Raw genomic sequence first — 252446 nt, forward strand, 5'->3', positions numbered from 1 at the left:
GAAATGTCGCTTGCTATGGATCCCCCTTCCTACACATCCCCATTTCTGATCGTGCAGGATGGTCTAGGGACATCTTTTCCCATGTTCTTATCTCCAAAGCACTCAAAAAATGCCAGGGAATGACCCTGCTGATACTTGAGCTGATTCTGAACAGCAAAACAACAAATTCTGAAAATTCGTGGCCAAATTTTGCCCAACAGAAAAATCTCTTTACCCCTTGTTAAATGAAACTACCATAGGTGCCTTGCTAGGCTTGCTTTCAGGAGATTTGCTGTTTTCAGGAGGATACCTTTGGCCACTTTAAAAAGACACAGCAATTTTTGCTCTTCCTTGCCACCCAATTTTAAATACATTTGAGCAGAGTACTTCACTATATATTCTATGCACTATTCTGTGCTCTATATGTCACTATATATATATTCTGTAATTGCAGGACCAAATACTGACTGCAAGTGCACCTACTGCAAGATTTTTTTCCCACAAAATGCTGGTGTCTCCTTAAGAGGGATTAAAATAATAAAGCATCTTACAAGTCACAGACTCCTGCTACACCAGTCTCTCTTCATAGTTCTGCATCCCAATTTCCTTTAAAGCATTCAACAGCATATATTTAATTAGCAAAACAATCCCATCTGTTCCACAAGTCAATACTGACAACTTTATGGTTAAAACACATTTATTTCTCTTGGTGCAGCTGTGCTGAATCTGACGAGGGGAGAAGAGCCTGCTGTGCTCAGAGCATTGTGTCTGGTGCCCAGGCTCTCACCACAGGGCTGCTGGCACTGGGAGCTCCTAAAAGCCTCCAGAGCCCCATCCCTGCCCACTGATGGCCCCTGGGACACCCCTAAGTTACCTACATGCCCTAAACACAAACCTCCATAGACAATTCTACAAAACCATTGGTGAATGATCCTTTTGCTGTCTCCTTAAGTTTTAGTGAGAGACATATTAGAACAAGCTCAAACAAAACCACCAGAAGCTGTGATGAGCACAGGACATTGGAATTGAGACTCTAATGGGCAACAGGGCAAGAAGAGCCAGCTGAACTTCATCCACTAGCAGGAACTACTTCCCAGCCTTGGGACTGCATACTTCATCCTCTCCCCCAAAGTATGACATGCAGGAATCCACATTCTGAATGTAAATCAGGCACCCTGACTCTCCTGCAGCAGAAAGTCTCAGCAGATCACCTGCTCCTGGGAGCAGACCAGTCCTGCCTGTCCCAGGTCTCTGTCACACTGCAGTTATTATACAACAGCTTCCTCATGCCGTCATGCTTCTGATGAGCTCTTGCAGTTTAAGTGTCTCCCTTTAGCTTACAATATTAAAAAAACATGGAAAAAGATGAGATAGCGTCTGCCTCGTTCAGATCCTGCCTCAGTCTCAGCCTAGAGGGCAAGCTTAGCTCATGGCATGAGATAAAAGGTAGGACGAGGTATCCAAGTCAACCGCAGGTGAATCCAAACTTGTCAGCCCGAGAAAGGATGATCTAAAGGATGAACTGTTGACCTCAACAGGAATGGAAATACTAATAAAATGGTCTGGATAAAAACAGGGACCAGTCATTTAAACCAGGGATTTAGAGCAAACAAGGAACTCTTTCCACACTGATGTCCTAGATAAATGGTATACTGATTCTGCCCTGGGGCTGAGGTTAATCTACCTAATACTTGGGGGTTTTCCATCCCCACCTTTTGATTAAAATGGCTGCAACAGTTACTTGCTCTCAGGCAGCAAAAAAATTTTAACTTTCAGCTTTCCACAGAAGCAGCAGTCTTTTTAGGCAGGGCATTTGAACACTTACAGCATCAGTGTAAGGCACAGCAAAATGCAAGCAACCAAGAGAAAACAGATTGGTTCATGCAGCACCCCATGAAACCCTCAGTGCAAGCACGAAGGTAACAAATCTATAAGACAAAGCAATTACCGCAACACTAGCAGACATTAGCCCCAAACAAGTCAATCGAACTAACAAAGCAGGGCAGTAAAGCAGGTTAACAGAGAAAAGTAAACAGTCATTTAACAGACGCCAAGACTGTCCCGGTTCCAGCTGAGCCCAAAAGGTATTTTTACCACTTTCTGGCCATATCGCTCCCCGCTGCAGCCAAAGCTCTGAGGGACCTGACCCAGCACGGCTGAGAACTGTTTGGCTTGAGCGCCTTCTCCTCTTAGAAAAAGCGCATCTCTCCAGTAAGGGCTGGCAGTGTCCAGGGAAATCAGGCAGATCAGGCTGAAGTTACTGTTCTTTTCACTCCTTTGAATCCTACTGCTCTGCTTGAATTGATTTCAAGCCCTCCTGCCCCTCAGACCAGCACACCCTTCACAGGGTTATCCCAAGCAACCCACTCAAGCACACATTTGCAAGTCCAGACCTGCAAGGCTGCACCCAAGAGGCACCATCCATGACTAGTGCAGATGCAGAAATTATCTTCAGAACAAAATGTGACATTCCATTAACACCCAGCCCCACACAGACATGCTTCCAAAGTAGCAAAGTTACGCTTGAAAAATAACCCGTGCCATTTGCTGGAAAATTACGTGTATGAGTTTTAAACACGAGGGCTGGTGATGAAGCCGAGCTTGCTATGAAGAGATTACTTGAAGCAAGACTTACAGGGCACTACAGTAGCAGCACATTCTGTGGCTGTGAGGGAGACAACCCACATGGGTGCAGTGGCATACTCCAAGGCCAGTAAGGCAGAGGAAGGTGATGCCACCATGGCACTGGTCGCCATCACGGAGATGGTGGTGCCATGCATGAATGCACAGGCAAGATGCCAACAGGCTATTCTGGCATTACTGTAGAGCACTGTGAGCAGAAAGCAAGAAAAAAGCTTTTATGGCTTTTAACAAAAGGCTCACGTTTACAAGCAGAAGCTACTCCATTACTTCTCAATAGTACCACAACCTTCTGTTTAAAATTACCTTCCAGGAAATAATGTAAATGATGTTCATTTCTCTGTCATCAGCCATCTACCTCCTCCTTTTCATGCATTTCTGCTTGTCTCAGATGCAACTATCAGCAAGTTTCAAAGGACACGCAAGGTTTGATCATAAAGGCAATGGGGTTCTACATTTTCCATGGTGGAAAGCCTTCTTTTTAACTCCCAACCATTGTCCCTGCTACAGCTGTCAAGTTCTGCAAATAAAATCCACATCTCTTTGAGTCAGAGTTCCCAGTAGGTCAAAACTGTGCAAAATACACTGTGAACATAATCCAAAAATTATGTGCACTATTAGCACATGTAGATGCAATCAGTGAGATGCAATCAGACCTCATGAGGTAAGAACACACTAACCCCCTTTTGTGAGAGGATGGCAATATCCAGAAAAACTATGAGTTGCAGACACTGTATCTTGTTTCCCAAGTCCCAGTTTAAAGCCAGGACAAAATACCTTTTGCCCTTGTTTAAAAATAAATGCTATTTACAAACATGCAGCAAGCCATCCAGCCTACCAATCTAGGCCAACACGTACACAAAGCCCAGCAGAGGTATGAAGTCGCCCCTATGAATGCATCAGTCCTTCACATTATGAATTTCTAAGACAGACTACTATCACAGCCATCTTTTTCAAGGCAGAGCAAAAACCCAAAAGTACAGTTCCTCCACCAAAATCCTGTCACCCTGCTGCCACAGAAGCCCTGACTCCAGGATGCTGCTGCTAACTTTACAGAAAGCACCAGGCTGAAAGGGGCAGCCTTCAGTGGGCTGTCAGTTTTGACCATATACGCTTCAAAGTAAGGGCATAAGGAGGGAAACCACTGTGTTGCCTGTAAGCAGTGAATGCCACAGGGGCTGGCAAGTTCTTGGGAGCCTGTCCTTCAAATCGAGGAAAGAGAAAGTCTTTACAGAGCCTATGTGCATATCCTCCTACTCACATGAGAGGAGTAGCAGTTGTCAGCACTGAGCCACAGTTTAGCTCACATGAAGGTTCCCCTTCCACCCCTATTCTGCCCCCTGCTCCTTTCTCTGGGGTACTCCGTGTACGGCACAGCAGAGACACCTTAGCACAGAGACCAGACAGGAGCAGCAAGATTACTCCTCCACCAGCAGCAAGAAAATAAAGGTAATGTCCTTGCTAGTTATCACCTTCAGCCTCAAGCAGCATCGGAGCAGAAGGGAAAAAAAAGAGAACGTTTTCCAAGGACAATGAATGAATTCAGCAAAATCTGAAACAGACAAACTGTTTACCAAAGAACATCTAAGAATTACTGACCAATAAACCATAAACCTTTTTTGTTTAAATACATTATTTAATGAGTTTTTTTTAAGAAAGAGATATTTTGAAGCTCAAATTACAATGAAATACAATCTTCTAGATCTACAGTAGACAGTGCTATAAACATTTATCAAACCAGATATTTTAATATTTGCTCCTCCATTGTTATTGTTATTAAGGAAAAGTAACTAAAAATCTTCTGTTAACAGCAATCCTGTTCTAACTTGGCCTTTTCACCCTAGAACAGAATAAGGACAACAGCCTGTCACCACAGTCCTCTTCCCAAATACAGACCAAATGCCAAGAAACAAGACACTGTCATGACTGCACACTAATTCAGCTTTTAAAGAGTGAGAAGTAAAATGGAGCAGTTGGCTGGGGGCAATACTGAAAGAGGACATTGCTCCTTTCTCACAGGAATTACAAAAAAGATGCCCCTTTGCTACCAAAGTCTGATTGCCATCAAACTCATGTTCATGCAGCACATTGGAGCAAATTTACATAGGTAGTTTAAAATTCACTTTTCTGCCTTCTCCTCATATTTTCTCTCTTCTTTCAGTATCCAATGCTTTCCTTCTACCTTTTGTTATCCCTTCATCATTTCTATCTTCAGTCACTCAATCCCAGTGGGACAGAGCCAGAGCACACCACTCCTCTTCAGTCTTCAGGCATTGTCAATATTGTGGCAAAGGGCAAATCAATAGTGCTGAATTAGTACCGAGAAAGAAAAAGGAAGAGGTCAATTCCTCAGAGAGTTGGTTTGTATCTTTTAAAGGCCACTTCGTACAACCTTTGAATTCTGAAAGTACAAGTGAGCTTCTGCAGTTAGTGTAAAAATGTGATCGAGCTGACAAAAGTTTCAACATTTCTTCGTTTAACTGTGCAGCATGCTGAGGAACCACAGCAAGTTGCTGTTTGAGAGCTGCTGCTCAGCTTGTCAGACATAAAAGCAGACATCAGGTGTAAATTTCATATTTATTATAACAAAAATTATGACATGTTCATTTGTGCATTCGGCTTTAATATAACTCTTGGTATGTAAATGTTCTACAGCAAATGAGCTCTATACAATCATGCTGGTTGTGGCAGCAGTAAGGAACACAAACAAAACGTGTCTGTAAAAGTAAGGAAAGAAAGAGACCGGAGGAAAAAGTGGGTTTCTTTGAACAGTCTACACCACCTGGGCTCTAGCTAACTTGTACACAGCCACACAGTCCATTACGCTTAATGACCATGGCCCAAAGAGTCACTTATGAAAAAAGGTCAGTTTTTCAGGTTGTGTCCTTAATGCCAAGGCTACAAAACATGTAAGCATCACTATACAACACTGAGCTATTTACAGGAATTTCCCAATCAACTGTTCTCTCAGAGAAAATTAGTGAATCTCAGTGACTTAAGTCACCTGAAAGAGTAAAGCAACTCCTAGGAGTTAGTCTCCATATTCTACAATTGTCTATCATTTTCAAGACCAAAAAAAGCCTTTTCTCTCAAAGAAATACAGTATTACAATATTACTTAAATCATTTAGCACTGGCTACTGCCCTGCTTTTCGAACAAAACAAACAAGCCATTTTAAAAAATATTACATCATCATCTGTTTCTCAGCAATATATTAAACCTTTTTATTTTTTTTATTTTTTTTTTATTTTTTTATTTTGTTTTGTTTTCCTGTTTTTACACTTGATATGTTAAGGGAGGGTTAACTATTTTAAACTTTACCAGTCAAGCGTCTCTAGAAGAAAGTCAATGAATATTAACCCTAACAAACTGAAAAGCTGCAGTTATCTGTAGTGGCAGGATAATGAAAAGGAAGTATATAAAGGAAAAGGATAAGGAAAACCCCTGCTGTAATGCAAGCCCGCTGGGTCTCACAGTCAAGTCTCCTTATTTGTTAGTTTATTTCTGAGCAGTAAATAGAGTGGGTCATAGTGGTGTGTCGTAATAGTCTGCCAGGTGGTCCATCGGATATTGCCTCTGCTGCTGCTGCTGCTGTTGCTGTTCCTGGTGTTGCTTCATAATCTCCTTGACTTCTTCTTCAAGCTCTGGCGGGATGATGAACTGGTCATCAGGATCGGGTTGTGCTGGAGCAGCAAAGTAGCCCCCGGTTTTTCTGAGTGGCGCATCCGTTGCAACTTCAATTAAGTTATGGCTCCTCTCGTGTGGTGCCACAGAGCCGTTGCCTCGCCGGCGCCCTATTGTGCCCATGGCAGAATATTCAGCTTTCCTGGGAAGGCTAGGTTCATCTTCATTGGCACTGATGACGATACCTTCGTCACTGGCTTCCACTGGCACTTGGAGAAGCTGCTTCTCCTTCGCTCGGCTGCAGTGGATGTCCACCTCCACCTCCACGCGGCTGCCGTTGGTGAACACGCCCTCGATGGGCTCCTCATCGTCGCTGTCAAGGCCGTTGTCGGAGAAGGCGCTGGAGAAGGTGGCGCTGGAGAGCTGCCGCTGGAAGGAGTTGGACAGGCAGACGGGGTGCAGCATGCAGCGCTGCTCCCCCGGGTACGCCGGGCTGTTCTCGTTCATGGCCACCTGGGGAGGCTCGTCCGAGGCTGTGGACCCCACCTCGCTGCTCATTTCCGAGGTGGAGATCTCGCTGCTGATTTCCGAAGCCATGCCGCTGCTCGAAGACGGCATCCCGAGCGCGTCTGTGGGCCTGTCCTTGATGACCACGTTGACAGACTGGGGGAAGATGCCTGGGCTGGGGGGTGGGACCCCATTGAGCTCACAGCAGCAGAAGCTGTCCTCCGTCACGTTGAGCTGAACCACGACAGCGCTGATGCTGTCGTTGCAGCCGTAACTCTGTGCCAAAGTGCAAAGCTTCTTGGCGGCCGCCAGTGCATCAGGCACGTTTCTGACGGCCTCAACTGCTTCATCCATCGAGAGGCTGTCCCACAGCCCCTTGCTCCCCAGAATGAAGAACTCATCTTGTGGAGTTAAGGTGATGGACTGGACATGAGGACGCGGCACAACACTTGGGTGAAGGAAGGTGTACCCCAAAATTCTTGTTGAATCTGTCACACCATTCACTTTGCCATCCTGAAATTAGAAAGGACAGGAAATTGGCAACAAGACAGACAAGGATGTACAGTACCTTCCTCTCCTTGTATTATACTGACGGTTGTTTTTGCAGCACCCCCAACACTGCCATTCACAGACAAGGAGACAGACAAGCAAAGTGACTTGCAAGGAGGTGGCAGAGCTGAGATTAGAGCACAGCAAGAGCTGTTTTGCAATCCTGCACTGTGCCTCCTACACCCGACTGATTTGTCATCAGCACCACCTATGCACACACCAACAAAGCAGAAGGCTGCAACAAAGAGCCATCTATTCTGCTCCTGCAGCTGCAAGAGCCAACTGGACAAATCTTTAACCAGTGAGTCAGACTTATCCCTCCTCCACCCACGGTATCTGGCTTTAGACAGAGCAAGGCAACACACATTTGATACAGGGGCAGGTCATTCAGTTACAAGTCTTCTCTTGCAGCTGTAATAATTGTAGGTTTCATCTTGGCTCATCACTTTAGAAACCAAGGTTCATTTTAAAAAAAACCTTTAAATTAAGCATGCAAGTCAAATGTAGCAGAGAGCAAGTCTGCATTTCTCAGTCAGCTGAGTTGTAGTGAAATGTTTTACACGCCCCAATTACTTACTACATTTCCACTTAGATATGACATTTCCAAAGGGAGGAGGAGTAGTATCTGAAGGGATAACATCAGTAAAAAAGGACACATTTGAGAAAAGAATCCCATGCATGTCCAAATCCCAGAATCCTGTCCTGGTTAAAATCCAAGCTGCCAGAATAAGCAGAGCAAGTGTCTGAAACAGCAAGTCTGGCTATCTGTCAGCCTGCTGGGGATAGCTGCACCCTGCTAATTGCGTATTCAAGAAGAACAGAAAAGGTAAGGATTTACACTCTTTGGGTCCAGCTAATAACTGTAGGGGTTATTATAAAGCAGATAACCACAGAAAAGTGAACCAAGACTAAAAAAGCTTCCTCTTTACAATCACACAGAAGAAAAAAAGCCCCCATGTCTGCTTGTTAACTTTCCCATTAGAAAGCTGACAGCAGTGATAAGCCATCAGTGTGCATGAAATCAGTGAGTCATCTAAAGATTCAGCCCAGAAATTTCCTTTTTCCTCTATGGAGCCACAGAATGAACGTGTCTCCATGATGCACACTATGTTGGAGTGATTCCCTTTCAACTTGTCACATTTGAGATCCCAGCCAAGATCTTCATTTGATCTTGCCAGGCAAGATCAACAGGCACATGGCTTACTCCACACACAGAAGCCCACCCTGCTCTCAGGCACACAGCAGGGAGGTTTCTGCCCTTTCCTCCACCATTAGGAGGATTCGATATTTATCTATTCCTCTGCATATGTCACACGAGGCAAAGCAAAACTGACAGCAGTGGCTTCAAGCTTCTTAAGAAAGGAACAAATAGTTTTCTCGTCTCTCATGGTTCAGCTGAGCACAGGGTGAGTTTTCCTTTTGGGCAAGTACTCTCTTCAAGAGAAGCCTGTCAAAGGGCAGTTCTGGGAACATAGCTCAGACAGCAAAGTCAGCCTGCCAGGAGCAAGGAGTCTCCTAAGGGAAGGACGGCATTGCTCCAAGTGCTCTGCCCTCTCATCCTTTTTAATTGGAAAAGCTCTCCATGACAGTTCCAACACAGCAATTCCTCTCCCATTAGAAGGAGAGTATCTGCTTTCCTGCTTCAATGCAACGTGCTCACAGCTGCTCACTCTTGAAAGCTAATCAAAATCCAGCATGGCAATGGAATGGAAAAGCAACTTGACTGCACGGTATGAATGTATGAATCAAATTGAAAGGAAAAGTGCAACTGAGGAACCTACACTATGAACACCACCTTCTAGAGGTTTCTGATATCAACATGTAATTTCATGCACTGCTGTGCAAATGCTCTTCAAAGAAGCTGCAAGTTGCAACAATCCCCAGCTGTTCTCTAACCTCTGTGATAATGGCCTTATGCTGCTTAATCCTCTTCAGCTCTTCTTCACAGCTCATCACGTAACACCTGGACAAAGGCAGAGGTTTCCCATTCCGGCAGAGAACGGTTTGGCACTTCCCCACGTTTGCTGAGGTTAGCGTGAAGCATCCACCAGGGTCCATGGGATCATGTTTTATATGGCAAAGGACAGCAGAGCCTCCAAGTTTCTGTCCAGCTGTTCCAAGTTTCCTGGAATTTAAACAAAACAGTGATTGTTCTTTAATTGGAAAACAAGTATAAGGGGCAGTAGGGAGAAACAGCCGCTGTTCCACAATCAGAAGCATTCGGGGCACTGGCTCTACTGGATCACTGGGACAGAAACAAAGGTCTCCACTGAAGACTGTGACACTGCAGCAGCAGCACTGCAGGGATCCCACGTGCAACTCTCAGGCAGGGTGTTTTTTTCACATATGCAGATACTCAAATATGCTCAGTTAAAAAAAAAAAAAAAATCTTTGCACTTCTAAGAGTTTCACAGTTGTCTTTCCCTTTACATCTAATAGATATTTGTTTTAAAGGTCAGATAGAGCTTTGGCTTCTGAAGCTAAGTATCTTATTATAAAAATAATAATTCTGACTGCAAAAAAACCCTACTTCTGAGCAAAAGCAGAGGGCAGAGGTGATATCTTTAGGATAATGCTCTTAAAAGTTATCAAATTATGACCAAAAAAAATCACAATGGCTGTGAATTCCACTGTAAGAAGGTACATTTTTCATTTATGCTGTCAGGTACTAACCCATTAAAAATGTTCTTAGAAATGTTTAAGCCTGCTTTTTCAGCAGAAGCCACAGTAGAAAAAAAAAATCAATGGATAAAATCCAAGTTTTCAGAAGCCTGCCATTAAAATATAAATTAATTTCAATATTAGACTGTGAAGAAACACTCATCCTTCCCAGCCAGCTTGTTTATGAGCATCTTACTCCTATAGTAATTAGAAAGCTAATTATTAATATTTATATTAAGGCTAGATATAGCTAATAAGAACTTTAGATTCAAAATTCTGGGGACAGAATGGACAATTAAATTTGCAACCAAGCCTCAATGTGCCTTCTACATTATTTTTTACAAATACACTCTAGGAGTGCTGCATATTGTCTGTAAGCATCACTGAATGGCTAAATGCAACTGGAATGAATACTATTTCTTGTTCTCCAAAGAAGTGGTCAGCTGATTTTGATTTGAGACCAAAATTAAAAAAAAAAAAAAAAGAGGAGCTTTTTGTAGGAATGCCACATTCCTTGTAAACTGCATTAGTAGCAAACAAAACCACTCAGTAAATACTTTCAGTACTCAAAATTGTTATTATTTTTGAATATTTTAAGTATATGGCAACCACCTTCTCAGTGAGCAGTCTGAGGCATTGTTATAAGCAATTATGGGAAGGAAGTGTTTTCTCCCTTGTGTTTATAAGACTCAATGCCACCCTACTGCTTCCCTATCTTTCCCAATACAACAACTTCAGTATTTTTCCTTTCCAAGGGTGCAATTCAACAATAAGCAATGCTACTTTTAATTTGATCCACTTACTCAGTCTCTAAGCTGCTTATTTGCTTTCCCTCTTTCCCTGACCTCTTCACTCACCTCTGTTCAATTCCCCTCATACTACTCCTTCACCCAGTGCCTCCCTAGGCACAATTTCTTCTCCTGTCCAGAACAGCACACACAATTTCCAAACCACTATGCAGAACTACAATTACACTCACAGCTTTTGTATCACAAGCTCTCTGGATGGGTCATACTCAAATAATATTCAAAGGCCAAAGGGATTTCTAAGAAGTCAGACCACGTGTTTTATTTATTTGTGTAGCCTTAAATAACCTGAATTGGTACACAGAAACTGAAAGGATGAGTTCAGGCTTTGCAGGCAGTTGTAGCAAGGAAGTTTAAAAAGATGATCGAGACATTCATACCACTGACTTGGTTATGGCCAATTGTAAATCTTAAGACTTGGAGAAGATACCAAAAAGAAATAAACCTTCACCCACCACTTAGTCATGAGCATTTTAGTAACTCTGCAGGTGGGCTGGGATTTTTTTGTTTGGTTGGAGAGGTGTTGGGGTTTTTCTCCCCACACCTGAAAGGAACTGAGGCAATACTCACAAAACAATCGATAAAAGAAAACACTGTAGCCAGATACCAAGGCTTCCCCCCGCCCCCCGTCACAATTTCTTTGAAGCAAGAGCAGGTGCCTGACCCAAAAGCAAAGAAACTGCACTATAAACACAGACAAGGTAAAAAAAGCTTCAGATCCAAGACTCACCTCTGCATAACGATGAAAGTGTTGATCATGTATTCCTCCTCATTCTTTGTTTTCTGCAGCTCTTCTGCCAGGATGTCGCTCATCGTGCACTGCAGCAGATAGGGCACTTCCACATTGCGGTCCCCATCAAACACACCATAAAGGGCCTCCCGGTTGTCACAGAAGTTGTTCGCTGAAAGTGCTGCCACACACAGCCTAGGGGAAAAAACAAAGCAGGAAAACATCAGGGGTTCTATCCCACTACTAGTTTCTCAAACTGTCATTTTGACCAGAGAGATGCAGTCTGGTCTGAGCGCCAGCTTTAACCACCTCTGGTCACAGGTGTTTCAGGACTGCTTTCTGAGCTGTGGGGATGAGGCCCATCAACAGTACTAAGACATGGAGAGAACTATACTGGAAGTTCAAGCCAAGGCCTAAGGATACTTCCTCCTTTTCAGCACATGAGCAAGTCTCTTATTTGTAAAAACGGGAGGGAAAGTATCTCTGAAACAACACCAATTTAAACTGCACTTGCTGCTTGAAAAAGCATCCTTGGGATCTAGCATGCTGATGACCAAGTTGTGCCTTAAATCAGTTAAGAGTTAGGAAAGGCTTGCTGGCACTTGCTATGGAAACCTAGGTAGCAGAAGATTTCTAAAAAGGTATTTGAGGAACAAAGAAAGATTCATCACATTGCCAGCGACACAGAGACTAGCAGACTCTTGGTAAATTATTTGTCAAGTGCTGCCTTAGTCACAGGAGCACCACACACTATGAATATTCAGAGTTTTTCCCATTCTGTCTCCTCTTTAGTAGCTCTGATTTGCTTGGTAAACATCCTTTGGTTGAAGATAAAGAAGCTTTGCAAAGAGGAAAATGCTTTTAAACACTCAGATCTTTTGCAAGTAGCAGTCTTGCACAGACCAAATGTGTCGGCTACCCTTGTATCTTAGCAACTTCCCTAACAAAGACCCAAGGGGAGAGCCAGGCAGGAGAGCTGGGTACACAAATGGAGAGACGTGGCTTGGCCTCTGCGGGCCCTGAAACGTCCCCAGAACTTCCACCGAGGAAAGGATCTCTTTGTCTCGGCACAGAGGCGCTCACACAACAAAACCCGAGCCAGGCCGTACTTGTTCTTAACGCCGGACGCCTCCGTGTAGCCGTGACTCCACACTGCTGGCGCTCCCGACGCATCGCCGGCCGAGGGCTGGTCGATCTTGAAGCACCGGATATTGCTGCAAGGAGAAAGGAAAGGAGAGAGATGCAATGGATGGACTTGCTGACATGATCCAACTTAAAATGTGGAAAGAACACCTTTTTTTTCTCTTCCAGTTCTTAGTAACACATTTAATAGCAGAAAATAAAGCAGGACATCTGAAGTGGTTACCTTTATGTGCCTGTATACAGCCGACAATAACTGAGCCTCTATAAGGCTGTCAGCTGCACTACTTTGCTTAGCTGGCCTCTATTTCCCTGCCTTCCACCCTTGAGCTATTTGGTTCAAACCAGGGCCTGCAGGAATACAAGGCAAATTTGCCACAAGTCTGATGAAAGCCGGTACAGCAAAGTGACTTTTTAAACTTATACATCTCTCCCAGCCATTTTAACAGGTTTCTGTGCTCTTTTTATTGTACTCAAATGAAATCTCCTGTATGACCCGCAGCATTCTCTAAATGGAAAAAAAAAAAAAAATTAAAATAACTGTTTAGAAACAACAACGTGTAGTAACAGCCTTTCATGAAAACACCCACAAAACAGAAATCAGCTCCATACTCATCCTGCACCCACCTGCAAGAGCAAGCCTTTGGCCCTGACAGCAGGCATAGCCCTTCTGCATTCCCCAATTGTGCAGTCCAATTTTCACAAAGGCCCTTGATCCTCTACCCTCCAATTTACTACCAACATAGCCTTTAGGCTGAATTTCAAGTATCTCCCAGAGCATAGTAAAGACTTAAAAAGGGCCCAGCCCTCTCTGTTTATACTCTTCACAGCCCTGCTTTGCTGGAGAGAGATGACCTACCCTCTGCTCCCTACTGCTGTCTTCCAAAGGCAGGAAAAGCAAGCTCCCCACACGCTGCAGACACTTCAAAGGCACCCAAACCTTTCATGAACCAAATGAAACATAAAAGGACACAAGCAGAAAGGTCTAACTGTTCACCCTGAGCATTCGTTTTTCCTCTAAATCCTCACCTGACCTGAACACACAGGAAAGTCTTTTCTGCATTGCAAAGCCTTCCTCAAATAACCTGACATACTGTCACATCCAGTGATTTCTTTTTTACATTAATAGCCAGGATGTACATCAGTGAGGGCAGACTAAAAGCCAACAAATTACATAAATAATGTTGGAACCACTTGTGTTTTAAGTTCTTGGTTTTGCAGCCCTCTGTGTGACAAATAGAAGGCAAACATCTTGCTACGACAATTAAAAACGTTTAACTAATCCCAAATCGAATTTGAAACCTGGATCTCTTCTAAAGTAGCAGAGATTTTAACTCTGTTGCACCTGCAAAGCAGGACACACTTGAGCAAACACACTTTCTTTGCAGACTTCTCATACAAGACATTTATCTCCAGGGCAGAGGAACTTGGGTCACGAAAGTTTCTGTTTGTTTCTTTTTTGACTGTGTTGACTGACCACTGGCTCCTGGGCAGGTCAAGGACCCAGAGTTGTCTGAAGGCTTCCCAGAAGTGGTGGGGGAAAAAAAAAAGCGCTACCTCAACACACTGCCTCCCTAGGGGCACCAGTACAAACAGACATGTGTCCTGAAGTGAATGATACCCAACAGAACATTCTATGCAGGCAATACAGGCTAAGACTTTTGGACAGCCTGGCTTATTTTCCCCTTAATTTAAAATGACTGTTACAACTGAACAAATGCTCTCTCTTCAAAATCAGAGTAACAGCATCTTTTTTTCTTTTTTTTCTTTTTTCTCCTTCTTCTTTTTCATTTTAATAGCTAATGAAAATTCTTGTATCCAATAAATCACTTGGCAACATCCTCCCAAGTATGCAAACTTCCTTTAAGATCTCCATACATACTAAAAAAGCAAGCATGCATGACAGGACTCTTCTCACCAGCACCGAGAATACATATTAACCTACTACCTGCTTGAATTCTGCCAGGGCACAGATGGAGAGCTGCCTTTCACATGCAGAAGGAAGATATAAAAAGTACCAAGTGCACAAGTATTTTTGTGCCTGCCACAAAAATCAAGTGAAAGAAGCACCTCCTCCCTCACAGTCAATTATAGCAGTATACCATAAAAGGAAGGGCAGCGTATCAGACACTGAGAAACCCCTCAGGAGGCCTGAAACACCTGATTGTGCCTCAAGAACACTAGTGAACAGAATAGACCTGTGATTTTAAAAATAATTAATTTTTAAAAAACCCCAAAACTAAAAAAAAAAACAACTCAACAAATCCCACAACAACAAAAAGAAACAACCAAAAAATCACAAACAAAACACATACATCCCCCCAAAACAAACAGAAAAGCCTCACCCTCAAACAAACAAACAAAAACAAACCCCAAAAAAACCCCACCAAAAAACCGCAAAAAACAACCCACCTGCACTGCCAAGGCAAAAACAAATAGCAAAGAAAATGCACATGCAAGAGGGGAAAGTTTCCTGTGAGTTAAGGAGCACAGATATGCCAGTGAAAATATGGCATATAACTGGGCCACATTACTCTTCAACTACTTGGAATTTAGATTTGTACAATGCTGCCTAAATACTAATGTAGCAAGGGAATTGCCCACCTTGTCTGCTGGATTATTCACTATAAATGATGAACTTTCACTAAGTTTTGACACCATTCATTAACTCTATAAAACATATATATCTTTTCCCCTATGAACCAGAGCAGTATTACACACTGCTTCTTCAGGAAGATTTCCTGTATGCAGCAGAGCTACTCTACTCAAAATAGAGTCATACCCCTTTTTCCACTGGCTGAACACGGACTCTTGTTTTTATCTATGAGAAATCATCATTAGTCAAATTTCCACCTATATTTTAAAAATCTGTCGATTCAAGCTAAAAGTAAGCTCACACTGTAAATTTCCCTTGTTTGGACATGAGATGAGGGTTACTACTCCAGTGTCTGATCTTAACCATTTAAAAGCAAAGAACATGAAGTTACTGCTCAGCCGGTAAAAAGTAAATCAATCCTCCTTGGAACCATTCAATGTCTAAGAATAAAAGATATTTAGAAGGAACCTTGGAGCTGGTGCAGTTTCCTACAGGACATAAAAAAAGGTCAAGGCAGCACCACAGATTAGCTGGTTTACTGCAACAGCTCCTCATCACACTACAGAAGACGGGACAAAGCACTTGGGGAACATCAGTTATGGATGACACTTAAATCCCAGGGCAGGAAATAAACAGGTAGACAGGAAGGAAACTGAAGGTCCCAAAGCAAAGGAACCAGTTCTTCTGCAAATAGAGTGAGAGATGCAAGTTAGCAGTTTGAATATATAAAAAAAAATATATAATTTCTAGCACAGAAGCAGAGAGATATTAAGGGGAACAAGAAACAGTATGTGAAGAGGTAAAAATTATCACAATCACAATGGCAAAGACAGACCCAAGCAGGATGAATGCAACAAAAAGATATAGCAAGCAGCTTACTGGCATCTCATCAGCGGTATAAAATATATCTTTTGGCTGAATCTAATGTCAGAAGTAAAATGGAATCAAACTGGCCAAACAATGGTTATAGCAGATCCCTCCAGGAGTTACAGCTGAAAGCAACTGCACCAAAATGGGTAAAGTTATCCTCTTCACTGAAGCATCAATTTCTGACCTATTCACACAATATGTTACTTTCTGATCCACTAGCAACAGGGAAACATATTCCTTAAAAGAGATTCCACTTCTGTGTATTGTGGTTTGTGCATCTAGAATTGTTCCTCTCCTTCCCCACTCTGTAAGGTAACTTACTTCAGAAGCTCTAGGGTTTTGTGATCCAGGGCTAATCTGGGATTTCCAGTCAGGTCCAGCTCCTGCAGTTTTGGAGGCAGGTTTTCAGGCAATGTGACTTCACTCAGTTCATTGCAGCTTAGGTCCACACACTGCAAAAGGAAAGCAGCCAAAAAAACAAGAGAATTCAGCTGTCACCAAGATCATACAAATTTTGACTAAATGTAGTAATGCATGTTTCATGAACAATAAATGCTGCAATCAAGACCTAAGACCATTCCTTTAAGTAAGTGCTTCTTACAAAAGAAATTCTTACATGGCATTTAGCCATCTTGCCAGATGTCTGGGACACCTAGAAATATGTTCCTTTCACTTCCACCTCTAGTCAGGTGTCATCCTGTTATAAAACCAGTAAGTTTTGTCTCCTCTTCACAGATATAGTCAGTGGATTTTCAAATTAATTAAGGAAAAATGTTATTAACAAAAACAGTCTCTTAATAGACAAAGGAAATGGAGATAAGTACAGCTGGGGCTTCTAAGCCACTGGCAGCAGGCTCCAAGGAATTCAGTATTTACTAAGGGATATTAAAATAAGCCGTGTTATTAATGTATGCGGAAGGGAGGAGTAGGGGGGGAAAATACTGGAGCAGTTTTAAACATGTTTTTAATTAGTGTCATCTTAGAGGGATTTGTATTTAAATACTAAATCAATTTTTAAAAAAAGAGTGAAGAAAATAAAGTTTAAACATTTCAAAAATACAAAACAGCAAAGAAACTTGTAGGCTATCGACCAGCTAAGCACAAATTAGCTAGAACAAGTACACTAAAATGATAAAATCTTCAAACATTGTTTAAACCTGTGTATCCAAACGAAAGTCAATATACAGGGAAAAATAGGGCATATGAGAACAAATCAAACCTCCAAACAACCACAGGATGACTAGTGTAGTATGCCCAAAAACTGAAAAAACAAAAAACCAAAAAAAAAAAACCAACCCCAAAACAAAACAAAACAAAAATTCTGAGAGGACAGAGCAGATTGGTATTTAACAGAGGACAGAAGAACTATCCACATCTTTCTGAAAGGCCATTTTCTACTTTCAAGTTGCAAAAGTGAAAGACTTCAGAGACTTTAATAAAAGAGCTGAAAGGGACAGAGGGAGACTTTTTCTAGCTGCACATTTTGACCATTATGTAATTTCCATCAATACAAGAGAGGCACTTTCAATTTTTGTAGGTATATTCAAAGACATCGACTCCTGAGCTGGAAGCAGAAATAAGATAACCTAGTAAATCCTGGAAAAGAACAGTCACCAAACACTTTATTAAATAAGTGCAATGAAAATAAAAAATTTCTGACCCAAATCTTGAATCCTGAGATTGTCTAATATGGAGGCTTTATTATCTATGAAGAACAAACTGCTGACGTTATCTAAGCCTGATAAGGAAATCAAAGTTTAAATCGGTCACGCAAACAAAGTAATAGACAGCTTAGCAACAGTTATTCCAGCAAGCTTTTTCCCTCTGCACAACTCCTTGCTGCTTCCAGAGAGCCAGCAACTACTTTGCAGATTAAGGAAGTTGCCAGCAGCCCTTGCTGTGTTCAACACCTCCATGCCATTACATATTTGTTGGAAGAGCATGCTGTAATGAAAAGTACAAATACCAGTAATTCCATTGCTCTCCTTAAATGCTCAGTGTGCATTTAAGTGACACTCTACAGCAGATCCCTTGATCCCTGGGCACTAGTGAAGATGGTTTATTTATCAGGATGGAATTTCTTAGGTGTTACTGGTACTCTTTGAAGAATAGGCTAAGAGGGACCTGCTGTGGGTCTGTGTTAAATTTAGTCCTTGATCTACTCCACAGGCAAGCAGGAAAGTTTATTTCCTAACTTATCCCAATTTCCTCCTGTGTTACTTTAACACAAGCTGGTTTTGCCCCACCCAAGCTGCACCAGAGGAACAACTGCAACTGCACATAGGATTTTGCACTGGATGGGCCAACTGGAAGACTGGGTTTAACAGGGAGCATCTGCTTAGGCAGGCTGCTGCTTTCACGGCTCTGTAACTGTTGTGTTCAAGGCTGGAAGGGACCTGGGTTATTTCCACTTGTAGCTGAAGGTGGTCATAGTAATATTATCCTATTTGGTGTTTTTCTTTTGTAAAGCAAGGAAACTGAAGTCACACAACAGCTGCAGGGAAGAGTCTGCTGGGGCACTCACTCAGGTGTGAGTGCTTCCAGCTGCTCGGCCGTTTGCAGAAGACATTTCAGTGTGCACAGGGCAAACCTAACTCTGACAGTATAAATAACTGTCATAAAAGACAATAAAACCCCTAAAAATGCATTGTGCAAGGTATTTCCAAGGTCTCCACTGGGCTCTTTAAAAGAGAGGACAACACACAGCTTCTGCAGCCTTGACTGTAGTGTGTAATAAAGGCTTAGAGACAATTATATCTTTAAAATGACCTTGTATCTGGAAATCCTGGAGTCATTGCAATTGTAAAAGCATCATCATTTATACTAGTCTTCCTTCTGAAATCATTTCAGACAGCATAGTAACTGCTGCTACTAACTGTTCCAGTGATACTGACACCAAAAACATAATACGTCAGCCTCTCAGGCTAATTAAAGCAAAACAGCCATTACCTCAGGTAGCAGAGTTTCCCCAGGAGTTTAGAGTGAATGCCACTTCAGTTAAAATTAATCATCAAGTATGATATAATCAGAGGTGACATTAGACGAGATGACTTTGTGCTTTGCTAAAAACAAGCTTATTTCACCACGTGACTAAATCCATAGTTAAAGAAATAAATTCTGCACTTTGGCATATTTTGAATGCTACCCCATATCTAAGAAGGAGCTCAGGTAAGGGCAAGAAATAGATACAGGCAGGCAGCTCATGCTTTATCATCTCCAAATTGATAAACACCAACCCTGACCTAGAGAAATTACCCAAAGGCCAGAACTCCTACGTCCAACAAGGCACCTTCCCATCTGGCAATTATATGAACTCATCTCATGTAAGTCAACACTAGGACTGAGTACTGACCAGGCATTTTCCTGCCACAAAGGTGGAGTCAAAGAACACTTTGCCCTCTTAAATTAAGGCACACGTTATCCCTGCATTCCCAAAACACTTAGTGACGTCCACATCTCTTTCTTCTGCTGAAGAGAGCTAAACCATAGGGAACCAGCAGGAAGAAAACTGCCAGCTCTTCCAAGAGCATTTTGCTGTTCAATGTGGCCAAGTAGCACTTTAAATACGACACTTCTATAAAGCATTCAGTTTTCCCCAAGACACACAAGCAAAAGGAAAAAGGTGACTTTTCCCTATCAGTATGTTTACATTATCATTTTTTCCTTTTTTTGCTAACCACCCTCATATTTTTAAAGAAATGTTTACTATGCAGAGCTTTGCTCCCCCACCCCAATTCTTCCTCTAAGAAAAAAGGCTTTACTTCTGATTGATTCTAAATGGCCCTCTGCTTCCTCTGGCCATTGTTCCAAAGAGGGAGGAGTATTCAAATACCCAGGAATTTGTTTGAGATTTCCTGGCTGAAACCACAAAGCTCATCTTTACATATACTCCCTTGTCCAACAGAATTATTGCTCCTGCTGCTTTCCATGACCCCAGACACTGAGGCACACACAGCAGGCTGGGAACTTAGCCTTTTGACTTCACAAAGCGCCAGAAGGACACTTAAGTTGTTTTGAGTCCCTGAATAGGTAATCAGTTCTCAGCCTCCGAGAAGGACAGATTTTTCTTCTGTATCACAAGATTTGTATGCTGTGAGACAACCGTCTCCCAGCTCTGTCCAGCAGAAAGGGCACACAGTGCAAACTAGTCTGCACTAGAACCAGGCAAGAAGCAGGAACACAGTTCACAGGAGTAAGGAGTAGCGTTTGTAGTGTGGTCAAGTGAAGAACGTCTCCCTCAAAAAGAAACATTGGGAAAAGTACAGAATTACTTCTGGAAACACAGACAGGAGACAGATTAGCTAATTTTACCATTGTGCAAAATATGACTGCAATTAGGAAAATGAAAGTAGATTGCCTAAATATCAAATCCTGTGCTCCCCGAATTTATCTCTGTCCCTATCCTGTTCTGCAGCTTCAGCAGTTTTTAAGACTTGCTCTAAACAAAGTCCATTCCTACAGAATAAGCTGATTGCCAAGGCAGCAAGAGTTAATTAGGCACAGCTCTTGACAAATGTTAAAGTTGTATCAAAACAGAGTACCACAGGAAGACAATTAACACTTATCTGGCAGAAAAGATACAGAGTAACCAAGGTAAGGGTAAAATCAGATTTTGAGGCTTCTCTTCATTCCCCTCTGAGGGTGCGCAGAGGCAAGTATTTTGCCTGTGACTTCAGAGGAGAAAGCAACTGTCAGATCCCCATACTCTCTGAGAATATACTGTCCCATAGCAATTAGAGACCCAAGGGCAGAAGAGAACTGGTAAAATTGCATTACGCTTGCTTCTTCCAAAATACATTCATTCCATACCTTTATTTCAGAAAGCTGCATGACTTCTGGGAAGACTTCAATGCAGTTGGAGTGAGCAATTACAGTATGCATACGTCTGCAGTTCATGATGGTTGTTGGAATGGCTTTCAGTTTGTTCCCACTAATATCAATTTCCTCCAACTCTTCCAGCTTGGCCATTTTGCTGTGAAAACAAGAATTTGAGAATTTTTCTTCTAATATACGCATATTTTATTTTGAAGCAGTGATAAGAGCAATGGTTTTTGTTACTTTAAGGGAACAAAATCACAGACTTTGATTCTTGTTCACAACTGTGCCTGTCAGCTCTCCTCATGTCAGATGCCAACACAGTTGTGCAACAAAATGTGTACTTCTTCTGTCATTGTTTGTTAACACTACCTTTCAAATTACTTATTTTGCTTGCATCCCCACTGCTTACTAGCTCACTTGCACTCTTGCCTCCTTTCTTCCCCTTCCTATCAACCATAGTTTCTCACTGCATCTCTGCACCTCACATTTTCCCCTCCCTCTTCTGGCACCCCACTCAGCTCTTCCCCCTAAATTCATCTCTGTCCCTTCTCCTTGCTTCTGGAGCCCAGCTGCTCAGAATATCACACAAGGACAAAGATGTCCCTTCCATTATTTATTGGCATCTCTTTTTCAAGGTTGTACCCCATCAGTTTTACAGCACATCTTACACTTGAAAGACTTCTGATTAAAACAGAGTGAACTGAAAGTGCAGAAATTGCTGCCAAGGCAGAATCTTCTTCTGGACTTGAGAGGATTTTACCCTAGTGGAGTTTAGTGCACTTCCAGAGAACATTTCCAGACGGCTGTGCTCACAATCTCTTGAGAGGAGAAGCTCACCAGGTGTAAGCAACGTTACCAAGCGAGGGAGAACAGAAGACCTCCTTGCTTGACTTCCAAAAGCATAGAGTGACCTTGCTGAATTAGAACAGCTGAAAACAGTTTCATGAAAACTCACCAAGTAGCAAGCCTCACTCATTTGCCTGTACTGCAAGAGAGGGGAGCAATGTGCAGGAGGGCATAAGCGGGGGAATCCACCCACTGTGGTACCACTACACCCAAAATGCAGCCTCTGCCACCGCATTCCTGTGCAATTCAGTTCTCACTGTGAACATACTTCATGATGCCCACCCACCCATGGGCCAAAGGCAGGGGAACTAGTTCCTTACCTTGCAGGGAAGCTCTGTAGGCGATTGTAAGCCATGTGCAAGATTTTCAGGTGTGGGTGGCCTGTTAATAAGGGTACACATTTATCTGTGAGGTTGTTATTGGTCAAATACAATTCCTGCAAGATGCTATGGGTTTCTTCAGAAAGGGTGGCTGGAGGAAGCATTTCCAGTTTGTTGGCAGAGGCATTAAGAAATCTCAGGCTGCAAAAAGAAGTTACATAAGGGAGCTCAGTCAAACATCCTGCAGGTTTTTGTCTAGAAGTATAAATAAAAAACTCTGTTTTTAAGAGTTAACTTAAGATAGTCATAAGGTCAAAAGCAACGAGCTCACAACTGACCAAAAGTCCAGCATTACAGGAGCAAAACTTTTGATCGTGTTTTCAATGACCACATTTGTAAGAACAAAACATCAGCAAAAAGAGTACGTTGAAGTGCCTCTATCCTGTTATCAAGAGCTCAGTATCTCCAATATTACTACAACTGTAGCTACAGGTAAGAGCAATAACAAACCACATCATTTCCACACTCATTACATGTAAAAATGAGTTCTGTATTCATCATCAACAAACCATAAGAATTGCCTTTCAAGAGACTAAACAAGTCAATGGTAAAAAAAAGGACATCACATTTTTCAGTATTTTAAGCACAGTCTAAGGTACAGACAGTATTTTGTTTAAACCTGCAGGCCTGAGAGCAACTACAAGATATGAAAAATACTCTTTGAATATTTGGATATAAAAAGATGCATCAATCACAACAAAAAACAAAACCTGAGACCAAGCAGTAATTTGTGTTTTAGATTTTAAAGAGAGACTGTGCTAGTAGCAAATTAAATTTTAAAAGTCCTTGCTTGCTGATGCGTGCAGCAAGAGAGCCTTATCTCTGCATAACTTTTTTGAGTGCCTCTCTCCTGCTCCCCAACACAGCAGAAGGCCATGCTTTTGCAGTCCCACCACAATGAGCAACAACTGAAAGAGCACAGATATGGAATTATTCTTTCTCTCCCAAAGGCCTTTTCCAGAATGGGAACAAGACCTGCTGAGGTATAGGCACTGCCCATTCCTGCCAGAGAAGTTCTGTGGGCAGAGGATTCATGCTTGCTAGGGAGTATGGTGAGAACAGCAGCACTGTAGGTACCTTGGTGGCTAGAACTCACATCAGTAATTCCAGACAAACGGAAAAATAAGACTGTTTATCCTTTAGGAACCAACTCTGGCACGACCATGCCTTTTCAACAGATATGGGACCTCTCTTCCTTCCTTCCGTTTTCAGAAAAGGCTGCCTTGGAGCAATGCAGAAGGAAGTGTGGGCTTGCCAGTCCGCAGCAACCGCATTCAGACCAGGCTGTCCTGCTCCTACCAACTAATGAGAACAGGCAGCTGCAGTGGGCAAAGCTGCATTCAAGAAAAAAGACTCATAAATGTGCTGTCTCAAGCCTGTAAAGCCCACTGATCAGGACACAAACGTAGGTGCGTTCCTGTCATCAATCTTAAGAGAAAGTGATAAAATATTGATGGCTGCTCCCATGCACACAGGAGTCCACACTGACCTTTAAGGTCTATTACTGAATGAAGTGGATTTGCAGAAGTAGCAGCTGGTTTAAACTTGCTCAGCAGTAAATAAGGGTCGGACACACTACAGGAGTCACGTGGAATGCCAAAGGATTAAAAAAAACCCACTATTTCCATCAGAAGCAAAAGCCTCTCAGCACTGCACAGAACCAGGTTAGCTGTTTTTACACAGAGAAGTCCACTTCAGAGAAACACAGTTTAATCCTCAGGCTCATTCATTATTCACAAGGCTGCTAAAAATCCAGAAGAGGAAGGGAGGGGAGGAAGGATTAGTACAGAGAAGGAAATAAGTGCTGAAAGGGGTTTTTAATTTATTTATTTATTCTAAAAAGATGCTCAATTTCACCCTTTAGCTACAAACTAAAAATATACTAAGCTCATTCAAGGCTGGATCATTAAACCGAAGCACACTGCATCAACAGATCCTGTGCTTAATTAAACAGCAGCAAGTACAGCTATTACTAAAGTACAGACAGTTACTACTTTGGGAACTTCAATCTAATGTGCATGATAGTCTTCCCTCTCCACAAAATAAAGGCACTTTGATTAACATTACAGCCACAGTATTTTTTGTACCATTCATAGTACAAAATGGTCATCTTATGCTCAAGCTGGAAAGGCTTAAGTAACAATTAGGTTTAAGGCTGCTGGGAAAAGTGAGTTCTCACAGGAAAGATGGGGATCAGAGGTGACAGCAAAACACACTCTGAGAAAGGTCATGCTCTTCTGAAGTACCACCTGTATCTTAGTTTTGTTCTTGCAAGCTGCACAAGAATAACCTGGAGCGTGTCCCAGGTACCAGCAGCCAAAGAGGTAATTTAGAGAGCATCGTCGCCTATGGCTGTGAAGTCTGACCAAGAACAGCTAGCCCAAAGTACAACTAAAAGCTTCAATTAAGAAAAGGTACATTACTCTGATACAGCTGAGATGAATACAGTGTACTGTACTGTAGCCATTTTAAATTCAAAATAAAAATTAATCATTCTTCTGTTTTTAATAAACTTTCAACAAAAGATTTCCATTTGTTCCCTCACTGGTAATAAAAGTGAGTGGAATCTGTGTGTTCCTGTCAGAAATAAGTTTTGCTGACTGTATTTTCCAATGACGAAGGTAGAGAGGAGAGTTGATGCTCTGGACACACACACCATTTCCCCCCACCCAGATCTTTTGCTAAATCTTCCAGGGACTGACACAATGACACTGGAAATAAATCCCCATCATCCTAACTTACAGGCTAGTGCCTTTCTGTGAACAATGTTTAGGTGACTAGCAAAAGTCTTGCCAACGACTTAGAATGGGAACCCTGTGGTAGCAGGGTGTTTCACCTTAAACAACTGACAGTCAGGGTCAGAGTAGTCACACTCATCTCTGTCTCTAGATGACATAATTAGAATTAAATCAGCATTTGGAAATTAGTGTGTTGCTTGCTTACATGTTTTTAGACCAGCTATTACATTGAAATGGCAAAAAACATTCTGAAATAATAATTCTTTCAAGATATTGTCTAGATTTAAAAATAGAAATGAAATATTGAAATAGGGACACTATTCTTTGGGCAGAGAACAGAATGAACCATCAGATTCCTAGTGCCAAAGATTTATCAATTCTGTGCTATAATCTTATGTTAAAAACAAAACAATAACAAAAAAAAACAACCCAAAGAAACCTCAGAACAAAAACCCAACAACCAAAAAACCCAGCTAAACCTAAAACTGTAGCTGCCCCTCAGGTTTTCCCTCTCACTGATTTAACACAGAAATCCCCGTGCAGGTTATTTCCACTTCCATATTTCTTCATCCTTGTGCAATGTGCCAGCTGCTACCTTAGAAGGCACATCTTATAAATGCCCTCCAGAGGAGTGGAAATTTATTTGGGCACAACTGTTCCCATCTCTCTTGGGCATGGACTTAAACTGATTCATGTTCCTTGAAGATATCCCACTCATACAGCTTATCAGATGGAAGCAGAATGTCAAGTATTAAAGCTCAGTCCAAAATTAATTGTTTCCCTTTCCAATTCCACCCACACACTATACCACAAGCTCATGAAAAAAAACTACAGCATCACTACAAAGACCTGAATTCAGCAGCCTGAGCACATATCAGAGCACAATACAGCCAGGAAAGCATGAATTAACAAGTACTAAAAGAGCATCACAGATGAAGAAAGAAATGGAGGTGCTGGCAGGGAGAATTCTGAATTCTTCAGCTTTGACAAGATGAATATTCTCCTCTGGAATAATAACATAAACATTGATCTCTGTCTGGGATAAGTCACCTTTGGTTTTTTGGGGTATTAAGTCCCTTGCTGGACTTAACTTCTCCAAAAGACAAAATAAGTAAAAAGACTGTTCCAAAGAATAGTCTGTAATCAAGGACATGAATTTAATTCAACTAAAAACACCTAATATGTAGTCATATCCATTCCCCATTAATTCCCAGAAGATTCTATCTCAATTTGAATTTCCAAAAGCAGAGGAAGAATATCTTCTATATAAAACCGTGGAAGGTTTGAACTTTGACTACCGCTGCCTACCTCTAGCACACACAAAAGGTGAATGCAGACAATTGGGAGAACAGAGCACCTCTGAATTCCTCACCATTTTCTGACGCAGCCTGACAAACTTGCCTTGCTGGGTAAGACACAGCCATCACTGAAAAAACAGTAAGTTCTCCAAAAAGCTTAGGAATATTTGACATTAAAAAAGAGGAACACAGACAATGGCATTCTTTGGTGAAGCAGCAGCAAATCAAAACCACTGTGTTTAGCTTGAAAGTCCTGATAAGAGTTGGAAAGAACACTGCAGTTGCAAAAAGAGAATACGTAGAGAAATCAAGATCTCCAGTTTGGCCTATGCCCCAAGATGTCCATCAGTACAGAGCAATCAAAATACAGAATTTCTTCTCCAGTGCCTTCTGCAGTGACATGCCCTCAATTTCTGATTGACTAAGACTAAAATAATTTATGAATGTGCTAGCATGTGAGGAAGAATCCTGTAAGCTAAGCATGTCTGGGGCAGGGAGGAGGAAATCAAAGCTGTTTTGCCAGCCTGTGCAGAAGAGAGTAATTTTTTCTTTAAAAAAATAAATAAAATAAATTACAAGACAGAAACATTCAAGTGAATCCCCTTCCTGTTGATGGACTGCCAAAACAACCACTTAACGGCTGCTCTCTTGTCAGCTCTTACTTTCTAACCTATCTTTAGCTATTTTATTAACTGGGATTTCCCCAGTTTCTAAAGTATCTGCTTACAGTCCTTAACCTAGGAACAAAGAGACAAATGCAGCTAAGCATTTCTGCAACACAAGCATGTGCATCAAACACTCAAACAGCAGTTGGCATTAATTTGACTCGGTTTCTCCCCTCACACTTCCCCTGCCTCCAGGATAGAACTGAATCCTTGCATCACAAAGAAGCAGCCACAGTGGGTGGAAATGGCAAATATCAAATGAGAGAAAATTTAACTGGGTCACCTTCCAGGACTCCAGCAAAAAACAAACCCAAAACAAATAAAATAAATTCAAAACAAACAGAAAATCAAATTAAGGAAGAACAGCTGAACAAAGCTGAAAACAAAAATCATGCAGACAGAGTCTAGACAAGCTCTGAATAGCTGACATTGGCTTAACCACCACAGCTGGCCACTACCAGACACTACAAAACAAAGCCCAAGGTTTAAGCTGTGCATATCACAGCTACACATCTTCACCACACAAATGCTTTAAGAACATGGCTGTTTTAAGGGTTGACACTGAAAACATTCATTCTAACTGGAAAGGATGCTTAGGCAAGAAACAAACCCTGTCCCATCTTACCACTGTGCTTCTCCATTTTTAACCCTGTCCTGACCACTGTCACTACTTTTCTACTGTGCCCAGCTAAAGCTCTTGAAGACTCATTGGTCTCATCCGGAGAGCACTTGGTGCAACAGTTTCCATACCATGAAATGGTAGTTTTCCTGCAAGCTGCTCAAGGAAGGCAGTAAAAGGTCTGTACAAGAACAAGACAGCAGAAAAGGTATCACAACACATGCAGCAGAGGATAGAAATGAAAAGCCTCTTGAATGCAGGTGCATGGAAAAAAGGTTCAGGACTCAGTTTGGGAGTTTTCCCCTTCAGCTGCAGCACTTGCATGAATTTTGTTTTTCCAGCATATGGTAACGAGAAATGAAGAGATTATCTGGATGCCTCTGTAGCACTGATCTTGCCAAGAAAATCCCCACCCCACAAGAGAAATCCTTGCTAACATGATCAAGATGTGCATACTTTCAGTGCAATGAACAGAACCAAGTTCTATCTTGGTCAGAGAGATGTTTCATCGGCCAGTCCTCAATTTCTCCTGGACTAGCAGTTTAAAATAGAAAATTAATTAAATAGCAGACCAACAAAATATTCCTAATTATACTCTTCAGCAGAAAATGACACCTTTTCATTGTTTTTTGAAGGATCAAGGCAGAAAATCAATGTTCATAGATTATTTTATGAAGAGAACTGAGGTTTTTCAGTATTTGGGGCTTGGGTTTTTTTTCTTGGTGAAAGTGATATTCTCTCTTTGTGCACCAGTGTACTGATTTCCTTTCCTCATCAGATGTTCTAGATGTCAAAGCCCACCAGTGCTTGTGCTAAAGTTTGCCCAAGGCACTTCACACCCACTTTATCAAATATTCAGGATTGAGAAACAGAAAGCGTTTATAATTCACAGCATGAGACTTCATATCCAGACATCTGTCTGTAGCAAATCATCTTCTTTCATATCATCTGTCAGTTGCAAAGACCCAAGTACCTTTCAAAAAAACCAAACCAAAACAAACCCAAATCTTTTCAGGGCTGTAAAAGGCAAGTCATTTTATGCAGAGTTAAAGGTTCTGTAAGGTAAAGTGATTTGTCCAATATTACACGCTGGGTAGAGACCATGGCACATCATTCAGGAGAACCAGTTCTCTTGGCACGTCTGGAAGTACAGATTGTGCTTCCCAGGGAATGCTTGGAGAAGAGAAGCATTTTACCTTTCTAAAAGCAAAACAATCTCAACGCCTTTCCAGATCCATTTCTGTTGACACTTAGCTGCTGATAGATGCAAGCAGGAAATTCCAAACTTAAAACTCTGACATTCTACACTAATATATTAACCTGTGCTGCTATTTTCCTTCAGAGTTCTCACTTTTGCTGCGGTCGCAGAAGAACCAGCATGGACAAGCCCCACCATCTTAAGCCAAGTTAAAGGGTAGGGTTCAACAGGGAAAACATTACCCAAGCCAACTGCTTCTACCATCATCACAGGCAAGGGAGGCTGCATTGGTGATGAGATGTCAGAACTGGTAAGCTCAGTTTATCTCCTGTGATGGTGCATGACTTTGTTAAGACCTATAGAAGACTTTGAAAACATGAGCCCTGTACTGTTCAAAAGCTGCAAAGGGGAAGAATATCCCCAAACCTGAATTAGCCACTTAACACTGTTACTCAAAATATTCCTTAATTCTACCTCTTCTGAGCATATTCCTAGTAAACTCCTGGGGATCTATTCCCAAATCCTGGTTTTAGCTTGTAGTCAGTCATTTTGGCATCATAAAAACCAAACAAACAAACACCACACCAAAAAAAAAAAAAAAAAAACAACAAAAAAACCACCACCCAAAAAAATCCCTGTCTACAAATGAGCTGCAGTACAAAAAAATCAGGTTCTCTCTCTGCCAAAATTGCACTACACTACATCCTAGACCTACAACCTGATAATACAATTTAACCTTTAATACAAATTTTGCAAAATTATTTCTCTTGTTGCTTTCAAAATACCAGTAGCTCTCTGAAAATTACTTAAAGGGTTCTTTTCTTTCCAAGTTAACAGATTCAACTTGGGACAGTTAAAGAGTTTATTTAGAAAGCATCTCAACCACTAACCTAATTCTCCAAGTCAGTTCCAGGAAACTTAACCAGAGGCTCATGACAGAACTAACAACAGTATAAAATGAGGGGTTTTGCAGTACTCTTAATTGGGAAAGGAGCTCTGCCAGCAAGATCACCACCTCTTTTGCTTCTGCACCTCTCAAGAAAGCCAGGAGCTATGCATTCTTTTTGTCACAGCTAGGATCAGAAATAAAACCCCACAGCACACAATCTCACTGTCTGTTAAATTATGCATGCATTGAGCGCTCAGAAATCCCATGACTATATGTGGAAGTGAAGAGGTGCAAGGAATGCTGACACCAAGTGGGGCCAGCCCATCCACCATCCCCAGATGATGCTACCAAACCTCCTGTATTTCAACCACAGTTACTTGAAGGATATGTTCATATTCAGAAAAAAACCCCAAAACCTTGAAGACACTGATACTAAAGAAAAAGCAGCATAAAAATAAGAATCCAGAAAGCAGATCAAGCGGTGACACCAACTAAATGAGTGACAAACATTCAAAAAGCATAGGAAAAAAATTCAAAAAGCAAGGACAGGGGAATAACTGAATTATTCTGACAGCCTTATGCAGAGATTTTGTTTGTTTGACAGGTATAAATAAGTTCTAGCCTCTGACTGAAGGGGGGAAAAAAAAAGCTTTCACACTCCATCACACAAGCCTAAGAAATATGTATTTAAAGAACCTGCCACTAAACCATTTCAGTATATGTAGTAGAAAATAGCATGTGCTTAACTCTGCAGCTAGATTTCAAGAAGTAGGTGTTCAGCAGGAGCTTGTTGGGAAAAAAGAAGCAACCATATAAGGAAACAAAACTGAATAAAAAGAATGTGTTTTGGTGAGTTGGGCAGACATCTGTTCTTACCACACAAAGCTTGGCAACTTCCAAATTAGGGGAACCTCGGATTACCCTTTGAACCAGGAAGTAACAGGCCAGGCGAGGTTCATCACATGCAAGTCAAAAGGATCAAATTTCTTTATAATTTTACCTGTCTGCTTTCAAAAGCAGGTTAGATGGCAGTTCCAGGAGCTGGTTGTGCTGCACGTCCAGGACCTCCACCTGCGTTCGCTCGAGCCGATCTGGGAGCCTTCCCAGCATGTTGTGCCCTGCCAGCAGCTTCCGCAAGCTACTGTTGTTAAACAACCTTAAGAGAAATAAAAAACACCAAAAATGAGAAAAATTTAAACTGAAGAGTTTATTTGATAATTTAGATACGGTGTCATGGTTCATTACAAGAAAGTGATTCAGCCAACTGATTAGCAGACATGGTATTAATTACGCACAGATCTAAGAATGTCTTCCCACTCTCCATCAACTTCTTCAAAAGGTTTTCAGAGACAGGGAAGGAGGTTCACAGATGATTCAGGAGTGAAAGTAGTGACAAAGGGTTATTTTATGGCACTGTATAAAACATGAATATAGAAGCACGACAGTGAAGGAGGTAATTGCTAAGAAAGGCTGCAGAAATCTGCACGTGGGATCCCCCTAGCACTTCAGTAGTGGGGGGTGAAATCACCAGTCACCCCACAAACTTTATAGTGCTCTACTCATCATGTGCTGACTCATAATCCAATGCAATTCCCCACCCCCACAATTTTTCTTTTCTGTTAATACCAGACTTACATAAAGCCTCCTTTCCAGTTCTATGGCGAATGAAATTTATCTAATCGGCTTTTCTTTCTTGAGCTTTTACAAGCAATAGATGACCCGGAGTCCCACCCCCCTGCTCCATTTTTTGTGGGGCTGGGGAGAAGGGGAGGGGAGAATAGGGCAACATAAAGAGAAAGATAGCTGTTCTGATCAAACAGTATAGCTTAAATTCACAGGATAAACAATGGAATGAAAGCATGCACCTAAAGACACCAAAAATAGAGCAACTCTCAATTTTGAACTGAAATCACTTTCAGCAAATTAAGAAAAAAAGATTATTCTTCATCTGCCACATGTCTTACATGCCTGCTACTGTACTGTTTAATCTGGTGAGCCCATGCAACATGCTGACCTGCTTCAATCAAATACTCTCAAATTATTCAGCATTAAAGCAAAAATCTTCTTCCCTCTGTCACAATGACCCAAATACATGTAGCTAGCCTCCCTACCCCTTCTCTACAATGCATCAGGTCATGGGATCATTCTGCCAGAATCATCAATCAAGTACGCTGAGTATTTTCCCCTGACAGATACCGTCACTCTCGGTATCTGCATGCCAGTGTTAACAGTTATCTCACTTGGCCGGACTGTCTGAGTTATGAGCATGGACACAAGTCAACAGCCAGCCCTATCATTCCAGAAGGCTCAACACGGGGTGAAAAGTCTTATCAAAGTGATAAGCCTATCTATTACGCATTCGTTATTTAACCATTTTTGCTTTAGTCTAGTTTCATGTGAAATTCTCTCAGTTATGGATTTGCCTCTGCATTCTATTTTTTGAGACTGGCTAATACCGTCAACACCAAATATCAGGGTAGACAGCAGAATTGGTTTGACAGCAAAAAAAAAAATTCTCTTTGAGGGATGGGTAGGGGCAGCACCATTTTAAATTTTAAAAAAAGTTCAAATTGTGGCAAAATCCTCAGGGACTTCCTCTTTCCTTAATTCAGAAGAACTGAGTAAATATTTGGGAGGTTTTGGTTGTTTGGTTTTTTTTTCTAATTTGCTTTCTCTTATTTTTCAAGTCACACAAGCACTGAAGGACCTGGGCTGAAAAGAGATTGAGGAGCAAGCTCCTGATGAGCCTGGAACGCCTATTTCTCAAGCCGGGTGGGGAACCAGGATCCTGGGACTGCTTTTCCAAACAGGCAGCTTTCCCACTTGCCCAATTCCCACTGGAAGTTTTGGTGAAATCAGTAAATTCTAAGGACAAGCACGTCATTCATCATCAGCATCTTCTCAGAAGACGCGGTTTGCTGTAAGCATTGTACCAGTTCCTTTACTTAGCACCTCAAGGGAACACAATGCTGAATAGAAATAGATCTTTTAAAAAAACAAACAAAAAATGAACAAAAACAAATACAAACATCTATTCACTGATGGCAACAAGGTCATTTTGGCAACTCCTAATTGAAGCATTTACTTTATCTTTGGCAGTATGATTTTTATGAATTTGACCTGTATGGCTAAGACTGAGTAACCTTTTTGTAATTTTTCAGTACTTTTAAAGCTAAAACAGCTGCATTACAGTCCAGGGGACATTTTCCCTTTACCCTTAATTGAGACAAATGCTAGTACAGAAATCTCTACCTCAACTGCTTCAACTCTGTTTTCAAGGACAATTTTTCTGCTTCAAGATGCAAACACACAGAATCAAGTGTAGTTTGTTTAGATCAGATGCAACCTTCACCCTACCAGGAATATGGTGGTCACTCAAGGCTTGAACATTTGTGTTTAAGCGTCACAAGCAGCCTCCTGGGAGAGCCCTGCTGATTCACTTCACAGGTTTACAGAATGCTACTCTTTGCAGAAGAAAAAGTACACAGCAGTGCACCTGAACACACTCATTGAGCTTTTACTTGCATTTACTTGATACTTAGGCATGCTGAGCCATTTGCATTTGAGTCCAGACCCAAATTTCCCCTAAAGTTTAACAGATATTCAAAGCCCGCCTTTTGAATGGAACAGGACCCTAAAACTGAGCTGACTTATTAGGAGCTAAGCTATCTAGACATATACTACAAAGAAGAGCTTTCAAAGATAAGCTATTTCCTGGGGTTAATGATAAGATGGCAGGAGAGACAAGTGGGATGTTGAGTGTACCTAATTTCAGCTAATCATTAATCTCCCAGAGATATCCGGTATGCCTTGAAAACCCTAACTGTTATGAAGTGCAAATGAAAGGAAAATGAACTTTTGCACCCCCACCTTCTGAGTAGGCACAGCTTCATTTTTTTTGTGTATATGTATGAAAAAACAGAGGGATTAATAGTCTGCACATCAGCCTGTTAGTTTGCTTGGTAAATCTCTCCACATCCTCTTGTCCCCATATTTCTGAAATCTATTCTCTTCCCATTTCTGACACTAAAACAGACAAGTTTACACCATCTTACACAATCACCTGACCCAGAAAAAACTATCATTCTTGGTTTTTGATGCTTTTCTCTGCTGTACAGCTCCTTAAGGAAAATATTTGTACTTGATGATCCTTGTGCGTCCCTTCTAACTCAGCTTATTCTGTGATTTAGTAGCTCATGATACATCATCATCTTTCACATCTCTTTCAAAGTGTACAGAACCACCTAAAATAACAGCACTCTTCCAGTGAAGGCAGAAATTTAAAAATGCCCAACATCACCACCTAAGCAGTATAACTCACCTGGAACAGACAGCTCTCTCTAGAACAAAATATCAAGACTCATTCATTATTTAAACTCAACTCCTATTTTGCTTCCTCTTGACTTTTTTTCTATCATTTATATTTATCAATTTTAAGTTTAGACTTCTGGAAAAGATATCATCTTGGTAATGAAGGCAATCATTCTTCTTGCAGGAGTTTACTTGCTTGATGAGGCTTTCCTTTCCTTAAACCTTTTTTCACTCAAACACAGCTATGAACTGGAGTCTCCAAGCATCACTGAAACTGAAGTGCTGGATCTCTAAACTGTCATGTAAAGCTATGGCTGTAAATATTTAATATGCAGTATTAAAAATGAAGGGTTTTCCTGTCTGAACAGCCGCATGAACAGCTTTAAAGTTCAAAGGCACTACCTTCTCTGCATGAAAGTAAAAGAAGAAAGACTGGGTGGAAGCTTGAGGCATGATGACACCCCACAAGGTAAAAATAAAATCAAACAAAAGATAAAACAGCCCTGACAGTCACTGGAACAAACTAAACACTGAGTCAGCAATTATTTTTGAATTGTTTATCCTGTTCCCCATTGTGCAACTGGTCTGCAAGACTTACCGGGCAGGCAGCTCACGTATCTGATTGTGGCCAACATCCAACACTTCCAGCTTCCTGCTGTCACACACCCACTCAGGAAGGTTTTCCAGGTGATTTCTATGAATAAAGAATACAAAGAGGTGTAACTAAATTATACTTGAGATATAAAGGCTATTAAGAATACAGCCTCAAGAGAGATACCTGCAGGAAACAAATCTGCTACATAGCAGGTTGCCTGTGAGACTGTACCTTATGGCCTTCTACAAGGGCATTACCAGTGCAGTCAGGTCCTGAGTGAAGGGCAAGAAAGCTAACAGCAGTGTTACCTCCCTACATGTGCACTCACTAAGAAAATGGAAAAAAGATGCTTCCAAATTATCAGGGGAGTATTAACAAAATCAGAGTACCAAAGCTGAAATCTCTCAAAAAACTTCTGAGATGCTCCTCAGAAGATATTCACACTTACACAGTTGAAATACATCTTCAATCCCTGAAATTCACTGAAATCCACTCTACCATTCTTTCACTATCTCACTGAACAGTGCAAAATTTTTTTTGTGTATCTTTCAAGCCAACTGTTTTGCTTTTCTTACATTTATCTTCACAGAAACTAACCCTTCTGGGTAACTAACATCTTGGAGGCAAGGTTTTCCAAATACTGCACCAAAAACATGCAAATAGTCACCCTGGGCCACTTCTGCATCCTGCCTTGAAGACAAAAATTAGCAGCACAAGATACATGGAGGAGATTGTGTGCAAATGCATTCACATAATGACTACTTCAGTCAAAATACACAGATGCAAACTGGGTGTCAAATAATAGTCAGGTGCCTGTAGACTTGAAGTTCAGGAACATGATGCTTTTGAAGCATGAATATAAATCAACCATGTACTTGTATCCCTCAGTTTATTCCTGCAATAGTCCTCAATCAAAGTATGCAATGGCAACCAACCCCTCTTCTCAGATAGCTTCCTTTCTGATCTCAAATGCATTTACCAAATTCCAAGCAAGCCAAAGAGCTAGGGACACCCTACCCATTTAGTTACAATGCCATCACAGCAAGGAAGCACAAAAAGAACTTCGTGATCAAAATCATGCATTCTGCGCCGATTTCATTAACAAATAAATGGAGAACATAGCTTTACAAAGATCTCTTTTCAATATATCACTTACTTAGTCACACCAGTGTGTCACATTTAGGACAATGTGAGTAACTCAGGGACGGTGAAACTTCCAAGTTGATGGCCGCTAGCACAGGTTAGCTCACTAATTGTTATGATCACCCTCAATAGTGTGAGTGCTTTAAGCAGGTTTTCTAATGAATGAGATTATCACTTTAAATGCAGATGACTAATTTCTTGAATACGACAGCCATTAAGCACATGTATAAATGTTTTCCTGATTCATTACTGCAACTGTAAAACAAACTAAAACACCCCCTTTTCCATTTCTTCCCTTATCCCACCTCCTTCATTAAGGTGGAATTTACGTATGCATTCAAATGGCAACTGCAGACATCCTTGCAGCAGCCAGGGCTGCAGAGAACTATGAGGAGCTGCAGGAGCTGCCAAACTGATGAGTAAACTATCAAACCATCACCTACGCTGGGCTTACAATGCAGACATCCAGAAAGTAACTTCTGTACAAGTCTCAGATTGGTGTGCATTTGAATCATCATGTTCTAACTCCATTAAACAGGAAATCTTTAAATCATGGAAATAATACTCTTTTAAGTATAAAGAAATACAAATTTTGCTTTGGGCAGTAATTAAAAAAAAAAAAAAAAAAAAGAAAGTAAATCTATAAAAAGGAAACAGGAAAGAGCTGACCAGCATGAAAAAACATATCCTCCAACTCTAAAAATTAGTCTTTTCTAATCCCAAGGTCCAATTCCTACCCCCATTCCCACTCAGCAAGATGACAGTGAATGTCATTGTTCCATAAGTCTCTTTGATTTATATTTCACAGGTCTAAGAAAAAACATACTCTTACCTAGAAATATCCATATAAGCCAGGCAGTTAGGAACTGGATACACATCAAGGTGAACAAGTTCTAGGGGGAAAAAATATATAGAAAAAGAAAATTGGTGATAAAGATTTGCACTTAAATGACTGTTCCATAAGAACTATTTTAAGAACTAACATCCAGAGATTTCAGACCACATCAATAATCTAAAAAATTTCTGAAGATCTGGACTTTTGTGATCCCCTTGTGAGCTCTGTTTCTTTATCACGTCTTAGTACATTTGCTATGTTACATTGTACTTGCTATGACTGCCACTGCATAACTCCTGAGGGACAAGAAACTGGAGGATTTTAAAAGTTTCATGGCAAATTCTCATTTTTTTTCCATCTTTGTCACAAGAGCTGTAATTTCACCTCCACCACCCTCTGCCCAGAAGAGTCACAAAACTGCTCTACTTTTTTCTCACTAGTCACTTGAGATACAAGCATGAGAAGGGAACCTCCCCACTCTGGAACAGCAAGTTACAGAATTCCAGAGTCCTTTAGGTCATGGCAAGATCCTGAGTATTTGTCAACACATTACATAAGCCTTGGCATGCCTGTGGAGTTCCCAGTTGCAGGCAGCCTTTCAGATCTTTCATAACACAGCTACAGCTAATAATGTTATTATTGAAGCAATCAAAATACAGTTCATATCCTAAGGTTTTAGGTAGCTTGTGCTTAGTGTTAAGTTAAAAACAAAAAGCCAAAAACCAAACAGACATTTATTTAGACCTACAGAAAAATCAACTGAAGTGCAACTGTAACATGCAGTTTCTTTAGAAGACAAGATGAAAACAAGGTGGCCCAGAGTGCAATGAGAGGACCAACCAGGAGGAACAGCAAGACCAAATAGGCAGCTGGTTGCAAGACATGGGTTGACTTGGATTCTCAGCCCACATTGAACAGCACATGCTCAGATTATGTTAACTTTTCTCAGCTATAAAGCATGAATTCTTAATGAAGGTGCAGGCTTAGATATTGCTAAGATGACAGCCTTTTAAAGGCAGTTCAGACTGCTCATCAAATTCACAGTTCTCTGACTTTGCATTTTCTTTATTCCATACTGAACTACTCCAAATGATAAAAATGTTGGTGCAAACTGAGTATTTTAAGTAATGGCAGTTTCCAGAGACAGAACAAACAGATCCTGCTCATGAAACAGCAGTTACTCAACTGAAGATGGCTGCATTATTTTTATTATCAAATACAAGTAAATGAAGTTACCATTATGAATTTCATAGCTTTCCAGACAGGGTAAGCAGCTAGAGGGAGGAGCAAACATTTATAGTTTTGGTTTGTTCCGAAATGGCCACTTGTTCAAACTTTTTCTGTACAGAGAAAAGCAGTAAATTCCTTACTGGTTTAATAGCACACATCAACGCAAGAACAAGTGACAAATTCAAGAACCCTCCCTACTGACATAGAGAAGAATTTCTAAAATTTTCACAGTTCTTAGATCACGGTTCTTAGACCTCCAAATTGTGTTATTATTTGAAAGTCACTTCCCAAGCTCAGAACTGCCAGTAGCATGACACAGCACATGTGAAACCCTTTTATCTAGGACTGTGTCAAGAGCCTCCTGATTATGTGCACTACACTCCACAAGCATCTCACAGAGAACCAGGCACAATGACAATACCACAGCCACCTTGAAAATGCACTTACCATTGCAGGAAGCGTACAGCGCTTTGAGAAAATACCCACTGATTTTGAGGGTCACCAGCTGATTCCTTTCACAGTGTAACACTTCCACATTGTTAAAAACTGTTGCATCCAGCTCCCCAAGTTTGTTGTCTCGAAGATCCAGTTGGGTCACATGATGCAGAAAATCTATTTCATCGGCCTCCAATCTCCTAATTGAATTCAATCTTGCAGACAAAAAAGGGAGATTAAGTGTAGTTATAAGGCAGGCTCCTGCTGACAAACCACTGCTCGCTCTACAATCAATCAGCTGAACTGGATTAAACTAGCACGCTTTCAGGTTCTGATCAAGGTTGATTTTTAATATTTTCCCCTTTGTTACGTTACGGTTTTCATCCTTTGAAAAACAGGATGGATATGCTCTGTAGCTTTATCCATCATGACAAAGGAATGATGACACCAAGCCCCTTTCTAAACTACTTTGAAAACTACTGATGAAAAGGTCTAAAAGAAGCTAAGTATTACTGTTACTGTGCCTATGAAAATAAAATATGATCTGGCTGTTATTTGTTCCCAATAGTTTGGAAAATAACAAAACCTCTACAGTTCTTCCTGGCCTATCATCTGCTGGAAAAATCCAGAACACACAAGTAGCCAGCATGTATTGGAGACCCTTGCCTTATTGAAATGCCAAATTGAGATTTATGAATTGCCATGTACTTGCTTCTCACCTCTCCATGTTTCACAGCAAGCAAATTCAGAGACCTGAAAATGGGTGTTGAAAAAAAACAAAGCAAAAATCCAAGATGACTGGATCTGACAGATAAATCATGGAAACCTGTCCTACTCAGGACAGGTTTTACACATCTTAACTGTAGTGCACTGATGCTGTTAATATTCAGCATCTTCCCCAGAAGTTATACCTGAATTAGATTATCTATAATCCAGCAATGTTTAGGACTGTGGAGCACTCCAAAAAGATCAGTTTCAAATTTCCAGCTCTGAGTGGAACATTAAAACCAGTGTAGCAACTTCTGCTGGCCCACTAAGCCAGCTGAGCCTCCTACAGCAGATAAGGACAAATACTCACAGTTCTGCTGTTGCTTCTGCCTTCCAAGCATTGCCCGCTGTGTAACAGTTGTGTTTTTAGAGTAGCTACTCCTCCAGTTAAAAGAATAAGGGTACGATGCCCCCTCCAACACCACCTTACCTTTTCTATTTTCAATTTGCAAGAACTGCTTCTTTTTGACTTCAATGAAGCAAAGCACTTCATTGTACAGCAAGTACAATATTTACTATTTCAGGCAGTGCCACAAAGAACTACTGTTCACTGCCAGGTGCAGAAAGGATGCAGCAAAGAATGAGAGGGCTGGAACTGCACCGCTGGAACTCATGGCCAGGTCAGCCACAAGATCCATTCTCTGAGGCCAATTTATTTGCTTTTAATGTATGTACAAGCACGCAGACACATTTTAACCCTACCAGGAATACTCAGAAATTCACCTACATATTTTAGCTAAACTTATGCTGGCCGTTCCTAGACTGCAAAGTACAGTAGATAGTACAGTAAAGTAAGTTTTACCTTACTTTAGCTTAAGTACATGGTTCCAAAATTCTCTGTTATATGGACCTCATGGTTCAGGCTCTGAATTGAGCCTTGACCAGCTGAGTGCAGAATTTTTCTTCCCCAAAGACCATAACAATAGAGAATCACCTCATACCAGAGCCATTTGTAATAAGGATCTCTTTGGACTCTTCTGAGGGTATCAATAAAATAACATTACTCATGATGGACAAGGCCTTTTAACACAACAAGAAATATTAAAATATCTATTTTGCCCTTTCACCTTCAGTGCCCTTTTCTTCACCTCACAAATCTGCAACATTTCAGATAAAAGCTTTTTGGGCCAGGGACTATCATGTCTATTGCATTAACACTGAAGCAACAAGAACTGCAGGAATCACAAGAGTCCCAGGTTCCGTTTTGTTTGATCCTTTGGTGCAAACATTCATTTCCCCTAAAACTCATTTTTCTACCTATTGATCCCCCTAAATGCTCCAACTTCCTCAAAGAAGAGTGCTAAATCACAGCAAGTGCTGGGAGTTACATAACACCACCAGAAACATGGTTCAGTGGACAAACACAAGAGATTTATACCCAGAGGCAATTCTGACAGCCAAGGAGAAGCCACTTCAACACAAATAACTTAGGCTCACTTATTTTTCCTTTTTTCCGAATACCTACCTCAGATCCACATGCTTAATATGAGGCATCCTTTTTAACACCTGTAGGTTCAGGGTATCCATGCAGTTTCCTGACATACAGAGCTTATCCATGGCAGTCAGCTTCTCTAGCACTCCAGGAATGTCAGTGAACTCATTGAAGGACAGACTCACATAGCTGAGCTGATGCATATGCTCCAATTCATCAGGAAGGGACTGGAGAAAGTTGCCATCCAGCAAAAATGTCTGCAAGCTATTAGATGAGGGGAAAGGAGAGTGAAGAAAATGAGTGACCTGTTAAATCACATTTCCTTCCTATAAACACATTAATCTGCTGCAGTTACAGTGACATACAATATACAAAAGGGCAGCAGAAAGAAAAATGTTAATGAGCAACACTGTAACATCTGCTACAGAAGATATCCACCAAATAATTAAAAGTTTTGGCAACTATAAAGTGTAGGCTGTTACATGGTTCTATCTCCAGAACTACAATTCATATGCCAGCTGAAGAACATAAGCAAGAAGGGTTAAAAGATTTTCTTCACTGTGAAGGTGACCCTTGTGTCAAACACTGGAGACTGGAAGAGCTCTGAGGCATGAAGTATGCTTTCCCTCCATCCACAATTGCTTCCATATGGATCTACAAGCCAGTCTGCTCTGACAGAACCCAGTAAGTTTAAACTGTTTCTCATAGCAGGAGTATGTACAGTCGTGAAACTGCTTGTTGCCTTTGTTATTGTCAGGCTGTGTATGTGAAAGTTCTAAAAAAGTACTTGCTTGTGCATTTCGCCTACAACTGCTGGAATGCTTCTGAGGGCATTGCAGGACACGTTGAGTTCAGTCAGGGTTGGGATACTGCAGACTGCCAGTGGGAAGTCCCCTAAATTATTATTCGAAAGGTTAAGGCTCTTCAATTTGGTGAATCTAAAATGAGATAAGAAAAAAATACAGGAAACAGGTAAGTAATCCACATTAAGTTGCCTCACAGTAATTAATATAAGGCGAGTTTGATTATGTAAATACAAATCATATGCATTTTTAGTTTATATGCTCAGTACAGTCAGGGAAACTACCAGATACTCAAATTCAACACCACTTCTAAGAGTTCACCCATGTTAAGCTGACAAAGAGAAACAGACCCTCCTGAACAGCACATTAAATGTATTTTCCAATGAGTGTAACAAAGAACAAATCCCTTGCCATCTGTATTATATATTTCACTTCTGTGGCATCTCACCCTACGCTAAAGCATTGCTAACTTCCTGAGCCCATTTTTTGGTAGTAAAACTACCCTCCTGACACAGGTTACAAGGTGCAGGAAATTCTCAGACTATCAGAACATTAATTTTTTTGTGGTGCTGCTGACCTGCCTGCTCAGCACCATTCATGTCTGCCTTTCAAACAAAAATTCTCATTAGAATAGACTGTTTGGAATACAAGTAGCTAATATGTTGAATTAAAACAGAATTTAGCAAGGTTTCTGTAGTGACAGAGGCAAAATTTTGTCCTTGACATGTCACAGAACTCTTAAAAACCCTTGGTTTATCACATCAGCCAAAAAAGCAACTTGCACGTAGTTGCCTTACTAAAAATGACCAAAACCATTTAAACAAAAAAACCCAAGAAGGGGACAATCCAATTAGCCAGCCTGCATGTTCAGCAACATTATTATGGTTGCCTGACAACCACCGGGAGGTGTGCCTAAAGCCAAGTAAAAGAATGAATGAAAAGATCTGTGTCAGATTCCGATAGATGGCAGGAAGTTTCTTTTCTGGCACAGCTTCCTGTACCAGGACATTTTATCTGGACTTAATTTTCCTTTCATTAAAGATCAAGTCCTCTATTTGTGTCTGCAAACTTTTATATAACTTTACTACAGAAGCAAAACTGTATCTACGAGTGCTGCTATTCCACATGAAAGTAACCTCTAGCAGCATGTGCCAGTGTATCCATAGCCTCTGCATCAGCCCATTCCTACCTGAGAGAACTTTGTCCTCCTCCAACCAGAAAACATGGAGAGCAAATGCATCAAGCATTAAAAGGTTAAAGACTTTTAATAACAAGACCTAAAAATCTCCAGCAGCTACTGCAATCAACAGTATTCAATTATACACACCTTTAGTATTGCCTAAATCAAACTCATGACACTGACTAAAATTCAACTGAAAATGTAAGCAGTGCCTTTGTATGGTACTTCAGAGAGGGATGCTGAGCCCCAAAGGCAGGCTGTAAAGACACATAACATTTACACAGGCTTGCAGCAAGCAAGGGAATGCTGTACTCTCTAGTGGTATTTTGGTGCAATGATGGCAGGAGGAAAAAAAAAATCGTTGCCAGAGTTATCACGAATTTTGAACACCCTGTGCCATGCTCGAGGCCACAGAAGTTCCAAATCAAGTTAGACAGAGACTAAAGGAAATCTTGCAATCAAATTAGTGCTTCAGGGGAAAAAATGCTACTGTGCAGAAACAACGACTAGTCTATCTCTGAAGGGAGAACTGTAAATTAAAGAGGCAAGGGTAAGTTAATAAGGGCTGCTAGCCAGAAAAATAAATAAGCACAATTTAAACATTATTGTCGTGTTCATCTCCATGCGACCCCAGGACCAGATCAGTCAGGAGTGTGGCAAAATAAAAACAGGGACAGCTACGACTCGGTTGCCTGAAAATAAAGAACTTTAGTAACACATAACAAAGGAACATAAGCCATGTACAGTATGGGGACAACCTCAGAAGACCCTGAAATGGGGGAAATATAACAATATATATATAGCACAAGCAACCAATCATAAAAGAGAACCAGAAACATAACCTTACATGAAATAACTCTATTAACATAAGAACTTCCACGGTGCAACAGCACTTAACTTTCACTTGCCCTAACTAACAAGGTTTTTCCCATGGCTTTAAATTTATGATTGCCCCAGGTCAGCAGACTCCCACATTCTACACCTTCATATTCCTCTATTTTGAGAGAAAGGACTTAAAAATCTTGAACCTAGAACTGAAACACACAATCCTGCATTTATGTTGAAGGTAATTGTACATTTAGGACACAGATCTACTGCCTTGAAATTTGGGGTGTTTCTGTGGTGGAACAGCTGTCCCACATCATCCTCAAAGTCACCTGCAAATAAAAACAAAAGTGCTCCAAGCACTGGACTCAGAGCCTTTAGAGCCTTGAGAATATTTTTTCCCAGTATTTAGGCAAGTACAAAAATAGTAAAACCAAGAATATTAAGTCAAAATAAGTAAGCTGCTGGAGAAACATCAAAATGTAACCTTTCAAATTGTCAAACCAACTGTGAAAAAATAATTCCCTCATTTAACAACCACACCGAGGCTACAGCCTTTACCTGTGCTGCTCTCTAGTCTCAAAAGGATAGTCTCAGGGTTTTTGTCCACTAAACAATCTACTACGAGATCCTGAATGCAATATTGAGATAAAACTACAGAAGATCAGAGGAAAGAGGACTGGGGCAGCAGGTGGTAAAGGAAGCTAAGAAATACAATAACTCCAGTGTCATGTTCAGCTTCAAGGTTTTCTGCATACATTATTGTGCACAACTGATCTAAGTCAAAGAGGAAGAGGGGAAAAAAAAGCTCCCCCTACCTGGCATATCTGGATTACATTTCTACTACTCTACTCTATTACATATGCTGTAATGTGTACTTATTAAAGGTCTTTAGTGAGTAATCTAACTACTCAGGACACAAACTGAACTGGTTAACAGGTCTATGTAGTGCCTAAGTGAGGAGGAATAGTACATCCAGTATTGGATAAACTCATACAGAATGCACATAGAAGCGTACATCAAAAAATCCACAAATGAAAGTTCATTGTTTAATCACATTTATGGAAACGTTGAAAGACAGACAGCACAGTCTTAGTTAAAGTTAAGAGACCAATTTAAGACATCTGGCTGGAAAGAGATTTTCTTGCCCCACTGCAAACATGTTCATTTAGAAAATGCTAAAGTAGTATTTTTTCTCATGCAGCACTGTCAAGTGCAGAACATTACTGAGCCAAACAAGCAGGAATTTGCTCAAAGTTAGATCTAAGTCTACCTCTTATCTTTGGCCACTCACTTCCCACTATCCACATCACAAACTTGCCAGTGCACTTCCGTTATGGAGCACTGTCACGCTGCACAACTGAAATGCTGAACTGTTTATAGCACTTCTTATATCTAGACAGATTTACTGTCAGTCACGCCAGTATTACTTGCATGTCACATCAATACAAATAAGGTAGGAGAGAAGTATTTTACAGACTCAAGATTTCTGTTGTGGCTGAATTTGCAAAGCATCAGTCTTTCAATAGATTTTACAGAGCAACATCTTTCCTGCTTTCTCACATCCAAATCTTTACTCCTATCGGAAGCAGGCACACATATCAATGCTGCCCACACGGCATTGCTAGAATGAAAAAAAGGCACAGCATTGCTCAATTGAGGTGTAACAGTGCAATGACCTGGTATCAAGTACATACATATGCTTTTTGTCCTCTCCCTTCTATGGTTCCAGACTTTGTTATCTCAGTAAAAGTCAACCTGAAGAACAGCACCTCTCAATACACTATGCTCAGCTAGCTTACTAGCTTTCTTTTATAATGGTCAATACATAAACATTCACTTTGCTGAACAAAAATAGCCCTAATTTAAGCTAGAGCTAAATGTTGACATGTCAACCCTTGGGTTTAAACATGCAATATGACGGAACAATAATTGCCCTAATTGAGCCAAAAACTGCCCACTCACTTAATCCTGAAGCTGCCACTTCAGGAAGGGTTTTAGTCTGACATATGCAAAATAAGGAGAGGGACTAACAAGAAAAGTTTGCATCACCGCAAAGCAATGAACTGACTGACGTGCTAATTTCAAATTCAGACCTACATGGTGTGAACAGAGGAGGAATTTCCATCACACAGTACAACATTTGTGTTCCACTATGTTTGGGACAAGGGAAATAGTGTATTCCAACTGGCGATCATACACCATCATTGAAATTCAGCCATAACAGGCTCATCTGACAAAACTGGTCTTGCCCTACTCTTACCAAAAACAATTATAAAACAGTATTTTACTACACCTGCAAAGGAAGGCATGGCTTAATAAAGAACTCCATCTATGGAAAACAATCACTTTTCCAAACCTATCTCCAGAACCTGGGCTCTCATGACTATGCTGTGGTTACAGCTCAATATTATTTTCAAGCAGCAATTTAAGTGTCCCTCAGTTTCAGCATCATTTCTGAGCAGAACAATGGCATTTGCCTTGCAGTGCTGTGACAAGTTTTAGAACCAAACTAAAACTTGCCACCTTCTTGAGCATCTGCTACTTTGGCCACTTACTTAATCATGAAGAAAATTTCCATAAAATTCTGCCATGGCAATTTCCTCCTTGGAAATAAAAGGTGCAAGTTATTCCCTTTCTGAAGTTGTGCTGGATTACCCTCCATGGCCTTACTGCCTAAGGGAGCTGCTAGCCTGGTGCCAGAAATACTGTCATAGCATTCCCTTTCCAGAAAGGTGTCATTGTCAAAAGTGTAAATTAGTAAGACAATTCAAATGAACAAATAATTAGATGTTAAGTCAAATTCAGACTACCTCCAAACTTAACAACAATAAAGCTTTTACTATATGACGTGGTTGGTAAGAGTACCATAAAGACAAGAGAACCAAGTGTATGCTTTTTTTAGTGCAAATACCCACACTACTTCACAATGCAGTTCTCAATTTCTGCACATACCTACCACACACTGCTTCATATGGGGAGAAAGACCAACCTCAGAGGAAGGACAAAATTCTTAGGAAAAAATAGTGAAAATATACTCACATTCTCTCCATTGGAAATTTATAATTGAAATACAAAAGCATTAACTAGGGGTGGACTTCCAAACTGAAACATGTTTAACTACATGAAAAGAAAATTCTTGCTTGGGAAACCATATCCAAAAAAGAATAGACAATTAAAATGGACAAGTAAACTGTGGATTATTATCCACAATAACTGGATTCCATAAATATGTTCACTTGTTGAAACACTGCTCAGAAGAGATACTGCTGTACTTAGCCTTACAGCTCACTAAAGTGAATCCAATTAATCCAACTGCAATTTCTACTTTTAGACTATGCTATTTTTATTGCATATATCTTAGTGCCATTTATTTTTCTCATACTACTATTAAGTTAACTGTTCCAATTTAAAAAATAAAATAAAAAAAATCAATGTGTTTCAGGCATTAAACCAATTTTTCAATTGTCCCCACTTAGACATTTGCAGAGACTTAATTTTATAAATTAATTTTTCTTTAATTAAATGCCACTGATTTTTGCTGGGTGTTCACAAGGGCACTTTCTTGAGATTGCAAAGATACACAGGAGTTAAGGAGAACAGTCATGAAGGTTTGGAAAGAGGCACTAACAAAAGCAAACTCTTCAATATCTTTACAAAATGGATAAAACAAAAGCAGTGAAATTATGTAATCAAGAAACTTCAAGTGCCATCTTTAGCATTATAAATATTTTAAAAAAATAAATTCCAAGGCTACAGAGATGAGAAAATAAGTGTAGCATTAAAATATAGCAAGCACTGGATAGGGTTTGTTAGTAGTAGACCTCTGGTTGTCAATACCACACAAACCTTTCCTCTTGCCCTGCTGCTGAAATAGCTGCACTTCAGTGTTTGACTTCAAGTGAAAGAGGAGAAACTGCATAAAAAGTAAGGTTAACTCCTCTCCAAGACCAACAGAGTTGCAAGAGGAAGCTCCCCACATCTTCACACACCATGGAGCAAGAAATGTTAGCATGTTCCACATATTAGGATTCATCTGAATATTAAAAAAACTAAACTAAACCCAAACCACTAATAAAAAAAAAAATCCCAAATCAAATAAAAATAACAAAAAACAAACTCCATAAACAACAACAAGAAAACAAAGAAAAAAAGACAACTTCTAAACCCAAACATACATCCCCCAAAATAAAGGTGGGGGGGGGAAAAAAAGGAGAAAGATCAAATCGTTTCCAGTGCATCTACTGGCAGTGCCCCTGTGGGGCCTGACAAAAGGGAAGATGTGTAATTGACATTCATTAAACCATCTAACTGTCTCCACTAACCTCAGTTTCATTCACTAATAGCAATAATCACAATAAGTACCTCAATGTACTTTGAGGCCAACCAAGTGGCAGGCTGGAGATCTTCCTCCCTGCTCCTCAGTTTCTAGGTACAAGCTAAGATCAAGCTGCATATCACACTGACTTTTAGCAACCTTGCCTGCTGGGTTCATACCAGTTAGGTTGGCCATACTGGTTCCCCCTTGCTTCCAAGTGTTCTCTGAACAACGATTTTAGATTACCTCCTTATTGCACAATAAATTTGTAAGGAGGATTTAGCTTGAAGTTGCCTGAAATCCTGGGTTTTCAGATAAAAATTGGAAGTTTCAAGGGATTTCAAAAACACTTTAATCAGTAATTCAGAGTGCTCCGGCCTTCTCATAACCTAGAAATGCATCTTCAAATTTCTGCGACTAGCCCCAAAGAGTTTCACCTGAGAAGGCAGTTCATTTCTATAACGGCTCTGGGAGAGAAACGATGCCAACTCATCCTAAGATAAAAACCCATATAATCACTGTTAACAATTAACAACCATAATCAGCATAATAATTCATTCTTTAGATTAAACTGACAAGCATAATTTTTTATTTTTTAAAACTACTTTGTGTCTTACTACATCTCCCTTTTCTTTTTTTTTCTTTTAAATCTGAAACAGTCTTAACTTAAAAATCCACATACTGATAACTTACTTTTCAACATTAACAAGAATATAATACTCTTGATACCAACCACTTTTTCCAGCAGCACCAACTGAAACAATAACTTTTAAATATAAAGTGCTCTCAGTCCAGTGAATCAGAGCAACAGTAAATAAAGACTATTGTCTATTCTTTCACTTCAAACTCAGAACAACAGTACTCCACAAAATTAGCAAGCCTGAACTCTTGTTAGCATTTCAACCAGGGAATCTCTCCTCCAAAAGAGAAACATCCTTTCTTGTAGTTTTAAAAAATATTCTGTGAGGGAGAACAAGTAGCATCATTTGCTACTTTTTTCAGCACAGATGAATTTTCAGGTGACTTATTTGTATACATAGCATGAAATATGTATTCCCCGATAAGTAGGAAAAAAATAGAGGTAGCTGTATCTACCTTTCAATATTCAGAAAATTCAGTTACGGAAGTTCACATCTGCAGAGCATCTACAGCAACAAAAGGGGATTGAGTGGGCAGTAAAGCAAATAAAAGTGCACGTACTGGGAAAAAAGTGCATCTACACCTCTGTACACTTTCAGATGCCATGTACTGACCAGGACTAAACATTTTATTCATAAATGCAACAAATGATATTATTTTAACAACTGAAAGAAGCAACTATATAAACAGAAATAGAAATTCCTTTTATCCCCAGTTCATTCCTGACTGTACCTGCCATGTCAGTGTGCTAGTCATCAATGTCATTACTGTGACACAGCTGCTTGCAAGTTCATACTCAATGGGTGGCTGAAAAGTTGGTATTTTATTGTGTCTTTGACACACTTGTTCTGAAATCCAATTCATTAAATTACCACCCAAACTTTATTAATTATTAAGTTTGTTTAATTAAGTTTATTATAATTAAGTTTATTATTATTATTTATTAAGGGGAACTGTAGCACCAAGAACTGCTTATAGGAAGACAAATTTTCCTAGACTGTCTTGCTAACAAGGTTTTACTTTAAAATTGTACCAGGAAGAGTAGATATATAAATCCCAATGTGTTTTGTTCACAACATCCAAGCACATGGCTATTTTGGAGCTTTAAATACCTGGAGGCTTGATCCAGTGGTGCTCTGCCTCATGTGCAGCTCCAATTTAGCAACTGAGAATTTCGTAGAAAAGCCAACAGTACCAAATCAGAACAGCAGAGATTTTGTACTTGCTTTCCTGTGATTTCAAAGAATGCTCGTGAACAAAAAAAGACTTTTGGTTTCTTCAGTGAAGTTTTACCTTGTGCAACCCCTATATATGGTTATATGGAATTGGTTAAAAAAAAAAATAAATCAGATAATGTGTTCACAGGAACGACAAGATTCACTTTACATATGTTTTGATACTGGGTTTCACTAATAACTTCAAAACATACAGTGCTCTCCTCTTTCTAGATATTTGTGCATTTACTCACTAGAGAATGGCTTGGGAATACAGTCCAGGGTGAGCTCATGGTTTTGCTGCAGTAGGGAGGCAAAAGACAACCAACTGGGCATTGGTTTTCCTAACCCTCAGCAGGAACTACTGCTACTTCACAGAGCCCTTCCCAGTGGCACACAATGGAAACAGTGGCAACAGCTTCCTCCAGCTGCTCACTGTCTGGGCAATGCCACCTTTGCTGGGTGAAGATAAGGCTGGAAGACATCAAGCAGACAAAGGGAAACATCAAGGGCAGGAGTTTCTGATGCACTTACTCGGATACACCAAAACAGTGCTGTGTAATCTAATTGGGTTTTTTCCTCCAGAAGTTCCCAGACCTGCCTCGTGCCTTTTTGCCAAGCTCAAAGCAATGGAAGCACAGCAGACTCGCTTACAGAATAGGACCAGCTCACAGGAGAATGAAAGACAATCAGTTTTGCACCACCTCAGGGTCACTTCTCCAGATTCTCCTCATCTCAGAAGAATCTCAGGAAACAGGAGAGTTATATCTTGCCACCTGAACTCTTTCAATCTTTTATGTTCAGGCTCATGTTAGAGAGAAAAAATTTAAGAGTTTATTAACTCTCAGCAAGACTCATCAGCTGTTCCTACAACTGCAATACCAAGAGAACATCGAACAGAAAACAAACATTGCCCATCACATTAATTATCAATGCTTTCTAATCCCAAACAAAATTAGTTGCAAATACACGGACAAATCCAAGTCAATTCCAAACAATAATTAGCTGTAGGTACATGAACAAAGCATAATCAAGTATCTCCTTTACACTTCCTGATATTCAAAAATGAAAAATTATAAGAAGTCATTAAAATAAGAGACACTGATTATTTGTCCACGTTTATCATTAGCTTATGCTAAAATTCTACTTGCTATCTGGAGACCTATAGTGACATTCACAGTCCAGTCAGAATTCCCCTCCAGACTGTGCTCATAAGGTCTTGGAATAGCTGCCTGCTTTGTTTGTGAGGCAGACTTGCTGGGTTCATTCATCTTTCATTATGCCAAATTTTTTCTTTTTCCAAAATGAAATTGGAATGATATAAAAATACAACAGCCCGCATAATCCATCTTGCATTTTTCAGTTGTTTTTCAAAGAGGAAGGGATTTAGAAATGTGGTTTAAAACATTTTGTTTGAACAGGACCATCCACAAATATAATCCTGAGGTACTCTGCGATTCAGTTACCAGTGAAATTAAAATCACAGCTTTATATTCAGTATGGGAACATTCATCTTCGTGAACACAGAAAGCCTGCTGATTCCACAGAACACATACATTAAATCATTCAGAGCACCAATCATGCTGCTGTCTACCCATTTGTTACGTTCTCAGATGAGCTGCAGTGGAAAGAACTGGAAGGTCACAGATACTAAGAAAGAAGAATTAAGATTGGGCAGAGTAGAAAGAGGACAGGAACGACAGTGAATTCAAGAAATCAGGGCTTTCCATGCTTGGGGCGGGAAAGCTAACAAAAAGCTTCTTCACTTGATCACACACAGTACTGTTCCTACCTAGAATGGCTGCCTTTGATGGGCAGCTCACCAACTCATACTCACACGAGTCAAAGGCTGAAGAACTACAGTATGGCCTCAGTAGATAGATAAAAACACATTATGAAAATTGCATTTTGGGCTGAAAATATCCTTCTATTCACAAGAAAAACATGAAGCTTTTTATGAAGGCCAGTCTGTTTCTAACATACAAAGTTAATTTCTGAATCATTACAGTCAGGCCAATGTTCCACAAGAGGAGGTAGTAATTTTTAGGAAAGTTCCTGCAGATCCAAGGACAGAGGAAGAGTAGTAGAACCAGACGACTTTACCTTTGTAATTCACTAAGCGCTCTACTTGTAGATGGGCTGGGGTTTAGCCTCAGGAAGTTCTGCTTTAAATTGAGATGAGTGAGGTCTTGGCTATAAAACAGGTTGGCAGGCAGGTGCTCCAGGCTGCAGCATGAAAGATCCACTGAGCTGATGCGTTGTGATGCAACCTGGAAGTCAAATACAACACCAATATATTAATACAGTAATAAAAAAAAGAACATTTCCTTTACCCCTATGAGCACAAAATACACTTTTTTTTTAAGCACAGCAGAAGCCAGTGTTGGCATATACAGCTGACCTAACACAGTTTATATAATTGCTGCAAGTTATACCATGATCTCTTTCTTGGCCTAAGTAGTTAAACAAGGCCCACAGACAGCTAGTACGGAGAAAAGAGCAAAGGTTCATCAAATTAATATGTGAAATTAATCCATTTACATTACATTTCTGAAGGTGTGCAATACTTTATAACCAGAAAAAAAAAAAAAAGATATTTGCCTTGAGGTTTAGTTTAGTACTGCCTCCTCCGAGTGGAAGTGAGGGGCTAGCAGTCATCACCACTGTCTTGGTTTCATATGTCCAAGATGGGTATTAAATGACAGAAAAGTGTTATCCCATTTACACCTTACTAAAGAGAAAAAATAACCCAGCAGCAAAGCACCAAGCACTCATTTATTCTCAATGAATTAGAAGACTGTCCAAAAGTGATAAAAAGATGACAAAAACAAAATGAGATTTGGAGGCTTAATACTCTTTTCTAGAAAGAGGAAGGTAAAACAAACACAATCTACAGAGGCAAAAAAAATCATAGCACCTAGCATTACATATGCATAGCGAGCATCAATCCACAGAGAGCTACAGGCAAGTTCTTCAAGAAAATGTAAAACTGCCCCTTTCCATATCTCTAGGGTACACCTCCATGAACTGCATCTCCCTGTTTTACTTATTTACTAGACTTTACTAAAAATAAATAAAATATCACCAGCAAAATCAAAAACAAACCCATGACTGCAATACTGAATGCTTGTATTTTCTGTCCAACGCTACTAAAAATGTTCCTTCACAAAGTAGTATCACAGACATGCTACATGGCAAATCACCACCACACAGTAATGCAAGGCAGTGGGGACGGTGGGCAAGGAAGGGGAGCCGAATGCCAGAAGAAGGAGAGGCATGGATGAGCCAAAGGAAGAGAAGCAAAAAACTTCACCACTGTTTTAGACTTCTGGGACCACACTAACAGTGCTCAAATGGTTATGGTGTCCCATCAGCTGTTCAAGCTAAAAGCAGCTATTGTTTTTCAGTGGCCTTTTATGCTGGGGTTCTGGAGGTAAAAACACAAAAAAACCCCAAAAAAACCCAAAAAAACAACCAAAAAAACCCACAAAAAACTAATTAATGCCCAGCAATGTAAGAGCTTCTCAATTCTGATGAAAAACACAGCACTCAACCTTCCAGGCAGAGGTAAAGTCCCTGCCACAAAGTACTCTGAAACTAGAGGCATCAGGTTTTGAGGAGGTAAGCAAAGTAGCTTGCCACTGAAAGGAAGGCCACAGAAATTTTTTACCTCTCCAACGCGAGCTACACAGGCCTTAGGATAAGTGGTTGCTATTATAAACACACAGCCATAAGCTTCAAGGGGAACAGACAGTGCAGTGCTTTTCTCCAATGCAACCGTTAATAATCCAGTCCTCCCACATCCATTAACACGTTTGAATTTTTGTTACTCAATTAGTTCAGGCCTTTTGTTACTGTAGCTAGTATTTTTCTTCCCCTTGTAGTATGAGACAAGAATTATTCATAGGCTATACTGAGCAGTCATCTCTGAATGCTGGGTATTCAATCTGTTTATGCCCAGTACTGTACAGTTCTGTTCACACTGCAAACACAAGAGATGAAAAACTGCTGACACCCGTTAAATTAAAAAGGAGGAATGTTTAATTTCAGGTGTAACGCTTGTATACACCATTGCTCCAACTCCAAACAGCTACTTGTTTGGAATGTGATATGAACAGCAATAAGCAACTCAGCAGTGCTTAGCAAGGCGCATTACTCTAAAAATATCTGAAGAACCAGAAATGGTAACTCTGAGTGGGAATCATGATAATGCAGCCAAACAAAATCAAATACACAAATTCTACTGTCATCTCAAAAAAGGATACAAATCCTTTCTTAAAACTGTCAAACCCTGAGAAATATATCTAGTTATATGTAATTTTGTTTTTACAGGTTGTATGTAACCGGTTATTTTTTGACTGACTTTCTTTTTAAAAGGAATGCTTTACCATTCAAAGCATTTAATTAATATTTTCAATATTGCAAATTGATGCAATTGACAACTATTCAATGACACTTCTACTAGAGAGATAATTGTAAAAGTTAAAACCATATTTTAAAAGGTGTTAGCTCTGGAATCAACTGTAATTTTATCAAAATCTTTCTGTTACCAAACAGTACTCTAAGAATTAACTCTCAAATTGTTACGAGGAAGGCTCATCTAAACACACATAGTTATTCTCACAGGCAGGGATAAGACTTTCCTCCTTTCATTGCTCAATACTGTTCTCTAACAAATTCCTACAGAATAGAGCAAGAAGATGAAAAACAAAGAAGAGTAACAAAGGAGAACATCATCGTAATACTTGCTTTCGTACACCAGCAATTTTCACCAGTTATTTCAAAGTTGAACATCGAAATTCTGAAATCATGTTGTTCTGAAATCAGTCTTGCAATTGTCTACAATTGGCTTAAACATAGCAAGACAGTGCATGCTTGAGTTTGCTATTGTTTTTTAAAAGCAAAGACTTCTTTTCCAAAAGAGGATACAGTTCCTTAATAAAGCACTGTGTTTCCCTGACTCACTGTGGAGAATCACTGCAGAGATAAGCTAATAAAGGGTGGGAAAATGCTGAGTAGATTATTCTTCATACTCAAAGAATAAAATGCATCTGGAGAAAAGGATATTATCTGCAGAAAGTCGTGCTTCAACTGGAAGAAAACAAAACCAAAACATTCCACTGTAAATAAATATCCCAACAAGTTATCTGGGCTGTGTTCAACACATCCACACTCCTACAAAAATCGTGAAGAGTTGGTGTGGTAGCGATGCTAGAGGGAAAGACTTTCTGGATACATAGAAAACCTGCATTAAGTGCTTATTATGGTTTGTTTGGCATTTTCTTGTGGAAAACTCAAGTATAGCTGTTTGAATTGCTATATGTACATATATAAAAATAAAACCACAAGCAATACAATTCAAAACTTCACAGGCAGAAGCCGCCATAGCCCAAATCAATCCCTCTCAAATGTCTTCTCATCATACCCCAAACTGCACAGATGCTTCACACTTGAGTCACATGAAACCACTGCTGCATTTCCAGCACCAATAACACTGAGGAAATGGCTGGGCAAGGACCTTCTCAGAAGAGAAGATGCATCACAAGCTCTCGGTGACAGAAGCTACATCAGGAGCTGCAGAGTCAATGCTTGTCTCTGTAAGACATGCAACGTCTGACAACCATGCAGCTCAAACACAAAGCAAGATCTCACACTTTTTGAAGTCTGTTTTTCAGTTGGGACAGTTAATCATCAAAAAATAAAAATAAAAATTATTAAATATGCTGCTTTCTCCATTCCCTGGATATGATTCTTAAATACTTTATAGTCTTTTCATTGTGTTGCAATGTCCCCCACTTTAATAGCAGAGGAGTAGTAATGGGAGAAGGCCACAGTGAATTTTGTAGATCAAACCACAAAGTCCATTGGAAGAGTGTTTGGTTTTTTTTCCAATTCTTGCTGCAACCTCAGTTATGCATCCTGGGCCTACACTGTTCTATTTTTTTCAGTCTTCATATTAATATGGCAAACTAACTGTAGCTTTGAAGAAGTGATACACAATGTAGCACATGTACTACAAAAAGCCCTGGGTCTACCCACTGCAAACACCAAAAACCTGTCATTGTGCTTTTAATTTTCCCACAGTAACAACAAAATGCAAATTTATTCTGCAAATACCACCACAAATAATGCTGCTGCAGAGTGCTCTCCCTCCATTGGGCAGTATGCCTTCTGCTCCTCCCCACCTGAGAGCTGCACACATGCCAAAGAAAAAGGAGTCTACCCAGAATGAAAACTCACTTCTATACATGTGTTACTTGTGCCACAATACACCTACAAGTAAAAACATCTATTAAAAAAAGCCAGCAGTACCTCTGATGCCTAGATTCCAGGCAACACTTCAAACAAAAAAGATTTTCTGAAGTGTTTTGATTTTAATTTTTTTCTTCATTTACTATTTTTTGAAAAGAAACAGTATTTCAAGACTTGTGAAAGTGTGGTATGGGTTTACTGTAAATCTCTATCAGATGGCAACAAAAATACAGAAAAATACTTGCATCAACAGATATTCTTGCTGCTTCTTGCTACTCAGGGCTGAAATACCACTTTGCTTTGTCCATCAGTATAATAACATCTCTGTCACTGAGCTATGCAACAAGACTGATTATTGTCTTTGTTTTTCTTGGCTATACTACAAAAATGATCTGCTGCTGACAATGGATGTCAGCAATAGGCACAGCTGAACCCAGCTGTATGGACAAACACAATTCTTGTTTACACAAGGACATCTTTTGGTGTGACCTGTGGTGTGAATTTAAACCAATGTAATTATGTCTTTTTCCTGTTTACCCTCACCCCATTCCCTATAGCTCTATTCAGATAAGAAATTACTGCTTAGGACTTCAACAAAACAGCCCACACTGTACAAGCAGCCAAATTCCCAGTCTGTTTGAACTGAGTTGACAGTGTTAAATTATACCTGCTGTAGACATGCAATACAAAGGCAGTTTAATTTTTCTCCTTTAGGATTTGTTTTTAAACAGTTTGATAATCATCACATCCCACCAATGCCTGCATTAGCCTTAACCAAACAGTGATACATTGTCTTCAAATACCTAAACTAACTTCCAGCAAACAGGTTCTCCTCACCTCAGAACTAACCTTGCTTCAAATCCTAATCCTTTCTATTCAAACATCAAAGCCCTGCTCAGCAGAGAGGCCTCCCTCCACTAAGCCGAAGTCCACAGCCAGGAAGCTGAGGAACCTCAGCCACAGCCAACAGCCAAGGCTTTCTTTAGCCTGGTAAACAATCTAATGCCAGAAAATTTAGTGAAGGGGAGGGGGGAATAAAACATTTGATTTTTCTTTAAAGCCATATATTTTCATTTTTAAATGACAACTGTTAAAATGGGTGCAGCAAAGGGTAAAAGGGTACTGGCTTTTCTGGCATCTCCTTTTTGTTTTCTTTTAAATGTTAAATTAGATACACACCAACTCAAGCTAAGGGCCTTGCACAGAAAATACAAAACCCATCAAAGCCTGATGACTTTTTTTTTTTTTGAAAGCCTGTCACTCAGATCCACAAACCTAACAGGTACTGCCACAGGTCAGAGTAGTAATTCCCTATTAAGACGTGGGGCAGAAGTGCATGCCAGTGTGGAAGCACACACAGGGCACTCTTGCCACATCTCTCTGCAGGTGAAGCAGCTAAAAGCCTCTGGTAGAAATACCTCACGCCAGCAAGACTCAGGGGCACAAAAATAATTTAAACTTGTCCCTTCTCTGCTCTCCTTATCTCTGTACAAAGTTTTAGAAACAAACAGGTCACTTCTACTTTTGGCCTTTGTGCAAACCTCTAACAACTGAAAACAGCATTAGCAAACGTGTGTAGGGAGGGGGAAATGTGAAGGGGATTAACCACAAGTTGGGCTCATTTACTTTTCATGATAGGAGACTAGAAAAAAATTCATAGGTGTGAAAGCTGGTGTCCCAAGTTTACCATAAAGATCTTGACAGCAAGAATTTGACAAAAAAGGTGACATTCATAATCTCTCATTTGGAAATGCTGGGTAGTATCTGAAGGCATACTTTTGTTCCTCCTGGAGGAAAAGTACTCTTCTTTTAAAGATCATGTACTGGTATCACTATTACCCAGGGAATGATATCAGCTCTGTACCTTGGTGGTAGTCACACTGGGATGCTCACACTAAGATCCCTGCAAGGACAAGGCTTAAGATGTAACTTAAGTAACAGTAATTAGCTATGGTATTAAGCTACTTATAATTCAGACATGTGAATCTCCATTTGGTGGAGCAAGGAATATTAACACCCTTAGAACAGCTTGACTGAAAATAATTAATTTGTAAATACTGCCAAAGAGGTGACAGTCTCAAAAAAAATTAAGAAGAAGTCTTTTTCTTCTTAATTCTGTTAGATTTATTTTTTAACAAAGACAAGCTTGCTGTACTGCCAAGCATGCAGACTTTGCAATGAGCAGCCCTGCAGCAAGGACTTTCTTTCAGCATTTTTTCATTTCAGCATGAGAAAATAATGCAGCAGATCCTCATGGAAGCAGTGCTAAGGCACATAAAAGACACTAAATGCAAATCATTCCTGGCCAGTCTGGAGGCCTTTTTATGATAGAGACTGCAACAGTCAGCAAGGGGAAGACTAAACAATGTCATCCACCCGGACTTCTCTAAGGCCTTCAACACAGTCCCACACAACATCCTTATCTCCAACCATAAGGACATGGATTTGAAGGGTGGACTATTTAGCAGATAAGGAATTGCTGGATGGATGTAGCCAAAGTTGTGGTTCACAGCTCTCTGTCAGGTAGAGGCTGGTGGAGGGTTGTGTCCCTCAGGATCACAGGTCTTGTGTTTAGTGCTCTTTAATATCTTTACCAATGATATAGTGAGATCAAGTGCACCCTCAGCAAGCTCACAGATGACACAAAAGAAGGAAGAGATGCCATTCAGAAGGGACCTGGATGAACTTGAAAAGTGGGCCCACAAGAACTCATGAAGTTGAAGTCGTCCAAGTCCCAGGAGCTCAGGAGCTGCACCTGGGTCAGGAAGCAACCCCAAACATAAATATGGACTGGTAGAAGTCATCACTGAGAGCAGCCTTGTGGAGGGGGACTTGGGGGTTCTGGTGGATGAAAAGCCAGAGGAGCCAACAATGAGCACTCACAGCCAAGAGGGCCCACTACAGGTTGGGCTGCATGAAGAGATATGGCCAGGAGGGCAAGGGAGATGATTCTTGTGAGATCCCACCTGGAGTGCTGCATCCAGGTCTAAGGTCTCTAGCACAGTGAAGACGTGAAATTTTTAAAGCATGTCCAGAGGAAGGCCACAAAGATAATCCAAGGTTGCTCAGAGACACTGTGGATGCCCCATCCCTGGAAGCGTTCAAGGTCAGATTGTATGGGGCTTTGAGCAACCTGGTCTACTGGAAGGTGTCCCTGCCTATGGTGGGGATTTTGGGACTAGATAATCTTTCAGGTCTCTTCCAACTCAAACCATTCAATGATATACTATAGATTTCAGACTCTTGACAGTAGGACTTAGATTGGAAGTCTGCTTGTCAGTCTCCCCAGCCACACATGGATGGGGTGGTAGTTTTTTTTTGCTTGTGTTAAGCAAGAGATTATGCTAGGCCCTCAATTTCTGATCTAGGTTCTTTGACACAGTTGTATCATACGGATTAATTCTACAATGAAATGAACTCTTTTCATGCCATTATTCCACTGTAACTCAGAAGGGCCTTCTCACACAAGTATTCTGTAATACAAATAATTACGGCTATAACTCTACTGGCCTGTGGCCTAAAACTGGTCTCCAGCACTCATTCCTCTTCTCCTTAGAGACCCTAATCCTTCTCTACTGATTACAGAAGATGCCTAAGGAGAGTAACTGCCCCTGAAGTTCGGTTTTGTTAATAATTCCTCTCCCTTCTTCCTTGCTCCTAGACTTTGCTTGGAAAGGCTTCCAGTGTTAGAGCCATTCAGTTTCAAGACCAACTCCATTATCACCTTACACATACCAAAAAAATGTGCAATATGTCAGTCCCTGCAATCCCCTCTCATCTTACAGGATGTGCTCACTGTGGACACTTGGTTCCCCTGCACTTCATTATGCACAACATTTCATTCATTCTCCCACTCGTTTCTACTCTTCTGCTTCCAGAGATTACCGAAAACACTTTGGGATCATTCTGGACTGAACACACCTTTAAAGGTAACATACGTAACACCTCACTGAGCTTCCAGGTGATGCCTTCCCGCATTTATGCAAGAGCTCCACACATTAAGCTTCAATAATACTAGAATCTGATTTAGAGGCTTCAAAAGACAGTACCTGAGTGCTATTCCAGATGCGTGTGCAATACCTAGTTTTCTGTTCTCACTCTTGGCTGCAATACTTCAATAATATCATCATTAACTGAAGGCAGCAAGCCCAAAACAAGAACCACAGACTCTCTAAATTCCAGCAAAAGGAAAAAAAAATAAATCAGGGAAACTATTTCTCTGAAACACAAAAGAAGAGCTTTAGAATCAGCTCTTTACCAAGTTACACTTAAAAAACATTACTTTAGAATCAGCTGAACTATTTAGACATGCAAAATTCATCAGCTGAGACAAAATAGCAGGCTTCCTTCCTGAACCATCACTGCACTGACTGACTACACTGAAACACACCCAGAAGTTAATTTCCAAAATGTTCAACTAACCTCTAATAACAAAAGGCACAAAAGAATAGGCTTTGCAGGGAAAGAGGAGGAACACTTTCAAGTGTTATCATCAAAAGAGCAACAAAACTGGCTTCAAGTTTGTTTTCCCCAATCTTCTGCTTTCACGCTTGAGATGATAAGAAGCCACCAACAGCAAGAATGACCAGATATGACTTCAGAGTAAAGGTTCAAGTACTGAAGATTCCACGCACACAGGGAAGAGGAAGTCAAGTTCTGCATGGAAACCAGAGGTTCGTTTATGTTAGAGTACTTGTAATCACCACCAAAAGGAAGCTGTGGGTTTATTTTTAAGGATCTATTTTTAGCAAAAGCATTATCTCAACATTGTCATTTTATGCTATTAGAGGAAAAAAGGTTTCCTTGTACTAAACTTAGAGTCATCATATTTCCTGTAAGTAAAAACCAGCTCAAAAAAAAGACCCACTGAAAAATGAGAAAATCTTTCTGGGTTCTCTTTTCTTGACTAGATGTTGAATCAACTTTTCCAACAGGCTAATGGGTGCTTAGTCTCAAGTGTGAAGAAACCCCAATTGTTATTCCCAAAGAAAACAAGCTTTGGTTACAGGCTATTGTCAAAAGATGCCCACTGATGCTGGCAGTACACTAGACTAATTTTTAGGTCATATTAGAATAAAGACTCATTTTCCAGCCTCCAAGCTCAACTGGCATAAGAAACAAACCAACTACTTCATGGTTACCTTCTCAGTGACCAACCAGCATGTTCCTGACTTCCGACCTGTCCCAAACACACAAAAAAACCAGGCAGTCCAGAATGACAATAATACATTCAAACACGTAGACTAAGACTATAAAGTTAAAAAAACCTCATAACTGCAACACAAATAGTCTGCTTCACATAGTCATTCCCTGTAGAATGACCACAGGTGATAACCAACAGCAAAAGGTAAAAGCAAAAATACTGATCTAGAAAGTTCTCCACAGTATTCCTCCAGAAGAAGGTAATCCATTGCTTAGGGGGCTTAATACACACTTGGAGAGGAGACCGTGCATCCAGTGAAATAGAAGTATAGAAGTATTATCAGCACTGTAACAAGTAACATCCCAAATAACTTAAAATAAGCTACTTTATGCTTGTGTATGATTTTTCCCTACACTCACCATTGGTGCTGCTCTGTGATCAAAGCTCTGCAAAAAGGTATTCTGAACCTGCTTTGACCAGTAAGCATTAGAAAAGACTGTCCCTAATGCCTCCAGAAACAACTGAAGCTTGGTAATAAAAATCACTGCAGTGATGAACTCTGTGAGACAGCTCATTACAGTATCCAGAAATACATATGAAATAGGTCAATCACCTAGAGGGCAAGCCAAAGCAAATACAATGTAGGGCTAACTTAACCATGAGACTAGTGGCTTCAAGCCTTCTTTATAGACTGGAAGCTGTAATTTGTATTAAAAAGCTCTGCAAAGTCTGTGTTCCAAAATGAAGCTGGTGCAAACAGCTCGCACAACTTTTCCTGGTTCACTATGGCTGACAGGAGAAAGCCAAACGCTAACATCTGAGAGTATCTGAAATAAAGATAAAGCTATATGCACAAGTGGATATGCCTTATTTCCCATCACTTTAATTAATGAGCAGAATCTTACATGCTGAAGGAAAAAGCAATCCCATGATTAATGATATATCCCTATCTCAAAGGTGGATGAAGCACAACTGAAAAGTAGATACATCTTTAGCAATAGTGCTCAACTGTTGCTCACTGCATTTCCTCAGCAGTTTCTGTTAAACACATCCAAAAGCTAATCATCTTGGTTTCCTATTTTGGAAATATTTTTGCAGAACCGCAGTCAAGGTCAGGAATTAATTTCTATATTCTGTAGAATTTATATATATAAATGTGCTCTGTAGCATGAAGTATGTGGTCAGAACTCAAACCTTTTCATCAGATTAAGTATCAGAGTTATAGATTAGCTCTGTCTTCTTTACAGGGCTCATATTCCCCTTTTACAAGGGTCTCTGTACACAATTGTCAAATTTGTACAATAAAAATAATTAGAAGGCTGAGGCAGACGCTCAGAACTAGATAACTTTAGAGAAAAAAAAAGTGAAAAGCAAACCCAATACTTTTGTACTGCTGCTTCAGGTAGATCTTGACACAAGTTGAGGAAAGATGGAGACTACAGCTGTAGAGGCTCCTGCATTACTTACTTGTATAGTATAAACTAAATTCTAATCTGTTCTTATCTTCTGCTAGCTTCACAGTGGAAATAAATGTATGAAGAGATCATTCTGCACTGACATGAAAGGAATAAGGCCAACATGGCAGCATGCCCTTCTCAGTTGAATTTGCTATTCTTGCTATTTTTACCATGTTTTAAACATAATGTACACTGACATCATCATTTAGTCTCTCCTTTTTCACAGGCTACGGTTGTTTGTAACACCACACACTTCCACTACAGACTTTAACACAGAGGTAACTGAAACTGGGAAAGGAAAGTATAAAAGCACACAGGAGAAAATTCTTAGATTTCATAGGTTTTAAATCCTATTTTTGGACATTTCTTGTATTTTCAACAGCAGGCCTCTTCAGTGTGTAGGGACTTAAGCCCCACACAATAGCTTATTCAGTGCCACGGCTGTCCACCTCTGGTCGATGGTGCGCAGACACACAAAGCTCTAGGCCTGTACATCTCTCCCTACCTACACAGACATGCACTATCTACAGCCTTTGTCCCTCATCGTCTCTCTTCCTCTACCTACCCCATTGAACCAAGCACTAGAGCAGGAAACAATTGTCACATGGAGCTGTTGACACACTTCCTGCTCTCCTGCAGCCAGGAGGGGACAAGTTCTGTGGGGCCAGATAACTCATCCCAGCCATGCCCAGTGGGGCACACTATTTCCAAGAAGATAAAATTCTGTAATGCATCCTGGCATAAGCTCTGCAATACTGATTTCCAAAGAAGACCTTGGCATCCCATTTCAACTGCATGCCTTGGGACATAGAGGACTGCTAATCCTTTTATACTCCAGCCAAACCATCCATGTCATGAATTGTGTCACAGGCAACATTCACAACAGTAATTTCACACGTTGAAAAATGGTTAGGTTTAGCTGTTAGAAGCATCAAACAGCAGACCACATCCCAAATAAAAGCCTCACAACAGCAAGTCCCACCACTCCCTAACACTGTATGCATAACACCTCTCTCTCTTCTACGTTAAAGGTGTAGCTTTTTAGCTTTTGGAAATGACAAATGAGGAACATCATCCTCACTATTAAACACAGTTCTTTGCCCTGTCCTTCTGCATTTGACATTCAAGTAGCAAACAGTGGCAGATTTGCTGTGCAAGTAATTGTGACAGTTCCAGAACCATGATGACAACCTTATGCAGACAAAATTCTTTAAAGCTGTGAAGATGTTCCTTTCCTTCCCCTCTGCTCCCCTTTCCCAGTTGCATAAGCTTATTTTTCAACATTTGGCAAGAGAACGAATGCATTAGATCACAAAGGACCAAATCTGTTGCTGTTGTTTTCCTTCTAAGCTTCCTTAATTAGGCCTCCAGTTTTTGGAAAGTAAAAGGAAAGAAATGCACTGTGGTATAGAACTATCAGTATTAACGAACAAGACACATCTCCAGCTTTTAAAAATATTCTGTTTGAGGCTAAATCAGAGTATCTAAAAGTGACCTATTTGGAATAAGTATGTCATCAAGTTCGATATTTAGGTCAGTATTTGTGCAATAATTCTAGTCTGTCCTGAAAACAGTTCTCTTCACCTCAGGCCATGTACATATAGGAAAACCAATCCTAACACCTATTCACCTTCCTAAAATTTATGGAGGCAGAGCACAAGAGCTGTCTTGGCTGTGATAGATTTCACTGTTAGAATGAACCTGATTATACAGGAGCGATGCTTATTTTTAATTAAATTGAACCCCAGTCTCCACAAACATGAATTCAAATCTTTTCAAGCATACACATATTTATTGCAGGAGTGATGTGTTAGGATTTGTCTCATTCTGAAACACCACTAAAAAGTCAACACTGCCAATATTCTGTGGGGAGAAAGACTGCAGAGCAAGCATTCTTTGCAAGTCTCCTTTCAAGATTGAGCTTGTTATTTAAAAGTTAAAATAACATCATCTTCTAGCTCTTATGAAGTACACAGAAGATAGACATGAAAATTTTTTTCATAGTTAAAAACTGAATTGAGCAATTTTAATGAAATATTTTACCAGGGATTTCCTTCTGAATAAAAATTTATAATTAAAGCTTTCATTACACTCAGAAAGGATCAGAAGCCTAGCACATATCAGGAAAAGAACTACTCTGATGAGCTACCACTGAATGTAAGTTAACACAAACGTCACTTTCAAAACAAATGCCATTAAACATCTATATTTAAAATACAGTCTTAAATATTATTCATAGTAACTCACAAAAGTGCAAATACTATATACATTACGAGTATCAGGAAAGAATCTGTAAGCACCATGTGACCTAGCCCACAGCAAGCAACTAGAAGCTAAGTTTCAGAGCCATAATACCTCCATTCCTAAACTTGCTTGGTTTTTTGAAACACAGCATTTTCCTGGTTAGCGTGAATATTTCAGCAGCTTTGAATTTGATTCGTTTCCAAACACCTGAGGCAGAATACCTCATATAAATGTTGGGGGTTTTCCTAGCATAAGAAAATTCGTTTGCCTGAACTACAGAGCTGAAGATTCAACTTCCATCATTTCTTTATACATGTAAATCATGTGTGGTGCACCTTACAAATAAGCACTTTGACACAAACAGCACCAGCTGGAGAAAATTTGAGTTACTTCTGCAGCATTACTAGTTTCCCTGTTTCTGTTCTTCAGAAACAGTGTCACTGTGCATCACTTCCCACACAACTGCCTTGCATACAATCATGCTTGTCTCTGTTTTTCAGTCTCAGGACAGGAACCCCAAACATCAAAAAAACAACTTGAAGTGGCAAAGTACTGTTTGAAAACCCATGAATGCAGAATGCCAAGTTCCAGGTTTGGGGGCTGGAGAGTTGGGGAAAATGCCTTTATTTTTCCTCTAAGCATGTTTTACCAACTAAAAGAGTAGCATTGAGAGTTTCTTCACATCTGACAGTCTGAAAAGACACTTGAAACTATGTATTTTCTTTCTCCACTTACATAAAAATGGGAGGTTATGGTGAGTGCATGGGGATGTGTTCTCATGCTGGCTATCATCCCGATGCTGTTAGTCATTTGGGTGAACCAGAGAGAAAGAGAGAAGCACAGCATGGCACAGAACAAGCTTATGCTGCCAGTAACTCAAGAGGGGCTTTCTGGCCATTTATCTCTAGCTCTGAAGTTCATTGTTTTCCACTGTTTTCCTCACTCATTAGATTTGCTTTTCATTTATCTGATGTCAAACCCTCTGGAGATGAAAGGACACTGCTGTCCTAGAGACAGCCCCAAAGTGGCAAGAACTCAAAAACCTGACACCCCATGCCTCACCATCTCATAAAACATGCCTTGGGGATTTTTACCTTGAGGCTTAACAGAGATGTCAGAACAACTTCTTTTAAAAGAATTCTAAAACTTACTAGAAAAAAAACCCTAAAAGACATTTTAAATGATGCATGTGCCTGAAGGTGCATTAGTTACTGTTAGAAGAAAATTAGATATATAATCAAACCTCTTAAAAAGCCCAGAACCTAGGCTGTATCACTGGAAATCATCTGGATAATATATTATTGCAATCTAAAGACAAAAAAGATCTAGTGCTGAGTGTTTTTAAGTACTGTTACATAAAATTAAGTTACTTTTATATAGTAAAGAGCACTGATAGTCCCATCAAGTACAAAAAAAATGAAAAGTTTAGGTCCAACTACAAAACCAAATAGAGGATGCTGACAGCACAGCAAAATAAGTCTATTGTAAAAAGTATGAGAAGTACAGTGGTTCAAGATATATAAGTCTTTAGCAAAATAGTGGCAGGGATTAGGTGATAAAACAGACAACTGCAAAAACACCTTTCAATGACAAAGTGGAACTGAAGAGTTAAATGAAATGACACAGGCCCCAAATTCCTATAATTGTGTTCTAAGCCCAGTATAAAATTTGCTATACAAAGGTTTTAGTTAGTAACCTTTTTTCACTGACAGGAAATTATTTGCATATTACAAATAACCCAAAAATCAAATAGTTATTAAACAGGAGAGAGGTTCAGCAACACTTCAAAGCAGGAAAAAAATTCTTTATATTAGCAACTTAATATCTAGGCTCTGTGTAAGGAATCAATTTTAAAAATCCTGACATTATTTTATTAAAACACCAAAAGAAAGCTTTTTAACTGAAATGTTGACAGTTATATTTGTAATCCTTACTGTTATAATGATCTCAGTAGATCCATTCAGCTAGCTAATAAGAAAATGGAAGAAGTTCAGTACACCACTTTGCTTACACAACCTCAGTAGAAAGAAGTCTTGGTGTAAATGCAGAATTCATCTTCCTATTGCCTGTTACCAAGAGCTCTCAAACTGAGTATTTCCGCACAACACTCACAGCAGCAACAGCAGTTCTTGTCAATCAACCCAGAAGAGGGACAGTATTGCTTCACAGAGAAGACTGAACTGGGGGAAACTCTCCAAACATCCTATTCACACCAGAGTTAGCAGCATTCTCACCTTTGATGCTTGTCGCAGCCATCGCAGATATTCAGTGAAGTTATCAAAACAAATATAGTAGGTCTGGCTTTGAGGTCCAGAGGAGCTAAATGCTAAACAGTGCTGGTGTTTTTTCACTTCTTCCACCTACAGCAGAGACACAAAACAGGGAGTCAACAAGAATCAAAACTCTCTTTGCAGAACTCCCCAAGGTAAAGTGTGCCCAAGAGGAGATCATCAAGTAGAGCTGGACTAGCCATCTCAAACACCCAACTGGATCTTGGCTGACAAATATCCATGAAATCTATATAAGCAGGAATGAGCAGGAATGAGAACTGAAGGAGGAGAGAACTAATGGAGAAAACCACCAAGAACATAAACATTTTAATAGAAACTGAATACCATAAAAGGTTTGCCAATGAAACGCATTTAAGACTGTTTTTATGCAACCTAAAAAAATACAATTTATACTCCCTAGTTATTAAAAACAGGCTTAACAAAATGCTTCTCTTACAGCCCAATTAAATTCTTTGGCATTTCTCAACTTGCTAAAAAACACCCAGAATACATCATTCTGCTACCATACACGAGAAGTCCCACACAACTTATGGTCTCAATGCCTCAGTACAGCATTCTGGAAAGCCTTTGCAAACCAGGAAGTGCAGAGTATTTATGGGGATGAAGAAGAATATTTTTTGAGCAATAATTTAAAAAACACTTAGTTCTGTGCCAAGCACCCTCCTCCCAAGCTTTGTCAGCAGAAGCCCTCAGTACATTTTTCTGAGCTTAGTTATCCTTCTCTTTTAAAATTTGTTGTCAACTTTCTGCTCAACACAGTCTGCATGTTTTATATCACATAAGGCATTTTTGTGCAAAAGCTACTTAGAAATTCCACATTGAGCAATTAAAATGGTACAGAATCTTTTCCCTTTTTAAATTAAGTATATTGACATGAAAAGAATATTAATCTCAAGGAGGCGGCTGATGGGAACCTTAATCCTGCCCTTTCCAGAAACCTAAAGCCAGGAATACAATTTACTCTCACAGTTCACACCCTGTTGCCAAAAGAGAACAATGTTTCTACTTCAGTATCTCCCAGGAAGAGCTGAGAATCTTGTGAAGAATCATAAAACAGGTAGGAAAAACAGCTCCTAGGAGGCAGAACTACTTTTCACACTGCTAGTATAGAATATTAATGAATCAAGTCTAGTCCGCATATATAATATTGTGAAGCTTGTTTCTTGCCAAATAACTCTTTAGAATTTAACTTACCAGTACGTAAGTTAAAGGAGGATTACTTAAGGTGCAAATTCATCCTCAAGATGATGATTCTCTTCTCATTACCTCAGCTAAATAAGACAATAATAGTTTTCTGAAACACTACTTAGATTAAAACTGTGTTGTAATCTTACTGTATTCACTACAGTTTCACGGAAGAGTTAAGGTGGGAAGGGACCTCCAGAGGTCATCTGGTCCAACCCTCTGCTCAAGCAGGTCCACCTACAGCCAATTGCCCATGTCCAGATGGCTTTTAAGTATCTCCAGGGGTGATGGATATGCCATCACTCATCTGGGTAACCTATGCCAGTGCTCAGTCACCATCACCATGGGAAAAAAATTTCTTTGTGTTCAGTCCAGGATTCCTGGGTTTTAGATGTAATCTATCAGAAAAAAGTTTGGCTTCAGCTTCTCACAAGGAAAAATGTTTGCTGCCATTAGCTTTCAAGAGACCACTACTAATACAATGCTGAATACTCAAAACTCCCCCAATGTTCAGAATAAGCCCATGCCCTTATTTGTTGATTTTCAGAATTTAAGAGTAACCCAGCATGGATAAAACCTGGATGAGAAGGAACAGCACAGATCATACACAGTAGATATGCATGTATCCTTTGGCTGTATGCTATTGCATATATAAACTCCTTAACACTGTACACAAGAAAATGACACTGATTGTGCATCCACTGCTTCTCTTTGTAGTTTTAATCCAAACATTAACATAAACATGGTTAAATATGACCAACCATAATCAAAAGTCATTTATGTACTCTGAAAATCCCATTTACAGAAACAAGATTTTGGAAGGTCAGAATCATCCTAATTGAATGCAATCTTCTCTTCATAAAAAGACACAGGTTAACCAAGCAAATAAAAAAATAAAATATCTTACTTTTCCACCAATTAAAGGGAGGACATGCATCTTTCCAGTCTGGCTTTCTTTTACTGATGAGACAATTAGGCATGTTCCACAAAGGATAGCTTGGCGTCTTGTCCATCTGTTGACTGGCAAATGTATTTTCCCTTTTCGAACATTGTACATTCCTGAGAGCTGAATCCGTTCGGAGCTGCCAGTGCTGTGGGGCTTTCCTGAAATAGAAACAAAAGCATTCACTTAATCACAGAAAATCTTCGCCTCTTTCACTCAAGTCATCCTGACACTCGATCAGCAAATTTTCAAGCTACAAACAGCAGCATGACAAATTAAATACAGCTTCAAAACCATGCAAGCAAGTAATTCAATATTAGCTTCAGTACAGTCTTCTTCCATAGGTAGAAGGATATGACAGGTTGGTATCATGAGGAGCAGGTTACATTAAGTAATCTGCAATAATCATAGAAGCACCAACTAATGGTAACAGCCTTCTCTATGGAACCTGGAAATCAAATGTTCATCCGCAACAAAAAGTATTTGGTTCCTGTTGAGTTCACATGGCGTGTGGTAACTGCAGAAGGGAGCGATGTAGCGCATGCTGACCTTTATCTTTGCATTTCCATGTCTCCTCTGGCTATCCTTCAGGTCATGGTTCAACCAGCTTCAAAAGCTTTCCAAAGAACACAGGTCCTATCTTCCCCAGCCCACACTGCTCAGCCCAAACCCCACAGCAGAGGCAGCACACTCAGCCATTACGTTAGCAGGTGCAACCTAGATGAAACCCCTCAAAGACCCTGCCTTAGTCTGAGTAGAGCTTTGAAAAGAGTGAAGTTCTTTTGACTGTATTACAATGAATTCACTATTTTCAGTAATATTTCAGATTGTTAGCATAACTACCAATTAGACCGTCTGTTAAATGACTTTAAAAGTCTATGATTCTACTAATCTAATCTATTACTAAGATTCTGCCCTATAGAAAACATCATGAGCAACGGCAAAACAAGGACAAGCATCTCTCACCTCTGCTCATTCAGGATGTAAACAGGAGGCACAATTTACTCATTCTAATTTGATTTATCTACACCAAGTTACCCTATCAAACCCTGAACAGTCCAGCCCAGATCTGAGTCATCCAAATATATCTAAGTATTTTGCAAACAGAGACAAGAGCTAATCATGTTCAGGTTAAACCAGTTCAAATTTATGTAAGAACACCAGTGTTGGTGAACTTTGGGAGGGAGCTCCCCTGAATAAACAAACCAAAGGGCATGTTAATTCCAAGTAGCTTCCCCATCACGATAAAAGATAAATCACTAATTTTCCTGCACTAATGTTGACCAAAATTCTTAAACACAAGGAATTAATTAGGACTTATTATTAGGGCTCCAGAAAAGCAAAGAGTTGATTCTAGCACCAATATTTCAGAGCTGTGCCTACTGATCTCCAGCAGTGACAAGTGCTGCACACTTATTTCCACTCGCTATTATTCCTGCTTGCATGACAATTCATTTGTCTCAATGAGTCCGCTCTTGCCTTCAAATAGAAGACACCTACCACATGCACTACCCACTGCCATTCTCTCACCCCTGCCTAGCCCATGCCAATTATCATCCTTATCTTTAAAGGCAGCCTTTTTGAATCTTCCTGCCAATTTAATGAGCCAACACTTGGCATAGTTACCCTCAAGCCTTGCTCTGCTCTAATAAACACTAGCATTTAGGCTACCAGTGTCTGCCAGTTTGGATCTGCGGGAATATCACAGTTGCTTGAAGCTGAAACATTGAAACTTGAATGCCCACAAGGTATCGAATCAAATTCGAAAACAGGTGCCCCAAGAAAGCCAGATCTGGGCAAGAAAGCAGTAGTTACACTGCCAAGCAAATTTGTATCCAACCATAGAAGCTGTGGATTAACTCTTTGCCTAACAGAGGGAGATGGGACACCTGTTCCATGCAAAGCCACAAGACAACTGATAGAGAATACAAGTGAGTAAATTAGAGCAACTCAGCCTTAACAAACACAAAAGCTGAATAGAACATTACATATGGAACATGAAACATTTAGTTCTTAAAGTAACTGAGTGCAGAATGATGGGCTTCATGTCACAGAGCACTGATTAAAGAATTAACACATACAAACAACCGCATCTCTGCAACGGAGTAAAAAGCGCCTGGTAAATACTAACAGCACAACTGCATAAGGAATAGCTGTCAGAGATGTGCGCAGGTGCACCTCCAAAATTATGTTTTATGATCATCTTCCCAGGTCTGTTTTCTGACTGTGTGCTCTCTAACTTCCCAGGAAAAGCAAACCATGCTGCTGATAGAAACCCCTTAAGGACTGCAAGGCATAACCTCAATCTCTTGGCAAGACAAGCTCATTTAGCATTTCAACATAACCAAATGCAGCTTTCATGAACATCCAGGGCAACATGGGCATACCTGTGTCCTGAAAAACACCAAACCTCAGAAATTTTTCAGGAATATCGTGGATAGCAAGGAATATAAGCTCTGGCTACAGTCCTGCAGCCAGGAGGCTTGGTAGGAAACACAACAGCATTCTGGAACAATAAAGTAATAGCATTATCCCACCTAGTCCAGTGGTAAAATGAGTACCATACTAGGTACTCAGACTTCACAAAGGGTACTGAAAAGTTAGTCTTGGAAAGAAAAATAAATTCAGATGCCTGAGAAATCTGCTTTCTAGGACCAGACTCTCTTGGACTAGGTACATGATATTAGGCCCAGCTGGACCTGTAAAACTACTCAGAAGTCTCTAAGAAGTAGTTCTTAAAATTTCATGTAAATTCACAGTTTGCCACAAAATGCGACAAATGTCACAAGATACAGTAACAATTAGTATCATTGGTGAAGGTTTACTAGAAAAACTGGAAGAGATATACCACTAGGAGTATTCTGGCTAGATATGAGCTGTATTTTCTCTCAAACTTCATATTTGAATGGAAAATTATTGGAATAAGAACCTTCAGTTACTCCTACAAATACCAAAACCAAAAATTGAATAACCCCTTTAAACTCAAAGGAACCCTTCAAAGGATTTAAGGTGCTTTTTCCCAGCATGTACTATCCTTTGCTAAGTGAAAGCCAGAAGGTTCATGATGAGAACATACAAAAATAAACACCAGACCTATTTCATTAAAGCAAATGGTTTCTCTCTCCTATTCTTATCTACTTCACGACATAACCAACCATCTGGTTGGACCAGATGATCTTTCAAGGTTCCTTCCAACCTGGGCTCTTCCATGATTCTGTAACTTGAAAAGCTCATGCTTAATATTGGATCACATCTTGTTGCCTGAGATGCAATCTGCTTATATATTCAGTTTTCCTCCTGCTTAATGATAGCAATCACTGATATTTGATAAAACCCTGTGATACTATTATCATGCAAGTGGGGAAAAAATGGGTCAAAAGGCACTGATTTTGGCTTATTTTGATTGTAAGCAGAGGTTAATCAAGAACATACCAACTAGTTGTAGAACTAAATTCCTAGATTCCTAAATCTGCCCGAGTATTTTTTGCAGGTAACTGTGAGCAAAAGCTGTTTGAAAAGTAGCAGCCTTGCCTACTGAAAAATAAACTTGGATAGACTGAGCTTTAAAGAGCTCAGGTATTAGCTGCCAAGAGAGCATGAACGCAGGAGAAGTTTAAATGACAGTGAGCTCTGCCACAGCAGAAGTGGGATGGGGTTTGGAAAGAGTGTGACGCGATCTAAGGCTGGCTGTTCCTCACTTCAGGGAGGAAAGCAGCAGGTGGCAGAGTCTCCTGCAAGAGGGCTCATCCCTGACAGGCCGGGGAGTGGTGGACAAAGGAAAGGCTCAGAACAACACCTGCAGTTGTCTATGACCTGGAAAATAGCCAAATCAAAAGGCAAATGACCTTTTTTCTTCCAAGCGTACAGAAAGATGGGGAGCAATTTGGACTACACCAGAATGCCTTTAGGCTACAAATTAAACACCACAAATTATGGCATATCTACAGCATCACCACCAAAAACCTGTTGGTTTTGAGGTACCCTGTCTCAAACAGTACCAGTGGAAGCACTGCTTTCAGTAAAAGCATCAGCAGATCTGAAATCGTGTTCCTCAATCTGTGTCACAGACTTCCCAGTCAAGACTTAGAAGGCTGTATGAGATTCCCATACAGTTCAGTTTTAACTAACCCTGAAGAAAGCAAATGACTTTTCACAGGGGCCTGTGATATTATACCAAAGCCAACAGTGGTGCAGGTAAAATGGTAATGATGATCCTTTGCGACTTGAAACATAAATTTCAATCTTGCCAAAAACTTTAAATATAATTATTGCACTGATCAGAGTGAAGGCAAATAAGCCAGAACATCCAGAAGAGTCACATACCAGAAAATGTTTTTCAAACACTAAGCCCAACCAAAGCAGTTTGAGTATTTTAGCAAGAAACCATAAAAAGATTATTTTTCATTCCTGTCAGGTCTCCAAGACTACAGCAACTCCTAAGCACCCCCACAACAGGACTTTTGTTCTGTGCAAGTCATTAGAAGAGATGCCTCAAGGAATTATGAGCAGACCACTCATTTGGCTATCTTGATATTCATGGCTGAACTCCTCTGTTTTAACTCCTCCCAAGTCCTGGAGGGAAGCTAGCAGTATTCACAAGGATAAAGAAAAACAAGAAATTTGATTGAAACAGCAGGACTATCATTGGAAGCACAGAACCTACCCTGCTTCACAGTAAGCACAATGGGACGGGAGTGATCTTTCCACCATGTTAAAGAACTAAGATGTCACCACAGGCAGCCTGAGAGAGCTCCGGGTACACAATACACTGACATCTTGCCTGGTGCAGAGACATCAAACCTTATTAAATAAATACGCATAGCCACTTGCTTTGGATTCTGCAGTAAAGCTCTTTATCCCAGCAATGGAAGGCATATGGAATAAATTACCATCAGAAGTTATAAAATACCAGCTCATTATGGGACATAAAAGTACTTAGGGAGAAAAAAACCCTCTCTTCAGCTATACGGCTGATTAAGTTGCAAGTACTTAGTATTCCCCCCTGTTTGAAAAGTACAGCCAATAAAGCCTGCCTCTAAAGAGCGACTTAAGACATTACCAAAATAAGAGCAGGGAAAAGTGTTGACATAAGAAACACGTTCACTTCTGTGCAGCAGGTCTTATTTTTATTACTAATATTGGTTTGATGGAATGAAAACTTAAAATTCCTCGTGACCTGCATGGTGCAGGCAGCCTGGCCAGCTGGAGAGACTGCCCGCCCTGAGCCGTCTTGGGTATTTGCCAGCGGTAAGAGAGGCTTAAGTTATTATTCAGAAGGAACAGTGTTGAAGTTTGAGACTTTTCAGAAGTGACTGAATTAACTCTGAGTGCCTAATTTAGGGATGCACTTTTCCTGCTACAGCTGGGCAGCTACAGAGGTCAGCATCCTCCTCTGCATACTGTTTGGTCCCCGGCCCGAGGCCAGCATTGCATCAGCCATACCACATCAGCTGTTCCTCGCAAGATGTCCCCAAGCCCTTTCAGACAAAACAGGCTGCATTAATTTCTTGCTTCTCTTTTTGACTGAGAGGCCTTAGGGACATCTCATGGTGAGTAGTTCAGCATGGAGAGCAGAGGAATGGCACGTAGGGGCCAGAGCTGTGACACGGCGGTTGCTGCTGGAGAGGATATGTAATCAAACCCACCCACAGCTTTCAGCAAGTCATTTCAGGAACAAGATATTTCACACACTAATATTCTGTATCAATTCTTGTATGCATTGGAGAAAAGGAACACACAAAAACCACCATTCTGTTTTGAAGATTTTGATCTGAATCCACTTGGGAAAGCTGGGCTATTTCCTAGCTGGTCAGGGGAAGCCAGCAGGGTGGGTGGCAGCCCGAGTTCACACCCAGAGCACCATCCTCACCACCTCATTGAACCGAAACCAGAACACCTCATCCCACCTTGCCTGTGAACCTGCAAATCAAAGCTCAGCACTGGTCCTGCCTAAATATAAGTGCAGAGAGGCTTCAATCAGCTCAAAACACCAAAAGCCCTTGAGTGTCTGCCCACCTTTTGCAAAACTATGCCACAATTGCTGTTCCTGAAATCTTACTGCCAGATCATTCTGCAGATTTCTACTTCTGCTCTAGCCTTTCATTAAATACAGATGAAGCTACTTCCTGCAATGTTTTTGAAGCTTTTCAGTCATGTAAGGCTGCTTCCCTTTTCATTCTTGTCAAACTAAGGACAGCAGTGATGACTTCAGGCAAGCCCCAGTGCAATGAGAAGTATAAAAATAAAGCAGCAAGTTTGACTAAAAAAAAGAAAAAAAAAAAAAAAAGGGTGGCAAAGGAAAAAAAAAATACAAGTAAAACCTCAAACTATTGTATTGTTCTCTTTTTTTATTTGAAACATACAAAGAAAACCTACATGCTTATTAGAAGTATTTTCTTCTTGTCCATACCATCGTAATTTAGGAACAAAGGCACAGAATTAGCAGGTTTTACATTTAAGTAAGACCAATGATTCAGCTCACAGTCCCTACAAGCAGGCTGCTTTTACTAAAGTAACAGACCAAGATTAAATATGAAAGTTTCACCTGGCAAATCATTCCAAACTCAGCAATTGAATTTTTGTACTCAAATCTACTTAGACTCTTGAATATTCCTGCAAGATTTAACACAAGGCCACAGATCAATTCTGTACTACTTGGTCAAGGAGAGACTTGGTCACCATTATACTGTTCTTAAGGGCATGTAACTATCAGCACAGTTCCATAGTTTAGTTATTATACTCCTCATTTTGCTGCACTCTGTATTGTATGAGTGCTGGGGGAACCTCTGAAATAAAGTTTCCTTTAGGAATTAGCAGTTCAAGCCCTACTACTTGAAGGCTGTTACCTTTTCACCTCAGAAAGAAAAGCAGACTCCAAATGATGGATTTTACTGAACTGTGCTAAACTCATCCTTTTCTTTAAAGAAACATTCACGGAGACAAAACTGGCAGAGTAGAACACAGACAAGCCTTTAGCCTTTGTGGAATCATTGAAACATGTTTCTCCTATTTTACAGAAAGATGACCCTTAAAATTAAAAGCAAGCATTGCCATTACATGCTATGATACAATAAAACATAGTTAATAGTTTTATAGCCATAATCTTGCCTTCCACTTCAGAGTAAATCCTCACTGGAGGAAAGGTTTTTATGTATTTCATAATTCAGAAAATATCCCTCTTTCCCCACTGAGACAGAGTTCAGTCTTTGTTCACTTTATCATTCCCTTTATCTTGCTCTCAACAAGACTCACCACCTTGACACAGGAGCCCTAAAACCATGGTATCAACACTTCAAAGGATATCACAGGCAATATGTAACAAAAATTACTTCTCTGAAAAGCTTTTCCATCAAGTGTCATGTATATCCATGGAAGATGGCTGCAATACCTCTAATGTCAAAAACTAGGTATCAAAGTATATAAGCATATATAAGCAAAAGCTTCTGAAGAAAAACCTAACAGTGATTCAGCAGAATTCATTGAGGAGTCATTGTTAACCAGCACAACTCCTACACTAGGATGACCTAATAAAGGCAACAGGCTAAAGCAGGATATGTAGCAGTGGACAGGACACTATTTGCAATTAAAAGCAAGCAAGCACATTGGAAATTCATCTGGATTACTATGTAGAGACAGCAAACACAAAGCCTTGGAATGCAGTTGTTCTGACTGTAACAAGTGAACTCCAGATCTAGCTGCTACAAGGTTATTTTGACAGATTTTAAAGTTCGGTTTATAAAAGCAAATGTCCATAAACATGGACTCAACTTCAACAAACTGAAAACCCACCTATTCTTAAACTCTTCACCCCATCTATCCCTACAGACTGCTCCTGCAGTTGAAACACGGGTCCTTAACATTCAAACCCTCAGACCTATGCATCCCTGTTCACTTCACTTGTCTGCAAGAAATCCAAGCAAGTTAAATGCAGTCAGGGTTTTTTACTTTAGCAAAATAAAGGCACACCTGATATCCAAACTTCTGCTAGCATTAAAAATATAATGGAGATGCAGGCTAAATTCTGTTGTTTTGTTCTAATATCTCATTTTGAAGAAAGCTTATAAAACTGAGAGCCACCCGCCTTCCAGTAGCAAAACTCAATACCAACTCCTTTGGGAAAGAACCATATGTCACCTCTCCAAGTAGAAATAACTGAAATACCCAGAAAATGTACCATCAAGGAAAAAAATGTCATCTTCCTCCTGTACTTTAACAAAGTTGCAAAAAGCTGCAGTATCAGTCTAGAGGCTTCCAGGAAGTCTTATCTAAAACAGCTTTCCCATCTTGAACCTAAGATTCATTTAAGGAAGCTACTGACTAAGTTCTTTAGTGACATAATCTACCAAGTATTTTTGCTCAAAGTAAATTTAAAACAGAATTAGTCTTACACTGGGAAGACTTGTGGCAAAATCTGGTCAAATTCCTTACACGCATTTCTTTAAAAGAATAGTTTAGCAACACATTTCAAGTCATCCCTTATTAAGATGACCTCAAAAAACTCCACTTTCAAGTTTTACAGTTCTATGCACTGATATTAAAGAGGCGAAAATGTAATAGATGGGGCCAGAAAAAAAAAAAAAGCTTATGAACTCATCAGTACTTGCCATGACTTCTATGACAGCATGTACAGCTTCTCTAGGATGGGATCCAATGAATGCTCATCTGATCTTCCCTCTTTCTTCCTAATTCAGCTAAATAAAATGCTGGAAATGCACTTTTTTTTGGTGAAGTCATGCAAAAATTGGATTCTACTTGTTATACTCCCAATGCACAAGAAAGCCACAAACACAGTAAAATTCCTGGCACCCCAAAGGATACTTATCCTGTCTAAAGCAATTGCTGTATTGGCAAAAGCTCTGAACTAACCAACTGTTTTAGGCAAACCTCGAGTCTTGATGGAATTGAAGAGCAAAATTACACTGAAGTTAACAGCAGCTTTCAGGTTGTATCAGTGTTAGATGCTCAACATGAGACACGGAAATGTAAGCTCAAAATAACCACTTGAACGCATACTCCTCTGAGAAGGAAGAATGACAGCCCCTGGCAGAAGTTCATCTGTATGTCTTAGTACTACAACAGAAAGACAGGAATCCATGCTCCTTATCAGCAGAAGTTGAGCAAATCCCCACACACCCTTGAATGTACCTGCTTTGCCCCAAGGATGGAAGATGTGGGTAGTCAAACATTTTTAAAAAGCTACAGAGGAACGCACGCATGCTAGGTCAAGAATTGTTTTGTATGAACTTCTTAAAAGTTACATAACACAAATGTCATCTTTCAATGTATTCTAGACTAAAATTCCATCAACTGCAAAATGATTAAACTATTTTTTGTGTTAAAGTACAGTAATATCCTCCTTGTTCTTTCATCAGAAGAAACAAGTCAGACATCCTACATATCTAAAAGCATGTAGTAATCTAAATCCTTGTTAAGGTACAACATTTTAAGTATGTCACTTCCTACCACTGTACCAGCATTGTTGCACAGATCAAAATCTAAACTCAGGGTTTATCATAGGACCAAACTGATAAGCAGCTTATGTCAAAACAATTCTGTAGAGTATTGCAAGGCTACTGGTAGCACATCTCAACTACATCTAGTTTAAAAATATCTGTGATATAAAATGACACTGAAAAATGTATAATTTGTCCAGTCAAGTCCCTCCAAAGTTTAGCCCTGCAAAGAGAAGGCCAGAATGCTGGATTTGGCATTAGCAACATCTACAATCAAAAGCCACAATACCTCATAAATAAAAACAGAGGAACTCATAGGTAAAGATTGAGTGACTGCTTCAAACTGCACAGAGAAATACAAAAGCCAGAAGAAACAGCACAAGCAATTAGTCAGAGACTTATCTGTCATTTAAAATTCAGCTTCATTAACATGAGATTTCCAAGCTCTTGCTAGAAGGAATTCTGGCTGACCTTTTAATCCAATCTGACTCCATCATATCAGCCAGCATGTTCATAACTTGCTAGGTAAGCTTAGCTCACACACGTTATGTCTATACCTTGGCTTCTTTTCCCATGTTCTAGTCATCAATATTTGTATGTGCATGTGATTTTACGCAGTATGTTCATACAAACTTTTTTTTTAAGCAGCTAGTCAGAGCAATAACAGTTTTGGTTCTGACTTCAGTAAGTAGGCACAGAGTACATACTCAGCTGAAAGTGAGAGCTGCAACAAGCCACAAGGACACTCATTTGCCTCTTTTTCCCTCTCCTACAACACTGTAGAGACTGTTCCTAACACCACCCTTAACAGCCCTTCTTTTTAACTTCTCTCTTATCAGCAAGAGCAGCTTCAAAGAATCACACAGAAGCCTGGATGATGAAAAAGGAGAGACAGGATTTGCAGACACCCTTGGAAAGCTTCACTACCTGGATTTCTGCCTGCTTATAGCCATCCACCTTGTTTCCTTGCTAAAGAACACAGACCCTTTGATTCACGCTAACTTGACTTCAATCATTCAAGTGTTTTCTTTTTTCAAATTTACATGACAAAGGTTGGATTATGCTGATATACATTAAACATGTATGTCAGCAGCAAAATTCTATACCTCACATCACATTCCTGAGGGAAAAAACAAACAAAACAGAAGGAAAACTGATTTTATAAAGTGTGAAGAAGGAAACAGTGGGGAGAGATATGCATCATGAAGAAACATGAAAGGGAACGTTTTCTCAATGCTTTTCTACCCTTGGAAACAGGCAGAGATGATTTATCACATGCCCACAGATATCAGGTTTGACACAGTTTCTTCTCTTTCCTACCTCAGAGACTAGAAGTAACTGGATAGCATATGGGAATTGTCTAGGAGTGCACATCATACGGTTTTATTACAAAGGAGAGGAAAAAAACAGAAGAGATTGGCTTTTTCCATTCCCTTTTAAAATTAAATCAACTATCACATCTGAGTCATCGCCAAACCCATCAGTTTTCTGTCCAAAGCACTCCATGGGTCTGTGAAAGAATAATCACAAGTACTAGCTCATAAGCCTGACTACAGTCTGAAGTTTCTTCTTTGATGCTATACATCCCTGTAGGAAAAATGTTGAAAATTCCCACACCCATAGCAAGAACAGGAAAAGGCCTGTACAAAGGTCCAATTTTACCAAGTACACAGTCTGATTTAGAGTTCCTGAAGCTTCAGGAAGTTATCTAGGAGAAATCAAAACAAGTTCATAAATTTCAGCTTTGACAGGAAAGTGAGTGTGATAAAAAGAACCTCAGAACCTTAAATTCATCAGAGAACCACTTTAACTCTGGTTCATGATAATTTTAGAAAGAGATCCATAAATACCCACCATGAGTACTTTGTTCAACATTAGTAGGACCAACATGAAGCTGGGCCTACTTGTCAAAGTTTTCTCCTCTCACTGAAAATACTCAGACAAGTCTGAAAAGCCCATCTACATATGAGAGCACCCCATCCCGAAAGAATCATCTCTACTGGCATTTGAATCCAAGACCTCTCAATACCACAAGAGCAGTCCAGCTGAACAGTGTTCAGGGTAATACACAGCACAAGTAAGTCCATTTAAGTATATTGATTGTGGTCAGACCATAATAGTATTTCATTTTGCTACCCTAGAAATGAATGCTTTCTCTAACATTGGAAAAAATATTGCGGCTACCCAGAGACACAGTAGTTAAACTGTTTACTTTGAAAAAAGCTGAGCAACTGAAACTGTTCTATCCTTCACCCTTGCCCAATGCTAGCATATAAAAACAAACAAAAAGCCCCCAACAAAACCAAAACCATTCCCCTCCAGAGCACATCCTTTGAAAGTTCAGCACATCTTAATCTTATTAAAACTGTATTGAACCCTCCACCCTGTAATCAGGGGGAAAAGCTAAAATATGTAAGATGTCGTTTAAGTAGCCTCTCCATTTTGACCCACCTACTCTTGCTGACCAATTGTATTAAGTGCCCGGCTCCTTACAGAGGAAGGGATCGAATTACATCTGTCTTTCTGAAAGCCATTTCACAGGTCACCTCCATGCAGTGGAATGCAAATGGCCAGGACTTTATAACCATAGACCATAATGGCAGAAATCCCCTCCAGTACTATCTCACCTGAATAGAGAGGAGGAAACAAGAAACAGTGGATCAGAATCTCCTCATTTACCTCCTCTTTCCAAGGATCTACTGTGTGAGTGGACACAGCCACACAGCACATCTCTGGAAATCACATCCACAACAAGGATCAGTATTAAACCTCTTATCTTTAAAGCACACATGAAGCTTTGCTCTGAGAAAAACCACAGGAAAGGTCTGTGATGCTCTCTCATTCACAAACATTTGCAGGATTAAGTTTTAAAAGCATTTGGACAGATATTGAAAAGAATCCTTCCCAAAATACTATCATTTTGATTCCTCTGCCCACTCACCCTCCTTTGAGGGAGAACTGAGACTCCTGAAGACTTTTCTTTTTTGACACTTTCTATTTATGTTCCAAATATCTTCATCTCCACCTCAGCAAGAAAGGAAAGGAAGAGGTCAAGGATATATTATACTAGCAGCACTTTAATTTATAATGTCACAGGAACAAAAATTTATTCAGTGAAATTTATTAGTAGGAGCAAAACTATAATTAATTTTAATTACAAACTATTTACTTTGCACATGGAAAGCATGTTGGGTATAAAATGCCAAACACTGTCAACCTCCAAAAGAACATAATTTTATTATACTTCAGATCAGTATAACTCACACGTTTTGAATTTTTTTTTAATGGAAGTTTCATATACAGGATTGCTACTTTAACAGATTTAATGATATATTCTAATTTCTTGGCATTTAAGCTAGCATATAATTTCTAGATAGCTAGACCACAGTCGGCTACATAAGGACAGTAAGACTAAACTGAAACACCGTAAAATTATTCAATGTAACATTTTTAATGAAAAATAATCAAATCATGGAATTGAATATGCTGAGTTGGAAGGGACCCATCAGGATAGGATCCTTGAGTCCAACTCCTGGCCCTGCACAAAATGCCCCAGGACTCACACCATGTGCCCTAGAGCTTTGTCCAAACACTTCTTGAACTCTGCCAGGCTTGCTTCTCTGACCAGTTCCCTGGGGAGCCTGTTCCAGTGCCCCAGTGCTCAGGGAGAAGAACCTTCTCCCATTATCCAACGCTGTCCTGAGAAAAGGCTTTCCCTGGCTGGAACACCAAGCAGGGAACCTACAGTCTCTACCACCTGCAGAAGCACCTCCTCCAAAACTTGAGGAATCAACTGCTTGGCAACATAAGAAAAAGGCAGCCAGTCATCAGGATCCGCTTTCAGCATCAAGGAACACTGGCATCTATATTTTGGTTTTGTTATCAAACCTAGATGAGAAGAAGGCAGCTTGAGAACAGTTTTACACCATGGAATTTCCACAAAAATGTAATGGGAAGTAGGAAGGAGAGGGAGAATTGCCCCACCAATGCAGGAAAACATTTCCCCTTATTGCCCCAGTTTGTCTTGCTCAACATTCTACTCTAATCTGAGTTTTTGTAGTGGCCTCCTGCTGGTTTTTGAAGCAAATAAGCCAGTGACCCAGTATGTAATTAAGGGAAAGGAACTGTGCAGTTTACCTCATCCAATTTGCATTTTGCATACTAACTCATAGCATGAAAAGCTGTTTAGACATACACTTTCTTTCACTGCTCTACTGAACTATTTGCTATTAGAATTGGTAATATAATGTGAGAACCCACTAGATGAGTTTAAAAACACTTTGATTCACATTTACCTTAATCGTCTTTTTCCTACAAAAGCATACAGTTGTTTAAACTTCACAAGCAAAGAGGCATTGAGCAAGCATAGCAACTGTACTCAAACATTTATACAACTTGGCATTTCAGCAATTCTTGGCCAGTTGTTTTACCCTAAAATCACTTTCTTTTCACCTCTTTGAAATGGTTTCGCTTATACTTTGCCTCAGGTTTTGCCACTTCCAGGGCAGAGCTCACCACTGTGTCCACAAGTTGGCTTCAGCAGTGGTTCATGTGCTCCCCCAGCAATGACATGAACAGATCAAAGTCCTGTTAGGAAGGCTTATCCCATAAATCAAGAACATAGTCACTTAACATGGCAGAGATCACTTCCCTGAAGTTACCTGAAATTCATGGTAAAAATTATACTTAGCATACTACTAGACCAATATCCAACCTGGAACCAGGAGTGCCAGATCAGTCTCTGAGGCTTGACAAATTTCTACATTTGAAATAAACTACGGAAAACTTGTCCTAATAAACTGCAGGGAAAAGGCCCTCAAATTTGTAGGACACCACTGAGGAATGCTGGCTGGCATATTCTAACATTCAGTAATTGCACAACAAGCCAAACAGAACTTGCTATGGAAACAAAACTGGCCACTCTTCTCCAAAAAATAGGCTTTGCTTGAATTTGAAACTAGAGACTTCAAGATTTGAGCTCCAAGGATGCAATGACTTAGCAGCTATCACAGAGGTCTTGTCTTACTGAACCATCAAGTACAGCCTGAGGACTTCACGTGGTTTCGAAATCCTTCAGAACTTCGGAGTATCTTTGGAAAATAAACTCATCAATCCACCAGACCCTAATCACTGTAGGAAGCATAACTTTTTAACAACTTAGCTTTTTAACTGAGAAACTTTTTTCTTCTAAGTCCAGTCTGAAAGAGCTATTGGTCTTAACAGCTTAATTTGAAATTGCCAAATCTATAAAACGTAATTTTAAACTAAGACCATAGATCACCTCTGAAGAAGGCTGTACTGCTGTACTGGAATTCTGCTGGTTTTTGTACTAGAAGCAGTTAATTCATAATGAACAAAGATGATCTCTTCCAAGACATTTAAAGCTAATGCAAAAAAGACATTCTGAATCCATATGTGCTATTAAGTTTTCACCACATAGAATCCAATGCATGGAAAGAAAATTCTCATGTTGCCTCAGTAAAGTTTGCTTGTGGAGAATGGGGAAATTATCTGAGAGCACTCAAGGCCTGAGCAAGGCCTCGGGAAATGGGATTGAAACCCAAACTCCTAATCTCTTGCTTTTCTTGACTTCTAATTTTATGCATTGTTTACCATTTGGCGGGGGGAGAGAAAAAGGAAAGAAAACACAAGCACAAAATTACTTCTAAATCTTTCTACATAAGCTGCAAGCAGAGCAGCTGTGTTCATCAAACACTCATTATAGGGGGAAAAAAATAGTTTTGGAATAAAGTAAATACAATTCAATACTTGAAGTTAGACATCAAAATCTATTTTTGCAAACTTCACAATCCTAACTAGGTTATCACAATGATAACCTTGGTACAATAGCTCAGGACTACATTTACATTTCTTGGAAATAGCTGCAACAGTGAGTTTCCCTGTGACTAAATATAATCTTCACAGAGATGCATCAGACAGGCTCATAACTCTTCTGTAAAGGAAACCTGCTGAAAGGTAAAAATGTGACAATAGCAGTTTTAGAGGGGGATCTTGCCAAAAAAATCACAATAATGAAAAAAGTGCATTCAAAAAATCAGTCCTTTCAAAGCATGGGACTCTTTATCAAGTCACCTTCAGCTTTATCTACACAACCCAAATAAAAGGATTCTGGTTGAATAAGCCATCATTTGGTCTACTCTTCTAAATTTCTCCTTAAGATAAAGGACAGCAATGCTCCAAGGCAATGCTAAATTTATTACTTAATGAAAAAAAAAGTGGAAGAAAACACATTTAAGACACATTTCTCTGAGGTATATTATTGAAAGATAAAAGATGCTATCAAGAACAAGACTTATCCAGAACAGCATAGATGGCTTCTTCCTGCAGTTGTATCTTTGACAAAAACAAAGAACATACCAGGCTGGAAAACAGGGAATGCTGCAAGTTCCAAGGCTGCTGCATGCTTTTCACCTAATCACCATGTCTCTCTGGTATATTGTCTTGTTGCAAGGTTTAAAAAACCTACACAGTTTCTACAGGAGAAGCATAAAGCCACAATACCACTAATTCACAAAAGACAACTTCAATTTATTAAAATTACATTGCTACGACCAACTCGCATACTTATATAAGTTGAGTTGCTGTCTCCTCTCCTTGAGAGTTAGCCAGCACTGCAGGGTAGCAGACCAGAAGTTACATTTTAAAGAGGCCAAGCCAACAGCGTTACACCATTCTCTAGAAAAAAGTACATTCAGTCTTTATCATTAGAGATTTAATCTCCTGATATTGCTCCCCTAGTACAGCACATAATATATACGTACAGAGTCAGAAAAGTAAAAGAAACCCGTGAATCTACCAAACACAAAAATACTCTATGACCAGATTCCTTGACCTGGAACTAATGCAGATTTGTCTAGATTCTGTAAAAATCCAAGTACACTGAAACTTAGGACTTTTTTTTTATTATCATTTCCTTAGTTTAGGAGTAAATTACAAAATATCTAATCTGTGTTCAAGCAAAAGGTGCAAACTTTCTATGGGCAGCCAGTAGCAGTTTTAGCTATCCCTCAACAGACACCCTACATCAGTATGCATCCCTAGTCCCATTCTCTTCTCTCTCCATGTATCCACAGATAATGATCCAAATAACATTTTGCAGTCTGCTATTATAATGCAGTTCTGCTGATTTTTTTCTGTCTTTTTATTAATGCGTTATCCCAAGACTTGTCATCCCACTGCTCTGAAACAAAAATAGTACACTTCAGGAGAGAACCGAGCCACTTGTTCTTATAAAAAGATTATCATGCCAGTACAAAGGTTGTTTCTAACCGAGTTACTCAAGCATCCTGCAATAAGCCATTCAGAAGTTCATCGTTACCTGTCCAAACAGATTAGTCATGTTAGTGCTGAAGCAATGGCATTATGTAAAAGACTGCTTCTCCATGATCTGCTTCATTAGCTCCAAATCATATTTACAAAATGCAGCATGCTACTTCAGCATGTCTGCGGCAATCAGCAGTTAAAACACTTTCTTTTACCATCACCCATGATTTAAGAACACATGGGTGGCCAAAGTATAGCCCACGGGTGCTGGGCTCTCACTGCCTGCTCTCTTAGAGCACAAAAGGCAGAGCCCATGGAGAGCAGGAGCTGTAGCCCTCATCACTTCACCTCAGTTTTAGTGGGTTTGTGCAGAGGGGCAACCCACAGACAGACAAAGGCAGCAACAATGTGCTGCTCCATTTTCAAGAACTTGTGGACATTTATATCTGCTGATGAAACTGAGCCATTCTCCAATGGACAGAATTTAGATATTTATTCAACTTGACAGAATCAAGCTATTTAACAATGGGAGGAGAGCAGGGATGAAATAATGAGACTAGGACGTTATGAAGTAGAGAAGAGGTAGAATAAATACTGACATATCCCATTGTAATTCTCAAGCTGACATTATTGAGTTGGCTTTGGAAACTAGGACAAGTGATCTGAATCATGACAAAAAGGCTTTCAAATATACACTGTCTGCTCTTTGTTTGGATTTGAAGAAAGCAAGCAGCCTCCCTGATCTGGTGGGTACATTCTCAGAGCTCTTCTCTTGAGAGTCATTTTCAATTTACCTATTAAAGATAGAAAGTTTTCCACAGAAATCCAGTAAGATTTCCACAGAATCAAGTAAGTTAGCCTTTGGATTTGTTTGCTGTGAGAAACCAAATTACAGATGTGCAGTCAGCAAGGTGCAATATGTAGGCTAGACAGAACTTACTGGAAAAAAATATCCATTATTATTTATAGGGTGATGGTATCATATCTGACACCCTAAACCTGGTTTCCATAGCTCACCACTTGGTGAAGAGCAATAGTGGGGGGAAGATGTGTGTATCTCTCACAACAAGTAAATGGAAAACTTTGTGGTTGTTTCATTACCTGATACTGTAAAGAGAAAAATATGCTCCTTCAACTGGTTAAGAAAATTCATGGCTCTGGGCCAGACAATACTGACAAAGTTAAGCACATCACTATCTCCCTCCCCTTGCCCATTGAAGAAGCAAACTGTATTTTCAAGGTTACTGAAACTTCTGATTCTTGACAGTGGCATGAGCCACATGACACCAGCAGAGCTTCCATGTCTGCCCCTGCTGCTTGCATGCCCCACACACCAGCTCAACTCAGCCTCTTTTACCATGAGATTCTCAGAGACTACCAGAGCCCCAAACCTGTCCCAAGCCTACTTACTTGGCCTATATGCCTTCAAAACAAGATTTACTACTTTTGCACATATAGATTTGTGCGTATTTAAGTTCAAAGACAGGGTTGGCAGGCCTGCTCATAAGTTACCACATGAGTTTGCACTTGAGCAGGAATATGTACTGTTTATTTCAAAAACTCTCAAGTCTACTGCATCAGCTGCACAGGAATTAGCCATACCAAGTCCCTCTATCAAGACCATGATGCTTTTTTGGTAGATGTAGATACAGACAAGAGTCTATATTGTGAATAAAGACATACTTTCCCCACAAAGAATGCTTGCTAGCAGTGTAGCAAGGTGTGTGTTCCACTCTTGTTCAGTGCTCAAGAAAGCAATTCCTTCCACTTCAGTTTCTATTGAAGAAAGCAAATGCTGTTCAAGAGACAAGGCTAGTGAATAGCTAATGGTAAATGGCATTTTTGAAGCAAACAATGCTCTTCTAGAGGGTGCCCATCCCTTGAAGCAACAGGTGCTGCTTCCACCATCATGTATACACACAAGAGGGTTAGAGGTGCCTAAATGTTCAAGTCAGTGGTCCTCAAAAAGACCTGGAAAAAAGGTTCTACCTCAAATTGTGTCTCCATTTCACCTCCCTGAGTTTATTTTCTAAAAAAGACCAAATCCATAAAAGGCAAGCCATGCAGTTTCAGGAATTCCCTATCTGTGATATTAAAACCAGAAATGAGACTCCACATTTGGTGCTTTTTCTTTTCATTTAGGTTTAAGAATTTGGGGAGAAAAGAGGTAGCATCACACTTTGCTGGACAGTGATTCAGTACTACAGGGATGAGTACTGTTTAATTTCAGAACCTGCATAAATTTTCCATCATTCCATTAAAGCCTAATATTCCCCAGTTTAAGTACTCTCATATATAGACCCTAATTAATCCAGCAACTTCAGCCAGGTTGCTGTACACAGCAAGAAGAGAAACAAAAACAAACTTAAAAACCCTCACTCCAAGCCCAAAACCAAAGAAAACCCAGAACACTCCCCACTTTTTAAAAAATAGTTTATAAAGGGGACAGACATACACCACTCAGGCATCTTGAATGCAAATTTTCTGACCAGACCAGCTATTTCTAGATCAGTCTTTTTGGTATGTTCTATTCTCACAGCCACATGAAATCTTTTCCACATGCCACAGTACAGAGCCTAGCACCTGAAATACCAATGCTATGCCAAGACACATGATAGCAAGGGGGAAAAAAAAGTAGTATTACACCCAAACTAAGTGTCATAAAGCCCTCCTCACTATGGTCTCCCACTGTTTCTCTTTTTTTTTTTTTCCCCTCCCATCTTCCCACCACTAATGTGAATTTTCAAAGTCAGTCACCTGAGCACCAGAGGTGCTGTCAGGGTTTTAAGATGCTCAAGGCAGGTCTAAGAATATTGCTTTAGATTTGCAAGTAGTGTTTTTTGCTTCTTACCCCATCTGCTGTAGAGCACAAATTTTGCCATCCAATATTATCCTGCAGAGATCACCAGGTGGGCACAAAGCTCTTTCTCAGGAGCAAAGGCACCAGCAAGCCTCCACCATGAACAGTAGGGGATGCACACCACAATGAGAAGTGGCACTCAGAGACAAGTAATGACACCCACCTGGTGTCAGCTATCAGAAAAGTACATACATGGAAGCCTCCTCTGCTCTACATGGCCTGCTAACATGCCACTCCAGTCTCCAAGCGTACAAGTCACCTGTTTCAACAAAAAGTTCTCTTTGAGACTGATTTATCTTTATCTCTTCCAAAGCCTACAGGAAAAGACAGAATCACACAAAGCTAAAAAGCTTAAAGTGAGTTTGCCCATATTCATTTCTCAACCAAAAAACAGTTCCTAAGTCTTACTTGCACAGGTACTTTTCTACTTGCTCTAGAAATGCCAGTGGCAAACAAACATTAAACAAAACAGCTCCATGCTCAGATGAAAGATATCTTTACTTCAAACACAGATGAGATTCCACAGCACATGTTGAGGTTTTCAGGAACAGAAAGCAAATCTGTCACTTGGAGACAGATAAGCCCATCTTCTGAAGGGCCTTGATGCTAACAAACTTCTGCTGCTAAGAATCCAGCTCAGATAAAAGTTTCTTTTCCTGAGCTAAGCTACCTCAAAGTTTAGGATGAAGTATGCTTGCAACAGAACTTCAAAGCATCTGTATAAAAAATAGAAATAAATCATATTTCCTAGGCAAAAAACAGCCAATGTATAATGCCCAGTTTTGTAGAAAAGAGGAGATGGCCCCCTCATCCACAAGCTTATGGATTATGCAAGAGCAGAGTCTTAAAGTTCAGAGCACACTATTTTATTAAGAACTAGATTAAGCTATTTTCATTTCAACATAAAATTAAACATACTCGGTACAGCACAAGAAAAAGGAAATCACCTGCAAATTTGAAATGTTCCAAATAAAAATTTTTGTCTGTGGTTTCCTGGAGACACCACTCTTCTGTAAACATCCATAAACCATCATTTTGTCCCCAAATCCTTGTGCATTCTTAAGCCAGAAAAAGAGTAATGAGTCACAGCCATAACTTAAAACAAGATTCCTAAAACCACACTGACAACTTCAAAGTGGTAGATCAACTTCACCACCTTAAAAGGAAAAAAAAAAACCCAAAAGCTGAAGGCTGCTGATGTTCAGTATTTTGAGAGCCACCTCAGATGTGGCATCAGCAAACACTGCCCACACAGAAATAGCTGATCCTCTTTGCAGCAGAGAAAGCAGAACTCTCAGCTGAGCAGAAATGACAATATTGCTCTTCAAATATCTCACTTGAGTTAACACCTATTGCAGCCAGAGACTACACAAATTCAAATACATACAATCCCTATTTATGTCACAGCTGAATGGGACATAGGCTACTCTGAAGCAAATACAATTAAAATTCTGTTGGTTGGAGTTGCTCCTGTCCATTTACTTTTCCTTTGAAATCCTTCCTCACAAACTTGGGTATTTTACACCAATTCCAGCTTAACTTTAATACTGGTCTTCATAACAAAGAGATTATTATTCCTACAGACTGAAAATACTTAGGTCCTGTTTTTAAACTACATGAAATCCCACTCAAGTCCTGCAACTTGTGATTCCCTTTTCACAGCTTAAATCCAGCAGTGAAACTCCACTACCAGAAGACAGCTGGAGGATGTTTAATCTCTGATTTCTCAGGCTTTCTTATTAAAGCAACCAAAGGACATTAAGGCTCACACCCACACCATACTAGGGGTACAGGACAAAAGGATCAACCTAGCAGGGAGGGAAAAAAGCCACAAGTGCTTCTCAGCTGCAATTCATGACACTGCCTAAAACTAAAGTGGGGGATAAAACACAAGTCTGCCCTCCTCCTTTCTCAGCCTTCCTACCAAAGACCTGCCATGTGACAGATTATAGACGTCTTTCTCCACTCAACTTCCACAACTATTAGTGAGGAATGCAGACAGAAGACCCTAAAGAAGCCACAATAACATACACAGAATCAGTGGCATGACATGGAGGCAAAGAGCAGAAACAACAGTACCAGTCCTAAGGTGAGAATGTTAGGTATGCTTTGTGAACAAGTATCAAGGCATCAGAAGATTTATCTAGGGTTAGCCTTGCTACATAGGAAGAAGAAGAAAAAAGACACAACCAAAAGAAACGCAAAAAAAACTGTTTTCTGAATGTTTTTCAATCAGTAGTTTCACAACAATATAAAGAGAACTGCAATGCTACATTCTTTAAAGAAAAATGTTCTTAAACTTAATTCTGTCTTGTCAGATAAATTGAAAGCTTACAGAAAATACAGTAAAATTGACTATAGGATAAATTATTTAGTGTAATAAACTGAAATGTTAAATAACCTTTTAAAATTAAATTTTAAAAATAAATTTTCAAGATTTATAAGTAAAAATTAGACTTTTATTACTCTGCTTTCCAAACAATAAACATGTCTGGTCAATACCTAGTGTTTAAAAGTTATCCATCCTTTGACACCACAACTAAACATTTTCAGCCTCTCAAAAATATAAAAATTTACTGTTTCTTGTACTCTGCTCATTGAGTTTTCCCATTTAATTTCTAAGGGCTGTCAACTTTCCCAAGTCCCATTTTTTCTAATTAAAATTGCAATGGATCATGTATGCTGAGGATTATTTCAGCATTTCTCCACATCCATACAAGAGCTTGCAGCACAAACCACAATTCCATCTCCCTTGAACTGAAAGTCAAGGGAGGAAGAAGTAGGGAGGAAGGACTACAAACCCCTTGTCTGATAATGACTTATCAAAGTAGTAGCCTGATCATTTTTTTTACAGTACAGTCCACCTAATTCATCTTTTAAAGTAAGGGAAGAAGTTACTTTACAACTGACATGCTCTCAACATGACATGCTTTTGAACATAACTTTTGAAGCCATCAACTAATACTTTGAGTAGTTTCACAATAAAACAATATACAGGGAAGCCGCTCTTAAAACATCTAGCACAGATAAGCATTTGGTACATTCAACATCAGTTAGAGCAGACAGAACAGCAAGTGTGTTATTTACTCAGAACAACATACTTTTCCTATTGTAGGAGGAAACAGTGCATGTTTATGCCACTGCTGCATTAGGCAGTCTAGGTTGCTCTGCTGCTGCTAAGGGGCTGTTTTGTCAGCAATGATGAAGCGCTGTATTAATCTTTAATAGTGTTTCAACAGTAAAGCACGTAAGCTTGGTCTCACTAGAGTAGCATCAACAGTGTTAACATGAGTTTTGCAAATTGCTGCAGCCGCTTGTCTTTATATACAGGCAAGCAGTCATGTGGTCTCTACAGAGAGGTGACTTACTTCTGGTTCTTTCTCTTCCAAACAAGCAGTTCATATTGTTCCACCACAAGATTACTATCTCTCCAGCTCACCTCTGCAATATTTTCACCCTTGCTCTCTCACAACCCAAAGGATTGCTCCCTGAGCTGTTTCCCTTTGCTGACTGAAATCTTCATTAAATGCCCAGCCATCAGTTGCACGCTGTTCCTCAACAGTCTTAACTTTAACAATACTGAAACAGAACATTGTCCCCCAACAAAATAAAATAATGTTAAAAAAATCTGTCAATTCACTCCATATACAGCCACCTTGCATACTGCCTCTGCATCGAATACAAGAGTGAGCATTCCCTTAAGGTTCTTCCTCAGACCATGGTTTCTTAACACCATGTTACCAGTTTAGCAGCAGGACCATCCCAAAGGTATGCTCATCCCTTCTACCCCCCACTTATGCAGTTAATTTCAAGTGTTCCTTTCCCTTACCACCCACAGTCATGACAGTACACTTTTTTGTGGGAACACACAGTTTGTCAGACCATGAAATTACCCTGCTACAAAATAGCTTTCTCTTTTCAGTTTTTCTAAGCTACTGTTGCTCATTGAATCCTCTCAGAATCCAATACCTTGCCCATCTCCTTCTCACCATGTAATTTCCACACCTGCTAAGTACAGGTGACTTCCCTCACGTGCTAAAATACAGAGATAACAATAGGTCGGGCAGCAAGCTCATGAACCAAATACTTTTGATGTAAACTCCCAAACTAACCATAATCACTACACAGTTTCATTCCATTCCTCCCTCTATATAAAATTATACCACTTCAATCAGTCCGAAAAAGTGACGGCAACGTGTGGTTTTCAGTGGAAGCACAGAAGACAAAGGAGAAGTTTCCATTAACTGGACATGTAGCAGGAAAACACTCAAGGCAAGAAGTTCTACAGCTAAATGTGATTGGTCACATGCTTATTTGCATGTCAACATCCAAATCAGAGATCAACAGCTGAAGTAATCTTTAAGAACTGGGAACAAACTTGGAAAAGGTAAAGAGTAACAATCAGTTGAATGCAACATACCCAAACTATGTGGGTTAAATCTGAACTTTTCCCATGCCAAACCACCACTTAGGGCATGTACAAAGTGCAGATTGGTCTCCAGACTAGAGCTAGGGAAAGCCCCAAACACTTCCACAAAACCAGTTTAGATTAAAATTACTTACCTATAAAAGAGAAGCACAAAACCTACTTCAGATAGTGTTTCAAAAAGGAAGAAATTAACCACAAGTCTTCATTATCTTATAGGTTTTATTTATTTGGGAAAACTTGTTCAACAAGTTGCTTGCCTGTGAAACAAGGCATCACCAAATGTTGCCGTATTAAAGCTAGCACATTCCAGACCCTGATGTCAATGCAGGTCTCTTATTCCTTGGCAACAAAAGTCTCTGTATTATTCCTTTCAAACAAACAAGCCTCCCAGCTGACACACCGCAGCAGAGCATGCTGATTTAAATATGTGTCAAACCTTTCTCTAAAGTAGAAAGGCTGCTGAGCTGAGAGGCCACTGTGATGAAGTGAACAGCAGTGCAGAAAGTTACATTACATGAATGTGCTAAAAGGAGCCCACGTCCTGCTTTTTGAATGCTCTACAGGCTCCCTGCCCATAGGTTTAGTGCCTTGAAAATGCCATGCCAGAAAAGTGGGCTATTGTATTAACTAACAAGCAGGAAAAACAGCAACAGCCAGTAACGTCATTGAAAAGCAAGGTCATGGAAACTGGGTGTTACAGTCTAGCATCTCCATCAGATAGTCTGACACTTCTCACAGAAGTCTGACACTATTTGGCTCTTTCAGGTAAATATCAGACATTTCAACTTCAGTTTTTGCTGGATTAATAAATGTACAGACTAACAGATCAAGCTGATATTGTTCATGTAATGATCTAAACTAAGATGAGAGTGTTGCATGGCTATTCCTGCCTAGGCAACACAACCTGGTGGGGTTATTTTTACACTGCTGTAAACAGACACATTCCATTCCACCTGTAAGGTCAGCAGCAGCACCTCTGTGTGCTCCCTCATCCACTTGGCTTTTCATAAATTTGCTCCAGGTTGGCATTTGTTTTAAATAACTTGCAAAGAGTTTTAAACTTTTCAGAAACAAGGAAAAAAGCAGAAGTTGGATTTTACTGTGTAGCAGCCTCCAAAACAATAGATCCCTTGCAAGCTAAATAAGCTGCAATTCTGTTTAGCTTACTGAAACATTGGTTTTAGGCCCAGGTGCAAGAGAAGAAAAAGGAGCAATGACATGTTCACCAATGTTATCAGTTTTCACATTCAGACATTTATTATGCTAGGTGTTTGTGATACTGTGCAATCCTCTCACAAGGGAAAAAGACTATGAGCAGAAAAAAAATATTAAATTTCTTATTTTTCCTGTAGCCCCAAAATAGTTTTCTTATTCTCATCAGAGCAGCTGTAGTATTTGCAAGAAATAGTAATAGAAAAGGCAATAAACATGACCTGAAATAATGATTGCATTCACTTATTTATATATAACTTTCTGAATGCCAAAAATTTTGGAAACCTACTCCATTAAAATATTCTATAAGCTGACTGACATGGAATGGTAAACACGAAGTAAGGTGAGTATACCAAGAGATTAATTCCTCAAGGCTTTGTTAGTACCTAATTTCCATGACAATATTTATCACCTACTTCTAAATCAATCAATTTATAGAATCCTTTAAGAGACATAAGTTTCCAAAGTTATATACAAACAAGTGAATGCAAGCATTACTCCAATTCATCATGGTTTACTGCCTTTTCTGTTATTATTTCTTGCAAATATTACAGCATCTGGAACAAGTGCTTCTTCTGTTCTACAAAGGTTACAAAACCCATGAACTATGACAAGGTATCCTCAAACTCATCATGAAGGTTTGCTCTTTCACTTAAAAAACTACTTTAACAAACAGCTGGGATTATACAGAAAATTCACTGAATTCAGATAGAAATTTTAAATTGTCTCAAAATCAAGTGACACAGTGCGATCACACAGTTTTAAACAAAACTAAACTAACAATAAAAACACATTGAAACTACTATCCACAGAATAACTATACTTTCATCCATATTAGCATGCCTTGAGCACATTAATCCCTCACCCCCCTACACTCGCAGAACTCTTACAATATCACTCCTCAATTTGCTATTTATTGTTTGAGCCCCCAGGCTGCTTGCTCTCAAACTTATCTGAGCTCTAGAGTTAATTCAAAGAGTCAGATGGAACAGCCTCAGCTCCCTGGTGGAATATCCCATTCTTGGTTAAGCTCCCTTTTTTATATATAACTTAGTGCCAATAGCACAACACACCAGAGGAGATTTCTTTACAGTTGCAGTTAGTCTTGCGCCAATTATACTCCTGGTAGCTTCTTCCAAGGGGCATAGACTTGTCTACAGAAAAGAGAGTGAAGAAAAGCAAAAACACTGTTACTAGGCTTAGTTTTCCCTGTCGGAGGGTCAGGTATCCTCCATGCACTGGAGTCCTACAGCACTGACTTGAATACCTTTTCTACCCTGCAGCAATCCTGCTTCAGCAGAGCCACAGCTTCACTTCCCTGCTGCAAGATGGAGATGAACCCAATTTGGTACTTTCTCCAAAGACACTATCCATCCACAAAATCCTCACATGTGATGAGGTATTTGTCTACTGTTCATATCGCCTGCCCTCCCAACCTAAAGTATGAGCATGAGAAATACAAGAAAACACTAAAACTACCATGGCTCTGAGATTCACAGCTTTGATAGCCAAGACCCCTTCTTCTTCTTCTTGGTGCTAAGCTGCTACCTATAGCATTTGTAGCATATTTTGACAATTACAGAGTGTTTGAAAGAGCCCTCTTCAACCAGCGATCAAGGAGAGACAATGCAATAAAAACAGCATTCAAGATAAAGGAATCACAGGACTGTGAGGTTACACACAGCAGCCTGCTCCATCCACTACACTAAATAAGAAGAGCATTCCTCTCTAAAACAATAAAGCATGGACCAGGTACTTCCTCAGCCATTTTAGAGATGGAAACATTTAATTACCTCACTGTAATTACCTACACTAAAATCAACCCAGGACCTTTGAAGAAAGCTTCTCTTAAGAGACAAGATAATCACCTTTGCCCTCAAACACCAGGGAAATCTGTCCTCTGAAGTTTACACCATCTGCATCTACAGGAAGGGATGCTGTAGAACTAGATATATTGTAAGTAATAGATAATTAATATGGGCATCATTTTTAGAATAAATAACTTAAATAAGAAAATTACCTTAAGACATTTCAACAGCTATTAAGACAACATTTCAGTGACTCATCTTATTATAGCAGACCACAGGAGACCAGTGTTCCATCATTAGGAAAGCTGTAATGATTCACAAGCACCACAAGAGAGACAACTGTGATTCAGCTTTAGGCCCCTTAAAAGAGGAGAGACCCCAGGGAAATATCCATGTCCTACAGAGGACTGGTACTTCCAGGTTCACTGCTGGCAATGTGGGAGCTACATGTCAAGCCAGGAGTGATGGAAAATTCAATTTCACAGCCTTCCACACTGCATATTGATCAACTTCTCTCAGTTAAAGCAAGATCTTCAGAAAAATCCTTGTCACTAAGCAGCCATTCATAAAAGAGGCAGGGAAGAAAATACTTGTTTTTCAAATACCAAAGAACGAGGGAATGAAGAAAGGGTGAGGGAGAACCACACAGATAAACAATTGCTTTTCATCACACCAGGAAGTGCATAAGGACAACTTGTAATTGGTATAATCACTGCCTCTGCTTCTCGTAAAGGATTAGTTTTTCTAATTACTGTAAATATTTTTATTGCCACAGCTCACACTGAAGAGTAAACAAAGCTGGGGAAGCAGCTCTCACAGTCCAAAGGACAGAAGGAACATATCTCATAGTGCAGTCATTTCAGACTGCAAGGAAGCTGCTGGCCTTGTAAGCCAGCCTCATCCTCACTCCTCTTCCTCATCCAGCCCTCCCTCTAATAGACTGAGAGGCAACGGCTTGGTTCTTAATGCCAGACGTGATTTCCTCCCCCACTACTTCTAAATTCAGCTTCTCCATAGCTGACTGCAACACTACTCCCACCTTTCCCTCCTGCTCCCCTGCAACTCAGACTTCACTTCCTTCCATTAAGTTAATCCACACTTAATCGAGACCCGAAAGCAACACAGCTGCCTAACAAACACACCTGCCCCACTATGCTCCTCATTCTGCTTGTTTACACTTGCTTGTACTGCCTTGGCTTTGTCTCACCTATACACAGATCTTAAGGGCAGGAATTAGTATTTTGTACAATGCCTAACATTGCAGGAACCCAATCCAATTATTCACAAGCACTCCTGCACAATATGTTATTAAATGTCAGCTTGCCTATGTACCAATTCTGTTGTTTTTAACAGTTTGATAGAAGCAACATTCCTAACTCTGATTATTGAAAAACACAGCTTACGCTTTCAAGCTTAAAAAACCCCACCCAACACAAAAAAAAAAACCAAAACAAGAAACCACCACCTTGACTCCAAATAAGTATCTTTGCTCTGAAGGTTCTTCCACCTTACTCCCATCCTACACCCATTTATTCTACCAATGCTACTGAATTAGAGGAAATTTTTAAAAAAGAAAATAAAAAATCAGAACTGGAGGAAACCCATGCCTTTTTCTTAAACGAACTAGGCATTTAAGGCCTTCTAGGCTGAAAAACAGTCCTTAAACATACTGTTTTATGAGCAGGTAAAGTAAGTCCATTCATACCAATCAACTTGTTTTTAACCAAAACAGATGTAAACTCATCCCTCCACAAACACAGATCTTTTGCAAGCAGTTGAAAATGATAATTCTGCTAAAGACTTCTAGAAAACTTTTGATAGTTTCTTCACACTGTGCAGCAAAATACTACGAAATCAATTGGTCAGCAGGCCATAAAAGATGCAGAAGGCTCAAGGTGATCAAGTCTCCTGAGGGCCAGAAAGGATGCTTTCAGTAACAACTGTAACAGAAGCCAGAAGGAGCAGCAAATAACTGAAGGCCTGGTCATCAATACACAGCCAACTAGATGATCTGCAGAGGATGAAACCATACACCAGTCAACATGTAAAGAAGCCATGAATGATCATGCAGGTTCAGGTAGCAAACCAGCTGACACCTCTGACAGGCATCAGAGGCCAGTGTACCACAGGACAGCCATATGTGCATCTCATTAACTTGTAAGTGATTTCCTTCCCAGCAACCACTACCAGTACCTTGACTGGTGAACTGTGAGTTTTGTGGGTGGTATTTTAAGTGGAACATCACACACTTTGTGGTAAATCCAGAAAGAGGTGTAAGGAAAGTGATCCTATAAGGACTCCACTTGAAGAGAGTTCAGCCAAAGAAATGCCAATGGAATATCTAATTCAGTGGCAGCTATGAATGGAGAGGAGAAAAAAAAAAATAAAATACTTTCTCCCAGGATAAGTTTACAAGTAGTTGAAAAAGACAATTCTGCAAAAGTAACAGACCTGGGCTTCCAGAATACTATTAACAGGCCTAGATGAAATTCAGATCTCTTTGGCTAAGTGGGAATGGCTAACCATCAGCCAGTACGTGAAATACTTTGAAGCCATTTAATTTAGAAAGACCTCCTTTCACTTCTGTGCAGCTGGGGAAAACAAACAAATAATAAGCCCCCACAACAACAACAATGAAAAATACATTCAGCACATACCTGCAGTAGCTAACCCAAGACACACATGGTGGTCTTGACAACAGGTCAGATTTGACATCCCTGTATAGCAATTTTAACCATAGGAGTCTGGTCTGTTTTCCCACCTGAATCAGAAAAGCTCCATGCTGCTAGGTCAAAAGGGCTGACTTCATCCTTGAGAATATAAATAGACAATAGTAAATAGGATTAATAGTGTTGTAGTACTGGTACAACTCCTAGTGAAATACTATCGCCAGCTCTGAAATCCACAGTTTAAAGACTAAAATGTGATCTGATAAAAGAAAAAAAAGAAAAGAAAAAATTAAGATCAACCTCTAAGTGAAATCTGTGAACAGTGATCTATTTAGTCAGTTAAAAGGAGAAGGGGCAACTCAGTATTCAAGTCTTCTCTCTCCTAGATGAAAAATTCAAGAATTCCAGTCTGAGAAATATGCAGCAACAGGCAGTGATGAAAGCTGAAATTAAACATATTAGACTTCAAGACAAAGCAAAATAAGTGCTTTCTTGATGATGAAATAGCTTAAAAGTCCACCCAAGAATCCTGCAGGGCACAAGAGTACGTTTTACACACACACACACACACACACACAAACCGTACTTTTGATTGGGTGCTAGGAACTTTCCTAAAACAATAGTCTTTCCGAACAAAATTTCATGTAAAGGACTTGTATAGCTTAAGCAAGAAGCTGGACTAGCTCATAGGAAGTTCTTTTCACCATGCAATTGATCATTTGCTCTTGCAGGCTCACGGCATAGAACCTTGCTGATCAGCAGGGAACTGAAAATATATGAGGTATTGTTACACCAAATCTGGTGTCAAGTCCAGGCACTCTGCAATCCTCAGAGGCTTGGATCTCGAAAAAAAAAAAAAAAAAAATCTCAACCAAAGCAACACTTTAAGTTGTTATAGTGATTTCCACCACAGATGCTAAGACTCACTTATAGAGGAGTGCATCCTCCCAGATGTGTAATGCCTCAACACCAATGCTTCCAGTTCTTTAAAAACCTTCAGAACAAGAAACTAGACATGCTTTGCTAATAAACATTTCCTTTCAGGAATCGATACCATTAATGGGAACAGTAGACAGATATCACTTGGAGCTACTGAAAGAAACCTATCCAGGAGATCATTCTGAAACTGGGAAATTTGTGGTATCTGTCCCATCTGCATGGCTGATTTTGATTTTGCATTTGAAGATTTTTTTCCCCCCCTAAACCCAGATTAAAAGTTAATATTCCACCTAAAGAAAAAGCTGATACCCATTGTTAATGTTTCCCACTTTTTCCTTTTTCTTAAAAAAAAAAAAAGGATGATGAAAAGTTGTTCTGGACAAGATAGCACGCACAGATATGTTGTTAGAATTTAAAATACTTAACCTTCTTATCAATGTTATTAACTAAGCCACATACAAAGCCCTTTCTTTTTCTTGCTCCAGGAAGCAAAACACAGCAGTATCCCCTCTGCTCCCATACCTCCAGAATGGACATCTGCAAGAAAAAAATCCAGCCCCTTCCAGATAGAAGCAAAATACCGTCTTCTCTCTCTCTCTCTCCTTTTTTTTTTTTTTTTTTTTAATTAAGGGCATCTCAAGGGAACAAGGTCCCACAGGCTTTTTTTTTTTTTTTTTTTTTTTTAAATCTGTATAAAAAAACTAACTAGCCTTAGCAGAGGAAAGCACAGCAGCAGAGCCAGGTAACCCAGACAATGCACAATTAGTGCTGAAGGTGCCTTCAGCCATTACAGAACATTCCAGATAACATAAATTCAAAATTAATATATTGCCTTCCCTTACCATCACAGAACTTATTTTCAGGCTCCCCTTCTTATATGAAGTACTTTGCAAGTTTAGAGCATGGAACATAGAAAAACACAAAACAGCTCAAGGGTAGTCTCACACCTTTGCATTGCTTCTTGTGAACCTACCAAACAACACTCTTTGTCACAGGGAATAAACTTCATTGATTTTCTTCACATGAATAGACCAGTCCCAAAAACTGCTGTGACTCTGAAAGAAAGGTCAACAGAGTTCAGAAGGATGAAGTTCTACATGCGGAATCCCAGAGAATTAAGTGACTTCAAGTGAGTCACTGCAGACCAGCTCAGAACCCTTCTGATCTCTTTAGGCAAAAAAAAATAAGGAAAAAGCCATGTGCCAGCAAGGTATGATTAAAGATATTTTACTACTCTTCTCCACCATGGTGTCACCATATTGTTGATGTCTCCTTTGTTCTCAACAGCTCTCATCTAAGCCATCTGCTTTAACTGTTTCTGAGTATTTACATCACTTTGCAACACCTAGGAATCCTCGTCAGACCACAGGAATCTACCATGCCAGGTGATACCCAAATGCAAGCAGCAAATGTACACTCAACAAAAAAACAAAACAAAAAAGGCACACATGCACACACAAAACATGTGTTTGTCCCTAACAGCTTACTTTTTTCAAGGACATCATTCCTCTGAATGCCTCCACATTCTTGTGAAGAACATGACTTGAATCTTCATGTATAACACAACTAACAAATTAATTGTCAGACAAAGTGATTCTACTTCGTAGTTACTCTTTTTACACCCTCTAACCTCAGTCACACTCCAAATGCATGCTTCTCAGAAAATAAGATCTTTACCCAACAGCTACAACTTTCTCAATTTGCTAAGGAAGAGACCTTAGCAAAAATAAATAAACTTTTTTTTTAGGATCTGGAAACTGAACTCATGTTAGTTATTATGAAGCATGTCCGGACAACTGTCTGTCATTAGTTACTTGCTTCTCTGAAAAAAGGTTTTGAAAACATTAATTTTCATTTCCAGTCAGAGCATTATAATAAAAATTGTCAAAGCTGCACCCACTCAAAAGATATTCTAAATCATCTTGGTCAATATTAAGAGCAACAACAAGGAAAGAGTTTCCTACTTCCCAGATGTCAAAAGGACGTGAAGAAATAGTAAAGTTCTTCTCACCAGGCCTCACAAGTGACATATGGTTCCCTCCTTTCACATGCATTATAGCTGTCATCTCCTGTTATACAAACATCTTACTGTAGTCAATGAGAGCTCATGAGCTCAAGCTTGCTCACAAGCTCTTCGAAGTATCAACAGAAGTTACTGGACTTGCAAATACTATTGTCATCAAAAAAATCCCATGCTGCATTGAGTAGTTGTTAAGATGTTGAGGCTACATCAGTCAGGTCTTCAAAGTTTCTTAAATGATCAGCAAAAACTTAATATGAGTACACAAGGAAGAGATTAGAAAAGAAAGGCTAGAAGAATCTTCCACTTTGCAAGAAAACATTCACACATCTGAAAAAGGGAGTTTACTTGGGTAAAGCACTAACCTCAGAACACAGGAGGTCTTTCTCTGGAAATGAGACAAAATTATTTTATCTTCTGGTTAGCAGCCTCTGTCCTGTTTACTCCTTAAATGTACAGAACACTTCATTTCTCCAATATCACATTAACTGTCTCACATGCTACCAATTACCGCCACATGACAACTATCATCATCATTCTGCAGACAGTTAAGGGAGACAGCCTTGCCCCAGGCCACAGTGAGTCAGTGGTAGAAGCAGGATGTCATCATCTCGCATTGCTCTTGCTCAGCTCCTTCCTACAGACAGCAAAGTTTTACTACTCCCACTGTCTTAAGAAATGGTATCTTGATTTGCTAAAGTACAATTAGAAAGAAAGCTCTAGAAACCAAGAAACAAATAACTGCTAAAAACCTGCTGTTTAAGTAACTCAGTAAGCGCCTTGATAAAGAATAAGGATATAAACCACGCTGTTTCTATGAAGCTAACTAGAGAGACTCTCTCTTGCCTGCAGTCACTGTATCTCTAACTTTTATCACAAATAAAGCATAAACTCAACAAACTATATCCTTGTCATTATGAGCCTGATTTGTGCACACAAAGTCTTCTATGCTGCCTGCAAAAAGTGGACAATCACAATGCAGATCTCCAAAGGAAAAAATCCTTCCCTTTCAGTTTTCCAAGGTTGACTACAACAGTGGCATTTTTAGTACAACTTACGTAAAAATTGGATGAAACCTGGGCATTTCAGGACTTGATGACAGCCATGGTTTATTTTGTATGACAATTTACATGCAAGTCTGTTTCTGCAGCTTTTGCACCTCTACAATTCATTTGCAGTGGAGAAACACTAAACTGGAAAAACAAAGCAGCAAAGCTTAGTTCTGGACAATACTGCACATTTAAAATGAAATTTTCTTTTTTAAAATGTAAAATATGCTGTTATTGAAAAAATGCTTTCAAGTCTTGGAAGATGATGCTCCAACACACATTAAGATGGCAATCGCTTTGCATATGACTGTGTTAACAAGGCTCTGCAGTACTGATGTAGCACTGGAGCTTTTACCAACTGATTTAAAGCTTTGATGCGGCTCAGGCTTTCTAAGATACCCTGACAGCACAAAGTCTCTGCTGACAGAAATAGCAAGAATTCCTTCAGCAGCAGACTTTGGCTGGTCCGTTTAAAACTGCAGTCTCCATGGTAGAATTTCCTCATCTGCATGAGATGTTCTGCTAGCAGCTATTGAAGGAGTGCTTAAAGGGGATCTCATACCCAGTGTTTAAAGCACTGCACACTGGACTACTTCCCTTGTGAGATGACAGTTGAAAATAAGTAGCATTTACTTTCATTGTCTCCAGAAGAAGAGAAGAAAGTCTTTACCTGTTTTGATCAAGTAAAATACTGCAACTTAGATGAGACAAATAACAAGCTAAATTAAAACAGTTTCAATAAATATTGAAATATTGCCATGAAATAGTAACAGTTGCTTTCACAGCCTGTGTTGCTCCTGTGCTACGGAAATTGTGTACATTTAGTGCATGTAGAGGGAAAAAAAAAAAAAAAAAAAACAACAACAGAGAAAAAAAAGGTGGCAACTCTTCGCGATTTGTATGCTTAGGCATATTTTCCCTCTCATCTTTTCTGTCTGTTCCATTCCATACCGTTCATTGCAGCGTTCCTGCCTTCTAGAGTCCCAGCTGCTATGAGAGAAACACCAGAAGTTATCCTTGTCTTCCAGCTATGACTGTCAACCTTTGTTTTGCCCATCTGCTACCAGTACAGCATCCTTACATTAAAAAACACTGATCTTCTTACAGAGCGAAGTTTGACTCAAGACTCCTGCTACTTCTCAAACATAGTTAATTATTTACAACAGAAAGTCAAGCTGTATGTATTAATAAGCAAGTTAGCCACACAGAGTCAGCCACAGTGCTCCAATACCCACTTGCCTTTATATATAGTATATTAAGCTCTTCCTTCATTAAAAGCTGTTGTCTACAAGACACCATCGACATACCAGCTACAATTTCCCAGAGGGCTGATGGTATTTTAACAGAAGAGTTTGTTTCACTTCCTTTCAGCACTGCCTATGATGATAAACTCCTTAACTCAAGAGTGCAAACACACACACAAACCCACACAGAGAGAAACATGTCTCCTTCTATTTGCCAAAAAGCCAAGCCCTGAAGAGGAAGCCAGGGGGTAATGGTAATCAGCCAGATGCTCACTAAGAGAGATTTCTGTACAAGTCATTGAAGCTTTGCTACTTCCCAGATGAAAACTGCCCTAGGAGGGGTGTGCGTCAATGAAGAGAAGACTCTCCCTGATCAGTAAATACCAAGAGTAGTTATTTCATACTGTCCCCTTAAAAAGCTGATGACTATTCAAAGTGCATCTGCCACCTGCTAGTGGCCAGTTTGACAAAAAAATCTATGTGCTATCTTGTCTTTCAGAGCAAGTATGCAATATTCAGACTGAAGCTTTTTACAGAAGGATACACAGGCTTTCCTACTAACCAATTTCATGACTTCCATGAAAAAAATAGTCTACTAATCAAGCAATCCAGACAGTACAACCAGGGGACAGAAGCCTCTATTAAAGCTTAATACTAAAAATGTCAGCTAGAGACCCACCACTGAATAATTCAAAGCAAGAAAAGGTCTCTCTCACCTCTTTGAGCTATTCTTTGGCAACACGTAACAACCAATTTCAGTAGAAGGTGGCTGGGCTGAACCACAGAATGAAGAGGCACATAGGAAAAACAAAAAAAAACCCAAAACCCCATAAAATGAAGATAATCTCACCTGCACAAAGCTTATGTATGGACTCCATGGCTTGAATGAGAAGAAACCATCTTTAGACACGTCTGAAAAATTCCATGTACAACTAGAAGAGAACTAGCAACTAAAATCTTCTAGTTTCACAATGCTCCTCCACCTTACCAAAGAAGTTTGAAGTTTCAGAAATGCAAACATATTAATGTATTTTTTTGGACAAAAGCATAGTTTGACTAGAACAACAAGCAAGCTCTGCAATATTTTCATCATATCTTCTGTAAGTGAAATATAATTGCAAAGTTAAAAAGGAATATCAAGCATATATCTTTTTCAGCCCAAATATTTTCAGGCCCGAAAAAAAAATATTCCTTCAACTTTCCAATCCTGGTTACCACACTAAAACGTTTTCTTTCTTTATCAGCAGTCTCCCCAGTAAGTAACAGAAAATGAACTAAGAAGCAGCATAAGAATTTGACCAATATTGGCTTAGTTACATTGGCAAGTTCAGCAAAATCTGCCCTTCAGATTGTGTCATAACAAAAGTGGAGGCAACTATTTGGTATGGAAGGAAAACTGATCTTAAATCTAACAAGAGGGAGCAGATTAGGAGGAATTCTCTCAGATTTTCTCCACTCCCTGCTAAAGATTTTGCTGAGATCCATCCAAGTTTCTCTCACCCTCCTCATAAAACACCATCTTAAGGACTCTCTGCATAGCAGTTAAGACGTCATTGTTGGCAAAACTTCATCTTTACAAGAGAAACCAGTATTCCAGCAGCTCGTGGTACTAACAAGTTCTTTAAGAACATTCAGACGTGGGTTTGCAATTAAATTTAAAAACCTGTCACCAGTCTTTGTAAGCCTAAATAGGAAAGGTACCAATTACAAGAATTCCCCATTATTCTTTGACTGCTAACTTAGCGAGAGCACACACTAGTAAGAATTCCCAGGGACACGGAATACCATTCTTTCTCACTGAAGAGCTGTGGAGAAGCTGAAAGGAGTGATTTTTCCCTGCATTCCTTCTCTTTTTCATGATTTCATTACTTAATTTCTCAAAGCAATCCTATTCTATTTTTTAATTTAAGCAGCTATATTTGGAAAGAAACCACACAATTATTTAACAAGGCCAGAACCATACAATCTATTCAATTTGTGTGTCAGAGAGAATGCAGTTACATTCTGAAGTGTAATCCACTCTCACTCTGGTTAAGAGTACTTTAATACATTAGTACTTTTCCAGGTTTGTGTACAAAGAAAATTACTTCTGGAAGTTCTGCTGACTATACACAGCACACACTATATGCAACACGAAAAAACCCACACTATATGTTTATCAGGCGCCCCTGTCTTATAGTGGGCTGGAATCAACTGCTTTATGCCTGAATTTTTCAATTTACCCAAAAGATTTGAGACAGCAAGACAATTCCTCTACTTCTAAATCTCAAACCCTTTCTAAAGCCTAAAGGTCTCTACAACAGTTTCTTTAGCTACAAATGAAAGGTCTCAATTTCAAACACCATAACCAATAAAAATCCAACAATAGCCTGAAACAGCCTAGCTGAGAAAAAAAATCTTGTTCAAAAAAAATCTTTCATCTGAAGCCTGCAACTTTCTCTTTTTGCAGTAAAGAAAACTAGACTTAAATTCATGTCTTTAATAGTAAATATCAAGAGACCCTCTTCTACAATAAACACACATCAAGCTCACTCATTTTGTGAGACTGCATTAAGTATTCAGCCAGAAATCATGCAGCAACTCCTCCTGTTGTTTTAGGATGAAATATCCTTTAGTCTACACGAAGTCTAAAAACTGGAGCATGAGATGGAGTTATCACTGGCACCTGAAGCCTTCATGAAGCATAAGTCATTTCCTAAACCTAAAATATGCATGAAGGTTAAAGAGATTCCAATATGGGCAAAACACAGCACTGGAGACATGTCATCCAAGGAAGCTGGTTATACCTCAAAGCCTTTACTGAACACTCAAGTAAAGATAGAAATACAAGGGATAGAACATAGAGATATGAGAAATTAAGATCTACAACCTGCCAAACAGTTCAACAATGGAACACTGTCACAGGAATAAAATGGATATCTAAAAAGCCTCAAATTTAGGGGCAATACCAAGATGGCTTCTCATTCCCTTCTGCCAGCAAGTCAGACTTGCAACCCCTAATATTGCCTTTGAAAAACTAAAATAAAATAAAGGAAAAGAACATTCTTGTTTTAACTGGCATTCTATATAAAAATAACATTTCTTGTATCCTATATGCAGTCTAAATCTTCATTGCATCTCAGTGGGGCCAGGAGCTCAATGTCTGGCACAGTTGCTATCTTCCAAGAATATGGTTTTCAAACTGCATTTCCACAAGTTACAGATACAGTAAGATTTTCAGTTGCTTGAACAGTGACACAGAAGTTTGATATTTTCGCTTAAAGAGTAAAACACACTGTCTCTCAAACTTTTATTGAGCCAGAATATCAAAGGGCTAAAGCTAGTAACACTCCTCCCCTCACCAAAAACACATACAGCCCTACCTCTTCAACAGGGAGATAATTTAATTGCTTTAATCTTTCCTGAAAGCAGTTTAAATATTTTTCTTGAAGTTTTCTAAAAATAATCCAGAAAAAAGAAGATACTCTGTATGGCAAATATGAGCCCATACAGTTTATCCATCTTACCAGCAACTGCATTGCTGTCTTTTAAAATTAAAGCTGACAAAGCAAACAAATGCAGAATCACTAACAGTTTTGACTGTACTGTACAAGCCACAAAATGGAAAAAATTTAGTCCTTTAATTGTTTCAAAGACCCTACCTTCTTTCTTTGCCACCTTAGCTATTTGCTGCAGAGGATGTAAATCCAGACCAAATCGTGGTCTGTGTTTTATTAAAAAGCCTTCTCCATTTCTTTTTTTAACTTACAGGACAAAATTAATGAAAAAAGGGAAAAGCAGGTATGAATCACACAACTTGAAAGAGAGGGTCAGCCTTTGACCACCTAAAATAAAAGCAGAAGCATCTTCAGAGACATCAACTGTGGCTCATATACACCACTATGACACTTCAGCTGCCTCTAACACTGACCACAAAAAGCTGTGTAGCACAGTCTCTACAGGAGGCATCAGAACTGCCCTGATATCAGAAGGGACTTCAAACAATTCCATAGTCCCAGCCCATGAAAAGAGAATAGACCTTGCCCAGCACTGGCCCCCAACACCTACATCACAGCTATTTCACACTGCTCAGTGACATGGAGAACACTCTGCAGTGCCTGTTCCTGTCAGCACCCTCATGAGAGCAATGATGCTTTCCTGCAACTTGGATATCTGGAAAAAGCAGGGACCCATGTACGAAAAATCAGCCACTGCTCCTGTCAAACCTCGTTTCTCCTCTTGGAGAAGGAAGGCAGATGAAAAAATACTAGTGAACACCAAAAGTTCTTTTAATCCTTCTTTGCTAAAACCGTATCCATTTCTCAAGGAACAGGATTTCCAACCCTATATAACTTCTCAGGATAAGTCATCAGCACTTCAGTGCTGCTGCAATTAGAGACCACAGCCAGTGTATGCACTCTCAGTGTTCCCACCCTGACACAAAGCAGTCTGACGATGAAGATGTTAGTTCCAGGAACATTCCAGAATGAGGAGGAAAAGAAATAAAACCAAAAGAACCCCACACCTCCTAAAAACCATGCAAACTAACAAAAAAAAAAAAAAATTCCCATTTAGCACTCCATCACGAAACATCTCTTTTACCTCTAAGTTAGCTTCTAGGTTGCCAAAGCCTGCAAATAACTACCCACCAAAACCTAAGAAGCACAGTTAGATAACTGCAGTAACTAAACATCATTACAGAATCAGATCTACAGCTTATCTCTGACCACCCAGGTTGGTGAGCAGGAAGTAGACTACACCACTTCCTCCGCTTCAGTCTGAAGCCCAAGCCCTCTCTCCTTCAAAGAGACAAATAGTTGGAAGCTGTGATATTTTCAGGAAGCAGAGCTACTTGCTGTAAAAAAGCTGCTTAGTAGACAACACAGTATCTTTTGGGAGGTGTGATGAAATATTCATTTTGGTCTGTGTAAGGCATCCGTCATACCATATGGATGCCCATTAGTTCTCACATGGAGTAACAACTCAGGAAGAAAACCATACAAGCAAAGCAGAGAAACCCAAATTCCCACCTATTATATCGCTGTTGCAAATGGCATCAAGAACCATTCTCTCCTTTCCCCATACAGCACGCTATCTTGCAGCTCCAAGTACTATACAAATGAATGGTCAAGATTTAAGGTACCACAAGAATGTATCAACTGAGCAGCCTGACTGTTTCTGGGAAGACAGATCCATCATGATGCTGCCCAGTTTGCAAGCAAAAAAGTGAAAAAGACTAGCAACATCCATTGATGATTGGGAGCCCAAGTCTGGATGCTTGACTATCCCAATACAGAACTTTGCCAAATGAAACCACACATCGGGGACACAGGAACAGAATCATTCAGACAGAAACACATAGTCAGTCAGTCCCAGCCACAGAAGGAGTTAAAATACAGTTTTCTTACTGGCAGTGTTACACACCATTTCTCACCTCACAGACCTTCTCAAAACCAACAATAAAACAAACTTGCATGAGCTCCCATTACTTGCAGGACTCTGCTAGACAAAGTGGGAAGAGCAGACTGGAATAAACCAGTATCATACTCTTCTGCATGAAGTGGCAGCACAAGCACTCTCTGCAGCCTAGATGACTGCTACCCAGGAAAGCAGCAAATAGCTTACTTTAAGAACTCAAGCGTCCTCTTTTACCCCAGAGTAATTACAGAACACAGCAGACATTCATTCTGGAGAGCAGAGTACAATAGCTGTTTCTTACCATCAGCACTACAATTTAGCATTTATCTAAGCCTATCACACACAGAACAGACAGACATAAAAAATGCTCAAGACAGAATTCTCGCTCTGTACAAACTGTAAGAAATAACAGGTGAAAATCCAAGCAAGCACCAGGACTAAGGCTTGGCCCACCACTCACAATTTAACCACCCAGTAATCTATTAATTGAGCATACATTTATCCAAGCTTCATCTAAGAAGCATTAGGTGCATCTGCTCAGAGAATAAGCAGCAGAAGAATATTTAAATCACTGTAGTCTACTGCCAGTAAGGAAAGTTGCATCTCATACAACAGAGGAACAGGCTTTGTGAAGAGGAAGAGCACCCATATGTGTTCAACATCAGAAACAATGTTAACAAATTCACGAAGTCCATAACCAACAGAATTAAGGTGTCTGTGCCTGCATTAACATTTTTTCTTCTGGGGGGGGGGGGGGGAGGTCTCCCAAGTTTCTCCACATTGAAGTTCAATCTCAAATTTTAAGAAGCACCAGCTATTAACTTTCCACATCTTACTCAGGTGAGAAGTCCAGATTCCTTTCCTTCCCTGCCCCATACATCCTAATAGCAGTGCTGATTCAGACTTTTGTAAATCAGAAATTTTAACTCACTCCAACAAATCCTGCCTCAATGTCCACTTTATTTTACAACCACTACCAAATTCACCCATGTAAGGACTCAGCTTGAGAAAACTGTTATCCCACACTGCCAGGCAGGTTTTAGAAAAATCAGTCTCCATCCTCTAAAACAACATGTAGCATTTTAAGACCTATCTTATTTACATTAAGAACAAGACTAAAAAACCCTGCTTAGATTGGTGTGAGGTCCCAGTTCTCTCCTTACTTGCATGCCTTTACCTTCTGCAGAGGAGAGTAGGACAATAACACTGATACACTGCATGGGAAATAGAAAAAAGCAGCATCTATCTCATGCTTGGAAGACTTCTGTCCAATCTTCAAAGGACAACAGAAATAACAGGATTTCAGAAGCCACTCTACTACATCCCTGAGTAACCTCCCACCAAGAGATAGTAAGAAATTCAGATAACAAATTCAAATAACCTCAGTACATACTTCATACCTTCCTCTATTACAGAAACGTGTAAAACATTTATAAACATTATTTCTAAATATATTCTGTTCCAAATGAAGAGACTGTGCTACTTAGTTTACTGTGGTAAGTATATTTAAGTCTCTAATTTTTAAAGACTGCACATTGGCTGAAGGAATGCAATTAGATGAATACAAATACTTGTTTGGACTCGTGCACAACAGCAACACATTTTTCCAGAAGGGCACACTGGATTGAACATGTAATTACAATCTCAACCGTAGCAGCACAAATAGACTAAACAAGCACTGTTCAAGTTACTCATGCTCAGTTTCGAAAGTTTGACCCCTGAAGCCAGAAGTACATTCATGAAGGCAAACCAATTTTTCTGAACTACCAGAAATACAAACACAAGTTCAAGCAAGCTTACAAATCCTGAGTAATTACAGTACCTAGTTCATCAAGGCTAATTTCTCCATCTCAAAAGTTTCAGCTCAGGCACAGAAGTAACAATTCTATTTCCCTTTCCAGTGATTATACTTTCCAACAGATGGCCCTAACAATGGCACCAATTACAGATAATTATTTAACACTAAAAACATATTTTAAGTAGTAGTCAGATTTTCCAAAACTTTTTCTTCTACCAAAAATTCCAAAATCTAAGAACCCTCTTGCTTAGCAACTTCCTGCCAGAGAACACTCATAGCTTCAGGAGACAATTGTCTGTATTTTGGCTCTTCCTATGAAGAAATACACTTAGAGCCAAATGACCTGCAGCTACAGCTCTTACTGAAACCTCCTAAAAACAGGTACAATTTCCACTTTGTATTTCTAATAGAAGCTTGCATTTCCAGCACTATATAGATACTCCCTATGTTTTATTGCAAAACAAACTACTTCTGTACTTAACAATAACTCAGCTCCTAAAGTTTTGCGAGAGAACTGTGGCTCCCTACTAAATCCATACAAGGTTTATATCCTCAGTGAACCAAAACATCATTAAAATTTTCAGAAGTTCCAGGTGCCAGCAGCATAAACTGCAATAGCCAGTCTCAGGTCCACTGGCAATCGCAAAGGATTAAGACCATAGACACAGTGGTTGGAGCAGAGGTCTGAAGGTCACTAGCCCCACCACCCTCTTTGGGTGGCAAACAGCATGTCCCTCTGTAAGAAACAAGATCTGGGGTCTGTCAGCCCAACCAAAGTCACAACAGAGCCAGTTCTCTCCTGGAAGCCATTTCTGGACACCTAAACAACAAGGATGCAACTGGGATGAGCTTCGACTGCGCTCAACCAGCCTGACTGTATTCAAGGGACACAAGTAGGCACATGTACAGACGAAGGAAAAGCAGCAGATATTCCTCACTGCCGTTTCTGCAACACCTTTTGCTTAGTCTCCCATAGCATCCTCAGCAATATGAACTAAATGGACAAATGAACACCAGGTTCAAGGCTTGTAATCAGCGGTACAAAGCTCAACTGCAGGCTGTTCTATTTCCATGGAAATAATTCCAAACTTCACCAAGTAAAACCTTGAATAACCTTATCTAACCAGACCTGGCTTGTTCTGAGTTGGACGTGACACCAGCTGAAATACAGAGATCCCTTCTGACCTAAGTTACACCATGATCTCTGCTTTGGGTTTTTAATTAAAGAAAACCCAAAAGGTCTGCTGCAGCCTGTGTTTGCTTTATGTCATGCTTCTGCCACCCTTCTGGTTTCAGCACATAAAATAGACTAAGAGCCACAACTGAAGTACTGTGGAAAAGGACAGTAACTGTTCTGCTTAAAAGATTCACAAATCTTTCTGAAACAAGCCCCAACACTTGTATTCTCAAGTTAAGAATCTCAAACTTGGTTCCTACTAGGAATTAACAACGAAACACCCAAACAAAACCTTCACAGGCCTGCAGCTGAAGTGCTAAGACAAGAGAGAATAGCACGTTCATTACAGGACTCTTGCAAGAAATCCATTCTGGTAAATATGTCAAATACATTTAGATCATGAATAATTTAGAAAAAAGGTCCCAAAACAGACTTCATAAGAAAAACAAAACAGAAGCCAAACACACAAAAGCCACCACAAAGAAAAAAAAAATACTCTTAACACTCTGCTTACCCAACAGAATTAAGCAAGCATCGTGAAAGAGCACAAATAAAAACAACTTCCATCTTGCTTTTTAAACTGACAGCAATGTCTTATTGAGGTATCTAAAACTGAATAGACAATCAATTTCAGTTTACCCTCTGCTCTGTTTGCATTAATTCCCACAGAGGGACTCCGGTATAAGATTTTAAACACCAGAAGGGAAGTAATGGCATCATTTGCTGGATGGAGGCCAGGAGATCTCACATATCCACTCAAGCCTGCATCTCTGGAGACAATGTTTGCTCCTACCATAATTGAGTTATGTTCTGCGCAATGAGAAGGTGAATCAATTATGTTCACCACTAAACAGAAAAGCTTAAGTATTCTCTCAAGAGCTTAAAAACTTGCACAATGGCACCTTCAAAATACTACTTACTCTTCTCTTTTAAATAAATAACACCACTTTGATCCAATTTCTGCTCTTCCTGACAGCTCCTCAGCTTACAAACCTGTGAAATGCACTCAGGTTTTAATCCAGCAGAACCTGGCAGCCGGGACTCCCTATTTTTATGTTTACATTAAGTTCCTGATGGAATAATTTATGTTAAGGGCAGCATCAGATAAAACTGCCATCTAAGCCTTTGCTAAGGCAATAAGGAAATTAGCAGGGAACAATCATCACCTCACACATTAGAGTCGCATTTAAAAGGAAGACTTTAACCACGTGTATAAAGAGTATTAATTCTGTAAGGTCAATAAATGTATAGCATTTTAGAGATTAATCCTCCAGGTTTGTTGTAATATTGGCTCATTACTTTGAAAAACAGATACAAATAGAACAAAACGAGTACAATAGGGCATTGATAGGGTCAGTCTTCTGTACTTCTTCAAATAGGACACACAGGTTGCCTTAGAAAATAAAAAGCCAAACTGAAGACAGATTTCTGCACCCAGTTATAAATCACAATAAAAATCGATCTTTTGTTTTGTCACAGAAGTCAGTGCACACCAGTCTTAGCATGTTTTCTGGCACCATACCACAGATATGAATTAAGCTTCACATACTGCAGATGGATACAGGTAGGCATATTTTTGGACAATATTTTAGCTAGAAAAAGCAAGCACACAAGTACTTCAACTTATGCATATTCAAATGTTGGGTATGTTTTGAATTTTTCATAAATAAAGACTGAATTCACCAGTAATTAGTTTAAATACCATTACTATCAAAACTATCAAATAAAGCCAGTGTCATTTCTATCACAGTGAATACACAATTCTGCTAACTAATGAACACAACTGGTTTATCTAAGATGTATTTACCATAACTTATGGAACACAGTGTGCTTCCTCATGCTATCCAAGGCAAAATAAATCTTAAAGAACTTCTTAAGAAAAGTTGTATGAGCTGTTTTAAAGAATATGCACAACATTTGTAAAACAAAACAAAGAGTAACTACTTGGAAGTAAATCCCAAGCAACATGGATTTAGCCTTCATTTCTGACACGGGTATTATTTACATAATTGAAAATCAAAATAAAAGGCAATTCCCTTCCAATCTTGTGTAATAAAAACTACATAGGGTCATCCAGAGAAGTCATATAACATGTAGTGCTTTCTGAAAGAATGCAAAGTTACTTTTCTAGATCATACAGGTCAAGATTCTGCTATTGAACTCCATCTCCTGTTTATAGTTTTATGCAGTAAAAATGAAGAAAAAGAGATGCTGCGACCGAGAAGGTGTAGTGGACTTTAATACAAATGACTCACACCACACCTCTCAACCCCCTCACTTCAATAAAAGAGCTGCACAATAGGAGAGGACCTACAACAGCCATGAGCTGGAGAATGAGCTTTGCAGTTCAAATTAGTGCTGCAAAAGCAGCAGAATGCTTTTACAAGATTTGCCAATGTTCCACCAAGTTAGCTCAAATCTCCTTGGGATACTTGTTCCTCAACTCTGAAATAGTTAATATCTTTTAAAGGCAAAAGACCATATTCTAAAAATATCAATAAATTAATCCACTGACATAAGAAGTTTTGAATAAAACAGCCTGAAAGCAATTTTGCACACAAATGTATTAATTTGGACAAGAAAATATATTTCCATGCAGAGTTGCTAATGAATCTTAACTTCTGATTCACAAGAGACCTAATTTCTAATTCAGCAATACAAACATTAGAAACCTGGAAAGATCTTTTTCTCACTAACTTGCAACTTTCACAATCTAAGTTATGAGCTTACTGTTTATTATTAGATAGACTTTACACATATAAATCTGGGTAAAAGACACACCACTGACAAGTTCTTAGAACTCTAACAACACCTCTGAGCTAGATCTGTTTAATCCAGCATCCCATTTTCCCCCAGCTCCACACATACAAATGGTACTCTCCTTGCTTTCCATTCTTGGAAAAGCCTCAACAGTCTGGTCTAATTCTGCCTCCAATTCTTCCTCCACTATATTCAGTCAACTTCCATACAGACCCAGCTTATCTGTGAGAAGTAAGTCTATCTTCAAAAACCCAAGTACCAGACCCATTGGCTTTTGCTTTGCAGTGCCTCCACCTCCTATGCAACCTTTGATTAGAACAATTTCTTCTTTCCAACTCTTGAGTTTTGCATGCAGTCTCATGAGTGGACTCATCCCTTCAGCTGGTCAAAGTCATCACACACCCACCAATTAGTTTTGTCCCACTTAACAATGTTTTATGAATGCAACAGAAATTTAGAAGCCAACTGGAAACATTTCTGAGTCTCCTCTTGAGCCCATAGCCTCAAAGATTCGCCTGCTCTGTCACATGGGTAACAAAGTGGTAACAAAAGGTTAAAAAAAACCCAAACATTTTAAGCTCCAAGTGAATCCAGCAGAAAAAAAAAAAAAAAAAAAAAAAAGACAGTAAAATGTATTTCACTTTACTGGACCTTGGAACAAAAATTTAAGAGCCTCATTATAGACAGGTTTACTGTGAGATACCTGCCATCACCCTCTACAGATAGAGGATAGCTAGATAAAAAAGATAAACCAAACTAGACAAACCACGGAATAAAACAAAATCCAGAAACCACATAAAGTCTTATTAATACCTATAGCACTGTCTATGAAACTGAACCTTTTCCCTCTTTTCCTACAGAAGGACTCTAGATACCCTCACTGAAGTCTAACATCCAAAGTATTCTAAGCTCCCCATTATCTACATAACTTACTTATCATGAAAGGCTGTCTCTTCAGCAACAGAAGAATTATGTGTTCCTCAGTGACTCAAAAAGGTCAGAGACCTAAGCATTAGTAAGGCAACCAAAGTTACCTGATTTTAACATTGCAGTTTTACAATTGTATTTTTGCTGCTCCATAGATACAGATATAAATATATACACACATTATTTTTCCCATTCTAAGACGGATACAGTGGCAGGGTGCTACACATTTTCTCCCTCCATTACTACATTTCAGGGAGTCACCCTATCTTCTGGTACACTTCAATGGCCTTACAAGAAACCAAAACTACACTGCGGGACAAGGGAGAAAAAAGTAAAACACAAAATTAGTCACCAATTACTTCCTGTAATTATGGCAAAAAGAAACAGAGCAGAAGTGAACTATTAAATGCAGGTGGTAAATCTATGACAGTAGCTATAAGTTAAAGAGAGTAAATCTGCAAGCAAATCTGATATTTAAATGCTTTCAGAACTGTTTCTTCAAGCAGGGATATCAGAAACACCCACAAAAGAACTCAGATATAAAATCTGACTTTACAGGTTCAGTCACTTCAGGCAAGTTTTAATACACATTTTCCTATCCTTAACAGCTTGATCTGTTATTGACTAAAGAGCAGCTGACTGGGCTTACAGCAGTCAAAAGCAACTGTGCTTGTGGTGACCATGAGACACTGGAGCTCAAGATCCTGACGGGAGTGAGGAAGCAGAGCAGCAGGGTAAGTGCTCAAACACATGAAAGCAGACTCCGGCTTATTCAAGAACGCTGTAGGAGGAACACCCTGGCAGACACCTCAGAAGCTATATTTAATGGGGTAGAACTCATCCCACTGACAGCAGAAAAACGTCACATTCATTTCTTCTCTAGGAGAAAAAACTTCCAAACCACAGTTTTAAATAGGAAAGATCTTAACTGCTAAGAAGTGGTGCAGCACTGAGAGACCATGCTAAGCATCTATGAAAGAGTATAATATGCATAAACTAATGTTTCCTTTTCTCCCTGCACAGTTCACTTGTCTCCAAGGCAAATTCTGAAAATCTAATTACAAGAACTAGTTGAGAAACTCTGAGAGACATACCTCTAAAAAATGCTCATTTACAGAGTCAAATCACTTTTATTTTCCTTGTATTTCAGTTCTCAGTTCAGAGATGGCTGAAACAACCTTGTGTTAGCTGGAAGCACCGAGTTTTGGATTGTAGTCAACCCCAAGCACTTAGGTGTAGATCAAATCCTCCCCAGACTTCATTTTGCTAGCATTTAAGGTCACCTCAACACCAACTTTGTAAATTCCATTCTCAATTACTTGAAGTCCTTTTCTATGATAGACACCTACATTCAAGGAGAAGAACATGGAACTCCAGTATATGCTGTACTTTTGAGGGGATCAGTAGAACACACATTTCTTTTCCTGTTATACATGAATACCTTAATATAGCCCTATATAGAAGAGTGCTTCCTTCTAGAAACAGAGATCACAGACACCAATGAGGAAAAACTGACAAGATAACACACACACCTCTTTTTCTTTCCCCCTCCCCCAACTCATTGTTATGCTTAAACATGTTTCTCTCTTAGCATTAAAATATTGGCATAAGAACAGGTACCAGCCACCAATTTGTTTTGGCTATAGTCTGAAGGTGAATTTCAAGGAAGGAAATAAAGCATTGTTCCAGAAATTCAAATGAACCCATCTTCTTCCAAAACAATGTCTGAACACACACAATTGTCCTATTAAAAAACAGCTGCCCAAACTACCCTGTTAGCCAGCTAGGATGTTCTCTAGCCATGATTCTGGGAGAACACACAAGCACAGAACATACCCAGCACAACTCGTGTAAGTACCACTACAATGCAGACAGATAAAAGACCTTCTTGAATCTCTCATAATACATCTGTCTTAAATATAAGCAAGCACATCTGATTAGTGTAACAACCACCCATTTTTCATTTGTGTTTTAAAATCCATATTTTACATCCAACATGTTCTACTCTAGAAGTCAACTCTCTGTGTGAGCATTTTACATGCACATCAAAAGAATTACTGCAAAAGGGGTTACATTCCTATTTCATACAGCAACACTAGTTAGTAACTGGACAGCTTACTCAGTAACTGGTCAGCTTACACAAGCTGATCATTTTAGACAAACCTCAGCAAGGCAATACTGCCTAAAATAAGCCTCTTTTAATCCCTCCCAAGAAGTCCCCATGCCACAAATACCACCCAGACACCTAGAAGAAATATGGAACTCTGAAAGATCTAAGAGTTTACTTCTTCCCACTGCAGTTTTCTATCTGGTGCTCTGCTTGCTTTGACAGCTAGGCAGGCCACAAGAACCTTTTTCCTCAAAGGGTCCTCCAGGAAAAACAATCACACTCCACAAAGCAAAAGGACTTCTCTCCAAACATTCTGGCCACCTGCACAGTGGATAAACTGAGTAGAAAAAGAAACAAGTACCAGTGCAAAATGCTCAGTTTTAATCAACCTCCTGATATTGTACCATCTTCATGGTGCTGTACCACTAATTTCTCCTACTTTTGAATCCTTCCTACTGACCTCTGGATCCAGGGGATGCCCAGAGACATGTCAACATGATACTACCACTACTGTGCAAGTTACCCCCAAGCAAGTCTCTAATCTGCACCAAGTGCTGCTTTGGACGGATTGTTTTGTTTATGCCTGGAGCTTAAGTCTTTAAAAGTTATGCAAGTTAGGGCATCCAGGCTTAACCTTCAATTTTTGTGTCCAAAAGTGCAGTCTTCCTGATTTAAAATTCTTCCACATCACTGGTGGACAATTTTCACTAGTCATTTATCAGTTCTGAAAATGTTTTCTTTAGCTGTAACACATGATATAATACTCTATAGTAAGAAAGCTTTCTGCAGAGTTAAACATAATTCAAAACACTAATTACATAATTAGCAAATCTCTGCAAGCTGACAGCCCAGCACCAGGTAGAGAAAATGAAAGAGAAGATCAACTTTCCCCTTGTAAGTTTCTTAAAAATAGGAAGACAAGTTTCTTTTACCTATCATACTGATGCAGTTCCCTTTGTTTTGGCAAGGAAGTTTTATATGTGCAGCCTTTATACACATTTTATGATTCCTATACAAAAAAAGCCTAATTGACAGAAAGGTCTCAAACTTCAAAGGTCTCAAAACTTGTGTTTTAGCTTTGTCCCTTTGTATCCCTACAAAAGTTGGTCACTGAACTGCACACAACTTGTCTTTTTTTTTGCATCCAGACATTAAAATAAACAAAGGTGAAAGAGACTAAAGAGACTACAGTTTCAAGGGTTTTTTATTTATTAGTGCTAAAATTACAGTATTATCATACCTAATATAGAATAACAGCAGAGGTTCAGCATATTACTAACTATATCCTTTAATAGGTAGATTGGATGGCATGCAGCAGGAGTCGTGGGAGGACACTCACTGGAAAAGGTATCATGTAAATATTTTCACATTTATTTTTAAGAAGGCTTAAGTTAGAAGTCTGTGAGAATTCAACAAATGTTAAGACATACAGGCAAACTCCTTATTTCAGATACTTCAAAAAGCAGTTTTTTAAGATGTTATAAAACAATGTCACATCAGTACCTTCTGATTTTGCAGTGACTGTTACACCAAACCTTTTTAAAAACAAAATGCCCACACATGAGAGTGCACAGCTAGACAGCAATAATCCTTGTTCAGATGGACAAAAGATGCCCAGAGACACAGGCAAAAGGTACTGACACATCCATTTATCTTAAGAATTTTCTGTAGCCCCCAAATGCCAGTAAGGCTAGAAGGAGATCATAAGAAGCATTGCCTCCTGAAAGCTACAGATCTGAACCCCCAAACCACGTTTTTCAGACTCAGTGTCTTACATTAAGATGGAAGAACTTGCCTATGGAAGGCAATCCTGAAAGTGGCGTGTCCTGGTGAACAGCATTAGGCCCATGCAAACTGCACCAAGCTCAAATAGCATCACTTTTTATGATGTTAAGGCAAGGTGATGTTAAGGCAAAGTTACTGCAACTGAAGGTAAGAAATTAAAAAACAAACAAACAAAAAGAAATAGTCACCAAAACAAAATTTATCCATTATAAAGATCAGGCAATCCTTGAAAAAAACTACTGCATTTTACTCCATAGGAACGAGTGAAAAAGACTATGTTAACAGAGCACAGAAGTGCTACACACACCATAGTGAAAACCAAGCCATCATGGCTAAATACACCCATCCATTCAGCCAAAGCAAGATTCCCCCTTTCAAAAGTTTTATCCCATTCCCACTCATTTCTACAGGCTGGAAGAGACAGCAAACAACTATCCTTTCAAGGCACAGACAAGATGCATTTTACTTAACCATGCCCAGCAGCCTAGTAAGAACAAGACAGGGTGTTCTTTTAATGCACATTCAGAAGAGTTGAGCACAAAGCCCCACCTAAACTCAGAACTTCCGACAGTGGCTGCTTCAAGAAGCTTTCTAGAAGAAATGTAATAGAGCACTTTCTTCTGTACAGAAATCCCTTGAAAGGAAACAGATTTCATTTTCATTCAGCCTAGCCCAGCCCTTTGGCACTCAAGGGTCAGAGCTGCCTGAAGCTGTGCAAGCAGTGACTGACTCCCTAAAGCCTCCAAGAACAGTGGTACAGGACAGCACATTATAAACCACCAATCGAGAACCCTTCCCTTCCTGCAAACAAATCTGCTCTATTAACAAAAAAAGGATTATCTGTTCTTCCACACTAATTAATAATTAGTAATTTTTAACAGGCAATAGGGCAATGGAGTTGGCAGAGCACTGTGTACTGCCTCCTCCCTCGGGAAACTCTGTATTTGCTCTCTGCATGCCCCACTGCCTGCCCCTAAAACCACGACAACAACGCCCTTGCCCATGACCGCATTCTTTTTCTGCAGTAATAAGTATACACAGCCAAAAAAAAGCTGGGGTAAAACTTAAAAAAATCACAAATATTTTATCTCAGTCATGCAGATAACTGCATCTGAGCCTGAAAGCAATGCTATAAAGTATGACTAAGGTTTAAGTGTACAAAAAATTACAGCAACACACTTGATTGGTAGTGGTTACCTACCCTCATATGAAGCCAGGCAGAAATAAAGTTTAAAAGCTAAATATGTTAAAAGACAACTTGTTTTCTTTACATTTTATTAAGGACCACTACAAATATTTTCTGCCTTTCAAACCCCTCCCAGCCCCTCCATTTCTTATGCTAGAATTTACATTTAGAATCTTCAAATTTTTAATTTTTTATTTTATTTTTTTTTTATGGAAAAGTGAAAAGAAAAACAAGGAAGAGCTGAGTCCTTCAAGCAACAAATTGATTCCTCAGCAAATTAGGTTTCTGGAAAAGTGCTCCAATGATTTCTTGCAGCTGGATTACAAGTTATCAGGAAAACAAAGGATTTGTAGCTACCGAGCTTTTGGATTATTTTGCCCAGCAATTTGCTAATGCAAACTTTTGTATGTTCCAACATCAGGGCCATATGAAACACCTGTTTTAGTACTCAGAACCCAAATGCAGCTTTGGGACTGTCCAGTCACTTAAAATGGAAGAGCGTTTGACTTCTTTAGATAATGGTATGACAGCACAGCATCATGCACAGCCAATTTGTTGGAAGGTTTCCTCTAAAGAAAGGAACTTTCTTTACACACACACACTGTGGAAACCAAAAGGCTGCCGCTCTTGTGACCTTCCATAATGTTAGAGTCAGACCATAGAAGAAAGATCTCCACGTCACAAGCATCCAGCTTCTAAGAGAGAACTCCCAATAGAAGGACAAAAATCCAGAGGTTTCTGGGTATGCTACAGAAATGAAGGGGAAGAGGAAAAAAGTAATTCCCCATTTCCCCCCCATAGTTTTAAGATCAAAACTATGGAAGAAATGCGTACACTAAAATGTTTCTCACCATTATCAGGAATATGGAGGAGAAAGGACCAGGTGCCATGAAGCCCTCCTAAACAATTTTTCACCTCAAAATACTTAAGAAAAAGTTAAACATAATTAAAAAAATAAAAGCAAACAACATGGTGTATCCACTATAGTTGCCTATACAGTTTTTTCCTCACAAAATGATGTGAGGCAAAAGAAGAACATGGTAGTGTTGTATCATTAAGATTATAGTTTTATCTTGTATGGACATAAGAATTCTAGAGGAATTTTGGGTCTCAGATAAATCAAGTGTCTTTTACAGTCATCATAAAATGCAAATACCAAAGACCTGTGAATGAATATATGCCTGTACTTTCCAACTTCTAGGGTTTAAAGTAGAAATATTCAAATATTTTCAAGAAAGGTGCTACAACCGTTTTTAAACTCACAAGGAAACTGAAAAAAAGGACAGAAGCTTGCCAGGTGACAGAACATAACAACATAACCTCCATCTAATTGTCCTGATTTGCCCTAGGTTTGCTACTAGCTTGCATGTCATGCTCTTGCAAAAGACAGTGCAATGTTGACATTAAAAGTGAACCAATGACAGATAACTGTTATCACCATAATAAAATGTCTAAGAACTAGCTAAGTTGAACAGGACCAGAGGAAATTCCAAAGCCTAATTTTATCCTCTTAAGTATCTAGATATATAGACATGTTTGCAGAAATACTTTCCATTCACATGATGGCTGCAGCATTAATTACTATCTTACAACATTCCACTAAAGGCACACACACTGACAAATTTCATCTCACAAAGGCATATGTTTCAACAGAGTAAATCCTACACCACTAATGGTGGGGAAAAGAGACACACAAGCAGTGACTTTCAATGAAAACCAAGATGGTTTTCATATGTAAAGCTCATCCACACAGTAATAAGCCTTTCACTCCTACTTTACCTGTGTGATAGCTCCCCAACACCAGGTTAAAAAGGCAGAGGGAACAACACAATCCCACGGAGACCAGTACTTTCAGGTGATAGTACCTTGCACAAAGCATCTTGTGACAAGTGCTCGGTTTGCTTATATAAGCCAGAAGCTAAACAAAAGACTTGGCATTACAACAGAACAGGCCGCTCTTGAGCATTCATCTACTCACAGCTTCTAACAGCTAGAAGAAGCAATAGCATAACTACATGTTCCAACACCCCATTTTGTTACAGTAATCATCAACTCACCAGAACATGCTATGGTAATTTAAAAAGGATAGAAATTACATTTTCTGTGTAGTCCAGCTCTCCTTTTACTCGCAGTACTGTCAGACTTTCAAAGATAGTTACCTTAACTTTAATATCCTGTATTCTGGAAGGTGAAACAAGCTAATTTCAAAACAGTCAAGTTTCTCTTCACACTCTTTTATCTCCATTGTCCACTCGGTTCCAACAGCAACCCATAATTTGCACTCATTTCCAAGTGATGCCAACGCACTTCTTGGGCTGCCTGGCAACAGGAGTTTTACTTGTAAACCTCCCCTCAACTGACACACTCCCCTCCTCCAGTACTCAAGAATGTGTGGAATAGCTGAAGCTATTTATCTTCACTTCGCTCAAGACTTTCATAAGGTGTTGAAAAAATACCAGAAAACCAACCTTGAAGCAAATCTGTGCCTGCATGCACTTTTTAGTCTTGTTATGAAATTGGGTTCACAAAGTAAGTTTAAGTAGTGACCTTCTAACTTCAAAGAGATTAAATGCGTAATTTTATACATACAGGCAAGCAGAAGGTTTTTAATATAAATCTGTAAAAGGTAAAGCTGCCACAGTACTTTTAGAGCTTAAAATGGTAAGCTGTTCTAAAAGGAAACCTGTCATGGATATTCAGCACCAGTATTTATAATAGAAAACAGAATTCATAGGTCGAAAATTGGGGGGAAAAAAGCAATATGAAGAGGCTATCTACCAGCAACAATTTTTCCCTCCTTGCTTCCCTGTTTTTCCTAGATCAATCCAGCCAGTTGGCATTACTTTCTCAGTTGCACATGTGTAAACAGGTGACAAAATCCATATATAAATGCTCTTAACAGACCACGATCCAGAACCAATGACACCTTGGGAAAACTACTTCATTCACAAGATTTTTAATCTCATGAAAAGCAATTCAGACTAAAACTTGCAGGATGGAGCATGGAAAGAGAAAAGGACAGAAACAGCCAAGATACTCGCTGACAGAGTATAAGCACAATGCTGTTCCTTATAGAAACTACAAAGGAACACAAACTCAAAAACACATTGCAGTTTTCAGGAGAACAGGAAGCTGTTCTACAAAAATCATCAGAGTTTCAAATTAAGTCTCACAGCAGGACAATCCTGAAGTCCTACACGTGCCAGGATTCCAATAAAGATGGAACCTTATAAAGGTGATTACTTAGCTTTAAGGTAATCCAAGTTTAAAACATTATTTTTAAGGCTACATTGGCTTGCAGGTTCTATACCCCAGCATAAAAAATGCACACTTCACCACATGTTATGAGCCAAACACACAAATTTTGGGTTCCCCACCTCCAATTCCGTTTCCAGATGAAACATGTTAGATGTAGCACACCCTGCCTACATAAAAGGCTTTTCATCTATGGACTTTCTTGCCATTCAGGTACCAAATAGTGTATATCCCACTGTTCCATCAAGCACATCTCTCTCCATTTTGCAACAGTCAATCCAGAGATATGCTAACAAGCAAATACCAGGGAAGTCTGTACCACTCCAATTCTGTATGTTTTGGTGAAAATGGCAACTTGCCCAAATCCTTCTATACTCATCCTGGATAGTTGTGTGCTTTCCTCAATGCCTCAGCTGTGGCAGCAGAAAATCCACACCAATACATCACTTTCCCTTTTCCAATGCCCTTTATGCGTGTCAGTAACGTCTATCACTGCGGTATCTAGCTATAAAGATTAGATACCACAGATCAGAGATGTGAGACAGTTCTTGAGAAGTAAATGAATGCTTAAGTTTGCAGAGCATTTTGTAGCTTTGACTACTAGCTTTGATTTAGTCATTGTTTTCCCAGTTTTCTTTCACCTCCTTGGCCCCTCACTCTCCCTCTTTCTCTCATCCCTTCCCTGAACCAAAGGAAAGCCACTGTTACCAGCTTTCTTCTCACCAGGCAGTAAATACACTTCCTTATCCCCTCCTTGAGAGAGCAAGAGTAATAGTCTGTGGACAACAAACATATTGGCTACAACCTTAAAACTCAAATAGAAAAAGAATTACTGAGCTTAAGCAAGTTAAATATAAGCAGCCAGATACCGCATGCCAGCATAAAGTTTTCCTCATCAAACTCAGCACTTCAGAATATCTAAGATTACATCTGCTAGCAAATCTATCCCTGTTCAGACAAATCCGAACATACCAAAGGATTCAGCTATCTTGGGGCTGTGGACTGTGAACTTCTCATGATTCTTTGCTCTTTCTCAAGAGCTGCCAAGTGTATAAACTGTTCCCATTATTTACTCACAGATTAACAGTTGGTAAATTGGTCCCAGGGAATTGCTGAAGAATTTTCCTTATAACCATTTCCCTTGCTTACAAAAAAAAAAGCCAACCACACAACGCCTTCCACCCCCAACCCCCCAACCCTGAATGAATGTGAGAACTTCCTGCACTCAGAACAGCATGAATAGACCTGGCAAGTAGTCAGGGAGATAGTACAGGCCCATGAATACTCTGAATTCAGCTTCTGTGCTGCCGCTAAATTAAAGGAATTCAGGAGCCTCACAAAGGCTTGGTTATTTAATTATATTATAAAATAAAAGGCTGAATCTATTAGACAGCATACGAAAGAAACCCTTTCCCAAGTGCCTGCGCAGAACAAGCAGCCCCAGTGACTCTGCCTAACCTTCTCCCTCTCCTCAGGGTGATGTCACCACCACACTGCTGCCAGATCCAGCAGAGCTGCCGATGGAGGCAGAGCACTGCTCTACCTGCAGGTAAGAGTCCTCACCAGCTAGTCTGAGACAAGCCGTACTTCTCTACCACATGGGTTTTTTGCCTTTGTTCTCCACTCACCACGAGACTCATGACACTTGCAAGCAAGCTACAACTGTATTTATCTCTGTACTTTAAACCCCTAACTGGATAAACTGATACGTCAGCATTCAAACCCTCTTTTCAGTTCAAACGCCTTCAGCAAAAACCACAGCACACACATTAAATAAGAGTACCATTACCAAATACCAGTACTCCGACCATGTTCTACCTTTCCCTTCTTTATAACTACCAAGGAACAAATACACTCAGTAATTTGCCTTACAGGTCATTAGGAAACAAAGTCAGAGCAGCTTCCTCTGAGGACTCTGTCGCTCATCAAAACACACATCTCTCAACAGCCTCACATACACAAAAGAAAATGGACAGGGAGAGAATAGGACACAGAGGGAAAGATCAAGCGCATTGTGCACTCATTTTCACAGTTCAGCTGGCCATGCTTGTGATTTGGGAACCCAGGCTGGTAGCCGTGAGACAGCAGCACCTCACCCTTGTGCCTTGCCAGAAAGGTGACAGCCCAACATTTCATCAAATCACAGTGAAATGCTCAGGGTGGGACATGCTGGCATGGCCTAATAAGACCTGCAACCAGCTACCATGCTTACCAAGAAGAGAAGCAAATATTCCCCATCCAGAGCAAAACTACCAGGTGTGCCTGCCTGCAGACAGTCCCACAGGGGTGTATTCTTAGCATCTAGCTAAGCATTCCAGCTGTCAAAAGGACAACTCTAACTCCTGTGTGGAGAAGCAAATGCTCAGGAGAATCCAAAAAAGACAGAATGGGATGTTTATGTATGAATGGTAAGACAAGGTTTCTCTAATATTTCATTAGGAAAATAAGGGTATTGCACTATTTCCCTGCTACTGATGAAGACATTGTTATATTCAGACATTTCTGCTACAAAAAGGTTGGTGGGTTTATAAAAATAAAAAGTGGGCATAAAAGACTTTAGGCTACAGCATTAGTTTTGGTATGGACAGCATTTACATTAGGTTTGAAAGTTAGACATCAGTCTCCAACCATCTTTAGACAATTATGTATTTTGCTGCAAAGAAGTATAGTCATATCTACAGAGAACAGTCCAAGGGATTTTCAACTGAGAACATGCTGTACGTGAAAATTAGTAGATATGCGCTAAAGTTAAACCTGAATGTGAAGAATGCTAAGAAAATGTGAAGAAAAATGCCAGTGCAACCAGAAATCCATAGTGCCAAGGCACAATGGCCAAAGAGTCTACTGAAGAGAATGCTAAATACCATCTCTAATTAAGGATTGCCAACATGCACAGCAACAGAACAAACTTGAACTAACAATACCACATCTGGAAAGGCAATTCCCCAAATCCAAGCGCAATGTAGTTAAGAATCTCACCCTTATCTAAGATTATCTAAGATTAAAGAATCATAGATACAAGAACAGTTCACCTCTACAAAAATTAGAGCTATTCTTGTGCTCACCAGTGACAATGACACATAGAATCATATTCCAAGCTGGAAGGGATCCACAAAGATCACTGAAGTCCAACCCCCGACCCAGCACACGACAGCCCTAAGAATCACACCATGTGTCTGAAAACATTGTCCAAACATTTCCTCAACTCTGGCAGGCCTGGTGCCATAACCACTTCCCTGGGGAGCCTGTTTCAGTGTCCAATCACATTCTGGTGGTTCCCTAACATCCAGCCTAAACCTCCCCTGACACAGCTTCATGCCATTCCCTTGGGTCCTGTCACTGGAGAGGAGATCAGTGCCTGCCCCTCAACTTCTCCTTGGGAGGAAGCTGTAGGATACAATGAGGTCTCCTCCTCACTCAGTCTCCTATTCTCTGGGCTAACCTCAGCCACTTCTCATAACGTTTGCACTCTAGATCCTTTATCATCTTTATAGCCCTCCTTTGGACTCTCTCCAAAGGCTTGAAATCTTTCTTATACTGTGGTGCCCAAAACTGCACACAACATTCAAGGTGAGGCTGCACCAGAGCAGAGCAGGGCAATCCCCTCCCAGAAATGGCTGGTGGTTCTGTGCTTGATGCACTCAGGATGCTGTTAAGCCCTTTTGGCTACAAAGACGCACTGCTGACTCATATTCTACTTGCCACTGACCAGGATCCCCAGATCTCTTTCTGTGAGGCTTCTCTCCAGCCTCTCATTCCCCAGGTGGTGTGTGCATCCAGAGCTCCCAAACTCCAGGTTCAAAACCTGGCACTTGCCCCATTGAAATTCATATGGCTGGTATGCAATCCTCTCCTGGACAGAAGTCTGAACACTGAATTCCCAGGACCTGCCTACCAGGAATCCTACCTTTTTTGGGGCTGCAAGAGGAGACTAGACTTTCCCTGTACAATACTCCCTAACAGCACTTTCCTTCACAATTCAGAAAGGACAATGATTGTTAACTGCATGTTTTATTTAACTTGTCTAGTTGATCTTGCCTAGCTTAGCTGGTGACAGCAAACATGAGAACAGTGCCAAATGCTGAATCTCCTTCATGTGTGCTGCACACATTCCTAAAAAGCAGAAGCTTTAAGGATGTGCTGCATGTAATACCACTGTTTACAAGTCAGTCTAATGCTAAAGAATCAGTACATCCAATTCTAGGTTCAAAGGCTGTAACAGCATGAACTCTTCTACCATCAGCCATAATTCTTATTATGCAAAATCAGCATTTTTTTTCCTTTATTTCATAATCAGTTTACAAATTCTTCTAACACACAACCTAGGCCACACCCCTTGCCTTTTAAAGCCCTGTATTTGCTAGAGATGCTCTGCTGGATGAAGAACATACATGTGACAAAAGATTTTTTATTTAAACAAAAAAAACCCTAAAAACTTTTCTAATGCTTATTCCTGTAATATAAAGGTACAGTACACCTTAAATTGCTTTAAGACTGTTCTTTTTATCTCTTTTGACTACACTGTTGCCTGATCCTACACTGCTGACATATACAGACAGCAATTTGTTGAATTTGTTACAGCCATGTACTGTGACTCTCTGGAGAGAATTTTACTTACTTATTTTTGCAGCCCTGCGTTAGCCATGCTATAAGAAATGCTCTTCTCCACACGTAATGCAGTGGTACTGTTTGATACAGCCTTACAGATACAGGCACGGTAGAATGAGGAACGCACAAAGAGGCCTGCTGATACGTGTGTATTGAAAAGAAACCCTTCAAAATCTTCAATAAGAAGATTCAAAATGTACAAAATGGCTGACTTGGTAAATGCTGCCAAGAATATCCAAAAACTGCCCTTCCAGTAGAAAAAGGAGGAGGAAAAGGGGATAAAAAAAAGGAAAAAGGGAAAAAAAAGAAGGGGGGGAAAAAAAAAACCCAGAAAAAAGGAAAAATACAAAAAATAAAAGCACTGCAAAAAAAAAGACAAGAAGAAAAAAAGAAGGAAAAAAAAATAAGGCAAAAGGGGTGAGAAGTATCTAGCTGCCTGTTCTGGGATGAAAGGGTCTACAGTTGATCTCTGCTTTGCAATCTGCTGACACCCTCAACCAGACAGTCCTGTTCACAACTAAGGTGACAAATCTGCATTCCCATTTCCACAGTGTAACTAAGTTGTACCAGTTATTTGCCAGGAACTCAAAATACACCTCCTATTAAAACAGAACTGAAGCAGCAAGAGGTAGTGAAACTGCTCACACTCCAGTAGAGCACTGGAGCAAAGGATCCCATCCCACCCAGTGTTGCAAATTAAGCATCAAATACACCTTGGGTTCTGGCAGACTGTTTATCCAGAGAAACATTTATTCAGACACTCACAGAAGAATATGGCCTAGTCCACTGTAGGCTACAAGCTGTCTTAAATCTCTGTACTACAGTATCTAGTGATACTGATCAATATATCTTCATTCTATGATTCAATTACAAGAAGCTACAAGTTGCAAAATAAACTAGCATCTTTTATCACAAGATTCAGGAAAGAAGCATTCTGAGGCATTTTTCTACACATCCAATATGAAACCTGTAAAGCAAAGTAAGTAAAACAATTTAACATACTCTTCTTGTATTAGCAGGAATTAAAGTTGTCATTTGATTAAGGAGATTAAAGAGACACACACCAAGCAGTTCTCAGTGCTATAGTCTAATCTTAGCAGGGATGAATATGCTTATACAGATGATACCATTGTTCTGGAAGTCATGAAATGGAAACACTTCCTCTATTTTATAGTTGGAAACGTATCACAACAATCTTCTGTTTATTTACAGGGAATATACAGATTACAGGTTTGAATTTAATTTATACAGAGAAGGGACACATTTTTATGCCATCAAATAAACCTGCCCAGACCCCCCAAAAAACATAACCAGAACAAACAAACAAAAAACCCAAACAAACAAAAGTTAAGACACATCCATAGCAATCTCACAGAGCTTGGACATTTCAAATGTTTTCAGTCCGTTCTTTCTTTTATTAACTAGGACACCCAAAACATAAAAGGTTAACTGCTTGCTCTGAAAGGATATAAACTCAGGTCTACTTCTAAATAATCAATTTTTAATCCACACAACCATGCTTCTACCAAGACAGTACATTAGAAGTCCTCAACTCAGGAATAACTTTGTATAATTACATGCTGCACAGCTTTCAACAAACTCCTGCTGGTATTTCTGAAATGTTAAGTTGCATCTCCCACACATATATGATTAACTTCTTTTTGAGACATCCTGTTCACAACCTGCAAACTATCATGCTTTATTTTGTGGCCATGAAATACTTGTACCAGAAGAAACCAAGAGCTCCTAGACTGTTAACTTCAGTTCATTAGACATGCTAGCCATCTTCCAGATGTTCCACCACTTTATTCTTAGCACTTTGTCATTAACTTCTTTATTTCAACAGACAAGCTTCATAGCATGAAAGCAAACTGACGTAGATGCAGAAAGTCAACAGTGACACACAGTAATTATGCCTGAGACAACCTAATAAGTTTCATAAATAAGATGATTGCTCACTGATGTCCTCTAGAGGTCTGTCTGTCCCACTAAGTAACACACAGAACAAGATAAAATACCTTCCTCCATCACTTAGTAGTCCTGCACTTTAGTCACAACAACCCCATGCAGCACTAGAGGCTGTGGGCAGAGGCTGGAAAGCTGCCAGGTGGAAAAGGACCTGCGGGTGCTGGTTGACAGCAGCTGAACATGAGCCAGTGTACGCCCAGGTTGCCAAAAAGGCCAAGGGCATCCTGGCCTGTATCAGCAATAGTGTGGCCAGCAGGAGCAGGGCAGCAGAGCCCCCTGTACTTGACCCTGGTGAGGCTGCACCTTGAATCCTGCATTCAATTCTGGGACCCTCACAGCCAGAAGGACACTGAGGTGCTGGAGCAGGTCCAGAGAAGGGCAACAGAGCTGGTGAAGGGTCTGGAGCACAAGTCTGATTAGGAGCAGCTGAGAGAGCTCAGGTTGTTCAGGCTGGAAGAAAAGGAGGTTCAGGGCGGACCTTATTACTCTCTACAACTGCCTGAGAGTGCAGCCAGGTGGGGAGTGGTCTCTTTTTCCAGGCAACAAGTGACAGGATGAGAGGAAATGGCCTCAAACTGCACCAGGTGAGACTCAAGTTGGACATCAGGAAGAACTTCTTCACTGAAAGGGTGGTCAGGCATTGGAACAGCCTGCCCAGGAAGATGGTGAAGTCACCATCCCTGAAAGCATTCAAGAAACAACAGGACATGGCACTTAGTGTTTAGTTGGCTTGGAAGTGTTCAATCAAAGGTTGGATTCAATGACCTTGGAGGTTTTTTACAAGCCCAACAATTCTATGAATTTGAGTCAATAATCATAAAAGAACTCAAGATAAGGAGTCACTAGTTCAACTGACCAATCATCTAATAACCAAGTAGACTGCACAGTTAGCTCTGCTGCTTAGCTATTAGCTCTGCTGCTGTTGCTCTAAGCATAAGTGCAGTGCTCCTACCTACTACCTGCTGTAAGAAAAAGGTGAGTGAAGATCTGGCAGTAAGACAAAGCAAGTGCTTGAATGAGAACAACAAAACGTCACTGTATACAATCCTGATCAGAAAACTCACTGTCCACTTAGATACTTACAACTTTCAAGGCAGTTTAAAAACTGTTGAGAGTCACTTAGATAGAGCTCCTCCATGGTGTATATAAAAGCAAAACTGTTGCTGGTAAGGACTTCCAAGCTTTTCTGTACCATTTATATTAGAGCCAATAATAGTTTGAACTAGGCATAGTTATTGTTTAAAGAAGCATGCAGTTTTTTCAAAGGAAAAGAGTCAGAATTAATCTCAGCAACTGAAGGTGCCTGAATCACAGGTTTTGTTCTTCTCTCAATGCTGCATCTACATTCTCTCCTCCCCAGAGCACACATTCAGAAAAGGAGTGGCCTGCTACTTATCTTAATTACAGGTCTTACTATCTCTTTCTCCTTGGACACAAAGCTTCATAAATCGAACAAACAGGAAGAGAAACTGCATTCAGATTACATAATGAGGTTTATGTAAATTGCACCTACAGCCTAGGGTCCTGAACTTCAAAGGCATTCCAGCTCCTCGTTACCCCTGGACCAAGGCCCATTGTTTTGTCTTTATTTAAATAAGTTGGCATGGCATTTGGAGTGCTCTGAGATGAGAAGAACTGGTTCAAGTAGCTATTAATGGGGGGTTTTGAGAATTATGACTACAATCCAGAGCCGAATAAAGTTGAAGATTCCTGTTGCCACTGTACAAGACCAAGTATAATTAATACCCTGCAGATGAACAAATTTACCTCTGGCCTACAAAAACACATTGAGTTAAATTCAAAAAATCTTGCCCACTTACACAATCCTCATTTTCCTTCTACCAAGAAATAAACTAGATAAAACTGGAGAGAAAAATTCCCTGAAACTCAGTATTTTGCATCAATATGTAAATAGTTATTCTTAGCTGTCAAATCGAGGAACACACAGCTAGTTGAGCAATGAGTATTTTCAGCATCCCTCCAAATAAGTCAAAGCCAGCTGGAAGAAATTTTACTTCCCTATCGACAGAAAAAGCTTCAAATAATAGTATGCTACGTGGTGAAATTAAATTACTTCACTCCAGGAGGTCTTTCTTCCTGATTTTACAGTTGTCATTTTTAAATGTAATGTCCTCCAAATAACAGTTTTTGCCCACTGAATAATGGGGGGATGGAGCTGGAAGGGAGTACAAAACCCCCAAGAGATTATGTACCATTCCCTTTCTTTCACATATTTAACCACATCCATGGGAGCAGAAAATCTCAACCATCGGATGCCAAGGCCAGGACTCGCTAGCGAGCTAACCAGGGAAACAAAAGTAATAATGGTTGGGGCACCTGGCATAAAAAACTTGGACTATCCACTTATGTAACTAAATGATTTTATGTGACAGTGGCAGTGAGTACAGAGGGCCCTGGTGACCACATCCATGGTGAATAACAGACAAGACCCCAAAGGGGATTCCTGACCATGCCCTCTTTAAACAAAAAACAAACACCACAGTGGCTATGCCAGCACAGACAACACAGAAAACCAGTTCTACCATTCATTTTGCCAACCTGAAATCCTGAACGGAACTTCAGCAAAACACAGTATTGTTATTCATTTAAAACCGACATAAATCCCTCTGTGATGGTACAACAGCTGCTGCATTCCAAACAGCAAGTAATGTTTTTTCTTTATGTTAACAGTTTATCATATAGCATACACATGATGAAAAGTAAACTAAGAGCTAAATAAAATATATCATAAATAATAATAATACTTAAGTTTAAAATTCTCAGATACCTAAGGTGACTTCAGTATGTGACAGCAATCAGTGGGAAAATGTTCAATCCAATTTTGCCACAAGTTATTTTTAGAAAGTGGTATCTATGTTAAGATACCACAGTGGATAAATGCCAGACTAATTGAAAAAAACCAACTAATCTACAACGAATACTGGTTATTTTCTAGTGAAAAATGTACAGATTATTCACAAAGAAAAGGCAATGCTACAGCTAATTCAACTGTCCAGAAAAGCTATTTAAGGACAAAAGTTACACAAAGAATAAAACACGGCACTTTGGAATGAAGCATAAAACTGAAAAATCTAGAATTTTCACAGAAATGTTCTGCCACAGAATTTATAGACCTTAACCTATACACAATTCTGACACTACCATGCAGTTGTAATTTTAACAGGTTTCCAATCTCTCATATGATTGTCATAATTAAGATATCATTGTTTGTTTTTTTTTTAAATGAGGACCACTGTCCTCCTATGATGTTTCTTAAATATCCTGTGAAGGGCTTAGTGTTTCAGAATTCCTGTCTTAGAGCCAAATATAGAAAAAGTTAAAACACATTCATTTTTTGGTGAGTTTAAAACTTTTTAGTTGCTTATGAAGGTTGGTTACATTTCTCTTAAACAACTCAGAGAAATAAAAACTAAGCTGGAATCACATGACCAAGGCAGTGAAGTTTACAAACCTGAAGATATTTTGGTACACTCCACCCCCTCCTTTTTAATTGGGTTAAGTTTCCCTACACAAACTGCAACTGACATGAAGCATCAAGATCTATTCCATTTGAATACACACAGACAAAATATTTTACCAAAATACCCTCAAAGTTAACTACAGCATTCAGTTTTATAGAATATAGTTATTACAGAGCTACTCCAGACAAACAGCTTCCCAGAGTACAAATCCTCATTTGAGCAAAAGTTCTAAAATAGAGCAATGAAACTGACTCAAGGGAAGCTGAAAACAAGTACACGAGTGCTTTGATCTGAACTAAAATGTCAGTGTGCCCCATTCCACAAGCAGTAAAATAATGAAACGCTGAAGACTAAGTCAAATTATCTTTGCTTCTGTCCAAGGCAAATAAAGGTCAGGTTTTGGTTTATTTTTTCTTTTTTCTCCCTTAAATTAGTATACTAGTAGCTTAAACAGTTATTCAAAGTTATTCACCCCTTAAACACAGAGGGAAATGAAGCTGTAAGGATGTGAGGCACAGGTTCCCTCCAAATTAGAAAGATGAGCATAAGAAGTAGCAGTCTCCAGGACTTCCATCTCTAAACTTGTATTCTATGGAATTCTGTATTAATACATGGAAATGTATTTATTTTTCAAACTGACTTGTCCAAGCAGGTTTTCTTATACGTGCCTCTTTTCTACAGGACCACTTAAATAACAAATAAATATCTCTTTACATTGTTTTATAAAGAGATTTTTTTTAACTATCAAAGCAGGTTTTGATAATCAAGAAGGAGACACCAGTTGCTAACACTGCATTAAATTAATCCTTTATTTTCATACTATTAAGCAGTACCTTCCCAAGAACCATGTAGTGCTTTAGATGCATAGCAGTCTGTCACTGTCCTAATAGAACAGATGGATGCTTAAATTAGAGAAGGGCTCTTAGGTATATCAGCAATTCCATCATCAAGAAGATATTTGTACAGTTTAAAAAAAAGTGGGGGGGGGGGAATAATTGGTAAAAATTGCAAGAGGGACAGTATCAAAATACATTAAGAGAAAAGAAAGGAAAAAGAATGCCATGTTCTGTGCTGCAACAGTGAAGAAATTCAGCTCCTGGATGCACCAAATTAGGTACTACATATTTAGTATAAATAGAAGCTGCTATGTGCATCACACTAAAATCTCCCGTGTCGGTACTTAACACATACTTAAGTTATGGATGCTAGCCAGGAGTACAACAGCATTTAAAAGTTGCAAAGACCATTGTACTTAGCAGCTGTCACATACCAAAGCTCAGCTGTGGCTACACCAGCATTCCAGCACTATCTGCATGGCTCCTCCTTCGAAAGAGCCTGAGAACCCCCCTGGAAAGCTGTCTACATCAGAAAGACCCCATTCCAAAGGAGATAAGCAGGTGGAGCTAGCCAAAGGCAATGCAACCATTTTAAACTTTCCTGCAGAACAGGACTAGAAATGTCATTACCTTGGGACCTACATGGACCAAGCCCAGATTTAAACTGCTATGTCACTGAAACGTGAGAGCTTCCCAAAGAGGAAAATTTTAGGCATTACTTCTCTCTGCAGGAGATGCCAACATATAAATGATTACAAGGCAAAGAATGTTCATCCGAGTCACGTTAAGAAGAAAAAAAGAATCAGGATTATAACAGCCCTAGGCAGAGGTTGTTTTTCCTTTCGGTTTCAGACAAGTTCACGGAGACCTCTCCTGTCCAATCACACCTGCGAAAAGACATCCATTCACATTAATGTGAATTAATTCCTTTCATGTTAAAGATATGAGATGTCAGAACTATGTCAAGTGCTCCAAAAGCAGCTCTTTAGGGCACAGCTGTTCTCCCACACTCCATAATAAAAAGAGTGTCTCTGGCATGCTTCCCCCCATAACAGCACTTAGTCACCTTAAATCGAGTTTATCAATGTATTAAATAGCTGAACTGAGTTATTCACCAAGTAGCACAACAAGCAGCCAGCAATTCAATGCATTCCACATAGCTCTGCATTGCACTGCCTCTGGCACCTTCTAAACTAAGCATCTAAAACCATGCTTTCATCGGTCTAGCTGGAAGTCTCTGTATGACCCCAACTACAAGGTGTAGGTGTACTTTTTTTAAAGGCAAGCAAACACAATTGCTCAGACCACTGCAACTGATCCTGACACAAGATCTTCCTCCTCCTGCCCTTTTTCTTTACTGGACAGAACAACATCCCTTATAACATACCTCAAGACCAAGCTAGATTTATTTTTCTTCACAGCTTTCCAAAAGGCCACGTGAGCCAAAAGGATCTCTTCCCAAATAACATCTGACAGCCAGATGCAAAATTAACACCCTTAATTACATCTGGCATTTCTTAGTATTCTGCCTATAGGCAGTCACCTACCGAAAAAGTGATATATTTGATGACACAGGCAGGTGCAGAAGCCCTGTGTCACATTAGGGCGCAGAGAATTTGATGGTGGCCAAGTGCCAGAATCAGAAACAACATCACCTTTCAGCACTAAAACAAAAAAGCCTCAAACATCTATTGTACTGAACCACTCTTCAAGACCAGGATAGTATTACTCATGCTCCTTGCCATGCAGAAGCTCCAGAGCACAGCTTATAATCCCATGCTTATTTTTGATCTAAAACAAATAAGCAGTTTTGCAGTTTTTAATGAGACTGTTGTATTAGCCTGTTTTTCCTTCTACATGCAAATTACCAGGATGTCAAGGCCACTGGGACAACAATTATTTTTACGAAGCAATAAGGAATACTATAACTTGTTTGCAAGCGGTCTTCTGGATCACAGCCACTCTTGAGGTTTTAGGAATAGTTTACGAAGTCTGACCTAATCGGTCTCCCGACGACAATATCATGACTGTAATTGTACTATGGATTCTTACACAGTTCCATAATTCAGTCACACAGTATCTCAGCAGAAAGCTATTTAACCATGTCCTTTTAAACAGAGATTAAGTATTTCAAACTTTGAGGTTAAACTAAAACATTATCTTTTGTTAAGATAGATTTCAACAGAGACAAAAATTGACATGCCTGACCAATCACTAATGCCCAGTTTTGCTCAAATTGATGTTACAGGAAGTAGGATCAGCCCGTTAAAGCTGTAAGGGATTTTGTTTTAGCAGTGGTGTTATCCATTTAATGCTTAAGAGTCAAGACACTGACAAAATCAACCACATTCACATTCTTAAGGAAGAAAATGAGAGGAGATACCAGAAGAAACATGCACTAACCACATTCTGAAACAAACCAAGGCAATGTACAGGAAGCACTTTTACCTTCTTAGTGTCCCATTTTGGGTTTGAGGGTTTTTAAAAGACCAGATATTTAATTTACAGAATATTTGTGGACTACTATTTATTAAGAAAACTGTTTTGTCAAAGCAGAAAAATCTGACTCTCTCCAGTTCTCCCAGCAATATTTTTTTTTAATCTGTGTTTTCCAGATTCCACAACATGAGAAATTACCAGCCTACAGCTGGTAAAAAAAACTATTTGCTATGTTGTCATACGTGGAATTTGTAATGGTAAGTTTCAGTAGAGTCATCTTCCAGTCTTAAAACTGTCTCTCCTCAAAAATAAATAAACCCAAAGTCATCACTTTGCTTTCTTCTCTCTCCACTCCAGGGGGATTAGGTGAAAGAATTCCTTTTAGAAGCAATGCAATAAATCCAACCTAGGTTTATGCCATTTCACATCAGTACAAAACCAGTATCACCAAATCCTACTGAGACAGCTTGCAGGAAATTACAGGGATAGAGATGCCAGTGGTTCTCTATCCATTGGGACAAGCCAGGCTACTTAAATCAACGAAGTCCTAGGCAAACAGGAAATCACTGTTTTAAAGTTTTCCTTAGGGTATTATCCTGGAGGATCATTTATTAAAAAGGTATTTCTCCTTAGCAAAACACTTAACTTTGGGGCCAAAAAAATTGCTCCCCTTTCCAGTGCAATTTGGTGTGTATTCTTTTTAAGTGTCTCTTCTTCCCTCCCTTTCATCTTTGGGTTGTGTGTGTATAAAATAAGGAAGCAGAGAGAACTTGCCAAGACGGTTACATAAAATCAGTATGATTACATGTCAGTAATATTTTCTTAGCTGTTTTTGGCTAGTCTGGTACCTTAGATGCTGCAACCTTTCTGTTACAAGCACCTGATCACAGGTGTTTTAGATGTTGATCACAGATCCTCTCAAAGAGATAAGGATTTCAAAAAACGCTGCACTTTTGAAGTACAGAGGCATACTTGTTAGCATATGAACTTGCATAAGAAATTTGCATTAACTTAATCCTATGTATGCTCACAGAAATATCCTTCTATCCAGTAGTTTTGCACAAGGAAGTCTAAAATGTATGAGCTACGTTAGCAGTCAAGTTGAGACACTGAAATAGAACAGAGTTGGAACATCCTCATTTAGCATGTATAATTAATAATTTAATGCATTAAAACTACATGCAAACAGGCTTAACTATGTGTAAGACTTCACTATGTTTCCTGATTGTGTTTTCTTTAGAACGCATCCTGTTAGAAAAGGAGGCACACAGCTGTCCCAATTTAAAACACGTGTGTGCATCCCCATTTAATGGCGGGGTGGGACTGGAAATAAAAGAAGCAACAACCCTCCCAGCATCACCTGCTGACTTCCATCCTCAAAAGCAGGCAGAGAAACACAAAAGACCACAATCATCATCTGAAAAAAAAAAAGTACTTTAGGCTACTTTCTAACCCAAATGCATCTAACCTATTTGTGTCAATTCCTTTAACAAATACTACTTTTGCACTCATTATGCCAGGGTCATTGTACAATCAAAAAACCTGAAGAAAAGCTGAACTGACCACTTGCCACCACTCCCACATTCTCTTCTGAATAAAGAAGGGCACTTATCCAGCGAACTGTTCTTCCCACCCCACCATTACCAACTCCATTTGACATTCAGCAGAATTCACTCAAAAAGAATCTCTGTATTTTTCAGAGTTAAAGCACTGAATTCTCACAGTTCATTGAAGGACCATTCTGCTCAACCAACCCAGCAAGGGGATGGATGACATGTGCTACTCTGATAGCATGACTTCATCTCGGGATATCACATTTACCTGTTTCACAGGAAAACTTACAAGGTATTTGAATGTATACTTGGACATTAAACAGTGTCTTATTTTTGAAGAGATGTACAGGATAGCTAAAACCCAAGAAGTTCCGAGATTATAGCAAGTCTTTTACACAAAACAACTCAACTGACACACAAAGTATTTTTAAACCTCCCTAAAATTGGAGAAGGTTGCATAATTAAAACGTGGGAGCTAACTTTTCCACCCAACACTCTCCAAATTCTGCACTGTATGTTGTAACAGAAAAGCTACATTACAGAGCTTCTCCCTTTTCATTATAAAGCCTTTGACCACCCCGCTTCCAAAGACCATGACCTGTGCCTCCCTACTTCTCTCGCTTACTGCCCTCAGTCTCTCGGTGAAGTCCCACCACTCTAATGGGAAAAACTGATGCCAACAACGCGGAGAGCCAAGCCAAGCACGATTTTGTTTGCGGGAATGCACCGCTCTCAGCTCAGGCATCTGCCCGCCCTGTACTGCTGTAACCCATTTCAGGAGCAAGAACTGTGCGGGGCTTCCCCCTTGGGAGCGAGCCGGCCGTGCCCTCGGCTCTGCGATGGGGCGGGCTCGGCGCTCCCCGGAGCGAGCACACAGCTCCACTAAACTGTGAGCGAGCTGCCGGCATCCCGCAAACATTTGGAACAAACAGCCTTCGACCTCCCGTGCCCGGCAGCGGCACCGATGCAATTCCTCGTCACAAGGGAAAGCAGTAGTAGATTAAGGCTGATTTAACCTCGGACACCCAGTGCCGCTGAACGGGAAAACAACACAAGCACGACCTCCATTACCGAGGCGCTGAAGGAAGGGGAGGCTACCCTGGGCACAGCGCTGGGAGCAGCCTGGGAGCCGCTGACATCGCGGCTTCTCTCGGCAGCCAGCTCGGGGCAACGCTTCCCGCCGCCGCCGCCGGGGACCTCCCGGCACGGCCCCTCCCCGGCACGGAGACACCCGCGGGCCGCCTTCCCCGTGACAGGGGACAGCCCCGAGCCGCCTTCCCCGTGACAGGGGACAGCCCCGGGCCACACTCCCCGTGACAGGGGACAGCCCGGCGTAGGAGCAGCGCCCAGCCGCCCGCACGCCCTCCACTCACCCCGGCACCCGCCGCGCCAACAGCCGGTGCGGTGGGCGCGGCTCCCGCCCCTTCCCCACGGTCGCCCCCCGGCCCCGCTCACCGGCGTAGAAGCGGATGAGGCAGCCGGTCTCCGAGTCCATGCCCTCCTCCTGCACCCGCCACAGGTCCCGGAAACCCAGCTGGGAGAGGTAGTCGTTCTGGATCTGCAGCGGCTTCTCGTGGGCCTCCAGCCGCCGGCTGGTCTCCCCGTGCAGCTGTACGTACAGGGCGGGCGGCCCCGCTGGCTGCTCCCGCCCGCCGGCCGCGCCCGCCGGCACCCCCACTGCCCGCCCCGGGGGCAGCTCCCCCGGGCAGGGGGGGCCCCGGCCCGCACCTGCTTCTTCCACCCCGTCGGGGGGCGCCGGCTCCACCTCCAGCTCGTCCGAAGAGGACGAGCCACCGCCGCCGCCGCTGCTGTAGGGGTCCAGCCGGTCGGAAACGCTCTCGGCACTGGGGCTGAAGCTCTCGGTGTCGGAGCCGGTCGGCCCCAGCTCCCCCAGCAGGGAGGGACAGGAGAGCGGCGGCCCCGCAAGGTACAGTTCGGCCGGCGGCGCCCCGGGGCTGAAGTCGGAGGGCGCCGTGCTCGGCCGGCCGCCGGCCAAGTCGCTCTCCTCGGCGCCGCTGCACAGCGGCAGGCGGTCGGGCCGCGCCGCTTCCCCGCAGCCTCCTCCGGACAGCCCGCTCCGCGTCCCCCGCCGGCTCCTGAGCTTCTCGTCCGGCTGCGGCCGCAGCCCCTCGGCCGCGGGCTCGGGCGTCGCCTCGGCGGGGCCCGCCGGCGGCTCGGGCGGGGGTTGCGGCGGCGGCGGCGCGCCCGCCTTGCCCAGCACTCGCACCACGCTGCTGCCGCCCCGGTGGCCGAGCTGCTGCAGCCGGGCGGCCACCTCGGCCGCCGTGGTCTCCAGGGTGCAGAGCACCGGCCGCAGGTAACAGTTCATGTGCCGCTCGTAGACGTGGACGCAGCCCCGCTGCAGGTCTCGCCGCACCCAGTCCCGCTCCGGGGGCTGCAGGGGCTGCAGCTGCCGGGGCGGCTTCAGCAGCAGCAGCGCCTTCCTGTCCAAGCTGCGGGTGCCCAGCGAGGGGGCCGGGGCGCCGCCGGCAGAGGGGGAGGCGGCGGAGAGGTTCCTCTTCAACCTCCCCCGCCGCAGGAGCAGGGAGTTAGCGCTGCCGGCCCCGCCGGGGGCCGCCGGAGTCCCGCTGGCCGCCAGCGCCGCGGGAGGAGCGAAGCCGCCGGCTCCCCCTCGCCTCCGCCGCGGGCCGCCGGCTGCTTTGCCGTCCAGCTGCCCGCCGCCGCCCGACGGCTCCGCACCGCTCTCCGCCTGACTCCTCCTGCCCGGGGAGCCGCTCTCCGGCTCCCCCCGCCCGCTTCCCGCCGCCGGGGCTTCTGCCGCTCGCTGCTGCGCGGGCTCCATCGCCCGCGGGGCCGGGGATGCCGCCGCCGCCCTGCTGGGAGCGCCGCTCGGCGCGGCGCGGGGGGGCCGAGCGGAGCGCGGCGCCGCGTCCCGGGGGTGGGAGGGATTACGTAGCAGCCGCGGGAAGCATTCCGCCGGTGCCCGGCTCAGTCCCGCTGCCCGGCTGTCGCCAGCGCCATTAGGGAGGGAGGGAGGCGAGGAGCGAGCGATCCCGCCGCCGTCCGCCGCTCCCCGCGCGCGCGCGGCTCATGAATATTAACCAGCCCACGGGGAGCGAGGGAGGCTCGCGAGGGTGACGCCACCGCTCGCGCGGCGGGGCGGGGCCTCGCCGATAAACACAGCGTGACTCCCAGCCGGCCCGGGCGGCGCGCGGGGGCCGCTGGGAGCTGTAGTTTCGCGGCGGCCGCAAGTCCCGGCAGTCCCGCGGCTTCCCGCCGGCCCCGGGGGCCGCGCAGGCTCCGGGCGGGAGCGCGGGCGGGAGGCCGGGACGCGCTGGAAGCGTCGCCGCTTCCCTGCGCTGGCCTGGGGGGTGTAGCGTGCCGTCCCTCACGGCGCGGGGCTGAATCCTTGTTAAAATTGTTCCAGGACTTTGTCCCGCGCTCCGTGTTTATGTTCCTTAGGTCTGGTCAGAGGGTTTGGCAGGTCCAGTGGCCGCACTCCCCCCGCGTTCTCCCCGTTGGCTGCCTCGGCGCAGAACCCAAGCAGTGCGCTCTGACAGTCTTCCCCCCCTGAAGAGGGAGATGATTTCTCCAGATCCAAGATGGAGAGAGACATGGAAGTGTGGGTGGAAACATACATGTATATCTATATACGCGCACATACCGTAAAGAGAGCTGCTTTGTGAGTAGACGCAGAGAAGGTTTCAGTGCCATTAGTCTGTCATTGTATTTCAGGGATTAAACCTACCTGAGATGCCTACTTGTGGAAAATTGCTGAGAAACAGCCATTAAATAAAAACATTTTTAAAAAAAAAAATCATCCCATGATTTAAAACAAATTACTGAAAAGGAAAATTAGATACATTCAATTAGCAGTGTAAACATGTGGGTTTTTATATTGCAAGGACACCGTACTATGGAATTCAGAGAAATCTCTTGTGCTCCTGGAGGTGTTTTAGCTGAGTAATGCCTGCTGGATGGGGCTGTAACTCCCTGAGATCTCTCCTTTTTAATACATTTTGTAAAATCACAGCAAAGCATCTTGCCAGATATTCATGAAAAACGCAATAGACTGCAATAAATTGGGAGTTCTGGGCAATTGACCAGTTGCATCAATATTACGGGAGATAAATCATCACCAACAGCCCTGAGATAAACTCTTGGCAAAACATTATTTTTAGCTGGTCGATCTTTTTAGTGCACTCATGTAATATATGAACCCAGAAATAAGACACAACCATAATAAAATTAAGGTTTACCTTTCCTAATGAAACATTTTTCCACATTTACACATTACTGTGTTCATACCGCATAGAAGCAGATGAAACAGGGCACAGAAAACAGTTATTCCCCAAAGAATTTACAATGGAATCAAGTAGCTGCGTTTTAAAAGTTTTTTTGTAACAACAAAGCTGATGTTTACTGTGTGTGAAAGCCATCCACTTTCCAAACAGAACAATCTGAAAATTAACTGGTCTGATTGTGGTGTTTGTGCCGAGCTGTATCTAGAGCTGCAGTCACCAGCAGGATCTTCTTTGGAATTCAAGAGCACAAACTGACAGAAGGTGACGGCAGCACTTGGCCATTAAAGACTTAAACTGGTGCCCAAAACCTCCTCTGACAGCAGCGACATGCAGCAGAAGTCAGAACTGAGTAGATGAGCTGGGGTTCTGGCTGTTTGATACATTCTGATTTATTTCTACTGCTTTGCACCACCCTTGTGCCACCTACTTCACAGAGGTTACACCAGGTCCCCTGATTTAAATGTGTGAGAGAAATGTTCTACATGCAAACACGCACACGCACAAAGACACACACGCTCAGGGGACAGCAAGCTCTAGAGACATTATTTTTAGTGATGATACTCAAAATGTTTCTAGCAAATAATTTCCAGCCCTCCTCTTCTTTGGTGGGAGTGGCAAGAGAGATTTACCTTTCTCAGACTTCAAATACCTAAATGCTCATCCACACACAGAAAAGGTCCAGAACACAGAATCAGAGGAGTCTCCTGAGGCTTCCAGTTTTCTCCCTTGTGGCTACATGTACGTATGTACATGTGGCTGTCATGTACATGATATTACGTCGTACATGCTAGTGACATCCCCCTAACAAAGCAGATAAACAAGCTGAATATCAGTTTGAACTGAGCTCAGCTGATTTCTCCTCTGCCCTAACTGGAAGACTGTCTCAGGGCCACCTTGTCCACCCTGTTGGGAAATCCCTTCCAGTTTTCAGCCTTAATTTTACACATGGGTAGTCTATGCACGTTTGCTCACATGCCAGCATTGCATTGCCCTTTGACTCAAATAGCGGCAGTGCTTTTTTTTTTTTTAACTCCAGAGCCTTTACCCCAAGGTGCTTAAAAGCAGCAGCAGTATTCCTTGGCAGGCTTTGTTCTCTCTCTTGGGTAGACTTAAACACAGTCTTGTTGTGTCCTCTGAGGAGATAATTCCCATAGTGTAGGAGCACACAGTTAAGGTCGTTTGGACAGCCTTGGGCCAGATCCTCCATGGGGTGGACTGGTTTGATATCCACGGCTCTGGTTTTTCTCCTTGAGTCCACACGGAGCAGCCATCGTCTGCAGTACAACTCAGAGAAGTGGCCAGGGACTGAGCTGACCTTGCCAGGCTAACTCACTACTGCCAGCAGCCCTACTCATGAACGGCTTTATGCAATTAAAAAACAAAATAGCTGTACTAAAGTCCTGATGGGGGGGAAGTTGTTGGACTTATCTCTGCTCTGTGAAATTTGTTCAGAAGCAGAAGGCTGCAATGAGGCTCCCAGCATCCTATGAGCCCTGAGTTGAGCTGTGAGAAGAAAAGGGAGCGTGCGGTCAATTTTCATACTTTGCTGAATATGAAGGCGGCAGTTTCTGTAGTGGCCTAGCACTTCCAAATGTTAGCAGTATCCAGCATGGTTATTTTTGCATAAATGTTCAGGGAAGTGTGCTTGAAATCTCTAAGTATATGCATATTTAAATTGCACTCTCCAGCTTATGAGAAAGCTCTGCTATTTTCCAGTATCTCATATATGCTCTTAAACTTTCTTGAAACTGTGAATTTTGATAGGGATTAGCTGGTGTTGTCAGACATGGGAATGGAGTTTATGAAATTGATGTTTGACAGGAGGAAGTAGAAGGGTGAAATACACATTTCCATTTTCTAAAGTTGGATTGATGACAGCTGTTTGGGAGACAGGTAAAACGAAACAGGGTGGTTTACAATCTGCAGTTTTCCAACCAGACTTGGGAGACCTTGAGGAGGAGTTTTCTGATTACAGGAGTTTGGCAACAAAAAATGAGGGAATAAAAAGTAATTTATCAGAGATTACTATCAATTACTCCATACCAGATCTCTTTATGCTAAATGAATGAATTATACACTCACACACACAGATGCAGGGAAATGCCAGAAGGTCTTGAAACCACAAGAAGACTTTTGAGGACAGTGTTACACCCAGAGGTACCAGACCTTCTCTGAAATCCTCATAGAGGCTGGAGCTGTTGTGATCTTCACTGTCTACATTTCTGCTGACAGCTGCTATGGCTACAGCAGGAGGCATCAGGCTCCATACACATCCCCAGAGCTGACTGAGTAACTGCAGTGGTGCTTGGAGTGTGTTAATTCCTGCTCAGCCTCTTCTGAAATCTGCCTCCCCCAATTCTCACAGATTCCTTTAAAGCCCTCAGGGATACGCTGCTGTTATTAGATGATTCTACAAGGGAGGGGACAGATTATGGGCATCAGCTGATGTCTGTGGTTTTCCTTACTCTTTCATTATGAATGTAGAAGAGAGGACCAGGTCCAGCTTTGATTATATTGCTGCCAGAAGTCAGTTCTATTCTGTTCTGTTCTTTGTTAGCATTATACCCCTTCATTTCTGGTAGCATCTTGGTTTAGCTACAGTTAATGTCCGCTGCAGTGGGATAGTAAACAGCTTTTGTAGACTCAGTGTTACCATAAACTATACTCAAAGGGATTTTTTTTTTTAAATTTATATCAAATAGACAGTGAATACCCAGTTTCAGTTTTGTTTTCAAAGATATCACTGCAAAATAATCGGCCATCATTAAACAGGAATTGCTTCATCCCCAGTCCTTGACTACAGAAAAATTGACAAGTCAGTTCTGGATCAAAAGCTGAGTGCTGAGAAATGCTAGTGTGGGAAAGATTATATTTATACTTTCTCTGCTATAAGTCATCTTCAATGATGCTGCTAAATGTTCATCTGTGTTTCAAGAAGGTATGAATCACTTTAGTGATTCCAGTGAACATGTGAAGGTGGAGAGGGAGCTTAGAAAGAAAGAATTTTATGTCCTTCAATCCTGCAGAGTGTTAGGGAGCTTACTCAGCTCTCTTCTTTAGTAGTCTGTTTTTGTAGTAAAGAAGAATTTTTCTACAGATGACAAAGCAAGAGACTTATTTCAATGTCAAAGTGCTGAAACAAAAGACATTTGCCACTGTATGCGTAATTCAGAGACCAGGAGATGGATGAGCAGAGGGACAATTTCAAATTAAACATTATAGTAAGAATAACCTTCTTTCTAAAGAGAAATTGACTGTTGCCATATTGAAACTGTTCTCAAAATAGTGTTTTATCAGCAGGGATTAATTTCATTTTTCAAAATGCTGTGCACCTGTGCCCTTCATTTGCATTTGCCATTGCCACAGCTATAGGAACAAATTGGATGTACATACAACAAGGAACTGAAATTTTATGCTGGTTGCTGCTCCCTCTTTGAACTTGAGCACAAATGTGTGTGCACGTTCTGTGGTTGTTGTACTCATCTCGGTGTGTAAGGCCTTCAGTGTAGTAAGGTATTTAAGATGGTGCTTATATACAGGGAAACTTTTACTTTTTAAAATGTTCTTCTGTTGAGGATACGATTAAGAACTATTCTTGATCAAGGAAGTTTCCATTACTCAGTGCCTGAATTATAATTTAAAAGCTGTAAGTGATCTTACAGTTGCCCTTTTGTTTATATATTTAGTAACACTGGATTCTTATGACCCAGGAGGTTATTTGTACCTACAGCTCCCTAAATAATTTTCAGCAAGGTTTTAGCTGTATTTCTGATCCCAAAACCACTTCCATACAACAGTACTACTACATGTTCTTCAGCAATGCACTTTAAAGCATGTTATAAACAAGAATGAGTGTAAATATTTTCATAATACGGTGAGAGGAGAAAAGAGGCAAGTACTTTCTTGGCTGCACATCAGACCCCTCTCAAGGTGATAGGCACAAGTCAGGCACCCATGTTCTGAAAGTGGAGTACCAGGCTGTGAAACTTCCTTCTTGCTGAACTGGAGTCCTGTCCCAGCTCCCTCTGGGCAGAGGGGCAGGACCCAGGTACAGAATCCCACCATAATGTTGTTCAAGTGACAGTGATTCTCACTTGCAGTACTTGGCCACTTGAATTTCAGTTTCTTGGAGAGGTAACCCATATTGTTTCCAGCAAGGCAGGACTTTCCTAAGTCAGCAGCAGCGGCATGATGTGGAGATCCTTTGATTACACAAATGTTTCCCGTTGTGACATGCACAGGCTGGGCTCTGTTAGCATTGCAGTTAAACAGTTGGGAGGTGCAGCTTCCTTAGCAAATGTTGGAATTTCTTCTCCAGCACAAACTTCTTGTTCCCATCATATGAAGAAAGAAAGGAAACAGCAGCACCTCCAATGCAGTTCAAGGCACTGAGCAGCTGATCGTGAGTTAACTGTATGCCTGAAAGCCACTTGCAGAGGAAACAAACTTGAGGAAAAGGAACCTCAGCTTTGTTATACGTGGATTGATTACAGGTCTGTGTTATACATTCTAGTGTTATATTAAATACTGTGTTAAAACTGTACCAGTATTTTACAGATTTTGCTTTTAATTTGTGTCGATACTATTTGCAAAGGCAGACCTTGTAATTGCCAGTAGACTCAGCAACCCCATACACTAATCCTCTTACTTGTCTTCGACTCTTCCATTTTAAGCTATTTGTTTTGTTTATTGCTTTTTTGAAGAAAAAGAGCTTTGCTGCCTGTTAGATATTAATGCACTAAAAGAATATCTTCCAGAACTTTATAAATCCTTCCTTGTAATTATTTCTTTTTATCTTTCTTCCTCATATGGCGTCTTAAGCCCTTTTTGTTTCAGAGCTCTACAACTCCTCAAGGTACAGTATTCATCACCGCTGATAGAGATGGATTAACGTGGATTCATTAAGCTGCAACCAACACAGTGACTTGAATGTGATGGTTTTACATAATGCCCTAAATAGCATGACTGGCGCATTTGAAGTGACCCAAGAGATTCCAGCATTTTTGGTATCAGCTTTTCACGAGGTTAGTCATCTCCCATTAATTCCCTTGTAAATATCTTGGAGGAAGGATACTATCTGTTGTTTAAAGGCTGTGCAGAAAGGCCTTTCATGTGAGACGGAGGATGTGTTTCGGCCATACAGCAGGTTTGGCTACAAAGTTGGCTTAGAAAGGTCATGCCCCTACTCATTTTGCCTCTTCTGCATGGTGTGTTGCCACTCGGGTGTGCCAGGATGAGCACAGACAGCAGGGTAGCAGGGAGCAGCACTGCCAGCAGGGTGATGGGAATGTTCTGCATTAAAACAAATTGTGCCTGAAAAATCTCAGGTATCCCTTCAATACAGTAAGAATATATCATGTAAATGCAAGTCATTTATTTGTGAATGTCATAAGCACTGAAGTGAGAACAGCACAGGGAAAGCTAAACCCTCAAAATACGTGTTAGTGATGATTTATCCTAGTACAGAGTGCTATCAACAGCTGCCTCTACAGTACTTTACTTGAAGTATAAACAAAGATGCACATTATGCCCTTTGAAGGAGCCTGTTTACATTTATTTCTTCAATACCAAAGGTGTCTCTTGTTAAGAGTAAACATAGAAATCCTCCAAGGAAATTAACAAAATAAAGCCTTATACAATTAAAATATTGGCAGGATCAACTTAGAAGTTAATACTAAAATAGCTCACTGTCACTTCTGTGGCTGCCCAGGCACCCCTCTCAGAAGGGCTTTCAGGAAATCTGTAGGGAACATATCTGAGCTTTGATGAAAATAGGAAAATAACTACATAAGGACTTAAATCGAAGATATTAGGGTTTGGGTTTCTTTTTTTTTTTCTTCCTTAGCTACTCTAGTGACGAAATGCTCATTGACTTCTAGGCTGGCAGCCATGAACTTGTGTGCAGAATTGCTTTCATGTGCCGTGTTAGAAGCACATGAATGTGGCTACCAAAGGTGCCTTAGCTTCAGAGCTCCACCCCTCCCTTGCACACTTGCTCAGCCATTCCAGCTATGACTGTGTAGTCACAGGGCTGTGACATGCTGTTGCATGAGGTTAAGAGAGTTCTTTGTAACACACTGGAATGATGGGAATGGGCTCGGTATTCATGGGTGAGGCTAAACAAAACTTCCAGGAAAATGAGTCTATCATTTCACCGACAGATCATGTGGCTCCCCATACAGTAGTATGTATAGCAGTGGGGTCACTGTGATGCCCTGCTCTGTGCCCTCTCAGTCTGTGCAGAGGCTGGCCTGGGACAGTCAGGAAGGGAAGCCATAGGAAAGGGAGAACAGATAATATTTTAGGATCCAGGTTTGACTGAGGTGAAAGCGTGCACTGTTAGCTTTCCAGATGTTGGTCAGGATACACCAAACTACAGTCATGTGTATATACTTGGCATCAAAACTCTTTCAGAGGCAGCATCATCCTGCTTTTGGCTTTCTAAAGGTGTCCTTTGTTGCTTTCTAAGTGACAAGAACAGATCTGAATCCTTTGTTAGACTCCACCTGTTCTGGTCAGAACAAGGGTAAAAAAACAGGCTTTCCAAACTGATGCAAATTCTCATTACTAGAGTAGAATAAGTTCTTGGTTTTCCCAAATGCATACATGCCCAGGCACTGTCACTGGTAACATGTTTTCCAAGATATTCAGTGCCTGTGACCTAAGCAGTCTGCAGATCAAGACATGCCTTGGGGTTAAATTTTCATCAGTCTCCTCATAAGACAGGCATTGAACCCATTGTGAAAACCCATTGGTGGTCCCCATGCAGTTGGGAAATGCTGTGTTTGAAAGTCAGCCGGATTTTTAGGAACATTGTTTCTGCCAACAGGTACTGATAACCTGCTTTCATAATAGCACAAACTTCACCTTCCAGCAACCTGACACACTTCTTTGCCACACCAAAGAGATCTGTCTTGTGCCAGTAGTGGATCTGGAATGCCATACTGCCAGGAACTAAAGCTTTCCAGCATCCACTTTCTGACCAAAAAAAAAAAAAGTTGGTGCACAGGGTGAAGAGTTTTGTTGCAGAGTTGAACAGGCAGAGGGATGGAGCTGCCTTGGTAACTGTGACTGTGAGCAATCAGGCTTTTGAAAGAAGCCCAGCATGGTGGGGTTTTCCATGAGGTTGGTCCATAGTCCAGCACACAAAAGCCAGCCAGAGAGCTCTTCTCCACAGCAACTGCAGTCAGGCTGCTGGCCAGGGTTCACATCCGCCACGGCTTAGCACAGCTGGGCTGCAGGCGTTTCTGGGTGATAGCCAAGTATTTTGTGTCCTACCATTCTTGGCTGCCCATTTATATTTTCTTCATATCAGATCCCAGCATACAAGGAACTTGCAGCAGATTTTTAGGTGACTGTTGGAAACCAATTTATCACATCATTCCCCACATGGTGGCATTGCTTGCAAAAAGTATCCGCTGATTCCCAGTGTGTGGTGTTTTGTTCTGAGGTGCTTTAGCCAGAGTCCTGCTGCCTCAAGGGAGAATTTACCACTAGGCATGCTGGCTCTGCTTCACTTACTCTGAGAATGGATGATCTTCCAGATCAGGTGGACCATGGAGGTCACTGAGACCAACAACCCCGCTCAGGATCTCTCAGGGAAGCTGTGTAGGAACATGCAGAAAGCAGCTACTAGAAAGGCTCTACTGACTCTCCTTCTGTCGTCAGTGGTGCAGACCAGCTTTCAGAGGAGAGGTCACACTGCTCTGGAGTCACCATGGAGTGACAGAGGTCAGGCAGGCACCATGACCATCCTTGAAGGGATGCACTGACTGAAGAAAGCCAAGGAATTTGGAAAGCTGCTGTATGAGATATCTAATGAACACTTCTCCCTACAAAGAGGAAGTGTTGGTAAGTAACGTGCACTACTGTGGATGACCTCTGGGCCTCCTCAGGTCATCCTTCCAGGAGCAGGGCGAACGTCCAAGTGAGATCACATCACCCAGGGCCTCGCAGTTCACAAAACCTCAGTGAAGTTCTGGCAGGCTGGAATTAGCAGGCTGAGTCACTCAGCCAGGAATCAGTTGTCAATGTGGTCGCTGTTGAACGAGTGTAACGACAGATTGTCAAATACCTAAACAAGGGCTGCTTTTTGGCAAGAGTCAAGATATTGAAATGATTTGTAAATCATTTGCAGGATTTCCTACCTACATCTTTTCATCAGCATAAGTGGATTAGACTTCTGGTCCTTCTAGATAGCATCCTGCTGCAAAGAGGTTGTTACCACATGCTTCAAGGAAAGATGAAAGGACAGGGATGGAAGATGGTGTGGGATAGCCAGTCTCAGAAACCTATTCCCAAAACTGCAATGATTGGAAGCTGGGTTTACCCCAGAAGCATAAGTCCCTTCCAAAGCTCTTGTTGATTTTTATGCATTTATTAACAGTCCTCTTTTGACTCCTGCTAAGATTTTGGTTGTGATGATACTAGGTAGGAAGGGATTTGGCTGAGTAATTGTATACTGTGCAAAAATTTGTTTCCTTTTTATCAGTTTTAAATGTGTCCTTTTTCAATTTGATTGAGTATTCCTTTGTGTTTGTACTGTGGAAGGGAAACCAGCAGCGTGTATTTGTAAGTGGATTTGCTGGACAGGGGCTGGGGTTGGTTTGCCAGTGCTTCAAACCAGGGGAAATCACAACTGAGTGGAATACACAAATTAAGGGTTCTGGTTAATCAAACTCAATAGTAATTTGGAACAAAGAGAAAGTCTTAGGGGAGTTAGTCCTTACAATACGCACATAATTTTTTTCTCTGCCTCCCTTCCCCCTTTCTCTTTCAGGAATGATTCAATACAATATCCTATGAGAAACTTACCAATTTCTAATTGAGCAAGCTAATGGAAGGTATCCCTGCTCATGGCAGGGAGGTTGAAAATAGATGATCTTTAAGGTCCTTTCCAACACAAACCATTCTGTTCTTCTATGACTAAAAATCAAGGCAAAAATCAAGGCAAAATCAATCTAACACCTTAACCCTAACGCTTTCTTCCAGTTGGAAACCAGTCACCAGAACATCCCTTATTAAAGGGCCTAATTAAGTATGATGCCTTTTTCTTTCTTGTAACAGTTATTGGAAAACAACCCAAGCAATGTCTTTGTTGTATTTTTGCTGAGAAAGTTCCTTCTTTGGCAGGGGAAGGGTAATTGTGATAGCAAGCTGCTTCTGTTCCCAAATTCCCTGATGTGCTGGGGTCATGTTGCATATTTGCACTCTGCTTTAACAAGGAACAACAACACAGACAGAAGGGCTTATTTTTGGTGTCACTACATTTAGAGCAGATGTTATAGGCTCAATTATCCTGGTACTTCAGCTGTAACATTGCATTATTCTCTAAGCTCCATATCTTTGGCTGAAATTGTTTTGTTGGAAGCCACTGCTTTCTGAAAGCTGGTGCTTCTGCTCCTCCACTTAGTATAGCCTGACGGCTACCTCCAGTAAGCAAATTTATCATTTTGGATTGCTTCTGCACCGTAGCTACAAATCACATTAAATGTACTGCTGAACAAAACAGGTCTTATAATGTGGAGCATCTGCCCATTATAAGAATATCCAGCATTTTAACGCAGAATCATTAGTGACAGAGAGTAAATTGATAGGGTATCAAGTTCTGCATATTTCAGTCACAGTTCAAAAAAATCCTGCTTGCATAATGCAGGAATATTCTGTGTTCAGCATCCTCATAGTATAGTTGAGTATCTCCATATATAACAATGTTGTGAAACAGAAAGACACATCCTGAAGCTCCTGAATCACAGCCTTGAAATGCAGCATGACAATTATTTCATTTCGAGGCCAATGGTGATGAGCTCTGTCAGCCTGGCAAGTAATAAGAAGAAATAGGGATCACTTGACTCATCTTTTCTTCCTGCCTTCTCCAGGTCTTTAAAGATACCATTTTCACCTAAAGGCTATTCCGTTCACTTACTGCATCTGATTGTTCTGGAGTTATGTTTATGAAAAGGGACTCTACATTTTTAATTTTAATTTTTTTTTTCTCTTTGCAGCTATAAAACCATTTAAAATGCTTTCTGTAAAGGTGATGTTTTTTAGAATGCATAAATTGAGATGAAAATAACTGAAAATAATGAGTCAAGCCAATAAAACTGGCAGAAGAATCAGCCAAATGGTAGCTCAAAAAAAGCAGATGACATATTAAAAAACAGTTCAATCATTTTCTTTTAAAAATCCAGCTAGACACGCAATTCCTTATCTCTGTCACCTAACATTTCCCACATCTACTTTATGAACACATACACTTTGCTTGGTAAAAAGGCAGAATCTTTCACTACAATGTATAGCAAGATGTGGCAGTTTTACACTATTTCTGTTATTAAGTAGTGTTATAACAAGAGGGGGCTTGTTAAAATTTTATTATTTTAGTAGCAGCATTCTCCAGAAAAAATACTCATGTATTTCCTACACTTGGACTGTCTAAACAGATTATCCAACAATTACATATTAATTATTAATCACCCAGTGCTTCAGAAGCCACCCCGTGGCTCTCTAGTGCAGGAACTTACTGCTTTTGCAACCTAATGATATGATTTTCCCAGCTGCAGTATTGCAGTGCTCAGCCAGATGGAAGGTTAATGACAGAGGGAGACATAAAGTTAGAGGGATGCCTAAGGTTGTAACTCACCTTGCTTGGAGGAGGTTATGAAACAGTAACCTAAATAAATTCAGCAGGCAAAATACAGAAAACTAGTTAGATGACAGATTATAGTTAGAATTGGAGTGGGCATATGTTTTAAGTGGTCTTTGTAGGGATTAATGGAAGTACCTGAAAATAAGCAAATAAGGAAGATCTTTTCCTCCTGCATTCCCCAAGAACACCTTTTCTGACTCCATGTTTAAGTGGCAAGCCTGAGAACTGTGATTTGCATTATCTGTACACATTCTTGGCTGTACATGGTTACCACTCAGAAAACAAGATTCATTTCTCATTCTCAAGCACATTTATAATGTCTGTGCAAATGAATGTAGGGCATATCCTGGCTAGATCAATATTTATGCAGCCTACTTTAGAAAGCAAGGGAGTTGCTTCTGAGCAGCAGGGGATCTTGTAATTTCTTTTCGTATGGCTTCTTCTTTTCCTCATTTTCTGTGAAATTTGTTTGCATAATGCTCCATGCTGCTGACAGTTAAGGGGAGTTTTCACGAAGGGCCTTCCAAAAGGCCAAGCTGCTACTGGCACCGAGGCAGCACCGACACCTGGGGACCCCTGGGGTGGAGGGAAGTGTGGGTGAGCCCCTGGAGCTGCAGGCCAGGCCCGTGGCAGCAGGTTGGCCCTGGGAATGTGTGGCTGTGGCAAGGTGTGTGAGGGCAGCGAGGGAGCGTAATGCCACTGCCCAAAGGGACAGGGGCTTTCCTCGCCAGCTGGAGCCGGTGGCTTCTGCCCCCTCCCTTCAGCCTCATCGAGCCACTTGTCTTTGGCTTTGCACACTTCATTCCACTTGCGAAAGAGCAACAATTAATTACCCTAATTAAACCCAACTGCAAATATCCAATACTGTGGTTTGATTCATTCTTCTAGGCTCACCTCTTTCGTGCACACATTCCCCATGCTGTTGTCGCAGCTAATCTCTTTCATTCATTTTGAAATGGTGGGCAGGGGGCCAGGGGAGAACGGAACACATAATAAATCAAAAGGCAGTAGCAAAACATTAAAAAGAGCCAAGCTCCCAGCAGTATGCCGGCATCTATGTTTAAAAGGATCTTCCTAAACAGCTGTTTTCTCACAGCACAGCTTTCATTTTCTTGATGCTTAGGAGGAGGCGACTTCGCTGACCCAAGACAGAAGGAGGCCTTTGTGAATACCCTTTACTTTTCTTTCTGCCATATTTACCAGAATTTTCTTTTCTTAACCTGACTTGGATAAATTCAGGGGTCTTCAAATGCCCCTGGTAATGCAAGTTCCTGCACAGTGACGCATGTCTTTCGAAATTAATTGGGAGATGATAACAGGTAACTTTACAGTATTGGTCTCTTCTGACTGTCAATTTAATTTGCCATCAAAGAAAATATACTTTATGTATATAAAGTATTCCCTGCAAGAATTACTTTTTTTTCTAAAGAAGCTCCTCCATGATGCAAACATGACAAGCTCTAGGCTATTAAATCATCTTGATTTCCATGGCCGTAGCACTGAAATGCAGCATTAGCAAATACAATATATTGAAGGCCTCTGTAGTAAACAATTCCATTTTTTTCAAGTAACTAACTAGGCAATAAGAACCCTGTCACTTCTGTGTTGACAAAGTATCTTAGTTACTGAGTAACTATAGAGATGTTTTCCTTATGCTTGACGTAATTATCAAAATGCCTTCCAATAGCTGATGAAAATGTTAAGGCTCAAAGAGTAATTCCTAGAGTGTGATTTGCTGTTCACAGGGACATACAAGTCAGCGCTGCACAGGCCACAACTAAAAAGATCTTCAGTGTACTTCTTCCTGCCATCAGTCCCTTTGTAGCAAACTAGAACATCTGATGCTGCCCTTCAAATCAAGTTTCAGATCTGGTTTGCCTCAGGCACAGGGCCAGGAGAAGAGAAAGCCACGGACATCCTATGGCATAAGTCACAAATTACTTTGTTTCTCCTAAAGCTCTAGCTTAGGTGAGGACTTAAACTCTGTGTTGGCTTGTTCAGAAAGGTGGGGGGGATGCAGTTGAAAGTATGTGCAAAGCTTGCCCTAGGATCCCCCAGCCCAAAAGGATACTGGTTTTGCTACTTCCTTGATCTGTAGGCAAATCTTTCTTCATGGTCCCTGGCCTGTGCTGTTTTAGTACTTAGGGGTGGTTCAGATTTTGCTTTGGTGCTGTTAACTCTCTACAGATCTTGACTCTCTGGAGCCTGTGGAAGACACCCCAAAGTTGGATGTGTCCTATGGCCTGAAGAATGTGGACTAGTGCACTGTAATGGGGGACATTTCCTACTTGGCATTCATACTGAGCTCTGCATGGGTGATTCTTCTCCTACAAGTGATATGAAACATGTAGAATTTCAGTCTGAGCTGTGCTCAGTGAAGAATGAAGGCTGGAAGGGATCCTAGTGGGATATTTACTGTCTCTTACTGGCTTAGAGTATTATAGATGCCATACAAAAATATTACTTACAATATAATGTCAACAATAATATATAAAGTGTATCCCTGCTGTTCCAACAGGTTGTCATTTAGATATGCAGTGATGGAGGCTCCATTGCCTCCATGTCTGGCTGCTGTCTGTCCTCTGCCCCACTGCCCTGACCAGCTATAATTATTTCCCAGTGACTAACCTGAAACTGCCTTGCTGCCCCACAGGCAGAGAGCAGAATAATTGCCTTCTGCTTTGCAGCCCCACATGTTGAAATACCCTTCTTGCCTTCCTCAGGCAGAACAAAGGCAATGCCTTTGGACTTTCCTCAGAGGTGATGTTCTCCAGGCCTCCTGTCAGCCACATGGCTGCCCCTGTGTCCAGCTGGGGTGCTCTCATTCTGGGAGAGCCATACCCCAAAACCAGCCTCACTTGCAGTAGGGTAGAGGAAAGGGCTTGTGCCTGCACCCTGTGAGCCATACCCTTGTTGGTACATCACAGTGTGGTGTTTGCCTTTGTCTCAGAAACACGGTTCTCCCAGGCTTCAGCTCACAAACCAGGCTCCTGCCCAGCAATCTGCCAGCCAGGCTATTGCCTGACTGGATCTGTCCATTGCTCCTGCCTAATAGCACCATCTCACAGGAGCTTGTTCCCATTCTGAATTGCATCCTGTGTTTCCCCCTAGGCCAGCACAGTGTCCCCTCAGCAACATCACTGGCATCCCATCAGTGATGATGCCAGCCCTGGTATCAGCCTGCCCTGCTGTTCCTGGTACAGCCACTGCGCCCGCTGTCACTCACCCTCTTGCTACAATTTGACAAGCCTTGTGTCAGCCTCTTGTAAATATCTCTTTTGAGCTTACTTATGATGAGAATGGCATCAGAGACACTGTCAAAAGCACTTGGAAGACAGGATATGTGACATCTACTGCCTCTCCTTTCTATAAGACCGATGGTTGCCGTAAATTTGCTTTAGCTCATTTAGTGCTCATTCCTTTTATCACCAAGTGTGAATTAGTCCATATTTGATTATTTGCTCCAGTATTTACAGGGCATTGACATGAAGCTGGCCAGTTTTCTCCTTTGCCCTAAGTTTTAAAGGCAGTCACCTTATTTGTCCATCTCCATACCAAGTCACAGTTTGACTCATCCTCCATCAAGTCCTGCAGACAACTAACTACTCATGGCCCAAAGGTGCCATTAGCCAGATCTTCAAGTATCTGAGGTCAAAGTATCACTGCCAATTTGCAAATAATTAACTTCTGCATGAACTCTTTCCTTGTTAGAGTCACCCATCTTTCCCACTGGTGCTGCTGGTGTTCATCTTACCTACCCCCATGCAACTGGTGTTTTGGGGAAGAGAAGTAGAAACTAAGGGTGCTAAACACTTCTTCTACAGAAAGGAGCGCGATGAAAGCATTCCTGTTTCAGGAATTTGAGATCATAGAGTCATAGAATGGGATTCCTGATGTGATTCACATTAGAATGTGGTTCCTGGTGTCCCTTGATAATCCCCTCTTGGTTTACGCCTTGGCCCTTGCTTGCCCCTGCATGTTGGGGAAATGCTTTGTACGTGCTTGGCTTGCCAGGTGTCCTCTTCCTGGGCATTTCCCTCCTGTGCTGAGGATGGAAGACTGCAACAATTAAAGAATAAAAGGTTTTAGAGAGCAAATAAGTGAGTCATTCCCTGGTATGTGTCACTGTAGTAAAATAGAACAGTAGATCAGCAGATTTCATGGAAACAGCGTGGTCCAGGCTTTGCTCGTGGAGCCAGCACAAGAGATTTGTGCATTCACAGACGCACACAGATGTGGCCATCCCTGGCCCACCATGTCCCACCCCAGCTCGCAGGACTGATGAGGCCAATATCTCACAGTGCTGTTTCATTGGAAGGAGTTGGTTCAGGGTGAAAAACACTTTCCTGCAGCATAAATCAGCCCTACAGAAACTCAGTGCTCAGCCATATCATTAATGCCAGAGCTGTTGTGCTGTTTCGAACTGGGGAGCAGGGGCATCCCCAAGGCAGCACAGGGAGAGACAAGGAGAGGGTAACAGGAATGCCAGGGTGCAGGTATTTGACATAACCTTTGAAAACAGCCAGTGGCTGCTCTCTGCCACTCTACCCCCTATTTCTTCCTCCTTTTTGGCTCACCAAAAAGCACAAGCCAACCATGTTTTGTTAATAATTAAGAAAATGGCTCTTAACAGAGCAGCCACTACACATCCCCGGAAGTTCCATGAGCAGCTCTGCTCAGGAAAACTATGCTTGATTAAACTGAACCCTGGCTTCTGAAATACTGGAGCAAGGGCTGTTGTGGGACTTCATCCAGTATAACTGTGCTTTATTTTTATTGCTCCTCATCTGTTTTCCCTGATTTTGATAAGGCCATAGAGAACCTTGGCTCAGCAATCTCTGCTCTCAGCAGGAGGAGGAGAATCATGCACTGAGTGACCTTACTGAGGTCCCTGTCACATAAAAACCCTTCTGCCACATGGAGCCCTGCCTGCACCCACTTTTCTCTCTCCTTCATGAATATTTATGGTGGCAAAACTAGATATTGCACAAATTAGTATGGAACTTTAAAATTACACAATGAGCTATTTCATATAGAATGCAGTTCATTGGCTATTCTTCCGTATAGTTATAGCAGCAAGATTCATGCCTGTGCAATTCCCAGGGTGAAACCAATTTTACTCTTTTTTTTTTTTTTTAGGAAGGGACAGAAGATTAATGTGATTCTCCACATACTTTCATCACCAGACTTTTCTGGTTTCCATTCTACTGTAAAGTGGTGGTAGTGCCCCACCACTCAATTTATATTTTCCTTTGCCCGAATATTGCTTTCCTCTTTCTGGGGTTGTCTGTTTTACCTTCCCTTTTAGTGTTTCCTTTTTTATCTCACATTTAAGATCACGGTTTTGTTGTGAGACAGGGTCTTCCTCAAATATTCATCAATAATAGAGAAAAAATGGAGGAGACAGTCAACACTGCGGTAGGCGAGAGGAGTAAAGTAGGTTAGGCAGTTAGCATTCATCAAATATTTAGTGAGTGATACAAGCTGAGGCCAGCTGTACGGGATCTTGATATGTTTTCTCTTTGTACAACTTGGTTAGTCCATCACACAGGTCCCTGCAGAGCACCCCTGCACTTACCCATGGCCCTGACCTACATTTTGCACGGTTTGTGTGCCCATCTTTCCCCAAATGGCAAAGCCTTGTTTGGAAGAGGGTTTTGCTCCCATTTCAAGGCACCTGCAGCCGTGTACAAGCAGAAACCCAGCATCTGGCCCCTGCTCACCCTGGCCGTGACATGAGCTGCTGTTGTAGGTAAACATTCCTAAACCCTTACTGTAAAATGATCTCTTTGTTTCCCCTTTTTCTTATTCAACCCTTTTTTCATCCTACTTTTTTCCTTCTCATAGCAGACATTGTTCTGGGAGAAGACAGCATTTCCCACTGGTAAGATCAGCCGAGCTCACATAATTTCTCTAAGCCACAGCGCTGGAAGGTTGGGTTTGTCTTGGGCTGGGCTTTTTTTTTCCTCCCCAAAACACGATTCAAAAGGGCTTTAAGATTCCCAGGGAGATGAAGCCAGCAAGCACTGTGCCACAGCAGGCTTTGTCACGCCACCCTCAGCGTGCCAGGGGCTTGCTGTGCCTCTGGGTCCACGGAATGCCCACGACCTGTGGGGCCGGGTCGCTCCTTATGCTGGGCTGCGTTGCGATGCAGGAGCCTGTGCTTGTTCGGAGCCCGTGGACTCGGTGTCCTGGGACAAACTGCCTTGCCTCATCCCTTCAATCCTGCAGCGTGCCTTTCCACTGCCAGGTTCTTTTTCCCTGGCATCCTACTGCAGGTGTGCTGCTTTACTCAACAGCAGTTTGCTGGCACGTGGATTTCTCTTTCTTTACAGCGAGGCTGGGGCTCCCGACATCTCCTGTGCGCCCCTATCCCCCCTCACTGAGCTGCCTGACAGGAACCCGCGCAGCTTTTTGGCTGCCACAGCCCAGGCTCGAGGGGTCCTGCTTAGCAGGCACCTGCCCAGGGCATCCCTTTGCTCTCATTTTTGTTTTTCAGGGTCCCTCTGTACTGCAGCTCTCTGCCAGGCAGCTCCCGGCGCCTAGGGCAGATCACAAAAACATGAGGCTGCGGGATAAGTGGCGAGGGCTCAGGAACGTGCTCCGATTTGCTAAAGTTGCCTAATAAAGCTTAGAGCAGCAGGCACTTGCAAAGCAGGTAACAGAAGTAGCACCCTTAGGCAAATATAACCCTAATTTCTTCACATAATAATTAAAAGGGCAAATTTAGGAGAAAATAATAATCACTGTCCACAGAAGACTCGTTTTTCTCTTTTACTCCAGGCTAGAAATATCAATGGAGTTAAACATTTGTCTATGCTTGCACAAGCACAGCCAGAACAAGAGAGCTGAGTAAAGGCAAACCTTTCCAAAAGAGAAGCCAGAGCCTGCTGTCGCTGGCAAGATGCAGAGTTCGAAGGAAATGAAGATGAGTGAGATTGCAAAACTCAGATGCCTGCACTTGCAAATGACTTGTAATGGCTCCAGAAACTTGTCTAGTGCTGTTGTTTTACCTTTTACCTACCACTAGGTATGCACCTCAGCTCATTAAAGGGTTGTATCGAGACATGTAATTTGTTTACAGCTCGTTAATTGCCATTATAACAATAACAATAGCATGATACATGCAAAAGCACGCTGGCGTTTTGGTGGTAGCATGCAGCAGAACCTCCCCATGGCACCTCATTGCTTGCCCAGAGCCTGGTTGCAAAACACTATTTAGTCCTATTAGGAGTAATTTTGGGGGCACGAGTCTTCCTTTTGCCACAGACAGAACACACGCAGTTTAAACTTGTTTCCTTCCTAGTTGTGGGTGAGCAAAGCAGAGGCACTGTTCTTTCTATCTGGGTCATTCAGGGCTTGAAAAGAGGCTAATGAGGAAGCCAAGTAATTATAACACGAGGGCGGTTCTCTAACTTCTCTTTACCGCACCTGCAATTGTAGAACTTCTTTTGCATCAGGAGCAATGCCTCCCGCTCCTGGCAGATGAACCTAAAGCATTCCTCTGGGTACCAGCTCAGAGGATAATTCTTTCCTTTGGCCCCAGTCTTTAGGTTGACCCAGTGTGTGGGGGTGACAGAGGTGGTGAATCAGCTCAAAGAAAAAGGACAGAAAGGGAAACAGGAATTGTGTTGCTGGCTGAACCTCAGGTGCTAATGGGAATTTGGCTTGCCTGATGCAGGGTGCAGATTTTGACTGGGATGCCATGAATCCTGGTAATGTCCTCCTCTGACTTGGTGCTGCTTCTGAAAAAAAAAAATCAGATCTCAGAATTTGGAAAGGGGCTTTGCACTTATTTTCTCTTAAGAAGAATTAAAAAATTGCAGGGAAGTAAAAAAGATCCAAAGGTTTTTCAAAATGTATGGACAATTATTTCTTTTGCCGAGCTTTGGTAAGTACAGCCAGATTCTGACTGAGGGGCATAAATGCTTTTTTTTGGAATGGAAACATCTTTTTCCTAGTAGTTTACTATTATCTGGACTTGTCATGAAGCACAGAGCAACTGTCAGCAATGTGCCCCACGAACACAAAAAAATCTTGGATAAACTCTATCACAAAATTTTGCCTTTCAAACATTTTTCATTGCAGTGATCACTGTTTGCCAAGAAATAAAGGACATAAAGAGAAAGAGCTTGGTTCAGTAGTAGATCTAGAACAATTATTTTGTGGTTATAGAAAAAGCCTTGCTGTTTTCACTGTGTATCAGGAGAAAAATTCTTTCTTGCCAAGATATTTTATGAGAAGCACAGGCTGTGCTATAAAATCATGCTGTATTCTTCATTTAATCACAGAGAGCTGATATAAAATGCAGACACTGAAAGCAAGAGATGAAATCTCATGACTGTGTGAACCCACTCTTGTGATGGGGGACAACTCCTGACTTTGGTTTTCACTGCAGTAATGTGTAAGTCCTGATGAACACTTCCAATTCATAGCATCTGCACCAGATTCATGCTACAGCTCCAGAGCCAAGTAAACATCATATCACAGATGTGGATTTCCCCATCCTTGTGACATCAGCACCTTAACAGGGCATTTAGTGGCTGAATGCTTCAATCATGAGTGTGGCCTCTTTCTTGGTCTTTCCTAACCTGACTCCAGTACCAGGTTCTTTCTGGCTTCCCATGTACAGCAGAAATCTATTTCTGTTTTCCCTGGAGCCATCACCAGATCCATATCTGTGGCCAGGGCTTCCTTGCAGGGGGTTTCTGTGGCCAGGGCAGAGGCTGCTGACAGCAACTGTGTCAGCCACAGCACATCTGCCAAAAGCCTTGCAATGGGTGTTATGCAGAGAAGGGTCTTCAGCCCTCCTAGCCTGGTCTTGTGAGGCTCCTAGCTGAACTTAGGTGTCTCTGCCTGGAGGTGGTTGTCCTCTAGAAGAGCCTATGGAGACATGACAGAAGATGGCAACCTCATCTGTATCCCAGAGCTACCCTGCTGCACCTGCAAGGGATTTACAGCAGGATTTTTCTAGAAGCAACTGGAAAAGGATTCTAAGACAGAAATCACCAGGGCTCTTCTAGATCATACCTTTCTATATAAGCCAGATTAACAGGAAAAGCAAACTTTTTTTTTTTTTTTTTTTTTAATTTGCCGGGGTTGTGCTCCTTTGGCAGCGTGGGTGGCCCTGGATATGTCTGGTGTACCTTGAAGAAGCCAGGTTTGATTAGGATTGCTTTCTCTGGCTTTTCGAATTGGAAAATTTAGGTTTTACTGTGATCACATGTAGAAGTATGCTTTTTGGAGTCGTTACCATCATCCAACGCACTTGAATTTTGCTGCCACTTTGACTTTTTTCCCTGAGCTCACAAATGAGGTCTCCGTGGAAAGCTATTAGGCACCTTACACCTTGCACTGGAGCAGACACCACACAGTAGTTCAGAAGGGTTATCACTGTTCCCTCACTTATGCCAAGCACATTAATCTTGATGCAAAACAAATTAAAATATTATCATCTATACTGGGACAGTTGCAGGGCCGGGGGGGGATGTCTGTGTAATGTACCAAGCTTCCACTGTTTAGGGTGTGCTTTGTTACCTGGAATAAATCAGTTACAGTTTCTTGATGTACAGTACGGGATCTAGCTGTTGTGTAACTCTGGCAAAACCTTCTGTTGTTACACAACACTGTTGGTATTGTCCCCATCCGTGATACAACTGTGCAATCAAAGCCATGTTGTGAGCACAAGAGCATCTTACACCGCACATCCCTCTTCCTGCCCGACTGTGTGCACACATCAAACACCACTTGCTTGTTTGGAGAAACGGGGAACAAGCCTCTTTTTCCTGCAGACTGTGAGGGAATTGAGGTCAGAAGCTGAAGCAGGTTTGTGACAATGATGATTTTGGTTTGCACTGCACAGGTGGATGCTGTTTTACTCACAGGAAAAACTAACAGCCCTTGCTCCAAAGTCCCAAATGGCCAGTGCCCAAAATGACTCTTGCAAACGGAAACATGGCTTCTGGACCAGCTCTGCTTTCCACTCCTGACGTTTTCCGTTTGGGATTCATAAACCCTGGGTCATTCCTGTTTATGTCACATGAAAAGAGGAGGAGAAAACCCACTCTCATTGGCCACACACAAGTACTGACCAACCTTTGTACCCGGGGTCAGCAGAGGTATCGCCACGCAAGAGGTTTAGCTCCACCCAGAGAAGGAAGCAAGTCAGGTGCCGCTGTCCATGAGCTGTGGGACAGAGTGGGTGCCAGCTCTGCAACAGCCTTCACTGTGGGTGGAAATGCACAGTCTGATAATATGGGGTTTTTTCACTCTCATCAAGCTCAACACTTTTTATTTGTTTTAGAAAAGAAGAAAAAAAAAAAAAGAAGAAAAAAGAAGGAAAAAAAAAAAGGAGGAGGAGGAGACACCTAATTGATGTACCTTCTCCCACACAGGCTATGCATGTGCACACAAGAATGAAGAGCTGTGCACAGAGTGGGGCTGTGTGTGCCCTGCTGCCAGTGGCTCCTAGCAGGCTCAGGGCTCTGGCACCGGTCACACAACCTGAAAAAGCATTTCAGCTTCTTTGGAGCTCTTGGCTGCACATCACCAGAGCCCACCCCAGTCACTGACATTGCTGTCTCTCTTTACAGCCACAGACCTCAAGCTGTGATCAGTATCTCCAGACAAAGACAAAGTGTGGACACCAGCAACTGGTATGTGGCAACACAACTCCTTATAAGGACCCTCAGAGAAGAGCAATAAAGATCAGAGCTCATTATTTTACAAACATGTAGGGACCAGTCCTTATCCCAGAGCTCTTGCAATGCTTCACAGGCAGCAGTGGAGAGAAACCCCAGCAAATGCCTCCTGATGGTGTTTAAGTCCTCAGCTCCTTGGTTAACTTATGCCTTCCGATTTCAGTGGAACAATCTGGCTTGAACAAAGCAGGACATAGTCACACTCCAAGTAGCACAGTGGTGGAGAAGACAGCAATCCTAAATCTACTGAATCCCAGCCTTGTGCTCTCTCCCAAGTTCATGAGTGCTTAATCTTAGAGAAGCTTATACTAAGATTTTCATGTTTGTCTAAAGTTTTAAAACAAAACCTAATCACCTGCAGGCAATCCTACACGGCACTTTATTTTTCAGTCCCCGATGCAAAACAACCCTAAACCTGCTCTGGAGATCTGCTGACACGGAGGAGATTAAATGCTACTTTGCTGGTCTTTTTAAACCCCTTATTGATTTTTTCCTGGGTTCATATAGGGTTCACAAGTGAGAGTGTTGGTCCTTCGAGTATGACTGTCCATTTTAAGTGCCACTCTCTGCATTAAAGGCCAGGCTGTAAAGAAGGCAATATGGACAGTAATGCTGAAGGGCTTGCTCATGGCCCAGAGCCCCACCTGCTTCATTTGAGATACGTTTTTCACCTGATATAGTTAAAGCATCACAGAGGGTGGTGTGGAGGTCACAGCCATTTTAACCAAGCATGGTGCTGTTGGCTTCAGAGAGCAATGAATGCAGGGCAATTTGCCTTCTGTGGGTAGCAGAGGGGAAGGACCTACTTCCTTTTGGACCTGCTGTCCCACCTTGGTTTGCAATTGGCTGATTGGCCTTGACACCAAGAGGCCAGATTCTGTCTCCAGGGTGTGGATACAGAGCCACTGCACAAACCACAGGCACCCTCTGGCCACCAAACCCCTGGGGTGCAGGGTTTTGGAGATGTGAGAGCAGGGCTCCCACCAACCCCTGCTGCACCCAGAGACCCCCACACGTGGCTGGCTGTGTCACTGTCTGGGAAAAAGGGCCACCACAGAAAGGAGACCCAGGAGCTGAGCTCATGTGAACCTTGATCATCTGCACAGCTGGAGCATCAACCCTGATAACCCTGTCAGCCGCATCTGCTGGAAGTGCTGCCTGGCTTCCACGCCACCAGCTGGCTCTTGCTCATGGCTTTGTCAGAAATGTCATCCTTTGAAATACAGCACGGAAACTGGAACAGCAAAGGGAAAGAGATGACATCATGAAAGAAAAGATGGTGCACAAAGAGCTTCACTGGCAATTTCAGCATAAATGGGTGGTACCTGGTAGTACCACAAGGAAGTGAAAATGGGGTTTTATTACAAGAGATGTTGGACACGGGTGATTACACTTGCAGTTGTCCAGGCTACAGGTAAACATATAAATGAAACAAAAAATTCAGGTATACCTATAAACAATACATGGAATCAGACAATAAATAAGGTCAGAAGGGACTGTCTGGCTCAATCCATACCCAAAACACTTTTAAGCTTTAAAGTCAGAGTAAGCATTTGTTGGGAGAGCTTTGCACATCCCTGCAGGAGACAGTTTGACCACCAACCCTGTGAAAGTTGTTTGCTAATGTTTAATTGGGATTTCCTTGTACATAACTTCTATCTGGTGCCTCTCATCCTTTCACTGTGTACTTCCAAGGTGAGTCTGGCTCTGCATTTCCTGCAAGGTAGCGTCACACAGCACTGAGGTCTCCTTTCAGCCTTCCCTTCCTCAGGGTGGTCAAACCCAGCTCTCTTGTCCTCTCCTTGTATGCCACATCCTTCTGTTGGACCTGCTCTGGTACCAAGAACCCTGCAACTGGACACAGCACACTTAGATGTGGCCTCACAAATGCTTTGTATTTTCTTCCAGAGTGGCTGAAGATTTGGTTGTTTTGGTTATGATCTAGGTTCTCTAAATTTAAGAGGTCTTGCTTTTCCCACTAAAATATGGTACTGACTAATGCACATGATACTCAGAAGGATCCTCCAAGCTGATTCCATGTGTCTACTCCCTTCTTTTTAGCTGGTTCCTAATTGTCAGAGCAGGGAGGCTCCCAAACAACCTTTTATTGAGAAGTACAAAATCCTGATTACCACTCTATCAGAGCTAGGTCAGTCTGGAACAGAAGTCTACAGTGAGCTGTGGGTGATGGAACAGGTTGCAAGCCTTGCACAGGAGTCTCATGATGTCTCTTAAGCCCCTACATTCCTCTTCACCATTTTAAAACGCAAAACCTGTGCTTGCCCTTACCTCTGTGCCAGCAAAGCAAAGCAAAGCAAAGCAAAGCAAAGCAAAGCAAAGCAAAGCAAAGCAAAGCAAAGCAAAGCAAAGCAAAGCAAAGCAAAGCAAAGCAAAGCAAAGCAAAGCAAAGCAAAGCACAGCCTGTGGCAGCGATCTTGGGCCTCTCCGCTTTGGTGCCGCTCCTCTTTCCCTCCAGATACGCAGAGTCACGCCAGGCAAGCCTCTCACATCCCGTTTTCCTTGCCCCTCCAGGCACAGGCGCTGCTCCCACATGCATCCTCTCTCCTCCACATGGTTCCTTTTCCCCCATGCTCTGACTTCCACCTTCTTTTCCTCTTTTCCTTTTGTAGCAAACTCCACCTTAGCTCTGCGGGAGTGGCACAGGCTTCAGCCCAGCAGGGTGTGCGGTCCAATTTTCTCCACACGTTTCCTTCAGGGTGGCCTCCGTGCACTGAGAAAACATTGCAGTAAAACTGACCACAACTGAAGGCTGAGCTGGCTTTTATTCTGATAAGTAATCAGGTCACATAAATGCTATTAGACATGATCAGCTGCATGATCTCTGCGGGCAAGTTCTCCAGCAAGGAGAGCAAATCCTTTGGTGCTCTGCTTCATGGCAGAGCCAGAGCTTTGTACATTTCTTGGCCAAGTCCTATCGCATTTGAGGCAAACACATTTGCCTCTGGGCAGGGAGGCAGGGGCGAGCAGGGCAGGGGATCTGCAGCCAGCTTTGCAAAGCCTGGCTTATTCCTCTGTGCCCTTCCCTGGGGACTCTCTGCCTCCATCCATCCATCCATCCATCCATCCATCCATCCATCCATCCATCCATCCATCCATCCATCCATCCATCCATCCATCCATCCATCCCTCGCTCCCTTACTCCCTCTCTCCCTGTGGGTCTGAGGCAAGCCAAGGCACGTGGCCAGCCTCTGGAGCAGGAGCCAGTGCACACCAGCAGTTTTCAGCCTCGGGATGTTTCCCTTTGAACAGCTTGACAGCAAAAGCTTTCATCCTGGAGAAGACTGACTTGCATCTGCAGCTCGCCTTACTGGGATTTGCACGCCAGTGGCTAAAACCTGACTTTGGCTTTAAGGTCGAGCGCTTGAGTGGGGTGGACTGCTAAGGTGGCCTTGCCCTGGCTTCAATCCTCTGCCTGAAAGGTCTCACAGGACAGCCCTGGATATATGGGATGCCTTATGGCTGAATTGCACCTTGGCAAAGCAGCTTAGTATTCATCTTTCAGGGCCAATTGCTGGCTATCATACAGAACAGGGGCAATTCACGAGGAAGAAAAGGCATCTTTTTGGAAAAATAAAGTGGTTTGGGTTTTTTTCCCTCTCCAAGAAGCCTGCAAGGCAGAGTGACAGCATGCATGAAGAGAACATTTATGCAAACGAGCAGCGTGGCCTATTTAACAGCAAAGTGAAAGAGCAATTATTCTGCAGCTCCATTCTGATGTTAACCAAAAATAAAAAATGTTGGGACTTGGCAAAAGGACCACACACAGCCAAGGAAGCAGCACTGGCAGTGGGGGGGGGGTTACACTGGAAAAGGGACCCTGAGTGGGAAGCAAATGAATGCTGAGGTTCCCACTCACAAAATCACCAACCCTGGGTTTGCAGGAGCAATTGCCATGACTAAGAGCATTAAAACCCCTCTGTGAGGCAGACTGGAGGCAGTAGGGAATAAAGCCAATTACTGTTGTACTCATTTCCCCATCCAGGAAGTCAGGGCTAACTCTGCCCTCTGCTTCTGGCCAGCTGAGCCTGCACAGCCAACGCTGCATTTCAGACATGGCACATGACAAAGCTGCCCTTAAGTCCTATAGGCACAACCCAGCTTTGCAGAAGCCTCCACCAATTTATGGTAAGAGAGAACTGTCAGTTGTGCCTAGAGAACAGCTGTTTTCTAATTTTTTATTTTGACCCTTAAAGGAGCTTTTATTTATCCAGGTTTCAGAGATGGCAAGAGGAGACTAAGCTTAAGGGACAAGGGCACCTGGTTTGTTACACAGGTTTCTGAGCAGAAACTCACCAAGATGAGCAAGAACAGCTCACAGTGGCAAAATACCTGCAAGTTTCAGCACAGGTGGCCCTTCAGCCCCACTTACACCCTCCACTCTCTACAGTGGTAATGTACAGTGACATTCCTTGATCCTGCGCATCTTAAAAGTGATTCCTAAAAATTGACCTGCACTTGTGAACTCTGAGGCCCTCAGAAGCAGATTCCCAGAGTACCCTGCTGAATAGCTCCCAGATAGCTTAAAGTTAGCTCTCCTCAAGTCCAGGGTGGCGACTCTGTTCTTTTTTTTCTCATTACACTGAGAAACAAAGTCAACCATTTCATGTTCACTGTGACCCACCCTCACATCCCCCACCAGTCTTTCTTGTGCACCATGGGGCAGAGGCATCAGCTGCATGCGGCTGAGGTCTGTTGTGAGCCCCATCCCACAGCCATCAAACAGACTGGATTCAGGATGTAATCCTGGGCTGCTGACACCAGCTGGACACATTTCTCCTACAGCAAATGCCTGCTGCAGACGAGAGGATTTACGCTTTCAACTTCACACTGCTGTTTACAATCAGTACAGTGAGGGACAAAAGCATTTCTTTGTCTCATGGAGCTGTGGAAGTAATTATAAAAAGAATTCTTAAGTGCTCAGATAACTTGAATCTGAAGACCTGTCTACATAGTTTAACTACCTCCTTGAGTCATGGTCTGTAAGCTCAGAAGGAGAAAGAAAAAAGCCCCATGCCACAAACATCCCCAGAGCTGGATACTGGGAGACTAGGACAGCTTTCCCTCCGAGCAGGACAGGGCATGATGCACATGGCTGCATTCACCCTTTCTCCTGGACCATGTTTAGAATGGAAAGGAGAAAGGATGAGAAAGAGAAGGGGAATGCATAACACCAGAGACAGAGGGGAGCCCCATCAGAAATGGTGGCGTCAAGCTTGGCTATCAGACTCCAGCAGGTGTGTGTCCCTTTGGATGCAATTCCATTTGTAGGTAGTACAACTGAGGGAAAATTTGATAAAAATAAATAAAATTGGTAATCAGTGGATGGTTATCATTTTGCTTATTGGTCACCTGTCACTAGTGGACACAAAATAGAAGCGTGGATTCAATCACAGCAGCCAGAGGTTAGCCACCAACAGGCTGAAAACTCTCTTGGGCTCAGAAAATCACGTCCACATCCCCCCTGTAAAGGGTGTGCACCAAGGGCCTCCTTCAGTTGCCTGCCCCTGGGTCTCTCACTGCCACCAGAGCCACCTACAGCTACTGGTGGCAGCAATGCAGAGACAGAAAATAGGCTTCAAGACATACAGGAGACATCCACGTCCCTGGAGAGGCAGCTGAAGGCCTGCTGGCGGGTACCAAGTTTCCTCAAATGGTGCTAGACATCTACACCTGGACTGCTTTCATCCAGCCCCGCTGTCTGCAACAATAAAAAAACATTAAGTAGGACAGGAGGAGACAGCAGCTTAGCAGAAAATTGCAATGATAAATATCAAAGGGGGGTGTCCTGTAGTTCTTGCTTTGCTTAAAGAGGACATTTGTGTCAGTGGTGGGAATGACAGGCCACCAGCTGAAGCACAGTCCTGTGGGACCTCTAAGACCTGATGGCACTTGCAGGGTTGGGGCAGGAGATGACAACATATTCCCACCTCACCAGCATTCACTGGGAGCTGCTGGAGACACAGAATATTCTGAGTTGGAAGGGACCTATAGGAATCATGGAGACACGCAAGCAAAAGCCTTGATGGCAGGCACAAGGAAGGAGTGAACCTCATTGCTTGGCTTTTGGTTTGACTGTGTACATTAATCTGGAAGCTTTTTGCTGTTGTTCTCTTTTCAGCTGTCACTTCAGCATGAAGATGTGAAATTTTAGAAGAAAGGAGAAGCACTCTCAGCCTACCTTCAAACCACAAGCTGTAGTTTTTTTTAAAACTGAAAAAATAGATAAGCCTGGCAGGAAAGGACAGCCTCAACCCCAAATGCTGGTGGTGGCTTCAGAGGTCCTTTGGCCCAGGAAGATGCCCCAAGTACCTCAGGGAGGACAAGAAGGCAGCTTCCAGGCAGAAGAAGCAGGACAAGAGCATTGCTGAGCCACTGAGGTCTGCCTGTTGTGCTGGGTGAGATTTCCACCAGTGCTCGTTGCCAAGACTCATGCTTCTCCTGGGCTGTAGCACAACCAAGTTTAGCCCTGCTTGGGCCCTTGGGCAGCAGAAGGATCCAGAACACACGTGCACTTCCACCATGTGTCACGGCAGTCTGCAGCTCAGCCACCCTCCTGCCACCCACTTAGGTCCAGTGACCACCTTGCCCATTGTCCTAGTTTAGGGCAAATCTGGGAGAAAAACTCCAAATGGGGGTTTCCCCAGGGAAAAAAAAATTCAAATGACCTCTCCTCCCCAATTGGTCCGGGAAAGGAAAAAAAAATTCCTTGGAGAGAAGTGGAAAAAGTTGTTTATTTAACAGAAATCAAATAATATTAAATAAGAAAACCTCTCACTGTTTGATGGGATGGAAAATCCAGGAAGAAAAGTCCTTTTCATGTGGTGAAGCTCGGCTTGCTCAGGTTCTTATCAGTCCCTCCGGCGCTGGAAAGTGCCAAGGCCCAGGCCCCGGTGGGCCACAGGCGTGAGCTCCCGGGGTTTGGCTGGGTGTTCAGTCCAGAGCAGGCTTGCACAGATCCAAGAAAAAAGGAAAAAAAAAGAGGTCCAGGGAGCTCCTCTGCCTCAGCTAGCTAAAACTAACTAAAAGCCAGAGAGAAGCTCTGTCCCGCTGTCTGTCCGTGCTGCAGACACCACAGTCCAGGAGCGAGATGTGTGGGAGTGATGTTTTTCTTTAACACAAACTGCGCGCTTCTTCTTCCCCCTCTCTTGCTCTCAAAGCCAGTCTTAAAGGTGCAGAACTTAATATATAACATAAACCAGACGATTGGGGATACCAGTATCATAAAGTCACCCCAGGACACTCATGCCTGAGTTTCCACTCAAATTCCACAAGGGGCAGAAATCACTCCTGTTCGATGCCCCATGTCCTGGGCACAGGCAGGCTTTGTCTCCCCTCTGCAGCTGATGCTCCCCATGGGTGTGAAGACAAGGGCAGTCTGCTTGATGCTCAGAAGAAACTGAATCTGGAGAGACAGTTTGTCTCCAGCTACATTTTCTGAACTTTTAAAGCCTTTTGAGCTGAAACATGACATTATCCAAACAGAACATGATGCTATAATAAACAACACAGAACAAAAATACATAAACTAATTTAAAGTGAAGTAACTTACAGCCAGTGAAATCCAAAACAAAAGGATGGAGCAAGGTCACTGTGGACACACTGAGGCAGACGAACAGCAGCATATGAGACTCACAAGGAGATGAAATTGAGGGAAACCACAGGAAAATGGCATAACCAGGGAAGAGAAAGTATTGTCCAACTCATCCAACAGCAGGCCTGGAAGCAGGGATTTTGTGGCTGATCCCATTGCCTCACTGTGAGAGAACTGAGGCAAGAACATGGGAAGTGGTAGCACAGTATGGTTTGCAGCCAAAAATTAGATGAGACCCAACAGAGGCAGCACAATAGAAGTGGAGATGAAGGGGAAAATTACCTTTTTTTCATTTGGATAAGTGTGCCCAGCTGAGCCCAGGTTGTTCCTCACAGGTGCTGTTGCACACCGCACTGGTGAGAGCCCAGCCAGAACCACTCTGCTCTCCACAGGTAAAACAAAGGGTGGGTAAAGCCCCAGACTGGCAACAGGGAGCCTGTAGGATTAGAACATCTCTGGAAAAAACAAACCAGCACTCAATGCATTTGCATTCACATTTGTGAAGCAGCACCACAGGATTATTGCCACTCCTCTTCGCAAGGAGGGAAAAGTGACATTTTAGACCCCAAGCACTGACAAGCACAGGCAAGTGAGTTTTTAGCTGAGACTACAGTATCTGTAAATTAGAGAAATCTATTTTGCTTTCTTTGATAAGGCAACTGCAGTCTGATGCCAAATCTGTCCTCTTTTACCTGTCCCTGCTGCCTCAGGCACACGATGTAATACCTTATTTTAATAGGTCTCAAGTGAGCAGTGAAATCCATAACCACACAGCTTGATGGCTTCTGCACTGCTGTAAAAACACTCGTGTGGAAGTGGCTGCAAAGCCCTGTTTGCTTCGCTGGAGGGCCCCAGCCAGCCCAACCAGCACCAGGTTCCTCTGGCTCTCCATTTATTGCGCTGCTGGGCACAGGTCCATCAACAGCCCCAGACCAAGAGCAGCAATGGGACAGGCCCAAGGACCACCCAGGGGTCTAGACAGGAGCAGCAGGAGAAGGAAGCACCCAAAACATGGGCCTGAGACCCACCTGAGAAGACCTGGGATGGGGCACATGGGCAGCACCAAAGCCCCTGGCTGAGCTGAACTGGGGCTGCTGGGCCCAGGGGAGGCTGGGCAGGCTCATTAAGGCCCATTAGTGCTCCCAAGGCCCAGCTGCTCATTCTGCATCAGCTTTGGCTCGTTTTCCCCTCATGCTTTGCCGAGCAGCCACCCCGCTGGTGCTCCGCTCTGCACAGCAGTCGCTGCGGCGCAGCTCCCACTCGGGGACAGCACAGGCAGCTGTGGTGGCTCCCCCGCCACCCATCCCTCCCTCTGCTGCCTTTAAACTCTCACGTTTCCCTGTATCAAAGGCATGGCCAGCTGTAAAAATAATATCCTGGCATGGATAGAACAATATGGAACAATATGCAAACACCTAAGCAGAGCAAAGCAAGGCCGTGTGTGGCTCAAGAGAGAGCGCGTTTGAAGCAAAATTAATTTTGTTTAATTTTATTAAAGAACTGAGGGCGCTTCCCAGCTTTTAAGTGGCAACAGGAGGAGCCTGGCATGTCCCTCCATCAGAGACAGACGGGAAGAGCTCATGGACCAGAGGGAAGAGAGCATATGGAATGTGTTACATGTCTGTCGTTGAAGAAAGGAGCTTTAAAAAGTTCAGAAGGAAACTAGATACATTTCCAAACAAAAAAAGGTTGAAAAATACAGGGTGAATGACAACGCCCAGTGGGAAGGGGAGAGGGCTCCCATTGCCTTCCCTCTGACTGAGAAAGCCTGGAGCACTGCAGTCTTTTGAATATGGAACTTGTCTAAAACTGGTTAAAGATGTGCACTGAAAGATGAAACTTTAGGGCTATAATCAAGAAGGCATTTTTTTAAAATTAAAAACGTAAGGGCCCAAATAAATGGTTAAACATTCTAGGAGACCACACTCTGGCTATACACACCACTGGAAATGTCAGGCTGGCTTGACCTACTGCGTCCCAACCTAGGCTACACTTGCTTGCAAGAAGGCCACTGGCTAGGTGCTTTTAAAATAGTTCAAAAAGCAAAAACAATTGAAGTTCGTAAATGAACTTCTGCAGCTCAGACCACCAGAAAGGAGTCGTGGTCCTCCCATGGCTCCTGATCATAGCACCCACTTTTCTGCCAGCATGAGCAGCAGGATGCTCACCCCCACCCACGTGCAAATCAAAACCTGCTCTGAAGTGCTGTTCATGTCACCTGCCACTGGCCAGGAGGTGGCATCCCCCTGCCCGATGGGTCCCAGGTGCTCTGGAAAGAGCAGGGAGGTGAGGGCAGATCACCAGCTAAATGCAGGTTGAGATGTAACCTGCAAGCCACAGGACGGTCCCTGCTGAAGTGAACTAAACACCTCCTGCTTCTGTTGTCTTTGCTGCTGGGGCTGCTGGTGCAAATGAAAACACGGCTCACACAGGTGCTTGAAAAAGCTTCAGAAATTGAACATCAGCATTCTCTTTCTTCAAGCTCCTGAGCCAGGTTTTGGGCAGCAGACCCTGCATCCTGAGCCCCAAGGCAGAGTGCTGATGAGGGCATGAGTGCCCTGCTCCTGCCAGGTCTGCACTGGGCAGTGAAACACAGCACCTTCCCAGCAGCTGTCCCATGCAGTCATCAGCATTAGGAACCTGCTGGCAACACACAGCAATAAAAGCATTATAGTATTCCCTTCCACAGTCAAGAACAAAACTTAGGAAAGTGCTGTTGTCAGTCTCCAGCAAGCTGGCTAGACATCTCTGGCTTGGACAAAGTAACAGCTTTGTCACCTCAGGGCAGCTGCTCTCCCCAGTGGTGCTGGAGGCATAACAGCCTTTGGGAATCAAGCTTTAGTTGTAGAGTATCCAAGCACATTTGCTTTCCTGTCTAACTCTGAATTAACATCCTGTTCTTTGCCTCCTCCAACTAAGAACATGCTTAAAATGAGACATCCTTCCCCAGAAAGGAAGAAAAATGTGTTTTCAATGAGCAGTGCAAAGTCCCAGCTCCCATTTAGCTGCCTTTGCAATGGCAGGTACTGGCACAGGCTCAGACTCTGCTAGCTACCCTCTCGTGCTGGTTATTGTATTTTGAATTAGCAAGTTGTACTATCATTTGGGAGTTTCCCTATCACAGACTAAAGCAATTCAAATGGCCCTCTACGTCCTGCACAACAATGTTTAAGCCATGAACCATAACATTACAGTCCCTGTCACCTTCATCATGAGCATGGTTTTAGCACACACAGGAAAGAGACTTAGAAAAGCTAACCAGGGCAAAAGTGAGATGAAAAAAAAAACCCCAGCAAACACATAAATGAGAAATGGAAATAAACATCAGAGGATGACAACACCCAGAAGAGTATCTTAGCTAGTTCTGTGTAGCCATAACAACTACATGAACACTGTAAAGGTTTTGCATGCATTGTCCTGGCCTGTCCCAAGTCCATGTAACTCAGCCCTATGCAGACTGCTGGAGGGGCTCATCTCCTCTGTTATGTGTCTGATCTGGTCAGCTGCACTGCGGTGACATGCAGAATTCAGCTGGTTTTGTACCAAATTGATGCAGTTGCTCTTTGAAGTTCAGTGCTATGAAATTGATCTGAGCTGCGGTAAGAAATCAAGTGATGTGTGGAAATTGTCTCACCCCAGTGCCTGCTCCTATTTTTTTTTTTTGGTGCTGCTGTTGCTTTCCCCTGCCCTCCTCTCCTCATGTTACTGCTCTTCTCATCTGTGATCTTTATTTTGTATGCCAACAGAGGCCGGGATTTACATGCCTGGTTTGAAATACCCACGAGTCCTTGTCAAGGTGTACCTCAGAGCAGGAACTTAAAGGAGCAATTAAAATAAGTCCTGTGATGTTTTCATCCAGAAGTCTTGCAACTGCTAAGCTGTCTGCTCTTGTGCTGTATATATCCAATAAAAAACATTTAAAGAAAGGAAGGGAGCATTCTGGTAGCAACACAATTACTTTAATACATTATATTTACTCAGCCTAGACATGCCATTGGATTCATGCCTTAGTTTCGGTCAAAACAAGAAAAAAAAAAACCTGAAGATGTTGAAATGGCAACAAACTACAAATGACGTAAAACTATTTTAACCTAACATTTTATTATATAAACTATATTTTATTATGTATCACATAATTTTTTCCTAAGAGGTTCCTGAGCAGTATTTTAATACCAAAGCTAATTGGCAAGTAAATTTTTAATGCAACAATCCCCGTTGTCACACCAATGAGCATTGGTAGGAGTTAATTCTTATCTTTGTATCCATCTTCAAAATCCTCTGCCTCAGGAAAAAGGCATACTTTAAAAGTCAATAAAAAATGGACATTTTAGATCAGAGGGAAGTTCTAAGATGAATGCACAAGTGGTTAAGATACAGTTTTTCTTTTACCAAGTTCAGCACTGTTTTTCAGCCTGTGCTTTTGTGCCTTGTGTTATTGACTCACTCATACAACAGTGACCCTGTATATGCCAGCCAGGGAACACATATCAATATTAAAAATAATAGTTTTATTATGTTCTGTCTCTTGGGCAAAATGTTCCCGAACATGAGATATTCCAGATAAATGTCTGATCTGTGGACCTTCAGGCTAAGTAGAGACCGATAAGTAAGAGACATTATCCTCAAAGATAAGCAGACTGCCTCAGGAATTACTCCCAGAAAAAAGGAAAAGAAAAAAAATAAAGCTTCTTGGTGCTCAGAAAGCAATTCTCATTGTATGAATGCAAGTATCTAGAACCATTTTAATCCTCAATAGTTCTTAAGACACAGCTTTCACATCTGGATGCAATTCCCTGGGTCATCAATATTTGTTATGACACCTGCGCTATTTTAGCTCTGGTTTGGGTTGGCAGGGACCTCTAAAGGTCATCTAGTCCAACCTCCCTGCAATGAGTAGGGACACCTTCCACTAGACTAGGTTGCTCAGAGCCCTACCCAACCTGACTTTGACTGTTTCCTGGGATGGGGCATCTACCTCCTCTCTGGGCATCCCATGCCAGTGTTTTACCACACACAGAGTAAAGAATTTCTTCCTAATATCTAATCTAAATCATCCTTCTTTTAGTTTAAAACCACCCTCCTGGTAGGCACCCTGTAAGTATCAGAGGCCACAATAAGGTCTCCCCAGAGCCTTCTTTTCTCCAGGCTGAACACCCCCAGCTTTTCCAGCCTTTCCTCACAGAAGAGGTGCTCCAGCCTTCTGATCATCTTCCATGGCCCTTCTCTGGACTCACTCTAGCAGGTCCACATCCATCTTAATTTAGGGAGCTGGCCCAGAGCTGGACACAGTACTCCAGCTGAGATCTCACCACAGAGTAGAGGGGGAGAATCACCTCCCTCAGTCTGCTGTAACACAGTTACCATGCTTATTTTTTTGAGAGGTAACAAGTAGTATACTCATCATGTGAGAAAATACAGAAACATGAGAAAACTCAGTAGAAACGAGCATTACAAAATCACAAGTCAAACCTTACTTAGATGGCATGAAGATGCAAAAACCAAGTTAAACTGAAGCATCTGAGATTACCTCAGTTGTTAAAGCATGGTGCCAATAACACCAAGGTTGTGGGTTTGATTACTTAAGAGCTGGACTTGATGATCCTTGTGGGGCCCTTCCAACTCAGAAAATTCTGTGATTTCTGTGACCTTAAGTGGTACCTCAGAAGTTTCTGTATATACCACTGGTGGAGTTATGCTGCCACCTATTGTGAGGATGAACCTGGCACTCGTTATTTTGCTAGGCAACATTACCACTTGCCTTTTTGTATTAGAAATACTTTCTTCTAAAATATCTGCTACTGATCAGTGCTGGTGAGAGGTTGCAGGCATAGGTAGCCTTTGAGCTGGACCAAATACAGATGTTAATTTATTCTGATCTCTAATCTACCACAATGTACAGTTTAATTTGGCTCTGACTGCTACTGTCAGCTCAAAAGCTGGTCCAAAACGAGAACCCTGCTTCTCTGCACTGATCAGTGGTAGAGGAATGCAGCCAAGGGCAGAGGCAATGTGCTACCCTGGCATAATGCTCCGAGATGTGCTTCTCCTTCCTCCTTCATGTGAGGAGCGCAGGACTGTAAGATCCACAAAACTGAGACAGCACATAAGATACAGTATAAACTCATGACTGTGCCTTTAGGACACCTCTCCCTCCCCCCAAGCACAAGGGCAGCCCACTTGGCCCTTATGTATATTGTGCCTGGCTCCAGCAGCCACAGTTACCAGCCCTGAGCAGGAAGCTCTGCTGCCCAAAGCTCATTTTTTTCTGCACAAAGAATTTAGGCAAACTTATTTCAGGAGAGCAGCCTCAGGAAGCCCAGGCCAGCACAGCTCCAGAGGCTCACACCATGAGCAAAGCTGAAAGAAACTACGACAGTACTTCCACCTCTCTAAAACTGAAGTAGCTCAGCACCAGCCAAGTTCTGCAGTTCTCAGTGTACCTTCCCCCACCTTTTTACTTCACCTCTGCCTTGGCACAACACAGAGACGCTGTTCCTTCACTTCTCCAGTAGTAGTAAGCAGCTATGCCAAGACCAAGGCACTAGGCCATCCCTGCCATCTTCAGGTCACTTTTCTGGGAAAACGAAGCCATCTGTTCAGCCACAGCAAGCAGTGTGCATCATCACACTCCCATGTGCTCCTTGCTTCCAATCCTCCCCATGCCTGCCTCATTATTCATTTTTTCTTCCAGCTTTAGGAACCAAATGCTTCCAATCCAGAGCAGCGCTGCAAACCAGGCGCAGTGTACTCAGGAGTCACTCTTGGACAGCCTGGATAGCTGCTCAGGCCAACCAATTAATGGGATTTTCTCACTTATCTTTCAGGCATTCAGCAGCTTCCAAACCACTCAGCGGGAGAGAGAATCTCTGGAACTGCAGCTGGAGTGAAACCTGATTATATAGACAGCAGTGGTGCAGCCAGCTAGGACAGCCAGGTACAAGTGCAGTCAGCTCTCCAGCAAAACCAGCACCAGAAGCATGAGGTGTTCCTGCTTTTGGTGTGCCACAGGGTACGTATTCTTACACTTCTGAATTGAGTCCAGCCAGGATCTGTCAAAGTCAGGGCTGCTTGCAGCACAGAGGCAAATGAGTATGCCAGCAACTCAAGAAGGCACTGTAAGTAGCAGATGGCATTTTCAGAGTATTATCACAATTTATGAACTCCTTGGACAGGTGTTTGCACTCCCTTGAGCCCAGGGAAGGGACACAGAGCACTTGCAGCAATGGAAGCTGTGTGATGGTGTCTGTGTGACTCCTGGGTTCAATACCCCACCACCATTTGGGGAACTGTACTGAAAAACAAAGGCTGGGTCCATGGGCAACTTTCAGCCTCCTCATCCTCTGAACTGGTTTCTCCAGAAGTGGGTTGTTCTGGGGAGTAATCTGGGATAAAAATCCAAGATAGTCTGTGGCCCTTGGCTCCACAGATAAACTGCAGCTTAGTAGTAGGAATCAGAAGTACTTTTTAGAGCAGAGAGGGATGAGTCCTCAGTACCCTTCTCTTCCTAAGTACAACCTGAGCACATCCAGAACTACATTCCTATCAGACTCTTCAACTGCCCTGCAATCAGGCAAATTTTTCTAATCTTCTTCCCTACTCCCAGCAACGCCTGTTGCCCTTCCATTTCTTTTATCAACAGAAGATCTCACTTTCTGGTCACTTAGGACACACATTATTTGCATGCCAGTGAAAAAACAAAAATGTGTTTAACCTGGATTTTAGCCCAAATCCAGGAGCCATCAGGTTAGGATAGGCTTACCTGTTCTGAAAGGGCTGAGGTCCAAGTCCTGGGTCTATCACACAAGGATGACCTATTTCTACCAGGAGATCCCCTATATCTTAAAGAAGTTTAAATCGAGATACAGTATCTTGACTTCAGACACAACACTGACCACAGTTTAAGTCAAATACTCTGGGCTTTGCCTCAATAGTGACAAATTCCAGCCTAAATGGTAGCTTGCCAAAACCCTCCATGATCCCATCCCTATACCCAGCAGCAGTGATTCGTCATTCTCAGTGATAAAGGACAATACAGGCACACAGGTACTTTTTTTCTTTTTTTTTATTGCTGTTAATTCAAGGAAAAATGTTGCATAAAATCCAATCTCTTCTAGAAATATAAGTGACCTTTCCAGTACATTTCAAATATCAAAGTATATGGTAAACATACAAATAAAGAGAAGGTAACATACCTCCTATTTACAGTACAGTATTTTAAATCATAAAATAAGTTCCATAAAGTACAACTGGCAGGTAATTCACAATACAAGTCCATTGGTGGTTTAACACCCTCACTTCAACTCAAACGCAGTTCATTCATTTCAAGTGGTCCAAAAATACCCAGATCAAATAAAAATTTTAATCAAAATAATTTTCATTTACTACTTAAACTTTTTTTTTTTTTTTTAAATTAAAGCTTTCATCTACCTCCCTCCCCTTCCCCCCCTCCCCCAAGAAAAAAGTTTCAAAATGTACACTGGTGCTATAAATATAAATGCTACCTATGAAGAAATGTAGTAATCAAGCTTTTTTTTTTTTTTTTTTCCTTCAAGTTTTTTGTTTGTTTAGCAATTTATTAGACGGTTGAACCAAAGACTGATTTTTATTTCATCCCTCTACCGGACACTGGGTCTGATTTTAAGAAAAAAACCATTTCTGCCATGAACTGTGAGGAATGCCAAACCCTATGGATATACAGTGGTAGTTGTTCATCGGTGTTGAATGCAGCAGTCAAAAAACACACTCGTCTTCCAGATAACCTCAGTGCACTTTAGGAAATCAAATATTACCTGGAAGCAATTTAGTACATATATTGGCTTTTAAAAATAAAATAAAAAATACAGCAGCATTAAACTTACTTACTCATGATACTGACATGTTTAATACCATCTTAACACTCATTTCAGTCTTTCACATTATACCGTAATTACGCATAGTGGTAAATTGTTATAAAATAGTGACTTTTCTATTTGGTAGACAGGTTCTAATACTAATACCTGACTATTTTGTAGAAAACCATAGCTTTTGTTGAGTTTGAAATAAAACATTTACATTCTAAGTACAATGCAACACTGTAATAGTTTAGGAAAAAAATATTCAATCAAGTAATGTTCATTCTGTGTTGACACGATGTAGAATAGCTTTAAAAAAGGAAAAAATGCTGTCAACTTTCATTACAAATGCAAACACACTGAGTACAACATTCATACCATTTTTTCACCTTTGTTGCTGAACATACAGGCTAAAAAGCTACAAGGGAAGAAAAATCTGTCAATTTAAGCTCGTTCATTTTTCTAAATCTGTTCCAGTCCACACAGTTTCAGCCCCTTCCTGCTCTATGGATTTTCCTTTGTTTGGGCCTCTCGAGAGCTGCGTATCTGTATTATTATCAGGTATAGTACACATACAGTATCGTGTTTTCCTTTGGACTCTGCTAATAGGATGTTTGAACATCTCCCCTCAATTCATGAGCATTAAATTTAGAGTACGGGCAGGGTCTGTATGAACTGTTAAACACTCATGCAAGTCCAACAAATCCACATGGACAACCAAGGAAAGAAAAGAAAACAGCAGCATAAGGAGAACAGGGAGGGAGGGAAGAAGATTGTGGTGGGGAACATGACCAAGTTTCTTCTTTCACCATATGGCTGCTCCACCAGTGATGTCAGAGGTCAGAGGAATTTTTTTTTTAAACTGCAGTAAACATTGCACATGTCTCAAGTCTTCAGTGCAAAAGCATGGTTCGAATGCTCTGTCTGATTGTTTGGCTGTGTGTGTGAATTACATGCATTACGCAAGCCTCTTGTAGAACCAGGAGGAGACCAGGGACTCAGCTTTCTTCTTTTGTACGGAACAGAGGTGCAAAAGCAATGAAAAATTCCAAAAGAATATAAAACCGGGAATGTCCCAAAACACAAGACCAACCTCCCCCTCCCACACACACCTTCCCCCAATTTCCCAAGCTTCAGTTTAAGTAGGCAATGTTTACTTGTTTCAGTCTGCAGAATCCAAGGTATCATTGGAAGGGGGAGGGGGAGGTGCGTATCTCAGTCTGTAAGTGCCTAAAACAGGAAAGAGAACTACTAAGTCACTGCTCACAATTAAAATGGATTACAAAACCACTACAAGGTATCAAAATGGACATGCTCTTCAAAAGGCACTATCATCCTCCAGTCCTTTTAAAGTAGGTCCTCAGACTTTATTCTATTTTCTTTCATCCTCTTGCTAGAACTGTACGTTTTAAAAAAAAGATACAGAGTGTAGATATAGGACTTGAGCTCTACTGGAAAAATGAAAATAAAAGATGGTCCCCCATCAAGGTTCATCTTTCCTGTTCCGGTCCAATCAAACTACTAAAGTCAGAATGGGAACAAGGGCAGGAATCAAAAATAGCTTGTGCTCAATGCAAACCCTGCATTTTCCCCATTCTTCTGGACAGAGAGAGAAATGGAAGCTATTCCTTTTATATTTAGTTCCAATCAATTTCTGCCTTTTTGCTGCAACTCTTCTGAAAAGTTAAATGTATTGCATGACAGGGCACACAAGGACAGCCGATTGTGCAAAGGTAAGCCCTAGAAAACGTTAAATATCAAATATCAAATGGCTGGTCTATTGGTTTTTCTTTCAATTCTCAGAAATTTTAGGAATCCAAGGTCATATCATAGACAATAGTTGGTATCTTTCACTTTTTGCCAGTGAATTCTCTCAAAAAGCACCCCACTGAATGGGAATGGGAAAACTGAAACAACATGCAAGTCTCAACATAATGCCAAAACCAAACCAGTGAAAAAAGAATGACAATTTAGGACTGGTATCATTTGACTTTCCAGCTCTGAACCCATTTTCAACTTCACGCTGTGAACCCCGTTCCCTCGCACTGTTCTACAAGATTTTCAGGCAGAGATAGGATACTTTGCAGTTTTAGAGCAGGTCACTAGTGCACAACCATTTACACGAAACATACACACGCACGCACACCTTTCTGCAAGACCAGAAACAGCACATTCAGAAAGGTAAAGAGAAACTGCTAAACTCAAAAGCAAGTCCGCTGGGAGTTATCATGATTACCTTGTTGACTGGCCTCCATGGATGACTGCTTACAGTCCTGCGCATAGTGTCCACTTACACCACAATTGTAACATGAAACGTTCCCATTCTTCTTGGGTCCCGACCCATTTGTGTTGGCAACTACGTTAGGTGCTGGATATACAGGATAGAACCTCCCAAATCCTGCCATCTGCTGCATACCATAGTTGGCTTGGCTCCCCATCACTGGGTCATGCATAAGCCCGTTTGCATATGGAGACTGAGGCAGGAAGAACGGAAGTTGTGTTCCATTGCTTTGATGTGCTTGATTGAGGTAGCTGCCATTGCAAAGTGATGGCAGAGTGAAGAAAGATGGAACTCTGTAGACTTGTCCATGAAGTGGGTTATGATAAAAATAGCTATTAATCTGAAGGCTGCCATTGGTCCCACAGCTACACCTACGTCCGCAAGAACCGCAAGGGCCAGATCCCAACTGCTGCGGAGGTAACATTGTCCCGTTAGTGTTATTATTCCCAACAGCGTTTATGTAGGATGTGCTGTCACTCTGTGCAGTGCTGTGTGTCAGAGCAGGGCTCGGGCTGGGGGCAGGGCCTGGCGTGTGCGTCGGGATTGCAGGAGGAACAGTGGACTGGACCTGACCAACACCGAGGCCAGCGGACTGAGGTGGTGAGGAAGTTGCTCCAGTGCTCAGCACGTTTGTGTTCTGGTTGGGCAACACACTGGTAGCGTGAGGGCTGCCTGGCAAAGCGTACGAAGCTGGTGGAGGTGGCGGTGCTGCTGTGGAGAGACCAGCTGCTGGAAGAACTACCTTGAGATTGGTAGGCTGAGGGATTGCTCCTGGGTTTCCCTCAATGTGAGGCACCATTTGATTCAGTCCTACCACCTGGGATGCAGGTTTTGTGATGGGATCTGTAGTAGGAACTGGGGATCCTGGGAAACTACCTGGATTGTGGACTGGGATAAAGGCAGTATTTGGTGATCCAATACTTAAGTTTCCTGTCGGCTGCTGTGGTCCATTAACTGTGCAACTTTCTGATGACCCCTGTGGAGAGGGTATTTTCAACCTATGTATTGCCAAATGCAAAGCAGGGCTACCAGGCTGGACAGAATGTGGAAGGAAAGAGGATGGGACTGGCAAAGGGGAAGCCATGAGCTCAAGGCGTTTCTCAGGTTCACCAGAGGTCACTGGGCCCATTCCCGCAGGAGGGGAATTTGCAGACTCTCTTACTGGCGAGACAGCGACAGGTGTGGTAACCAGCATTCCCATGGTTTTACCATCTGCAGATATGGGTGGTGGGACAACTGCTTCAGGCTTTTGGGCAGCGCTGTGCATCACACAGTGTAAGGCAGGCATGAAGGAAATATGCTGGAACTTTGCATTCAAAGGATCTTCTGAAAGGCTCCCATTTTCATTATTCACTGAAGAGATCTGAGCAGATGATTTGTTCATATTTGATGAACTGACAGCACTGTAGCCTGTAAACCTGGTTGTATTTTGATTCCCAGAGTCCTCAGAATTGCTGTCTGTGTCTGTGGGGACAAAAGCATTTGTCAATCAGAATGAATCTCAAGCAACAGAGAATCACGCCCTGGGCTCATTTACCCATATAAAACCTATTGAGTTTGATGACATGAATGATAGTTATGTCTTCCCAAACCGTGACAATTTCAAGATTCTTTTCATTCATCCAAATTAAGCTAGGTCCATCTTCATGACTTGCCTATATCCACCTGCCCAACTAGCTACTGTGTCTTTGACTCATGTATATCTGCAAATACAAAGAGCAGGACACAGAGTGAATTAGGAATTTGCATCTGTCTAGAAAGATATTATTTAAATTTGGAAGGAGTGGCAAATCGTCAGTACAAAAAGACAGAGCTCCCGGACATGCCACACATAATTTCATATAAACCCAGCCCCTTCCATGCCAAAGTTTTCCACATTATTGTACTGTGGAAATTTCTCAAGAGAATTGGATCACTGAGGCCAAAAAATTATGACATATGTTTAGACCTAAAATTCAGTGGTATTTAAACAGTGCTAGAAGCCCTCAACGCCCCATCATAAAATTCGCAAAGAAAAATGTATTCTGTGCCTAGTTCAGAAAACAAAAGTACCTAATCAAACTAAAAAAACCTACTAAAAGAAATGCAAGAGATTAGTCTAGGAATAAAGGCATTCATGCACACTCTCCAAAGATACAACCTCTGTCTTTTTCTTCTTCACTATCAAAGCTTTCCCGCCCATCGTGTCGTGGACTAGAAGGAGAGCTGTAACTTTCAGATGATGTTTCTCCACACGTATCATGACCAGATCCAGCATCCAAATTCAGATCTAAAAATACAAGTTGTCAGTTTTATTTTTCATCTCAGTGTATGGAAGTGAGGTTATTTTGGCTTTCTCACATTTCATGCTAGTTGAGATTTTAGTCTGTTCCTACTTAATTGCATCTGTCCCCCGTATTCCTATCACTTCCATTCCCAGCACTCAGGACTGGTCTCGTCCCTAAATTTGTGATCAGTGAATCCTTGGTGTTAAAGAAGGTGATACAGAAAATTGGTATTTATGCAAAGCAGTGAAAAGCATGATAATCCTGAATGATTGCTGTGATGTTAATACCAGGCTGTGCTCCAACACTGATTTCCTCTGAACAGTAGCAATCCAGCATTTCCGCTGGCAGAGCTGCAGTGCTCTTCAGTGATACAGGCAGAAAGCGAACTCAGCAGGACATGGCAAAACAATGCACCACTTCACAACTCACTCTTCTAGAACAGGCTTTAACCAAACTTTATCAACAAACTCTATTCATAGAAAAAGAGGAGAACTGAAAAAGTGGTAAATTGTTTTCTAAATTCTGAATGGATCACAGGACACTCATTTGCTGGAAACCAGCTTTCAGGGTGGGTAGCTGCTATGGTTTGGCTTTCAAGTTCAGCCTCAGAGGGGAAGAAGAATTCACCCTCTCTCAGAATCTATGACGGACACTAGCTGGAAACCCCAGCCTGCAAAACCTTGGTTAGCAAAACTTCAGGACAAAAATTAGAGCATTTATTATAATGATAATTATAATTTATACTCATTTTTTATTGCTACTAGAAGTGAAACAGGTTGAGATGGCTCATCAAAAAGTTGCCTTAATGCTTCAATTCTTGAAATAATTTCCTGGATTAAACCCGTAATTGCTTAAATGATTTTAACAAGCACTTTGAACATCTAATATAACCTGGAGCCCCCGTGTGAACCTGAGATCACTAAGAGCCAGAGTCTAAAGTGCTAGTCACAAACTATCAAGTCTTAAAAGTTACCTTTGTAACTAACTAATCCTTCAAACAAGCTCAAAATAGGGAGGAGAAAATGAAAGAAAACATGATGCAGTTAAAAATTACAGTCTCAAAATAGGGCATTTCAAACCAAGTCTGGATATATAAACCTAGGCAGAGTTCAGACTTATTTTCTCCCTTAGACTGTATCTCCAATAAGTATCTCAAAAGACATTTTGCTGTTTATACATGGGTTGAAAGCTCATCTCTGAGCAGGATTTAATGGCTTCCAGCCTCTGAGGGTTACAGCTTCTTTTTGAACCAGCCAACAGTTAACAGGAGGCAATTTCACATCTGTAGAGTGGTGGGTAGAAAGCAAACGGAACTCCTATGGAAAAGCATTCCCTACTAACTTTGCAGAATCAGAGAATCAACTAGGTTGGAAAAGACCTCTAAGATCATCAAGTCCAACGTATGCCTAACATCACCTTATCAACTAAATCAAGGCATCAAGTGCCACATATCCAGTCTTTTTAAAAACACCTCCAGGAATGGTGACTCCACCCATTCCCTGGGCAGCCCATGTTCTTTCTGTGACAATTTTCTAATGTCTAGCCTAAACTACCCCTGGCACAGTTTAAGTCTGTGTCCTCTCCTCCTGTTGCTGGTTTCCTGGGAGAAGAAACCGATCCCCACCTGGCTATGCCCTCCTTTGAGGTGGTTGTAGAGAGTGATAAGGTTTTCCCCTTATGCACCACTGCATCACCTCCTAAAGTCATCATCAGTTCACAAAAGCTCAGTGCGCTTTGCCGGACAACTGAAACAGTAATCAATCAGAAATGCATGCAGCAGAACTCTGCTGTAGAGTGTTCTCTGCTTAACGGCACTTAACTATAGCTTTCCAAAATTCTTCTAGTTTTGCTAAGTTTGTGAACAGCGAATTCTTAAAGTTTTAGTTGAATGCTTTTTGTAGAAGGTAAAAACATCTGTCCATAAAACACATAAACCATTCAGAACAGGATCCAGCTGGAACTCTCCAAGTTAAGAAGCAGTGAAAAGAAAGAATGAAAGCTTAAGCAAGATTGTATCACAAGTGGAAGCAACAGAAATACAAGGCACTTCTAAGAGTTCTTTCAACACTTAGGCCAATTAGGTGGTGTAGAAAAAGGCAAACTCTTTTTCAATCTTCTGTCATGAGAAGAAAGACAAGGTCGGAACTGATATCGGGAATTTAGAAAACATCATGATGGCAAAGTCAATGAGTAACATAGCCCTTCAGAAATTTGTAATAAAGCTTGGAGACTCAGTTTACTAAAGGAACACAAATTTAATTTTGTCTTACAATTGACTGATGTACACAAGTCTTGGCCAAGACACTACATTTAGGATTGTCCTAATCTGAAAACTCTGCTAGGGCAGCATACACAGTTCTGTGTTGTAGATCAGTGGTCACTTGGTTTAAACACTACAGCTCATCAGTGATTCACACCACAGGTTTTGTACAGGTATCTTGTGATCCATTACACAACAGATGAAGAAACTAGTAGGTTGGAAAGAGAACACTAATGGCAAGATGCTCCATATCCACACACTCAGACTGCTAAATTTCAAATGGAAGTAGCCCAACAGTAGTTGTTTCTACAATTACTCCAGCCCATAAGCCAACGTACAGAGACTTCACTAGTATTTGGCTATCTATGTATGAAGAGACATACCCCAAGCAATTGGATACAGAAGACAGAGTCTAATGTGTTTATAGAGCAAGTGAAAGCACAAATTAGGCTGCCAATAGACTTGCACCAGAACATTTTTCAGACTTGTGCTTTCCCCTTTACAGAAGACCTCGAATAAATCAGCTGCAAGTTCTGTTTCTTACTAACAGCTTTGGAAAAAGCACCTTACCTTTTGCTGTCCCAGTACGGATGTGCTGTGACGGTGCAACTCGAACTCCATTGCTCCTGCTAGTCAACCTGCAGTCAGTTTTCTTTGCTTTCTCCCTGTGTAAATAATTTCATGGCTTTTTTGCAAGTGCATGAGCACAAATAACCAACCATGAATGAACACAGAATAACACTGGAAACAAAGGCAGTGACTCCAGGCCAGAAACAGATTTAACAGATATAAAAACAAACCTAAATAATGAACAATGAAATAGAGGCTCCTGGTGCAATACACCAGGAACTAAATCTGCAAGCAGTGTTACTAAACACTGTGAATGAAAATCTGGATAAGAAAAGACACCAAAAAGGAAGTGGTGCAAAAGTCATTTTAGAAAGCTGATGTGTGTAATGCAGCCCTACATCGGTCTAGCATAATAGCATCTGGAAACTTGGAAGTAGGCAGAGTATTAGGTAAAGGTGGAAGTGCTTTCATTTCTCACAGTACAGAACTGTATAGCCTGCAGGAAGTTCTGAAGCCCTCTGATGTGCAAATTATCTTCAATAAGACATTTCAGCCAGTTACCAATCTTCAATAAGACATTTCAGCCAGTTACCACCCACTTCACAATGTTAAAGTTTGCCATCAACCAGCATTTAATTTTCAGTATATTCTGGATAGCTTTACACCTTTTAAGTTTCAAATAAATGTAAAGAGAAAAAGGCAACTTAGTACTGGTTTAGAACATACTTCTACTCCATCTTTTTATTAAATGCCAAGCAATATTTTGAGAAATGAGGACATTCGCTTCAATTCTATTTTTCAAGTTATTTCTTTACAGAATAAAAAATAAGGATTTTTATGTAGTTTAGCTTCACACTATACCGGCTCTTGTGCCACCACAGCAAATAAAAGCACTTAATTGACTGCAGACTCTGTTCGTCAGAGTGAATGCATTACACTTCTTTTCTGGATTACTGGTTACATGGGAAACCTACTTTTCCAGCTGTGGTTTTCCTTTCTTCTTGCTTACTGCAGACAGACTTCGTTTTTCCACTGTGTGCTAGACAGAAAATACAAAGACACCAGTCAAACAACAGAAATGGCTTATCAAAGCCAAGAAAACACCTTTTCTAGACCAACAGGTCCACAAGTCCAAGAACAGTAGGCTCACAGGTGCTATAACCACCAAAAAACCACTTGTTCAGCGCATCTGAGCCTGTAAAATAATGCATCATGTCTTGTGTTTACAAGAGAATCAGCAAAAGACTCAGCAAATTACTACTTGCAAATATGCCAGATATATCAATCAAATTATTGTTTGCATACTGTTCTTCCTCCAGAGGATAAAACCAAATGTATTTCATCACACACCTGCTAAAAAGAACTATCACCAAGCTTAAGGAGCTACTAAATTTATCGATATAAATGGAATTATTTGATAGTTGGGAGTAGGAAGTACATGTGACAAATTACTTCTGTGTAGTGACAAGAAGGTACCTAGCCTTAAACTGGAGGTTTAAGCTGCTAAACTAAACTGTAGAATGCAACATACAAGCACATAAGAAAAACATAGGACCTATGCAATTTTTTATGTATACTATCACTAACAACTCGTATTTGGCAAGGAAGTAAAATTTATGAAAACTCTGAAATCATCTCTGTCCAAATCATTGTATCTGGTCTTCCTTTAAATAGCTTTTCCTCTGCTTTAGTAATTAGCTTTTTCTTGCTTCAAGCTTGCAGTATTTCAAGCTTTGATGCAGTCTACCATTTCATGTTTAGAAGCCAACCTCAATTCATTACCCTGCTTTATGAAATAAGGAAACTATTTTTGTTTGACTTGCTATTCCACACATAACAATCAATAGCCAAATTCCAAACATAAATAAGAGTAATATCAAGCAATTCTAATATTCTGGATTTTTAATATATAGGCAGTGAGCAAGCTTCCTTCCCCCAGTTTCATTAGCAGATAATTTTATTTATAAATAATTATTCTGCTTACCTACATTCACAATGAGATTGAGCACTGAAGAGACACAAATCTCAGACAAAGTGTATATGCATCCATCTAATAACTTTTTTCAATCATTATTTAAATAATGCAGGTAAGATAGAAAGAATGTTTAACTTGTTGTACCTACTGTAGCATTAACACAATTTAGCTACTAATACAGTTCCTAGTTTCTTCCTTGCAATAAGAGAAATTGCCCAAGCGTTCCAGAATCCTCTCCGATCACAATGCTAAAGTAACAAGAAAGTGCCTAATCAGAAATTAACATTAGACTTTTCTGATTACTTACATTCTGCTGGGAAATTTTGTTTTACAAATTCATGAACAAAATATTCAGCTTTCTGAGACAGTGGTAAGGAATTATGAAGCATTTTCTAAACAAGGTAAGTCAGTAGCAACTTCAACACTTATTTTGTATAATTTTAGGAGCACCTTTCATGTTTTAAAGCTAAATCTCATCATCTGTAGTGGGCAGACTTCTCAAATGTCTCAGAATATGGTTTTAAAGAATAACCAGCAACACACCTGGTCAAGTAGGTTACTACAGTGCTCTGGGTGCTGCTGGACAATACAGCTTTTCCTTCTCCAGTCCATCACCCCATTCTGCTCCGAGTGCTGTATGTTAAGGCTATCCAGTGAAGAACATTTTGCACTGCTAGTGCTGCTGAAAAGAGAGAGAGGAAAAAAAAAAAAAAAGCCCCAAAAGTTATGCTGATATGAACAAACCTGCAGGCTTTTCTTACCAACATACATATTTCGCATCATGTTGGGATATTTTGCTTTCAGAAAACCCTAGGAATTTTCAAGTGATTTAAAAGATGTAAATTACAGCAGTTCTTGTGCTCGAAAGTTATGATCTGACCATAATTTGAGTTCCTTTTTCGTTTGTCTACTATAATTTGCTGTAGAATTCAGAACAACAGAATTTGTAGAAAACAGTAATTGAGGGAAGAGTTTTGTTGGATACTTCTACACACAAAAACTTTGCTATTTTCATACCAGATGTGTGGAAATGTTCCAGATAGCAATGTATTCTGAATTCATCTTCTTTCTTAACATTAATGACAAAACCAGAGTCACTTTGTAATCCCTGTTTCAGATTTCATGAGATACTTAAAGAAAGGAGCACACAGTTACTACAGATCATACTGCAGCTGTGTTTGTTTCAATTTCAAAATAGTTAACTTGCTTTGCATTTTTACCTTCATGAATGCTAGTTTTGAGTAGTGCAGGGAGAGAGGAGTTGCACTTGGAATTTACTTTGGACTTCACAGTGATTTCCACTGAAGCTTTGCTCTACAGCAGCTGGTCAGAAGCAATGCTCAACTGAGTGTGAGACCACTGGTAAACAAAAGCTGCTGAAAAAATAGTCAGGGTCCTGACAGAGTCAGTAGAGCACAGGGATCTATAACCTTTTTGTGTCTCATACAAAAACATGCCTTACTGCTGGCTGGATGCAAAAGAAAAAAAGAAAAAAGGAGTTAACACTTTTAAATTCTTATCTAAATACTTATGCTGATAATTGAAAATGCCTTTTAATTCAAGGCTGTTGGCAAGTGGCTTCACAAAGGTTACTCCAATATGAAATGTTACTCAGTTCCCATGATGGCAGAAATCCAGCTCACTTCAAAGCACAAGACATGCTGAAGTTCCAGTAGCTACTTATCAAATACCTCTGTGAGTAAGGGCTCAAACTACTTAAAAGATACACAACAGAATATAAAAAAAAAAAAAAGAAAATGGCAAGAACCCAAGAAGGTCCCAAAAGATATATGTAAGCCCCTGACTGCAAAGATGGAAGCAAGGTCACTTTATAAACTACCTATAAAAGTGGAGGTAAACGATTTCACTGCCAAATTTGCAGTCATTTCATGGAAACTGTCGTATTGCTGAAGTTTTTGTTTTGTATGTGTGACCTCATTCCTACCAGTAAATTTTTGAACTTCTCAAGAGTAAGGCTGCAATTCTGAATGAAAACAAGAGGTAGACAGATGCACACTGTACCAATGCTATTTGAGATTAACTGCTTGTGACTCCAAACAGTTTTATGTGTATTTAAAATAGAAAAGTTTAATTCAGTGTCATTTCTTTACAACCCATCAACAACAGGCACAGATTTTAAGGAGCCAGACACATAACCCAAACAGGAGAGGACTAACAGACCCCTAGCAGTCAAGAAGTAAACACATTTCCCCCTCTTAGATAAACAGATAGTAACAGTTAACTAAAGGAGTTTCTTTCTCAGGACTTTGTGGATATGTCTGTTCCTCTCTTTCCTACCTAAAAGATAGATCCTAAACTACAGTCAGACTTAGTGTAATTCATTGTACAATGAATAAAAGACAATTTCTGTATTAACAACTATAAGCTACTAATTTTGAATCCTGTTCTGATGATTTTGTAGTAGGCTGTATGTATATCCACCAGTGCAATCACAGATTTTGTCAAGATGACGCTTTTGTTCTTGAGGAAATATACACTAAAAGTAGGAGAGTTGAAAACCAAAACAGACACAAACCACTAACTTCTCTTGTGGTGAATTCACAAGAATTTTGTCTGTTAAAAGACCTGTGGACCTTAACCAACACTGCTCTGTGCTATGTTTATATTCTAATTACTGGAATTCCAGGTAAAGTTTCACCACAAGATAAATACCTTTTACAGATAAATCAACACTGAACAAAACTGTAAATCCCAATAAATTTTGTATCCATTTCTTTCCCTTAATTTAATTGAATTATTGCACAACTATGTGCAAACATATCTTAAGTTTTTAATCAAAATACATTAATGAGTGAATTCACATTAGGTACTTCAGGGATCTGAAGGCATATATAAACTACTTTAATATGGTTAGGAACTGGTTCCACTTACAATGGACATAAACCAGCAAGCTGCGCGTGCATTTGCCAGTAAGCAAGGGCAACAATGGACTACCTTCTCCTATAAGCTCCTCTCTGAGGTTACTTAAGCTTCAAATCAACATCACTGAAAATTTTCAGTACAAGCATGGGGGTATGTGCACATAGGAAAAACACATGCCATAGAGATTGCTACTACTCATAAACACAAATCAAAACATCAATTCAAATAGTGAAGATTCACAAAATTTGGATAGCTCTTCTTTCCTAAATTTTGTGAATCTTCACTATTTGAATTGATATTTTGATTTGTGTTTATAAGATGAGTAGTAACAATCTCTATGGCGTGTATTTTTCCTATTTAGAAAGATTTAGAAATAGAGTCTTCTGAACTATTTTTCTAATAGAGATTAAGTTAGTAACAACCTCCCAGACAATAAAAATAAGACCAGAACACCCCAGCAAACAAAAGCTCCACAAACAAGCTTTAATCTAGAAGGACACATACTCTCAAAGCACTAAGAAATGGAAGTTCAGACAAGTAACATGCTCACATGACATCGTAGTACCTACTTGGCAACAGGACTTTTTCCATTATGCTTCTTGTGAACTGCTGTGTGTTGCATTACATCTGGAAAAAAAAAAATCAAAGCCAAATTTCAACAGCAATTCTATTTCATCTTTTAAATCAATCCAGCAAATTCACCCTTCCATCACTACCAGGCACATAGCAGAAGACATCTTCATTAAACAGCCCGGCTTAATTTACAGTGCTGAAATTAGCAGGTGCATAGAAGACAAATCAGTTTGTACAGATGATATTAACAAGACTTTACCTTCCATTTCACAGAAGAATGAAAGAGAGGAACCATGACAATGCTAATGTTTGCTCACCTCTGTATTTAATTCTAAGCACTGAATGCATGACTGAGTATCACCCAGTATGAAAGAATAGAGAGGAAAGGAATGAGTCAGAAAAAAATACAACATTTTGTAATTTCTTCTTTACTACTGAAATTAATCGCAAAACTTTGTAACATTCTGACTAGCACAAAAAGACCAGTCCTACACTAAAGTACTGCGTTCTGAACCTTAAAATTCACTATGCACGTAAAACTTAACAAATTACATCTGACAAAAAGAAATGCTGCCTTCAAGGCCAGGCTGGGTGGCGACCCAAGTAACCTGGCAGAGCAGAAGGTTCCCTGCCTGTTCCCTGATAGTTTGGAACTTTAAGATTGCTTCCAACCCAAACCATTCTAAGAGTCTATGAAAAAAACCTAAGAACTTTAGAGACACAGTCTACCCTTTTCTTTAAGACAACTGTTAAATTTTAGCAAAAGCAACTTTCCTTAATCCCAGCTATTGATGATCTTAGTATTCTTGGTACTTATGATTTTGACTGAACTCCTCTCAATGCTACACGTAAGTCCAAATTATAGTTCAAAATTTTGAGAAAAAAAATAATGATTTTTAAACTTCTGGTAAACACCAAAATGGTACAAAAGGTATTCTGAAATGCATTTGTAGTTTCACCAGGTAAAGAGATTTATGTATTTTTAAGAACAATATATAAAAGACTATTTGATCAAAATTGTAAATTTACTTGCTGTGTTCTGAATTCTTAAGAATATGGCAATGATTATTTTCATAAGAAAAAGCTGTTCAAACTGCGTATGTAGATTACTGAATCCACAGAAGTTCAACAGCTAACTTCTTATGAGTTATTAATGTGAAAGAGGATAAGAGTGCTGTCATTACTTGAAAGCCAGCATAAGTGTTCAATGGTCTGTGTTCACACATCAGTCCCCTTTCCCATCCTTTCCATCTACCAGGAGATTATATTTGTTTCCTTCCAAAAACATTGCAAAACTGGCTTGCTGTTCCTTTCAGAATGAAACTACTGACCAGACACCAGGCTGCTGCTTCCAATGTGTGAACTGTTTTTGAGGCATTTGAAAAACACCAGATTTCAGACTGTAATCAATATTCACTACAGTCCCAAACTTAGTAACAGCCCGGAGTATCAAAACAGCATAGGTTAAGAATAAGAACAAGAAAACTTACTCCCTTCTGTGTAAAACTAGAGGCTAAACAAATTCGGCATATTTAATGTAAAACAGTCTGCAACCCTTGAACTACTGCGCTTAACTCTGAACCCTGGTAACTGAAGAATAAATAGGTAAAGACTATGAAAAGTCTATAAATAATGAAAATAATAATGAAACTATGAATAATCTTGGCTCAAGATTAATTAAATTGTGAAATATATATTCCTGGTTGTTCAGCACAGCTGTGAACTTCTGCACTCAAGCTCTCTATGAACACTGCCACTTCTTGAATTACAGAGCAACCTCTTAAGGAAACTGCTGAAAGTACACAAAAATTCTTCCTTTGCACAGCAGATTTAATTCAATTTTTGTACCACTTTATACCAATGAAGAAATCAGTCAAGTGTATGATTTCCAGAACTGAATGTGGTAAAATATCTCAAAGAACCACCTTTGAGTACACAACTACCTTCCTCCTGACTTGAAGCTTCTGAACTGTCCTCCTTGAAGTGTTCTGCTGTCTTAACCGTCTTCAAAGAGGGTTGTAAGTTACCTGCAGAGAATAAAGTTCACGTAGTAACTTTATAGAGCTCGAACAACTGCACAGTTCCTTAATGTTTTCACTAAACTGGAAGCTAGGGAAATGGAAGACTGAACCTATTGGTTTTCATTTGACAGCAATTTGAACATTGCCTCCTTCAAAGCAGGCCATCTCCAAAAGTAAGGCCTCTTAAGAGATACTTTTATTTTGAAGAAAATAGTGTCAAAAATAATTTTAATCCTACGGTACAATTTCAAAAGGCTGTGATCATGAAAATTATTAGAGATATTCCTACTATGCTGCACTTCAGATTTTTCTTCATAATCATTTTATGTCACAACAGGAAATGGGAGGAGAGCAATGACAGTTACTAGCATTCTTCTGCAACAAATTATACTCCTCCACTGTCAAATTATTCATCTGCCAAAAGAGACCTAATTTGGGCTAAAGTCTTCTAGTGCCCTTAAGCACAGTCTTCACACACCATTTTTGCCTTTTTATGCCAGACAGGATGAAAAAGAAGCAGGAATAATATTCACAGTTTTGTTGCAGAACTATCACTTCCATGCTCTGGGAAAGGACTTAGTTTGTTAAAGGATCTAACTCTAAGAGTCTGCTCTTTCCCTCTCAAAAAGTTACAAGTTAGTGCAGGTAAAAACATCTGAAAGCTGTTTCTTAGGAGCTTGAAACATCAATAAGAAGATCCTTCTGAATATCATGTGCATGGAAGATACTAAATCCCCAGAGATTATGCTCTCATGTCTACTCCAACCTGAAAAATTGTCTAAACAACTGAATTTATGAACCAGGAGGGAGCTAATTGATTTCCTCTTTAATGGAACCATAGCAGCATAAATTAAGCTTACTGAATACTCAGTGTGAGATCCCAACTATTATTTCAGGTATAAAGCCTTTCACCAAACACAGAATTTACTTCCAGATAGATTTTCCTTAATAACTTTGTATTTCTGTGAAAAGGTACTTTTATCCCTGACTATATATCAACTGAAGACCAACTTAAGCCACAAATGCTTTGTCTGTCAATTCATTCTGCATGTTCTATTCGAGAACTACATGAGATTTTTCTTAAATATATGCTTCCTTTCCCAACACTGTCATGCAAAACATGCCACTATGACTAACTTGCATTAACAAGTAGCAGGACTACAGGAATCCCAAATAGGAAACATAGAAAAACGCAAAAACCAACAATAAAAAACCCCCTCACGCATCACTTAACTGGGGTGATTTTGACAACAGGTAGGGTGAGTACTTTTGTCTTAGTACAGCTTCTATTAGCCTCCACCACAGGAAATGTGACTCTGAGCTACCCTGAAAGTCATCCAGTCCCCCTTCTCAAAAGAAAAACAGCTATGCCTAAATTTATCACACTAATTCTCTTCACCAAATGTTTTCTTAATATCTAACTCGATGTCAGGGCCTGAATTGTGCCAATGGGCTTTGCAACTCTTCCCTGCTCACAGGTGAAGATCCAATCTGGTACACTGCAGTTTGGAACTTGGGGCATGACTGCTGGGAAAAGAACTGGCAGATGCCTCACACAGGGCCTCCATCCTTTGGCTCAGGAGCCGCATTTGAGCTCAGGCCCTTGCCTGGGGGGTACACTGCCCGCACACCTGTGCCTAGACATGAATCTTGCTCGCCCTGTTCTTAACCCTGACCTACTGACTTGTTTTCCCGCCTTGACCTCAGACCTGCCTCACTACTCTGGACTTGTCTGGTAATCACCAAGCTCTTGCCTGCCCCTGGTCCCAATCTTCCTCATAAGAAGTTAAGCCTAGTGCTTACTGTCTTATCCATCAGAGAGAACAGATCATCCTCCTTACATTAGAACTCTCTGGTATTCGAAGACTTGAATCATCTTCCATTTGAGTCTCTCCTCCCTGCTAAACAATTAAGTTTCTCATCCTGTCTGTCATACATTCTACATCTGACAAATCCCCATAAACTTTCATGTACTTATTTATTATTATAAAAATTATCTCACGTTTAAGATCACTTTGTAATCTGTAAGACTTCAGACAGAACTGACATTTGTCTATTCTCCTGATCTACCCACCGGCAGATCACTTCTGCCCAGTCAACTCTGTCTTGATGGAACTTAACACTGGTTCATTTTTGAAACCATTTCAAATTACCACCATGTACAGCAACACATTTGCAAGTCCTTCCCAGCCAGATGCAGTCTACAGTCTAAAATATGCACACTGTCCAGTGTGCCCATCATTAACATGAATCTTTGTGGCCTTTGGCAACTCCTTCCTCCCCATGCAGCCTTTCAGTACAATAGCAGTACAACAGAGGTGTCAATCTTTACAGCCGTAAATTCCAGCCAGTTCTACAATCATCCTGATTGTTATTACCTTAACGTTTTCACAAAACTGCCATGTAAGAATGTACAAAGTGCTACTAAAAATGTTAGAAAGTGACCTATAGCTTCTACCCTAACTACAGTGCTTCTGTCTCATCATGGAAAGAATATATTTGTCACAGATCACACACACCATTTCAAAATAAAGGCAGCTGTCATTCCTCTATTTTTTTCCAAACGAATACAAGCCCCCTGTTTGGAACCTCCAATCTATTCAATTCCTTACTAAGATCTTTGTCAACTTCTGAGGCAGTGGCGATACAGCCAGTGCCTCAATTGTCATGGTGTATAACATGCACTGAAAGAATAAAAGATTCAATGGAAACAAAGATCACATCCATATAGAGAAATGAAGCTTTGGTTGCACAAACAACTGTACTACATAAATAGGTTAAGAGGGCCAGCAAAGAAATCTCTGCAATGCAAATGCTGGAACACAATTCTGTATGTTCTGAAACTAGGGACATCCCATCATTTATGTACTCAAAACAAATACTAGTTTAAATATCAAGACAGATGCTTAATCGACAAAAGAAAAAAGGCAGATGTGATTTTTCAGGTCAGTTCAAACCTTTCGTTCCAAAATAAAGGGGAATTTATGAAATTTATGGAATTGGGGAAAGGGGAAAGGGGAAAGGGGAAAGGGGAAAGGGGAAAGGGGAAAGGGGAAAGGGGAAAGGGGAAAGGGGAAAGGGGAAAGGGGAAAGGGGAAAGGGGAAAGGGGAAAGGGGAAAGGGGAAAGGGGAAAGGGGAAAGGGGAAAGGGGAAAGGGGAAAGGGGAAAGGGGAAAGGGGAAAGGGGAAAGGGGAAAGGGGAAAGGGGAAAGGGGAAAGGGGAAAGGGGAAAGGGGAAAGGGGAAAGGGGAAAGGGGAAAGGGGAAAGGGGAAAGGGGAGGCAAGCTGATGCTACATAGCATGTTACCACTGACAAAAGTTTGAGTACCTGCTCAAAAAACTATTCATTGACCAGGAGTTCAAATACAACCAGTATTGTCAAAAACAACACAAACACAAAATTATAAAACTGTACTTAGGCACAGCAGCAAGAATAGCTTTTTATAGACTTTTCATTATATAAAATAGTATTAGGATATTTCTTACTGTGAGTGTGCAAAGATTCTGATGAAATTGATTGGAAGAAGTTGTATACTCTCTGATTCTGCAGAAAAGCTTGCGATGTATTTGAAAATAGCTGCCTGAAATTTAAATGAGAGTTTTTTTAACTACATAACAGAGTCATAGGAAGAACACAAAAATTTACTACAGTACCATTTAAAAGCAAAATGGGCAGTTCTTAAGAAGTCCAAACCCTTCAAATTGCACATTCAGCATAAACAATGTTAAACACTACTTTTGAACTTTGCTGTTAAGTGATAGTATAAGCTTGGAGTACAGCCAATGTAAGAAATTGGTACAATGATTTTTTTGAATTTAAAAAGGCAAGTGCTTTTGAGTCATCCCAATTCAAATATCTTAGCCACTTGTAACATTTTATGAAAGAGGAGTTTGGACTGAGTCCAAAACCACTGGACTCTGTATTTTAAAGTTTATTTTTTTTAAACTGAGAACACACTTATTTTCCCAAAACAATGCATCTCTTTCTTAAATACATTCATATGGTTAATTAATGTATTTAATTGATTAATCTATAAGATCAGTATTTGAATTTCATAATTATCTCCAAGAGCAAAGGGTGGGATTCTCAACATTGCTCTGCACTGGTCTGAGTCACCAAGAGGTCAGCGACAAATTCTATTAGCTTCAAATAAGAAAATAGGCCAACAATACATGGTTTTCACTTCCCACACACCAAAGTCTCAGATATTATTTGCCAGGAGGCACTACCCAGTTCTATTTCTTTGGAGGAGGGGCAGGGGAGAGCAACTTTTGGCAACTGGGCACATACTGAAACCCCCAAATAAGTATATATGCTAAAACTAACACTGAAAGAAAAAGGAATTTGAAAACAGTAATACTATTCTCTTGAGATTATTCATGTAGCATTCCTGTATAGTCACAACACAACCAGCAAATTGTAGTTACAGTTGCTTACTCTAACACAGTTGGGTATGTTCAGAGGTTATCTTTGAAGTGAGTCTCTTGGGTTTGTAATTACTGTGCAGTGAGGCTTTACAACCTTTCTGTACTACAATACATTCCCTTCAGTCAACCTCTGTTTAACAGGTTTATTGATTTAAAACCACTATGTTCATTAGCCAAAATTGTTCAGACAGATTATTTTTTGGCTTGACAATCAAGCCAATAGACAGACAAATATTACAGACCAAAATTTGTTAAAAACTTGGCGAGAGGGTGGTTGAGGCTCAGAGTGGCTTCACATCTTCTTTAACTAAAATATCAGGACAAAATGCTAGAACCAAGAGAACATTATGAGTAGGAGTTTGAAAAGCAACTACCCCAATTTAAGAGACACTGCCCCATTATGACATTATGATGAATAATTTGTTTTCAACAAGGTTGAACAATCCCGACTGAAAAGGACAAACATAACAAGGCATCTGTACCAAACCAAACAACAACAAAAAAACAAGTAGGCAAACCCAAATTCATATTACTGTTCTGAGTCACAGAATTTGACCACCAAGTTCTCTCATGACTAAATAGCATATGATAAGGCATGGACCATTTTCTTACAAATACATGAACTACTTTTAACTTTATATACATGCTTCACTACTACTGTTTATTCCTTTTAAATTCCATTCTGTTTCTCACTCTATCCTGTCATAAAAAGAACCTATGTGCTCTGAGTTACTGTTTCTAGTATTTCTAAATATACCCTTGTGTAAAGGAGGTAGTAGTATCCTTCCACAAGTGCAAATCATTACTATATAATGCTGCTTAGGACAAATATTTCCCTAGTTGTACAATTACTTCCAAAGAAATAATTCTACCAAGTCTAGTAAAAGTTTTAATTCAAAGAAAATCTGAGAGTCAACAGTATCTGTTTAATCACTGCCTTCCCACTTTCTTTGCAAATTTGTTTTAGGTAGCAGAATTTCCACTGTCCATAGGAGTCATCTGGCTTGACTTCAATCACTTTTCTGGTGATACATTTCAGGCTATTTGCTAAAACATTTACCTGATTATGGGCTCAAGATCAGCATGCCTTCGTTCCTCCCTCTTCTGAAAACCCTGATTTAGTGCTCTTAAAATAGTCTTGTCAAATGCTTCAGAAGACAGTTCCTTTGGGAGCTGAGAAAAAGGTTAATGTGAAAATTGAGTAGTTGACATCTTAAAGACTGTATTTGTCCACTATGCGTCTTTATACCTTTTGGTATCAACAAGAAACTCAATTGTTCCAGTTTGAGTGATGTATTTTACAGACCAAAGGTACAACGAATCAACATCATATAGTTTTGCAAGAGAAACACTTTGCTGTAAATCCTCACACTAAATCCAGGCATAAAATTGTTTAAAGCTCTATTTGAAAGAATTATACTCAGAAATCTACCAATACAGTGGTCTTTTCCAGGATAGCTTACAGCCTTTTTTTTTTTTCATTTATTTCTTTAAATTTTTCACACATAGAAATTAGCTCTGAAAATAACATGAAAAAACAAAACCAGGTGTGACTGAATGCACTGTACTCATTATCATCACTTAGCTAGATTAAACTATTTTAAATAAACAGGAGTATAAAGGAAACCAGTTATTTAATACACTAGACTTCAGTGGGCAACATTGAGATTAATTAATAGCAAGTCCTCCCCAGTTGCTATTAACATGGAAACTTCTTACCAAAATTCATTGTAACTTTCCAATGTCAATATAACAAATTGAGGTCTTCTGATGCTCTAGTTGAGATGGCAAATTCTTGCTACTAAAGAGCATTTCTGTTTTAAATGAAGAATAAATGAAGCCAAAAGGTACCAGAAATTTACTGCAGAAGTGTACGAGCGAGCAAATCTCCTATCCTAGTGTTTTGTATGTAGATTTGTCTCTGAAAACAGCTAACTTCTTGTCTTTAAACCTTCCATGCAAAGGAATGCAATTCCTTCTGTAGTTAAAGATTCAGTTATATGAACCCAAGATTAGGTGCTGTCATGGGGTTACTTTACCTTTAAAAAAAGTTAAAGTTGCTGGAGACTGCCTGGAGTCTTTTCTCCTGACCAATTATCAGTCATTGCTGAGAACTGACAGCAGTTTTAGCCATTGAAAAGTGGGATCAACTTGTGAACCCCACCTTAAAGTGTAAAACCAGAGCTCTCTTGTTCTCTTTGTTTCTTGGCTGTGAAAGGTAGCAGAGCTTCTGCCTCTCGCTCTCTGCCCGGCCATGCAGCCGGGCGGGGGCCGGGCGGGGCCTGCCGTTCTCCCTGCCGGGAGATGGGGCCTGCGGGGCTTGTCCCGAGCTCTGGCCGGGCCAGGCCGGCTCCTGGCTCAGCTGCAGTGATGGAGTTCACCGGGAACTGCCGAGTAAAGAAGGAGAAAAAACTCTGGACTTGCAGCGGGCCAAAATAGCAACTACTCTCTTCAGAGCAGCCATGAGGAACTTTCCATCGCAGATGGCTTCAGCTCCTGCACCGGCTGAGGCCACAGAACCATCTACAAAAACCTGGGCAAGATTTTAACTCTTTCATTACCCAGACGAGACTTGCAGATTAATCTTTTTATCCAGAGAGAGAAAAGGAGAGTGATCAACATGAAAAGAGACTTTATAAACTACCAGTGACAAGAAAGAAAAGAAGCTTCAGGAAAGGTAGAGAATTAAGAAGATGCTTTAATTAAGATGAAATATTTTTCTGTTAAAACTACAGAGATGGACAATGAAGTCCTGAAAAGAACTCCTTTAATTCATGACGGAGTATGGGGAGGAATAGAGTGTTCAAGGTAAAATTTGAGTAAAAAGTAGAGTAATTGTGATATAGTGAAGTGCTGGAAACCGCAAAGAGAAAATTGGAAGCCTTGGGGGGGCAATGAGAAAAACTGTTTTCTGGTGAAGCTCACAGAAAACAGATGAAGAAGACTTTTGCTTTTGAATAACTCATCCTTAAAAATGCCATCCCTAAACTCATGACCCATAACACACCTCAGAGTGATGTGAGATAGGAGGAGTGGGCTCTGATAACAGCAGCTCTGGGCAGCCGATATCAGGGAAAACTATAACAGAAGTAGTTTTCTTGTGAGAAACTCCATAAATTAACAGAAAGAAACTTCTGTTTCTCTACAAAGACTGGTGAAAAGACTGTAGAAGGAATTGGGACTGTTTAAACCGTCAAAGTTCTAAAGTTTTTGTCTCTGTTGTCACGTGAACAAAAGAATGGTGGGTAGTAAGAGATGAAAAGGTTTTTCTGGAAGTTTATTCTGGTGTCCTTATTGTAGTTTGTTAATAAACTTTCTTTATTCCTTTTAAGTTTTGTGCCTGTTTTGCTCTTGTTCTAATCCATATCTCATGGCAAGAAATAAGCAATTTTTTTTGTTAGCTACTGGTTTAAAACCACGACAGGTGCTTAGCTAAAGGTAATGGGATATCCTTGTTACTTACAAGCTTATTAGTCCTTCCACATACGTGGGTAATTTCCTACTTGCAAAGAGGTTTTTCATGCTTATCACCTAAGAGAAACCAGTCTCTAATATAAAGCATCCAAGTTATGCCATTTACTACCTTAGTTTTCCCACCAATGCTTCTATCCTGAAACAATTTTTACCATTATCTTATTTCTATTACATGCAGCATTAGAATTTTCCATCAACTATTTTGACCATTCTTTTCTGTCCTTAGGAAACTGAACATACTATTTAACAATGCCATGTAGATTGGAACAAGAACAACAAAAAGACAAAATGTAAGGGCATATGAAGTGGACATTTATACTTTTATGCTTTTTTAAAGCAAGGTGTAAGTTCTATCCTGCTTTATTTAACAATTCTCTCTTCTATACTTACAGCTATCAAACCAACGCAAACTAAATACATTTTTCAGCTCTGCACATTTTCCACAGAAGACCTCGGGAAGCTCACAGCAGCTTGTGGTTGTCTTCCTCTTGCTCTGCCATCTCTCAGACATTGCTGGAGCAGTCAAGCCAGCACACTGAACACCCTACATCAGTCAAACAGCTCTGGATCATGTCTGCTTTCCTGGCTCTTCCAGGGAGCAAGTAGGTTCTAGGAGGTCAATTTCAGACACTGATGTTTGTCTTCCCTCACAAACCAAGCTCTGGGAACTCTTAGAACCAGATATGCAACTAGATTAAAGCAGTTGTGAATATTCACTGCTTCATTTCTGGAATACTGGAAAACCACGCTGATAATTTAAACTGAACAAGACAATGACCTTTGTACAGTGACTGGCTTTCTGCTCGCAATTAACATTGCAGTTAAGGACACCAGATGCCATCAAAATATGTTCAAAACAGATCTCTCATTACTGCCCTGCAAAAGGAAGAGTTCAAACATAGAATAATTTCTCATAATAGGTGGAACCCAAAATATTAAGACACTGGCAGTGAACACAGTTTGAAGTCATCACACTGAAGGGTCTGCACATGGCCAATGAACAGAAATGTATTCTCTGCTTGGAGCATGGGGGAAAACAACTGAGAGAACTTTTAGCTTTTTTAAACATGGACACACATGCACATACATGCTAGATTTTCCTCAAGTTGAACTCTTTGTGATGATGAACAAACTTCCTTTGTTCTACTGAAGAATACAACAGTTGAATTAAAAATTATTACACTTATGGCTGTGTCTCATTAATCAAATGTAACGAATTCCACTCTTTAAGGTCCTTCTAAGGAGAACACAAGCAAATGACCAGTGGTTGTACCTATACATGACCTCTGTGGGGAATATTAAAAACTCGTCTAGTAGTTTTATGGAACTTGAATTAAAACTCTAAGCACCATTCTGGATGAGACAAGCAATCACCTCCTGAAAAATTCAAACATTCTGAAGGACTGCTCCTCCTGTCAAGATTCTTCATTCAAATTGATGTAATTAAATGGTTAGTACAATTGTGAAGTATAGGAATTTGCTAGCATGCTTTTGTTTCTGTAATTATACCCCAGAAATCATAGCTCCCCTAGACTACTTCTGAAGTTATAAACCTGATGTGTAAAGACTACTTTCATATTTGAATACATACTTTTAGCAGGAATTCCTGAAGCTCCTGATGTGTTTTTGTTACACATGTTACTGAAAAATCGGACCAGGTTACCTAGAATAAAGGAAAAAAGAATGAGGAAAGTTTCTTTTTCCAAATTTCATAGCAATTAGCTTTTCAGAACAATTCCATAAATTTGGCGATCTCAGAGTTAACACTCACAATTAAGCAAACACCAGGCAAAACGGGGATAAGGCTGTACTTTTTCAAAGACATACTAATTTTGAGTATGTATTTTAGGATCACCTTCATGTTATTTGTGGCTAAGGGGAGCATGGACAAATTCAGGGAAATACAATGAAGTCCCTGAAGATTACCGACTCAGAGAGAAGCCTGGCAGAAGGCTCTGTAATTATGGGACTCGTATCAAGCAGAAATAATAAACCACAAAAAACAGGTACCAGAGAAAAGGACTGTAGATCGGGTATTTTGGATTGAGCTCTCACTGTCATTACCAGGAGTCAAAATGAAACAATAAAAAAATCTGTTTATATTACCTAAAAAATAAGTTTATCTGCCTCAGACACAGTCACATAGAAGTTGTTTTAAGCTACAAGTCATAAAAAGTACTGCAAGTTACTAAAGAAGGCACTCAAGAATCAGACAACATTTTGGCATATGCCTGTGTAAAATTTCAGTAGCTTATTGTTCTGACATGACATGCAAGTAGTAAAACAGCACCCTCACATGCATGTTTCCAGTTAAAAATAAGTAAGCTTGGTTAGATGAGTGCTGCCCAGCTTTAGGCCCACTTCTGGGCCCAGTTAGTTACATGGGAAGATACAGGTAACAGGAGTGGATATGACAATTATAAACATTCATTTACTCTCAAGAACTGATAGAGAAATGTCAACCACAAACTGCCTTCACTGTAGTTCCCAGAAATTCCAACTACCCTCAGCGCCCTCAGCTGGGAAGCCATGACTGCAATTGCTGTTACAACCTTAAAAAAGCAGTGTCTGGGCAAGCACAAAATTATCTACAGTGAAGAGCACAGTATATACCTGCACAGATGAGGAAAGGAAACTCTTTCCTAAAAGAACTGGTGGAGTTTCAAGATTACTGAAATACTTGCCAGAATATCTCCACATTCCCCCTTTAACAAAGAAATTCAAAACCACTGTCAAATCTGTCTACATGCTAAATTTTTAGAATAGTTTTTTGACATTAAATACTGATAATCCATATAGGCATTCTGTACAAAATTTTCCCACCTCCTACTGTATTTTACTTTGTACTCACTTCACAGACTATTTGGAAAAAAAAAACTATGACATGGTTGAAACGTTTGGTTAACATTAAAGACTTTGAAGGGTACATTCCATATATTACTGTCCTCAACAAAAGAAGAGTGCATCCATTTAGAGAATACAGTATCACAGGATTCAACACCAAGCTCTAGGATCAACACATCAACTTTCAGCTCAAAATGGCTTTTTTTAAGTTTGCTTCTTCAAAGACCTCCTGTAACCCATATCAAGTGATGAGTTAGAATGCTTACTGTAAACTATTCTTTTTTTTGGGTGAAAAAGGGGAACATTTAACTTTATCTTCAAATCTGGTATACTACCAGAGTCACATCTATTGACACAATGACTGTTAGTCCTTGCTAAGAAAATTACTACCTTGATTCAATTAGAACATCACCACCAACAGCCTTATCAACTATTATTTAATGAATGCTGCCCTTAGCTACTGCAAGAGATGAAAACTATACTAGGCAGGCCTTCCAGTTTGTAGCCAGTTTCCAGCTTGTTTGGTTTTGCCTTAAGAAACAAAGTCCAAAACAAAGGAACCAACCTTCAGTTTTCTCAAAGAGCATAGGATCCACCCTCATATGGTAAACACTGAGAAATAAGATCCAAGATGACTATATGATTCAAAGCAATCTACAGCTGCAGACACGATTGTGGCTCCTGTGCCATTTGAGCAAATGACTGACTAGTTTTAGAAATCTTATGAATTAGCAAAAGCCAAGTTTTCTGAAGTGATGTCACACACCCAGCTATGGCTGATGTTTTACACCTTCCCCCACCTTTATGCCCTCACACTTTATGCCCACAATTATGCAAAACACCTGATTTGCACACAGAATTCAAAAGAATTACAGGATAATCCAAAGAATTTCAAAATTGCCTCCTGTGCAGGTTTTTGAAACAAGCTGTATGTATCTGCAGTACATAGACAGTAATTTAACATTCTGGAGGTTATTCGCTTACTTTGAATGTGTACTCCAAATGTTTGTCAGCCCTTTTTCTCGATACGTCTTTCAGGGTTATCTTCTCAATGTGTACAGCTGAAAGAAAAACACCTTATTGTGCACTCCAAAACTGACAGTTTGCAAACCATTCCCTACTTTCCCAGGCTCTCTGAGCATGCCCATAGGCCAAATCCTGACGCACACAGCATGACTTTTCCTTAGGAGCTGTTTTATTGCAACACACTGCCAGGGGCAGGTAGAACCTTGCTCTCTCCAAGTATTTCTCTGGCCTAACGACAACATCATCGTCAGTGTATGTCATGGGAACCTGTGCATTACCCAAGAGGTTATTTAGACCAAATGTCACAAAACTACAACAATATAACCACTCTAAGTGAAATGACAATAAAAGGAAGTCAAATTGTATCTTTACTCCAAGAAGTAACAAGTGCTGATAAAAAACAGACAGTGCCTTCTACACCTAGGGGTCAGGAACATGAAGTAGCAAATGAGGGCAAAATGAGGCCAAATAACCACATTTCTGAAGAGTACTTAGGCGGAAAAAATAGTTAGGGAAGGCCTGAAGGAGACAGAAATGAGTGCCAGCAAACAGAAAACAAAGAGAAGAAGCAGAAAGCTACGACAATTGTACTGTAAAGAGTGTTACTGAACTAAACTGAGAAGGAAGAAAGCTACTGTAAGTACTTGCTACTTTAACATTCCTTCCCTACAGCCCACTGTATGCGGCAATAGGTGAGTTCTGGCTGTGACCTGGCAAACAGCAGCACCATACGGCTTTCCGGGTCTGGAGGTTTTCTTGAGGGCACACAGCATTGTTCAGGTAATACTCCATACAAAACCCTTACATAGCCAGGATGGGCTTTTCACTTTTGCTGCTATACTGGCTTAAGTACTCAACAAAATTTTATTCTAGTGCAAGCCTGAACTCATCTTTACATGTGAAAAAAAATTTATTTAAAAGCAGCTCAACCCACCCTACATCATCAATGCTTCCTTTCAATGCTTTAGAAACACTTTTTTTGGAGGTAGGTGGGTGGTGTTAACAGTTAATGTTTTCCTTTCAATTTTTAACTGCATGTTTACATGGGATATATTGGGAACTATCATAACAACAGTATTTTTTCTAAAGAAATTAAACCTCCTGCAATTGTATGCAACAAAACTTATTAATGGATATTAGATAATTACCATCTAATATAATGTAAACATTTTAAAATTAATTTTGTTACAGTTACAATTCAAGTCTCACCCCTATCAAACATGCCATTTCTAAGAGAAATAAGTATTGGCAATTTCCATAAGGGAACAAAAAGCCAGCAAATAAGCCTAGTGATAGTGCTACAGCTTCCAATTTTCTTAGAGAGACAAATAGTGTGCTGATGTATAATGGTTGAAATTCTCTAGCTGGGAGTTAGGAAGATAGACAAGCACTTCATTTACACCAGTTAATGAAGATTTATTATTACAAAGGAAAGAAATCTGAGATGAGCTAAAGATGCCAGACAATATCAATATTTTATGAAAAGACGAATATTTAGTAACCTTAATTTTTACATGTCTGGTATAGACTAAAGTGCTGTTTGAAGAAGAACCATGGCACAACAAAAATTTGGTGCAGTAAAATTTCTTAATGGCTAACATTCAAATTGATACTGGAATTCATATTCATAAGTTAATTAAGAAGTTGATTCCCATGACTGGAACTGAGAATAATGGTTTAAATTGCATTCCACTACATGCATATATTTAGCATACACAATTAGGAAACCAAGACCATTAACATTCACAGACAAGCTTTTCTTCCCTAATGAGACTGTGCTTATTTTAGACTACTGAGTGTTCTTAATGTTAAAAATTTGTCCTCAGGTATAAAAAAATTTATTACACAATGGAGTACCTTCAACTTCCTTAACTTCTTTCTGCTGCACATTTCATAATACATGATACAAACAGGTAATTGCACTGTTGTTGCTGCACACCTTTAATTCTACAGTTTCAACAGACTCCTTTATAATTCTGTTTCCACATTGACATTTTAAATATTCTAAATGGCTAGACTGGCAGAAAAGTTTGAATACACAACCCAATGAGGCGTGTTACATCTCTACATCTATTCTGGACACAGCACACGCATCCAGGATGATTAAGTAAAGCATGTATACATGACACTGATTCCATTTTAAGTCAAGATTTAAAAAATTCATATTCATCACAGCTGAGAATAAAATCTGAGTTTTACTATCAGTGGTATTTCTAACCCAGTAAGGAGATTTCTATAGCAGGGAGTCTCTACCATGTAACTGTGTAGCAAATATCACAAAGTTATTCTGATCCTTCACTGTGGTTTCTCACTACGATAATACAAATGTGGAAAAATATTTAAGCTTTTTGCTAGATAAAATTATTCAACTTTTTGTGCTCCTGTTATTAATTTGAGAGTGTTACTAAAGAGATTCTCCCTTTTAGGTTTCTAATTCATGAATACGAACACTTTGAACTCCATTAAAGGAATTAAAACAGGTTTGTTGTCTGTAATCTGCCATAATCTTTCTCTGTGGTTTTTTTTTTCAAGAGTTTTCAAAAACTCTTAAATTGCCTGCCTTCAAAGTGCACTTAAATCTCCACACAAGAGACAAAAGGACATTTATGAGGACAAAATGAATAGCAATCGTTTTTCCATATTGTTGGCTCCTTGCTATCTGCAGACTATCTGTTGACTAATTTTGAGTAGACAAGTGACTTGCTAATCCTCTTGAAGAATAAAGGGTGAGAATAAATCTGTTTTCAATAATGTTCATTTCTTCAAAGAGAAGAAACTGTGCTGGCAATTGCATATCAGAGTTTTGTTTATGCTCAGAAGCCCTGTTCTTCTCCCCAACAGAGCCAAAACACAGACTTCTATGAAGCCTTTTACTTCTCCAAACTGCCATTTCTGTAAAACCTGCTAATATGTGGTTTTATCTAGTTGTTGCTCTTTTTTTAATTTCATCAAATACAGCTGAATCAAGCAGCAAAATTTATCGACTGCTTCCCAAATTTTTGTGTTTAACTTTGCTTTAAAAAGTCTAAATACTGTTAATACAGTTGCATTAAATATTCTTGTTTTCTCCCAAATCCTACCCCTTTTTTTCAGTAGGAAGCCCATCTGCAGCTCATTTTCATGCAGGCATTCACTAGTAGTTAGCAGCTAACACAAATGACAACTTGTTATAACAAAGAAATGACCAAGTAGGCAGCAGTGAAGCTATTTTACTTACCAATCACAGCAGCTTCTTGTTTAGATGAACAACAAGATAGATACAAGATGTCTACAACTCCAAGCAGAATTTAATGTTCAAGCAAACCCTTAAAGCCTTCCTCAAAGGAAAGCTCAGACAACATACCTTCTCGCTGAGGTCTATGGGAAGCCATCGGGAGTCCGTCATGAGGTGCTGTGGTTCGTTCTAGCAAACTGGTCTCACTTGGCATGCAGTCACCATGGGAAAAGTCATTCTAAATTGAGAAAGAGAAAAAAAGAAATGTCTTAGCAGAAGGTCTGTTGCCAAAGCTTGCTCTAAACAGCACGTATTACAAAAAAAAAACCCCACAAACCCTTTATCTGGTATTCCACAGGACAAAAAGTTGAAGCTCTCGACAATGACAAAAAGACAGTCATTAGCCATTTCAGTTTTTACTTTATTTATGTGTTTATCAAACCTATAACCTCCAATGTTTCACTGATCTTATTTCAAAAACAGATGAGGGTAGGGAACAGTGTCAAGCTGGACAATTCAAGACCATTAGCTCAGAATTCAAGCAATAAATTACTATTAGTATGAACTCTTTCAACTACTAACGTGTCAAGTCATCTACTCACTACATTCTAAATATATTCTCCTCAATTATATTCATGCCCTGTACCTTCAGCCTGCCACCTTTTCTATATAGGGAATCATAAGTAACTCCTTGGACAGTCTATGAGAACATGTGATCCATGCATCTCTAACCAACTAAATCCATGTATCTCTAACCAAATAAACATTCAGAACCTAAGAAGTTGCCACCAACATCCTTCCATAGAGGAAGGGACAGACTGAAAGCTCATCTCCCCCCACATTTGCATGCAGACTTCAAAATTATATACCAAGACATATTACTGGTTTAATACAGTGCAACAAGAAATCATAGGAGATAGATAACATGGACAGATAAGAGAAGAAAGAACAATCTAGGCTAATAATGATAAATAAGAAAAAAAGCATCAGAAGAGCACGCACTACAGGTGGTTTCCCTAGGGTAACAAGAGCCTATATAATTTTTTCCAAATTAAGATGAAACATTAATGTATCAATTTACACATTCTTCAATGACCAAGTCCTGCTAAAACAGAAGCAAGCAAGCAAGCAAACAGACCAACCAAGCTAAAAGTCAGAAATATTTCAAAACATCAGTAACATTAAATGCAGCTGTTTAATTCCATGTTCAAGGAAACACATTGCCTTAGAAAAGTACATCCAGAAAGAACTAGGAAATACCGGAAGTTACTAGCAAGATTTTGGATTAATCTGTTTCAAGTAAAGCACCTTAGTTTATCTGTAACTAGTATAACACATGAGCTGATTAAATAGCAAGTTTGGGAAAACTGAATGCACCAGAAACATTTAGGAACTGGTCTGCATGAAAACTAATTTTTTCATTAAGGATGAAGAACACTGGAAGACATTCATAACAGATGGGTAGAGAAAAAATGTAAATCACTAGAGAGCAGTCTATTTTTAAATTCAGGAAGCATAACAACTAATGCCAGAATATATGTGGTTTGCTGTGTTTTTTTAAGGACTTGTGCAATGTGATGAAACAAATCATCAGCCAATATTTGCTAATGTATTTGTTGAAGAGGACCTTAAGACTGTCACAAGAGAAAGACCAGAATGAGGAAGCACAGAGGCAGCAACAGACATCTGATCTCCTGCTAATTCTTCAACAAAGTTCTTCAGATGTGACAGATACATCAGCTAAAGCTGGCTTCTTCTTACTAAACCAGCTTTACTTCTACAGAGTGGTTACAAACTGTGGCAACTCCCAACAGTATATCCAACACATGCAGACCCAGTGTCAGGTATCAAGCCTGCCCTGGGCATGCTGGTAACCCAACTTTTATTAGTGACATCAATAGCAGCAGTTAGCAAGTGCCTTTAGACTGCACTGCAGGACATTTCAGCTGTTTCATCAAACCGATGTGTGGTTTGTGCTCTGAGCTGAGCATCAGTAATTTCAGGTTTCAAAGCCATCAGATTTAAAATATAAAGCCTGCTTTGTTTCTTCAAGATAAAACTCACACCAGTACCCAGTCACTCCATAAACAATCTCAGCAAAAATCTAATAAATTACAAGCACAATGTCATACATGGAGTAAAGAAAGAAAAACAGCTGTATGTCAGCGAGACTGCAATTTTTAACTGCTTTAGCACATTTTCAAATTTAGTTTACTAAAAAAAACCCCTGAACAAGCCAACGCGCAAGCATGCTCTAGAAAGAACTACTTCCAGAACTCTCAAAAAAACCCACTGATACTGTTTCAGCTGACATTTCATAACAATTGTGGACAGAAAATTGTGGAAGTACTTTGATTTGGTTAAGAATTAACTCCTGATCTAAAAACAATCAAATTGAAGTCAGACCTTATTTCGCATTCAAAGTCAGGATATTTCTTTTGATTAATAGAAAACAAATTACAGCCTATTCTAAAAAACAATTGCTAGTTAAAAAGTCAAATAAACTGTGAGCAGTTTTTAGGATTTACTTCAAAAAGTATTCAGCTCATGTCAAAGAAACATTAAATACTGCTGCTACACCTTCTAGTACTAGAGAATTGCATCTTACCTAGCACATACATCATATCTTTGTAACAGCATTCAAATACTTTTGCAGTGAATTATTCTAGAATGGTTATTTTTCTATCCATGGCAGCACTCTGTAACAGGCAAACTACAACTGCACTTGAAAACCCCCTAAACTACAAAATATTAAATGTTTCAAACCTTATTTAAATAATTATGTCCATTATTATAAAATAATTATAACTATAATAAATTCATTATTTATTCACTTGAAAAATTCTTCACCTCCAAAGTTAACCAGTAATATGCACTGTGTGTATCCTGTGACTGCTGGCTTTCACAATAGCTAGTGCAACGTAGGAGTAGACAGTGGGAAATCCAGAGCAGTCAGAGCTTTACAGCCTGCAAAGCTCCAGATCCTGTCTTAAGCTGCATTACAACTCTCCACTTTTGGCGTTATCTGCTGTGACAGTTCTACAAACTCACAGGTAACTGAAACACAGGTTTCACTGTCAGAGCAGACAACACTAGAGCACAAGTGACTGCAAAGTCTAGGCAGTCTGAAGGGCCAAAGAGTAGCATCGTGTGTTGCTACCTGGTGCCAGTCACACCAGGAACACAAGTCCTTTAAAGCCTGGTACGCTGCTGAGGAAGGTGATGCTGTACAGAACTAGCTGTGCTCATCCTTTCCTGTCAATGAATACATGTTCACACAATACACACGAGCCTAAGGTTAACTCTCACATAAGCCTTTGTCACTGTGAGACCACTGCAGCTCACAGTGCTGCTGCCAATGATTAAAATACAGTGAAGTAGGAAATGTGGGTGGCCCCAAACCAGCTACCAGACAATTAATTTGATAATCACACAGGTCTTCCTGATGGGCTGGAAGATTAACTACACTTCTCCTTGAAACAAGCTAAGAGAGCACCCTAAAAATTATCTGCTCTTACAACCTAGACTAGAGTTTTGTATGAAACAGCTCTGTCCTTATATGGTCAAAAGCAAGTACTATGTTAAAAAAACCTTATCACTTCCCAGGACTGCATCACACAATCACAGAATGTTTTGGGTTGGAAGCAACCTTAAAGATCACCTAGTTCCAACCCCTCTGCCACGGGCAGGGACACCTTCCACTAGACACAGTTGCTCAGAGCCCCATCCAACCTGGCCTTGAACACCTCCTAGGATGAGGCATCCACAATTTCTCCAGGCAACCTGTTCCAGTGCCTCACCTCCCTCACAGTAAAGAATTTCTTCCTAATATCTAGGACGTGGTTGTACTCCTAGCCTGCAAGCACACATTGCCAGGTCACATTGAGCTTCTCATCAAACCACACTCTCAAATCCTCTTCTTCAGAGCTGCTCTCAATCCATTCTCCACAAAGCCTGTATTTGTACTTGGGATTCTCCCAAGCCACCAGGCAGGACCTTGTACTTGGCCTAGTTGAACTTCATGAGGTTCACTGAGATTCCTCTCTCAAGCCTGTCAAGGTCCCTGCAGATCCTTCCCTCCAGTGTGACAACTGCAAAACACAGCTTGCTGTCACTGGCAAACTTGCCGAGGGTGCCCATGTCACTGACAAAGAGGTTGAACAGCACCGGTCCCAGGACCAACCCCAAGGAACTCCAGATGTCACACGTCTCTGCTTGGACCAGTGAGTCCTTGAAAACAACACAAGTGTGACCATCCAACCAATTTCCTTATCCACCAAATGGTCCATCTGTCAAATCCATGTCTCTCCAGTTTATAGAGAAGGCTATCAAGTGGGACTGTGCCAAATGCTTTGCACAAGTCCAGGAGACTGCATCAGTTGCTCCTCACTTACCTATCAACACTACCACCCTGATGTAGAAGGCCACCAAATTTGTTAGGCATGATCTGCTCTTAGCAAAACCACATTTGCCACCAAATGTCTCCTTATTTTCCACGTGCCTTAGCATGGCTTCCAGGAGGACCTGTTTTATGATCTTGCCAGGCAGAGGTAAGACTGACCAACTTCTAGCTCCCTGGGTCTTCCTTATTTCCCTTTTTAAAAATGGGGCTTATGTTTCCCTTTTCCTGGTCAGTGGAAACTTCAATAGACTGCCATGACTTCTGAAATATGATGGATAGAGGCTGAGACACTTCACCTGTCAGTTCCCCCATGCATGCATCTCATCAGGTCCCTTTGTCTTGAGCACCTTCACATTCCTTAGATGGTCTTGAACATATTCTCCTACAGTGGGTGGTTCCTCATTCTCCCAGATCCTGCCTTTGCTGCTGTGACTTCACTGGTGTGGGCTGCAGCACTTGCTGAAGACCGAGGCAAAAAAAGTTTATGAGTACCTCGGCCTTCTCCATATCCCAGGTGACCAAGTATGCCATTTACTTTTGAAGAGGGCTCACAATTTCTTGAGTCTTCCTTTTACCACCAATGTACCTACAGAAAATTCTGTTGCTGCCATTGACATCCTTGGCTAGATTTAGTTCTATCATGGTTCTTTAGTTCTTAGATTTAGTTCTATCATAGCTTTCCTAAGCCAGCTGCTCAAACAGCTTGCCTCTGTTTCTCACAGGTTATCTGTCACTGCCTTCCACCCTTTGTAGGCTTCCTCTCCAGGTTTGAGTTTGTCCAGAAGCAACTTACTTATCCACACAGGGCTCCAAGTATTTTTGTCTGACTTCCTCCTCATTTGGATGCATTACTAATGAACTCAGAGGAGGTGGTCCTGTAATATCAATCAGTTTTCTGGGGCCCCTCTTCCCTCTTATGGACTTATTCCATGCTACTCTACCAATCAGCCTCCTGAAGAGGAGTCCAGAAGTGTTTGTGTCACCAGGGCCCAGGGGTGCTTGTCTGTAACACAAGCACCACATAGCTAAAGTGTTGAGACATCCTGCTGAGAAAGATGCCGCTGTGTTGATAGCCACGTGAGCTGAGCAGATCTCAGCTAACCTACACATGTCAGATGTCCAAACTCTGCCTTCTATCAATGACTGATCAAACAATGTCATGCTGGCACTGCTTTGGCAATATGTAGTGAAATATGTTGTTGGATAGCCCCCTAATCATCATGAGCAAGCAATTGATGCACATAAGTCTTCTGATGCTTGCATTGCACTTTCGTAGAAGAACTATTCATTCATCAGCTCTGATGAGCACTAACAAGGGAAACACACATGCAGCAGCTGGACAGCTTGATTATTTCCACATGCCCAGATATGAAATATTATTTTTCTGCAAGACTACAGTAAGTGTGCTATGAGGACAGCACTACTCAGCCTTGCAGGCTGTGCAGATGTAAACTGGCACAGCTCATCCATTCATCTACAAGTGGGAACTGACAAAGCCAGATGAAAGAAGACATTTTGGAAAAAATCAAGGTCTAACTCCTGATAGTGTGTTATCAATTACAGCATCTGCACATTCAAGAAAATTGAGTGATGTCAGAATAGTCATTAACAGATGTGGTGCCAATTACAAGACCAAAGCCATGATTTGCTTACAACAAACCTTGCAAGCTCCTACCCTCATTGCTTCACAGCTGTGATAAGTGGATGTATCACTACACAGCTGTGGTAGCATAAAGCCTCAACAACACCTCTCCAGAAGCAACAACCGAGTGAAACTGCCAGTGTAGTTGTGTGCTGCTGAACCCTCTCCTGACAACAGCAGCAGCAGCGATGAAGCCTTACTCAACACTCAGCAACTGCATCTGCATGCCACCACTGTGGGGTGTGGCTCAGATACAGGCCATCTTAAAATGAAAATCCAGCATATGCATTTAATGCTCACAATGCAAACATACAGAGCAGCAATGCTTCAAAACCTGTTTAATGCTGACCACTGAAGATACAACAGATTGTCCCCTAACTGTGAGGTGTCCCCCACCCAGGGAGGCAAAGATTTAGCTTCAGATAAGCATTGTTCAAGTGAGAGGCATGGCTGTAAAGCCTGGGAAGAGTGGATTCCATCCTCTGCCCTGTGAGCCCAGAAAGAGTTGCCCCACCCTGGACCCTTGTGGGGTGGCAGCCCAGGGTGTTCTGATTCGGTTTGCACCCCTGTGGTTTCTCCCTTGCTATGTTCCTATTAGACCCCAACCTTAAACTCCACCCTGGTTCTGTCTCATAAAACCCACCACCCTGCTTCCTTTGGGGTTCTCTGTCTCTGGATCTAAGATGGGTTTTTGTTCCTGTGTTGAATAAATGGTTTCCTGAGCAGAAGCCTGTCTCAGTGAGCCCCAAGTCGGTCACTGGTAACTGTAGTCTCCCTGGACATGATCCTGCAGCCCCAGAACACAACCAAAAAAAATCCAGCACTGTCTCGGCTAAGCTGCTAGACAAATGCAAGGTCAAGACTGCAGACAAATGCCCAACAGACACTGCTGCTAAACCATCCAATCTGCAAACTTTGAACTGTGCAAAGGCACCATCCAATTGTTCTAAGATGCTGCTCTGTTCTACAAGACTAGAGCAGAATCAATCTCAAGATCCAGGACTACAAACACCCACCAAATTATCTCCGTCAAATCAACCAACAACTTAGATGTTTCCAGGTCAACTTATCTTTTAACATGTAGGATCAACCTCAAAAACATATTCCAGATAGATTCTACATAGAACCACAGCTGGAGAAATGGGCTGACTGGGAATCTCAGGAAGTTTACCATGGGAAAGGGCAAAATCCTACACCTAGGCAGGAATAACTACAGGCACGAAACACTCAGGGACCTAACAGACTATAGAGCAGCTTTGCGGAAAAAGACATATATCTATAAAAATGTACGTGTGTGTGTGTATACACATCTCAAGGGAGGGTGCAAAGAGGATGGAGCCAGGCTCTTTTTAGCAGTGACCAGTGACAGAAGCAACAGGCAGAAACCCTCTGAACACCTGGAAACACTTTTTCACTGTCAGGGTGACCAAGCACATGTTGCCCAGAGAGGCTGTGGAATCTATATCCTTGAAGATAATCAAAGGTCATCTGGATATGGTCCTAGGGAATGAGCTCTAAGTGGCCCTGCTTAAGCAAGATGACCTCCAGAGGTTGCAGCCAACCTCAGTCCCTTCATGGTTCTGTGACCAAACATAAAATCCCATAATATGTACATGTCCTGGGGTGACTTTATGATACTGGTATCCCCAATCGTCTGGTTTATGTTATATATTAAGTTCTGCACCTTTAAGACTGGCTCTGAAAGCGAGAGTGAGGGGAAGAAGAAGCGCGCAGTTTGTGTTAAAGAAAAACATCACTCCCACACATCTCGCTCCTGGACTGTGGTGTCTGCAGCACGGACAGACAGCGGGACAGAGCTTCTCTCTGGCTTTTAGTTAGTTTTAGCTAGCTGAGGCAGAGGAGCTCCCTGGACCTTTGGGTTTTTTTCCTTTTTTCTTGGATCTGTGCAAGCCTGCTCTGGACTGAACACCCAGCCAAACCCCGGGAGCTCACGCCTGTGGCCCACCGGGGCCTGGGCCTTGGCACTTTCCAGCGCCGGAGGGACTGATAAGAACCTGAGCGAGCCGAGCTTCACCACATGAAAAGGACTTTTCTTCCTAGACTTGCCATCCCATTGAACAGCAAGAGGTTTTATTATTTAATATTATTCAATTTCTGTTAAATAAACAGCTTTTTCCACTTCTCTCCAAGGATTTTTTTTTTTTTTCCTTTCCTGGACCAGTTGGTGGGAAGGGGGCATTTCCCTGGAGAAATCTCCATTTGGAGTTTTCCTCCCTAATTTGCCCTAAACTAGGACAGTACAATAAAAGCCTGAGTGGCTGAACATACAGTTCAAATGGATTATGTGCAACTGCCCTATTAACTCATCCACTAAGCTGGACTGCATAGAGAGTATGCACAGGTGCCTAGAAGTACTTTACAGCATTTGTTCAGTGAAACTATGTTAAGAGCTCGTCTGTAAGAGTCAACAACAAAACACTATGATGGAGACAGAAACCTAACAGAACATCAGCTGATTCAGGGAGGAAAACCACACCAATGCAACATCTTCAGCAATCCCATACTCACTAACTTATAGCACTACCAAATCATAACAATTTTGAGACAAAGGGCGTACCAACCTTCTTCCAACAAATTCAGCCCATGGCAAGTACATTTTAAGTATTAGACATGGCAGCTACACCTCTGATTTACAGTGATGGGGATAACGCACCTCGTGTTTGCTAGAAATACAGTGTGTTCTAAGTCTCACCTCCATCTAGCCTTCAACTGGACCTAAACCACAGTTTCAGTCCAACCTAGCTAGTCTGTAACAAAGTAGAGAACTTGAAGCTAGAGACAGCCAAGCATCAGTTCAGCTGTGACTGTATCCCCAGGTGGTTGTTCATCCAACAGCTCTGTGCAACTTCAGTACTCTTGCTATTGTCAGTTGAGTGAATCAAAACAAAATTACTTGAATGTAGCAGTTCAGACTAACACAAAAGATTATTCTCGTACCAGTCTAGAGTGACAGGAGGATTTAAAAAACATTTGCTCCTGAAGAGTAGTTCACTAAAGTACAGTCAGTATTCAGAAGGGACGATGCCTTCATTACTATGCTTAATTACCATCAGAGGGCAATATGTCATTTTGTCCAATCCTTGCACTCCAGCATAGTTTGAAAGACCAGAATCTCCAGACAGAAAATCCTCTGTCTTGGGGTTAACTTGCTCCTAAGACACTTCCCAAGACACTAAATTTTCTTTAGCTGTTCCAAGTATTTTCACTTGCCCAAAAAGATAAAGAGGTTGAGGAAAGGGAAGAAACTCACAAAGAAATGCAGTTTCTAGCCAGATCTCTGCCAGTTTTGGTCTCCAGAAGTATAAACCCTTAGACTTGGAGGATACTACAGAAATTCACAAATTCTTGAAGGAAATGTAGGTATTTTGTTTTAATTACAGTAATGAAGAATCAGCTGTAGCGTTTTCTAGGACAGCTATGGCTAGAGACTGATAATGGCAAGCAAACAAGGTGAGAGATTTAAGCAGGCTGAATCCTACAGACTTCAGAGGTTTCACAGACACAACCATCTCGCTGCTTCCTGCACCCTTTTCTGCAGCTCTTTAGAAAAAGCTGAGAGTCCTCTGCGCTCCAAGCCCAGTGAGATCCTGCTACCTATAAATAAGTCAGCATTGGGCAACCCTGAAAACTAGACCACAGCTCAACTACAGCAATCTAAGCACGAGCATTGGGAAGTCAGGGGTATATTTTCAACACCCTGAGTACTCATTTACTATACTGCAGAACAAACTGTCAGGGACAACAGCAAGAGGCGGATTAACTCTGGCATAATGGGACTGGGAAAGGCTACAAACTTGTACTAACACCTCATATTTAGAATAAAATACCTAAAACAGCTCAAAGCAATGAAAGCTTTTACTCTGCAATTTCCTAGAGCATCAGCATCCACATTTAGGTAGAACTCATTAATTTCAGCCATTGTCTTTTATCTAGCTATGACTTCCTTTCCAGAGACTTCCAGTAATATTTCTGGAAATTTTTAGCTCCTGTTTGGAGACCAAGAAATTCCTGTTCAGAGACAAGGCTGTTAGGTTCTCTGAGGCAGCTGGAATACTTTTCATCTCAGCATGCAAAACTTGTAAAACATTTGTATTTCCCTGGAGTGCATCACCATTTAAAAGATCTTTGCCAAGAGTAAAATGACATTTTTTATCTTTATGTCACTTATTTAAACCAGACTCTGAAGACACACTTTTCCTTATATTCAACTCTATGACACTAAAAACACTGCACTGCAGACGGAGCCTGGATTCTAAAATTAAATTCTACTACCTTATTCTGCTGCAAGTGACTGAAGATCAATTATAAAAGCACTCATCTAATCTGCACACAAAATATCCTATAAATAGAAGTGTACTAAGAAAAATACTCTGTAAATAGAAACTTTGCCTTTGTTTACAAGTAGAGACTTTTCTGTGAAGAATCCTCCAGCCAGCTAATTATAATACTATTCAACAAACCATTATCTCCAGGAGATTGCTTACTTCAACACAACCTTGGTTCTATTCCTGTGAAGTATGCCTGATAAAGTGTTCCAGTGCCTAATGCATGCCACATTTATTATGTTCGTTGATATTCGTAGCTCCTTCAGTATTTCAGCATTTTGATCCCAGACATCCGATGGGATGGAAAAAGATGAACAATAAAGTCAAACTGCTTTAATAATGATGTACTTATTAAACAAAAATAATCAATGCAAGAGTTAAGCTATGCATTCTGTTACTTAAACCAATATACTGTAGTATCAACAGGATCTTTGCACATTAACGCTTCTTTTATTAAGCAGCGAATACTGCTAATTTATTCTTACACTTCACCTTTAGATTCAACATTTATATTCTCCACCTAAACGCACCAATGACTTTTTTCCAAAAGATGTTGTCATAAACCACACCTTAAATTAAGAACTTGAAAATAGTATCAAGTGTTTCTACTTTAAGTATAAAAACTCCCAAACCTTAATTCAGAACACTTCATAAAGAAACAAAATTTATCAACAGTAAGTCACTCCTAGCTCTGCCCATCCCACTCCAGCAGTCCTACCTCCCACAACTTCTGAATTCCTCCATTTTGAGATGAATTTGTTATAATGCATTACTAAGATATGTTACATTTTTCAAAATCATTGAAATAAGACACTAAAAATAGCAACAATTTTGTTAACCCTTTGTCATGAAGCAACTTTATTGTCAGCTCGATTTTATCAGACAACACAGACCCTAACCAGAAAACATAATCCCATTAATGGGAAAAAGCAAATTGCTTTATGTTCTCGTAAATCACCCACAAATTCTTTGCAGGTGAACCTCTCAAGCCTTGGTGTTCACTAAAGCTACGCGTTACAGCTCCTTGAAACCTCAAACCGAGCCATTTTGTTAGATACTCCACGTGCAATAGCACAGTCCATTGCCCTAAAGAATTCCGAACAAACCACCTGATTCTACTCCAGGTCTCAACTCCCTCAAGTCTGCAGGCTGACTTCACATCGCTGCTGCCAGCCATAGGAATACATTAGGAACACATTAGTATTTAGCGGCCCAGGTGAACCACGCGGCTCAGTGACCACCTTCCGACGGGTCGGAAGCCGGGAGCTGAGAACGCCCGAGAGCCAAGCACGGGAAGCCCAAAGCTGAGCTCGCAGCCCCTGTGCACGACACTGCTGCTGCGCCCTCTGTGCCGGACAATCAGGCCCTCGTAGGGCCCCCGCAGCCCCCTCGCAGCCGCTTCCCGCCGCTCCCGGCGGGCGCGGGCCCGACCCCCCCCCGTTATGCAACGGCGGCACCGCCCCTTCCCGGCGGGACGGGCCGGGCCGGGAGCCGCCCCAAGGGCACGTGACCGGGAGCCAGCACCGCCATGTTGGCCGGGGCGGGAAGCGGCGGCCACCGTGGGTCACCGCATCCCTGTCCGCGCAGGGGGCTGGCGGAGCGGCCCTCCGCCGCCACGGCGGGGCAGCGCCCTCAGGGGGCGCGGGCTCTCCGTGGCCCACCGTCCGCCCCCAAACAAGGAGAGGGGTCACCCCTTTCCCCGGATCATGACGGTGCTCGGTGGGTTGGGGCGCCGTGTCCACCGCCGCTCCCCCTCCCGCCACTCCTGGCTGTGCCCGTCTAACGGGGGAGCCCCCGTCCCCCTCCCGCCCGAGCACCTCCCGTGCGGGCTGGACGGGGAGCACCGCGACCACCGCGAGGGCTCCCGAGTGGAGCCGCTTGGGCTGCCCGGCACGGAGCGGGTTATTCCCGGAGATGGAGCCCAGCCCTTCTGACACGAGCCCAGCCGAATAAAATTTCTGAGAGGTTTTTATGAACCGTTCTAGTTCACAAACCCAGAGCCCTGAAGGCACTCAAATTTCAGAGATTAAAGAAGGCCGGGACAGGATTTTAAATCAAGTTCAATGTAATGCTACGGCAACGTTTTGCCAGGGAAATCTTCAACCCTGCTGGCGGCTCCATCTCCTCCAGCGTTTTATCTGCGAAGGGCCCACCGTCACCGTGGAACGCTGACTGAAAATACTCAGCAGAAACGCACTGATCCTTCTGTTCCCTGTCAGCCATTATTTCCCAGAAAGGCTGTGCTGTATTTACAATTAGCCATTAAGAAAGGGGGGAGGGGGAGGAAAGCCTACGGAAGCGTTGCCATTTCACTGCTATGTCGACTACGGTGTATGTGATGTGCATGTTCGGCCAAGCTGACTCGGGTCTCTCAGTGTTCCCCGAGTAAACAAAACCACAGCTTGGTTGGACAGCTGCTTTTATGCTGAAGCCAGAACACCGCACAATACTGACTTCAATTCCAGTAGTTCACGAAAGCCTGCTCTCCCAACTGCATTTGGTGGGACACAATGAGCAGCTACAACTGCTGTGCCAGTTCCAGGCAGGAAGTATGTTTCCGGTTACTAGCACTTTAAACCCAGAAGGGACAGTGTCCAGTCTTACCACTTCCTGCAATTCAGTCTTTTCCCCGGAAAGATGGACTTTCAGGATTAATTCTGGAATAAAACTAGACACAGGCCAATGAGCCAAAATAAACACTTTTTGGACCGATGCTCCGAATTCACTGTGATTTCAGTCCTGTAACATCTGCCCATCCTGCCAAATACATTTTGGCCTTTAAATGATATAAGCATTTAGTTAATATATCTAAAGACTTAGAAATGGATCCCTGTCTCCTCTGAGTACTCCCTGAAGAGCATACCCCATCCTTAGCAAACATTCCTTTTGTACTGCAGACAATGTATAAGTTTTCTACAAGTGGCTGAAATAAATTGCACGGCAAGCAAATTAGAAACAAAATCCCAAAACCCCAACCCTTACTGCTTTGTACCCTTTTCTGCCAAGTAACTCATGAAAACGTGATGGGTTCAGTGGAACAGTACTATAAACACCCATGTTCCAGCCCTTCCTTCCCTTTTGCACAAGAGGCCATCTATAGACCAAAAACTGCAGAGCTCCATGAGGACGGCTTGGCCGCATAAATATGGGGCAATTTTTAACGCAAATGCTCATCAAGAGGGCAGCAGTGAATGGCATTGGGGGAAAACTTCTGCTTAAACAGAGCTACTGCGCAGGAGAACGCTTCTGTTGTCACTCACTGCAAGTCCTCATGCCCGGTGACAGCCACATCCTAGCAACAAGTGGCACATCTGCTTTCAGGATGAGCTTTGCTGTTTCCTGACAGCCACCCAAAAAAATCAGTTTTTCTCTGCACAGACGCACCAGTTGTGATATCCTAATTTGTTTCTTTAGTGGAATCATTACCACCCCTTCCCCAATGTTGTCAGCCATCTCGCCGAACTTGATGTTTCAGAGAACACCAGCCTTAGAGCTGGTGACCCAACTGCTGCCCTGATTCTTGCCAAGTTCAAGCCTGTGTCTCATTTTAGGAAGGGGCAAGGACGCAGGCTCCACATAAAAAAAATATTTCTACGTGTTCTATTGGTTTGAAGCCCCTAGAGAATGCTCTCTTAGGCAATCTGGTCTCTAGCATTCTTATTATTTCTATTTTTACAAGTTTAGTCAAGCTGTTGCTTGTATTCCTGCTTCGTACAGTGGCCTACAGCGTACGAGGCAGCCAGTTCAGTACTGTGCACCCTGCACTCCAGCACGGCAGAGTTCCAGAAAAAAAAACAGCGTTCCAGAAAGCATGGCAGGCTAGGAAAATCAACCCTTCCCCCCGCCAAGAAATTCGTAGTAGACACCCCGCAGCAGGCTGTGGGGGCGGCCCGGGCTGACACTGCCGTGGTACGGGGAGGACGGAAGGGACCACATCCCAATGAGGGGGATTCGGGGAAAGCAAGCAGCCGCTCCTACGAAAACGGGAGGGAGCGATGGAAGAAGGACGAAACCACCCGCTGAGATGGCGCAGCAGGAAGAGCGCAGGACGCGGTGTTACCTGGGCTGGGTGGCGGCCGAAGCCCTCCTCCTCCTCCTCCTGGTCCCCGCACAGGGCCCTCCGCAGCCGCTCCAGGTGCTCCCGCAGGGTGACCCGCTGGTGGAAGGAGAAGGCCGGGTGCAGCGAGGCCATGGTGAAGAGCAGGAGCAGCTCCTCCTGCGCGCCGCAGCCCAGGCCCTGGGCGGCGGGGAGCCCGGCCTGCCCATTCTCCGCGGCTCCGTCCATCACCACCACCACGTCCCCCTCCTCCTCTTCCTCCTCCTCTTCCTCCTCCTCGGCCGGGGCCCGCCGCGCCGCCGGGCAGCTCTGCAGGATGGAGTCCACCTGGGGCAGGAGGCGGTGCAGGCGGCCGGCGGCCTCGCGGTTCTCGGAGCCCAGCAGGGCCAGGTAGACGATGAGCTTGGAGCGCACGGCGGGGTCACGGAAGTCGCCGAGCTGCCCGGGGTCGCTGAGCCCGTTGGCCTTGGCCTCCGAGTCGCGGAGGCAGTGGTAGTCCTTGCGGGCCAGGTCCTCCAGGCAGGAGCCCAGGAATCGCAGCTCCAGCGGGTTGCACAGGTCCAGCAGCCCCACCATGAACTCCAGGCGCTGCGCCGAGCCCAGCACCAGCCCGAACCACTCGTACACCGTCTCCTTATCGGTGCGGGCGGCCGCCGAGCCGGGACCGCCGCCGCCCGGAGCGCCCAGCGAGGCGGGGGGGGGCGGCGGGCCGGGCCCAGGCCCCGGCCCCAGGCCGTGCAACCGGCTCGGCCTCTCCAGCCCACACCCCCTCCCCGTCGCCGCCGCGGCGCCCCCGCGGGCCCTGGGCACCTGCTGCTGCAGCGGGAGGTGACAGTCCAGGGCACCGCCGGGCTCCTTCAACCCCGCCGCCGTCGCATCTTCCGCCGCCGCTGCCTTGTGGCTCGTCTGCTTCAGGGGCAGCTTCATCTTCAGCATCCTCGGCGGCGGCGCGGGGAGGACGCGACACCCGCCGGGACCCGGCGGCAGCAGGGAGGTGGCGGCGCGCGGCGCTCAGGCGGAGCCGCTCATGCCGCTCATGCGGCCCGGCCGGCGCGGGAGCGGCGCGCGCACGCGGAGCGGGGGGAAAGGCGGCCGAAACGGTCCCGGCGGGCGGGGAGCGGGGAGTGGGCGGGCGGGGCGGGGCGGGGCGGGGCGGGGCTCGCTCGCGGCGGCGGCCGTTCCCCGTCACCGCCTCCCCCCGGCGCGCTCCCGCGGCGGTTCTCCCTCTCCCCGCCTGTGCCCGGCGCCCGCGCAGAGCCGGTAGGCGCCGGCGGTGGAGCGCTCGCGGCTCTGGGCCGGCGCGGCGGGACCGGCTGAGGCCCGAGCTCCCGGCGGGGGGCAGTGCGAGGGGGGGGGTGGCGGGCGGAGCGCGCGCGCGCCTCTCCGCCTATGGGCGCCGCCCGCGTCAGCGCGCGCGCCCGCCCGCGGCCGGGGGCCGGGGGGCGCGAGGCGGGGCGGCGAGGAGTGCGCTGGGCTGCGCGCGCGGCGCGCCCCGGGCACGCGCGGGCGCCGCGGCAGCGACCCGGCGAGCGCGCGGAGCAGGGACCCGCGGCCGCTTTGGGAACGGGAGGGAGCCCCGCGTTTGCCCGGGGAGTTCCATTGGTCACGATGATGGGAACCGGTCAGCAGTTCGCCTGGGACCAGTCCGAGCGAGCCTCCCCATCTCCTGGATAAAAGATTTCCCTGAGATGAGGCCGTGCGTTGGCTGGTGGCTCTGGTGTGCAGAGCCACGTGGGTTTGCCCAAAGCCGGCGGGAGCTGGCCCAGAGCTGTGCCGTGCCGATGGTGGTGGTGGAACAATGCTGAGTGTGGAAACATGGCTGCTACAGGCCTTTCTAATTTTTATTTTCTAAATTCTAGTGCAGTTGAAACTTCTGCTGTTGTAAGATGTCTCCTTTTTAAAAATTACTATTGCTACAGTATCGTGGCTTTTCACTTTTTTTTTTTTTTTTTTTTTTTTACAATAGAGAAATAAAGGAAAAATTGCAGAAAAAAATACAGTACAGCAAAATGGCTTAGGGATACTCTGTTAGGAAATAGCAGCCTTGCTGCTCTCTCATTCCCCCAATTGTGTTCCCAAATGTTGTGTTTCACGATGAAAAGCCTACAATTACAAGATTAAGCAGTGCTCTGAGTAGTCAGAAAGTTGCAATGCTTTTCACTTTGATTCCCGCACAGTTACAGAAAGGAGGTGTATGTAAAAGGAGAACCAAGCCTGTGGCTTGCTTAACAGCACAGTGAAGAATAAAATTAATTTTAATTACAATTTTGCAGAGCAGCATCCCTGAACTGCTGACAACCACAAAGTATAAACTGCCAGAGCTGACTGCCCCTTATCTGTTTGTGTAGAAGCTGATCATGCTATGATGAAGAGCCTTATTATACAACTAAGAAACTGGCTTTCAGATTATAAAAGTGCTGTATGCATCACTCAGATTTATGAGAGAGCAGTCTTGAGTGGTGGTTACAGACTATACAAGTTCCTGCATTTTTATGTATGTACAGAACATATGTATTTCATTTTTAAAATTTAATTACTAATTTGAAGGTAGCTCATGCTGGGTTTATAAGTTCCTAGTGGCTGCTCAGTCCTCTTCTAGTGACACAGGTGGACTTGACCCTGACTCAGTGCAACTCATTCATTGGCATCACAGGGGCACTGCCACTGTCCTCACCAAATCTTCAGGAGTGGAGCGGGAGTGGGAAGTGGGTCAGACCTTACCCTTCCATCCCAGATTCCCAACATTGCTGGTCCCAGGACTAGGGAGGTGAAGCAGGGTGTCATGAAGACTCATAAACTTGTTTTATCCTCTTTTATTTGATTCTGTTTTCCAGTTATGGCTGGGCTGGACCTGTGAATCACTCCAGATCCCTGCAGTCATTAGCCGAAGCAGCTATCATAATGCCACAGTAGAACATTTTCTTATGTTGTCATTATGAAGCGGTAATTCTAGAATTACAACAATTCTTCTCATATTATTGTTATATTTTTTCCCAAAGAAAAATTACTGTGACTGTCTTGGGGGATGTGCCAAGATGGAATTGTGGAAGCACAGAAATAAGGCTTGAGGTTTCTGCTCAGTAATTTGAACAGATACTTAGTCTGAATAGAATTCGCAAGATCAGAATGACAATGATCCAAGTGTTAGAAATAGCATTTCCTACTTTAACAATCTGTGATTCAAATAAAATGTGACATAGTTCCAAACAGATAACACCATGGAGAGTGAAAAAGGAATTTATTTTGGTGGGAATGAGTGGAAGGGGATGGCAGAAAGAAGGTAAGCTGGTCTGTTAAAAAATCCACATAGGTAAGGTAAATCACAAATTCATGTGGATAGTGGTTAAATGTACACTGTCCTCATCCAGAAAACATTTGAAGCCTATCCCTATTGGTGACAGTTCCCAAGCTGATTCCTAGTTTCACAAATAAGCTTAAGAACCTAATTAACTCAGCCCTTCATAATTTTCCCTTCTTAGTGGCTTAAACTATGATACTTGAGGAAAACAGATGAGAGAGATGTGAAGTCAGGAAAGAAAGAAAGAAAAAATAAAAAGGAAAAGAAATGTTATGAGAAAGCAAAAATAGACAAAGATATTCCAAGCGGGTTTACAAGTAATTCAGTAGCTGAGGGAGGTGTCAGTAAGGGAAAGGGCAGTGCCGAAAGAGAACTGAAACTTAAGTGCCCAAGAGAAATGAAAGTGAAACTCCAGACTGTGAATGGAATAAGAGCACAGAGGGGAAGTGCTCAAACACTGACAAGCTACAGTACAAGTACAATGGGAAAAGCTACCATAAAGTTCTCTTGCCTAGGGCAAACACCCTGGAGGTTTTCTAACCTGGTATCCTTTAAAAATATGTATAGTTTGCATAGGTCTTTAATGACTTGGGCCCACAGTCATGCTGACTTAGGGTGAGCAACTGTACAGAGCCTTAGAGGGAAAAGTATGTGTGTAATCTGTCTGAGCTGAAAGCCAGATGAACTCTGATGCAACACAGAGCAGGCAGAGGAACAATAGGATGGTGCTGCTGGTTCAGGAGCAGCCATCTCTCTGGGAAGTGGCTTTCTTTAGAGTACAGCAGGGATCTGGTCTGACACCCCAAGACAAAGGGCAAGAAACTGTGTCCAAGCAAGCCATGGTTGCCACTACTGGATTTGCAAGAAAAGGAATAGTGACTTTTCTGAGTTTTCTCCACCTGCTCTCTTTCCATCTGTACATCATAACCCCTGTTTACCTAAGTCCCAGAGCTTCCTGAGTACACAGAGGCTTCATTGCCAGTCTACAAATGTCCTTATGGACAGGTCCTTCCGTGAGCCTTCTGGCTCAGCTTTTGTACCTGGCTGTGACCATCACTGCTTGGATGCATGAGCTGTGCAGAGCACCAGGATATACACAAGCCCTGGAGAGGCGGTTCCCTGTACTTTCTGCCACACCAAGCAGATGCAGCCACAATGTGTCTTTGGAGTGAAATCTCCTCTCTCCCTAAATTCTTCCAAAGAGGTCATTGACATGGAAGATTTTGTTCAAAAGGCCTAAAACTTCCCCAGCAATGCTTTTAGATGGGGGGAAAACCATTAAGAAAAATGAAAGCTACAACACTGGGACATTGGACTGAGTGCTGAAACCAAGGGAGCAACCAACAAAGCAATCTTCAGCTCTATCAACATACATTTATTTTTGGTTTTAATCCTTTTTTTTTTTTGTTGTTGTTGTTTGGTTTTTTGGGTTTTTTTAATATTGACTTAATTATTGATTTAATATTGACTTTCAGTAACATAGAAGGTCAGTTTCACAGCCTCTATTTGTTTGTTCCTTTACTGCTACTAAGGATCTGCTAAGATTGTTTTGTGAGAGCAGGAATGAAGTTGATCTGTGGCCCATCTAAAAATCAGATCAGGACATTGTAGGATATGTAGATATATATTTCATGTAGAATGGTATATATATATATATATATATACATTTCGTATATATCAGGATATTTTTTTCATGCCGGTACTGTCTCTGCTACTAAGTATTTTCACTTTTAAAAAAGGCTGTAACAAATCCTCAGTGAGGATCTTTGCATGGATGCCTCTATTACAGGATTTAAGATACATAAATAAGGAAACAAATCTTCCTATCCTCTTTTCCTCCTTTCTTCCCTTTTTTCCCTCCCCCACTCCATCCTTATTCCCTTTCTTCTCCTTTCCCAGACTGTAGGATGATCAATTGCTTCTTTATACAAAGTTTGCAGATGTGTTTAATCCACTGTCAGTAATATTGTCAGGTGTCCCAGCCAAACTCCCAAGGTGTAAGGAAATAATTTCAGGCAATGTCAGACAAATGTCACACAAAAGAAAACAACCTGGAAGAAAAGATAAGTTCCTTGATAAAGCTCTTGAATGATTTTGCTGACTCATGATTTGTCCTTTATCTCATGACAGCTGGCATTTTATGTGTAACTTACCTTTCGTTAAATAGGCGGTAGTTACCTTTTAGCCCTGAGATCTGGAAGAAGAAGCCTTGAAAATGTGACAACTCAAAATTCACTAAAAATAAAACCTGTCAAATTGATAGGCTGTTATTACTTGTTTTTTTAATTCTTATTGATGTGTTGGATTTTGAATATTCAAGCTGGTTTATTCTTTCAAGCTCTTTTTCAGCAGGAGTTGAGCAAGCTTATGTTTGAAAACTGAAGATATGTTTAAAAAACCACTATTTTAAATATGCATGTCTGCAATGAAGACATGCATATTAAAGACATTTAGGACTTTATATTCAATATAAGTAGTTAAATGCAGAAGATGACCCATAGTTCTAATTATGTTAGCATCCAGTGTAGGAATAAAAATACAATTTAAAGCACAGTTTAAATGGTTTAAACGTAATTTTGGATTTGAAGTTACAGGGAAAAAAGTTCAGTGTAAGCAAAGGGTGTGTTCCCAGGATCAGCTTCATTATGAAAGACTATTTCTAAAGTCAAAGTTGTTGGTTATTCATTTGCAAAGGTCACCTATCCCAAGCCTCTTTGGTAAGCTTGCCAGTAAAGGTACTGTTATGAAACATGATTGCAAATTTCAGCTCCCCCTTTAAGGGAAGCTGAACCGAGGCTGCAATCTTTTACATAACTGTCAAAGGTGAGTTATTACTATTTTCAGCTGGATCCAGCTCAGAAACCTGTAAAAGAAGCATTACCAAGCTGTTAAAATAGGGGGGCCTGTTTCAACTTCAGTGCAGTGTTCCAGCCTGTGAAACACATGGCCCTCTGTATTGGTTTGTTTTTCTCCTTGTAAAGTTATCAAGAGAATTTGAGGCAAGTTAGATGTGCAGTGGTTTCCTTGCACTGACTGAAATTCTCCATGGGATTTTACCATCACTGAGCACGGCCTGCACTGATTTGGGTCCCCCTAAGTTAAGGCTGGTATAAATTGTGCAGTACCAAGATACCTTGGTACCCAGAACTGAAATTTGCACAGAAAGCTACTACCCAGTCTAGATGACAATTGCATTTCGGGCAAGAAAGCAATGGACTTTTCAACACCATTCAGCTTCAGGCTTTCTAATGTTTCGGCAAGGACAGTGGTGAAATACCTGTGATTCCAGGTTGTTACGGGTGAACCATCAGCGTGTGCTTTCACTAACTCATGAATGTGAGCAGCCTGCACACATAGCTCAGTTAATGCCAGGGCTTTGATGTCAAAGGAAATACCACCTAAAAAAGTCCAGTAGACAGAAGACCATTTAAGCGCATGCCCAAACCAGTTTCTGTTCTAGTTAGCAGTGAGCTACATCCTTAAATATAAAGCACTGAAATATAAACACCTACACAAAGAAGAAAAGACTTGGGCCACCGTAAACATCTGATGAAAGTTAATTGAAATCTGTTCTGAAATGAGGGCTCGCAGAAGGAATGTGGGTGTGGCTCAGCCACCAGGCCTGCCTGATATTAGTCATGAACATGATAATTATGTATGCAACGAGCACCCGGGAATCAAACTGAGAGGTTTATTGGCTAGATTATTTCATAATCTCTACACTTGGGCCAGAAGGAGGAGAAGAGCAACCTGCTGATCAAACCATATGGAAACCACCATGTGCACTGGAGGTTCTTCAGAGCAACACCCTCACCTGTATGGATTCCAAGGTACCGGGGAGAAAGCACTATATCCTGACCTTTAAAATGTGCAGTTACAGTCACAAAGACCATGGGATGCCAGCATGAGCTGTAGAAGAGTCATGAGTCACTTGTGAGATTTGTGCTGCAGAAGGAACATGTTATCCCTTTGCTCTGCTGGTAGTGCCAGTCTCTTTCTGTCTTAAATGATCCATCTGCTGCTGCCCAAATTAGACACAGAGCTCTCACCGTCACTGTGCAAAGCCATCGCCGACAGTGCTCAGAGCGTGGTGTTCTACGTAGCTCAAACCTTGCTTAGCATCTCACCTGCAGATAGGGAACCCCCTCGTGCCAAGAATGGCTTATGTCATTATCCCAGTGAAGCCCTCAAAAGAGGAATTGTAGCTGCAACTGCCAGAGACAATTAGACAGAGCTGGGACCCTGCAGGTCTTTGCCAGGAAGCCCAGCTGAAGGGCAAAAGGAGAGATCTTCCTCTGGGGTGGGAGTTGTTGTCGTAAACCTATGCATGAGACTGGGTCTGGTACAAAAATGACCACCTCAGCTGCACAGCCCAGTGCTACTGGAGGTGTGAGGTCTGCTGCTTCTTGTTTGTCTTCAGCTCCACAACACTTTATTTTCTCAGGGTACACAACATCACTGTTAAAAAATCCTCAAGCCTCAGCACACCTCAGTGTGCAGTGCAGTACTCCTGCACTGTTTTCAGGTTAATGCATGCAGTGGGTACAAACAAACAGCTGTTGCTGTTTGTTTGTGCCTACTGCATGCATTAACCTGAAAACAGTGCAGGAGTGCTCATCAGAGGAGGTGTTACACACTGATATTCAATTACGGTAAAGTAGGTTGTGGAAATAAGAAAAACCAAAGAAGCAGCCTTCACTTTCCTCATACTCACTCCCACAGTACATGTATTTATTTTGAGGTGCCCATAGTTCAAATGTCCTTGACAGTTTTCCTGTGTTTGCTCTTTGGGGGTGTCCAGTACTCAGTTTGGCTGTGAATCCCTGCTTGTAAAGCAGTTCTCCATTTGGCAACATCTTGGGAATAAAAGAAGGAATTGGAAATCTCTCCATGTGTAGGTGTTTCATTCTGGAGGTGTTTCTGGCTTTCCACTTCTGAAGAACGAGTAGGTTGCCTCGAAATAATGACATTTATGGAAGCTCTTTAAGTCTGATCTGTATTTATTAGGACTATAGCATATAAGCAGGATGTCTTACAATCTGGGGTCCAAGAAGAAAAGCATCTCAAAATTTACTCTGGAAAAAAGAAATAATTCAATGAATAGCTGAATGGATACCTCCTACAGAAGAAAAAAAGAAAAGGTACCTACATAAGCTCTGGTTCCTACTGAAATTAATAGCCCCACTTTGGGTCTATTATTGTTTTGTAATGGTTCAAGGCATCAGGTTTACTGTTTAGTGTCAACATCTCAAATCCTGAATAAGGTTGAAGTAGGGTACAGACAATATCTAAAGCATGTCTGGGCACTGAACAGCAGCTTGGGTGCCTGGAGTTACCAGTGCAGTGCCCTCAGCTCAGCCAGGCTCCAGCCTCACCCCCTGGGGCGTTGTAGTCTCCCACCACAAGGCTCTCCCCTGGCTGGGTGGTTTGGCTGTTTCAGTAGTCGTGCCCTAGCTCAGGAGCAGCTGTGTTTCTTTTTCATAAGGAGGAAGAGTAATTTCTAAGTGGAGAATGCAGGGTGTCTTCTGTACTCATGCGGTGATCGCGTGCTCACCTCATTCCCACTCTGGTTCAGCAAGGGCACTCCAGCGCATGCTTAGCTTGAACTTGAACGTAAAAGCGGTGATGCTTGTGATTTGTTTAGCAAAGACAGGCGTTTCATGTGGCTGAAGCCCAAAGTCTTGCTCTTTTTTTTATCAGTTCAGGCTGTCATTAGTAATTGAAGACAGGGGAAGGGTCACAAATTACCCTATTCCATCCCTACCTCAAGGGATGTTTTCAGCAGGATATAATTATCATCCACAATCATCTACTAACTCTTGAAATAATAGTTTAGTCATGCCTAGCTTTCTCTAGCATGTATTGAAAGAGTAATCAGAGTTTAAAAGAGGAATACCCTTTCTTTCCCAGCATTTCAGGCTCTGAAGAACAAAAAGCCTGCTTGAGGAATCATTGGCAATAGGCTGGTTTTTAATTAATAAATTTAAAAACATTTCTGTCAAAAAACTTCTTAGCATCTTCTCAATTGAGCAATTTCAAGATTTTTCTGCATTTATCCCATATTTTCTCCTCTCTGGGCCATTTCATTCACAACTGCTCTTCTTTCATAAATACTTGGCATTGGATATCAATGAGCTTCAAAAGTCTTTGGATGGGCTTTGAAATCCATTCCCTTAATAAATCTGTTTTGATCCAAGTTATGCTTTCTTGATGTGACTTGTGCCAAACCTCTTGGTCCTTCCTATTCCAGCCATTCCTCTGCTCTTGCAACATTGACCAAACAAGGTTGTTCATTGTATTTCCTGCAGAGGTCCCAGTGTTGCCCGATGCAAGGGAAAATATCATGTGTAGAAATCAGGCTGCCTCAAGGACAATGTGGACTACTGTGTTTGCCTCTGGTCCCCATTCAGGAATTTCCTTTTCTTCTATGCTATACTTCTACATTCAATTTTGATGATAAACTCACCTGGCCATGACAGAGACTTCCTCTGTACTTGTGCAGTGGCCAAAGAATTGATCAAAGCCTCTAGAAAGTAATAAGATACAGAATAAAATAGTAATTAAGAAATCCTCTCTTCAGGACACGTTGCTTTTTCTATCTTTAATATGCCTGATGCACTTTGAGACACTGAAAGAATTGCAATCTGTAATGCTTTGAGTTTGCCTGAAGATGAGAAAGCCCCGATGATAGAAGGCTCAAATTGGAAAACGTTGTGAGCACACAGTCCACAATGCAGCACTCTTATCTGTCTTGACAACCTGCTTTATCACCTCCCAGAGAAAAGGTGGCAAAATCAGTTAAATCAAATGAATTACCATTGCAGCCTTTTGCAGGATCCTTAAAAAGGCACTCCAGCTCCTTGGGAAAGGATGCTCTGTACATGCATTTTAAATAATTTCAAGAGTTTAATTTTTTTACCAGTTTAATTACTAATCAGTGTCAAAAGCCAGTTGTAACATAATTCTGCCCAATTCTTTCTTTCTCTACATTTCCTGTTTTAAAGAGTCTCTGGGGATTGCCCTTCCTCAGTCCTGAATGCTCTGTTTAAATATGTTAAAAAATAATCTTTGAAATGCGAAAATCTAGCTTGGATGTGTAGTTTAAATCTGGCATCTAATGAATTCCAAGGAGTTCCCAGATCTCTCAATTCCTCTGAACATCACATTTTGACTAATTTAAAAATTCTACTGTCCTAGGAGCTCATATTTTTTAAGCACTTAGAGAGCATAATAATGAGCACAGGAGAAAATCCGAAGGAATATGTCAGAGACATGAATTTCAAACAGCAAGTGCCAAAAAACCTGAACATTACTTTTTCTTTTAAATAAGCTTGTAACCATAAGAGAGAAAAAAAATAAAATAATTGTTGAAACTGATTTGAGACATGCAGCTTAACAAGATGTTTCCTCTCACTAGATCTCTGGAAATGCTTGGACTTCTTTTGCCATCTGCAAAATGCTTTTTAGACATTGTTTACTTGATCTTAATCTTCTCCTGGGAGACCAGTGGGAAATTAGTGCATTCTTTTTCAAGGTATAGAAATTGAAACAAACATTGTTAAGCCTCATCATTTAGGAATTCATTCCCAGTGGATGCAATCTCTTCAGCAATTCTGTCTTCAGAAGTGATGGCTGGAGGGAGCAATTGGAGTGGACAAGAATGGGGAAATTAGGAAGTTTCTAGGGGAAGGGATCTTTAATGATGAACAGAGATTAAAGAAGGGTATGTGAACTGGAATTGTGCTGAGGAGTAGGAATGGTTACTTGGAAGTCCTGTAAAATGTTTGAGAGTTAAACTAAAATGCAAAGGCCTGGTGGGGTAGTGGGAGGGGAAGCGGAGCCACAGGGGAGCCAGTGTGCTCTGAAGGAAGCAAAGGGTGAGTTGCACAGCCTGCCTCGGGCTGTGGCACCAACCTTCCCTTTTCTCTTGTCTTCCTGTCTCCTGTTTGTGGAATGGACTTAATACTTAGGCAGATTTCCTCAGGCAGGAAAGCAGGAGGGCATTATGAGAGAAGTGAGAAATTCAGCTGTGCTTCGTTGCCTCTGGTTAGCCAAACACTGACCCAGCACCATCCACCATTGCCACTGCCAGGATGGATATATCCAGCACATGTTTTAGTGCTGTCAGTTCTCTTGTTCTGGCCAAAAACATTGGCTTGCAATAGAAAGACCTGCAGGTTGAATGCCCTTAATAGCATATCTGGGGAACACATGCTTATCCTGCCTTGCAACATCATCAGAATAGCAGTGGTTTGCTTGTTACCTGTAAGACCCAGAAGGCAACATCTAATAGCTTGCTTCCCACTGCCTTGTCTCTCCTGTGGCTACCTCAAAGCTTTAGCCCAAGAAGGTTGGCAGAATTGGTCCACTGTGTTCAGTTAGTTGCAGATTAGAACTCCTGTGGATTGGGAACTTTGCCAATGAGATAATGTGAGACAACAAATTTAGGGACTCAAGTAGACTGATTTATCCTTAAACAGTATCTGCTCTTTTAAATATCATCAGAACAGTCAGAACTTTTGACTAAAAAAAAAAACAAAAAAAAAAAAAGCAAAGCTTTTGAAAATTATCCTGCATTTCACTCAGTGTGAATTAGTGAATGGTGTCAGACTTGAGAAGTATTGTTTTTCATAAAGGATATTATTTGTAATAAATCCTTTTTCAAACTGTGTCATTAGGGACACAGCAGAAGCAGGACATTATGTTTGGAATTATTCCTAACACCTATTGCCTAACCCTGTTGACATTCAATGTGAAGATCCATTTTACTGCTCTGTAGCCATTTAAAAAGGATGTTAATATGGAAGCAAGATGATTGGAACCAACAAGAACATCCAACAAAATGAATTTGCATTGAAAAATGTTGTCTTGTCAAAGCTGAAATGATTTGTAGGGATGCATCAGTTGTGATGAAATTCTTGATGGTCTCTGAAAACTACAGCATTGCCTTCTTACTGCTGACCAGGGCATGAACAAAAAAAAACATTGGAATTTTTTTAATCTTGCAATAGATGCCTCAACACAATTTTGTTCTGCTGCATAAAAATTGTTTCAAAACCTAATGCAGCTTGATAACACATTTCCAAATGGTGGGAGGAAATGAATGTCTTGAGGCTGGCTACAAATTATACTCGTGTCTTCTTAAGAGCCCATTTACGTGTCTATAAGGGTGCAGAATTGCTGTTCTATAAGTGAGACTCGGAACATGCAGAGTGTAATCTCAAGCAGAGCTTGCACATACACCCACACTGTATTGGGCACTGTTTGGTTTTATAGATGTGGCTTTCCATGCCCAGAATCCTATAAAGATGACCAGCACAGGTGTCATCAAGGAACAGCTAATAAAATGAGAACAGTTGAAATAAATAGACCCTGCACCAATCTTTGTGTCACCATTTTATGTATCAGAACCCCTGTCCTGTGAAGTCCATGTAACTAGCCAATTCCAGATACTGTTTATTGCATAGGTATAATAGACACGTATATTTCTGGTGGGAAATTCTGCCTTTTAGGCTCATGCTGTTTTAGCAAAAGGAAAAGCCTTTCAAACTTCTAAATTCCAGACCTCACCAAAGGGAAAAGTAGCTGACAGGAAAGCAGGTCGCATCATTTACAGGAGGCAATTACAGAGAACAGCTGGAAAAAGAAAAATGCAAAACAGGCAGGTGTCAGCCACACTGAGGGAGACAAAATGGAAAGGCTGTGAAGGAAAGTAAGTAAAGAAGAAAGCATAGGACAAAAAGAAGTGCCAGTGATTTCCAGTGCTCAGGAGAGAAGCCTGAGCTCTGCTCCTGTGTCTGACTTGTTCATGTACCTCAGCTGTGTAAGGCTGCTGAACAACAGTGTCTGCTGCTGGCATTTTTCTCTCTCTATTGCAAATTAGTTCAGGCAGTTGAGTGAGGAAAAGGTTACAGGATTATTTTTTTTTTTCCAACTTGGTAATTTCACTTTTGTGTCTGTTAATTTTCTGGTTTGCTCTTTGAATTGTTCTCATCATGAGACAAACATGGTGTCAGGGCACAGCAAGTGCCTGGCTGGACCTGTGCTTGTTCCAGCTCTGACTTAGACCAGCTTAAGCTGTCATGGAAATACACCTAAGATGTTTCCTAAGTCCAGAGTGAAATCTGATGGCTTGGTTCGGTGGTAGTTGCTTTAAAGCTATTGCTAGCTCTTCACTGGGAATCTCTTCAAGGTCAAAACTTGGTATTTTGCAGAGACCACCAAACAGACATCCCAGATATAACTGTAATTAGCTATCACGTCCGAGCTTACTTAAACTCACAACTGATTTGGCAGAGGCCTCATGCCCTATTACACATGCTTTGAACTATTCAATCTCTATTTTCAATATCCTTTTTATTTTGAAGGAAAGTGGTACTTCAGTCACTTGTCATATTGAAAACAAGAATTTCTGTACAGAGCTCTGGTGGCAGTGGTGATGGGTTTACTAATTTGCATGCCTAGTTTTGGTCAGCACTTTGGGCACCTGGCCATGTATGGTGGTGGTGCTGAGCTGATGTGCACAGCCCCAGTGCCCATCCAGGACTCCATCAGAAGAGATGAGCAGTGCCCTGAGTAGCTGAGCCCAAGGCACTTTGACTTTTCCCCCACTGGAGGCTCTCCCCAGAGTGCTGGAAGGAGCCAGAGCCCCAGCCAGAACAGATGTTGGTGGTGGCATCATATAACACTGTATCATTAGTGCGTGATGGGGCAGAGCACTGACAGATCTGTGATGTCTGGTGCATGCACAGATCTGGGAGGAGTGCAATTGCTCAGCACAAGAGCTCATGGCCATTCTTTGCGGAGTTTGGGGAGACTGAAGGGACCTGGCAGGGCTTCTGATTCCAGGAAGGAGAAGATGGGGTAAGGCGGAGTGTGTGCACATGTGTTTGTATGTTACATATTACCTGAAGGCTGAAGGAAAGGCAGTCAATACATTTTTTTGGTTAGGTGATTTCTACTTTTTTCAGACAGTTTTTCTTTATGTGCTGCTGGGTGGAGAAATATAAGAAATCCTGAGTTATTCTCTGTAGTGGTGCTTTCTGCTGTTCTCCTTTCTGTTCACCTCCATGAGGTTTTTTAGTCTCCAAAGCGATTGAGAGAGAGGAAAGAAGCTTCTTATCTTCCCAGTCTTAAGCGGAAGAAGTGGGTAGCTTATTTATTCCTCACTTTTGTTGGGGAGAGGGGAGAACTTCTTCCTATGCTAATTCTCTGAAGATAATTTTATTGGTATCAAGCCACAAACTTGGCATCGCTGACACTGTGGGACGACCTCCTGAATTCGTAATTGCACTGCTTTATAATAGTATGGTGTGTAGGTGTGGGTTGTCTTGAAATCAAACAGGATTGACTACAGCCAGGTTACACACAGAGTGCTTTTTATTTGGGCTCCCTTTTTGGAGACATTCACATAAGAGCATGGACATTAACATACGAGCATTTGTATGTGCTAATGTACAGGTAAGTTATCCTGCTCTGTGAGAGCTATAAGACACATATTTACTTGAATTGGATAAGTTATGAATGCTTATGAATTCCTAGGGGCATCCATTTCCTTTGAACTAGCGCAGTTAAACTTATTGCATGTTCTCTGACTGACCGTTTGCATCTGCCAGCAGACAGGGAAGGGACTGCTTTGAGACAGTAGTGCTGCAGTGGGACTGAGAGGATTGCTCACCTATGTGGGGGACTGGTAGAAGTGGTCAGGACAAACTGAGATGGATATGCATCACAGTAAAGCATAAATTAACTGAACAATTGGGTAGAAGTTACGAATATATCCCACAGAGATGAAGGGTGAAAAATTGAACAGTTCTGAGGGGTGGGATCACAAAGTGGTTTGGTCCCAATCAGTAGTTTTCACTTGCATTTTAAGCGTGCAATGTGAACACAAAATGGCTACCACCACTCCCCTTTGTTGTTTGTTACGCTGTTTACTGACTGGTGTGAACATAAGAGGTTACAAAAATTGCAGTGCTAATCCATTAGCAGCACCCAAAAAAAAAAGCATTTCATGTCCCTGCAAACCTTCCATCGTAAGATCTTAGAGCAAGCTCCCAAGAGCAATATGGTAAAGCTCAGAACAGGTGGGCTTTTTTGCCATCTCACATTGCAGGTGATATGCTGAGAGATGGTTTAGTACCTGAGTTAAACTGCAGAGGTGTCGTGGTTTAAACCAGTAATTAACAAAAAGGGGAAAAAAGGAATTATTTATTTCTTGCTGTGAGATATGGATTAAAATAAGAGCAAACCAGGCATAAAACTTAAAAGGAATAAAGAAGAGTTTATTGACAAACTACAAGAATAAGAACACCAGAATAAACTTTTAGAAAAAACCTTTTCATTTCTCACTGCTCACTATTCTTTTGTTTACATGACAACAGAGACAAAAACTGTATAATTTTGATGGTTTAAACAGTTCTAATTCTTTCTATAGTCTTTTCCTCAGTTTCTGTAGAGAAACAGAAGTTCTTTTCTGTTAATTTATGGAGTTTGTCACAAGAAAACTATTTTTGTTATAGTTTCTCGTTTCTCTGATATCAGCTGCTCAGAGCTACTGTTATTAAAGCCCACCCCTCCCATTCCACATCACTCTGAAAATGTGTTATGGGTCATGAGTTTGAAGATAGCATTTTTAAGGATAAGTTAGTCAAAGGTAAAAAAGTATTCTTCATCTGCTTCTGTGAGCTTCACTAAGAAACAGTTTTTCTCATTGCCTCTCAAGGCTTCAAATTTCTCAGCACTTCACTATACCACAATTACTTCACTTATTACTCAAATTTACACTTTGAACACCTTATTCCTCTCCATACTCTATTATGAATTAAAGGGGTTTTTCTCAAGACTTCATTGTCCATTTCCATAGTTTTAACAGAAAGATATTTCAGCTTAATTAAAGCATCTCCTTAATTCTCTACCTTTCTTGAAGTCTCTTTTCTTTCTTGCCACTAGTAGTTTATAAAGTCTCTTTTCATGTTGATTACTTTCTTTTTTTCTCTCTGGATGAAAAGATTAATCTGCAAGTTTCATCTGGATAAGAAAGAGTTAAAATCTTGCCCAGGCTTTTGTAGATGGTTCTGTGATCTCTGCCGGAGCAGCAGCTGAAGCTGTCTTTGATAGAAGATTCTTCATGGCTGCTCTGCAGTGTAGTTGCTGTCTCAGCCTGCCGCAGGTCCAGAGCTTTTCTTCTTTACTCGGCAGTTTCCTAGTAAATTCTATTACAGCAAAACCTGCAGCTAAGCCAGGAACCGGCCTGGCCCGGCTCAGCCCGGGGCAAGCCCCCGCAGGCCCCCATCTCCCGGCCGGGAGAACGGCAGGCCCAGCCCGGCTCCCCACCCAGGCCGCATGGCCTGGGCAGGGAACGGGAGGCTTAGAGCTCCGCCACCCTTTACAGCCAAGAAACAAAAAGCAACTACAGACTTCTGGGTGTACACTTTAAGGTGGGGTTCACAAGTTGATTCTACTTTTCAATGGCTAAAACTGCTGTCAATTCTCAGCAATGACCGATAATTGGTCAAGAGAAAAGACTCCCAGGAGACCCCAGCAACTTTAACTTTCTTAAAGGTAAAGGAACTTTATGACAAGAGGCTTGAGCACAACTCAGACCAGTAACTCCCAACTGTGACTTAGCTCAGCAAAATGAGAATCCTCCTTCACTGACATGATGGCTTGAAAGATGAAGCAAGAAAAGAAAGCTGCTTTGACCAAATTTTAAATTAGTGTGAGTAGATAATGGGAACATAACGAAATTATTAATGAATGTGTGTATGGAGGGGAAGCAGTGAAAGAAGGTAGGCTAGGACAAGGTGGTGGGATTAAACTGATGAGATGATTTTCTACTAGCTGTGACAATAAAGTACCCAGCAAAAGCATAAAGGAAGCACATAATGGTGTCACTGGAATAGATATACACACACGGGCCATTTATAATCCCGCTGCCCTAAGTAATGAGAGTAACAAAAACGCAACAGTGCAGATTTACAGAACTGACAAGCTGGTGGGGACTTGTTGCCTCCCAAGGCATCTAATACTGCTTGCTCCTTAGAGAATTCCACCAGACAGCTCTGGGTTGCAGTGTCAGTCAGGGCATCACTGCCTCACAGGTCTCTGCGCAACACTTTGTCACGTGGCCAGGATGCACTCTCAGAAAAAGGCCCAGGCACTGACCCGGCTGGAGAAGTACTTCACCAGATTGTACTGATGAGAAGATCCAGACTGGCCAACCATTAAGAGAAATGAGTAGGGTTTTCCTGCCTTTCAGGAAGAATCCTTGCCTGTCACTTTCAATTAGCCAAATTATAGCTGTCATTGTGTTCCACAGCTCATTAAATACCAGGAGTCTGCTTCAAATAGTATGGGCAAATCAAAGAGACAGTCTTGATAAGATTCTTTCTTTTAACCAGAAAAAATATGACTTCTCTTCTATCACGACACTTCACTGAATTGAGCCTTTGTTTCATCCAGCCTCATTTTTCCCCTGCATTACACCTTTCTACTGATATCTAAGGACTTTAGTAGTGCCGTTCTCAGGAAAGAAAGAAAATACATAGATCAATAGATGGACAGGCATGCTGACCTCTCTCTCTTGCAGTCAGGATGTTTGAGTACTGCATAGCAGCTATCATACAGGCTTTAGTTCAAATAGAGTGTATGCCAAAAACACCTTTCCACCTTTCCATATTGGTCATATTTTTTCCTTATTTTCTGTTTCTCTAAAGGAAATACAGATTCAAACCTACTTAGATTGTAAACAATTCACTGTAAAGTACATGCTTATATACAAAAAGTACAGGAATAATCTGTAAATAAAAGACTTCCCTGTTGGAATTCTGTATGAAAGTCTTACTCCAGCCATAACAACTCTTGGTAACGGATAAGTTTCAACTACTCTTCCTCTTCTTACATATTTTATTACAGAAAGCCTTTGGGATCTTAATCAAAGGTGTGGATCCCATTGTACTCAGCACAAATCCAGAACAAAAAAATGGAGGGTTCACAGCACACATATAAGGCCAGATGAAACGGACAATAAAGAGGCAAATATATGGAACCAATGAAATCATATTGATCTGTGTGCAATGCCCTGGTCTCAGCACCCTGGTGCCTTAGCCTTTTTCTTTCATCAGCACCATAGAAAAGCAGGGTTCTTTAAGGTCTCTAGTGGAACCAGTTAATAAAAGCCTTGTGCATGCCTTCAGTAAACTCCATTAAAGCAGGAAATGTAGTGTAAGAGAAAACCTGGTGTTGTTTATTTCCATAGCTGTTCAGAAAGTGGAGACAGTGCAAGGTCATAGGAAGATCACCTCAAGGGGCTGTCCATTTTGGTGGGGACAGGGAAGGTGTTACTCAGAGCATGGGCACAGAAAAAGGCAGAAAGAAGGGAAAAAGGAGCCCAGAATCAAAATGAGGGAAGGCAGCCAGGTGGGAACAGTTGGAGAGATGGAAGATGGACAGCATATGGCAATAATTTTGCAGGGGATGGAAAAAAAAATGCTGTGTTGTTTAAAAGAGGGCAAAGAGCACAGAGGAGAGAGGTCAGATGGGGCAGACACTGGATAGAAGCTCAACTCTTCTGGTACATTTGAATCTAAAGCAAAGAAAGGCACACAAGAAGATGTGTGCAAGGACACTAATCACAGATGCTTCTACAGTGCATAAGGGGAGCGATATAGCTATGCCTATGTGGGACACTCTTGCCCCTGTATCTCTGTTATTAAATACAAACATACTGTTTACTCTCTCTTTCCCTTAGAAATACCAAGGCACCCTGGGGAAATACAGTTAAGCTTTTATTGAATCATCAGCATGCTGCTTGGTAATTTTATTCCCATCTAAGTCCTGCTATGTGGTTAAAGCTGGGCCATGTGCTGCCTGTTAAAGCAGAACACTGTGTCCCACCTTGAAAGACATACCTTGTCCAAGTCTCCACAAACTAAAAGGTCTGAAGGGGCAGAAAATCTGAGACCTACATGACACTGGGTGACTTATCAGTCTTGCAAATGTGCAAATAAGATACACACTTGTCAATAGAACATATTTCAATCTGGTTTTCTCCAGTGAAGAAAAATAAGACACACAGAAAAATAAATGTATTTTTGGCACCTGAATGTCTATTGGTTCATTTTCAAAATCTGCTTTTATTTATCCTCTGGTTTTCATTGATCTCTGGCAATAAACATGCCAGCTGAGAGAACTTAGTTATAACAGAAAGCTTTTCTTCCCTCAGCCAGAAGTGATCTGGTTTCCTCTATGTGCCATACTTGGGAGTCTTCAGTCAGGTTGAAATATATCTCAATTCAGTGGATTATAACCAAATTAAATACAGCTTTGCTCCAAAAGATTTATTAATTTTTAGGATCTTCAAAATGAATTTTCATTCCTTTTCTCTCTAAAACACACAGGTTTATTGACAGCATGTGTTGTTGTCTGAAATCCAATACCTTTATTACAGCACCTTATTATAAATTCCTTCTCTCATCTTTCTCAGGCAAGCATCTCCCTGTGGCAGTGTGCCTCAGGGAGACAAAGAGTTAACATTGTCCCACCCCAAACCCCTTGTGAAGGGCGGCCCAGGTGCTCTGATTGGGTTTAAGTCACTGGGGGTTTCTCCCTTGCTGTGCTTCAACTGGTCCCTGACCCTGAACTCCACCCTCAAAGGTGTAAACCCTCGGTTCTGTCCCTCAAAAACCCCTGCTGTGCCTCTGTTTGGGGCTCTCTGTTCTCGACCTGAGTTTGTTCCCATGCTGAATAAATGGTTTCATGAACCAGGAGCCCGTCTTGTTGGCGTTTCATGCTGGTCCCCAGAATCCTGCAGCTTCTCTGGACGAGATCCTGGAGTTGCGGACTGCAACATCTCCCTACCTATCCGCTCTCTCCTTCATCTCTTGTTTCCAGACCCAAATCTTCCTCCATCACTCTGTTGGCATGGTCATCTTCATGTGCTCAGATCTACATGTCCCCAGCATAGGACAGAACTATTCTGAACACACCTGCGAGGCCCTTACCAGTGTCCCAGAAACTCCACAGTGGTTTTCAGCTAGACTTTGTGGGCTCCTAGGCCATCTCTGGTTTGCTGCTGCTGCTGAATTTCTTTTCCTAGGATGCTTTCCCCCACTTATTTCATCCTGAGCCTCCCTGTGTACATGTGGATACTTTTTTTTCTGACAGAAAACATCTCAGAGGCAGCTCTCATTCAACCTGAGGAGCTGAAAATCCCTTTTACAGCATAAGAATTAATTCAGTAGGAAATCCCAAGGAGCGAACATTTTAAATGTTATTTAATTAAGGAAAAGTGCTTCTAAGAGAAGCACTTAGATTAGATTTGATGCATCCATATACCTCATATACCATCATATACCTCAAACACACAGAGGTTGAAATGCCTTGATAGGGTATACAGAGCATGTCACATTTGCATTGTCAATACTGGCATTTTTCATGTGAAATAGTTGAAACAGTGAGACCATTTAGTCACACTTCTCTATTTGCATACCAATACTTCTGAGTTTTCACACAAGGACTTCTGAACTTCCCCTGTGACTAAGGCACACAAAGAACAGGTACATGCCAGAGAGGAAATGCATATCAAGAATATATTTGTACCTGTGCCCACTCCATTTGGGTGCTTTTCTCACCTGCAGTGAAACCTCCTAGCCCATTTAAACTGTGAGGGTTACAGATTCGTGGTTCAAACAGCCCAACATATAAAACAAGGGGTGACTTGAACCTTGATTAAGCTTCAGTGAATCAGGAGTTAGTTGAAAGTAATTATGACCGAGTCTTTACCTCATTGGAGCCATTATCTTGAATCACAAAGGGGATAAGGATTTGTAGAGAAGTGATTCTGTTTGAAGCTCTGTTGCCATTATTGTCTGGTTGGTTAATATTATTCATAGCATAAACCAAATTTATTTTACTTGGTAATGGTGCAAAAATGCATCTATAAATAATGCTCAACACCTTATATAAAAATATTTAACACTGAAAAGAATAGCATGAAATTTTATCTTTCCTGAAACTCAACGTCCTGTCATTACGAAAATTAAGTTTTAACATTGTGGTGAAGACTCAGCAAGCAAAGTAAAACTGTTACTAACAGGTTAGGGAAAACCTTCCCATGACACTGTTTCACTTTTAAGTGGGAAACACGTTCTACTCAGAACTAAACTGTCTGCTTCTGGTTATTTAACACCAGCCATCTAAATATCCTTTGATGGGGTCTAATAGGGTTTTTTGTATGCAAATTCCCACGGCTCGAGCAAGAAAGTGAAAGTGATTTATAGTACACGCAGCCAGGTGCATTGAGTATCCTGCGTCTCTGGGGCACATTAGATCCCAAAGTCCTGGCAGATCCAGGCATGGAAAGGGCCCAGGTCTTGGCTAGTGGGGCCAATGACCAGGTTACCCCTATCCCGGCCTCATAGTGAGCAGTGGAAGAGCTGCTGCTCACAAGGAGGAGGAGGAGGACATGGGACCAGACGGCAGTTGTTTAGCTTGGCCGTCCTCACCTCCTGCGGCAGCCAATCTCTCTGCCAGCATCCAGTCGTTCCCACAGTAAGCCCGGTCTTAGTCTGGGATGCTTGCACTCAGTTATTAATTTGGATGTAGCTGAAGTTTTCCTGAGGAGCTCAAGCCACAGCACGGGAAGCACATATTTCAGCTTTCAGTTGGGGCCAGAGTGAAGGAGGATTTCTCTGTCAGGAGGAAGAAGGCAGTGGTTTTACCTCAGGCCTGTCTCCTGACCGGATGGTGAGGGCTGGTGGCAAGGGGAGATGGGCTCTTCACAGAAACCCACAGGAATCTCCTTGCGGAAAGCCTTCGGCTGCCTATGTACGCTGGGCTTGGGCCAGGTACCCTGGAAGTGAAAACAGCTACTTAACAGTTTCATAGCCTTTATGTTCATTTGTAAAGCACTTTGCAAGAGGTGAGTTAACATTAACCCCCCTCCCCAGAGAGCAGAAGCGGGCAGACGTGTCTAAAAGCACCTGGCAAATTACTAACAAAAATGTAAAGAGAAGCAAAGGCCTCTCATTCACAGACCATGTTTGGGGAAAAAAACATGGAGGGGAAAAAAAAAGGAAAATATTAAATACATGAAAGGTAATAAAAGCACATCTGTCTGTAAAATTGTTTTCATAGGATCACTGAGCTGTGACTGCAGCTGATGTTGTTGAAGTCTGTGAGCAGACACTGGCTTTGCCATGAGCTCTCCTGCCCTGGGGAACCACATCAGAAAGAGTCATTTGGGCAGAAGGGAAGATGGCTTAGATGCTGAGAATCTGGCTTAATTTCTTATTTCAGGGTGACATAAACCTTCAGAGGTCTGTATCAGTTAGATCACAACTTGTTAATGATGTTGTAAGTCACCACATCTCCATTTTGTCTAAGAGATGTAGAAGTCAAATTAGTGCTCTGCTTTATTGTTCCTTGAAGAAAAACAAGAGTATTTTGATCTGTTTCAAAATTGGAGTATCAAAACCACTATTTTCATAAAAAATAATGAGTAGCCTTATGTCCTTGCTCAAAGCTGCTGCAGCACACAACATGTACCACACACACAAAGCAAAAAACTCTACAAAATAGTGCAGCAGCAAAACAAATGCAAAGTAACACCAGCAATGGCTCTGAGGGAAATGCTTGTCAGAATCACTCCTAGAAAAAGTCTGTGGCTGCTCTGCTTTTTTATTACCAGAGAAGAGTTCGATGGCAGCAGAGTGAACCGCGGTTTTACTTATTGTGTAATTCCCCTGTGGTACTGCCTTATGTCGTTAATTCACGAGTGGAGATACCACGCTGCTTAACCTAACTGCACCTTTGCAGCAGCAGAAGCACTCCTGGAGAACCGAAGGGATAACTTCGTTAGCTCAGCCAGCAGAGGGAACTGCTAATCAGCACTAATTGCTCACACAGGGCTAACAGATATCCTACCAAGCTCGGTAAATATCCAGTAAGTCATGGCACTTCACACTTTCTATGCTGTGTCAGACTGCAGATGACCCGGCAGATTCCAGCATGGCTATCTCCTTCTGAAACACTCCTCCAGGCCTTTATTTCCCCTCCCTTTGACCTCACGGCTTTCTCCCGGAAGGAGGGCGAGCTCTCAAGCGGTTTTGGCACAATGGCATTTCTGTCTCTTTCTGGTCAATTGAGTGCTCAAATAAACTAAAATCCTGCCTGAAACACACAAAATCTTTTCCCACCACGTGTCCTCTCATTCTCCCCTAGTTCTGCTCCTGTCCCAGGTATTTTCTGCCAAGCAGCAGCTGTACAAAGCAAGGGTTAAATCAGGTAGTTCATATTTAGTCTCAGTTTAGCAAAGCCAGAGGCAGGTTTGACCCATACTGACTAGCTTCACAAGACTGATCTCGTACCACAGTGCCAGGCCCACAACACCACAGCCAATGCCTAGCCAGGTACCGTTCCTCCGGAGTACCCCTTGTAATTCCTCGCAGCTTTCCTTAGAGGAAACACATACATAAGGTGTAAAACACTCTTTGCTTGTAACAGTTACTTCAAAAGCTCTGTGGTTATCAACATCTAGTCAAGGTATGGCTTGGTTGCATCCTTTTCCTTGCCTCAGCCCAGGCTGAGTCAGCGTGCTTTGTACCTTCCAACACAAAGTACTTCCCAGTGATATCAGTTTGCTTCCAAGAGGGCAAACGAAAGCAATCCCTTATGCCACTTGGTATAGCAGTCCAACTTGCTTTATTCAGTGCTAATCATGGTGGTTTATTTCTCCAAACTAGATAAAATAAAAGGTGCTTGCAATGCCTCCTCCCTGCCAACAGCTATAGCTTCCACTCCAGCAGAGGCAACCACACCAGCACAGCTGCACAAGATAGAGTGGGAAATAGAAAATCCACCATCAAATGTAAGCACTCCAAAGGGGATCCATTTGATTGAGGATGAAGAAGGCATGCAGCAAAAAGCTCATTAAGCAACTTCTAATGAGCTTATATCTTGGAGGGCACTGAGCAGTGAGAGGAGCCAAAGGCAGCTCCCTCTTATACCTGTCACCTGTGGGCCACCAACATCCTTTTCATGGCCAGCAAGCAGCCGGAGCACAGCCCACGTCAGCCACACCTCTGTTGCAGAGGCTATATAGAAATCCATATGGCACCTCCCTTACACCTCGTTTCCTGCACCCCAAGCATCCTAAGGAAAGGCTTAGGTAGCTGAAGACCTGGCCTGCTGCATCAGCAGGGGAGTCTCGTTTGCAGGAATACAATGAATTAAACTGGATGAGGTCCAGGACTCAAGTTACACTAATTATGGGTTTAAAATTAATGTAACACTAAACACCTGCTTCCTTCCAGCCTGAGAAAGATGCCTTAGAAGGGTGTTATGTCTAATTTCTGCTTTTACAACCTTGAGAGGAAGGTGCTTTTACCATGTGAAATTAATTGCTTAGGTGCCCTCCCAGGGCTCTCACATGGAAATCGGAGCTTTTGAAAAAATGAGGGAGTGAAAAGACAACAGCTGTAAGATGAACCCCATGATAGAATAAAGGCAGCACCTTACTGAATTAATTTTACTTTTCTCTGTAACACATCCCTGGTTGGCATCCCTGCTTAACCCTTCCTTTTCCATTGAAATTTATTTTTCAAAAAACTCAAAACTTTTCCAGCCTATATTATTTTTCCTCTTTTCATGTTTATAACAAAACTAGTTAAGATACATAAAAATCTGTAGAAGCTCAGGACTGATGAACCTCACCCAGTGTACTCCCATCTTGCACTCTCCAAGGGAATCTGTCTCTCTCTTTTCTGAGGTACCTGTGTAGCACAGAGCCATCCTCCTCCTCTAGGTATCCTTTGTCCAAGCATGGCTGTCACCAGCTAACCAGCAGCCCCACCTGTGCATGCAGCTTGGGAGCACAAGCAAAGCCACCCATATAGCATTGCAGCTGGAGAAAAATTCTTTAGGGTACCACATGCTCCAAAAAGTGTTTCTGGGAGCACCTTCAACTGCAGTCTGGTGATACACTTCCCAGCCATTGTGTGGCAAAGTGCATGTGACTTCCTTGCTTACCTGGCCTGGCATGCAGGTCCCTCTCCATCTATCTCATGGCCTTTTTGGAAGGGCAGAGGGGAGACATAACCATTCCTACTCACTGATCTTTAAAAGTTCTCTAACTTGTGCACAGCCATAACACTCGGGAAGTCAACTCCCTTTGGGACTGGCTCACAACTTGTAAATATTACTCACGCAGAGCAGTTATCCTAGAACAGGGACTTTCAACACGTGCATGCACTGCCATTCTTATTTCTTGCAGCACCTTGTACTTCCCACACTTTCAATGCTGTATTTCCAATTCCCCATGTGCTGTACTGCACCTGAAGGAAGACTCATTCCAGATACCAAACTCTTTGGACTACTTGGAGCAGCTGCAACTTTACAAAGGAAAATAATTATATGTAAGAAACAATATACTTTTCTCTTTGCTGGTTCAGCAAGCTCCTTAGTAAGGGGGGAATAGGGATCAGCCACTAAGTATTTTGAGTTTGACCAACTTGGCCTGAAAACAGCACCACCTAGAAGTCACTGGTTCTCTATGGGGCAGTACTTAGAAATCAGAAACCACCTGACTGTTTTGCAAGCATTTTCTTATTAAAAAAAACCCCAAACCAATAATGAGATGAATACTCCTCATTCTGTGAGTGGATTTTTCTCAAACTGAATAAAATCAGGCCATTGCTTCCAGCTCTGCACTAATTGTAAACACCCCTTGCTCCCCTACTGCCACATTTTCAGTATGTTGTGAGCCCAGAAATATGTCCTTGATAGAAAAGTCAAGCAAGGATGGCCATCAGTTCTGGGGAAGAGGAGTGGGGAATCACTCCCTTCCATCCCAGACAGTGGGATGTTTACAGCTCCAAACAGCTGCAGTAGAAAGGCAGGAACAGGCCAGCAGGTTTGATCAGAGGAAGTGGCAAATCCCAGCGTCAAGAGGGAAAGAGCCCTGAGTTGCTTAACTCAGACAAAATAGTTAAAACACTTAATTTTCGTACTTGTTGATGCAATTTCAGTGCCTCCGTCTGTAACATCTGGTTGCCTTAGATACATGAGGTAACTACGGCAACTAGTTATTACAGGGAGAGGGATAAGAAATAGATCAACATTACTGAATTTGGCAGGCTCCAAAATAGCTTTTCTGTAAAGCAGAGCCAGGTGCAGAGGGTACAACAGCACCATGGGGCAATGAAAGACAAAGGTGGCCACAGCAGGACAACACCCTGGCATTAGGCTGCTTAAGCACCTGGATGCATTCATTACCTCTTTAGATGTCCTTGCAGCAGGATTGCTGGCCAGAGTACCAATACTGCTCAAAAGGGTTGCCCAGTATCTGTATTGGAGCTATCTTCAGTTTAAGCCATACCCTCCCCACCCTACCCTCCCCAAACATCTCCCTCTCAAAAACAAGGAAGGTGTTGGGAAGTACTAGCTGTCCTCCACAGATTTCTAACTAAAGGAGGGATTTATGCGGTGAAAAGCTGTAGTGACCAGAATCACTGTGAACCTGAACACACATCCTAAATATCAATGCTCTAATGGCACAACTGACACCATGCCTTGGTGATGTAATGTACTGTAGTGCACAAAACAGATCATAAAATGATGCACAGTTCTTGTTAACTAACCATTTTAATGCTTTTTAGAATTATTAGTTAATGTGTTGGAAGGTGAGCCGCTTTCAGGCTGGGTTGTCTTCCCCGCAGAAAGTCATTAAAGTGCACTGAAACACCCCAGTGACCTCCTTGCTCCAGACAGTAGGGAGGAGTGGGTGTTCC

General features: G+C 41.4%; 2 protein-coding genes across 5 annotated transcripts; both read right to left on the bottom strand.

The window, feature by feature from the left end:
• Positions 1-5177: 5177 nt before the first annotated feature.
• Positions 5178-142775, bottom strand: PHLPP1 (PH domain and leucine rich repeat protein phosphatase 1). The gene is made up of 17 exons (XM_058830383.1): positions 140499-142775; positions 68761-68957; positions 66612-66737; positions 51385-51551; positions 41094-41240; positions 40336-40566; positions 38115-38317; positions 36435-36495; positions 34463-34558; positions 30554-30709; positions 22087-22287; positions 20912-21074; positions 16424-16554; positions 12606-12710; positions 11497-11691; positions 9196-9424; positions 5178-7263 (listed from the first exon to the last, which is right to left on the bottom strand). The coding sequence occupies exons 1-17, from the start codon at positions 141844-141846 to the stop codon at positions 6145-6147; spliced, it is 4875 nt and encodes a 1624-aa protein (XP_058686366.1). The 5' UTR covers positions 141847-142775; the 3' UTR covers positions 5178-6144.
• Positions 142776-180816: 38041 nt separating this feature from the next.
• ZCCHC2 (zinc finger CCHC-type containing 2) lies at positions 180817-226463 on the bottom strand. Of its 4 annotated transcripts, none has more exons than XM_058831724.1 (14): positions 225363-226463; positions 211042-211150; positions 207657-207733; positions 205420-205491; positions 201415-201527; positions 199413-199507; positions 195849-195932; positions 193902-193959; positions 190993-191128; positions 189449-189513; positions 188475-188569; positions 185518-185646; positions 183333-184841; positions 180817-182326 (listed from the first exon to the last, which is right to left on the bottom strand). In XM_058831724.1, the coding sequence occupies exons 1-14, from the start codon at positions 226293-226295 to the stop codon at positions 182259-182261; spliced, it is 3543 nt and encodes a 1180-aa protein (XP_058687707.1). In that variant the 5' UTR covers positions 226296-226463; the 3' UTR covers positions 180817-182258. The 4 variants fall into 4 exon arrangements, with proteins under 4 accessions (XP_058687707.1, XP_058687706.1, XP_058687709.1 ...); XM_058831723.1 differs by having other exon boundaries at positions 190993-191131; XM_058831726.1 differs by lacking the exon at positions 195849-195932.
• Between the last annotated feature and the right edge of the window lie 25983 nt (positions 226464-252446).

Source organism: Poecile atricapillus, chromosome 2, assembly GCF_030490865.1.
Source record: "Poecile atricapillus isolate bPoeAtr1 chromosome 2, bPoeAtr1.hap1, whole genome shotgun sequence".
NCBI lineage: Eukaryota > Metazoa > Chordata > Aves > Passeriformes > Paridae > Poecile > Poecile atricapillus.

Bases quoted from the DNA above. Each gene is read 5' to 3' on its own strand.
- PHLPP1 (XM_058830383.1), bottom strand. From the start codon at position 141,846: ATGGAGCCCGCGCAGCAGCGAGCGGCAGAAGCCCCGGCGGCGGGAAGC. The intron at 16,555-20,911 runs GTATGGAATGAA...TTCCTTTTGCAG, and splicing joins TGCAGCTTTCTGAAATAAAG to TGTGTGGACCTAAGCTGCAA. The intron at 12,711-16,423 runs GTAAGTTACCTT...TTCTCCTTGCAG, and splicing joins AAAACCCTAGAGCTTCTGAA to CAATATCCGGTGCTTCAAGA.
- ZCCHC2 (XM_058831723.1), bottom strand. From the start codon at position 226,295: ATGCTGAAGATGAAGCTGCCCCTGAAGCAGACGAGCCACAAGGCAGCG. The intron at 193,960-195,848 runs GTAGTTGTGTAC...TTTTTTTTCCAG, and splicing joins AGCTTCAAGTCAGGAGGAAG to ATGTAATGCAACACACAGCA. The intron at 182,327-183,332 runs GTAATCATGATA...TTCCTGTTTTAG, and splicing joins CATGGAGGCCAGTCAACAAG to GCACTTACAGACTGAGATAC.